Raw genomic sequence first — 288,358 nt, 5'->3', positions numbered from 1 at the left:
CTAGTATATGGTAGGGCATGTAGGTTTAGGGACCACAGCATAGGTGCCCAGTGTCATTTTAAAGGCAGGCCTGCTTTGCTGGTTGCTTTTAAATTAAAGTTATATGCAAATTTGACTTTGGAATTAAAAGTAGTTCCAAAGTCTTAAACTACCTTATTTTTACATATAGGTCACCCCTAAGGTGTGCCCTGTGTGCCCCTAGGGCTGAGTGCCATGTAACTATGAGCAGGGACCTTATAAAAGTAGTTTTATAAACCCTGGTGAGGTAGAAACAGCCAAATTCGTTTTTCCCTCATTGTAGTGAATGGCCTTCATAGGCTAAAATGGGGAGACTTTATTTTAATTTTAAAAGTCCCTTTAAATGACAGATGCAAAGAGTTTGGTAACGAAATTAATTGTTATAATAAATCCCACAACTTCCAGTTGTGGGATTTAATATAACATGTTCAGGTAAAGAGTTTTAAACTTTACCTGAAAAGTTGCCAATTTCAGCCCTGCATTGTTTTTGCTGCTGTGCTCTGATTGGCCAGCCTCTGGCAGCCTGGCCAGGCTGCCTTGATGAGGTGTGAAGTGGCTTCACACAAAGAGATGTGCCTGTGGGAGGGAATCTCCCCTCAGCAGATAGTGAGGCAGGAAGGGGAAGGGCTGCCAAACTGGTCTTCAAAGGCAGAGAAGGATATTTGGAGCAACCCAGCAACACCCCCACATCCTGCAACCCCAGACAACTAGGTGCCCCGGTGATTAGAGTAGGAAAGGGCAGGAGAGGGGTGTGTTTATGATTGTTAGCCACACCAGTGGGTGGGCTCAGCCAGATGTAACCTCAAAAAATGGATTTTTGAAGAATGTTGCCTCCTGGGATTGATTTTTGCCACACTTCCCAGGAAGTGGTCATCACAGGGAGAAGGACCCTGCACCTGATTGGAGAAACAGGACCCCCCTGTTTTTCACCCAGGAGCAAGGATAAAACTGGCAGACCTGCACCCACACCTCAGATCCCCATCAGATTCCAACAAGGAAGAACCAAAGGAGAAGAAGGACTGCCCTGCTGGACCCCTGGGCTGCACCTGGAACCTGCACTCAGAAGGACTGCACCAGCTGCACACTGGGGCTTTACCACAAGAAGGACTTTGCCTGGCTTCAACTGGTTCAAGGAGGGACTCCCTGTTTGCTACAGGTAAAAAATTGCAAACCAGTGCCCCCTGCACCAATTCCTGAAGAAATCAACCAGCTGACCACTGCCCAGTGGCCAAAAGGGAGTTTGCGCCAGGTGCATTCTGGGAGTTGTAGTCCACACCCCCAAGGATCATCTCAGAGCTTCTGGACCTTTGGGGTGAGCTGTGGACCCCAAAAGAACCTTAAAAGAACATCTGGGAGAAGATCCAGAAGTTTGTAGAACTTTTGAAAAAATGCTCAATGGAGGGACCGACCCGCCACGGCAACTCTAGCCGGCTTGCCTCAACCGCGACCTGGCCTGATTTGCAGGTTCGTCCCGGTGAAGAAAATCTCCAAAAAAGAGACTAAGTCCGAATGTACAAAGTTGACCGGGACCTCCCAGCCAGCGTATCCAAGGAGGGCTGCAAGGACGTCAGATCAAGTTCCAGTTTTACCCCGGTCGAAGGATATTCACCTCTAAAAAACGACTAAGTCCTAAGGTAAAAATCTCCACCAAGGATTCCAGCGACGCGTATCTGGAGAAGAGTTCCAGGAGGTCGGATTGGACTAGCAGGTTCGTCCCGCTGAAGAAAATCTTCAGAAAAACGACTAAGTGCAAAGGTAAACTTTTGACCAAGGCCTCCAGCGGCCTGTAGCTGTACCGGGCTCCATCGAGGTCGGCCTTAAACTTTGACTTGACCCCGGTCGAGGTGGAACCAGGTGACCCGATTGGCGCTTTTTTGTTTCTAGGCGCTAAAAAAACAATAATTCTTTAAAAATTCATATCTCCGGTTCCCCTTATCCGCTTTTATTCGTTTCTGTGTAACTTTAAAGATAAAAATATAATCTATTTTTTATGAATTGGTTTTTGATTTTTAAACTGTTTCCTTTGTTTTATTTAATTACTGTTTTATGATATTTGAATGCTTTACACTCTGTCTCCTAAATTAAGTCTTGTCGCTCGTTGCCAAGCTACCAAGGGTTGAGCTGGGTTTAATTTACTGAGACCTAACTGGACCTAAGTGGAGTTTAGTGGCCTATTGCTAAGTGTAGGTACCTACCTGCCCTTACCAATAACCCATTTCCCAACATCAGGCCTGACAGTGCAGCATGTGTGTGCAGTTTGAAACTGCAATTTTGACTCAGCAAAATAAACCTTTTGCCAGGCCCAAACCTTCCATTATAAAATATATAAGCTACCCCTAGGGAAGTCCCTGAAGAGCCTAGAGTGCAGGTGCAGTGTATTCCGAAAAGTAGGCCATAGCCTATTTATGTTTCACATGTCCTGGAAGTGAAAAACTCCTAAAAGTCTTTTTTCATTACAGAAAGGACTACCACTTCATTAGGAAAGCATTGGAGTTACCTCATTACATGTATTAAGCTGTACTTTCCAAATGGGCACAGGTGAACAGGTCGAGTTTAGTGTCCAAAGATTTGTAGTTAAAAACCCTCCCTAATAGTAATGTTGGATTTGTTATCACAATTCTGGAAATTTCACTTTTAGAAAGTTGAAATTTTCTTATCCTTACTTTTTAGTGCCTGCAGACTGTTCCTGTGTCACATGACTAGGTGTAGCAGGCAGTTTGTCTTGCTGTGTTGCTCCAAGATAGTGAGATGAAAGGAATACAGGTGCTGGCAGGATACGCCACTCTGAGCTAACGAGGGGAAGGAGCTGTCATCTTCCAAACTTGCACATCACAAAGGCTCTGCCTGTGCACCCTCACAAAGTGTTTTACACTGGTCTATTGTGACCTCAGACAAGATGAGGCCAACAAAGTTAGGAAGGGGATGCCTAACAACTCAAGGAGGCAAAAACCTCTAGAAAATGCCTTCAGCACATTTCTAAGATATATTTGAGCTTTATGAAAAGCTGAAGAGCTATGTATTATTTGGATCTAGCATACACTCTCCCCATTACTTTTTCCTGAATGGATTCAGCATAAGGTGCACATAGATGAACTATGAATAGAGAATAACACACACGCAAGCATGAACTATGAATTATCAGTTTTATTATTAGATATTATTGACGAGAATTGAATGGGAGTCTGCCCCTTTATCAAAATTGGCATTCCTACATTCAGATTAGACAGAATGAGAAAAAAATGCACTTTTTCTTTTTTCTTTTTTTCTATATTTTTATCACAACTTCTCTTATAGAATATAATACTGGCTTTTGACCTCATTGTTGGTGCCCTTGCAATCTTCTCATTAATGCCGCCCCAACGAAAGGAATAACCAGCTCTATCAGTATTAGAAAGGGCCTGGCATTTCATATGGTTCTTACCTTGGGAAGAATATAAGATCATGCAGGCCCAAAATTCCCCACTCATTACATATTATCAATTAAAGTATTTCTGCTGTATGCTATAAATCATGAAAGAACATTGGACAGTGCCTTCCACCACAAATATCTGTCACTCTTTATGCAATTGTCAGTAAATCCGGCTTACCGCCACAGTGACGGCCGCCAACATACCACTGCGGTGGCGAATATCCATTCCACATAATATGACACACATACAACAATCCGATAGAATAAGCCACATACACAAATCCGCCAACCCAAAGATCAGTGCTAAAGTGGCAGTACCAACATCCACACCTTTACGCCAACAGAACAATGTCCTCCACATTATGAGCCCCAAATCACTACAGCAGACATTTGATGGTGGTAAACCATTGGTGGTACATACCGCCGTGCTCAGAATGGACACTCACATACAAAACAACACTACATTGGCCAATACTAAAAACACACACCTAACACTCATACACACACCACACCAACCCACCCACAGAGCTATAAAACAGACACTCACATTACCCACAACCCTTCACAAACAACAATTACTGCTAGGAGATTGACACGAACAGCACAGCGACAACTAGACACACACACCACATACATCCCTCACGCCCCCCCATCACACACAACACCACATTACTCAACACACTCTTAACAACACACACCACACAACACCCATATCCCCACAAAGGCACCCCTGGTTCACTGATTAAGAGTTAAGGGTCAGGGTGGACGAAATTATCAGGGTAGAACCACAGCTATTTGGAGCATAGGTACAGATAATATTCATTGCCAGGAAGATGGAGCTATGAAGGAGAATCGTGGACAGGGTGAACACCGTGGGACAGCATCCAAGCACAAGGGACGACATCAGGAAGAGGTGGAACGACCTACAAGGGAAGGTACGTTCTGTGGCAGCAAGGCACCAGCTCGCCATACAGAGGACTGGCAGTGGACCCCCTTCTCCTCCCGCACAGCTCACAGCATGGGAGGAGCAAGTCTTGGCATTACTGCATCCTGAGAGACTCTCTGGAGTAGCCGGAGGACTGGACACTGGTAAGTCAACATTTATCACATATCACCCCCATACCTGCATGCCATCACACCCCCTCACCCTCAGTCCCATCAGTCCACTCCATCCCACACACTGCACCTACACATATGACTAACCGCAATGCTTAGCCCTGCATGCTATACCAATGCATGGACAGCCCTCCCAGCCCTGTATGGTTACCAATCACTAAAGCATGCACAGCATAGAGAAACTAACAATCACACAATACATCACCATACGCAAACAAAGGTGGCAGGGCAACAGCAGCACTAGAGGGGAAGCCAGGGATGTACAATATGTCACAGAAATGAAGCATAATACATCACTTACATCCCCACAGGTGCCCCAGCCAATGTCAGCGGAGTGGAAGTGCCACGACTATCCAGTCCCCCAACAGAAGATGCCCCGGTGATGACAGTAACTCTGGACTTCAAGATCGGAATCAACAACGTGGCCCATGAGGGACCACTAGACAGTTGGTCACTCACGCCCACTCACAGTGCACCACAGAGCCTCCCCCATCAGTATCCAACACCACAGCACCCACCCAGCGTATCCACACCTCTGTCCCCAGGACACGTCAATCAGCTGTGTACCCACCTGTACAGGCACCTCAGGTCACACCTCACCCCCAAGACAATCAGGGACCTGGGGTCATTGGCAGTGGGCACACTGTTCAGTGGACAGAGGCACAGGCCAACAGGGACACTGGGAGGACCGCAGTGTGCCAGGGGGAGGACAGGCCCAGGGAACCGACTCTCCAGGAGGCACTCACCAAGATCCTGGGAGCCTACCAACATTCCCAGAACACAATGGGCCACATCCTTGACAATGTGAAGGAGAACAGGCGACAGTATCAGGGGATCAGGGAGGACTTGCAGGCCACCAACACCACCTTGATCTCCATAGCAGGGGTGCTGGCAGACATGGCTAACATCATGAGGGAAGCAACAGCATAGCAGTGGGCCTCTACCACTGTCAAAGCCCAGCTCACCTGAGTCCTTGTTCAGTTCTGATGGAGGTTGAAGACAATCCGACCCCACCCTGAAACTGCTTGTTCCAGCACACTAGTTTTTAAAACAGTGCACTAAGAACAGAAGCTCAAGGGAAGGGGGGAAGTGGATAAAATAAAATAAAGAGACAACAGCGTTCTTGCGTTTCCACTGTTGAAGTGCTGCACAAATCTGCGGCCCTCTCTGACTTCGGTAGAAACTGGTGCCTAATGAAACATAAACAAAGAACAGATAAGTACATCCTATTCCTAACTGGGTTCCTGACTATCCCTTTATTTATTAGAAATTTTCTTCTAAAAGTACCTCTTGGATCCTGGTCTCTAGTTTCCAGGTTTGGAATGTGTTACTGCTCTGGGATGTGCTTTCTATTACTCTAAAGCTTCTAAAACATTAAACAAATACCGTTATCAGAATTATCAATATCAAACATTCATCTTAATATAACTAAAGCCTAAATTGCCAATAGCAGACTCACTTTTCCCATATTTCCAGAATCTTTTATAAAACAAATACTGTACTTTTACGTCAAAATACAGCATGTAATTTGTGCAAGTCCTTGATTTACTGTTTGCCTTGCTGTTAATGGTTTCCACGGTTCGATTCTTAAAAGTTCCATAAAAAAATGTTTGCTTCACAAAGTTCCGCAAAGTATTGTTGTAACAAAGAGTTTGAATCACAATGTTCGTGGAAGGTATCTTGTTTCAAATTGTCTATACACGAATCCAGAAATTGTTGTCAAAGTTCTTTCAGGTAATAAAAGTTTTGCACTTACTTGTTGCTGGCAAGAGATACTGATCAGTCTAACCTTGTCTTCTTTCTCTTTTGCAGGTTGCTTGTAGGAGAGAGGCTGAGGCAAGGAGGAACCGGAAACCGGAAGAAGGAAGAGCCAGCAGCTGCGCCCATTGAAGCCAATGAAAGTCTGTAGAGAGCAGGAGTGCCAGCGCCGAGGGATCTGTCCTCAGGTAAGCGGGAGGTAGACGAGCACAAGCACTGGGCGAGGCTCGAGGGCTGCCTTTTATAGACAGGGCTGGGTGTGGTCCTCACATGCTGCACATGTTCTTGAAAGGTGTGCAGAGCTGGGTGTGGTTTGAAGAGCTGGGTGTGGTCCTCACATGCTGCACATGTTCTTGAAAGGTGTGCAGAGTTTCAGTTATTATGCAAATGAGTTAAATTAACACATGGCCTAGAGAGGAGTGTTTTAAAGAAGCCTTAGTAAAAGCAAGGCCCAATGTGTAAACAAAACAGCACATTAAACAACATACACAGAAACCTAGGGGGGGGGGAAGGTGAGATAACAAGAAAGGCTTTCAATAGTAAGTTTAAAAGGGAGCTATTACAGAACCCACTAGTGCAGTGAGAGGGGACATGCTCTTTGCTGTGCACAAACCCTAACAACCACTAACCAGTCCATTTACCATCCCACATCTGCTACAGCTAGTGGGCAAGAGGCCCTGCCAGAGGACCCACAGGCCACCAGCACCCCTCTCCCTGCAGAAGGTGAACCACCTCGCAAACGTTCCCTGTGACCCCAACATAAGCCAGAGACACTGCCAAGACCAACACCAGGAAATGAGACTCTCCTGATTGTCCCCCTTGTGTCCCACACTGTCACCTTTTCCACTTTGAACTGCCTTTGCTCCCCTTCCTATGGCCCCTTGGACACCATACCTGTTGCTACAAACAGACTGGAACAATACCCTGGACTTTCCTCCATTATCACCCCATTCCATTGCACTTTTCATCTGTTTCATAGCACTTCAATGAATACCCTTGAACACAACTTGACTACTAGTATTTTATGTGTTGAACATGTGCATTTATGGAAACAGTCACAGTCACATCTAGTGCAAATGATCTGAACACTGTGATAGCATACCTGTAGCTGTCTGTACTCATCACATCAATACACAGTTATGATCTCACCAACATATGTAAAATGACAAGCCATAGATGGCAGTAAGTTGAGATGCAAGTTAATGCCATTATGCTACAGCCACACAGAAAACATCAATAGTCAGATAAATGGTCAGTTGCACTGTCTCACTTGTGTGTCATTGGAAGTATTGATGTATAACTGATGTTATGTTGTCCTCATCCTCATCCTCTGCCTCCTCATCCTCCCTGTCCTCATGGTCCACTGCTGCCGCAGGGGCATCTCCAGTCTCCTCCTCCTGCAGAAAAGCCATATGTCGTCTGAGGGCCAGGTTGTGCAACATGCAGCATGCCACTACTATCTGGCAGACCTTCCCTGGTGAGTAGCACAGGGATCTACCTTTCAGATGGAGGCACCTGAACAGGGTCTTCAGGAGGCCGAAGGTCCTCTCAATGATCCTTCTGGTTCACCCATGTTCCTCAGCCGCAGTCCTGGCATTCCTGAATGGGGTCAGCAGCCACAATAGGTTTGGGTAGCCAGAATCACCTGCAAGTATTGAGGGACAACATTTAGCCTCACACAATGATTTGGGGATGACACCAGAAGGCGTACACTAACATACAGTGGGTGTGGACCATGGCTCACCTGTTAGCCACACCCTGTGCCTCTGTAGATGGGCCATCACATTTGGGATGCTGCTATTCCTCTGAACAAAGGTGTCATGCACTGACCTAGGATACTTAGCATTGATGTGGGAGATGTACTGGTCCACCAGGCACACCATTTGCACATTGAGGGAGTGGAAACTCTTCTGATTCTGGAACACCTGTTCATTCTGGCGGGGGGGACAAATGCAATATGTGTCCCGTCAATGGCCCCAACAATATTGGGTATGTGTCCCATTGCATAGATTCCAACCTTCACAGTGGCCAGATCTTCCACCTGGGGGAAAGCTGTGTAGCTGCACATGTGTTTCACCAGGGCAGACAAAACACTTGCCAGCACGATTGAGAACATTGCCGTGACATTCCTGCTGCAAAGCCCATTGTCACTTGGAACAAACCAGTTGCCAGGAAATAGAGCACTGATAGCACTTGCACAAGAGGAGGGATCCCAGTCGGATGACAGATAGCAGATATAAGGTCAGTCTCCAATTGGGCACACAGCTCTGTGATTGTGGCCCTGTCCAGTCTATAGGTGAGTATACTGTGTCTGTCCTCTAGTGTAGCCAAGTGCACAAGGGGTCTGTACACGGGGGTATGTCTCGCCCTCCTATTGATCCACAGTGGTAGGTATCAAAGGAACACAAGAGTGAGTAGGCTGTCACAATTTCAACAAAGGAACCACAACCTCAGTGTACATAGTGCATTTATATGATGGGACAATGGAAATGTGAGGTATGTGCTAATCTAGGCTGTGACACAGTTAAGCTTAATATGGACGTTGTCCGCCACCATGAAATGGCGACTGCCTGTCTTGTATGTAGGGACAGGTGGAAGTGAGGTAACTCCGCCAACGTTGGGTGTCGTGGCGGAAGGCGGTCTTGCACTGCTGTGCAATTCCTCATTGGATAATATGGGACTTTATGGAGTACAGTGGCCAATGGGGATCAGCAGTGACAGTGTACACCGCCGCAGACGTGACCACCATTTTCTATCTGATTCCTCACTTGTTTCCTGGCCTTCAACAGGAAAACATCTACACTGTGTGTGCTGCTGTGACCTGTGTCTGGAACATACCATGGCCCGTCTGACTGGGGAAAGGGCCCCTCTTTCACTTCGGAGGAGTTGGAGCATTTGGTGGATAGGGTCCTACCCCAGTATGGACTGCTGTATGGGCCTTCAGACCAACAGTGGAGTACACCTTGGGCACGATGCATGTGGGAACGATGCATGGAGATGTGTTTGCAAGCATTGTGTCATCGGGGAATGTCTTGAGGTGGTGTACATGGTGTGCGCCGGCCGATGTGTGTGCCACTGGTGACAGGACCTGGATTAGTAGACCATATGTTTGACAGGCTGGTTTGTATGTGTAATTTTGTCCTCCTGTCTGTATTACCTCTGCAGGTCAGTGCCCATCAAAAGAAGGGATAAGGCATGCCATCGACAAGGACGAGGGGACCCTGGGGGGTCTATGACAGACAGAGCACCTACTGTCAGAAACGGTGGGAGGACCTGAGACGCTGGGCATGGAAGACTGCAGAGGCTCAGATGGTGATGGCTTCCCAACGAGGAAGGGGTGCCTGTCAGAACCTGACCTCCCTGATGGCCTGCATACTGGCAGTGGCCTACCCAGAGCTGGATGGGCTCTTGAGGGCATCACAGCAGCCACAAGGGGATGCGTACAGTGGGCATTACTACAATAATTGGCAGGTAGCATGAGATCTGAGTGGTGGGTGTGAGTTAGTTGGTGCCCCTAAGGCCAGACAGACATTGCAGCATGATCCAGCTCAAGGGTAATGGGAGTATGGCAAATATAGGTAACCTAGATTGTTAGTGTTCCATGTCAATCAGGGCTTTGTGGGTCCCAGGAGGGGTGCAGTTAGTGGTGTGTGGTCCTCATCTTGCCGTAGCATCTAGCCAAATCACTGGCAGTGCAATGCATAGTGCTGAAGCCTGATCCCTGTGTGTGACAGTGCTGTGTATGCCAACTGTGGTGTTTTTGCAGTAATTGACCCAGTGTTTCCTTCATATCTCTTCCCCCTTTTTTCTTCTGTCATCCCGTCTATGTGTGCATTAGCATCATCTGGCAGAGGAGCAGGGGCACCAGTGACAGAGGGAGCTGCATCCCACAGGACCCTGGAAGCAGAGTCCACCGATGCCGAGAGAACCAGTGGGAGGGAGGGCGAGGGGACCACCACGGCAGAGGCAGGAGGCGACAACACAGACTCAGATACCTCCTCCGATTGAAGCTCCCTGGTGGTGGCGGACACTTCTGTGACCACCCCAGCTGCAGCTGCCTTCCCCGTACCAGCTCTGCTCTCTTAGTAGCCCCTCAGTGAGTTGCCCATGCCCGCTCACCCAGGACGGTGGGCATCTCCTTCGCCCCAGGCACCTCAGGCCCCTCCCCAGTGAGCCCTGCTGCCCTGAGTGAGGAGGCTATTGACCTCCTGAGATCCATCTCTGTAGGGCAGTCAACCATTGTGAATGCCATCAGGGGCTTGGATGCAATGCAGCAATGCAATGTATTCCTGTCGGGCATCTATGGTGAATTGGCAGCCCAACAGAGATCGATTCAGGCTCTGGCCTCCTCTCTGATGGCAGCCATTGTCAGTGTTCCTACCGTCCCCCCTCCAACTACCACTTCCCAGTCCCACTCTCCTCAACCCCAACCCGTCCCATGCACACATACAGATGAGCATGCACACAAGACAACACACATGAGTGGCACAGTCAAACACAGGCACCACACTTCATCCCACAAGCACTCACGTAAACACCAGACAGTTGGAGACACAACCACATTCACTGCCTCCACTGTCTCCCACTCCTCCTCCTCCACCTCCCACACAGTCCATCCACTTTCACATCTGCATGCACTGCATCAACATCCACCTCCAGCATCACCACACCAAGCAGCACACACACCTCATTTGCAGACACCTCCACAACATCCATGCACGCGTCCCCGTGTCCTCTCCCACCCTGTCTGTCACTCCCTCCTAAAAGACACAAACGCAAGCACTCATACACCCAATAGCCATCCACCTCACATCAGCACACTGCCCATGCACCTGCACCCAAGTAAAGCAGACAAACACCTCCAACAACCACTCCCTCAACCTCTACTCCCATCACTCCTCCCTCATCCTGCCCCTCCGTCCCTAAGAAGGTTTCCTTGCCCAACTTGACCGCTTCCATCCCCCTCCCCCTCCCCCTGCCCATAAGAGCAGGGTCCCAACGACCTAGCCCAGCACCTCAGCTAAACAGTCCACGCGGACAGAGGTGGCACCACCTAGTCGTGGTGGCAAGTCAGTGAAGGATCCCACTCCACCAGCCAGGAAGGTGAAGGATCCCACACCTCCTGCCATGAAGGGGAAGGATCCCGCACCTCCTGCCATGAAGGAGAAGAAGCTCCCGACTCCTGCCAGGAAGGGTAAGGAGCCCGCACATCCTGCCATGAAGGGGAAGAAGCCCTCAACCCTTGCCAGGAAGGGTAAGGATCCAACGCCTCCTGCCATGAAGGGGAAGAAGCCCTCAACTCCAGCGGAGGCTGTCAGGGTGACACCACCACCACCAGTGGTCACGGGCCCTCACTGCCAGCTGAGGAAGTGCTTCTCTCACCTCCAGCAGAGGCTGCCCAGGATGCACCACCACCTGCCAACACAGTTCAGCCCTCACCTCCAGCAGAGGCTGTCAGGGTGACACCACCTCCGCCACCACCAGTGGTCACGGGCCCTCACCGCCAGCTAAGGAACTTCATCCCTCACCTCCAGCAGAGGCTGCCCAGGAGGTACCTCCACCTGCCGACGCAGTGCAACCCTCACCTCCAGCAGAGGCTGCCCAGGAGGCACCTTCACCTGCTGACACTGTGCAGCCCTCACCTTCAGATGACACAGTGCAGCCATCACCACCAGCGGAAGCCGTGTAGGCCACCCTCCAGGGACTGCTGTACAAGGGGCCCCCTCCAGGAGCAGTGGGCATGTTCCCCACCTGAGAGACTGTGACCTTGCACTCCCCAGCACAGAGAAATGGGCATGGAGTCCCCTCCAGAAGCAGTGGGAAAGTCACCCACTCCAGAGACTGTGGCCTTGCACTCCCCAGCAAAGAGAAATGGGCATGCAGCCTCCTCCATGACCAGTGGAAAAGTCACCCACTCCGGAGACTGTGGCCTTGCACTCCCCAGCAAAGAGAAATGGGCATGGAGCCCCCTCCAGAACCAGTGGGAAAGTCACCAATTCCAGAAACTGTGGCCTTGCACTCCCTAGCAAAGAGAAATGGGCATGGAACCCCCTCCAGAACCAGTGGGCTTGTTCTCATATTCGGCTGAGGTGTCCCCCACTCCACATCCCCCTGAGGTGCCTGGCCACTTGCAAACTGATGCCCCTGGAGAGTTCTATCCAGATGAATTCTGGATTCGAGTTGGGCCTTGGACTGTGCACTGTGGCCATGTGGGCCCTTAGTACATTGGACTGGGCATTGGCCCTTTGTGTACATTTATGCATGTATGTTTTTCAAACAATTGGTTCATTTGGTGTCTGTTTATATCAATACATTCTCATTACTGCATTCTTGTTGTCCTTGCATTATTCTGCTGTGTATTGTGTGGCATTATTTTTCTTCTGCAGCTGGTTGTGTGTATGGTGTGTGTGTGTTGGATATGTGTCATGTGTGTGTGTGTCACTCTCATTTCCCTCCCTCCCTCGTGTGCTAGGTGGCTGTACTCACCGTCGTTGGCGGCATTGGTGTTCTAGGTGGAGCATGCCGTAGATGATCATCTGGAAGAGTTGCAGTTCCATGGCGGCATTGTTCTTCCCTGTATCTCCAATGGTGAGTCTTTGCTCTTCTGTGATGTGTTTCCTCCAGGCTTTTGATGGCAGTGGTACTGCCTCGGAAATCCTGGTGGATTGCAGGGTCAAAATATGGTGAGCGGTACTTTGTCTTTCACCTGGCTGTTGTTGGCTACCGTCGTGGTGAGTGGTGTGGTACATTGGCTGTCTATGGGAGTTTTCTCTGCCATGGTCATAATTTGACAGTAATTACCACCAGCCGGATGGTGATATTACCGCCACTTTATCACTCACCGCCAAGGTCATAATGAGGGCCTTAGTCCCTCTTACTGTGACAGACATTTGCAAAGTACAATCTATGCCTCACATAACAAAACCACGGCAAAATGATGTCAATGAGTCAAGCAACAATAACACTTTAATCCTGGTGCTAATGTCTTTACTTCTTATGTACATGTTTGTGCATATATGTGTATATGTACTGGTATCTTTAGTTATACATTTAGAATAAAATGATATTTGACAGTTGCATTACATTTTAAATATTTACAATTCTAGACATGAGGGTTCCTTTGCATTCACTAGTATCCCATTTACAAAAGTGGTTGCTCATTGCTCATCAACATTTTGCAAATGTTAGCATTTTGTGACCAATCTGTGTACTAATCTTCAGGATCACAAAGTTCTGAATTGCAGGTAGTCGCCGAACAAACTCTCTGATTAATATTCATTAAGCATATCATCATATGCAACCCCCTGTAATTTTCTGCAATTACAGCAATGGTAGCCTGCAAAGACAGCAGACCACTATCCATGTAATTGCATTCCAATACAGATACTTTTTAAAAGCGGCCAGTTTGAAAAAATGTTTTACATTTTGGAAAGCTTCAGGGAGACCAGGAAGTGGTCTTCTGACACCTCATTTAAGGTCTGATTTAGAGTGCAGCTACTATTTCAAAGCAACAGTGTACTCTACTCCATTGCCCTGGTGGAGTAGAGTAACTGCACTCCAAATTTAGAGATGCCTGCTGTCAGCGGACATCTCTTATATTGGCAGGAGCCGCCATCACAGCAGCTCATGTCAATGCAGTAAAAACGTGCCATATGGCTATGTCAAAATGACAGAGATGTACAGCATACATTCAATTTATTTGTTTATTTTTAAATTGAAAATCCAAAAGAGTCACACTTGCATCAGAGAACTTTCTACACCGTTACATGACCTGAATATGTGCATGGCCAGGCTGGTTCTCTGACACAAGGGTGATGCAAGGGTTGTCTGTCCGTAAACTCCGATGGTGTCTAGTTGGAACCAGACACCTAAACAAAATACCGGGAAGTGCCCGGAGACATCTGAATAACCAGAGATTTTTATTATTGTAATGACTGAAGAAGTGTTAGGTCAAACTAACAGTGGGATCTCTTAGACTGGTAGGTCCTGATGAAAGCTAGTTGACCATTCATGGCTAGTAATATAGGTGAAGCATGCTGACCTTGTGATGAAGGGGTCAATCACACTCCTTTGTCATCCTAGTCCTTGTGACTTTTTAACCTGTCCTAGGAGTGTTAGTAGTATAATAAATTACAAAGGATTTAATTAAAAAAAACTTTATGGCACGTTAACTGTTACCAGTCCCACATCTAAAAAATATCAAAGAGTTTTCACCAGAGAGGGTAAGAGCCCTCCAGATGACACATAAACTCACTGAGTGTGGACTCAATGATGAAGTATGCCACACAAAATATGTGGATGAGAGTCCTTTTAAAAAACATGAATATCCTTCTCTGCAGGGGTAATTCACCCATTTTCGGAGAACCCCTCCACTTTTTCCTTGAACATATGCACATGTTTAGGTACTTGCAGTGTGTGTTCACCTGAGCACTAAGTACCTTTGAAAAAAGATTGTTTTTAGAAATGATTGTGATTCAATTAAAACACATAGGGGGTAATTTTGACCCTGGCGGTCCGAGACCGCCAGTGCTAAAATGACAGAAGCACCGCCAACAGGCTGGCGGTGCTTCCAGGTGGATTACGAAGCCGTGGTCGCACCGCCGGGGCCGGCGGTATGCCGCCACTTTTGCCCCGGCGGTGATAATCCGCCAGGGCAGCGCTGCTTGCAGCGCTGCCCAGGGGTTTACGAGTCCCCGACCGCCAGCCTTTTTCTGGCGGTTTGCACCACCAGGAAAAGGCTGGCAGACCGGGGAGTCGTGGGGCCCCTGCACTGCCCATGCCACTGGCATGGGCAGTGCAGGGACCCCCTGACAGGTCCCCATGCAGCTTTTTACTGTCTGCTATGCAGACAGTAAAAAGCGCGACAGGTGCAACTGCACCTGTCGCACGGCCGCAACACCGCCGGCTCCATTTGGAGCCAGCTCTTATGTTGCGGCCGTGATCCCCGCTGGGCCGGCGGGCAGAAACCAGGTTTCCGCCCACCGGCCCAGCGGGGATCTCCAAATGGCCGTGGCGGGGTGCGGCCGCATTGGCAGCAGCACGGCGATCAGATCTTGGCGGGCGGCTGATGCCGCCCGCCAAGGTCGTAATGACCCCCATATTTTCCTGTCTTTTGGACAGTCTCCATATGTCCTTATAAGATATGAATTTGATTGTTTTGATTATAATACAAATGCACACACATAATAAAGATGCAAAATATATTTTATTAACATTCCTGAAGGGTAAGGGGTTCCTTGGGTACCCCTTTCCATTTGTGAAGGTCTTACAAATAACTTTAAGTAGTTGGTAAAAGATTATTGTTTTGCAAATCCATTTTTTTTTAGCAAAATGGTAATACATACCACTCTGAATTGGCATTTGGAAAGGGAAGCCCTAAACACACCCCTTCCAAATACCGATTTCGACTTGGGTCATAAAACCTAATTGCAATCAATATCTTGTTATCCAATTGCAGTATTGGTTGTACATTCCCAACAGCCGTTATACATGTGTAAATGGCCCAATTTGTAGAATCAGACTGTTTGTGACCAATGAAAGGCTGGATACATCAGACCAGACCCCAAAAATAGTCCATGGGTCCCCATTCAATTTATGGACTTTCTCAGAAGTTTTTTAAAACTAGAGTTAGAACAATAAATCGGATGCTGCCCCCTCCCTCCATTTTTGTATATAATTACCTGTATTTTTGTTGGCTCTTTCCCCCTGTGTTTGTGGATTTGGAGTTGGAATAATAAATCTACCTTACCCCTTCCAATAAAATCATTTCCCCAATGTTTGTGGAAACTGGAGTATGAAAACTAAATCTGTCATACTAGCCAATGTATGAACTTTCCCCACTATCCCCCCATTCCAACAGCCTTTTCATGGCGGTGTTTACGATGGGGACTCGTAATCTGAGCAGCGCTGCCCAGGCGGATTACAACCGCCGGGACCGCCAGGCTGCAGGCTGGTGGCAGTCTAGCAGTGTCAGCGGTTTGACAATCTCAGCAATATCCTGAAAAGCTCCCTGTACATATAAAACACTTTTAAAATTAACCAACTGACAGAAAAATACACCCAAGTAAAATAAACTGTTAAATATGCAGTGATAACAAACATGTGAGTAATAAAAAGGAAGTGGTAAAATTTAGGGGGTCATAATGTCACAGCCGGACTGCCACTTTGGCGGTGGTCCGACCTCGACCATGACTGCCAGGGTCATAATGACCCCCTAAATCTCACCACAACATTTTTATTACTCACATGTTTGTTAATGATAGGAAATATTATGAACCCATTATTTGGGAAGATTACAAGCAAACAATGCATACCTATCATGGTCTACTATTAAAGTGGTACGATGATGAGTTGCTGGACCTTGATTCATATTTATTCCTATCAAAATGATCATTCAAGTGTACCTTGCTTGTTCCTATTGCTGAAGATTCATAAACACAAAACAAGACCTCCAGGAAGACTAATAGTTTTCTCTAATGGTGAGCTTTTAAAAAATGCTACCATATTCCTGAATTATTCTTTACATCCTTATGTGACAGATCTGCAGTCATTCCACCAGGATAGCGGGACTTCCTAAGATGTATTCATGACATCAAATGCTTTGACAATTATACTCTGATTACCTTAGATTTCTGTTCATTATATAAGCCTGAATGCATTTTTTCTGGAGTCACCCCACTGCCTATCTGATATACACTGCTATGCTTAAAGAAATTATGTTATCTTGTTTTTTATTTTAAGACAAATTATTTCATCAATGTATCGGAACTGCGATGGGCACCTGCTTCACCCCTAACTTTGCAAATTTGTTCCTTTGCTGGTGAGAGGAGCAAGTGGTCTGAGCAGAGTCCAGTGAAAAATACACACAGTATATTTTGCTGTGGGTCCAGTACATTGACAATGTAATCCTCATATGGGATGGGGAAACCTCCTTGGCCTGTGAATTTATTGACTCATTGTAGGGAAACAGTGTGAATTTAGCCTTTCACGTTTCAAATGAGTGAAATGAGGAGTAAGTTTCTCGACATTTCTCTGTACATAGAGGAGCATAAAATTATGACATCCGTTAACAGAAACAAAACTGCTGGAAATATCTTGCCGCATACCAAAAGTTTCCATTCAGGATCCCTCAAATGGAGCATCCCCTACAGGGAGCTCCTATGAGTATGCTGTAACTGTAACAATGGTGAATACTTTGGAAGAGTAAAGAATGACATTATTGAAAGATTTAAGGCAAGATCGTACCCACATATGATACTGTCCCAGGCTGTATTAAAAATTTAACGTGAACATGTTCTGTTCAGGGAAAAAAGCAAAAAAGAGAATTCAGAGTAAAAATTTATGGAATCACATCTCAGAAAGTAAGAAAACCTTTGAAGAAACATTGGAACCTGGTGATGTCAGATCCTGTCATAGGGAAGAAAGTAGAACAATATCCATCTATAACATATTGAAAACCCAACTCTATTGTGATATGATTGTTCACAGTTATTATAATCCTTTGAAAGGTACTGTCACAGCTTCCTCAAAGTTAAAGACCCCAAATGGATTTGTGAAATGTCGGTCATGCTAAGCATGTACATATAGCACGAATAGAGATTCCTACAGATTATCCCGTGGGTAAAATGAAAAAGATTTACAAATGAATCACCTGTACTTCGAGGTTTTTGGATTATCTGTTGGAAAGGTCAAAATACTATTTTTGAACATCAACGTGCAGTAAAGAGCAAAGACTCTAACTACCCTGTGGCCCGACACATTAATTTGAAACATGAAGAGAATAACACATCAATATAATAAGTGGGTATTGACAGAAACCCTAGAAATGTGAGAGGGGGAGCTGAGAAAAAGAATTGAGACTTTTGGAGTCTAAATATATTATTCAACTCAATAAAATGTTTCCATATTTGTTAAATAGTTGTGAGGAATTAACTATGCATATTGGAGCATAGGAAAAGCGGGCGTGTCTTGGTTTCCCTGTGCTGTCTAGTAACTTTTAAGAAGTACAATAGGACCTCGGATGAGGATCACATTGCTCTTCCTATCACTCGTGTTCATCCCCTTGAGGATGTTTTTTATCACATTTCAGGTTTTTCACTTTTTTTACACTTTGTGATTTGGGTTGAAACTTGCTGAAAGGGTCTTACAAGATTGAACTATGGGGATTACTGTTCTGATTAAGTGCTCAACATTACACTTCTATAATCTTATTGCATATATGTGAAGATTATCTGTTTATCAGCTGTGTGAGGTAGATGGTTATAGGGAACATTGCATGGTAGAAATCCCATCATCATCATGGATTTTTGTTTGAAAGGGAGGAAAAAAGGATTGAGCTGCATTATCATCTATATTCTTAGAAATTTGATTGGCACCCCCCCTTAAAACACCACCATAAAAGAAAAAGACTACAGGTAGTACATCCTTCTTTTGTCTAGGCAGCCAAACTATGGTATTCATTACCCCAAATATAAGATCCACAGATAACTATCTTGACTTCAGAAGACTGCTCAAGAGTTGTCTCTTTCCTTCAAAACCATTTGCATTTGCCTGTGTTGGTAAACATTTATAATCAGATATGGCCCTCATTACAACCTTGATGGTAAATGCCGCCTACTGCGGTACTGACAGCTGCCAAGATGCTGTGAGCACGGTGGTATACCGCTACGGGTATTATGACCCACATGGAGAAATCCGCCACTATACAGACACCCACACAAGTCCGCCAGCCCAAAGGTCAGCAATAAATTGGCAGTACCAAAACCCACACCGTTACACCAACAGGAATATGCCCACAGTATCAGGACCCAAAAATACACACACATTTCCAAAACACTGCCACATTGGACAAGTCAAACTACACATACCTGACACACATACACACACCATACCCACACACTCACATCACTATAAAACACCCACCCACAACCCTTTCTATGAAAAAAAAGATTGCGAACAGAGAGAGAGACAAGCCAGGAGCACCCACTAAATCTGAGCCACAGAACACCATCACCCATACACCATCCACACACCTCACAGAACACACCAAAACACATCACCCCACACATCACCCCACACATCCTCACACATATCACTTACACCACATCCATGGCACCCCAAAAACACCCCAGGTTTTCAGAGGAGGAGCTAAGGGTCATGGTGGAGCAAATCATCTGGGTAGAGCCACAGCTGTTCGGATCACAGGTGCAGCAGATGTCCATTGCTAGGAAGATGGAGCTATGGCGGAAAATCGTGCACAGGGTCAACATCGTGGGACAGCACCCAAGAACAAGGGATAACATCAGGAAGAGGTGGAGCGACCTACGGGGAAGGTGTATTCTGTGGTTGCAAGACACCAGGTAGCTGTACAGAGGTCTGGCAGTGGACCCCCACCTCCTCCCCCACAACTAGCAACATGGGAGGAGCAAGTCTTGGCAATAATGCATCTTGAGGGCCTCGGAGGAGTAGCAGGAGGAGTGGACTCTACCTGCATGCTATCACAAACTCCTACCCCTACCCTCACCCCCCATCACTCTACCACCTCACATATACCACACTATCACAATCCATCCATCCCAAAACAAAGCCCTGCATGCAACACCATTCCATGGACCTTCATCACAGACTAGCATGGACACCCATCACCACAGCATGCCCATTAGAGAGAATCACCTAGCACTCAAAATTACCACGCACAAAGCTGACAGGGCAATCACAACCATAAAGGGAAACACACCTATGCACAAGATGGCACACGCAGATACAATAGCACTGCATTTTCATCCCCACAGGACCCATACTCAACGTCACCGGAGAGGAGTTGCCAACAACATCCAGTCCCCCTCCAGAGGAGGCCCACAGTGATGACAGCAGCTATGCACGCCTGGATCACGATGACCAACCTGGCCCATCAGGGACCTCTGGACAGTTGGTTACCCTGCCACAGTCCCAACCCACCACAGACCCTCCCCCCTCAGGAAACACCAGCACAGCACCCACCCAGCGGGCCAATGCCACTGTCACCAGGACACATCAATCAGCAGTGTGTCCACCACTACAGGGACCGCAGGGAACCCCTCAAACACAGGACGATCAGGGACCTGGGGTCAGTGTGCACACAGTTCAGGGGACAGAGATGCAGGACAACAGGGAAGCCGGGAGGACTGCTGTGCAGCAGGGGGAGGACAGGCCCAGTGAACAGACTCTGCAGGAGGCACTCACCAACATCCCAGGAGCATACCACCATTCCCAGGAGACCATGGGCTAGCTATTGTACAACTTGAAGGAGACCCAGTGGCTGCAGGAGTTGCAGTACCTGGGGATCATGGAGGACCTAAAAAACCTCTACACCATCCTGGTCACCATTGCAGGTGTGCTGGAAGACATGACCAACACCATGAGGGAGACAGTGGCAAACCACCGGGCCCCTGAGAACCGGGAAAGATTTTGTTTTCAAAATAAGAGGGTGGGGTTATGGCCACACCCCCACCCCAAATAAATGGGGCCAAAATTGTTCTCACCACCAGTGGGCAGATGGGGCATTTACCCCGATCCACACCCCGGGGGGCAGAAAGTCTACTAGATGCCATGAAATAAAAAAATAAAAAAATAGTGGGGTTGTGACTACCAACCAGTATGGGCCTGGTTATCCCCCCACCCCAACTGAAGGGGGTATCCGTCTATCAGCTCTCCCCGCACACTAAAACATCTTATCCCAAGCAAGAGGACATTTGATTATTTTGGGTTTTGGATTTACATTTGGGCCATGAGAGCTTGGTAACTCTCAAAATCGTCCCTCTAGGTATGGTGAGGGGTGCACTCTTTTGGCTTTGGGATGCTGCCATGTATAAAAATCCACAAGTCCTAGACATATCTGAAAACTAAACATCTGGGTGAGTCCAGGGTGGTGTGCTTCACATGCACCCTGCACTATTTTCTTGCCCACAATGCCCTACAAACCTCCAAATTTGCTGGAAATCACACATTTTCCCCACATTTTTGTGATGGAACCTACCGGAATCTTTAGGAATCCACAAAATTCACACCACCCAGTATTGTCTCATCTATACCGATAGAAATTCTACCCCACTTGTCAGCCTAAAAATGTTTTTTTCCAAACTGCCCTTTTGGACCTGCTTTGGTTCCCCCTCAATTTCAACATGCTTTTGGCTCTTCCCTGTCACAGGCACTTGGCTCACCTACACAGGTGAGGAATCATTTTTACCGGGAGACTGAGGGGAACATTGGGTGGTAGGAAATTCATCCCTGTGCGGTGATCCCACACAGAAATGTGGGAATAATGTGATTTTATTTAGCTAAATTTGAGGTTTGCTGATGATTCTGGATAAGAAAACACTGGGGTATCCACGCACGTCACACCTCCCTGGACTCCCTCGGATGTCTAGTTTTCAGTAATGTCTCGGTTTGGTAGGTTTCCGTGTATGGCTGCTGAGCCCAGGACCAAAAACGCAGGTGCCCCCCCTGCAAAAACAGGTAGTTTTGTATTTGATAATTTTGATGTGTCCAAATAGTGTTTTGGGGCATTTCCTTTCGCGGGCACTAGGCCTACCCACACAAGTGAGGTACCATTCTTATTGGGAGACTTGGGGGAATGCTGGGTGGAAGTAAATTTGTGGCTCCTCTCAGATTACAGAACTTTTGTCACCGAAATGTGAGGAAAAAGTGTTTTTTTGGCCAAACTTTGAGGTTTGCAAAGGATTCTGGGTAACAGAACCTGGTGAGAGCCCCACAAGTCACCCCATCTTGGATTCCCCTAGGTGTCTAGTTTTAAAAAATGTGCAGGTTTGGTAGGTTTCCCTAGGTACCGGCTGAGCTAGAGGCCAAAATCCACAGCTACGCACTTTGCAAAAAACAGCTCTGTTTTCTTTGGGAAAATGTGACATGTCCACGTTGTGTTTTGGGGCATTTCCTGTCGCGGGAACTAGGCCTACCCACACAAGTGAGGTACCATTTTTATTGGGAGACTTGGGGGAACGCTGGGTGGAAGGAAATTTGTGGCTCCTCTCAGATTCCAGAACATTCTGTCACTGAAATGTGAGGAAAAAGTGTTTTTTTGGTCACATTTTGAGGTTTGCAAAGGTTTCTGGGTAACAGAACTTGGGGCCAGATGTAGCAAAAATCCAATTTGCGAGTTACAAATTGCGAGTCCTTCCGACTCGCAATTTGCAACTCGCAAATTGGTATGCAGAACGGTGTCTCAGACACCGTCTGCGAGTCGCTATGGGGTCGCAAAGACCCACCTCATTAATATTAATGAGGTGGGTCGCAATTTGCGGCCCCATAGCGAGTTTGGGCACTCGCAAACATGGAGGCCTGCTGTAGTCAGCAGACCTCCATGTTCGCGACTGCTTTTAAATAAAGCAGTTTTTTTATTTTTAAGTGTAGCCCGTTTTCCTTAAAGGAAAACGAGCTGCACTTAAAAAAAATCCGAAACCTTTAGTTTCGGTATTTTTTCAGGGCAGGTAGTGGTCCCTTGGACCACTACCTGCCCTGAAAAAATAATTTGTGGTCCATTCACAAAGGGGAAGGGGTCCCATGGGGACCCCTTCCCATTTGCGAGTGGGTTACCATCCACTTCAAGTGGATGGTAACTGCGACACCATTTGCGACCGCATATGCGGTCGCAAATGGTATTGCATACCACTGCGAATCGCAAATAGGAAGGGAACACCCCTTCCTATTTGCGATTCGGAATAGCATTTTGCGAGTCGGTCCCGACTCGCAAAATGCATTTCTGCATAGGAAACACGCATTTGCGAGTCGCAAACGGCAAATTTTGCCGTTTGCGAGTCGCAAAGTGTTTCCTGCATCTGGCCATTGGTGAGAGCCCCACAAGTCACCCCATCTTGGATTCCCCTAGGTCTATCGTTTTCAAAAATGTGCAGGTTTGGTACGTTTCCCTAGGTGCTGGCTGAGCTAGAGGCCAAAATCCACAGCTACGCACTTTGCAAAAAACAGTTCTGTTTTCTTTGGGAAAATGTGACGTGTCCACGTTGTGTTTTGGGGCATTTCCTGTTGCGGGCGCTAGGCCTACCCACACAAGTGAGGTACCATTTTTATCGGGAGACTTGGGGGAATGCTGGGTGGAAGGAAATTTGTGGCTCCTCTCAGTTTCCAGAACTTTCTGTCACTGAAATGTGAGGAAAAAGTGTTTTTTGGTTGAATTTTGAGGTTTGCAAAGGTTTCTGGGTAATAGAACCTGGTGAGAGCCCCACAAGTCACCCCATCTTGGATGCCCCTAGGTGTCTAGTTTTACAAAATGTGCAGGTTTGGTAGGTTTCCCTAGGTGTCGACTGAGCTAGAGGCCAAAATCTACAGCTAGGCACTATGGAAAAAACACATCAGATTTCAATGTAAAAATGTGATGTGTCCATGTTGTGTTTCCTGTCGCAGGCATTAGGCCTACCCTCACAAGTGAGGTACCATTTTTATCGGGAGACTTGGGGAAACACAGAATAGCAAGTGTTATTGCCCCTTGTCTTTCTCTAAATTTTTTCCTTCCAATTGTAAGACAGTGTGTAAAAAAGACATCTATTTGAGAAATGCCCTGTAATTCACATGCTAGTATGGGCACCCCTGAATTCAGAGACGTGCAAATAACCACTGCTTCTCAACACCTTATCTTGTGCCCATTTTGGAAATACAAAGGTTTTCTTGATACCTATTTTTCACTCTTTATATTTCAACAAATGAATTTCTGTATACCCGGTATAGAATGAAAACCCATTGCAAGGTGCAGCTCATTTATTGGCTCTGGGTACATAGGGATCTTCACGAACCTACAAGCCCTATATATCCCCGCAACCAGAAGAGTCCAGCAGACGTAATGGTATATTGCTTTAAAAAATCTGACATTAGAGGAAAAAGTTACAGAGTAAAACATGGAGAAGAATGGCTGTTTTTTTCACCTCAATTTCAATATGTTTTTATTTCAGCTGTTCTTTTCTGTAGGAAACCCTTGTAGGATCTACACAAATGACCCCTTGCTGAATTCAGACATTTGTCTACTTTTCTGAAAAGTTTAGCTTTCTGGGATCCAGCATTGGTTTCACACCCATTTTTGTCGCTAACTAGAAGGAGGCTGAAAGCGCACAAAATAATAAAAATGGGGTATGTCCCAGTAAAATGCCAAAATTGGGTTGAAAAATGTTGTTTTCTGATTCAAGTCCGCCTGTTCCTGAAAGCTGGGAAGATGGTGATTTTAGCACCGAAAAACCCTTTGTTGATGCTATTTTTAGGGAAAAAACACAAGCCTTCTTCTGCAGACCTTTTTTCCCATTTAAAAAAACAAAAAAAACATTTTAGCTGTATTTTGGCTAATTTCTTGGTCCCCTCTTGGGGAACCCACAAAGTCTGGGTACCTCTAGAATCCTGAGGATGTTGGAAAAGAAGGACACAAATTTGGCGTGGTTAGCTTATGTGGACAAAAAGATATGAGGGCCTAAGTGCGAACTGCCCCAAATAGCCAAAAAAGGCCTGGCACCTGAGGGGGAAAAGGCCTGGCAGCGAAGGGGTTAAAATCCTCATTGCTGTACAACACTGGTTCAAACCTAGAGCTCGGCAAATAGTACAGATCCATTTTAATCATGGAGAGAATAGGCAGGGCAAACTAACAAGAAATGCTCCACCATTTCTGAGCTACCATAACAAGCTGGACTTAGGTCAGATGATAGAATAGACCCCCATCTTCTTGATAAAGATAACAGCGGTAAATTCCCAAAACGGAAACGTGCATACAACCCCTTCCCCGGTAAATCAGGTATAAGATTTAAATATGATTCGTACTGAGGAATCCACTTGAAGTCGATAAATGAATTAGTCAAATGACCATGGGATTTACTACAGATTATCTCAGTTCTTACATAGGACCAATAAGTTGTTTTCAGAACAGAGCTGTGAAATTGGTTTCAATTATTGAGGATTTTCCCAGAAACTTGTCATACCCAGAATGTGAAACCAATTTGACACATGTTTAACCCATGGAAAGGAAGTCACATTTGGTCTCTTTAAAAGATCAAGAAAAAAGTCCCTGTATACAACAAGTTCGGGGACAGTCAAAATCCTTATCCAGTAAAGCAATGGTTTTAGGACTACCGTATCCATTATACGATTGAACCCAAGATCCAGAAACATTGGGATTAAGGGTGTACTGTGCGTGCAGGCTATTACAGCCCTGGCATAATTATTTTCTCCTACAGATAGTCTTTTACAGTCAGAAAAACCCCATATTTCAGCACCATAGACAGCTGCTCCCTGCACCTTTGCCAAATAAATTTTGATAGCAGGAGATACGGCTTTGGATACAGAACTTTTATAAAAATTCAGGATAGCAGCTGCTCTATTCTGGAGGAGCCCTACACTCTTGCCAATCTGATCCTCCCAATGCAAGTTGCTTGATAGCCTCACACCTAGATAATCTATTGAGCTAACCCGATTTAATGGGATCCCATCTATATTAGTGGTCCATCTCCCACGAAAACCTGGGCCAAACACCATCAATTTAGTCTTGTTAACATTCAGCTCCAGCCATAATCCATACAAAAAGATTTAATCCGTCAACAAGAATTTGATGACCCATCGGGTCTTAGAAATAAGGAGTGAGTCATCGTCAAAAAGTAAGATAGGAATCTTCTGAGCATTCAATGTTGGAGCATCATTTTGGCAAGAAAACAATATGGGTACCACCTCATTGATAAATAAGGTAAATAAAAATGGGGCCAAAATACAACGCTGACGTACTCCCCTCTGAATAGGGATTTCTCCTGTCAACTCTCCTTGATCACCCCATCTCACTTGCGTGTATGTGTTCTCATGTAGTCATCGTAGGAGATCAACTATATTAAGTGGAATTTCCAACCTAAGTAGTACTTCCCATAGTTTCTCTCTTGGGACCAGATCAAAGGCTGATCGTAGATCCACGAAGACAACATATAAAGGTTCCTTTGCAAGGACTACATAATTCCAATATAGAAGTATCAGTCTAAATACCTGATCTATCGTACTAATTTTGGGGCGAAAGCACGTCTGCAATGGGGAAAGAACCTGTTGATCTTGTACCCAAGTTATTAGTCTCTCCAGAAGCTGTTTGGCAAATATTTTCTGCAAGTTATCAATGAAGCTAATAGGTCTATAATTAACAAGTAGGTTTGCATTGCCTTTTTTATAAATTTGAATTATTTCGGCACCTTTCCAAGTGCTCGGAATTGCACCACCAGCAGCACTTTTATTCGAAAGCAGGTTTATACACCAGGACCAGCTAGTTAGTTCAGATTTATATAAATCTCCCGGTATCTTGTCTGGGCCAGGAGCCTTACCTGATTTTAAGGAATTAATCGCAGCTAGTGTTTCTTCTAAGGAAAAAAAATACAATCCACTGGAGTATGAGTATCCAGTCAAGGTAAGTCAGAATAATCGCTGAAAGAAGGTGATGATAAGGGGGCTAAATCACCAGAACTACTATTTGATGGATTAGGGAGAGCAGTATAAAGTTGGGTGAAATGAATCACCCAAATCTCAGGTTGTATTTGACACCTAATGTTGCGCTTATTCCCTTTTTGTCTTTTAGATAGAAGCTCCCAAAATAACGAATTCTTATTAGATTTACCTGCAGCAAGCAAGTCCTGCCTAATAGAGTCCTCCCATAACTTTTTTGCTTGCATTGTGGCCTTTTTATATATACGTCTACTTGATTGAATCTCCCCCAGGGAACCATTCATGATTGCAGTTTTTAATGCAGATTTAGCCTTTGCACAATCCTCATTAAACCATATATTAATAATCGTCGTGTTAGCAACTGAAGGTTTAGAGGAGATGTTTTACAGAAGGAACTCTGCAGTTTCTTCAGAAGTAGTTTATGAATGCTAAAATTGGGAATATTACTAACTTCATATTCTTCGTAGACTGCTATCTCATCAATGAAAGATTTGTGAATCCCAGTTATTAAATAGGGGTTACACAATACCTTCGGCCAACAAACTCTTGTGTGGTTATTACTCAACAGTGGGGTGGGAACCACTGTACATTGAGCGTGTAGTGATCTCTTAAATACATCCCCGCACAAGGTAAGAAGCAAAAGATTATGGTCACTCTCACAGCGAGGTTCCACCTTCATATCTTTTAGTAAAGGCCACAGCCTAACATCCACTACGAAATAATCCATAGTACTAGAAGGAGTACCTCTTTTGAATGTGGGCGCCATATTTAAATCTGAGGGCGTACGTCCACTGCAGGCCCTGAGTCCATATTTTAAACATAATGTGGCTAACTGGAAGGCCACACAGGAACGGGTACGTTGACAAGTATTCTTTAGCTGCGGGATTCCCCGCAATTCATCTTCTTCATCCGTTAAGTCATTATTCAGGATAGAGGGTTCAAAGGTGCAGTTCAAATTGCCACCTATTACTAGCAGGATGGAAGGGTGTAGGGAATCCAAGAATTCAAACAATTGAACTAAAGTCTGAGACTCAGAGCGCCTGGAAACCGAACGGGCATAAACATTAGTTAAGATAATCTTAAAGTCCCGATGAAATGTGGGTTGAACTCCCATTATATCCACTGAATCTATTTTTTGTGGCGAATGGACACAATATAACTTCTTATTTAATAACATCAATAGACCTCCTTTTGCGCGACCTATGCCCTTCTCTGGAGGTTGTGCTGGGATACTATACGCTGTATACCCTTGCATATAGATCTGTTCCTCAGCCCAAGTTTCCTGAAAAAAACAGACATCCTGACAGTTAATCTAGGTAATCCGCTCTAGATCTTCCAATTTCCTACCTAATCCCGCTAAATTCCATGACATTAAGGATAACTCAGCATTCAGCAGCCCAGTTCCAACAATAGATGTAACAGTCCCCTCGGAGTGTGTAACCCCGTTGAATAACCCCAGAAGCACTTCCTGATCAACATTTAGGGGGTCATTACAACATTGGTGGTAAAAGCCGCTTACCGCCGTGCAGAAGACCGCCAACACACCGCCGCGGAATTCCATCACAGTCATTATGACCCACAGCTCGGAATCCGTCAAAATCCAGACACCCACAGAAGTCCGCCACACCAAAGGTCCGTGATAAACTGGTGATAACAAAACCTCCACCGTCACGCCAACAGGAATATGCCCACACTATCACGACCCACGAATACACACACATTTACAAAACACTGCCACATTGGACAAATCGAAATATACACACACCTGAGACACATTCACACACCACTCCCACACACCCAATACAATATAAAACACACACCCACATCACCCACAAACCCTTACGTCAATAATTGCAACAGAAGGCCAGAGAGAGACACCACCCTCTACAAACTAGCATCCACAGGCACTCAACACCATCACTCACACAACATCCAAGCACCTCACACAACACACCTCTTAATATCACTCCACACATCACAACACACACAACACCCCACACATCACCCACACCAACTTATGGCCCCGCAAAGACACCCCAGGTTCTCTAAGGAAGAGCTCAGGGTCATGGTGGAGGAAATCATCCTGGTAGAACCACAGCTATTCGGATTACAGGTGCAGCACACCACCATAGCTAGGAATATGGAGCTATGGCGAAGAATCATGGACAGGGTCAATGCAGTGAAACAGCACCCAAGAACACGGGATGACATCAGGAAGAGGTGGAACGACCTACGGGGGAAGGTGCGTTCCCTAGTCTCAAGATACCACCTTGCGGTTCAGAGGACCCCCCCACCTCCTCCCCCAGAACTCACTACATGGGAGGAGCAGGTCTTGGCTATACTGCATCCTGAGGGTCTCGCAGGAGGAATGGACTCTGGTAAGTCAAACCTTTAACTACTTCATCCCCCACCCACCTGCATGCTATCACATACCGCCACCCTCGCCCTCACCCCCATCACTCTAACTCCTCACGTATGTCCCAATATTACAAACCACACATCCCAAACCCAAGCCCTGCATGTACCACCAAAGCATGGACACCCATCACCAAAGCATGGCCACTGCACATACCCATAAACCCCCCTAAACCATTATCACACAAGGTCCTACACAGGAATGCAAGCACTGGGTTACACAGCCCATTGCACACCATGGCACACACAGATGCAATAATCATGCCTTTACACCCCTGCAGGACCCCTACCCAACGTCACCGGACAGGAGGGTCCAGATATGTCCCCACCACCCATAGAAGAGGCCCACAGTGATGACAGCAGCTCTGTCCAACTGGATCAAGATGACCAGCCCAGCCCATCTGGGACCTCAGGACAGTCGGTTCCCCTCACACTGGCACAGGCCACTACAGAGCTTCCCCCCTCTGGAAACACCAGCAAAGCACCCACCCAGCGGGCCCATACCTCTGTCCCCAGGACACGTCAGTCAGCAGTGTGTCCACCACTACAGGGAACCCAGGCTAACCCACCACCCCAACAACACCAGGGACCTGGGGGCAGTGGGCACACGGTTCAGGGGACAGAGGCACAGGAACACAGGGGAACTGGGAGGCTGCTGTGCGACCGGGGGAGGACAGGCCCAGGGAAACCACTCTCCAACAGGCTCTCTCCAACATCATGGTAGCCTACCACCATTCCCAGGAGACGATGGCAACGGTACTGGCCAAGTTTCAGGAGACCCAGCAGCTGCAGGAGGAACAGTATTTGGGCTTCAGGGAGGAACTCAAATCCATCAATTCCACCCTGGGCACCATTGTAGGAGTGCTGAAGGAACTCGTGAACACCAGGAGGGACACTGTGGCACAACAAGGGGACCCTGACACTAGCCTGGACGATGAACTGCCCACCACCTACGCCGGCGCTAATGGACAGGAGGCACTGCCACAGGACCACCACACCAGCACCCCACCCCCTGCAGATGGAGAACCACCCCGCAAATGGTCCCTGAGATCCAGGACAAAGACAAAGAACAATGCCAAGACTCCCGCCAAGAAATGAGACCACCCTGATTGTCATGCTTCTGTCCCACTTTGTCACCCTGTCCATACTTAAACTGCCCTAGCTCCACTTCCTATGCCCCTTTGGACAATGCACCTGTGAGACTAATAGACTGGACTCTGCCATGTACATTCCTCCGCCATCACCCCTCACCATTTTACAACCCCCTCCACTATTGAGCACTTAAGTAAACACCCTTAAATCACAAATCAATCAGGAGTCTGTCTGTGTTTTTGAAAATGTGTATTAGCAACAATAGTGGCAAAATGCTATATCAAATGTATTGTAATGTCAACATACCTATGTCACAGAGCTCTAGTCCTTGGGGAAACAAAGCAGACGTCACACAGTGGGACCCACATCTGTGAAATCTTAAGGGAAAGTGACAACTCAGTGACCATACACTGGGTGAAAATGACAGACAGATGAGAGGTAGTAGAATTAAATCAGGTGTAGCAGGCAGTGTTGTCTTCTTACCTGTGTCTCACTGGAAGTATTGCAGGATCACCATGTTCCTGTTGTGTATGTCCTCTTCTTCTGCTTCCTCGTCTTCACTGTCCACAGGCTCCACAGCTGCCACAACACCTCCATCTGGACCATCCTTATGCAGAAAAGGCACCTGTTGTTGCAAAGCCAAGTTGTGAAACATACAGCAGTCCACGATGATCTGGCACACCTTTTTGGTGAGTAGAATAGGGAACCACCTGTCATATGGAGGCACCGAAACATGGCCTTCAGGAGGCCGAAGGTCCTCTCTATAATCCTCCTAGTTCGCCCATGGGCCTCATTGTAGCGTTCCTCTGCCCTTGTCCTGGGATTCCTCACTGGGGTCAGTAGCCATGACAGGTTGGGGTAACCAGAGTCACCTGCAAATATCGAGGGACCACTGTTAGACACACACTAACTCATAGGGACATCCCCAGACACCTAGTCACACTGTATTGGGTTCATGTCCTCACCTAATAGCCACACACGGTGCCTCTGGAGTTGCCCCATCACATAAGGGATGCTGCTATTCTGTAGAACATAAGCGTCATGCACTGAGCCAGGAAATGTGGCATTCACATGGGAGATGTACTGGTCTGCCAAACACACCATCTGCACATTCATCGAATGGTAACTCTTCCGGTTTCTGTATACCTGTTCACTCCTGCGTGGGGACCAAGGCCACATGTGTCCCATCACTGGCACCTATGATGTTGGGGATATGTCCCAGGGCATAGAAATCACCTTTCACTGTAGGCAAATCCTCCACCTGAGGGGAAAACGATATAGCTCCGCATGTGTTTCAGCAGGGCAGACAACACTCTGGACAACACGTTGGAAAACATAGGCTGGGACATCCCTGATGCTATGGCCGCAGTAGTTTGAAAAGACCCACTTGCTAGGAAATGGAGTACTGACAGTACCTGCACTTGAGGGGGGATTCCTGTGGGATGGCGGATAGCTGACATCAGGTCTGACTCCAACTGGGCACACAGTTCCAGGATTGTGGTACGATCAAGTCTGTAGGTGATGATCACATGTCGCTCCTCCATTGTCGACAGGTCCACCAGCGGTCTGTACATCGGAGGATGCCGCCATCTACTCACATGCCCCAGCGGACGGTGCCTATGGAGGAGAACAGCGAGCAGAGAGTCAACCAACTCTGAGGTACGTAAACAAAGCTTAATCGGAAAATATTAGCAAATCGACATATGCCTGTATTAGTGTTTAAGCAAGGCCTAGATATGTGTGACGCAGTCCAAAAGAAATCCATCTGGGCCCATGAAATGGCAGCTGCCTGACCTGTAAAGTGGGACAAGGAGATATGAGGTAACTGCACTGGCGTTGTACACCGTCGAGGTAGGCGGTCGAAGTGCCCCAGGCAGCAGGGCAGCCAGTGTGGCAAGGAGCCAGAGCACGGACAGTCCCCCACCTGTAAAGCACAAAAAGTTGGCCAGTGCCCGGCGGGAGAGAGGAAAGAAATCAGCCATCAAAGCCGCTCCCTGGGGTACAGTTGGGGGTTTGGAGACAGCTGCGCCACCATCCAAGGTGGGGAAGGGGCACAATAAAACCGGCAAGTCTGGGAAAATCTGCACGGCGGACAAGACCGCCACCAGCCCCGCTGCCCAGGACACCGCCGCCACCAGCACAGCTGCCCAGGACACCGTCGCCAGCAGCACCGCTGCCCAGGACACCGCCGCCACCAGCACCACTGCCCAGGACACTGCCCCCACCAGCACCGCTGCCCAGGACACCACCTCAACAAGCACCACTGCCCAGGACACCGCCGCAACAAGCACCGCAGGCCAGTGAGCGCCAAAGATTCCGATGCTACTGAGGCCGCCCTGAGCAGGATGAAGCACTCTGGGCACAAAGCCCCGTCCAGAACCAGTGAAGAAAGGCATCCACTACCTCAGTCCTTGCCAGGATGAAGCACTCTGGGCACAAAGCCCCCTCCAGAACCAGTGGAGAAAGGCATCCACTACCTCAGTCCTTGGCAGGATGAAGCACTCTGGGCACCAAGCCCCCTCCAGAACCAGTGGAGTATCACATCCACTACCTCAGTCCTTGGCAGGATGAAGAACCCTGGGCACAAAGCCCCCTCCAGAACCAGTGGAGAAAGGCATCCGCTACCTCAGTCCGTGGCAGGATGAAGCACTCTGGGCACCAAGCACCCTCCAGAACCAGTGGAGTATCACATCCACTACCTCAGTCCTTGACAGGATGAAGCACTCTGGGCACAAAGCCCCCTCCAGAACCAGTGGAGTATCACATCCACTACCTCAGTCCTTGGCAGGATGAAGCACTCTGGACACAAAGCCCTCTCCAGAACCAGTGAAGTATCTCATCCACTACCTCAGTCCTTGGCAGGATGAAGCACTCTGGGCACAAAGCCCCCTCCAGAACCAGTGGAGAATGTTATCCACTTGAGAGACTATGGCTTTGCACTCCCCAGGATACAGCAGTGGGCAAACCACCCACTGGAGAGACTTGAGAGACTGTGGTTTTTCACTCCCCAGGATAAAGCAGTGGGCAAACCACCCACTGTAGAGACTTGAGAGACTGTGGCTTTGCACTCCGCAGGATTGAACAGTGGGCAAACCACCCACTGGAGAGACTTGAGAGACTTTGGCTTTGCACTCCCCAGGATTGAACAGTGGGCATGGAGCCCCCTCGTGGATCTGGTGTGGTGCACTCATCCGGCTAAGGTGCCCCCCTTCCCACTGAGGTGCCTGTTTTTTTTTCTATCTGATGCCCCAGCAGTGTTCTCTCCGTCTTGTTCGGGTATCTTGTGTGGGTCTCGCCCATGCCTTTGTGGCCCAGTGGTCCACGGACTATGATAGTGGAATACCTTGGACTTGTATTCTTGGTGTATATATTTGTTTATAGTATGAATAACTTTATATATGTATATATTTTTGATTACTGTATTTGAATATATTAGAATCATTCGACTCATTTCCTTTTGTCTTTGTATTCTTCCAGGAGGGGTTGGGGGGTGTAACCGTAATGTATTATGATGTATTAGTGTGTGTTGTCGTGGGTGAGGGTGGGGGTGGGGGTTATGCATGTTGCGTGAGTGTGTCACTGTTTTTTCCCTCCCCCCTCGCCTGTGTCTTCGCCGCCGGCGTTCGTGCTCCTGGTAGAGGAGCAGAAAGATAAAAGCTGGGATGAATCTGGAGCTCGGGTTCCATGGCGTCCTGGTTTCTCGTGGGGTGTGTAGAGGTGAGCGTTTCCCCTTCCAAGTCCTGTTTCCACCGTATTTTTGTTCGCGGTGAATCCGCCCCGGACAAGGTGGCGGATTTGACTGTTGTAATTCTGTGGGCGTTACATTATCCTCCACCTGTCTGTTGGCGGTTACCGCCACGGTGTTTGTTTGTACCGCCTTGGTGGTCGGAGTGTTAAAGTGGCTGTCTATGTTGACGGTTTCCGCCACAGTTGTAATTAATTTTTTTTTTTCGCCAGCCTATTGGCGGTTTTACCGCCGCTTTAACACCGACCGCAAGCGCTGTAATGACCACCTTAGACATTCAATATCTCTCGGTGTAAGAGAGGTTTTAAATTCCACATGTGATTCACAGTCTAGAATGGGGACAGGATTTCTCATAAAACGAATCCAAGGGGGATTAAGAGCAAGACTAATGCCAATCCCTCTCGAAGGCCTTAGATATTGCGTACGTGCTTCAAAATCCATGAGTTGCTCCACCAGAGCCCTGTCAAAAAAACTAACAGAAATAAAATCATAATTTGACCCCGAAACACTACATCTGTCCACCTTAAGGATATCAAAATGAATAACTGAAAGGCAATTGTGTCGGGTGCGTAACCAATGAATGGCTTTGTTGGTCAAGGACTCATAATTCTCAAAAGCACCTGGCAATAGCTTAGGCACATCAGTCAGATAAATTGTACAATCGTTACATCCCCTTCCCAGACTCTGATCATGCTGGAAAATAGTATCAGTGTGAGGTTTAGGAAGGTGGTTAGAAGATATAGGGGGGCCATCCACCTTACCAGGGAGCAGGGGGATATCCTCCCTCCTTGACCCATCATTGATAGCATGTGGCTGAACAAAAGCATGAACATAGAATCCCTGGTGGTTCCTGTTGTTGGAAACTTGATTATGCTTGCCCCTTAAGTTAGCAAGTACTAGCTGATTATCCTCCATGCAAGATATAGTTGGATTATCTGGGGGCGGGGGCAGGGTTGTCTCTAGCGAAGATGTGTCTATTTCCGGCCTTGAACCTAACAGTACAATACTCTCACCCCCTCTTGCCTCCCCATGGAGCTGCAGGCATCCACAACTGCTTTTTTGCATTAATTTCTCCTTCAGAAGTCCCATTAGTAATGACATCATGGACTTTACTTCATCAAATTTCTGGAGGACAAGAGCTAAGTCAATCCCTTTGCTCAATGAATACGGCCCATCAAGATCAGGAGGAGAGGAAGTTGAAATGATAATATCAGTAGCGACTCCAGATACAGGATATATAGTACAAGCAAGAGGATCTTCAACCTCTGCTAGTGGCTCAAACCGATTTGAACACAAAATATTGGGAGCCACCCTAACAGCTGGGCTGAGCGGGGGGGATGAAATCTCAGCGCCCTTGGGTAGAACATCCCTCTGACATGCCAGAGTTCCCAAGGCAGTACAGGATGGTACCAAAAGAGAATGCTAGGGGTTTCCCCCAGGGGGGTAGGGGCCTTTGCTCATACTAATCTCAGCAGGGGTATAAATTGCTTCCGTCCTCTTCCTCCTTGTAAATATTTCAGGTATTTTCTCCTTCTTGGGCACTCCACTACTAGTAGGCAATGAATGAAGATCACTCTTGAAAATGGCCTCGACCTCTTCAAATAATAAGTCAATTGCGTGCAGGGGGCTCAAATCTTTAGTAATTCCTGTGCTTACTTTATTTCTTGATCGTTTTTTCAGTTTTTTTGTACCACTCGAAGGGGAAGCAAGGTGTATAGCTTTCCGTTTCCCCATTATGGGCAGCAAGAAAAAAAAAGTGGGGTAATGGATCCTTAAATACCAGTTAATAGACCTCAATGTACTTACTTCTCACAGGCAGGGGTTAATCCAGCCGGCCTCTATCGGACGATGACGGTCGAAGATGGACCTGTCTTGGCCCGGTCTTGGCCCGGGCGCGCGTCCGGGTGCGTCCCGTGCGCGGCCCTTGCAGCATGAGGGGAGCGCTCTTTTAAAGGCACAATAAGTTAAAAGGAGCCTGGGGGATGTAGTTCCACCTCGGGCTTGGTGAAAACAAGGGGCCTCTCCTCACAGCACCAACAGCGTCCAGCGCAGCGTGAGGGGCGCGCTCTTTTGAAGGCCCAATAAGTTAAAAGGAGCCTAAGGGATGTAGTCCCACCCCGGGCTCGGTGAAAACAAGGGTCCTCTCCTCACAGCACCAATAACGTCCAACGAAGCGAGAGGGGCGCGCTCTTTTGAAGACCCAATAAGTTAGAAGGAGCCTGGGGGATGTAGTCCCACCCCGGGCTCGGTGAAAACTAAGGGTCCTCTCCTCACAGCACCAACAGCATCCCCAATAAAATGAATAAAAACAGCAGAGCATGATTACTGGGTAAAAGGGCACAGGCTGCAAGGCTAGGCTAAGCTATCATTGTGCCCAAGCGACTAACTAAAATGGATTCACACAAACTGGAGTTCCACAAGTTGGTGTGCCACATTTTCTTTTCGTCCCAAGGTTTATTGGAGAATCAAATTGCTCTGAGACATTATAGACAGAGCAACTACCATCATGTGCACCGGCAGCGCTAGGAGAGGAGCGTTTTCGTGTTTTCTCCTTGGTGTTCACTTTGAAATATATATATAAATAAATATTGTTTATTAAAGAATTATTATGAGTTTGATACTTAATAAATTAAAATGTATTATGGTTGAAAAAAATAAGGATAAATTCCCTGTTGATAAAGGCATATTTTATCAAAGTGCTGAGGAATCTCTGCTAGCAGTGTTGGAGGTTTGCAAGCATAAAGGATAGTCTATCAGCCACAAGCTTGTAAGTCTAGACAGTTATCATCTAAAATTGCTCTTTGCTCAGTGAACCCAAAAAATGTAAATGCTTTCTAAAGCATGAGGGACCAAATCCTCCTAAATTGCCTCGGAGCCTCCACAGGGTGAACAATGATTGGCAAAGCCAATAGGTCTCACCTGTGAAACAGCTATTGGCTTTGCCATTGTGTTTTAGGTATGTTGTACACCAGGATGGCTACTGTTCAGCATGGCTAAAAGTTAGTGACATAGAAGAGAGTATAGTACAGAGGAAAAGAGTGGACTAGTATGGCGAAGAGTGGAATAGATTGCTGTGGTGTGACATGGACTGGAGTGTCATGGAGTGGAGTGGAGTAGAGTGGAGCAGCATAGAGTGGAGTGGAAAAGTGGATTGGAGTGGCTAGAGAGAAGAGGCATAGAGTGGAGTGCCGTATAGTGGCATAGAATGGGGTACAGTAACGTGTCAGATTAAAGCAACATAGGCTCTCATTACAACCCTGGCAGTAAATCCCGCTGACCGCCGTGCTGACGCCCGCCAACATACCATGTCTGCAGAGGAACTCCGCAACGGGTATTATGACCCACACTGAGAATACCGCCACTATACAGACACCCACACAAGTCCGCCACACCAAAGGTCAGTGATAAACTGGCGATAGCAAAACCCACACCGTCACGCCAACAGGAATACGCCCACACTATCACAACCCACGAATCAACGCAGCGGTCTTTCAACCGCGATAAACCATTGGCAGTACACACCGCCGTGCTCAAAATACACACACACTTACAAAACACAACCACATTGGACAATTCAAAATACACACACCTGACACACATATACACACCACACCCACACACGTAATCCAATATAAAACACACACCCACATTACCCACAACCCCTTACAATTAAAAATTTTGAAGAAGCAGAGAGAGAGAAAAGCAAATACCACACCAGCATCCAGAGGCACACAACACCATCACTCATACACCATCCACGCACAAAACACCACACACCCAAACACATCACCCCCACATCACATCTAACATCACCTCACACATCACTCACACCACATCATGGCACCTCAAAGACACCCCAGGTTTTCTGAGGAGGAGCTCAGGGTCATGGTGGAGGAAATCATCTGGGTAGAGCCACAGCTATTCGGATCACAGGTGCAGCAGACATCCATTGCTAGGAAAATGGAGCTATGGCAGAGAATTGTTGACAGGATCAACGCAGTGGGACAGCATCCAAGAACATGGGATGACATCAGGAAGAGGTGGAACGACCTATGGGGGAAGGTACGTTCCGTGGTATCCAGACACCAGGTAGCAATACAGAGGACTGGCTGTGGACCCCCACCTCCTCCCCCACAACTAACAACATGGGAGGAACAAGTCTTGGCAATTATGCATCCTGAGGGATTCGCAGGAGTAGCAGGAGGACTGGACTCTGGTAAGTCAAATCTTTATGTCTATATCCCCCCACCCTACCTGCATACCATCACATACTCCCACCCTCACCCTCACTCCCATCACTCCACCATCTCCCACACACCCCACCACTCCCACAACCAAGCCCTGCATGCAACAACAATGCATGGACACCCATCACAGACATGCACGGACACCCATCACCAAAGCATGTCCAAGAGAGAGACTCACCCAGGGCACAAAATCACCACTCACAAAAGGGTCAAGGTGATATTGCAAGCACAGTAATACAGGGAAACACACTGTAGGAAGGTAGCCTCTTTCTAGCCTTGTTACCCCCACTTTTGGCCTGTTTGTGAGTATGTGTCAGGGTGTTTTTGCTGTCTCACTGGGATCCTGCTAGCCAGGGCTCAGTGCTCATAGTGAAAACCCTAAGTTGTCAGTGTGTTTGATATGTGTCACTGTGTTCCTGCTAGCCAGGACCCCAGTGCTCATATGTGTCCCCTGTGTGGTGCCTAACTGTATCACTGAGGCTCTGCTAATCAGAACCTCAGTGTTTATGTTCTCTCTGCTTTTAAAATTGTCACTACAGGCTAGTGACTAAGTTTACCAATTCTGATTGGCACACTGGAACACCCTTATAATTCCCTAGTATATGGTACCTAGGTATCCAGGGTATTGGGGTTCCAGGAGATCCCTATGGGCTGCAGCATTTCTTTTGCCACCCATAGGGAGCTCAGACAATTCTTACACAGGACTGCCACTGCAGCCTGAGTGAAATAATGTCCACATTAGTTCAGAGCCATTTTACACTGCACATAAGTAACTTATAAGTCACCTATATGTCTAACCCTCACTTAGTGAAGGTTAGGTGCAAGGTTACTTAATGAGCACTAGCCAAGGTGCCCCCACATCGTTCAGGGCAATTTCCCCGGACTTTGTGAGTGCGGGGACACCATTACACGCGTGCACTACATATAGGTCAATACCTATATGTAGCTTCACCATGGTAACTCCAAACATGGCCATGTAACATGTCTAGGATCATGGAATTGTCACCCCAATACCATTCTGGTATTGGGGGGACAATTCCATGCATCCCCGGGTCTCCAGCATAGAGCCCGGATACTGCCATACTAACTTTCTGGGGTTTTCTCTGCAGCTACCACTGTTGCCAACCCTTAGACAGGTTTCTGCCCCCCCTGGGGCCTGGGCAGCCCAGTCTCAGGAAGGCAGAACAAAGGATTTCCTCTGAGAGAGGGTGTTACACCCTCTCCCTTTGGAAATAGGTGTGAAGGGCTTGGGAGGAGTAGCCTCTCCTGGCCTCCTGAAATGCTTTGAAGGGCACAGATGGTGCCCTCCTTGCATAAGCCAGTCTACACTGGTTCAGGGATCCCCCATCCCTGCTCTGGTGTGAAACTGGACAAAGGAAAGGGGAGTGACCACTCCCCTGACAAGCACCTCCCAGGGGAGGTGCCCAGAGGTCCTCCAGTGTGTCCCAGACCTCTGCCATCTTAGATCTAGAGGTGTGAGGGAACAATGGACAGCTCTGAGTGGCAGTGCCCTTCTGTCCAAATTTAGTGGAGGTAAGTCCTTGCCTCCCCACGCCAGACAGTAATCCTGTGTACTGTGTGAACTGCAGCTGCTCAGGCTTCTGTGCACTTTTGCAAGACTTCCTTTGTGCACAGCCTAGCCGAGGTCCCCAGCACTCCGTCCTGCAATGCCCAACTCGCTGAGTTGGACTCCGACGTCGTGGGACCCTCTTTTGTTGTTCTGAGTTGACCGCCGTCCTCAGATCTTCTGAACACCTTTTCAGGTGCTTCTATGGGTGCTGCCTGCTTCTGCATGGGCTCTCTGTGTTGCTGAGTGCCCCCTCTGTCTCCTCCTCTAAGGAGCGATCTCCTGGTCCTTCCTGGGCCCTGGCAGCACCCAAAATCCTCAATCGTGACTCTTGCAGCTAGCAAGGATTGTTTGCTGTCTTTCTGCGTGGAAACAACTCTGCATCCTCCAGCACGCCGGTGGACATCTTCTAGCCAAAGAAGAAGTTCCTGGCACCTTCCATTGTTGCAGAATCTTCTGCTTCTTTCACCGGGAGGCAGCCTTTTTGCACCTTCATCCGGGTTTAGTGGGCTCCTCCCCCCCCCCGGACACTTGTGTGACTCTTGGACTTGGTCCCCTTCCTTTACAGGTCCTCAGGTCCAGGAATCGGTTTTCAGTGCTTTGCAGTCAGTTGTTGTCCTTGCAGCATACCCTATCTCGACTTTACTGTCTTTCTGGGGCAGTAAGGTAACTTTACTCCTACTTTTCTGGGTCTTGGGGTGGGGTATCTTGGACACCCTTAGTGTTTTCTTACACTCCCAGCGACCCTCTACACACTACACTAGGCCTGGTGTCCATTTGTGGTTCGCATTCCACTTTTGGAGTATATGGTTTGTGTTGCCCCTAGGCCTATTTCTACCTATTGCATTCTATTGAGTCCTACACTGTTTGCACTACTTTTCTGACTGTTACTTACCTGATTTTGGTTTGTGTGTGTATATTTTGTGTATATTACTTACCTACTAAGGGAGTATATCCTCTGAAATACTTTTTGCATATTGTCACTAAAATAAAGTACCTTTATTTTTGGTAACTCTGAGTATTGTGTTTTCCTATGATATAGTGCTAAGTGATATAAGTGGTATAGTAGGAGCTTTGCATGTCTCCTAGTTCAGCTGAAGCTGCTCTGCTATAGCTACCTCTTTCAGCCTAAGCTGCTAGAACACCTCTAATCTACTAATAAGGGATAACTGGACCTGGCACAAGCTGTAAGTACCACAAGGTACCCACTATAAGCCAGGCCAGCCTCCTAAACACACCCATTGCACAAGATGGCTCACACAGATAAAATAACAATGTATTTACACCCCAACAGGACTCCTACCCAATGTCACCCGACAGGAGGTGCCACCCATATCCAGTCCCCCCACAGAAGAGGCCCACAGTGATGACAGCAGCTCTGCATGCCTGGATCAAGATGACCAGCCTGGCCCATCAGGGACTTCTAGACAGTCGGTTCCCCTGCCACAGTCCCAACCCACCACAGAACCCCCCCACAGGAAACACCACCACAGCACCCATCCAACGGGCCCATGCCACTGTCCCCAGGACACGTCAATCAGCAGTGTGTCCACAACTACAGGGACCCCAGGCAAACCCACTAACCCAAGAAAATCAGGGACCTGGGGTCAGTGGCAGTGGGCACATGGTTCGGAGGATGGAGGCAAAGGCCAACATGAGAGATTGGGAAGACCGCTGTGCGACAGGGGGAGGACATGCCAAGGGAACCCACTCTCCAAGAGACACTCTCAAACATCATGGGAGCATACCACCATTCCCCAGAGACCATGGGCATGGTACTGGCCAAGTTTCAGGAGACCTAGCGGCTGAAGAAGGGACAGTACCTGGGGATCAGGGAGGACTTGAAGTCCATTAACACCACCCTGGTCACCATTGCAGGGGTGCTGGCAGACATGGCCAATACCATGAGGGAGACAGTGGCATACCACCGGGCCCCTGACACTAGCCCAACCGATGAACAGCCTTCCACATCCGCCGGCACTAGTGGACAGGAGGCCCACTAGCACCCCACCCCTGCAGAAGGATAACCACCCCGCAAACGGTCCCTGCGATCAAGGCAGAAGACAGAGAACATTGCCAAGACCCCCACCAGGAAATAGGACTCTCCTGAATGTCACCCTTGTATCCCACTCTGTCACCTTGTCCACCTTGAACTGCCATTGCTCCCCTTCCTATGCCCCCTTGGACAATGCATCTGTGATACCAAGAGACTGGACTCTACTATGGATCTTCCTCCAATATCACCCCTCCTCCGTCCACATACCCCTAAACAAATTAGCCCATAAATAAACACCCTTGAATCACAAACCAAACTGGAGTCTGGACAAATGTATAATTACATCATCATCCACAAATATCAATGTAAATGTTCATTTGCTCATACCAATGTTTGACAGTTGTTGGGCAGCAGTGAATATAGCAGATGGCAGATTGAGGTACCCAGATCTGTGAAATGGAAAGCCAAAGTGAACTGTCAGTGTCCATAGACATAGACAGAGGTTAAGAGGCTGACAATACAATGTCCTACAGTAGTCAGATATGAGAGGAGCAGTGCCAGTCTCTTACCTGTGTGTCACTGGAAGTACTGCATGATGATGTTCATTCGGTTGTCAATATCTTCTTCCTCTGCCTCCTCTTCCTCACTGCCCACAGGCTCCACCGCTGCCACAAGACTATCATCAGGCCCACCCTCCTGCAGAAAAGGCACCTGGCGTCGCAATGCCAGGTTGTGCAACATGCAGCATGCCACGATTTTCTGGCACACCTTCTTCGGTGAGTAGCATAGGGAGCCACCTGTTAGATGGAGGCACCGGAATCTGGCCTTCAGGAGGCAGAACGTCCTCTCAATATATTTCACCTAGTTCGCCCATGTGCCTCATTGTAGCGTTCCTCTGCCCTTGTCCTAGCATTCCTCACTGGGATCAGTAGCCATGAGAGGTTGGTGTAACCAGAGTCACCGCAAATGTTGAGGGATATCTAGACACACACTAACCCTTAGGGACTACCCCATACCCAGACACCTACTCATACTGTGTGGGGACCTTGGGCTCACCTATTAGCCACACCCGGAGCCTCTGGAGTTGGCCCATCACATCAAGGATACTGATATTCTTCAAAATGTAAGTGTCATGCACAGAGCCAGGATACTTGGCATTCACATGAGAGATGTACTGGTCTGCCAAACACACCATCTGCACATTCATAGAATGGTAGCTTTTTTGATTTCTGTACACTTGTTCATTTCTGCGGGGGGGACAAATGCCACATGTGTACCATCAATGGTACCAATGATGTTGGGGATATGTCCTAGAGCATAAAAGTCAGCTTTCAATGTGGGCAAATCCTCCACCTGGGGGATCACACTGTAGCTATGCATGTGTTTGAGCAGGGCTTACAACACTCTGGTCAACACATTAGAAAACATTGGCTGGGACATCCCAGATGCCATGGCCCCTGTAGTTTGAAAGGAGCCACTTGCCAGGAAATGCAGCACTGACAGAATCTGCACTAGAGGGGGTATTCCTGTGGGATGGCGGATAGCTGACATCAGGTCTGGCTCCAATTGGGCACACAGGTCTTGGATTGTGGCACGATCAAGTCTGTAGGTGATAATGATGTGTCTGTCTTCCATCGTCGACAGGTCCACCAGGGGTCTGTGCACCGGAGGATGACGCCATCTCATCATCTGCCCCAGCGGATGTGCCTTATGGAGGAGATTGGTGAGCAGAGGGTCAGGTTCCACATAGGTTGCAGAAGTGTGTTTTCAGTAATGTGAATAAATCCATGTGTGGCGTAGTTTGTCCGTATATCTGCCAAATTGTGCTGTGACGGAGTTAGGTAGCATGCCATGTGCCCCCCTGAAATGGCGGCTGCCTGACCTGTAAGGAGGGACAAGGGGAAATGAGGTAACTGTGCTGGTGTTGTGCAGCATCGTGGTAGGCGGTCAAAGACCACCGTGCAATTTAGCATTGGTTATCATTGGGCCGAATGGGGTCCGGGAGCCAATCACGATGTACGCCGGCGGTGACGGTACGCACCGCCGCGGTCGTAACCGCCATTTTCTATCTGTTCACTCACTCAATACCTGACCTTCAACAGGAGAGGACCTACACTGCAAGTGCTGCTGTGACCTGAGTCTGGAAGCGACAATGGCTACAGTGTGTGGGGAAAGGGCCCCTGGCTTCACCGCGGAGGAGTTGGACAAACTGGTGGATGGGGTCCTCCCCCAGTACATGCTACTCTACGGTTCTCCAGACAAACAGGTGATTACACTGTGAGCATGATGAGTGGGAAATGCCAGTTTTGAGTGGTCTGGATGGAAGATACATGTGGGGGTGGGGGGCTGAGGCCTGCATGTGAGGATGGTGAGTGTATGTGCATCAGGGCATGGGTGGGAACTGGGGGGCAATGAGTATGACGGTCCGGTTGGGAGAGTCATTTCCTTTCATCCTGTACCTTTCCTTTAGGTCAGCGCCCACCAGAAGAAGGGTATTCGGCGTGCCATCGGCAAGGAAGTGCAGACCCTGGGGGTCTATCATAGACGGAGCACCCACTGCCGCAAGAGATAGGAGGACCTGCGCCGCTGGAGCAAGAAGACGGCAGAGGCCCAGCTGGGGCTGGCCTCCCAACTTGGAATGGGTGCCTATCGCACCATGACCCCCCTGATGTTCCGGATCCTGGCGGTGGCATATCCGGAGTTGGATGGGCGCTTGAGGCCATCACAGCAGCCACAAGGGGTGAATACAGTGTCATTAAGATGACTCTGTGCGCTTAACGAAGTGTCTGGGTGAGGGATGTGGGCTGCAGCATCCTCCCCAAGGATCACAGTCTCTGAGGCACTCCAACCCCAATAGTGTTAGTGGGCATCTACAAATAGGCAGGCTCCTGTGGGTTCCAGGTGTGCAGCAATTGGTGTTAGGCATAGTACCCCAAGGGCTGGTGATTTTCCTACTAACTGCTAGTGCATGGCCTACTGCAAAGGGTGGTCCCTGTGTGTTGTGTCCGCCAACGGTAGTGGTGTTGCTGGCATTGACCAAGTGTGTCCTCCGTCTTTCCCCCCGTTCTTGTTTTGTCACCCTGTTGTAGTGTGCATTAGCATCATCTGGTGAAGGAGTAGAGGCACCGGCGATGGAGGGAGCTGCATCCAACATGGCCCTGGAGGGTGAATCTACAGCGTCTGAAGGCACCAGTGGGACGGACGGCGAGGGGAGCTCCGGGACGGGGACAGGAGGGGACATGAGCAACAGTGACTCCTACTCTGATGGAAGCTCCCTGGCAGTGGCAGGCACCTCTGTGCCCACCGCAACAACAGGTACAGCCGTCACCCCCCTGCCCTCCCAGCAGCCCCTCAGTGTGTTTCCCGTAACTGCTCACCCAGGAGGGTGGGCATCTCCTTCGCCCCATGCACCTCAGGCCCTGCCCTAGTCAGCCCTGCTGCGCTCAGTGAGGAGGCTATTGACCTCCTGAGATCCCTCACTGTTGGGCAGTCAACAATTCTGAATGCCATCCAAGGTGTCGAGAGGCACTTGCAGCAAACAAATGCATACCTGGAGGGCATTAATTCTGGTGTTTGCAGCCCAACAGAAAGCATTTCAAGCTCTGGCCTCAGCACTGATGGCAGCTATTATCCCTGTGTCCAGCCTCCCCCCTCCTACTTCCACTACCCAGACCCAATCCCCTCTACCTCAGCCTATCCCAAGCACACCATCAGACCAGCATGCACACACATCAACACACAAAAGTGGCTCAGGCAAACAAAAGCACCACACATCCCACAGGCACTCACACAAGCACCATACCCATGCTGACACACCAACATCCACTGCCTCCATTGTGTCCCCCTTTCCACGTCCTCCACCTCCCTCCAAGTCTCGTCTCCACTCACATCTGCATGCAGTACATCCTCAGCCACTACCTCCATCACCAGCACGCCCATCACTACACACCGCTCACGTGCAATCACCAACCCCACTACCATTCACACGTCCCTTGTGTCCTCTCCCAGCGTGTCTGTGAGCCCTTCTCCCAAAGTACACAAACGCAAGCACACACCCACTCAACAGCCATCCACCTCACAACAGCCTCCAGCCCATGTACCTTCACCCAAACTCAGCAGACGTGCACCTCCTACAACCACTACCTCTTCCTCCACTCCCACAACCCCTCCATCTTCCTATCCCAATGTGTCAAAAAAACGTTTCCCTAGCTAACTTTGACCTCTTCCCTACACATACCCCCGTCCTTCCCCGAGGGCCAGGATGTCTAGATCCCAGCCCAGCACCACAGCCACAAAATCTGCATCCTCTATGGTCCATGCTACTCCAGCACGGTCCAAGGCTGCACCCGTCAAAGCTGCCAGTGTGCCACCGCCAGAAAAGAAGGACCACCCTATTCCACCACCTGCAAAGGTAAAAAGAGGGGCCGGCTTCCAGCAGGGGCCATTCACACCACCCACCCAGCAAGGCCTCACCCTAACACCTAGTGGACAATGCCAAGGTCCCTGCAGTGACTGTCAAGATGGGGAAGGGCCACAAGCCAAAGGGCACATCACCTCTGGGGACGATGTCTCCTGGTGAGGGGCTGGTGACCACCTTATCATCAGGGATGGCAGCCACATGCACCACAGTCACCACTGCCGCTCCGACCGCCACCTGCACTGTTGCTGCCACGTCAGTCTGCAGCATCCTCCCCAAGGATCAGCCATCCGAGGCTGGTGGAAACGGTATGGTGTCTCCATCCACCGCAACAGTCACTTGCACCACGGCCAGCACTTGCAGCATCTCCGCTGCAGCCACCGCCACCTGCACCACCATCAGCACCACCACAAGCACAGCTGATGCCACTCTTTCGGACGTCAGCCCCATCCCCAGTGTGCAGCCGTCAGAGTCTGCAGGTGACGTCTTGGACACGCCAATTGAGACCACCTCCAGCACTGACACGAACCAGCAATTGGCAGCCTAAGTCACCGCAGGATGGAGTGTGGTTCTGCTTCCATGGAGTATCATGCTACCTGTTCCAGGTACATCGCGTGGCTGAGACACCCAGGTGAGACGAAGTCAACTGCCACACCCCAGGTGCAGCATCACTGGGCACAAAGTCCCCTCCAGAACCAGTGGAGAAAAGCATCCACTAACCCAGTCCTTGGCAGGATGAAGCACTCTGGGCGCAAAGCCCCCTCCAGGACCAGTGGAGGAAAGCATCCACTAACCCAGTCCTTGGCAGAATGAAGCACTCTGGGCACAAAGCCCCATCCAGAACCAGTGGAGGAAAACATCCACTAACCCAGTCCTTGGCAGGATGAAGCACTCTCGGCACAAAGCCTCCTCCAGAACCAGTGGAGAAAAGCATCCACTAACCCAGTCCTTGGCAGGATGAAGTACTCTGGGCACAAAGCCCCCTCCAGAACTTGGCAGGATGAAGCACTCTGGGCACAAAGCCCCCTCCAAAACCAGTGGAGAAAAGCACCCACTAACCCAGTCCTTGGCAGGATGAAGCACTCTGGGCACAAAGCCCCTCCAGAACCAGTGGCTGTGGACTCCCCAGGACCAAGCAATGGGCAAACCACCCACTTGAGAGACTTGAGAGACTGTGGCTTTGCACTCCCCAGTACCAAGCAGTGGGCAAACCACCCACTTGAGAGACTGTGGCTTTGCACTCCCCAGGACCAAGCAGTGGGCAGTGCACCCACTTGAGAGACTTGAGAGACTGTGGCTTTGCACTCCCCAGGACCAAGCAGTGGGCATGGAGCCCTCTCGAGGAGCAGTGGCGTCGTACCATCATCCAGCTGAGGTGCCCCCCTCTCCTTCCCCCTGAGGTGCCTGCTTTTTTTTGACCTGATACCCCTGCATTGTTTTCTCCATTTTGAGGCAGGTGTCATGTGTGGGCTTCAGCCATGCTTTTTGGGACCACTGGTCCACGGACATTTCCTGGGACAGTGTACGGACTTGTGTGCTTGCTGTAAATATATGTGTATACTGATTATTTGCTGTTCTCTTGGGCTATCTGATTGTTCGAATATTACACTAGTTAAACTCATTTCGTTTTGTCCTTGTCTTCTTCCAGGGAGTGACGGGGTGTATCAGTATTGTTGTTGGATGTGTTTGTGTGTATGTTGTTGTGGGTGGGAGGTGGGGGTGTTGCGTGCCGCGTGTGTGTGTGGCACTCTCTTTTCCCTCCTCCCCTCCTCTGTGTGCTAGGTGCAGTACTCACCGTCGTTGTCGCCGCCGCCGCCTTATTTCCACTTCGTGGTGAATTATTAGATACAGCAACATGGGTAGGATCTGCACTTCGGGTTCCATGGTGTCCTAGTTCTTCCTTGATTGTCGAGAGGTGAGTGGTTTCCCTTCGGTATACTGTTTCCGCCGTGCTTTTGATGGGGTTGGTCCTGCCCCGGAAAAGCTGGCGGATTGGTGTCTTGTAATAGTATGGGCAGTACATTGTCTTCTGCCTGTCTGTTGGCGGTTACCGCTGCGGTGTTTGTTGCTACCACTTTGGCGGTCGGAGTGTTAAAGTGGCTATCTGTGTTGGCGGTTTCCGCCATGGTCGTGATTCCATTTTTTTAACCGCCGGCCTGTTAGCGGTATTACCGCCACTTTAACACCAACCGCCAGGGTTGTAATGAGGGCCATAGAGTTGAAGGGTGTAGAGGGTAGTGGAGTAAAGTGTGTTGTGGAGTGGTGTAGAGTGGAGTGACGTAGCGTAGACTGAAGTAAATTGTCAGAGTGGCATGGCATAGCGTAGAGTGGATTAAAGTAGCATGATGTATTGTAGGGTGGAGTAGAATGACATAGAGGGTCAAGGGTGGAGTGGCGTAGAGTGAAGTGGCGTAGAGTGGAGTGGCATAGAGTGAGAGAGTGGAGGGGCTTAGACTGAAGAGGCACAGAGCTGAGGGACTGTAGCGGTGGGCGTAGCAGTAAGGACATACAAGACAAATCGGGGTTGTAGGTTTGGAAAAGATGTATATTTTATTGATGCTTCACAAGTCCTTTCTATCAGTCCTTGAGTCTCTCTTTCTCTCTCTCTATGAAGTGGACTCTTTCTCCCTCTTCTCTCTTTCAGGTCTTCTGGAGGTTTGTCCTCGCGGTGGAGTGGCGGTGGAGTGGCGTCGTCAGAGAAGCTGGGAAAGGAAAGAACGTAAGGTAAGTTGTAACTCTGTACTTTGTCTCTTGGACTGTTTTAGTATGGTGTGAGGATAGGGAGAGAGAGTGGTGAACTAGTAAGGAAAAGGGTGGATTGGGGAGAAAGGGGGTGTTTTAATCCCGATAGTACAACCACCTTAGTGGACAAAATCTCTCTAAAAGACACGTCAATGCTACATCACCCGTGCCATAAAGGTAAGTGTGGGTTTTAGTGGGAGGAAGAGAGAAGAAAAAAAAACGCTAGCAAATAGTTTCCTATCCTTCAAACAAACCAAAAGAATAGCAAAGCAAGGCAAAAAAATAATATATATATATTTCTAGGGCAAATCCTGCCAGTTATTCCTTACTGAGTCCCTTCTCTTCCGCTTTCTCCCTCCTTCAGCCCCTTCCTCCCTCTCCCTCCCTCCTCTTTCCCCACCAATGCGTTTATCCTGCTTTGAAGGCAGGACAGTACCTGCTGGAGCCACGCCCCTCCAGGGACGTGCGGAGTGTCGGTGTTTCTGGACTTGTTTTCCCTTCGTCGAGGCTTTCCCCGGGAGTCAGCTGCTCCAGGCGGCTCTGCTCCTTGGGTGGTCCTTTAATCCAGGCTCTCTCTCGTCACAGTGTCTTCCTGCACTGTTTTCCCTGTGTCGTCCTCTCCACACGGCTCCTCTGCTTCCACGTCCTTTTTCTCCGGCCACCGACGTCCTCCTGTGTTTTTCACTACCGGAATCGGGATATCCGGATTTCCGAGGGGAGTATTCTCTTGTCCCGCCACCACGGTGCCCCCCTGGGAAGTCTCCAGTTTTTCACCTCTTGCCCGGGCAAACTTTGGTAAATTTGGTGAATGCTCTGGTTTTTAAGGTAGAATGGCCACCTCACTCAATATAATTGTGGGTACCGATTCCACTTCTGAACTTGTTGTCTACAAATCTTCAATTGCAGATGTTTTAGAATAAATGCTCAATGGAAGCACAAAAGCGCACATGCCAACAGACCCAACTTAGGTGAGAGACTCCTGATTTTTGAAGCTAAAACAGCTTTATTTTAGCAGTCTCCCACCTCAAACTGCCTCTGCTTCCATAGAAGTCAATGGAAAAATGCACTCACCCAATGTACTTTTTTTCAAAATCTCCTACTTTCTTTTTCAGAAATGTTTGTGTGTTTGAAGAAGACTACAACACCCAGAAGGCATTTTTAAACAGAGGTAAGGAAATGTTAACCTAATTGGGTACAAATTAGTTAGCAGCCTTGATCAGGGAGCAAATCAAAGACACTGCACATATTCCCTTTGCTGTCTGCATTTTCTATGCTGTTGGATGTCGTTAATTAAGTCATGTTGTGACCCTCAGGTGGTTAGAAAGTGGGATGTTTGTGGAATGTTTAGAATTTTAAACCAAAAACGGGGTTTTCCCATCTCTCAGTGGGATTTTTTGAGACAGGAGGTGACAGGTCCTGCAAAATCAAAGTTCATTCTCTAGCAAAACAATGAATTGTTACAAAGACACATTGTTTAATTCATCCAGGGCCTTGCCGTCTAGAGAGAAGCTGTCATCTGTGCTGCAGTGAGTGGTTTGCAAGGTTTCACCTCCATCTCTGGGCAGTATGCAGTGAAATACCAGCAAACCAATAAGTAGTTGAAACAAATGTCAAGTTGCAAATGTTTTTCCTTAGTTGAAAAATTAGATAAATATTTTTTTAAATGCTGAAATCCAGCGAGATGGAACAATGGAGCTACAGATGAGACGGAAGAGGAAAAGTTACTGTTGAGAAAATGTTCTAGTTAATGTAGTATTGTCCTATTTTAGGATATCAATTAAATTTTCTATTGGCTGAAACGTAACCACCCCATGAACTGACCAATCATAAGTTTTTTAGAGAATAGTATAACAACCTAGGTAGGATTTTCTAGAGTCAGATGAGAGAGTCAGATGAGAGATCCGATGAGAAGAAGCAGAAGAGATTGAGGCCCATATTTATACTTTTTGACGCTAAACTGCGCTAACGCAGTTTAGCGTCAAAAAGTTTTGCGCCGTCTAACGCCATTCTGAAGCGCCATGCGGGCGCCGTATTTATGGAATGGCGTTAGACGGCGCAATGAGACCGGCGCTGCCTGGTTTGCGTGGGAAAAAACCACGTAGACCAGACAGCGCCGGCGTAGGGGGAAGATGGCGCATGGGCGTCTTAAAATGGGGCAAGTCAGGTTACGTCGAAAAAATCGTCTTAACCCGACTTGCGCCATTTATTTTCGACGCCCATCCCCCATCAACATGACTCCTATCATTGTAAAGATAGGAGTCATGCCCCCTTGCCCAATGGCCATGCCCAGGGGACTTCTGTCCCCTGGGCATGGTCATTGGGCATAGTGGCATGTAGGGGGGCACAAATAAGGCCCCCCTATGCCACCAAAACAAAATATAAAAAAAAAAAAATCATACTTACCTGAACTTACCTGAATGTCCCTGGGGTGGGTCCCTCCATCCTTGGGGGTCCTCCTGGGGTGGGCAAGGGTGGCAGGGGGGGTCCCTGGGGGCATGGGAGGGCACCTGTGGGCTCATTTTGAGCCCACAGGCCCCTTAACGCCTGCCCTGAGCAGGCGTTAAAAAGTGGCGCAAATGCGCCGTTTTTTGTCACGCCAACTCCCGGGCGTCTCTTTTGCCCGGGAGTATAAATACCACGTAAAGGCCTGGGAGTCATTTTTTAGACGGGAACGCCTCCCTTGCATATCATTAACGCAAGGAAGGGGTTCACGCTAAAAAATGACGCACATTCCGGGAACTTTGGCGCTATTCGCCTCTAACGCCATAGTATAAATATGGCGTTAGTTGGCGTTAGTTTTGCGTCGAAATTGCGTCAAAAAAAACGACGCAATTTCGGCGCAAACGGAGTATAAATATGGCCCTGAAGTCGTTAGATTCCAGTGTTCCTGTAGCAGTGTGGGTTTAGCTGTTGTAGGTCTGATTTTTCTGAAGACATACCTGATGGTGTCCCCTTGCTGAAGTAGTCTGAAGGTTATGGTTGAAAAGGGTAACATATAATGTTGTAATGTTATATGTGGCTCTTTCCAGGTACCAGCTGCAACTTATAATTTGATTGCTGCATATTAATATTTTTTATTGTAATTCTTTTTACATAAAGCCCAACATGTTAATGCTAATTTGTGGTTAGTGAGGGTATTAACTTGAAATGCTCATGATTTACACTGACATCTTTTGAGTGTTGTACTAATGTATACTTTGCCACTATTACCAGTTCTGGTATTATTAAGAAGTGTAATTCTTTTGGAGAATATTTGTGTGGTTGTTTTGATTAAATTTAATACATAAGACGTTCTAAACAACCACTGTGGAAACTCAAGGCTTGCCAGCAAAATTCACTGAGCAAATGCAACTCCGGCAACCCTTGCTTCTAATTCTGGAAAGAAATAAAATAAGGGAAGATCAGGCAGTGGGAGTAGTACCTAAATCAGGTCGAGAGCGGCGTACGGGCACAGAATTAACTTCAATTAATCTGCGCTTGGTTGCTGCTCCACAGAAGTGACCGGAAATCACATTACATCTGACCTGGCCAGATAAGGATGTAAAGAAGACTGATGGGAAGCCAACAAATGGTAAGTGACAGGCAGGCTCCAAGCCCATCTACTCCCCATCAATTCACTGCATATAACTCTTCTCTCTTTTCCCAATGGTCCACATATCGGGGAATTCAGTATTTGTACTATTTTTCCTGCCAGTAGTGTAGCAAGTAAGTCATGGGTCCTAGTGCAAGAAATGTACTTACCCCCAACCCCATGCTGTCTGAATTTTAAGACACAGCAATAATCATGGTTCAAGGGGCCCATTGGGCCTCTGTGCATACATGGCACTGCACCTGCTGCACCAATGTAAGCTACGCCGCGGTTTCCTGCACTGATTCCTTAATACTTCTCTTTGATACTGTCTGCTTGTTCTCTTCAGAAATCTTCTTGTTTAATACTGACGTATCAGAAGTATTTGCATAACTAAAGAGTCTACTGTAGAGACACAGACAAAATAGTCAGTTTTCCATTTTGGGAATTTATTTCAAACAAAAAAGACACAAAGATCATAAAAAACTAAATAAAAATATTTTCATTATTTGCAACTGAACTGGTAATTCCCTGGGTATTGTTGCATAATTTATCAGGCATTAAAGAAATCGTGTTTGGCAAAGATAAAATGAAAAAGATAACGCGCTTAGTGTCATAAGAATGTATTGTGCTACTGTTCTCCATCAGCGTCCCATTTCAATACTCCTTTTTCGTAAGACTACTAAAATCAGGATCTATTTGTTATTCCTCTGTGCCAGCGCTCTCAGATAACATATGACTGGTATATTCAAATGGATGTCATCACTGTGAAAATAGTCAAATGGATGGTTTTACTCTAAAAAACAATTCAGGGTATTGTCATCCGTGAATTATGCATCAGGATACAAAGCACATGGTGTAATGATCTGAAACAGAACATGGCACAGACACTTCTCATAAGCCTTTATCTTGATGTTCTCGTTTATAAATGCATCATGGGCGCTACTGTTCATATTACTGAATATGGTCAGAGAGTCCTAGTTTTATTGTTGACAGAATTGAAAAATGCTTATGAAATGTCAAAACGTCTCCAGAAGATATAAGGAATGGTGTGAAACCTCCCTTGATAAAGTGTTTTTTGAGCCATATCTGTTTTAGTTCCTATGCAGACGTGTTATATTCATGTTTATAAAAGTACGCTTATATATTTGTGGCGGTATTTATATTTGTATATATATGCATGTTTGCCACATGTCTGTGTTCTCATATAATCCTCATACATATGGATGTATAATATATGGGAACCTGCAAGTCCAGAATAAAATCCGGTTTCCAATTTCCTTACTACAGGCGAGTTTTGAAGTCTTTAGTCTCCTGTAATAATGAATTGACTTAGCTGCTCAATTGTAATAATTTAATACAGCTGAATTCTGACATCAAAATTCCTTTTGTCAGAATAAATGCAGCTTTTGTTTTAGCAAGGAACAAACATGAAAACGGACATTTCATTTTTATGGTCTGGTTTTCTAAAACAAACAGTGAAGCACAAAAAGGAGATAATTATGGTAACATGTTTGTTTTTTTACACAGAGAGGGCCAGATTTATACTTTTTGATGCAAAACTGCGCTAATGCAGTTTTATGTCAAAAATGTTTTCAGCGCTGGCTAGCGTCATTTCTTAACGCGACCCGGGCGTCAAATTTATACTTTGACGCTGGGTGGCGCTAAGAACAGGTAAGAGTCATTTTTCCTGATGCTAACCATTGCGCCCTGTTGTAAGGCAAAACGACGTTAATGCAGGAAAAATGACCCTAATCCGGTTTACAACATGTTAACACGCCACAAAACAGATATGCGCCATTTTTCACTGCAATAGCATCAAAAAAGAGATGTAAACACAGCAAACAGTGCTAAGGAGCCCCAAAATGGATCCCAGACGCCAGGAGAGAGCCCAGGAGACCCCACACAACCAGAAACCAGCCAGGAAGACACAAAATGAAGAGGAAGTGTCGCTTCATCGCAGAGGAGCATGAAATCCTGGTCAGAAAGGTGACGGAGCACCAGCATCAACTCTTCATCACCTCTAAATTGCCAATTATTAGGAGAGAGGCAATTTGGCAACAGATTGTGGACAAGATTAACAGTGTGGCAGAAGTCAGGAGAACTGTCACAGAGTGCAAGAAATGCTGGCATGACTGCAAGCGCAGGACAAAGAAGAAAATGGCAAGGAACAGGAAGGCAGCACTGCAGACCTGTGGTGGGAGTCCAGCACCGCAAGAGGACCTCGACGAGATGGAGGAGATGGTTGCAGCCGTCATCCCGGAGGAAATCGTCACTGATATCACAGGACAGTGCAGACTACCAGAAAACAACACATATGCAGGTTAAGTTACATGGGGGACAAAAATGCCTAAATGTCAAGTGCAAGAAGGGGGAGGCACATACCTACTACACAATGTATGTCAGCCCTGAAAATCAGGCAGTGGAAAGGGAAAAAGGGCACGGTACGGGACTCCTTGCACTGCCCATGCCAGGTGCATGTGCTGTGCAGGGGCATCCAGGGGCACAGCACAACACAACACCAACAGCCTTTGCATGGGGGTAAATTGCCATGTCAAGGCTGATGGAAATGCTGAAGCAGACCAGGAGGGTAGGGTAGAAAGTAAATCTGGGCTGCTGTCACAGGACAGCTGGTATTGTCAGAATGTAAACTAGAGGACAATACTCAGTCTCAGGCCATTGACTCAATCGCCATTTACCATTGACAACACTTGCCACTACTACCTGTGCTGTGTGCGCTGATCAATTAGGAAATGGCAGTTAGGTGCCCAATGCACAAACACACTCAAAACGAGGGTTCAGTATCACTACGTTATCAATCCCCAGCAATCCCTATCCAAGTGCAACTCCTGTCAAGTGCTCATGTCCATGGACTCAATAACCATCAAGCACTGCCACATACATTATGATGTACACAGCAGTAATCTCATACCCATGCTGCCCATTCCAGGATTTACCCCTGTGCCTGTGGCACAATAGCTGCAATGCCACCATGTGCATGATGAAGTCCGCAGAACAGTCAGCAGCCATACAAGTCACACAATCCCTACTACAGGGAGTCCAACAGTGTGTGAGGGACCTCACCATTGCTGTGAGGGAGTTGCCACAACACCTGCCCTCCCAATCTTGCAGCTGCATGCATGACAACAAGCTAGACTCCCTCAGGGCAGACATGGCTGCCTACCACAGGGTTGTTGCTGCCATACTAAAAAATCAGCAGTTCCTCCTTGCTGCAGTTATGCCATATGTGGTTCCACACATGGCAGCTACCAGGAATTTGGAGTCCACTTCTCCAACCACTGAAGTGTGTGTTGTCCCCTCAATCCCACCACCACCACCATCAAGGGCAGAGGAGATGACACACATCGGAGGATGAAGATGTGGAACAGATCACATTCACCCCTAGGAGTACCCTGTAGCACCAGCCCATGCCACCTGGGCACTGATTTTCCTTTGTCCTGTGCTTGACAACATACCAGTGTTGCTACAGTTGGTGACATGCACTCTTCACCGACACACTGTTAAACTTACCACTATGGACTGCAATTGTCTCTCACTACTCAATTGGCAATTCATGTTCCTCTGCACCGAATGACACTTCATCTCAGCATGTGCAATGGCATGTCCCTCAACCTTGCACTTGTGGTCCTTCACAATAGAATCTTTACACTAATGGGGTTACAAACCTGGACTATGTACAATTGCACTACAGCACTTTAAAATAAACAGCATCCAACACAACCACTTTGTCTCTGTGTAATGTGACACATCTACTTTGCTGGAGATTTGTGATGCATGTAACATGTCTATGGTCACAGAGTGTCAATACCAGAGTGCAGAAATAATGTGGGCAGATATTTACACACAAGGGCCATGAATTCTAATTCTTCAGCGGTGCATTTGTGTCATTTTTTAAGCAAAAGCAGCACAAACTTACAAAATATCATTGTATTTTGTAAGTTTGCGCTGCTTTTGCGTCAAAAAATGAGGCAAATGCAGTGCAAAAATTGTATATTTCTGGCCCAAGGTATCTACAAGATGAAACTCAATGCTGGCCACATCCCCAACAAGAAAGTCATTGTGTATGTGACATTTGCTTTAAAACATACATGCCTCACTCACAACATACAGCAGGAAAGGCTGTGTAAGAGTGTTTGGCCAATAACGTCAGCTGGGAGTACAATTAAAATACATAGGCGTGAAATTTGTATAGTTGACATCTGAAATTGACACTACTCAGTTTAGCAGTGTTCACATGAACATCAGGCTTCAGGCAGACGTCCTACAATGCCCAACATTCCGACACATGACCCAAATGATGACAGCTTTAAAATCACACCTATGTGTCCAATACATGGGAATCACAGTCACGTTGAGTGGTGGGTACAATGGATGGCAGATGCATAGAGATTTTGATTTGTTGTAGCTGCCAAAGTGACAGCTCAGTAGGAAGTGGGAATTAACATGTCAAGAGAGGGATCTGGATGCAGGACGGAATACACAGGCCAACAGACAATTTGCACTGTACACTCATGCAAAGACCCAGAGCCCCAAGCATAAGACACATGCAGTAAGGGAGTACCTAGATCTTTAATGACTATACACAAAACAGAACTTAAAACTATGTAACACACCTATACTAACCTAATCTATCCTAACTATACCTTACCCACAAATGGCCCTAACTACCCTATGCTAAGCTTACTAACCGCATTTAACAACACACTCTAAACATTTGCCCCCAACCCCCCTTATATGACAAGACACATGTAGGAGAACATATACTAACCTAAACAGATACTAACTAATACTAAACAAATATATATTTGTTTGTATTTTTTCAATTTTCATTTTTTATTATTGAAATACACAAAAGCCCCAACATTAACCCCCACTCAGCCTCCCACAACCTAACAAGTAATAATATGAAACTCCCCCACCTACTTATCCTATATAAACTACTACTCTACTCTAACCTATCACTAAAGCCCCTAAATCCACTAAAAAACTGGATAAGGAATGAGGAGGGAGGGGCGGTATTAGCGGTGAGGGGAGGCAGGAGTTCAGAGGTTTGTCCTCCTCAGAGTCTTCTTTATAGATTTTAGCCGCTGGCTATATTTGTCCATGTCCCGCTGGAAATTGTCAAGCTTTTTCATTACTTTAGGCATGTCCCTCTGGAGCTGGGAAATGGCTGCTATGTCCAAAGCAGCAGATATGGTGGCCTGTGTTGCAGAGGTTGTTGCTCCTGCAGGTGTGGTGGTCGGTGGTGCTGAAGTGGAAGGTGCAGCAGGTGTGGTGTTGTTGCTCCCGAGGGTGACGGTGCAGCAGGTGGGGCTGATGTGACGGTGGCCGCTGTGCTACTGTTGTAGCCAACCCGTTGTGGCCAATGCCGGTCCACCTTGGCTGAAAGCCCACCATTCTCCTGTAGCTCTCTCTCTCTGATAGCATCTTGTCATCCTCCGGTACACAGACTCAACATTCAAGATGTGTCTGTACCTCACTGCCCGCTTCTGGAAATCCCTGATCTCCGTAGCATTCATGTTGGCAGCTGTAGAAATTAGACAGGCAACCATCAGTGTCATCAATGTGTGATGCATGTACAGATGGTAATCTAACAGCAGTCTAAATCACAGTACAGATGATATAATGTCCCTGATGAATGAAATGGCAATACTGCCTACCCATCAAGTATTTAACAGCACAGCAAAGCACAACAAGAGCTGTACCAAATAAAGTGATCTCTGCATTGATGTAGTGCAATATGTCACAACACAAATGCAGCAAGTACTTCACATGGGCCAGGCCAACTAATATTTATCATCTGAGTCAACTTCAAGGCACACAAGACCAGTGATTTGTAGATGTAATTGTCAGCATGGTATGCAGTTGCTAATCATAAGGGGTCAGTGTTGTTTGGGACACATGCATGCTTGAATTAGATGACTGTCATCTACACTGTGACCTTCACATCTACCAACATATATGTTCTTCACCTCCCCCTGTGCCTCAGGTGGGATGGGCATGCAATACATCATCACAACTGTCGAGGACAACCACAAAGCCATGTCCACTTGGACATGGATTTAGTGAGTGGAACACATGTGAGGAGGGCTGCCACCTAGGAATGAGGTATCCATAGGTCAATCACATCTACATTCAAGTGTCCAGTTGTGGACAACCATCAACACCTGATCTGCCAACGCAATTCCAAAATCACCCACATTGATGACAGCACACGTCTGGCATTGATCTGCATGCACACCTATTACATACCACATAAGTGTCACATAAATGGAATACAACTTATGAGGCTAGATGCTGGGGGACAGTTACCCATACAGTCCTACATGTACATTACAATACAGGGATGCAATTTTTTGTGTTGAAAAATGATGCATCACTGTCTTGTGAAAATTAGGGTATGACTCGATGACAATATTCTGACACTGGAGCACTTCCAAGTCACATGTGGGCCTACATGTAGCTATTACTCACCTTGTTCACATGCTGCTGCCTATTGTGCAGCACAAGACCCCCAAGATATGGATTTCTGCCTGTGAATGTTGAGCCCTTGCATGGACCACTATGTCAACATCCAGCCAAGTAATATATCAGATCACGTGCCAGCTCATCATATCTTGCAATGCGTGCAACACACAAGAGTCACTCACACAACAGCTGCAATCACCACACAGGACAGACATTATCAAACTTACTGGATACGTCTGGGTCCTCAAATTGAGCCACTTCCCTGACGGTACAGAGGAACGGTCCACCTGTAAGACATAGAAAGGGAAATATACGTCCAATGTCAGATCACTGTACAAATGTGTGAACAACATATCACAGTGTGTAACATTTTATATGAGAGAGCTGCTGATCCTGAAAGTAGACACTCCAACGGACATACCACTGCAAACTCACATTGACACTGACACTCAAGTGAGTGATAGACACACATCTGCACACATCATGTGGTGCTAAACCTGACTACAAACCTTTGTGGGTAATCTATTTCAGATGGTACTCCATGTCATGATTTGTAATTGGGTGACAATTTCAATGGCACTTCCCTGGTGCACTGCAATACAAGTGACTCAGGTATTGTGGCTTGTGCATCAAGGGACACTGAGTTACTGTGTGATGGACATGTGGCTCAGCAACTATCATAAATTCAGTGCTCTATAACAGATGTGGCACAGTTGTATGTTGGTAACAAATGCCCCATTGGCAGTGCTCCCTAAGCTGTATATGCCACCTTTGCCAACACAATGGCAGGGATCATGTGTGTGTAATGATGACAATGTAGCGCTAAACATGAATAGCCGACTATGCTGTCCCAATACAGTGAAATGTGGTATGCTGACAGTGTTTTACCTAATCATCATTGACTGAATGCATGGGCACAGGTGTTGTCATTGCACCTGAAATGTGTTACTCAGGGCCACATGTACCAAGATCATGTTTTATGAGTCACACATTGCAAGACTTAGCAACTCGCAATATCCAAGTAGGGTGATCTATGGTACAATACTGTCAATGACACTGTTTGCAAATCAAAAATGGGGTAGCAAGTGACCTACCACCTGAATTTTTATGAGGTAGGTCTCATTTTGCAAACCCCTTGGGAATGGTGGCACTCACAGGGATGCTGGCCTACTGGGCTCAGCACACCACCATGTCTGTGACTGCTTTCAAATAGAGATGTATATTTTCGTTTAAATGCAGACTTATTTCATCAGGGGTAAACTGAAAGCATTTCAAAAACCTATATTATGACTCAAATATTTCTTTAAGCAGTCAGTGGTCCATGGGACAACTTCCTGCTCAGAAACAATTTTTGGGCATGCATTCACAAAGGGAAGGGATCCCATGCGACCCCCTCACCCTTTGCAAATGGGTTAGCACCAACTTGCTTCATAGTTATTCCTTCAAGAGTCCCATTAAGCCATTTTTTTTTAATGGCTTAATGGGGCTCAGCGCGAACGTTTGTTTTGGAAGAAAGGTGTGCAACTGGAGCAGAGATGTTATTCTTAGAAAAGTTGAAGGAATGACTATTAATACCTTTAAAACTATGGAAATGAGTAGGGATTAGATGAGTAGAGATTAATGGATTCCGTGAGGATGTTTGGATGAAGAGGGACATTGTACCCTGCGTGGTCCCCTTTGGGCTCCCCTATCCATCAGTCCTGATGAAGACCCCTATGGAGCTGGTATCCGGCCCAGGAGCGTGAGGGGGTCGAAATGTCGACGATAATGCCCATGTCTGGATTGGTTGGATTGTCTTTGGAGAGAATTTTGAATGAGGGATAAGACTCTATTCTTATGAAGGAATAATATGATGATTTAAATGTGGTAAAAGGTTTAACCAACAGGCTTTCTCTTTTAAGTGTCTATTTTTATGAGTTATCTTTGGAATGGTTTGAGGGATCATCTCTTATTCTTTACTATAAGCACATGAGCACTTTATATCTTTTACACTGGCTTTTTCTCTCTCTTTTTATGATAGGATGGTTTTTTTTTGTACTGTATTTAAATGATTATATTTATGTATTGTATTGAAGTAAATTATTGTCTGAGATAATTGATGGGTAATGATATGTATGTATGTTGCAGAATTGTATAGTAGTTTCTTTGCAGAGGGGTGTTGTTTTTCTTGTAATTAGATAGACACAAACCCCTTCGGGGATAATTAGGGTTACCCTCTGTGGTTGGTAAAAATACTAGTTGACACAAAGGCTGGAACAGGTCTGGGTTACAGAAAGCAGGCTCTGGCAGAAACAAACATGAACAAGGCTGAGAAAAAGGGAGCACAGTCTGACTGGAACAAGCAGGAACAGCACTGGGTAAACAGAGAGCAGGTTTGGGCTGAATCAGGACTGTAACACAATCCAGCAAGGGGTCTGGAACACAAAGGAGTCATACTCCAATGCACAACAAGGAGCTTCAACGAATGGCAGCTTCAAAGCAGTTCAAGGCAGCAGCAAGGCCAGGGCAGAGCCTCATGGCTGGGCTGCACAAGAGAGGTCCCAGGTGTGTGCAGCTTCAGTCTCTCACAAGTCTTGAAGGAGAGAATCCACTATAAAGGGGCAACCAGACTTTTCCCATAGCAAGCACTGGACAGAAGATTACAGGTCTTACCGAATACCAGGTAGTGCATTATGGGACCTGAAGTCCATGCAGGCTAATGTAGTTCTTCTATAGCATGCCATATGAAAAAGGGAAGCAAACAGGAGTAAGAAAGGGAGTCTGGGTGAGTGTTAATGATGATTTCCAGGGTACAGATAGTCCATTTACAGCACCCCTTAGAGATGGGAGGGCAGAGACTTAACACATGGCAGTGGCAGGACTTATTTCCAGGGATGGACTGCGCAAGGCATGTGTTGTGAACATTGCTTCTCATACCTGGGACACTCATGCTATCCATTTTCAGAAATGATGCACCTCTTTCACGCAAGCTCCTTACAGAGATAGCAAATGCCACACTTACTAATGTCATGGGTCTATTCATACATTCCTGTTACCACTGATATTTCACATCCACTGCCTCATGAATGGTGCGCCTATTTACCTTATGATTGGTGATGTCATGGTTGTGTGTCATGTGCTACAGTAGACCATGTTGGCAATGTGGATGTGTGTCATATGCTGTGGTCCTACAATTTTGTCCTTCATATGTGAAATTCAAAAGATGATTATTTTTTATATGTGTGTGATGTTTGCTGTACAATCATACGCATCACATGTGATGTTGCATCAGAAGTAGTCAGATTTGTCTTTGCGACATGCTCCCTGAGGTAATACTCACATTCCTTAAGAACATGTGATAGAGAAATAGTAACCAGAACATGATTGTGTGATAAAGTAAGGTGTTTAATTACATATCCTAACAAGGTGTTTAGAATGACTATTGGTGAAAAAAGTTTTGAACAATCTGCTGTCTGCGGTGCATTCATGCAGCTGTGTTTTTATATTCCCCCTCATTCTCCCAGGCACCATCCTCCTCCTCCTCAGGCAGTTCTTGCTCAGGCTCATATAGGGGAATGTTCCTCAATGCACAAATGTTGAGCAGGATAGCACAAGTAAATATTAGTTTACACAATATGTGTGTGTCATATAGGAGGCTGCCTCCTGTGATGTCCAGGCACCTGAATCTGGACTTCAGGATGCCAAAGGTCCTTTCTACAATGGTGCATGTCCTCCGATGTGCCTCATTATAGGCACGTTCTGCTGCTGTGCTTGGGTTGGGGAATGGGGTCATGATCCTTGGCTGGATCCCTTAACCCTGATCTGCTGAAAAAGAAAATAGCAGTGCATGCTTGCCACAGGAATGTCACGTAGCATGGCAGATGATTTCTTGTGTCGTCTGTGACTCATATGTTTTTGTGGTATTGTGTGAGATCCTGGGCTTCTGTGAGGGTTTTTCTGCAGTGGGTTGTTTGACTTGACAACTTGTGTTTGGCTCATTGACCTGGTATCTATGATTTTGTTTCCAAACTGCTGGTCAGTATGCATGTACCATGTTTTGTGTAATGAGCAACACATTTTAGTGTGCTTTCACTAGAGTGGACATAATACTTCCACACACACACAATAGATTCCGATGTGGTACTAACATGGTTGCATTACATGGCCTGGACATCCCATCCAATTAGACATATGTCTTTGCAGATGAAATGCAAAAGTGAGGCTCTTTGATTAGGCTTGGTGACAATGTACAAAACATCTCCATAAGTTGGCAGCACTGAGGTGTTCAGTATTGACAATGCACAATTGTCCCATGTGTGACTTGGTTCTAGGCAATCCTTTGTTGTTCCCTCTCTCAGAGGCTCTTGTGCAGCTGTGCACCTACACTACCAATCTTTCTCCAGGTAACCTGGCTAACTGTCATGTGGAGGTGGATGTATCTGTGCAGGAAGGGCCATCTCCCTGTACATCTGTTACTTTGATGGACAATTGACTCTTTCAGTGTGTGCAGCAGTGTGCAGTTTGCATTAGTGGCACATCGATATGTGTTCATAGCACAGTCCACTTCCTTATTGCTACCTGGCAACAGCACCCCAGGAGTGATGTATGATGTTGGGACTGCCTCAGTATTTCCGTGTCACCTACATGTGAGTCTGCATCATCATGCCACGTGTCTCATGGTGTTAGACCTGCAGCAACACACATTGCACACCCATTCCGTGGTACATATTACTTTGGAGGGTGTCGGATTGACTATGTGGCCTAATGTAATAGTAAATGGTTCATCTTCCAAGTTGTACTTCTAGTGCAGGCCATGTCATTGTCACTGTGTGTTTTGACATTGGTCCCTTGTAGCTCTAGAGTGGCAGCTAATGTTATCCATTTGTCCATAGGTGTGTATCCAATTGTGTCAGGGTGTACAACATAACTACCTGTGGCACACCTCAGTGTCTTCCTGCCCACGTGTCAATGTAGTGGTGTATGTATTGTGTGCTGTGTGTATATTGCTAGGTTTATGGACTTACCAACAAGAAGGCCGTTGCCATATCGTCCGTCCTGGAAGTGCTGATTGATGGTGCTGTGGCGAAAGATGAAGGAATCATGTACACTCCCAGGATACTTGGCCAAGATGTTGGTAAACAATCCCTGGTGGTCAACTATGGTCTGCACATTTATGGAGTGGGTATGCTTTATGTTCCGGTATAGATGCTCTGTTGCTGCAGGTGGTACAATCCGGACATGGGTAAAGTCAATTGAACCAAGCACATGTGGGAAGCCATGTACTTGATAAAACCCCTTTTGATCTCCTGCTGCTACTGCTGGGTGTTGGGGAAGCTGATGTGGGTGGGTGTGAGGGAGATGATGACATCTAGGAACTTGGGAAGGAAGGAAGAGAATGAGGGCTGTGATACCCCATCGACCAGGGCACTCATTGTTTGGAAGGAGCCACTTGCCAACATATGCAGGACAGCTAGCAGCTTGGTCACCAGTGGTATATTTTGTGGTATCTGCAGGATGGCTGTTAAATGTGGCTCAGTTTGGCGCAACAGCTGCTGGATGGCTTGCCAGTTGAGTCTATACCTCCGGATGAGGTCCTGTTCCCTGAGGCCCTGGAGGGTTGTCCTGGTCCTGAAGACCCTCTCCTGCCTTCTGTGTGGCCTTTGGGGCCCACGTTGGGGTGGTGGTGGCTGCTGCTGTTAGTCCTGTGCTAAGCATCGTCTAGCATGCTGAATCAGTAGCACCTCAATGTTGTCCTTATTGAGCAATGAAGTTGCTTGTGTGTATTTTCCTTAAGTAGTGGTGTGTTTGCCTCATTTTAATGCCTGCCCTGACCCAGGCATTAAAATGTGATGCAAATCAGGCTTAGAGTAATTTTTTGGGTCCGCCTTCCACCCGTGCGTCATTTTTGCCCTGTTGGATAAATATGGCGCTAAGGTGTTTGAGTCATTTTTTGGACGGGAACACCTACCTTGCATCTCTTTGACCCAAGGTGGTTTCATGCATCCTTAAAATGATGCAAACTATGGGGGTGATTTTGACCCCGGCGGTCACGGACCGCCGGGGCCAGGGTCGGCGAGAGCACCGCCAACAGGCTGGCGGTGCCCCACAGGGCATTCTGACCGCGGCGGTTTGGCCGCGTTCAGAAAGGGAAAACCGGCGGTCTCCCGCCGGTTTTCCGCTGCCCTATTGAATCCTCCATGGCGGCGCAGCTTGCTGCGCCGCCATGGGGATTCTGACACCCCATACCGCCATCCTTTTCCTGGCGGTTCTCCCGCCAGGAACAGGATGGCGGTATGGGGTGTCGCGGGGCCCCTGGGGGCCCCTGCAGTGCCCATGCCAATGGCATGGGCACTGCAGGGGCCCCCGTAAGAGGGCCCCAAAAAGAATTTCAGTGTCTGCTTTGCAGACACTGAAATTCGCGACGGGTGCAACTGCACCCGTCGCACCTTCCCACTCCGCCGGCTCAATTCTGAGCCGGCGTCCTCGTGGAAAGGGTTTTTTGCACTGGGCTGGCGGGCGGCCTTTTGGCGGTCGCCCGCCAGCCCAGTGCAAAAGCCAAAATACCCTCAGCGGTCTTTCGACCGCGGAGCGGTATTTTGGAGGGGGGAAGTCTGGCGGGCGGCCTCCGCCGCCCGCCAGACTCTGAATGACCCCCTCTGTCTTTTTGATGCTAGACGGGTCTAGCTTCAAAATATAAATATGGAGTTAAGTTTGCACTGCATTGGCATAAAAAAGAAATGACTCAAATCCGGCGCAGAGTATGAATATAGGCCACAATGTAATTGCAGGAAATACAGCATCTGTCTGCCTTTTTCTACCATTATGAGCCATAGCACATTTTAAATCTGGCTTACATTAAACTTATCCTAACATACTTTTGCAACAAATTGCTAACTGCTTTTGAATGTACTTAATTTCACATTGGAATCTACTATTATTCCTCATGTCTGCATCATTCTTCATCCCTGTGAAGAAGAAAGACAGCAAATATTTAAGTGGTTTTCAGAAATTGTGATGGTGTGACTACTATAAGAAAAACATATAATCTGTAATACATTTTAAGGATCTTTCAAGTCATCACAGAATTCCATGACAAAGAGAAACTCAGCCTTTGACCTTGTTCCTCTATACCGTCATGGGACTCCACAGTGGCTTGCAATATCCGTATAATGCACAATAGGGGTTCTTTTATCCCATATATGATGAGGAAACGAATAATATTGTCCAAAATTGATAATATGGAGTTTATCATAAACCGCTAGGTCCAATAGAAATCAAAGATAGCAACACTGAGTGACAGAACATGTTACCTAAAATGTATTGTTTTAAATTACAAGTCAATTTGGGTTTCTTTTGCTTCTAAATCAATTTTTTTCAAACTACCGCTAACAGTGGAAACTGACTAATTAGAATTACAATGCTCATATTTTGTTTTACTGTTGTTAGAAGTCTTGCTGGTTAGAAATTATAGCTCAAAGCAAAGTTCTTGACTCAGAAACTAAATATATTTTGTTCCTTTACTTTGTCCCCTATTTGAATTTATTTACTTACATAGTGTATGTGAAGAGTTTCATGTTTTTTTTTATTTTCCAGGTTTTGGGTCCTCCTCCTCCAGGATCATTTCCTCCAGATAGGACAAAGGTAAATAGTAATGATAAACAAATGACATAAATGAAAAATATGTCTTGTTACTTCAGTCTTTTAAAATAAATCTATCTTTTCTTTTTCTGCAAATATCTTCTTCACTTTTTCTGTTGCAGATTTTTCCTATCAACTTATTTTTTTGTCTCATGTCTGTCTTTTCTTTCTCTTCCTCCTCTCTCACTCCTAAATCAAATTTCTTCAGTCTCAAGCCACTTTATTTACGAAATATTATATTGATGCATAGATGATTCATTGTAGGTCCCTAACATCACCAGGGCTTCTTTCTTTAATCTGTGACACCCATTTATGTGGTTCACTGCTGTGTTTCTTCACTCCCACAGCAGTTTTCTGGTCAATGAATGGACCTTGAGATGTGGTGCCAGGTGTGTTGCTTCTCCTAGTGTAGGGAATCAATGCCACCAGTCATCTTCCTCTGGTTTCTCCACTGGGTCAAAGACTCCCCTGTACTCCACCTTACTTGCAAGAGACATGGCTTGGAGTCCCAGGGATCTGATACTTTTTCCACGCCCCTTCTTAATCCTTCAATCCGGGTGAGGTGGTCTTCGGATCTCCAGACATCTGACACTTCTTCTTCCACCAGTATCGCCCGGTGTCCTTCAGCTGACTGAATCCCAACAGGTGACTCCCTTTTCTGCTATGGTTCCCTGCATCTAGATCCATTAGAGTCTTGGTGCTTTCTCCTTTCTGTTTCAAAAATAGTCTATCTTAACATTCTCCATGTAAAAGCTTTAACTCCTTCTTCTTACTGTTTCTATTGCCATGCCTTTCCGGCCCTTCTACTTGTTTTTCTTCTGTTTCTATTGTTTCTCCTTCTATTCCTTTAATAGTTGTTGCTAGTAGGTGTAGGAAAGAACCATCTGTTTGGCATGGTTAACCCAACATTTTGCCTGCTGTCAGTGTATTTTGACTGTGTTCACTGGAATCCTGCTAACCAGGGCCTCATTGAATGTGCTCTCTCCCTCTAAATTTGGTTGCTCAGGATTTAGCACACCCCACAATTGGCATACTGGTGCCCCTGCAGCATGTATTGTGCCACCCATGGGAGCCCATGCAAAATGTGTCTGCAGGCCTGCCATTGCAGCCTGTGTGAAAAGGTGCATGCACCCTTTCACTAAAGGTCACAGCACCAGGTCATTGTAAATCACCCCATGGCAGGCACTCCTAGCCCAGAGGTGCCCCTACGAACTCAAGCTCAATTTCCCTTGGCTTCGCAAGTGCGGGGAAGCCATTTTACCTGTGTATTTGACACAGGACACTCTGGGGGTCATTCTGACCCCGGCGGGCGGCGGGAGCCGCCCGCCTGGAGGGAACCGCCAGAAGACCGTACCGCGGTCAAAAGACCGCGGCGGTCATTCTGGGTTTCCCACTGGGCTGGCGGGCGACCGCCAAAAGGCCGCCCGCCAGCCCAGTGGGAAACAGCCCTCCATGAGGAGGCCGGCTCCGAATGGAGCCGGCGGAGTGGAGGGTGTGCGACGGGTGCAGTGGCACCCGTCGCGTATTTCAGTGTCTGCAATGCAGACACTGAAATACAAAGTGGGGCCCTCTTACGGGGGCCCCTGCAGTGCCCATGCCATTGGCATGGGCACTGCAGGGGCCCCCAGGGGCCCCACGACACCCCTCACCGCCATCCTGTTCCTGGCGGGCGGAACCACCAGGAACAGGATGGCGGTGAGGGGGTCGGAATCCCCCATGGCGGCGCAGCAAGCTGCACTGCCATGGGGGATTCCCAGGGCAGCGGAAAACCGGCGGGAGACCGCCGGTTTTCCTCTTCTGACTGCGGCCGAACCGCCGCGGTCAGAATGCCCAAGGGAGCACCGCCAGCCTGTTGGCGGTGCTCCCGCGGTCCCCGGCCCTGGCGGTAATTACTGCCAGGGTCGGAATGACCCCCTCTGTGTCCAGCTACATAATGATAACTCCGAACCTGGGTATCTTTAGTATCAAACATGTCAGAATCATACCCCAATACTGTTCCCAGGATCAGTTGCATGATTCCATGCACTCTGGGACACCCAGCATTGCTCCTACCAGTCTTCTGGGGTTTTCCAAGCAGCCCGCTCTGCTGCCACCCCTCAGACGGGTTTCTGCCTTCCTGCTGCTTGACCAGCTCAAGCAGATCAAGGCAAAGGATTGACAAAGGAATCTCCCTTGGAGTGAATAAGTCACTCCACTGCATGGATTCTGTATCACAGGTAGTCTTAAGGGGTCCCCTTGGGCCTCTCTACCAGCTGTCCAACTTGGGAGATGGTAAGCCCTTCCCTCTCCTTGGAGGACAGTACCCCTGTGCAAAGCAACTCTTGCAGCTACCAAGGCTTTTTTTGTTCCTCCTCCAAGGGATCTTCAGGCTCCATGTAGCTGTGGCCTCTAGCATTGTCCCCTGCAAAGCACAGTCTCCTGCCTGCTGCTCCAGCGACTTGGGACTCCTCTCTAGGTGTGCTGAGTGGGCCTCACCATGACTCCTGTGCCTGCTGCCTGTGGGTCACCTATTGGGGCTGCCTCCTCTTCTTGTGACTCTCCCATCTGCTGAGGGTTATCTTGGAGTCCCCTCCTTGGGTCGAGTCCTCTGGGTCTTGCTGGTCCTCTTCAGCCTTGTCAAAACCCTCTACTCCAACTCTTGAATTTGCTAAGGCTTGTTGGGGGGTTTCCAGCACAACTGACTGACTGAATCATGACCGCCGACGTGGGACATCACTTTCTTCATCTCTGGAACTCCTCTTCTGCTCCTGTGTTGCACTGCTGACTTTCTTCATTCATCGTTGACCTGGTACTGCATCCACAGAAGGGTGGGTAGTGGCTCCTGCCACAGCCGGATGCACCAACTCTAAACTGGACTTGGTCCCTTTCTTTTGCAAGTCCGCTTCTGCCAGGATCCACCTTTGGTTTCTTTCAGTCTTGTCTGGGTCTTCCACAGTCCCTTTCCACAGTCCTCCTGTGGGTTGGGGGGAAAACCAGGTACTTACCTCTTCTCTCCTTGTTGCTGGGGGCACTCTGGTACTTAGCTTTGGGGTTTCCGGTTCCTCCAGTTCCCCTATACCGATTCCACTTTCTTAGGTGGGGGACTGTTTTTCACCTTCCACTTACTTAGTATATGATTTGGCCTCCCCCATAGGTCCTTCACTATTTGCTATTGTTTTTTTGTATTTGCTATTTCTGTCTATGCTAATCACTTACTTCTAAAGTTTATGTAATAGTGTGCTTACTCATCTCCCAGTGGACTATTGCCTGTATAGTATTTTAGTAATTGTGTTACTATAATAACGTACCTTTATTTTTGTAGCACTTTGTGGTTCTTTCATGTGTGTAAGTTCTGTGTGATTGTAGTGGTATTGCATACGCTTTGCATGTCTATTAGATTAGTCTTGGCTGCTCATTCACAGCTACCTCTAAAGAGCCCTGGCTTCCTAGACAGTGTCTACACCTCACTAATAGGGGATACCAGAACGAGGTATAAGGTGATAACACCATAGGTGCTCACCACACACCAGGCCAGCTTCCTACAGGAGGTTCTCCTTCTAGCATCTGGGACATTTATCCCTGTCTCTACCTGCATACACATACTATGGTATGTATTCTCCCTGCCTTACGTCTTAACATTAGCATTTCATTAAATTGTGCATAATAGTGTGTTTATGCCAATATGTCACAGAAGCATTTTCCAAAAAAATATGTATTTAGTGTGTTCAGCACATAATATGCAATTTTCATTAAAAAAAAAAATTATCTTTTGAAAATAATTTGAAAATAAGACTGGCAGAAAATGTGGCCTGCATTTTTCTACTTGTATAAGATAATGTGGATATAATTGTTGAATACTTTTGTTCTCCATGTCGCATAAGCCATACATTTCTGACAGTAAATCTCTGTGGAATTTGTGGGGTTTTCAATATGATGATATGATCCATGTTTCAAAGAGAACTATGAAATATGTTCCATAGTTCTCATTTCAGCGATATCATGGATCTCACATTTTTATACCACTGCATTTTGTACAATAATTGTAACCATACATTAATGTGTGTGTGTGCGTGTGTCTTTATAGATGTAAGATTAGGTTAAGCCAAAGGATGAAAAATCATATATGCAGCCATTAAATATACAGATATATTTACGCAGAAGTGTAATGATCAAAAATAGACTGCAAGGTTGCTGGGAGAAGCTTCTAAGATCTTGCAGGATGCACTGAAAAAGTAGTACCTCCAAAGGTGGATATAAACATAGCCAAAGTTTATGAGGAGAAATGCAGAGACGTTTTCAGAAAATATGTCATAACATGGATCTTGTGAGCAAGGGGTGCCTCTCCATGTGAAGCCTTGTGAACCAGGCAATGAGACTTAAATTGGATTCTCTCATTTACTGACAGCTGGCACAGTTTTTGTAGCTGCTGCAATATGGTCAACCCTGCTCATTCCACAGGCTAACCTAAATGTGCTCTGTATACACTGCAATCAATTCAGTAGTTTAGCAGGTAACCCCATATAATAGGCACTGAAATAATCAATGCCCAAATAAATTGCAGCAGCTACTACTGTTGGCCAGTATTGCAGTGAAATCATCTTCAGGGTCTTCCTCAATAATCTGAGCTGATAAGAACAAGAGATTCCAACTAAGTTAATCTGAGCTTCATGGGATAATTCTTCATCCACTTGAAGCCTAAGGCTACCTCTGGGGGTGTGGAAGAAGACACAAGACTAGCCACCTAATGATTAGTTGTCATGAGTGAACTAGGACCACATTTCAGAGACTCAGGGGCATATTTATACTTTGTTTGCACCGAATGTGCGTCACATTCGGCGCAAACCGTGCACCATATTTAAACTTTGACGCCCGAGCCCGCAGACGTCAAAATTCCTCCGTGTGTGTCATTTTTTGGATGCGGAAAACAGCCTTGCGTTAATGACATGCAAGGTGGGCGTTCCCGCCCAAAAAATGACTTTAAGGCCTGGGCGCCTTATTTATACTCCAGCGTCATTTTGACACACAGGCGGGGACGGGCCTTAAAAAACAGCGCACAGCCTGATGTGTGCCATTTTTGAACACCTGAGTCAGGGCAGGCGTTAAGGGACCTGTGGGCTCACTTCCATGGTCCCTGACCATGGAAGGAGTCCAGAGGTGCCATTCCCTGCCCCCAGGGACACCGTCGCCACCCTCGCCAACCCCTGGAGGACACCCATGGATGGGGGGACCTATCCCAGGTAAGTACAGGTAAGTTGAGGAAAGTATTTTTAAAATTTTTTTAAAGTGGCATAGGGGGGCCTAATTGGGGCCCCACTACATGCCACTGTGCCCAATGACCATGACTAGGGGACAGAAGTCCCCTGGGCATGGCCATTGGGCAAGGGGCATGACTCCTGTCTTTGCTAAGACAGGAGTCATTTCAATGGGGGTCGTGCGTCAAAAAATGGTGCAAGTCCGATTTGAGCCATGATTTTTGCCTCAAACCTGACTTGCACCTTTTTTTTGACGCACAACCCCCATTTTCCCCTACGCCTGCACTGCCTGGTTTGAGTCTTTTTTTTTTTACTCTGACCAGTCCGCATCGCCGGCTAACGTCATTCCTTAAATAAGGGGCCCGTATGGCACGTAGGAATGTGGCGTTAGCTGGCAAGTAAAATGTTAGATGCAAACCAGTGCCGGCGCTGGTTTGCGTCAAAAAGTATAAATATGGGCCTCAATCTTCTCTGATTTCAGTTTAAGCTTATATTGGCTCATCTGCAGACATATTGAAATTTTCCATGTAACATTGTTGTAGAGAGATTCAAATGGTACCATGGTGTCCAAATTGAACTATTGGGTATTTCTATTACAAGCAGCAGTAATTGCAGTCCAATCACAACATTATGATCACATAGTAAAATATAAATGCAGTTCATAATTGGTGGAAATAGCTAATTAGTCAATTTAACCTTATATCAGTGACAACAATTGATGAACTTGGAATATTGGACATCATGTGATCATTTAAATCATAGTATGAAAATGTTGCATGAAAATTTCCAATATATCTGCCACTGTGGTTACCTGAAAGACTTCTGTTACAGGTCCATTCTTTGTGATGTTTACACTTGGAAAACTATACGTTGTACATGGGAAACGTTGCTCAATGACCCTTGTTAAAGGCTTATCCCTGAAATGTGTCAGGCTTGCTGCCAAACTCTAAATAAATCATGGCTTTGCTGTAGACTTAAGTGTACTAAGTGGTCCCTGTCACCATCTATGGTAAATATAGTTTTGGATATTATGGGACACCACTGTATAGTTATACGTTTGTCAGTCCTTTCACTATTTCATAAGAAGAGCATTTTTGTTTTGCTAGTAACTTTGGTACAATTTTATGCAAATACACAAAATTATCCTAAAGAAATTAATTCACCTAAGCTCCTTTCCGGAATGTATTAGGGTGAGCCATCAAGCCAAGGCAAAGAAAAAAGAGGGTTCTCTAAACTTGTTTTCCCAATGCAATTTCCCATAGAAACCTTAGACAGAGATACAGGTAAACCAGCTGGTTAGAATTACACCAGATTTGGCAGAAAAGTAGATGTTTACTCAGAAAGCGTTCATGTTTTGATTTGATGCAAATCTGTTCAGGATTTTTTGAGAAATGAAAGTTCAAAAGGTTGTGATATCTTGGCATGGCAGATCAATTTGATTGGCAGTTCCCAAATTGGTTTGCTAATAACTTTAGTGCCTTTTGATGAATCTTCACAAAACTTTATTAAATAAAAAAGACTTTCACCGATCTCACCCCCTTCTTGACATGTTTTGGGGTTATCCCTCAAGCAGTAGCAAGACCAATTCAGGGGTGGTCCCAAAACATTATTTCTCCCTGTGCATTTTCCCATAGGAAATTTAGACAAAATGCCCTCACAAAATTAGAGCATATTTGACAGAAAACTAGGGAACATATTGATGAAAACTGATGCATTGCTATGGCAAGGCAGCAATGTGTCAAAAAAAGTTGCACTGCAGTAAACACTTTCAAATGCCAAGGATGCACTATAGTTATGATATATTTTTTGGTACGATGCACCATGTCGTAAGGTCTCAAGGTGCATCCATGGAGCGGATGCCACAGAGAAAAGTGATGCATGTGCAGCAAAATAAATGCAAAGGTGCTTTTCAGGTCATAAATTGACACTTACATGTAGCAAATCACCTTTGTGTCAACATGTGTGTCAAAATGGAGTGTGTTATGCATCACAAATCCTGCATTGGAAAATGAAATATCAGCTACACCTCAAAAGGGAGAGATGAAGCAGGTAAAAGGGGGAAGCAGCAGTCAGGACAACAATCCCACCTCCAGCCAGGATATCCAGACAAAACCCCAGGGAAAGAGGGAGAGGATACAGAGAATGAAATTCTAATACTAGAGGTGACAAAGCATGAACATCACCTATTTGTCACCTCCAAATTGCCATTAGGGAAGAAATAAGCCATTTGGCAGACTAAAAGGACAAGAAGCGCTGGCTTGATTATAAGCGTAGGACCAAGGAGAAACTGGCTAAGAACCTGAGGGCAGCCATGCGGACCTAAGGAAGACCTGAGGACCAGGAGGAGCTGGACCCTTTGAAGGAGCAGGTAGCATCAGTCATCCCAGCAGAGTCGGTGGTGGGAGTGGAAGGACACATCAGTGCTGTGGCTGAGGACCAGCAAGACCAACATGGGAAGTTGCATCTAGGAAGAATATGCATATACAAGTCTTGCTGGGCAGTGCAGCAAGCTATGTTCGGGTGCTGCACAACACTGTGTTCAAGTGAAAGTACAGGAATTACTCATGTTTAATCATACATAACTGAAATGTAAGTCACACTGCCCTTTACATTTTGCACAACCCAGTCCAACTCTGTCAAGTTTGTCAAGTCCATGTGTGATGTGCAGCACCAGTCCAGGTACACCTTTGAAATATGGGACTTGTAGTGGAATTTATAACATGAGTGAACACGGTTACAAGTCCCACTATACAACTATACAAAGCAAAAATGGCTTCACTGGAACAGCTCATCCTGGTTGGCCACTTCAACCCTGCCTAGCTTGACTGTGAGAATGTAGGTCCCCTTGCACTATGAGGCTAGTGTGTCTGTCTTAGGCCCATGCAGCCACATCCGGACTGTAAAGCAATGTAATGGAATGTGATTGCCATAGTATTGACTCCTCACTTAAGAGGGGGGGCAGGTGTGATGTATGCAATGCATCACCACGTAGGCTCATGCCAAGAGCCATGTGTACAGTCACTAGCATGTAACTACATTGCACACAACTATCATAATATGCAGTGTGAGAACACACAGGTGTTGGCTTCCATTATACAGAGCATCCTACCTCCTGCCATGTACATATTCATACTGGGGTTGGTGGTGAAAGCATGTAATGCACACCGGCAGACCATGAGTGTTTTTGGAAGAATAGATGGTCTGTGAAACCAAATGGGCCCCTGGTAGTGTGGTGAAATGTAGATGTGGATGAGCACATTTAACTGGCACAGTGTCTGAATGGGGAGACATTATGTTTCAAGGAGGGGAGTTGTGATGTGTATACTTCAAGGTAGCCTGAGTGATACAGATGCAATGCTGTGTCTGATAGTGTCTCACTTGTGTTGCAGCTGTGAAGGGATGCCATAGAAGTCAATAAGTGAATCTATAAACAGTATAGCCATCTTAAAAAATTAAAGTGATTACAAAGGCAGATGTGCACCTTACCTCAACATACCCTCACAGGCAGGGCAGGCCAGCAAGCTGTGTAACTGTGTTGCAATGGCTGGTATGTTATGAAAAAGCACCCTTGTCATACAGTGGTTGTGTAAACAATGGAAAGATATTGTCATCTGAAAGAAAAATACAGTGCAACTTGGCCACATTACCTACAAGCAATATACGTCCTACACATCAATGATGAACTGAAAGTGAATGAGAATAAAGTCTGTATGTCAACACTAACATATTTCCCATTTCATTGCAGAGGATGAAACAATACCTTCTGACAAGCAGCCTGTCCTGGATGACAAATCTGTTGGCTATGACATCCTGCCCTCACGGATGATGACAATTTCCAGGAACACTTGGCTCCCTTGAACATCTTCTTAGGCCACAGCAAGGAGTAACAGCATTGCTGGGTCTCCAGAGGAACCATAGAGCATGCCTCATTTGCTATCCCCAGCCAGCTTTGGGCTTCAGGGACTCCCAGTCAGTGAGCCAGTGAAACTGAGTCAGATGCCATCTGTGTGGGTACACAAAATGTAACATTAGTCCCGATAACACAAATACCATATAATACAGAACAAAAATGCAGTTATGTAGTAGTCCATATTTAAGTGTGGACACATGGGCCTTTATCACCAAATATGGGATTTAGAGTTGAATCATGCAAATGTGCTTATCATTGATCAGCCACATAAATGAAGTAGATAAGGAGAGGCATTGCAGGCACTCTGGCCTGGCCTTGCAGACCCTATGTACAGAATCAAAAACATGCACACATCCCTGCCTACCCTTAGTCTGTATCTGATGGTTAATATGAGGATAGAGAGTTGCCATGCAGCTCATAAGAACCATTATTGTGTAACAGTACTAATATTGAGGATCAAGGAATTAAATAGAAACATAACAAGTATCTCCAGCTCCAGGCTTGTTGGGAAAATCATTAGGCATCCTACTTAAATAAGCTTAGGTACACACAACATCCCAAGTCTGAATCGGATGCATACTTCAATAAGTCTACATAGCATCTCAGTGGGGTGAGTATGCTTGTCGTAGCACTCTTCTGGTATTTTATATGATGCATGGACCCTTGAATCATAACTCTTAGGGAGGGTCAAGAACCACTGAGGCTGAATTAGAGCACACGTACCTTGGGAATAGGCTAACACATCGAAGAACCATATGTCCAAACAATAATGACCAACCAGATGAACAGACACACATGTAGACATGTCATGCTTTGGCTGTAATGGGGTAAAGACAATACATAAGCGTTTGTTGCCTCTTCAGCCAAACGTTATGCTGCAACCACCATAACAAATTTTGCTCAAATGATGGCAATCCTGATACTATTGTCTTATGTGTTTCCAGTTTTTGCAATATATTTTACATACTAGTAAAGGAAGAGTTCTATTTACTAAAAGCATGATATGGGTAACACAGCAGATATGTTAGTCCGTCCATATGTTCTGTATAACTGGCATGTCTTATCTGGAGAGCGTAAATGTATGCAGCATGTTGGAAGCCATTATGCTGCCTGTTGAAGCTGCATATGTTGTTGTTGACTCTAAATAAGGAGACACAGGCAAAGTCAATTTTCATTCATAGCTGTATTCATGGAGCCATGTGTTTAGCATAACTGCATGTCCGATAAGAGAAATATCTGCCAGAACTTTTATCCATGAATACCACAAAGGTGTGAAAATACATCCATCAATCAAGATACAGAAAAATGTGATTTCCGCTTCAATATGGGGAAACCCATGGTGTGATTTTGATCAGAGGATGCATGGTGTTACACAAATATCAAGCATCTTACCAATCACAATAAAACAACATTTTGTGATGGCAGCTTGATTCACTGGTTGGGACTTTTCAAGGCATCAACAAAACAATTTTGTTGCAATCACTGTCCAATAAAACGCATGCTCTTGGCCTCAGACCTATGAAGACATCTGGATGTCTGTCTGTTGCTAGGCAATGGAAGCAATACATGTCGCGTGAGGTGTCTCTTTTAAGTAAGCCTTGCATTACAAGCTATCTGTCTGGGTACATTAGTTTATCTGCGGTCATCCCAATTCCAAACTCACTTCGCAGGCCTCTGTCATCATTAAATACCATAAAATGTGAAGAAGACAAGATGGATTCCACATAAAGTAAAACACACTTCTACATTGTATAATCACTGTCTGTGAATCAGTTTCCATTATACCTATCCTTTCTATGATTGGGAACTTTGCCTGTGAAGAAATTTAGCACATCATCTGGCCGTGTGTCATGCATACATTTTGATATCTACAAATGATCCCTGCCCACACATGCTTAGTCAAACCATGTCACCGTGCTACTACATAAGTTGACACAAGAATACCTGGGAAGCTGCAATTTGTTGAACAATTTCATGTTTCTGTATGACACATGCAAACTTTGTGCCACATGAAGAGCAATGTGCCTAAAGGAACATGACTAGAGATGTGCCACTATCTAAATACTGCTTGAGATGGTTAGTTCCTGTGGTCCTGCTTACATACACAGTACAGTTTTTGAAGTTTTACTCAGATATCATCACTAAAGGATCTGTGGGCAGGTTAAGCTCTAATCGGACTGTGAGGTAATTGGTGGTAGCAGAGTGCTACCTCCCATCACACATCACAATATTACATATCATAAAGATCATGCACAGACATCAAAATGGTTCATACATGGACTTAAAACACTTAAAGGTGGCATTGGAGTCCAGGAGGCTATCGACTTCACCCCAGGTGAAAGGAACATGTCCATCCAGGAAAGATGATTAAGGATATAGCATTGTAAAAATAGCTTTAAAAAATGTTTACTTTTAAAATCAAATATCTGTGCTCTCCCAGTATATCAGACATACACATCAGCTCCTACGCACATGTCTACATATTTACAGGTTATCCAACGCATCAAGTCTGCTTGCAATCCAGACCTGGCTGGATGCAGAATTTTTATGTACATACCATTACATGCCTGAAACATAAATCAAGGATGTGATCTTTGTAGAAATGCTGGGCAGCTTAAAATCAAACTCCAGTGTACAATGAAACAGGGATGACGTGTTTGACCCTAGGATTATCTAAGTGTTGGTATTATGGACATGAACAGATATAGAAGTCATTTAAGTGTGTACTGGTACTGGTTTATTGAGTCCTGAGTAATAGTGAGCTATTATACGTTCCAAAGTTTAGAAAGGCTGCATGGCTTCTCAGTATGTAAAATTTTGTTGGTTTGGACTGAAGAACACACAGGTCTGCACATGTACATATTCATGAGTCATGGCAATCTATATACATGTGCAGCACAATGCAGCACACATTGAGGAGTACACATACAAGCATTAACAAAAGGAATAGGCAACTTAGACTTTAACATTTTGGAACATATTTATCAGAGTCTTGCGCCATCATTGCTTCACCTTCTGTGATGCTGTGGTGGTGTAACACTCTCAACCATGTTTATGAGGCCATGCAAAGCCACTTTGAGTAGCTTTGAATGTTCTCATAGATAGGTCATAAGACAAAGCAGCCCAAGGCAGAGCAAGTCACTGCTTTGCCTTACTCTGTTCCAGTGTGCTATGGGCATTGCAGTGGGTTTTCCAATGCAACACCCATAGATTTTTCTAACACATTCCTAGTTTTACCAACCGTAACACCATAATCCCTAAGTCATTAACCCTTCATTACCAAACCTGCAGGAGCTGGGTGTTCGACATTCCATTGTGGTAAGCAATGGTAATTCGGACTCACTCAAATGAGGTGAGTTGCTGAAGTTCGAAGTAGGTATAATCATCGGACAAGCCTTGTTCTTCCAATGCCCTCCTGAGATTCTTAACAATATAGGAGCTTACATAATTATTCAATTATATTCACCTAGTTGATCACAGGTTGCTTATTCTCTTGTTTGATCTGGCCATGTTAGCCATCTCCATGACATTCCTAGCAGTACTGAGCCAGTCTTTCATGGCTGGTGGCATGTTTAACAACCACTGTTTACAGATCTCCCTACTAGTAAGAAGAACAAGGTAAAAAATAAAGCTTTCTTTTGTCCACGTTCTTTACATCCAAGTCACACAAGTGTTGGAAATGGCCTTCCTACAGGGTCACCCCCAAACGTTTTACCTTCTTCCTTCTCTCTTTCTGACCTCATTTTTGCTAGCTTTAGGACTCTGCAGACTTTACCACTGTCAATCAGTGCTAAAGTGCATGTGTTCTCTCACTAAAACATGGTGACATTATACCCAATTGGCTTATTTAATTTACTTATAAGACCATGGGAAAAGTGCACTACATGTGCCCAGGGCCTGTAGATTAAATGCTACTAGTGGGTCTGCAGCACTGATTGTGCCACCCACATAAGTAGCACCCTAACCATGTCTCAGGCCTGCCATTGCAAGGCCTGTGTGTGCAGTTTCACTGCCAATTCAACTTGGCAGTTAAAAGAACTTGCCAAGTCTTTAACTCCTGTTTTTCTACATATATGACACCCCCAAGGTAAGCCCTAGGTAACCCATAGGGCAGGGTGCTATGTAGGGAAAAGGAAGGGCATGTACCTGTGTAGTTTATATGTCCTGGTAGTGTAAAACTCCTAAATTAATTTTACACTGCTGTGAGGCCTGCTCCTTTCAAAGCCTGACATTATGGCTATCCTCATTTACTGTTTGAGTGATAGATTCTGATCTGAAAGGAGTAACAAGGTCATATTTAGTATGGCCAGAATAGTAATACAAAATCCTGCTGACTGATGAAGTTGGATTTAATAATACTATTTTAGAAATGCCACTTTCAGAAAGTGAGCCTTTCTCTGCACTTAAATCTTTCTGTGTCTAACAATCCATGTCTGGCTGGGTTAGTTGACAGCTCCCTTGTGCACTTCACTCAGACAACCCCAAACACAGGATGCTCAGCCACACCTGCACATATCTGCACACTGAATGGGTCTTCCTGGGCTAGGAGGGTGGAGGGCCTGACACTTACATGTCTAAGGACAGTGGCCTGCCCTCACACAATGAGTGCCAAACCCCCTACTGGGACCCTGGCAGACAGGATGGATTTGAAAGGGGACCTTGGGCACTTCTAAGCCACGCTATGAATTACCCCCAAATTCAAAGGCACATTTGGGTATTAAAACAGGGCTTCTGACCATACCAACTCAGACACTTCTGGACAAGATACTTTCTGGGAAAGAAACTTTGAACCGGACCATGCAACCTGCCAAGAGGAACTGCCTGGCTTCCCAAAGGACTCACATGGACTGCTTTTCTGAGAAGGACTGCTGCCTTACTGTTGCCCTGCTGACTTGCTGCCCTCTGGCTCTGCTTAGAAGTGCTCTCCAAGGGCTTGGATTGAGCTTGCCTCCTGTTTCCTGAAGTCTCAGGACCAAAAAGACTTCATCTCTGCAAAGAACTCCTTGTGTGGCAAAAATCGATGCACAGCCTGCCAGAATCGATGAACAGCCTTCATCGCGGTTAGAAAATCACTGCATGCTAAATCGGAACGTAGAAGCCCAGCTCCCCGAGTGGAGACTGACACAGCGCCAGCGTTGCGACCGGAACTTCAATGCACGGCCCACTGGATCAACGCATAGCTGACCTGGAATGATGCAGCCCCACTTCCTTCAAGAAGAATCAATGCAGCGCTTGTCGTGCGACAGAAATTTCCCTGCATCGCCCACCAGATCCATGCAGCTCCTGTGGCTTCGTCCTACACGCCCAGGATTTCTCTGCATCGTCCCTGGGGTGCCAAATTATCACACAACCCGAAGAGGATCCAAGTCTGCGTGCTGGAACCTGCTGCGGGGCCCTGACTGCGTGAAAAATATTAAAATATAAACGCATCATTTGTGTGTACCCGGAAAAAACGACACACACCTCCCCGTTTTCCATGCATCTCCTCCGCTGTGGTCCCTTGCGGATAATTTAGAAGCAAACCAGGTACTTTGTGCTTGCAAGAGACACATTGTTTTTTAAGAACTTAAGACTCTTTTTATCATTCTCAAAAGTGATATTTCAATGTTTATTTATGAAATCTTTATCGTTTTGACCTTCTTTTATCCAGATAAATATTCTATATTTTTCTAAACCTGTGTGGTGTATTTTTGTGGTGTTTATACTATGTTATTGCATGATTTATTGCACAAATACTTAACACATTACCTTCTAAGTTAAGCCTGACTGCTCAGAGACAAGCTACCAGAGAGTGGGCACAGGATAATTTGGATTGTGTGTGACTTTCCCTGACTAGAGAGAGGGTGCTTGCTTGGACAGGGATTAACCTGACTGCCAACCAAAGACCCAATTTCTAACAACATGTATTAAAAAATGAACAACATCAAGCTTACCTTTATCTCCTTCTGCAAAATGCCAGTGATAACCTTACTCACACCTTCTCAGTAGGACCTTATTGGAGAATATTCCCAGAACATGTTGACGACATCTGCTTTCGCCAGGCCGCACTTTACACAGATTGAGGTATTCCTTCTGCCCTTCCTTTCCAACCTTTATGGGGTCAAGGACACCCTATGCAAAGTGAACAGATGCATTCTTTTTAAAGAAGCATGTCTGACTGTACCATAAAACACAGTCATTGATACTTGCCATGTGTTCTGTATTGTGGTCATTGGTAGGTCTTCTCCCCATAAGTCCATTGGTAAGTTGAATTTCCCATCTACCAGTTCTAATATTGACTGGTACCATATTGCTGTCTCTTTTTTCTTTGGGGTTCTATTGTAAATAAGTTCCTCTAGCTCATTCATTGAGGATCTCTCATGTTCCACTGTCTGGGCCTAACATCTCATTTGATGATATTTGTGGCACAAGAGGCCTTCCCACTAATCTTAATCAGATCATCCTAATACACCAGTTGTCCTTCTTGCATCAACTGATCCAACCTATTTATTCCTCTTGATCTCATGGGCTTGAGTAACTTATCTTCAAAACATTATGGAATGCCCAGCGAATCCCACATAGGGACATTGTTGCTGTAGTATGACAAACCAGTTGTTTTCCTGATTTGCATCCATTACCTGGCTGCTGACTGTAGCAGCTTTAACCTAACCTTTTTAAACAAACATTTATTTCCAAACTGTAGGGGAAGTGCACTCACTTCCTTCACCATTGCAGAGAACATCAATCCTATTTCTGAACCTTGTAGGTCCCTCCACTTCCTCCACTAAAATTCTACAGTTTTTTAACTATGAGGCTCATTCGTAGTTTTGGATGTCGGGCATCCCCAAGCCTCCTTTAGCCTTCTTAATTTGTAGCTTTTTCCACTAAATCCTCACCCCTCTTTTGGCTCACATGAAACTGGAGCTCTTCCCTAGCAGTTTATCAAACCACTCTTTTTTGAAGGATGAGGGGATAGCATTAAATAGAAAAATGAACCTCGGCAAGATCACAATTTTTACCAGATTCGTTCTAACCACAATCATTAACGGTAAATGAAACCAACTCCTCAATAATTTGCTAGCCTCCAGCACTGCTTTTTATAAGTTTATTTCAGGAATCTCATTCATCTCTTGCACAATCTTGACTTCCAAATTAGATATTTGGTAGTCAAAGTTGTTCAAGAAGGGAACGAGATCCCTGAAAAAAAGCAATGCTTGAGGCTGGCAAATTATTGAGGAGTTGTTCTCATTCACCATTAATGCTTGTGGGTAGAACACATTTTTTAAAAACAATAATCAACCATATTGCATAAATACAGTACATTCCTGTCCTTTCTCTTTGGTGTAGGGCACTGCAGCAAGATGACTTGCTGTGCTGCCCTATGCCACGGTCCTGTAAATCTGGGCCTTTGTATTTGACAAAAACTTTGCCATCTCAGGACATTTTTGTAGGTTGAGTAATGAAATGCCCCTAAATTATAGGTTTTCTACTATAACTACACCCCACTAACTATAGATTTGGCACTTATGTGAATGTTGCAACATAAGCGGTGCTTGTGTGATGTTTCAATGATGTAGGCTCTCTAATGCTCACTAAGTACCATTACTTTACATCATCTCATTTTATATATACCCTCATTATATAAATCATGCACATTCCCATATTGTATTACACACAAATAAGGGGCATGCCATGGTTATTTGGCTTTACTGATATAATACATCATTGAAGGCAGATAAAACAGACATACATACCTTCTGTTTTACCGATCTCCAGTCCAAGGTAGTCTATTACATCGGCTTCCCTGGAGATCACATCTGTCCATCTATGCTTCATTTGGACTGTAGTATGGTCCACATCGAAGATCCGATGATGGTGCCAGCGCACTCGCATCCACCAGTTTTTCTTTTCCTTAACAAGGTAGCCTGGATCACCCAAGTACCAGCTGCTAGCATCCTTGGGAGGCTATGGAGTATAAACTAAATCATTACCCCCCCAACTCTGCCTTGCTAAAATTCTTCCCCCTATGTGACATTGTGAAGACTCTCCCAACAACACTATCCCCCAAAAATAAAACCTCAACTAAACCTAACTACCCCAACAATAAAATCCAAAATAACAAACTCCCAAACAACACAGTAATTACAAAAAGACAATGGCAATGCACAATATATATGAGAGACGGAGACAAAATATACACCTAACATACACTGACAAGACCAGAACACACTTTAATCACTGACAAACTCTCTAGACATTTCCAACACCAAGCGCAAACTAACAGAGAGTAAGAGAAAGTGAAAGAATCTTCAGCCTTCCTAGTTTTCAGGCTGCCACACATAATGCATCACTTTCTGTGTATATCCCAGTCATTCTTTACGAATGCGTAGGATTTTTCTGATGCATTAGTACAGAGAGAGCCAATGTGTGATTAACACAAAACGCATTAACTGCAATGCATTTTCAATGCATTCGGGTTAATGTGCAGCTTATGAACCATTTATCGGTGGCAATGTGAGGCCCAAATGAGTCGCTGCACTGGTTCTGACTCATGCAAGTGGCATATTGTCTGGGATACACTGTAGGGAATTATGGAATGCAAGATAATAAACACCTTGGCCTCATTTTCTTTGCTCCTCTTTTCTTACCTGACAGGTTGATTTTCAGATGTATGATTTTTCAGCGGTTATAGTGTGCCTATGTGTGAATGTTAACCTTCTTAGGGTTGACATTTTGATAGATCAAACATTTATTTGGCTGATACATAAATATTTTAAGGTATATAGGTTTTAACATTTGGAGTATGCAGATGTATGACTTAAGTATAGCATTGCTATGCCTATGATCAAAATGATTGTATACCCTATTATCTACAATATCTACATTCAGACCATCTGTCTGGATTCTTGCCTTACTATGTGTCACTGATGTATTCCACATCTGCAGCCTGCCTTACGTTTCTGGTAGTATTCTGTGTAGTTCATGCATAATGGTCCTTGTTAAATGTGTGTAGCATATCTGTTTGTCTATAGTTTGAGCATGCCAACTCCTGCTTAACTAGGCCTGCCAAGTGTGATTGATCCAGAGTGACACACCATATAGCAATTCACTGTATAGCTTTACTGTGCAGCTGAGAGAGGTTCCATTTAATGTGGGTAGCCATTCACATCACATGGAAATCTATGCAATTGTCAAGAGACAACACCAGGAAAACCTGCAATGCTACAGTGCGTATTACTTTGCCAGGAGTGACATGACATGGAGTTATAGCTTGACATCTTATTACTTTACATTTTGTTGTGTCCTGCATACAGCAGCACACATTGATGGAGCATCATGGCTCAAAGCGTATGTTGGTTTCCTGAAAGATGCACCATTGCAGTCACACACATTCCTGCATGTAACAGTTGGCTCCTTGCCTCATGGTACAAGTGTACCTGCATTTGCCCCAGGCAGTCAATGCAGGCCTGACAAAGGGAGCATGCAAGAATTTATAGTGTATTGTAAGCTACAGTGCCAATTTTAGCAATGTGTCAGCTGGTGTAGCTGTAGCGAAAGGAGACTATTTGTGCAGTACTGTGTGGGAATGCCTATTACATGGTCAGCTGATAAACCTACAGCACAATATGTAGATTATACTTTACTCAACATATGTTAGAGAGAAACAAACATCATGAGGTGCAGCTCATACAGTCAGTCATTGCACAATGTTTGGCACAACACTACCTTCAGACTGTGGTAGAGGCTGTGAAGCTGAACTCACTGTAGCAGCCCACACAATCTCAGCAAGTTCACACTGTTACACACTGCACACTTTATTATGCATATGTCTTCCACAGGCACACATGTTCTGCACATGCTATTCTCATGCACACATGTTTCATTAAACAATAATAGTCAGCGGTGATAGTTTCACTCACCACCAGACCTTTGAAATAGGACTACCACCCCTTATGCATCATGCAATCTGACATGATCAAATAGTCATATTACCTGGTGCTATTCAGAAACACCTGATGCAGATATAAACACATGAGCTATGTCTTACTCTGTCAAAGTTAGTAGCAGTACATGTAAGCTGAGTGCAGGAATGTGTATGTGTCTCCTGGTCTAAGGATACTCCATACCTTCACAAATGCATATGTAATAGCACACAGTCTACTTACATGTTCCCTTTGGGATGGTCCAAGATTTGTAGTCCCCTCAACGATGCAGTTGTACTCTCTCACAGGAGGTAAAAATGTTTTTCCATGCAAGATTAACTTCAGTTCAAAAACTCTCAGTCTGACCATGTGCAATTTGTTACTTTTTATGCATTGACAGTTTTCTCTGACATTTGATTCAAGTGAAATCAAACTTTTTATATCACGGTTTTCTTCAGGTGCTCAGATGTTAGAATTACATATTTACAATTTCAAATAGCTCTGGCAAATGTTGCCATTGTGCATGCTACCACATTGGGGAGACATACTACACTGAGTTGATTGTTTCAGGAATGGACATATTTTGTGGTTTGTGTTCTAACACTCACAGAGTGGCATCTGAAACACACCTTTCTGCTGCAGATTACAGCAAGACTGCTAGTGGTGCAGCACTGCACTGCTCAAGTGTGTGAGGACAGGAATGACAAATTTTGATGTGTATATGTGGCATGCCTGGCCTATCCCTTTACCGCAATGCACCTCGTCGCATGACATTGCTGCATAGGTGGTCTGAAGAAGGGGAGCCAATCCTCCAGGTAGCTCAAGAACGCTGAATGTTTGATTGTTACATGTGGAGGCCAAATTCAAGCTGAGGAGATGTGAGTGTTTTGATGTTTACAGTGACTGTGACATAAAATTTCAAACACAAAGATTTTGCATATACATTTATTTACATTTTTACAGAAATCAGTCCATATCTCAGATTTAGTTCATCCAGTAAAAGAAAATTTAGGAAACGAAATTCTGTACAAAGTGGTTGTGTCGCAGCATACCAGCTATTGTGTGTTGCATCTCTCCTCTGTCCTCGTCCTCATCCTCCTCCATTGCTTTCTCCTCCTCTGGTGCCACATCTCATGGACATTTGTCTATATGCATATGTTGTATAGGATGCAAAGTACAAGTATAAATATTATTTTGCACACCATGGGGAGGAAGTATAGCAATCTATCCCCTGACATGTCCAAGCAGCGGAAGCAGGGCTTCAGCACACCAAACATTCTCTTGACAATGCCCCTAGTCTTGCCCAGACCCTGGTTGTACTGCCATTCAGCCTCTGTGTGGGAATGTCGGGCTCATGACCCCTGCCTGCAGCCCAAGTCCTTGGTCAGCTGAAATTAGAAAAAACTAATTTCAGTCAATGATTATGGTGATTGCTACACCCACATTCCAGTATATGTCTGCCATGTGTACCGAATGATTGATACACATTTCTACCAGTATATCACAATATTTATTACATATACATTTGCCCATTTTTAATCAACATGTCTCTTCCAGCTCTCTGTGTCATAGCAAAAGATGTGCATGCCTTAATACTTTAGATACTTTCACATGCATGCAATAATATTTTGGACAGTAGTTTACGAAGATAGGTCTTTTAACCATTGTAGGCTACGGGCACTCTTGAAATGTACAAAGTCACAGTATGTTGATCTTAGCTTTCCCTTTTGATCATCCCTAGATAGGCTGTGCCAGTGCCAACCTGTTTAAAACTCACACATACATATGTCCCTGTGAACCACTGATGTTGTAGCTTCATTATCTGACAATAACAGAGCCTTTGAATTGTTCACCTACTTTAGCATGTGATTCTGGTGGGTAAATGTGATGTATTCCAAACATGATCCATAGATAGTTGTACAATTTATTGTCAGATTCCAGCTATTGGTATTCATCGGACAATTTGTCATGATGCACTGGGATTGACACATAGGTATTGCATTGTAGAGCATCTCTCTGTTGGACACACTGATGTTGTAACAAATACCTGTCTACCGCAGAACTGGACACAATAAATTGGTCTTCACAAGTATGTGTTTTACAGTAACTTGTAGGGGATTGGACACTGTATGCCATGATTATATCATCATTGCTGGGGCAAATGCATGTTGAGGTTGGTATCCTGAGTATACTGTGGTGCCTTGTCCAGGTTGCATTTACATCTATGTTGATGACTGATGTATGCCATGTTTGCCAGAATTGTGTTAGACTTTGTGAGTTTCACATTGCTGAATTCATATGTTTTTCATTTGGGCAACTTATACCACAGAACAGGTGAGCCATCACATTGGTTGAATCTGTCAATGTGGCTTTAAACCTAAGTATGTGTCTGAACATGGACTGTCTGTAGGGCTGAGACATATGTGTGTTTTGTACAGTTGATGCCACATAGTTATTCAGTATTACTCATGTCTGGGGCCTACTGTGACATTGCATGGCACACAGAAACTTTCAAAAGACTTCTCCCTCAGTTGGTCCTGGCACTTTCATCAACATACATGTATACTTGGATATGTGACACACTTACTCATTTACAAAATAGTTATTCTCACTTCCCTGAAAATGTTGAGCCTTGAGTAATTCAGACAGTAGATACGCCATTGAGGTGACACTTATCTCCCACTTCTCTATTGGGTTGCCTTTGTAATCATATTGTCTTGTCTGGGCTCCCACATCATTTACTAGTAATTTGTTACCCGTTGTAGATGATGTGGTTCCATTCATTCACACAGTGTGAAATGACACATTACTTGTCACTGATGTTCTGTAGCTACTGTTATTGACAGATTAGTGAATGCATGTCAATGTGGGGCATCATTTCTACACATTGCAGTGCATTGTGACCACAACGTGCACATGACACAAGGGCCTAGATATTTTGGGATGTGGCAGTGTACAGTGAAGCAAATCACCTATCAGCAATGCACTGTGTCACTGATGAAGGGCAGTGGTAGACAGTATTTAGGCCATACTAAACATTCCTCACCTTTCACCCTGCACTGGCACAAAATGGGCTGCCTAGCATAGACATAGGACCTTTGCAACATGGTGCTCATGTGCCAGAATTTCCTGTGGTATTGACTTTGTGGAAGAGAGGCCAACTTCCTGCACAGGATGAACCATCAGAGGCCTGAAAGTCTATGTATGTGTGCCACAGAATGCAGCACACATTGGTTGCTGGAGTGGCTTGGTTGACATAAAGTTATTTTTCCTTGGTACACATCAGCTGGAGAAAGCAATTGACTACATACATTTCAAGGTTTACCTGGTGTGGGATACATGCCAATCCTCATGAACCATGGAAGGTACATGAGGACACACACACACAACAGCCATGTAATCCCCACTCCTTGCACACAATTTTGCCACACTCTATTTTGCACACCATTGCATTGCTCTGGATCTTTACACCATTCAAAGGCACACAAAGTGGCTTGGCCTGTCATAACATGTGTGACTTGGGGGTTTTCAGTACACATGGGACATGATGCATGGCGCAAGAATGAGGCACACCCCTCATTCATATGGCCCTATCTCAGTCAATAGACACAGAGATGGCTATCTTGCCATACGTTATTCACTATTAGTAGGTCTGTTATGTACTTCAGATTAGCTTACCAACAAATAGGCCATTCTCATATCACCCATTCTGGAATCACTTATTGATGATGGAGTGCCTGAAGATGTATGCATCATGGGCACTGCCAGGGTGTTTAGCCAGCACATTGGTGAACAGTTCATGGTGGCCCATGATGGCCTGGACATTGATGGAATACACATGCTTCAGGTTCCTGTACAAATGTGATGTTGCTGCAGGAGGAACCAGTTGCACATGTGTACAGTCCATGGCACCTAGCACATGTAGAAATCCTACAATGGCATAGAAGCCTTGCTTGGTATCCAGCTGCTGTTCTTGTGTCTTGGGGAAAAGGAGGTAAATGGGGTATGAGGCTGATGATGGCATCCAGGACAGAGGGTAGGAAGGCACAAAAAGATTGCTACTATATTCCTGCCATTCTGGCTGTTGTGCTCTGGAATGAACCAGATGCCAGCATGTGGAGGACTGCCATCAGCTTGACCTGCAGAGGGATGTTGTTGGTTCTGGCAGTTGGTGGCTACAGCCTTGGTGCAATCTGGCTCAGCAGTTCAATGATGGATTCCCTCCTGAGTCTGTAATATGTGCTGACCTCATCCTCCCTGAGGTCAATTAAGGAAATCCACTGGCGAAAGACACAATCCCTTCTCCTGCGCAGCCTAAGTGGTGGTGGTGGTGGAAGTGGTAGTGGTGGTCTCCTTGTAACTCCCAGATGAAGTATGAGCACCTCTATGACATATTTGAGCTTGACAACCGTTTTGTATGGGTTATCTTTCTGTACCAAAGCCACAGCATTATTTGTTTACACATGGGTTGCCAATGTGCAGAGATTTTGACACATTTCAGGCTCTGCACATTGCTTGCTGAAGATGTGTCACACATGTGTCACACATTCATGAAACCATAATTAGCACTGTATCAGCTTTACACTAGACTTTACGGGGGAATGCTTACCTTACATATTTTAATATGTGAGTGCAGAGCTGGTTCTGGCACAGGCATTTTTCAATACAGAACCAATTGCATTGGCTTGCAAATACTGCCTGTGCCGATGTTGGGTAAAAAATAATGATACAATGGCGGTGTAAGGCTCTAACAAAAATGCCCCAGGATCTTTACTTAGCAAGTGTGCTGTCTGTGATTTGGTGCAAATCCTTTCAACCATTTTTGAAAATGAAGGTTAAAATGTTAGTGATACCTAGGTATGGCTGAGCAATTTGATTGACAGACCCCAACATCAACAAAAGTGTTAAATCCACCATTTTGAGAACTCTGAGACTCAGGGCCAGATGTATCATCATCCCGGTTTGCCTTTCCTGAATGGCGATTTTTAAGAAATCGCTACTTAAGAAATGCAAAATGGGATGTGTGAAAATTGCGGTTCGGTAATAGCGATTTCTTAATAGTCGCAATCGCTATTACTGAATCACAATTAGGGAATGGGACTCCATTCATTCCTAGGTGCAAATGGTTTTGCATTACCTAATTTGCGAATTCCTGTCAGGAATTCGCAAATTAGGTAATGCAAACCCCAGGGTGCTGGGGGCCTAAGGTCCCCTTTGATGCACCCCAAAAAAATATGTGTGGACATGTGCGCACTACATGTCATTTTTAAAAATGCATTTATAATGCATTTCTAAAAATTGCACATGCTTACCACCAACTTGGATTTGGTGGTAATTGCATTTCCTTACTACCCTATTCGCATTTAGGAAATGGTTGATACATGTGCTTTGGAAATCGCAAATAGGAATTCCCTATTTATGATTTCCTATTTAGAGAATCAAATTTGTGATTCTCTAAATGGAGTCACAATTTCAAGGAATCGCTCTTTTAGCAATTCCTTGAAATTGCATTGCGAATGCCTTTCATACATCTTGAAAGGCATTTTTGCATTCACAAACGGCCAAATTTTGCGATTCGCACCATTTGCGAATGCAAAATTGTTTGATACATCTGGACCTCAGTTCCTTTGTCTTGTGTTTATAACAAAAAAGGTACAAGGTGGCAGAAAAGACATCCTGAACCCATGGCCCTTGTAGTCCCTAGGGTCAAAACAAAGACAAAATCCTGTGCCTCCACTTCTGCAGTACTACCGCCAGACCTAGAATGCCCCCTGTGGTCCCGCATGAGTACAGCTGGAAAAAAAAGTGAGGTGGGTGCCTGTGGGTGGTGGAGGAGTTGGCTGCTTGTGTGAGGTTGGGCACTGTGCCTGGCAGCAGGTCAAGTCCTGCATCAAATAGCCTGACACACAGCTGAATATACATAGATTTGGTAAGGTCTTGCTTTACCTCAAAAAGGCTAGATTTTCACAAAAAAATCTAATTTTACAGTGGAGTTATATATTGGTAATGTACTAAGATTTCAACTTATGTTACAAATTCACTGAAAGAAACAAAGATTAAAGTGAAGTTTTACATGGGTCTTGCAATAATACAAAAATAAAAATTTAAAAATAGGTAAAAATGTAAAATCACCAGTAATGCATAAATGATCTAAGTGTAACTTGCACCTCCTCGATACACTGCTTATAACCTCATATTTTGCATCTCTGATGACATATTAAACATTGATGACATCACTGATGACATCATCCAACAAGTGTGACAGCTGCTATACTCTTTTCTCACTTGAAGGTATCTGGCAGCGCACCCAGACCCAGTTTTCTTCCACCACTGTAGTGCAAATGGGCTCAACGTTTTCCAACATCCAGGACATAAATCATATCTGTGAGAGCATCCACGTTTAGTAGAGATAATGCTCTTATTTACTGGTATTCAGAGGTGTAAGAAACTGAGGGGCATATTTAAGAGCCCCTAGCACCTCTTAGTGCCACCATAGCATCATTTTTTATATTAAGGCAGTTTTTCTGTTGTTGCGCCATATTTACAAAGTGGCGCAATACATGCAGTGCGCCACTTTGTAACCACTTGCGCCACATTGTACCTCGCCAGGCATAATGTATGAAAGAGGGGGCGTTCCGGTGCTAGGAGTTCTGCAAAAATAGTACAGTGAAATAAAAAAAAAATCACTGGGCCAATTGTGTTGACTTTTTTAATGCCTGCTCAGAGCAGGTGTTAAATTGATGCACCCATTGAAATCAATGCGTCTTCTTGAAATTTGCTCCACTAGCATCAAAATGTTTGACCCTAGTGTAGCAAAGCACCACAATAGCATAAGAAATGTTGATGCTATTGTGCTAACTACCGCCATGGTGCACATTGTTATAAATGTGGTGCAACTATGGTGTCATTAGGTACTGGTAGGGGGGCACAAGAAAAGTGGTGCATCATCTATGATGCTCCACTTTTTCTTAAATATGGGCCAGAGTGACTCTGTAGACATTAATGCAAATAGAAATGTATTAAACCTTAAATACTGTTCAAAAGAGTGCTTGGTCATTATGTCCCTCATTACAACCCTGGCGGCTGGTGATAAAGTCGCAGCAATACCGCCAACAGGCTGGCGGGAATTACCGCCAAATTATGACCATGGTGGTGAGAACTCAGATAGACGGCCACTTTACCACACCGACCGCCAGGGCAGATACAACAGCCACCAAGGCGGTAGCCGCATGCAGCCAGGCGGAAGTCAATGTCTCACCCACCATATTAAGACCCTGTAAACTGCCACCTTTTCCGGGGTGGTACCAATAACATCAAAAGCCTGGCGGAAACACTGCACAGAAGGGAAAGAACTCACCTTTGAAGACACAGGGAAGAACCACGCCGCCATAGATCCTAAAATATTCCCATTGATTTTCTATGTCCTGCTCCACCTCAAACACCAACGATGACGAAGACGACCACAGTGAGTACAGCTGCCTAGCACACAGGGGAGGGAGGGAGAAAAAAGAAAGTGACACAGACACGCACAACACCCTCACCACCATTATCACAATCAGCTGCAGTAATAAAACATATTTACCCCGTATCCCTGAGGAATAATGCAAGGACAACATGATTGTGCAAAAGTGAGTGTAATAATAACAACACAGTAGAAATACAAAAATGCAATGTAATGGTATATACATATGTACAGTTCAAGGGACACTGCCCAGTCCATATTGTGCGTGGGCCACAGGGCCACAGGCCAAAGTCCAAGGCCCCACTTGTCACCTACACCAACACGGAAAGAACACCAACACGGAAAGAACACTGCAGGGGCATCAGTTGGTAAATAGGCAGGCACCTCAGGGGGATGGGGAATTGGGGGCACCTCAGCCGGCAGATGGAACAACACCACTGGTTCTGGAGGGGACAACATGCTCTGTGCTTGGTCTTGGGGAGTGCAAGCCCACATTCTCTCGAGTGGGTGACTTGCTCACTGGCTCTGGAGGGTGCATTGTGCCCTGTGCTTCAGATCCTGGGGAGTACAAGCCGAGTCTCTCAAGTGGGTGACTTGCCCACTGGCTCTGGAGGGGGCACCATGCCCGTTGCTTTGTCCTGGGGAGTGCAAGGCCACAGTCTCTGAAGTGGGTGTCTTTCCCACTGGCTCTGGAGGGGGCAACATGCCCTGTGCTTGGTCCTGGGGAGTGCAAGGCCACAGTCTCTCAAGTGGGTGTCTTTCCCACTGGCTCTGGAGGGGGCAACATGCCCTGTGCTTGGTCCTGGGGAGTGCAAGGCCCCAGTCTCTCAAGTGGGTGACTTGCCCACTGGCTCTGGAGGGGGAATCGTGCCCTGTTCTTCTGCTCCTGGGGAGGCTGGAGTTGGTGGGTGTCTTACCCACTGGTTCTGGAGGGGGCATTGTGCTCTGTGCTTCTGATCCTGGAGAGCGCAAGGTCCCACTCTCTCAGCTGGGTGTCATACCCACAGGATTTGCAGTGGGCAGGCCGCACAACAGCCCATGGAGGCAGGACTACATACCATCCGCCGGCAGTGACGACAGCTCATTGGTGGTGGTGCTGCCGCTGTAGCCGCTGGTGGGGGGAAGCTCCAGCCCATTCCCTGCAGCCTCAGACGGCTGCCCACTGGTGGTGGTTCTGCTTCTGGTGGTAGTGGGGGAAGCTCCAGCCCATCCCCTGCAGCCTCAGATGGCTGCCCTCTGGTGGTGGTGGTGCTGCTGCTGGTGGGGGGGGAGCTCCAGCCCATCCCTGCAGCCTCAGATGGCTGCCCACTGGTGCTATTGCTGCTGCTGGTGGTGCTGGGGGGAAGCTCCTGCCCATCCTCTGAAGCCTCGGACAGCTGCACAACCATGATTGGTGGTGGGGGCTCCGTCTGAGTCCCTGCACCAGGCCCCTTGTCCTTCCTGCCTGCTGGTGCTGGCTCCTTGCCCTATCTTGCAGCAGCTTGGGCAGGCACCTTGCCCTTCCTGGCAGCAGCTGTGGATGGCTTCTTGCCATTCCTTGCAGCAACTTGGGCAGGCACCTTGCCCTTCCTGGCAGCAGCTGGAGATGGCTCCTTGACCTTCGTGGCAGCAGCTGGGGATCAGCTGGGGATGACTTCTTGCCCTTCCGGGCAGCAGCTGGGGTTGGCTCCTTGCCCTTCCGGGCAGCAGCTGGGGCAGGCACCCTTTCCTTGAGGCTGCCTGGTGCCCTGGATCCTTTCCCACCAAGAGTGGGTGTGGAGACTACTGGGCCCGTGGACTGGGTGGCTGAGGTGCTTGGCTGTTTTTTTTTCCACCCTGGACAGACGAGAAGGACGGGGCGAGGGGTAGGGAAGAGGTCAATGGTGGAGAGGAAAAACTTCATAGGAACATTGGGCGGGAAGAGGGAGAAGGTTTGGAGTGGAGGAAGAGGGAGTGGTAGTAGGAGGTTTCTGTCTGCTGTGTTTGGGTGCAGGTGCAAGGGCTGGATGATGTTGTGAGGTGGATGGCTGTTGGGTACCTCAGTGCTTGTGTTTGTGTATCTTAGGAGGGGGGGTGACAGACACACTGGGAGAGGACACAGCACACATGTGCATGGCTGTTGTGGAGGCGTCTGCCAGTGAGGTGTGTGTTCTGCTTGGTGTGGTGGTGATGCTGGTAGTGGATGAGTATGTAGTGCATGAAGGTGTGAGTGGAGACACAGCTGGGAGGGAGGTGGAGGAGGAAGAGGAGGAGGAGTGGGACAGGGAGGAAATTGTGGATGTTGCTATGTCTGCATCTGGCTGGTGTTTGTGTGAGTGCCTGTGGGATGATGTGTGGTGCTTGTGTTTTGCCTGTGCCACTCTTGTGTGTTGTCTTGTGTGCATGCTCGTCTGCCTGTGTGCTTGGGATAGGGTGGGGTTGAGGGGAATGGGATTGAGAAGAGGAAGTTGGAGGGGGAGGGTGGAAACAGGGACAATGGCTGCCATCAGGGAGGAGGCCAGAGCCTGGATTGATCTCTGTTGGGCTACCAGACCAGTGTGAATGCCCTACTGGAATGCATTAGTCTGTTGCATCTGGGCTGCCAGCCCCTCGATGGCATTCACAATGGTTGAGTGCCCTACAGAGATGGATCTCAGGAGGTCAATAGCCTCCTCCCTCAGAGCAGCAGGGCTAACTGGGGCAGGGCCTGAGGTGCCTGGGGCGAAGGAGATGCCCACCCTCCTGGGTGAGCGGGCACGGGCAACTCGATGAGGGGCTGTTTGGATGGCGGTGCTGGTACGGGGGTGGCAGCTGTACCTGGAGCTGGGGTGGGCACAGAGGTGTCCGCCGCCACCAGGGAGCTTCCATTGGAAAGGTATCTGTGTCCGAACTGTCCCCTCCTGTCTCCGCTGTGGTGCTTCCATCATCCTCCGTCCCACTGGTGCCCTCATCGTCAGTGGACTCTGCCTCCTGGGTCCTGTGGGGTGCAGCTCCCTCCATCGCCAGTGCCTCTGCTCCTCCACCAGATGATGCTAATGCACATAAGGACAGGGTGATAAAACAAGAATGGGGGAAGAGACAAAGGATACACCTGGTCAATGGCTGCACCAATACTACCGTTGGCATACATAACACCGTCACACACAGTTATAATGCTAGCCACCAAGGCAAGGGGAGGGGCACATATCGCGAAATGCAGCACACCTGGGACCCAGCCCTGACCAGTTGTGGATGCCTTCATGCTAAGTAGCAGAATAATCACTTTAGAACCCTGGCTAACATGGGACCTTCTCTGCAATGTCAGGCCTGGCCTAGGGGCACCCACTGACACACATCCCCCACCCAGGTACCCCCCTACCATGCGTAAGTTTTATTGATGGGCACTGTACTCACCCCCTTGTTGCTGCTGTGATGCCCTCAAGTGCCTAATCCAGCTCTGGATAGGCCACCGCCAGTATGCGGGCCATCAGGGGGGTCAGGGTTCGACTGGCATCCCTTCCTCGTTGGGAGGCCATCCCCAGCTGGGCCTCTGCCATCTTCCATGTCCAGGGTGTCAGGTCCTCCCACCGTTTCCGACAGTGGGCGCACCGCCTGCCATAGACCCACAGGGTCCACACCTCCTTGGCGATGGCACGCCATATAACCTTCTTTTGATGGGTGCTGACCTGCAGCGAAATACACACAGGAAATGGTATCAGTCAGACCATCCTGCCTGTTACACTTATGGCCCACCATACCCCTTCACATCGCCATTTACACACACATGGCCCAGCACACAAGCTCTACGCTGCCCAGGGGACGTCCACCCCCCCCCCCACATGAGGCCTTCACACAAACCACTCCATGCATTCATGCTAAATGCATCGTGCTCATAGTGTACTCACCTGTTGGTATTGGAGGCCCATACAGCAGTCCGTACTGGGGTAGGACCCCATCCACCAGTCGCTCCAACTCCGCCGACTTGAAGGCAGGGTCCCTTTCCCCAGTCCCACGAGCCATGGTAGATTCCAGACAGAGCGATCAGATAGAAAATGGCGGTCATGTCCACTGCGGTGAATACCGTCACCGCCGACGTACATCACCATTGGCCACTGTACCCCATGGGGCTTAACGTTAACCACTGAGGAGTTGCACGGCGATTACCGACCGCAACGGTGCACAACGTCTGCGGAATGACCTCACTTCCACCTGTCCCTCCACACAGGACAGATGGACGCCATTTCAGGGGGGGGGGCAGGGCCTGGATAATAACTGCATCACAGTTAAAAATTGGACATACAGGACAAATACCACTTCCTGTGCTACTCACCCAAGAAGTGGCTTTGGGATGAGTGAGATGTTATGTTATGTTATGTTATGTGTGTGAGGGTATGTGGGAGGTGGTGGAGTGATGGGAGTGAGGGTGAGGGTGAGGGTATGTGATGGCCTGCAGGAAGGGTGGTGATAGTAGTATAGAGTTGACTTACCAGAGTCCAGTACTCGTGCTACTCCGACCAGGCCCTCAGGATGCATGATTGGTAAGGCTTGCTCCTCCCAGGCGTTAGTTATTGGGGAGGAGGTGGGGTTTCACCACCAGTCCTCTGTACAACGGGTTGGTGTGTTGCTGCAATGGAACGTACCTTCCACCGTAGGTCGTTCCACCTCTTCCTGATGTCGTCCCTTGTACTGGGGTGCTGTCCCACGGCATTGACCCTGTCCACGATCCTCCACCATAGCTCTATCTTCCTAGCAATGGATATGTGCTGTACCTGTGCTATGGCTGAGGCTCTACCCGGATGATTTCCTCCACCATGACCCTTAGTTCCTCCTCTGAGAATCTGGGGTGTCTTTGTGGTGCCTTGGGTGTTGTGTGAGTTGTGTAGGTGAGGGTGTGTAGGGTGATGTGTTGGGGTGTGTGATGTGGGGTGCGTGGGTGGTGTATAGGTGTAAGTGGCCAACAAGAGACCACCGAATGTTTTGGAGAGTAGTAAACGGGGGGTCGGGGAACCTCCATTCGGCAATAGAACCAAATATTGCAGCAGGGGTGTGGCAGGCACACTTCCAGTCTCTCTACAGTTCCGAGCAGGGAGAAACTAAGATTGATTTCGGTACTGGACTGGTAGAGTATGGCGGGGATTTGATAACAGTGGGGGAGGTGAAGGTAGCACTAATGGGACTTAAAGCAGGAAAGGCGCCAGGATTGGACGGCCTGCCCGGGGACCTGTTCAAGCAGGAGCCCGGTGTTTGGGCCCCCTATCTGGCTGCAGTGTTTAATGGAGTTTTGTGTGGCATGGAAATTCCGAGTACTTGGCTGGGGGCGGAGGTGGTTCCTATATTTAAAAAGGGCTCGCCCCTGCTCCCAGCCAACTACAGACCAATCAGTCTAATTGACGTGTCACAGAAGCTGTTTGGCAGGATACTGCTGAATCGGCTTCAGGACTGGGTGGAAGAAACGGGTGCCCTCAGTCCCTATCAGGCGGGATTTAGAAAGGGAGTTTCTACAGTGGACCAGGTTTTTCGTCTGAACCTTATCTATTGGAGGGCAGCAATATTGGAAGGGGGTAGTTTATACACTATATTTGTGGACATGAGGGCTGCGTTCGACCTCGTGCCCAGAGGGAAACTCTGGAGTGTTCTGGCTGAGATGGGGGTCCCCCCAGACGTCCTGATAATTTTAAAGAGATTGCACCATAATAACTATGCCCGGGTCAGGTGCGGGAAACACGGGGAATTAACGGACAGATTCCCCGTTGACAGGGGGGTTAGACAGGGCTGTGTATTGGCACCGACCTGTTCTGCCTCTTCGTCAATGGGGTAATCGCCCATCTCAATGGAACTGAATACACTGATGCCCCAAAATTGAATGGCAGCAGGGTGCCTGCAATCATGTTTGCAGATGACACCCTGCTGCTGTCCAAAACCCCTATGGGGATACAGAGGATCCTTGATTCTTTTGTGGTTTTTTGCACAGATAGGGGGTTAGAAATCAATGCTAACAAAACCAAGTTTATGGTTATGAACCCAACCCCAAGATCACGCCCGAACCCCTTACTGGGAGCTTCACGCTTAGAGAGAGTCTCCACCTTTGAATATCTAGGTGTAACGTTGAATGAAACCATGTCCTGGGGAACTCACCAGACTAGGGTTAATCTTAAATTAGTGCAGACCACTGGCGGCATTGCTCGGTTGATGAGAAGCTCCACATATCGACCGCTGGGGCCGCTTATCCAGATATATAAGGCACAGGCAAGAGGAGCTCTGATGTACGGGGCGGAACTGTGGGGTCACACAGCTTCCTGCAGTTTGTCTTTAACTGAGAACAACTTCATTAGACAGATAGTAGCACTCCCGTCCAGCACTCCGCTCCTCCCCCTGAGGATGGATCTGGGTCTGAGACCAATAGCAGATGAATTAGGTCTCAGACCCATAGTCTTCTGGCGAAGGCTATGGAGCACCGAAGAACTATCTTCTTATAGGGCGGAACTGAGGGAGTTTTTAACCCACCCCAAAGCTCTACAGATACCGTGGATAAAATATATAAAAAAGTCCTGTATGGGATTGGGCCTCCCTGACCTGTGGTCGGATCCAGCTAACGCCTCACTAAGGATCCCACGAAGAGCTTTGGTCAGTGCTTACCACGAGCAGAAATTAGTTATGGCCCTAGACTGCAAGAATGAGGGGTCATTAGCATCTGTATTCGCGCAAAGCAAGGACTCATACCGCCTGGAGAGGGTTCTGGATGCTATGTCTCCTGTGCTGGCCAGGAAGCTATTTCTCCAATGGAGATATGGCACATTGCCTTTGCGATCTTACACCTGCTCCTGGTCAACACTGCCATCTACCAAGCTATGTCCGACATGTGTGGGAGCAGAGGAAAGCGATCTGCATGTGGTCTTGTTTTGTCCAACTTACAAGGCCGCAAGGAAATATTGGCTCCTACCACTTATTAGAAACCTTGGTTTTAGGGAGTTCCTTCCGGTGTACAGAATTTTAAAAACTGATGTTTCAGGTCCAATTGTGTTTGCACTAGCCAAATTTCTTACCAATGTCTGGCATATTCATACCCGTATTTTAAAGTTGCAGGCTCCTATCTAATTTTAAGTTTTTATTTTTAATTGTATGGTCTTTTATCTGATGTGTTCCCTGTTTACTTTTTCTTGATGGTTCTACATGTTTACATGTGTGTTTTTTGTGTACATCTTTCATGGCCAAATTGGCCGAAATAAAGATTAATTTGTTGTTGTTGTAAGTGGTGTGTGGCTCTGGTTTTGTTTGTAGTCATGGTGTCTGTCTCGTGCCAATGGTTTGTAGTTGTAATGAGTTGTAGGTACTGTGGATGTGTGTTTTATAGTGGTGTGGGTGTGGTGTGTTTATGGGTGTCAGGTGTGTGTTATTTAAATTGACCAATGTAGTGTTCTTTTGTATGTGTGTGTGTATTTTGAGCGCAGCGGTATGTACCTCCTATGGTTTACCACCATTGAATGTCCGCCGTGGTGATTCGTGGGTCATAATGTGATGGGCGTTGTTCTGCTGGCGTAACTGTGTGGGTTTTGATACTGCCAGTTTATACACTGACCTTTGGTGTGGCGGACTTGTGTCTGTGGCTGAATACTGACGGATTAGTGTGTGTGTGTCATAATATGGTGAATGGATAGCCGCTGCTGTGGCAATATGTTGGCGGCAGTCAGCATGGCGGTAAGTGGGATTTACTGCCAATGTCATAATGAGGGCCAATGTACCTTAATAAGATGTACCTGTAAAATACCTGATTTGACATAGAATTTAAATTTGTGGCTTCACATCTATGCTGTAGCCACTAATAAGGTGAGTTTATAAGAATATATTAAGCATATTCTTGAAATGAGCAGAATGATGTCCACTATTACAACAATGCTTCAACAGTCAGCCAGTGTCTAGAACCAATTGTGAGTTGCCCATAGATTATGCATTCTTCAACAACATATATTGTTGAAGAAATGTCATTGAACTTCTGTAAATATATATCTGTACATTATAAACATCTAGTTTATATAAAAATTGTTGATAGCACTAAATGACAACTCTTTCATAACTTTTTTAAGGAAATTTATGGCCCCAAGGCGGAAGTGTAGCCCTTAACTCCCACGGCAACAATTTACCTTTTTTTTTAAAAAGGGAACCTTACAAACTCAAAAGGTTGAAGGAACTTATAAATGTATTATTTTATTCAATTATTGACATCACTTAACATAATCAGGTGCTCCCAATATGACGGCACAGTGAAAATGTGATTAGTGTGAAATTATAAAGTGTCAAGTGTTACCTACAGTATATACAATTTGTGGTTAAAAGTAAGTAAGAGAAGGAGTGAACTTCTAGGGGACCCCTTCAGTCCAGGTGTCCATTTGTCACTCATTTTGTTCTGAAATAATCTACAAGAGTTAATGTCGACGTTTCGACCCCAGAAGGAGAACCAATGTATAAAGGGTCATCATCAGGGCAAAAGTATATTTATGAGGTAGCACCTAAAGGTAAAAATGAAACAATAGATTTAAATCTGTCTTCATCACTTTATGGAACCATCTATACATGAAAAATCGAGGATATCTAGATTGGAACTTCTCGCCCTCATCGTAACAATGTATTCAAGCTTTTCTTTGTAATGCATCCAATTCACAATCAATGATTCCCCTACACAAAAAAACAATACTCTATTATAGTTCCTATTGGTTTTAATGTAAGTCTGCAACTCACACTAATTGCACAGAAGGCCTGATTTAGAGTTTGGGGGAGGTGGTTAGAATACTGAAATATAACTGGTGAATTTCAGCTTTTGTTATTTTTCAAAATGTTAGGTTTTAAATCATTTCAACATTTATCTCTAACATTACTTTAACCTTTGTTTTTTGTTTTTTTCAGTGAATTTCTAATGTGTTTTTAATGTAAGCTAAAATCATGTTATCATGCTTAATTATAAAGTCACTTTCACTTTTGTTTTTTTCACGAATGTTATGGGCTTACTATTGTTATGGAAGAACATAATACAATACCTGACTATATTGTCTATTTAACATGTGATTGTTTTTTTCAGTGAACTTTGAGGGGCATATTTATACTCTGTCTGCGCCGAATGTGCGTCAAAAGTTTTGACGCACATTTGGCGCAAACCTGCCCCATATTTAAACTTTGACGCCCGAGCCCGCGGATATCAAAATCCCACCATTTTCTGGCTGCAGGAAACCACCTTGCGTTAATGATATGCAAGGTAGGCGTTCCCGTCCAAAAAATGACACAAACACCCGCGTGTCGTATTTATGCTACCGCGCAAAAATCCCGCACGGCTGGGTGGCGGAGTCAGAAAATGACACACAGCCCGGTCTGCGTCAAAAATTAATGCCTGGGTCAGGGCAGGAGTTAAAATGGGGCAAACACACCTGTATTTAATCAAAACACACAGAAGCAACAGCAGAGCAGCAAAAGGAAGACATGGAGGTGCTTCTCATCCAGCGTGCATGCAGACGCAGAATACAGCAACAACAACAGCAGCTTCCACAACACCAGCATGGATCCCAAAAGGCAACGCAGAAAGCTGGAGAGGATATTCCGTACCAGGACAACCCTTCATGGCCTCAGGGAACATGACATCATCCAGAGGTACAGGTTGAACTGGCAAGCCATACAGCAGCTGCTGCGCAACATTGAGCCACAGTTGGCACCCAGCTTGCAGACACCCCGCACCATCCCAACAGAAACCAAGCTGCTAGCTGTACTACACATTTTGGCAAGTGGCTCCTTTCAAACCACTGGCGCCCTGGTTGCTGGGATCTCACAGCCATCATTCTCCGCCTTCCTGCCCAAGGTACTGGATGCCATCATCACACTCACACCCTGCCACATCTGCTTCCCAAACACACAGCAGAAGCAGCAGGAGACAAAACAGGGGTTTTACCTCATTAATGGAGTCCCACACGGCCTTGGTGACAATGACTGCACACATGTACGCCTTGTGCCACCTGCTGCAACTGAACATCTATACCGCAACAGGAAGCACACAGACTCCATCAATGTGCAGGCCATTGTGGATCACCAAGGATTGATCACCAACACTGTGGCAAAGTATCCTGGGAGTGTACATGATTCATTCATCTTCCGCACTGTACCATCAATCAACACTTCCATGATGGACTATATGGCAATGGACTACTTGTTGGTAAGTACAGAATCCTACTTATATACACAATGTACAGCAACTCTCTAGGACAAACAACACATACACCACGACAGCGACATGTGAACAGGAACACACTGAGGTTGTGACACCGCTAGGCATGTCTGATAGGTCTGCAGTGAACTTGTCACACATGTGAAAATAGTGTACAGTCAAATGTTAAGACGTCAATGATCACAACGTATGGAGAGGTTTGGCTAATTGTCACCTTGCAAAATGTAAGCATCTCACTGATGTTTAAATTAATCTATTGCATATGTCTAAAGGTATGGGTACATAGATGCTAACGTGTTACCACCATTGTCAAATTGAATCTGTGTATGGAATTATCATCTCACCCCCAGTGAAGACACAGGAACACCTGTATCACAAGTCACAATGCTAGTGAGTACACACTGTACTGCAACTCCCAAAACATACTGCTGACAACCGGTCAGCAGGCAAACACTCGTTAAGCCAAGGAAACAACCCAATGCTGATGGTACATCCTAGAAGCCTAGAAATCAACACAATAACACAAAAGAGTCACAGACAACACAAGCCAACTACTGCCATGCAAGGTGATATTAATGGGGCAAGCTACATCAACATGATCTTAATCATTTTCTCTTTCAGCTGATCAGGGGTATGGGATCTAGCCATGGATTATGACACCATTTGGCAACCCAAGCACTGCAGCAGAGCGTGCCTACAATGAGGCACATAGGAGGACACGCACCATAGTCGAGAGAACCTTTGGCATCCTGAAGTCGAGATTCAGATGCCTCGACATCACTGGTGGCAGCCTCCTATACTCACCAGAAATGGTCTGCAAGATCATTTTAACATGTGCCATCCTGCACAACATTTGTATACGAAGGAACATTCCCCTATTAGAACCAGAGCCACAAATGCCTGAAGAGGAGGAAGAGGAGGATGCTGGCCATCAACATGAGGGGGACCAGCAAAACACAGCTGCTGGATTGCGTAGACGCCAACATATTGTCAACAATTTCGTTTGAAACAACTCACCATCACCACTGTATCAACATATGTAAATAAACACCTATAATAATCACCATATCATGGTCTGGGTAATCATTTTTGCTCACCTCTAACTATCAGAATAAGAGTGTAGCCTCATGGAGCATTGCTGATATACCGATCAGGACACAGAATTTTCCGAAGCAATTGTGATGCGTATGAATCAACAGTCACATTCACACACAGTGTAAATGACATATATCCTGTACATTTCACCTTTGAAGGCCAATAGCAGAGGACTACACCTATTGCACACATACATGTTGGCAACATGGTTCATCGCAGCATATGGCACACAAGTAAGACACCATCAGTCAATAAGGGAACAAAAATGCCTCATACATGAGGCAGTGGATGTGCTATTGCATTGGTAACAGAAATGTATGACCAGACACTTGAGAGCAGTAAGTCATACAGCACCTATCTTTCCAAGGACTATCTGTGACTAGAATTCCATATGAGCAGAACATAGAGAGCACAAGTGCCACACCTATGACAAGCATTGCGCACATGACATTCCATCAACATGTCAGCCCATGTCCTAAGTCCAGACACACCCATGTTCCTGGTCTCACCCCACCTGTCCTAAGAGGTCCCTGGAATGGTAAGATGTATACCCAGATATTCCCTCCTCTACACACACACAGACTAACAATATTAATACAGTGTGCTTCACCCTTTAGTATGGTATGCCTTAGTCATTGTACATCTGTCTGCATGGACGTCAGGTTAAATAATGCACTGGCTTGTAGTCTCTAAGCCCTGTTATCACCTGTAGTTTGCTTCCCATGTGAAAGGTACTGTTGGCCATGTGAACTCAAATCTCACCTACAGGACTTGTGAGAAACTGATGCAGCACACACCTGTGAGCACCTCCATGTAGACCAGCCATTTGAACATGTACTGCCCTTGCAGATGCTTGGAACAGCATAGAAGCTGCCATTTTGTTGATTATACTGTTATGCATTGCTAGAAAAATAAGCTGTGTAACACACCCCTTGGGTTTATGTGTCACCTTCCAAAACACAGGACAAACACAGTTTTCCATGTCAACTCTCTTGTTCTTCCTCCGACCAGTCTTAGTCAGACCACTATGTACCTTGTGAAATTGCTGGATCCTGATTGACCCTGCATCCTGTCAGCCTGACTGGCACCTGTCTGTGCGTTACCCTAAAGGTTCCTTGTGGCTACATATGTATCATACTTGCTTTCCCAACCCTCACATTCCTCTGGGGGTATTTTGTCAGGTGGTTCTTCAATGTATACTCAAATAAGTTACTTAGCATAATCTGCTTATTTATCGTACTATAATTGGGAACTTGTCTCTAAATACCCAAATCATGGCCTATCCCTTGTCTGCGTCTCATGTGTGCATGAGCGACAAAGTGTGACAGTGTACCATGGCCGTATGCAGGGATTGGGTTTGGTGCCTCCAGCAGAACCATCAACGTCAGATAATGTGCATGAAAAGTCCACACATGTTAGGACCTCGACAGTTCACACACTGAATCACATTGCTCACAACATATTGATGGGCTGTGCATGCTGAATAGCTGCAAGATTATTCAACACAGAGGCTATGATGTTCCCAGGTGCAGTGGGAACTTTACAGGCCAACCTGTGTACAAATGTTGTGATGACACCTGCCGGTACAAGACTCCTGAGATATGATCTCACTCAGCACACCAAGGTTGCCCTGTTGACAGTCTCATAACACGTCTGCAGTGACAGGGTGGGACCATACCCATGTAGGTTCTTATATCCTCATTGGCTTTACTTACATTGACCTCCGAAGGATACTCAGTAGATACAGGAATAGCCACCACTGACTCATGATGAGACTTGGACGTAACTGTGACAACATAGACCCCTAAGAATATACAGGATCAACATTGGACCACACACATGAACCAGGCACCTCTGTGCAATTGATCACTGGAAATATGTGGCCACGTGCTGTTTGGTCTGCTGGTCCACTACTGCCACAGGAGAGTTGTGGCTCTGTCGTATGACCTCAACTGTGGCGTGATATTACAATTGTGGTTCACCTTTGGCTTTCCGTGTCAATAACATGGTACCCACTTGGTCTGTACATGTGCCTGACTCATGGTGGGTTCACCAACAAGTGCCTAGGAAGCAGTATCCAAATTTCCAGGACAGGTGATGGGAAAGTTTTAGACCATTGACATTAACAAGCGTCTGCTATCTATCTGGTGCATGCTTTGTCATTTGTGGTGTTTACGTTACCCAAAAACTAGGAAGTGCACACAACAGATGTTGCTACATGTATGACTAACACATGTCCTCTCTCATTTCCACACTGACTTGCATCTGAGGGTTGGACACATTGACTCCACATTCATACAAGCATATTTACAATGATGCATCTTGTGATGCTCACACAGTGGGTCAACAAATACATTAGTAGCCAATGCACACACATTGAGCCTTATTCATTGAGGTATTGTACTTATGTGCTTCACCTTGCTATCCTCTCCTGACGCCAAACATGCCCAATTTGTGAAATACAGATATGTAGGCCACACGTTTGGCCATCTAGTGTGTCAGTCAAGAGTGAAAATCCTGTACATGAAGTAGCGGATCATGGTCCGCAGTAGTATGATGTGTCACATGTGCCCATACACCGTCATGACCAAAGTGTTTGCAATGAGCCCATCTCAGTATTGTCACAACTGTAATATAACATTAAAATGGTAAAATGACCCAAACTCAGTTAATGCCTGAAATATTGACGCATATGCGTAAACAATTACGCACAAGTGTCAAAAAATTACGCTTATGGCCGAAAAACGACGCATAATGCCCTGAAATAACCATTGCCCCTGAGCTGTACCTTCCACACTGTACCTCAGAATATTGGTTAAGTGTAAAACTATTTCCAAACATATGGATGCAGGCCCAATTCTACTCCTGTGCATCGGAAAAAATGACGCGCAGACTGTATGCCTCAAAAGATTTTGAAGCAGAACGATAAAAACGCCCGCCATTTTAGGCAGGAAGTGATGTAATAGGATATCCTGTTTACAGATTATGTACAGTGGGTGTACTTTCACTTTCACTTTGTAGTCTGTTATATTTCCTGACTGTGTGGCTGTGTTCAGAGTTTTGTCTGGTCAAATTGTGCTTTTGTCTCCTACGTGGTCTATTTATTGTCTTTTTGTGAATAAAAACTTGTTGTAGTATCTTGTCTGAGTGTTTTTTTGTGTACATTTGTGTTTATAAAATATTGTCTTTGTTTTGTTGGTAGTCTGTTGTGGGTAGTGTTAGTTTGGGTGTAGCTGGGCTGTGTTAGTTGTTTAGTTTACGTTTTTCCTGTTCTACTTTCCCAATATTCTCCTCTGTTCCCCTTTATCCCCAATTTCTCTGTTGCTGCAAAGATGTTGGGTAGGCCTCATCTTGGCAAGATGGGTGAGGAGGAGCTGGGTGGATTTGTATGGCTGATGTGCCATTTCCTACCCCTAATGATTGAGGCAGGTGGGCGGGTGATACAGGGGTATCACACTGAGGCACGGAGGCTCAGGTGGGCAAAGGTGTTGCATCATCTGCAACAGATTTATCGGACACCAAGAAACGACCCCCAGCAGAAGCACCGCTGGGCTGACCTTATCTCCAGGAAGCAAGATCTGCTGGACCACCTGGGGATTGTGATTGGTGGCCCTGTTGGTGAGTACAAATAATGTAAATGTGCACGTTTAGATGTTCTGTAGTGACAACAGCTGATTTTTACAATTTCTGCCGGCAATGTTGTTGAGTGTGTGAAATGCTACTGAAACATACAGGGTCATATATCTACTTTGTTAAGGACCACAATTGCTAGCTGTTAGGAAGCAAGAGCTCCGCAAACTTACTGAATACATTTGTATAATGCAAGTTAGTGCCGCCTTTGTGTCAAACAGCAACACAAATCAGGAGCCAATTATGAATAGATATAGGCCACAGTTGCCTGTGAGGTATAGAAATTTCCAAATAATTACCATCATTTGTTGATGCAACAGCTAGACTGACTTTTGATACACTACATGAGGCTGAAAATGAGTGCAGGCTTCACGTCAATTGATGATAGCAATGTGGCCTGAACATATGTCTCATGTGTGTCTGGTGAGTGTGTAAGGAAATGATCATGGAAATTCCAAAAATCTTAGGGATTATTGTGTCCTTCCTTCATTTCGGATACATGTCTGATCTGGATTTGAGCACATAGGGAACAAGTTCTAGCTGCGCTCAGCTAACATCTTAGACTGGTATTTGGAGTTTGTTGTGCCACACTTCGATAAGGGATGGCTGGCCAAAGGTAAGCATATGGGTTCATAAACTGTAACAACATGAGGGCTAACAACTGTCCTTGCCCCTCTGTATATTGTACCTGTGTATCATAAGTTTGTCATGGTCACAATGGCTGGTTGACTGGTAATGCAGTCCTCACGGAAAGTGGCTTTGGATGTCTCTCTTGGATACACATGATGAGACAAATACACTCCACTATTATGTCTGCTCACTAATGAAGGAGCATGTTTGCCACCACATGATAGTTAGGGACACTGCAGGTGTGCAGAAATGTGTGTATCACTCACTGGAGACCCTGGGTTTGTACATGTTAGCCGTGCTATGTAAGATGCAGTATCATCATGTCTGAGAAGTTTTACTTTCTGATGTAATCTTACACATAGTATTTGTCTTTGGAATTATTGTACAGTGCACAGACATTGAGCACATTTCTCCCTTTCATGCCTTACAGGTGGACCGGCACCCTACACTGTTGGCGAGGTGGCTCGATTCGAGGACCCAGACAACTACAGTACGTGTTGATATGTCTGTTATGTGTTGTGTTTGCTGGTGATGTGTGAAGGACTCCTGTGTGTTGGACACATAGCAAAGTGTGATGCACTGGCCAATCTTTTGTTTTGTTCCATGAGTGGAATATCATTTTATCACCATCTTTGAGTTGGCCAATCCTTATCCTATTTTCTTATTTAGGTATTCTGGGTCAGTCCTGTAGGCACCACAATTAGAATAGGGATGAGTCATGTGGATAAACTTGAATCAGAAAGAGTCACACTGGACCAAATTTGTGATTTAGTCAGCCAGTCAGACCCAAATTCTCAGAGAATGGGGCTGCCAAATGCTTACCCACAGACTTCTGCTTCCCAATTCAATAATGTACTTATTAAACTGTAGGTTGAACTTCCTAGCAGCATGTAGCTCCACATGTAGTGCTACGAGTATGTGCCACTTGAGTGCAATGGCCTAGGTGTGTATGCAACTCATGGCCAGGGGTTGCTCTTGCATCTCTGTGTTTGTTGTAAGTCATGGCTTACTGGTAGTAAATGATGTTGACAAAGGTCAGCATTTCTAAACATGAGTGGTGCTGGGATTGGTCAAAGGTTCACTGTCTCCTATTTGGAGATCCTCCTTACCTGTGGTGTGTGTGCTGAGCCAAACACATGCCCAGCTTTCCTCAGCTTCCTGGGTGTCCTTGTTGTTAGAAATTATCAGTTGTTAGTCCATCCCCCACCCTCAAACACAGGCATAGGTTTGTGAATAGTTTACCTAGGACTGATGATACAAGTTTGGTACACAGACATGTAAATCAGTGAACCTTTTGTCTGAACCTAGTATACACACATATGTTTCGCACATGAGTACTATACTGGCAAGTCCATTTACAACTTGCAGATCATGTGGCCCTAGATTTCTATCCCGTACAATGACATTTGTAGCCCTGGCAGTGGTGGAGGATGTGCTGCATGACTGTTATCTGACAACTGGCAGAACTATGATACCAAAACATGCCAGTTGTTACCCATCTTGTAGGGTTTGGATGTGCTATGTGTGATAGGACCTTTGCAGGCTGGCTTGCCATGTACTTCCTCAGGGACAATCAATGATCTGTATGATGATATGAGCTGTTACAAGTACAATAGATGTATTGTCTGATTTACTTATTGTGCCATTTCACACAATGCAGTACCTAATGTTAGATTTTCTATTTGCCTTCACAGCTGCTAATGTGACACCCATCCAGGTCAGGGAGTTTCAACGGCGGGCAATGAGGTACCAACATATACTTCAAGTCGAGTCTGGGTACCGAAAAATGGGCAGAAGATATCGGCATGAACGAGCCTCCGGAGCCTGGAGGGCATTTCCACAAGGCGGACCATCTTTGCCCACCACAACCACCACCACCGCCACTACCACCCAGGTGGCACCACCAGCAGCTGGGACCGTTGCCAGAACATCCACAGCAAGAGCTCCAGGCCCAAGCACAGCACCACTTCCAGGGCAGCCCACAGCCACGGACACTACACGGGCCCATACTTCCTCGGCTGGCACCCAGACCACCCCAGCTGCAGCCATTGACCCTGTTGCTGTTGGACAAATGCAACTAATATTGGACCGTGTCCTTCGGAAAATGAGTCAACTGCAGCAGGAGGTGTGACAGGTGAACCGGCGGGTGCGTTCAATCAAGAGGACCCTCCGGACGGCCAACCTGTAGCTGAATATACAGACATGATTCCCTCCCCTCCCTCCACTTTCCTGCTTCTTATACTTTGTGGGTTTAGGGGGCTTATTGTTAGGTTAGTATAGGATGTTAGTTTAGTTAGTGTTAGTGGGTGCGGGTTGGGGGGTCCAGAATATCTCTACTGTTTATTTTTAAATGTGTGGGTGGGTGGGGGTCAATGTTAGGGTTCTTGTGTGTTTATAAAAAAAAAAATATATATATTTGTTTAGTATAGGTTAGTATGTGTTTAGGTTAGTATCTGTTGTCCTCCATGTGTCCCGTCTCATAAGGGGGGTGGGAGGTTGATGTTTAGAATGTTTCGTTAGATGTGATAAGTAAGTTTAGCTTAGGTTAGTTAGGGACAGTTGTGGGTAATGAGTAGTTAGAGTAGATTAGGGTAGGAAAGGCTTTTCCCTGAGTTTTCCCTTCTGTTTTTACTGTTGAATAAATCTGTAGGTAACCCTTTACAGTATCTGTGACATGCTTGTAGATCAGGGCCTTGGCATGAGTGTACAGTGTTTCTTTTGTATTACATTTTGTGTCCTATGCTGCTAACAAATCACAACTGAGCTGTAACATTGGCAGCTACCCCAAAGCTACCTTGCAAAGATTCGGCCATTCATTGCAACCACCAATCATAGTTACTATAGATCCCAAAGTGTTTTTTTTTTCATAATGTATGTTTTCAATGTCACATACAGTGCTTCCAGATTTAGGATTGGGGGCACTGTGTTAAGTCTGACTGCAGTCTCATGTCCAAGGAAACCCTTATAAGGTGAGTGGTAGTAAGCTCTCTTGTAGTATAGTGTACATAACTCACATAGATCATTTGTTACACTGTTCAGCATCATTCCTTATTTGGATGTAAACTCATACACCTCCATTCATGCAGTTTGGTGCCTGTTCGCTTATATTTGTTACATGTGTTAGTTTTGCATTGAAGCAACGTTTTGAAGGCACTATTTTATGGTTTAGATATCCCTTGCAGAAGATTTGATCTGCCCAACACAGCATTATGGTGTATAGTTTCTCTTTTCCTCAGATATTACCCTCAGGAAGGGCAGAGTATGGTAGAATCCAGGCCACTGTGCATAGTTATCAGCCCACATTATTTCTGGACAGTTGTATTGACAAGCTATGATATTTGACAGGAGGCAAAATTCAGTGATCTACTGCACGGTTGATGTGTCACATTACACAGAGGCAAAGTGGTTGTGTAAGTGCTATTTATTGAAAAGTGTTGTAGTGCTATATGTACCATGTCCATGATTGTGAGTCCATTATAGTGACATCTTCCATTGTGATCCTACTCAAGTGCAAAAGGACATGTCATTGGACATGCTGGGGTGAAGTGTCAGACAGTGCAGAGAGACAGGACTTGCCAATGAGTTAGTAAGAGACAATCACTGGGCAGGCTGACAAGATAGACAGTGGTTTGCAGAACAGTGCTTGAGTACAGTTGTTGCACGACTGGCATGTTACAAAGCGCAGGACCTTGGTAATAGGTGGCCATGTGGCAGGGACTAGTGCTTCCGGGTGCTTTTACATGTGAAGGTGATCTGTTCCTGCTCTTCATCTTCTGATGTGTGTGTTGCCGCCTCTGCCCTTGTTGGTGGTGGTTGTGAAGGGGCAACGCACACCTCAGTGTGTGTAGACGTGGAGTCAGACATCCCGGTAGCTGCTACCTGTGGGGGTCTTAAGGGTAGTACTGCTGCAAAAAGGATCTGCTAGTTCTTCAGAATAACAGCCACATCACGATGGCAGGCAGCCAGGTCGGCCCTGAGGGGTTCAATGTTGCATTCGTGCACGCGTTGACAGGATTGCTGTTGTAGGTGTTGGGTCAACTGTATTACAGCTGTGCTGATTTCCTTCAGCCTTTTTTCTACTTCCTGCAAAATAGTTGTTCGCCCTTGCATAGCTGCTGCCTGTTCTTCAGTTGACATCATGCACGAACGCACCCCCTCTAGGTTGGCTGCCATAGTTTGCATCCCCACCCGCACCTCCTTGGCCAGCACCCGCTGTACTCCGACTACAGTTCTCTCAAAGCTGGTGCCAGTGCCGTCAGAGTCCTCAGCTGTATTGGAGCTGGCAGGTCGTACAATTGGGGTGGTGGGTGGATCCTCTGCGATGGCTGCTTATTCTGTGCTCCTCCTTGTGACTGAAGGTGGGGTCTGGAGGGTTCCAAGGACCTCTTGGAGGGTCTGGTGGCTGATGTTTGTCAGCTCGTCATCCATGTCATCAGGGTAGTCCTGGACAGGCAAATCCGCAGGAGATCCAACGTCCTCTGCAATGAAATAGGATACAATTAGTGTGTCTGTGTTGTGGCATTTGTGATGTGACATGCCTGCCTTGTGATGATTTTCACATTGTGATCTTGGTTCTTGCTCATTGATCCAGTCTTTCTCCCAGGCCTATGCCCCACCTGCATGTCACATGTATTGTGGTCAGTTAGTGGACTTGTCAGCATCATCTCCTCTAGGTGTTGGTTTTGGCCAAATAGTGAATTGCCACCTTCTTGTCCTACTCAACCCTCCCCTACTTCCATTCTCTTGGTGAGGCCTTTCACTGGCTGTGGGTGCTCTAATGGCACTAGCAGCACACTTAACAATCTGGACCTGCCCCAGTCTCTGATCTTTCACATCCACCTATATGTAGTTGAAATGTAGCGTCTACTATGCATAGCATTGTCATGGCACAATATGGATGTCAGCATTGGTAATGTGTACAGCTGATGTTGGGGAATGTGTGGTACATTGGATTGCCCATATAGTCGTAGCAGTGTCCTATTCCCTCCTCTGATTGTGCAGGTGTATTTCAATGACCAGTTACATGTGTCCTCCCCCTCAATGCTGTTGTCTGAGCAGTATGACATTTGGGATGTTGCATTGTGACCCAGGCACAGGATGGACCCTGACATATGCAGCATGGGTGTGACATTACTGCTGTGTACCTCCTAATGTGGATGACATTGGCTGATGTTTGCGGCAACTATGGGTATTTACATTTGACAGGACTGGAACATTTGTCTTGTTTCAGGAGATTGTTAACATTGTCAACCTAAACCCTCTAATTTGGGTGTGTATGATCCATGGGGACGTTACTGCAATTGGCTACTTGACCAGCACACAGAGAGGAGGTGGTAGTGGCAACTGTTGTCAATGTTACATTCCAGTTGTCGGTATGGCTAGAGGTTGTTAATTGGGCCCTAGTTAATGTAGGGAGTATAGTGGTTGACAAGTGACGGGATGTCAGTTTGACGTTGTGCCCATCCCTCCTGGTGTGGCTTTACTTTTACAACATCGTTGGAATGACAGCATACCCCCATGGAAAGGTTGTTGGTGTTGTGTAATGGTGTGCCCCGGGTTTTCTCTGAACGGGCCATGCCCCCGTGCTGTGCCCCTTTACCCAAGCCACTCCATGTATATGATGACTTGCATGCATTGTGTAGTAGGTATCCCCCCCCCCCCGGTTGCAGTTAACATTAGTGCATTTTAATTCCCCATGCGACTTACCCTGCATGTGTGTTGTCTCCTGGTAGTCTGCGCTGTCCTGTCCTTGAATCCCTGTAACGATCTTCTCAGAGATGGCGGCTGCAACCATCTACTCCATGTGGTCCAGGGGCTCCTGCGGTGCTGGACTCCCACCCCCAGTCTTCAGTGCTGCCTTCCTGTTCCTGGCCATCTTTTCCTTGGTCCTGCGCTTGCAGTCATGCCAGCGTTTCTTGCACTCGATGACTGTTCTGCGTACTTCTGCCACACTGTTAATCTTGTCTACTGATTGGCAACTTTGAGGTGACAAACAGTTGGTGCTGGTTTTCCGTCACCTCTTTAACCAGAATTTCCTGCTCCTCTGCACTGAAGCGACACTTTCTTTTCTTCTTCTCCCTCTCGTGGGTCTTGTGTGGGTCCTCCTGGCTGGTTCCTGGTCTGTTGTCATCTTCCTGGGGTCTGTACAGGCATCTGGGATCCATTTTGGCTCTCCTCTGGTGAAATGGCTGTGTTTGTGGTGAATTGTGACGCTATTGCGTCAAAAAACGCCGCATATCCGGCTTGGGGTGTCGTAAATCGGCTCACAGTCATTTCCACCGCATTAATGTTGTTTTCATTTACGACGTGACGCTGCGGTGTGTGTCAAAGAAAATGACTCATACCTGTGGTTTGCGCCGCCGTGCGTCAAAGTATAAATTTGACGCCTGCACAGCGCACAGAAATGGCGTTAGCCGGCGGTAATATTTTTGGCGCAAAACTGCGTTGGCGCAGTTTTGTGTCAAAAAGTGTAAATATGGGCCTGGGTGTTTTCAACATACTGAGCCAACACCTACACTGCCACAACCATCAACCATTTACAATGCATGATGGCACAGGCAACTACCTTCTAATGGCCAACCCACCTCAGCCTCCCCTCTAAGGACAGCTTGCTACCCCTGCTCCCCTCCTGCTTACCCTTCATTCTTCAGCTGTGTGCCCCACACTCCGTAGTCAGCTTGCTGCCCCAGTCCTCCTCACTGCCTTCCAATCTCCAAGTGCAGGCTTCTGACCCCTCTTGCTGGCCCCATTGTCTTTTGTGCTGCACTTTGCTCATGCTGGTCAGTTGTCCATGGTAAGCTTGTTCTCTGTTCCTTTGCCCCTCTCTTCTTCCCACTGTGTATCATCTGTGTGCTCCTGCCTCCTCATATCTGCCTTCCATTTCCATTGTGCTTCCTCTGCCCATGATGCACTGCCCTCCAAGGTCAGCTTGCTACCCCTACCTCTGCCCCACATCTCCTGCCCTGCATTTTACATGTGCAGGCCTCTGATACAGCCTTCTGGCCTCAATGCTCTAATTCTCTGACCTTGCCCGTACAGACCTGCACACAATGGTCAGATTGTTGCCCCGCACTACTTCTGCATGCTATCTTTTTACCATCTGCATGCCCCTGGCTTATCACATCAACCTTCTGTCGACAACGTACTGCCTTTCCTGAGCCACCCTGCCCTATGTGGTTAGCTTGCTGCTCTTTCTCATGGTCCCTAGTCCGTGTCCTTTATTCTTTGTGTGTGGGCCACTGCTTCCTCTCTCTTTCCATTCATGGTCTGTTGTGCTGCCCATTTATGTCTTTCCTCTGTGGTCAGCTTACTGACCCTAACCCACCGCTTCTCTGCCCTCAGATTTCCCAGTCTGTTCCTGCCCCCTCCTCCTGCCCTGTGTGGTCTTTTGAGATGTCACTGCTTCTCTTGCTTGCCCTCCATGCTTAGTCTTGCTCACTTCCACCCTACTCTCTGTTGTATGAGTCCTTGTACCTGCCCCTTGCCTCCTGTACTGCATGATGTGATGCGCTGCCACTGGCCCTCCTCCTTACTCTCTAAGGTTAGCTTGTTGTCCCTGACACACTTCCCTCCATTGTCCAAGTTCATGCCCTTCCTCCCTCACTCCAACCATGCATGGTCTGTTGTGCTACCACTGACTCTCTAGCTTTCCATGTGCCTGCCCCTTCACCATCCCTCCTGCTGTCCTTGGTGCATTGAGCTGCCACTGATACTCCTGCCTGTCCTGCTTAGCCTGTTGTAATGCCACCACCCCTCCTATCTGCTCAGTATGGTCAGCATGCTGCCCTTGCAATCTGTTCTGTAATTCCAGCTGCTACTCCCTCCCTTCCATAGTCCTTTGAACGTGCCCCCTCACTCCTCACTCCTGTCCACCATGGTCCATTTTGTTGCCACTAACCGTACCTCCTGCCATATTTGGTCCATTGTGCTGCCATTGCCACCTCACCAGCCATGCATGGTCAGCTCGCTGCACCTGTCCCTGATCACCTCCCACCTTTTCTTTGTCCCCTCCCTACTGCACTCCATGGTGTGTTGTTCCTTTACTGTCCCTCCTGCCTTCCCTGCATGATCAACTTGTCCCTTCCCCCTGCTCTTGGCATTCGTTGTCTGTGTATGTGTCCCTGCCCATCTGAGTCCCTCCATGATCCATTGACCTTGCAGTACCTTTCCTCCCTCTCTTGGGTTATGTGTTGTGCAACTACTGCCTCACCTGCCTTCCTGTCTTGTTTGGGAAGCTTGCGGTCCTTGTCCCTTCTACACTGTTCTCTGTTCTCACTGCCCTTACTCCCTCCTTGGCCCACTGTGCTTTCACTCTGACTTCCTCTTGGACTGCATGGTCCATTGTGCTGCCAGTGCCTCTCCACCCTGCACTCTATGGTCAGGTTGTTGCCTTTGCTCCCCTCCCTTCTGCCCTCTGTTGTCCAAGCCGGTGCCCCTATTCTTTCGCTCCTATTCTCCATAGTCAGTTGGTATGCCACTGCCCCCTCCCTCCTGCTCTCCATGGTCTGTTGCGCTACCCCTGTTCCTCCTATCTGCCCTGCATGGTCAGTTTTCTACCCTTGTCTCCATCTCCTTTACTATCCATTTCTAGTGTGCATGTCCCTGTCCCTTCTTGCTGCTCTCCATTATCTGTTGTGTTTCCACAGCCACTCCCACAGCCCTGTGGGGTGAGCTTGCTGCCCATGTCCCTCTACCACTGACTTCCATTGTGCTTGTGTCTGCTCCTGCGACCTCCGCTTTCCCTCTATAGTACGTTGTGCTACCACTGCCCTCCTGGATTCCCTATGTGTTCTGTTGTGCTTCCAATACCCCGGCTGCATGTGCTGAGTGGTCATTTTGCTGCTCTTACAACCTCTGTTCTGGCCTCTATTGTCTGAGTCTGTGCTCCTAACCCATCACTCCTGTCTTTATAGTCCATTGTGCTGCCGCTGCCCCCTCCATCCTGCCCTCTGTCGTTCAGTGTGCTGTCACAGCTTCTCTCACCAGTTCTGCATGGTTGGCTTGCTTCTCCTGATCCCCTGCACCTTGCTTCTGCCCTTCATGGTCTGTTGTTCTACCACTGCCCCTTCTGAATTACCCTGCATGGTCCATTGTGCATCCACTTCCCCTACCACCATCATGGTGTGGTCAGTTTGCTGACTTTGCAACTGTCTCCCCATACTCCACAGTGTTCTAATGAATAACTAAAGTGTTAACATTCTATACTTATACCAACAGTGTGGCACTCCTAATGCCAGCTTAATGTTATCAAAACTGTAAACCCTAAAGTATTTCCTTTAGAAATTAACAAACATGTGCTTTTTATCATAGAAATTATAGGTAGAGCTGTACAAAGCTGAAATGAGGAAGCATTTTCTGAGCTCTCAAATACCGACACAGCTTTAAAACTAGTTGCTATTTTTAAGTTTTTCCAATAGATCACTTGATTATTTGATGCATGGTTTACTAATGCAGTTTACACACTTCTAGGGGCTGCTTGGGGACCTTTCTATTATCAAGTTCCTCTTTTTTTCATTTACTCTGGTAGGAAATGCTTTCAGTTTTACAGCTTTGATTCCATCAAGGTGGTGTTCATGCATGCTCCAATTTTCTCATGAATACAGAATGTTAGCACTCCAGTTGCTCATTAGAAAACTAAGGTGTAGGAAAGTCCTCCTTTTTCCCTGGTAACTCCTAAACATTTTGACTGATACTGGTGGTTACTGACTCTGACTGTGCCCTGGGTACTGCTAACCAGTCCCAGGGCCAGTGCTCTGCTTAAAGTGAAATTTGCAAATTAGGCTAAGTATAATTGGCTGCACCAACCTACCTGTAAGTCACTAGTATATGATAGGGCATGTAGGTTTAGGGACCCCGGCCTGGATATTACTCCCATAGGTGCACTGCTATGAGAGCCCGTGTCATTTTAAAGGTAGGCCTGCTTTGTTGGCTGCTTTTAAGTTAAAGTTAACCCCGAATTCGACTTTGGAATTAAAAGTACTTCGAAAGTCCTAAGCTACCTTATTTCTTACATATAAGTCACTCCTAAAGTATGCCTTAAGTGCCTCCAGGGTTGGGTGCAGTGTAACTAAAAGCAGGGACTTTATAAAAGATGTTTTATAAGCCCTGGTGAGGGGAAAATAGCCACATTTGTTTTCCCCATTGTAGTTAATGGGCTCCATCAGCTAATATGAAGAAAGTTTATTTTAAAATAATAAAGTCTTATTTTTCATAGAAAGGAGCTAAATATAGCAAGTTTAGTATGGATTTAAACATTGTAATAAATCACACAACTCGCCACTGTTGTATAACTTGTACCTAGAAAGAGTTTTAAAAGTTACCAACTTCATCTCTGTAGAGTACTTCTCTGATTGGTCAGCCTCTGGCATCCTGAGCCAGGCTGTCTTGATGAGGTGTGAAGTGGCCTGTGCTGAACCAAAGGAAGCATCTGGTGGGAAGAGATCGTTCTCAGTAGATGATAGAATAGGGGGGAGCAGCCAAACTGGACTTCATAGGAAGAAGGACATTTTTTGACAGCAACTGGACCCCCCTCCATTTCCTGCAGCCCCAGACAACCAGGTGCCCCCTGATTAGATTAATGGGGGGCTGGAAAGGGATGTGTTAAGAGAAACAGCCACACCAGTGGGTGGACTCAGCCAGATCTAAACTCCTAGATTGAATTTTTGCCATCTTGGATTTTGGAGGAATGTTTCTCCCTGGGATTGATTTTTGCCACACTTCCCAGGATGTTGTCACTCAAGACGGTGGTGGCCTGCATGTGACTGGACAGGGGCATCTCCCTGGTTTCCACCCCATGGACAAGGATAAATATAGCAGAGCTGCACCCCACTTCAGATCCCATTTGGAACAAGACAAGAAGAAGAACTGCCTTGCTGGACCCCTGGGTTGAATCTATACACTGTACTCAGAAGGACTGCACCAGCTGCACACTTTGGACTTTACCAAGAAAAGAGCTTTGCCTTACTTCTACACATTATAATAAATATATATATATATATGGATATAGATATATAAGTAAAGACGCCAGCACTCAAAATTCTATTTGCTGGACATCAGTAAGTAAGGTATGCTATTGGCCAATAGGAAATCATATGAATGTCAGTTGGTATTGAATTTGTTTTTCCCCTTTCCCCTTTCCCCTCTCCCTTCTCTTCCTTCTGCTTTGTTCATTTGTTTTTTTTTTATTTAGAAAACAAATAAACAAATCCACGGAAAAATACACAGGTGTTTCTTAAACAGTGAAAACATATAATGAATGCAAATAGCAGAATCCATGAATCAAAAAACCACCCACATAAACAATGTGTTATGAATCAATCAAATAAAAATAATATTTCCCAGCATATCTGCATAATAATTTTCTTTCAATAAAGTACTATTTTTTCAGATACTCAACTGTCCCGGTGCCCCGTTGGAGCCTCGCTATGTGTAAAGTGCAACAGTGCAAAAAACACCCCACCTTATCCCATGTTTTTCTAAATGAAAAATGAAAAGATCAAAGCAGAAGGAAGAGAAGGAGAGAGGGGAAAAGCAAATAAAATACAAACTGACATATAGATATACAACCACCTGGTTGTCTCAGTGCATGTCAGGGTATATCACTCTACTCATAAGTACGTGTCTGAGGATGTTAGTCTATACATCACAGTATAGGTGTGTCAGTGTACAGATCAATGTTTGCCTAGGTGTGTCAGTGTATGCATCAGTGCATCCCTAATTGTGTTATTGAATATATCAGTTTGATTTCTGACGTACACCTAGGCATATTAGTATCTGCATTGATGAATGTGCAAGTGACTTTGGGGGTCATTACGAGTTTGGCAGTCTTTTGGGAAGATCAACACGATGGTAGCTATCAAAAGACCACCATGTTGGCAGTCCTCCAACCGCCGTATTAACAGTTACACTGTGAAATCCGCCAAAAACCAGCCAAATATCTGAAACTGCCAGGACTCTGCAGGACAGAAAAGAGGAGGTCTTGCCACCAGCACAGCTAGCCCGACCAAAATTCTCCCATCATATTCCGATCCACAAATCACAACAGCGGCTCTTCCATGGCAGAAAACCATTGGCGGTGCGAACCGCAGAGGTCTCAACTCACATCACACTGAACACCACATTGGATAGTTTGAATATCCCACACCTGGCACACATCCACACACTCGACACACTCCACTATATAACACACCTCTACACAACTCACAATCCTTTGCAATTAGAACGCCACTCACAGCCACAGAGGAGAAATAACCATCACAGATTTACTACAACACAGGTTTACCCACACACAATTCAACATGCATATATCACACACCTGTACAGCATATACAATGCACAATTAACTTTCACACATAACACAAAACAACCATCACCCACTCACATCACAACACCTACACCTCATCACTTACCTCTGCTACAATTTTCCACTTTTTTAACTCTACATCATTATCTTTACAACCACTACCATGTCCCAACAAAAACACCCAAGTTTCACAGATCATGAGTTGAGGGTCATGGTGGATGAAATTGTCAGGTTAGAGCTACACCTGTTCCAAGCACAGGTCCAGCAAGCATCAATAGCCAGGAAAATGGAGTTGTGGCAAAAACTAGTAGACAGTGTCAATGCAGCTATACACGCCCAAGGGAGGACATCAAGAAGAGGGTGGATGACCTCAGGGGGAAGATGCATTCTATGGCATCCAGGCATCAGCTGGCAGCACTGACGACTGGCCCCTACCTCCTCCCCCAACTTTCACATCTTGGGAGGAGAAGGTCTTGAACATAAAACATTGTGAGTGTCTGACAGGAGTTCCTGGGGAGTGGAGTCGGGTAAGTCCCCACAACATTCATATCACCCAATTGTTTTGTCTTGCATGCTCCCTCACCACTTTGCCCCACTTCAATTAACAAACCACCCACTACACCTCTGTCTAAATGTCCTAATAACCCTCTCTGGCATGCCACATGTCCACAAAACTCATCTGCCACCACAGCCTTTGGAAATGGACAACAGCTGCAGATGGACACATACCAGGGAGTCATGCAGTAGAGGGATGCATAAAATGCCATCCAGCCTTCCATTGCTGGGGTGCTGAGGGACATCAGCACTACCCTGAGAAGGTCTGCCCAAAAACATCAGGCCTCTTCCACTAGTAATGACTCATCGGGCCCTCCTACATCTGCAGCTACTAGTGGAGTGGAGGCCCTGACAGGAGTAGGACCTGCCTCAGACATCCCACCCTCTGTAGCAGAGGACCCCCCTGCAAACGTGGACATCTACTCAGACATCCAGGAGAAGCAGGTGCCAAGACAAAACTCACTGCCAGGAATTGAACCTCTTCTTATTGTTTCACTTTGTGTGCCACAGATACACCCTCTTGACTGTTCTGAAACCTAAATCCATTTTCCTATGTTATACGTACACTGGACTTGTGTTTCCAAATGGTGTAGCAGCTACCCTGATGATTTCAGCCACCATGACTAAATCATTCACTGTTTCCTTTCTGTTAGTTTTATTGAAATTCGCGCATATTGTTTTGCACTCCACAATAAATACACCTTAAACCCACGTTCTGTATAAGTGCCATTTATCAACCATGTAGCATTGTCATGTATGACAACCACATTATCAATATGTCCCTTCGTATTGTACAACCTTTGTTATGGATATCTCATCTGTACTGTATCACAGGAGACTTATTACATTTGGTTTGTAACATTGATATAAGCAAAAACAGCTGTAATTGACATCTCCGTACAATTATTTCTAGATTTGCTAACAGCAGAGTAGTACTGCTCTTGACAGCAGATTTTCAGCTTTGTTGTCATACGCCACCAACCCACAGGATACAAGTTTTGGGTACACTCACTCTTCCTACAAGACTGAGTCAGACACATTGGTCCTTTGTATCACAGGTAAAGCCTTATCACATTCCCATACGTTAGCTCAACAATAGCTATTCCCATCATACAGAGATCTGTTCTGATGTTCCCAGTCCTTGGATCTTTCACTTATCATGGTCCTGTACCTGTAGGCTTGCCTCTCACCTATGTCAGTCCACAGATACATACTTATTGGTCTACAAAGTAGGAACACACTCGTAGCTATGTTTAAAGTATGTCACATACAACAGAAACCATTATGATGGCAGAGGCTATGGTGCAATATTTTCACATGTCAGACACATATGGACACACACATGACACCATTTGACTACCTCAAGAACCAAACAGGTTTCCTCAGTGGAAAACACACTTCCACTCCAGCCTCCTAATAGTCTGCCATATCAGTTACACTCCACAAATCTATGTCAATCTGCACCTGCATTCATCCATGTTCACATCTCATGTCTGCCTACAATTCCCATCTGCCTCTGACACTGCCTGTGACTTGCCAATGATGAAGAGTGAAACAGAAACTCAGCTAATCTGTGATTGACAGAGATAAGGATGAGGACATAGCTGTGAACATACACCTATTCTGACAACTCATTTGGACAACTGAGACTTTGCATGTGCAGTAACATCTCAGGACACTGTATACCACAATGTACTGTACATAATACTAACTTACAATCTGCAAGCATACCTAGCTCATTGTCTTTGGAGCCAACTACAACCTCACAGATAACGGTAAATAGGAGGTGACGTGCCACCTCATGAAGTCTCATGAAACATGAAGTCTCAATATTAAGGATACATCACATACCTTTAATCAGTTGAAGTACTGAGTGATTAGATCTGCCCTGAAGTCTCCAGCTTAAACTTCATCAGGCTCATAATCACTTGGCAAATCTGCATTTCCACCCTCAGGTTTTGCTGGCTCCCCCTCATCTGCTATGAATAGAATCTGACGTCTCAGGGCAAGGTTGTGGAACATGCAGCAGACAACAATTATATGACATACCTTGTTGGGTGAGTAGAGAAAGGCTCCTCCAGATATGTCCAGCAGCAAACTCTTGCCTTCATGAACCCAAATGTCTGCTCCACGACACACCTTGTCCTTTCATGGGCCTCACTGTAGTGGACTTTCCCTGGCATGGTTGGATATCTTACTGGTGTCAACAACCAAGGACGGTTTGGGTAGCCAGAGTCCTCTGTAAGGAATAGTTGCAAAAACACAAATATATATCTTGGACATTCACATTTGCGATAGCACGAGAGAAACTTAGCAAACAAACATGTCAAATGTGACTCACTAACCAGCCAGGCCCTCTCTGTGTAGAGTCATGTCATCAGCAGTGGAATATTGGTGTTCCACATGATGAAGGAATAATGGACTGATCCTGGGAACCTTTCACAAACTTGTGAAATGTACTGGTCTGCAAAACACACCACTTGGACGTTGACTGAGTGGTAGTTTTTCCTGTTCCTGTATACCTGTTAATTGCCACTGGGGGCACCAAGGCTATAGGGGTACCATCAATGGCTCCAGCGATATGTGGAATGTATCCCAAACCATAAAACTCTGCCTTCACATAGTCCAATTCCGCACGTTGGGGAAACCTGATGTAGCAGTCCAGTTATTTCATCAATGTACACAGTACATCCTTCAAAACCAGACTGAACATGGGCTAAGAAATCCCTGAAGTTAGGGCCACTGTATTTTGAAAGAACCCAGTGGCCAGGAATTGTAGCATTGACATGACTTAAATGATGGGAGGCATGCTATTGGGACTGTAAATGACAGGCTTCAGATCTGGCTTCAACTATTCATAGAGATCCATGACTGAATGCCAATTCAGGTGATGGATCTGTATTATGGGGGTCATTACAACCCTGGCGGACGGTGTTAAAGCGGCGGTAAGACCGCAAACAGGCCGGCAGTAAAAAAAATGGGAATTGTGACCGTGGCGGACACTGCCAACAAAAACAGCCACTTTAACACTCCGACCGCCACAGCGGTACAGACAAACAGCTTGGCGGTCACCGCCAACAGACAGGCGGAAGACAATGTACCGCCCACAGTACCACAACCAACCAATCCGCCACCTTTTCCGGGGCAGATTCACCGTGGATAAAAACACGGCAGAAAAAGCCATTTCAAAGGGAAAACGCTCACCTCTACACACTCCACGAGGAACGACGACACCATGGAACCGGAACTCCAAATACTCCCTGCGATAGTCTTCCTGCTCCTATACGACCATCATCAACGCCGGCACCGAAGACAACGGTGAGTACTGCACCTACGACATAGGGGAGGGGGAGGCAAAAGTCAGGGACACACACACGCAACACCCCCACCCCCACCCCGACCCTCACCCACTACAACACACACACCAATGCATATCCAAACATAACAGTAACAACCCCCAACCCCCCCGGAAGAATGCAAAGACAAAAGGAAATGAATTCGACCATTGTAATATATCAAAATGCAGTAACCAAATATATACAGATATATATACACATTCAACACAATATACATCACGATTAGTAGGGCAGGTAATGTGCCATTCATTGTCCGTGGACCACTGGGCCCAAAATGCATGGGCGAGGCCCACATCAGATACCTGATCAAAACGGAGAGAACACTGCCGGGGCATCAGATAGAAATACAACAGGCACCTCAGGGGGAAGGGAAGGGGGGGCACGTCAGCCGGATGAGTGCACCACGCCAGATCCACAAGGGCGCTCCATGCCCATTGATGTATCCTGGGGAGTGCAAAGCCACAGTCTCTCAAGTCTCTACAGTGGGTGGGTTGCCCACTGGACCATCCTGGGGAGTGCAAAGCCACAGTCTCTCAAGTCTCTACAGTGGGTGGGTTGCCCACTGGACCATCCTGGGGAGTGCAAAGCCACAGTCTCTCAAGTCTCTACAGTGGGTGGGTTGCCCACTGTACCATCCTGGGGAGTGCAAAGCCACAGTCTCTCAAGTGGATAACAGTCTCCACTGGTTCTGGAGGGGAACTGGTGCCCAGAGTGCTTCATCTTGTGAAGGACAGATGGAGTGGATGCATGTCACCACTGGTTCTGGAGGGGGACTGGTGCCCAGAGTGCTTCATCCTGTGAAGGACAGATGGAGTGGATGCATGTCTCCACTGGTTCTTTTGGGGGACTTGTGCCCAGAGTGCTTCATCCTGTGAAGGACAGACGGAGTGGATGCTGTTCTCCACTGGTTCTGGAGGGGGACTGGGGCCCAGAGTGCTTCATCCTGTGAAGGACAGAGGTAGTGGATGCTGTTCTCCACTGGTTCTGGAGGGGAACATCACTCTCCCCGTGATGGTCCCAGTTCCGTCACTGCCCCTGCCGCACATGGGCTAGCGGTGCTTGAGTTGGCGGTCCTTGCCCTGTTCAGCGGTCTTTGCCCTGTTCAGCGGTGCTTGCCATGGCGGTCTTTGCCCTGTTCAGCGGTGCTTGCCCTGTTCAGCGGTGCTTGACTTTGCAGTTTCTGACCTGTTCAGCGGTGCTTGCCATGGCGGTCTTTGCCCTGTTCAGCGGTGCTTGCCCTGTTCAGCGGTGCTTGACTTTGCAGTTTCTGACCTGTTCAGCGGTGCTTGCCCTGTTCAGCGGTGCTTGACTTTGCAGTTTCTGACCTGTTCAGCGGTGCTTGCCATGGCGGTCTTTGCCCTGTTCAGAGGTGCTTGCCCTGTTCAGCGGTGCTTGACTTTGCAGTTTCTGACCTGTTCAGCGGTGCTTGCCATGGCGGTCCTTCATTGCCCAGCTGGGCTGGGGCTGGCGGTCCTTCATTGGGCAGCTGGGCTGTGGCTGCCGGGGCCCTCCTGGGCAGGTGGGCTGTGGCTGGCGGTGGCCTCCTGGACAGCTGGGCTGTGGCTGGCGGTGGCCTCCTGGGCACTGACTCTGGCGGTGGTCTCCTGGCCAGTGACGATGGGCTGCCCTCCTGGGCACTGACGGTGGCCTCCTGGCCAGTGACGATGGGGCTGCCCTCCTGGGCACTGACTCTGGTGGTGGCCTCCTGGCCAGTGACGATGGGGCTGCCCTCCTGGGCACTGACTCTGGCGGTGGCCTCCTGGCCAGTGACGATGGGGCTGGCGGTGGCCTCCTGGGCAGCGGGGATGATGGCGGTCTTCTCCGCCGTGCTGCTCTTCCTAGACTTTGGCGATTTCTTCTGCCCCTTCCCCACCTTCGGAGGAGTCACAGCTGAGTGGACACTCCCCCCGGGACCCTTGTGAGCGGCTTTGCTGGCTGGAGCCTTCCTCCACTCCCGCCGGGCACTGTCCAACTTCTGGTGCTTCACAGGGGGGGGGACTGGCTGTGCTGTGGTTCCGTGTCACACTGGCTGCCCTGGTGCCCGGTGCACTCCACATACCTCTAACAGGCACCACTGGTACCAGAGATTTTTTGGCTGAGGTGCTAGTACGGGACCTATGAATTGGAGGGGGTGGAGGGGTGGGAAAGAGGTCAAGCTTGGTCAGGAAAAGTTTCTTAGGAACACTGGGACGGGTAGCTGGAGGGGGTCTGGGAGTGGAGGAAGAGGAGGTGGTTGTAGGAGGTGTAACTTTTGTGGCTTTGGGTGCAGGTGCATGCGCTGGAGGCTGTTGTGAGGTGGATGTATGTTGGGTGGGTGTGTGCCTGCGTTTGTGTACTTTGGGAGGGGGCGTCACAGACACACTGGGGGAGGACACAGGGGACATGTAAATGGTAGTGGGGGTGGTGAGTGCAGGTGAGCGGGGTGTGGTGGTGGGTGTGCTGGTGCGGGACCTAGTGGCTGTAGTGGTAGTGTATGCAGGTGAGAGTGTAGATGACAGTCGGAGGGAGAAGGGAGATGACGAGGAGGGGGACACAGTGGAGGCAGTGGATGTTGCTGTGTCTGTATGTGTGTGATGCTTGCGTGAGTGCCTGTGGGATGTGTGGTGCTTATGTTTGCCTGAGCTTCCCTTGTGTGTTGAGGTGTGTGCAGGCTGGTCTGATGGTGTGCTTGGGATAGGCTGGGGTACAGGGGATTGGGTCTGGGTGGAGGAAGTTGGAGGGGGGAGGCTAGAGACGGGGACAATGGCTGCCATCAGTGCTGAGGCCAGAGTTTGCAGGGTTCGATGAAGGGCAGTCTGACCAGAATGAATGCCCTCCAGGAATGCATTTGTGTGTTGCAATTCCCTTTCTACACCCTGGATGGCATTCAAAATGGTAGACTGCCCAACAGTGAGTGCCCTGAGGAGGTCAATGGCCTCCTCACTGAGGGCAGCAGAGGTGACAGGGGCAGGGGCTGAGGTGCCTGGGGCAAAGGTGATGCCCACCCTCATGGGTGAGCGGGCTCGGGCGAAGGCTGAGGGGCTCCTGGGAGGGCGGTGCTGGCAGGGGGGTGGCGGCTGTACCTGTAGAAGTGGGGAGCACAGATTTTGCCGCCACCACAAGGGAGCTCCCATCGGAGGATGAGTCAGTGTCGCTGGTTGCAGATCTTGTGACCGCCCTGAAGCTCCCCTCGCCCTCCGTCCTACTGGTGTATTCAGAGTCTGTGGTGTGGCCCTCCATGGCCATGTTGGATGCAGCTCCCTCGTGCTCCGGTGCCACTGTACCTCCGCCTGATGATGCTGATGCACACAAGAACAGGGAGACCACAAAAAGGGGGGGGGGTGGGACAGAGGAAAGACAGGTTGAGTGCATGGCTTACCGCTACCGTTGGCGGACAATACAGACACAGCAGCCCCCTGCACTACGCCGCGCTGTTGGGCTCTACAGATGCAATTCCTGGGATATGGCCTACATGGTTATGGTGGACATCAGCACACAGAGATGACACAGGGGCATGTATACCTGTACTTGGCACTCTACAGAGGTGGGGTGGAGTGCCACATGGCCTGCATTACAGAGGGGCCTAGCCTACGGAACTCGCCCTGGCCTAGGGGATCCCACAGCCCTCCTCCCCCACCCAGACACCTTCACTGCGCGCAAAGTCCACAGAATGATGTTGTACTCACCCCCTTGTGTCTGCTGTGATGCCCCCAAGTGCCCATCCAACTCAGGGTAGGCCACCGCCAGGATCCGGAACATCAGGGGGGTCATGGTGCGAAGGGCACCCCTCCAACGTTGGGAGGCCATCCCCAGCTGAGCCTCTGCCGTCTTCTTGCTCCAGTGGCGAATATCCTCCCATCTTTTACGGCAGTGGGTGCTCCGTCTGTGGTGGACCCCCAGGGTCCGGACGTCCTTGGCGATGGCACGCCAAATATCCTTCTTCTGGTGGGTGCTGACCTACATGAAATGTACAGGGGAAGAAGAGAAGTCATTACCAACTGCGCCGTCAAAGTGAGTGGCCCCCATCCCTACCCTTGCCATGTGGCACATGCACCCACCGTCTTTCATTCACTCAGAACTCTGCCCCCTTCCTTCTTACAACAAGCCCTCTCCACACAGGCATAGCCCATACAACTTGCTCCCTGTGTACTCACCTGTTGGTCTGGAGGACCGTAGAGTAGCGTGTACTGGGGGAGGACCCCGTCCACGAGCTTCTCCAACTCCTGTGCAGTGAAGGTAGGGGCCCTTTCCCCAGACGCACGAGCCATTGTCTCTTCCAGACCGAGGTCACAGCAGCACTTGCAGTGTAGGTCCTCTCCTGTCGAAGATCAGGTATCGAGTGATTGAACAGATAGAAAATGGCAGTCACGTCCGCGGCGGTGACATCCGCGGCGGTGCGTATCATCACCGCCGGCGCACTTCGTCATTGGCTCCTGGAACCCATAGGGTCCAATGTTAACCAATGCAGCATTGCGCCGTGGTCTTCGACCGCCCACCGCGACGGTGTACAACGCCAGCGCAGTTACCTCACATCCCATTGTCCCAGTTTAGAGGTCAGGCAGGCGCCATTTCAGGGGCCCACATGGCTTAATTTTCAACTGCGTCAAACATACCTAGGCCTAGACTCAACACACATACAGACAACTTTTTGGATTATGTTTCGTGTTCTGTGTAGACTGTGGGTACATACCTCTGAGTTGTTTGACTCTGTGGTCGCTGTTGTCCTTCCTACGCACCGTCCGCTGGGACATGTGAGGAGATGGCGGAATCCTCCGGTGTACCGACCGCTGGTGGACCTGTTGACAATGGAGGAGCGACATTTAATCATCACCTACAGGTTTGACGGTGCCACAATCCAGGAACTGTGTACCTAGTTGGAGCCTGACCTGACATCAGCAATCCGCCATCCCACAGGGATCCCCCCTCAAGTGCAGGTGCTATCAGTGCTCCATTTCCTTGCAAGTGGGTCATTTCAAACAACAGTGGCCATGGCATCAGGGATGTCCCAGCCTATGTTTTGCAACGTGTTGTCCAGAGTGTTGTCTGCCCTGCTAAAACACATGCAGAGCTACATTGTTTTCCCTCAGGTGGAGGATTTGGCTACAGTTAAAGGTGACTTCTATGCCCTTGGACATATCCCTAACATCATAGGTGCCACTGATGGGACCCATGTAGCTCTGGTCCCCCCCCACAGGAGTGAACAGGTGTACAGGAACCGGAAGAGTTATCATTCGATGAATGTACAGATGGTATGTTTGGCAGACCAGTACATCTCCCAGGTAAATGCTATGTTCCCTGGCTCTGTGCATGACGCTTACATCCTGCAGAATAGCAGCATCCCTTATGTGATGGGTCAACTCCAGAGGCACCGGGTGTGGCTATTAGGGGACTCTGGTTACCCAACCTGTCATGGCTACTGACCCCAGTGAGGAATCCCAGGACCAGGGCAGAGGAACGCTACAGTGAGGCCCATGGGCGGTTTAGGAGGGTGATCGAACGCACCTTCGGGCTCCTGAAGGCCAGGATCAGGTGCCTCCATATGACAGGTGGTTCCCTATTCTACTCACCAAGGAAGGTGTGCCAGATCATCATCGCCTGCTGTATGCTTCACAATCTGACTTTGCGACGCCAGGTGCCTTTTCTGCAGGAGGATGGTCCTGATGACGGTGTTGTGGCAGCTGTGGAGCCTGTGGACAGTGATGAGGAGGAAGCAGAGGAAGAAGACATTGACAACAGGGACTCAGTTATCCAGCAATATTTCCAGTGACACACAGGTGAGAACACATTCCTGCCTACTACAAGTACTTTCACACTTCTACCTCTATCCTGTCTGTCGATTTCAACCAGTATATGGTAACTGAGTTGTACATTTCCATTACGGTTTCACAGGTGTGGTTACCAACGTGTGTCATCTGCTTAGATTCCTCATGGACTTGAGATGTGTGACATAGGTATGTTGACAGTACATTTGAGAACGGATTTTGTCACTGTCATTGCTAATACACATTTTCAAAATCACAGACTGACTCCAGATTGTTTTGTGCTTCAAGGGTGTTTATTGAAGTGCTAAATATTGGAGGGGGGTGGTAAAATGGTGAGGGGTGATGGTGGAGGAATGTCCATGGCAGAGTCCAGTCTATTAGTCTCACAGGTGCATTGCCCATATGGGCATAGGAAGTGGAGCTGGGGCAGTTCCAATATGGACAGGGTTACAAAGTGGGACAGTGGGATGACAATCAGGGTGGTCTCATTTCTTGGCGGGGGTCTTGCCATCGTGCTCTGCCCTGTTCCTGGATCTCAGGGACCACTTGCGGGGTGGTTCTCCGTCTGCAGGGGGTGGGGTGCTGGTGTGGTGGTCCTGTGGCGGTACCTCCTGTCCACTAGCGCCGGCGGAGATGGTGGGCAGTTCTTCGTCCATGCTAGTGTCAGGGGCCCCTTGGAGTGCCACGGTGTCCCTCCTGGTGTTCAGTATGTCCTTCAGCACCCCTACGATGGTGCCCAGGGCGGTGCTGATGGTTCTGAGTTCCTCCCTGAAGCCCAAATACTGTTCCTCCTGCAGCCGCTGGGTCTCCTGAAACTTGGCCAGGACTGTTGCCATCGTCTCCTGGGTGTGGTGGTAGGCTCCCATGATGGAGGAGAGGGCCTCGTGGAGAGTGGGTTCCCTAGGCCTGTCCGCCCCCTGTCGCACAGCCGCCCCCCCAGTTCCCCTGTGTTCCTGTGCCTCCGTCCCCTGGACCGTGTGCCCACTACCACTGCCCCCAGGTCCCTGTTGTTGTTGGGGTGGTGGGTTATCCTGGGTTCCCTGTAGTGGTGGACACACAGCTGATTGACGTGTCCTGGGTACGGAGGTATGAGCCCGCTGGGTGGGTGCTGTGATGGTGTTACCAGAGGGTGGAAGGTCTGTGGTGGCCTGTGACTGGGTGTGGGGAACCGACTGTCCCGAGGCCCACGATGGTCCGGGCTGGTCATCTGGATCCAGTTGGACAGAGCTGCTGTCATCACTGTGGGCCTCTTCTGTGGGTGTGATAGAGATGTCTGGACCCTCCTGTCTGGTGACGTTGGGTAGTGGTTCTGCAGGGTGTAAAAGCATGATTATTGCATCTGTGTGTGTCATGGTGTGCAATGGGTGGGTGACCGTGTACCCCAGTGCTAGCATTCCTGTGTGGGGGCTTGTGTGATGATGGTTGGGGGGGTGTTATGGGTATGTGCAGTGGGCATGCTTTAGTGAGGGGTGTCCATGCTTTGTTGTGTCATGCAGGGCTTGATGTTGGGATGGGTGGTTTGTGTTAGTAGTACATATGTGAGGAGTTAGAGTGATAGGGGAGGGGGTGAGGGTGGAGGTCTGTGATAGCATGCAGGTAGGGTGGGGGATATGATAGTTAAGATTTGACTTATCAGAGTCCATTCCTCCACCGACTCCTCCGAGGCCCTCAGGATGCATAATGGTCAAGACCTGCTCCTCCCATGTTGTTAGTTGTGGGGGAGAAGGTGGGGGTCCGCCGCCAGTCTGCTGTACCTCAATGTTGTGCCTGGAGACCACGGAACACACCTTCCCCGTAGGTCGTTCCACCTCTTCCTGATGTCGTCCCGATTTCTTGGGTGCTGTCCCACTGCGCTGACCCTGTCGACTATTCTTCGCCATAGCTCCATCTTCCTAGCTATGGAGGTGTGCTGCACCGGTGATCCAAATAGCTGTGGCTCTACCCGTATGATTTCCTCCACCATGACCCTGAGCTCCTCCTCCGAGAACCTGGGGTGTCTTTGCCGTACCATGGGGTGGTGTAGGTGATGTGTGGGGTGGTGTATGTGGTGATGAGTGTGGTGATGTGTAGTGGTGTGTGGTGTTTTGTGCGTGGATGTTGTGTGGGTGATGGTGGTGTGTGCCTCTGTGTGGTGGGGTTGTCTATGCTGTGCTGTATCTCTGGCCTTCGTCAAAACCTTTGGTCGTAGGGGTTTGTGGGTGATGTGGGTGTGTGTTTTATATAGTATTGATTGTGTGGGAGTGGTGTTTGTATGTGTATCAGGTGTGTGTATTTCGAATTGTCCAATGTGGCGGTGTTTTGGAGATGTGTGTGCATTTTGAGCGCGGCGGTGTGTACCGCCAATGGAATACCGCGGTTGAAAGACCGCCGCGTGGATTCGTGGGTCGTGATAGCATGGGAGTGTTTCTGTTGGCGTGGCGGTGGAGGTTTAGTTTTCGCCAATTTATCACTGACCTTTGGTGTGGCGGACTTGTGTGGGTGTCTGAATTTCAGCGGATTCCGAGATGTGGGTCATAATAGCTGTGGCGGAATTCTGCGGCCGCGCCGGTGTATTGGCGGTCTTCTGCACGGCGGTAAGCGGCTTTTACCGCCAATGTTGTAATGACCCCCTATGTGTCTTTCCTCAATGGTATCCAGGTCTACTACTGGGCGGTATACATGAGGATGTTTTCCTCTCCTTATACCAGGGGTAACTATGTGGAAGAAAAAAAGATTGTAGGTGATTTTGATAATGTGCACATAAGGGGTATGTTCAAATATAAGTCACACATACCTCCATATATAGTCACATACAACATATGACATTAGAAGTACAACATCTTGCTATGCATCCTATGACAGTCCCCTTGGTTCAGATTCCATGTATCCTCTGATGTACTAGACATGCATAATTATCTGTAACTGCGAGTGTTTGATAGTGCAACCTAGTTTACATGTGAAACATATTGTTGCCCCTATACTCCAATGTCATCGCACATAGGATGTTGAGAAAAGGCTTTTGTTTACATTACAACCAATTCCTCTGTTACCCAGCTTTTACTACACACATGCACAAGTAGACTACTAAACATGAAGGCAGCACTTACTAATAGTTCACACAATATAGAGAATTGCCAATGAAGCAGATACCATAATGTTTCCATACCTATAATTGCCTCAAAATGGCAGCTGCCTAACCTAATGTACTGGACAAGAGGAAGGGAACTAACTCAGCCAGCGGATGTTGTCAGGGTGGTAGGCGGTCACAACCGCAGTGCGCAATGCCATTGGAACACATTGCTGCCTTTGGCGGACCTGGGCCAATGACGATGTCTGACAGCGGTGATGGTCATGAAAGTGGTGGACGTGACTGCCATTTTCTGCTGTAATGGTCACTTGACTCCTGAACTGCTGCCATCAAGAACTTCTATAGACACTGTAACCTCCTCTTCAGTCTATATACAGTATATCTGACCTCTTCACCTTCTACAGCAAAAAACAATTCAACCTGCTCTCACCCAATCCTTTTTCTTACCTTTTCAAGTAATATACTTCACTCATATCAATGTCTAACTCATAGTGAAATAATCTTTATCATATCTCAATAGATGTGTGACTCTGCAGGAATTTGACACTGCTTTTATACATACCCATTTCTGTATAGACAAACACATTACATTTTTAGAACTCAATGTAACATTTTTAACCATTAAATTACTCATTAGTGCATTCTCCATACTTGCTTCAGCATACATGAGGGATCACTTTAATGTACCGATAGAAACTGGAAACATCCATGAAACACCTTATCCAAGTTCAACCAAATACCTTTCTTATGTAATAAATTACTTGTACAATTCCTTTACATAAATCACAAACCTAGTATTTACATCTGTTATAACATTTTGTAAACACACTGTTCGCTTTCTTCAGCCTAATATTAATGTATTCAGATACTAACACTTTTTAAAATAAAGTACATTTCACTACATATACCTGAAGATTCTCTTTCTTGTGCTCTGTGTTTCTCTTTCAGTATCAGTTAGAATTTCATCTCACTGAACAAAACCCATTAAACGACTACAAGAATTGAAGTCCACTCTCATAGCAGGCAACCAGTAATGGAAACCTTTTCAAATCTCCTTTCAAGGTTACTGATTCAGTAAACCAATCGCAATCTCCCTTTTATGTTTATAAAATGTTCTACAACTTCTCAATGGTTTGTATAGTTAGCCCTTAGCAATGGTCCTGAAACGTTACCCAATACAGTCTGAGTTTCACAGGATCCTCGGATACACTGCGGTGCTCAGCACAACCAACAGTGTAAATTTGTGGGTGAATCCATGGATCGACAGGGAAGTTCGGAAATTATTTTTTGATCTTATTAAAAAAAAAACATCCATGTAAACACTTTTTTTAGAACAAAAAAACAAATAATAACATTAAATAATCATTATGAATCATTGTTGCCTCCATATATATGGTAAAACAAAGTCACAATCTAGTCTGTTCTTCAATTCCCTTCCCCCTCATGCTCCTCTAGCTCTGTTACCGTGGTTACACAGTCTGCAACATTCTGCTGCACCAGGTCGCAAGTTCATAACAGTTCACGATTAGAGGATGCTGATTTTAAAGCCACATTTATCAGGTGTGGTTGAATCTTTCAAAGTAAACATATCACAGCTATTTTTACTGCTTTCCAATTTTCCTAAGATCAATCCAACATAAACTTACGATTTACATAACCTCACTACCAACTTTCACCAAAAAAATATCTACAACTGCCAAGGGAATCACTTCTTTCAGACTATACCTATCACCCTCCATTTCAACTGATTTTTAAATATACCAGCCTTGTTCACCTGCAGCAATATCCGGTGTGCTTTTCCAGATTACCTCCTACATGTTCAGAGTGTGGATTGTGGTTCACAGCTTTGTGTTTTGGGCCAGAGAAAGTGCAAAAAGAAGTGGTATTGACAGGGACCTAGGTTTGTATAATGTGGATATTACTTGGATTGGCCAGAGAGGATTAAAGTGTCATTAACTACTTCCTTTGGTTGAAACTATTGAGGATTGTCAACATCCGGACCTTCAGATTCTACACTGTGGTGGCAATAACCTAGGTGTAGTCACGGGAGTGGTTTGGAAATCCTAGTGAAAGAAGCCTTTGGAAAATGACACTCTTCCCACACAATGCCTTGGTTTTTTCAAACATTTGCCAAAGGCAGAAGTAGAACTGGTCAACTCGTTTCTGCCCACAAATGAATAAATCCAGGAAACATGTCCATAAAACTGTTTCTGCATTTCTCAGGGACCATGACATGATTTCTATATACAACAACAATTTACGATTTGATGTGGAGGATATATACAGAAATGACGGAGTTCACCTAACAGAGAAAGGCAACACACTTTTCCTGTATAACTTGAGAGACTGTATCCTCTATTATGTGTAGTAATCACCTACATATCCTAAACACAAAGGTTCTTATCAATGCCAATCTACTAACCCTATACAAATATATGTTTATTTATGCACTCATCTTTTTTTCAAATCTCGCCCGGATCCACAGATGGCTCAGCGGATCTAGTAAAATGAAAGAAATCACTTTTTTGGATGCAAGGGTGGGTGTGAGTGTGTCTCTCTATGTGTGAGAGAGTGTGTGAGTCTGTCTGTGTGGATGTGAGAGTGCTTTAACAGTGTCTGCCTGCATGTCAGACTGAGCGTGAGAGTAGCTGTCTGGGTGTGAGTGTGAGTGTCAGAGTGTGTCTCTGGGTTTGACACTACATGTGGGAGTCTCTTTATAAGTGTGAGACTGAGCATGAGAGTCTGTGTCTGGGTGTAAAAGGAAGTGTGACAATGTCTGCCTGGATGAGAGGATGGGTGTAAGAGTGTCTCTCTGAGTGTGAGAGTGAGTGTGAGAGTTCCTGTGTATATGTAAGAGTGGATGTAACACCATCTCTGTAGGTGTGAGACTGGCTGTCACAATGTCTGCCTGGATGTCAGACTGGGTGTGAGAGTACATGTCTGGGGGAGGATGAGTGTCAGAGTGTGTTTCGGGGTTTGACATTACATGTGAAAGTCTCCATGTTAATGTGAGACTGAACATGAGAATCTGTGTCTGGGTATAAGAGGGAGTGTGACGGTGTCTGCCTGGATGCAAGGGTGGGTGTGAGAGTCTCTCTGAGTGTAAAAGTCAGTGTAAGAATGTCTGTGTACATGTTACAGTGGATGTAACATCATCGCTGTATGTGTGAGCGTAGGTGTGACAGTGTCTGCCTGCATGTCAGACTTGGTGTCTCTCTGTGTGTAATACTGAATGTGAGAGTGTTTCTATTAGAAGTTACTCTTTTTTCTTTTTGACATTTTCCAAGCTCCGTGGATCGAACACAGGATTCACACTGGGCCGTGCTAGGTCCTGCAGGTAGATCTGCGGGTCTCGTGAAGAGTGAAAAAAAAACATTTTCCACATTTCAAAGACATGATTTGTCCCATCACCAGAACTATTTCACCCCCCTGGTGTCAGGGACACTGTTCCCTGACACCATCAACTCAATTGCCCCCCCACATTTCAGCCCCGGGAACCATTTACTGACAAAAGAAAATGATGGCTGCAAAATTGCTCTCAGGTAGCAAGCAGCCAATTAGATTCTTCCGGTGGTGCATGCATCTGCAGATCGACCCACGGTAGACCCGCTTCCCTATATATCTATATCTTATGGCCTTAAATTTCTCTAAAACTATTGGAAAGACTCACACCAAATCACAAAAAGGGTGATATGTGGAACAGAATCTACCTTTGTGCCAAATTTGGTGTAATTCCATTAAGTGGGAAAACGTGTTTTGGGACTCCTCTTTTTCTCAGCCCCCACTTGACAGATCAATCCAAAACTTTGAAGACAGAAGCTGAACTTAGCAAAGTATAATTTTGGAAAAGTTTGTGAAAATTTGTCAAGAGGCCTTAAAGTTATGGGCAAAACAAAAAATGTTCTTTCAATAGAAACTAGGTTTACTGCCAGTAGGTTTGATATATATATATATATATATATATATATATATATACACATATATATATACACACATATACACACACATATATATATAGAGGGAGAGAGACAAATATATTACTGGTAGTAGTTAATATATATATTATATATATATATATATATATATATATATATATATATACATATATATATATATATATATATATACACACACACACACGAACATATATATAAAATATATATATATATAATATATATACCCATATATATATGTATACATGCATATATATATATATCTTTCACATTGATGAGATTCCACTCATCGTACATCTGCACCTTCAGCTCAGATGCACAGCTCCAATCATTAAACAAAAAGGCAGCCGCTATTGATGCATTCTTCCAGTGACTGCATTTTTTATTCTCAATGGATGTGCTGCTTCTGAACAAAAGAAAATATATATATATATATATAGATATATATATATATATATATATATACTGACGGTCACCAGTAGGTAGTTACATTTAGGACCTAGTTTTCATACAAAGAACGTTTTATTTTGCAAATAACTTTGGGTGCACTTGACAAATCTTTACTATATTTTCGAAACGTACACTTTGGTAATTTCAGCTGCTGTCTTGAAAGTTTCAGGGTGATCTGTTAAGTGGGGATGGAGTGAAGGGGGGTCCCAAAACATGTTTTCTCCATTCATTTTCCCATAGGGTCTTTAGGCACGCCAACAGCTGGAGTGCTGAACGGAATTACACCAAATGTGGCAGGAAGATAGATCTTGGTACTCAGATTGTGCTTTTTGTGATTTGGTGTAAATTTGTTCAGTAGTTTCTGAGATACTCGAGTTTAAAAAATATAGATATCTGGCCTGCAGATTTGGATTTGGTGCTTCGGATCTTCAGATCTGGGGGAAAAGCAAGGCCATAATTGGCAGGTCACAACCTGACAGAAAAGTTAGAACTGCCATTTTCCTTTGCCCCATTGGCTTGAAGGTGGGAAACGAACAGTTCAAAAACACATAATGGGTCAGGATTTAGGGATTCTGAACACATAGGACACATAGAGGGGTCCCTTCCCTCGTGGGCAAAAGATTGCCTGATTTTTTTTTACCCTATGCATGGATCTGCGGTTCCACAGTTGGATCTGTGGATCCACTGATCCAGAGAAAACATTGACAAAAGACCCACCCACTGCTTCCAAGCTCATGCTGCACATGGCTGAAGGTGGTGTGATGCTTGGGTTTTGGGGGCATGCAGGAGATTTAACGTGCATCCAAGTCCCACTGTGCACGGCTGAAGGATGTGTGCAGCATGGGGTTGGGTGGTTATGGGGGTTGCATGCAGGGCCTGGCCACAGACCAGGCCCTGCGGTCAACCAGCGCTGTTCATGGCCAAAGGCTGTGCACAGTGGTGGTTGGATTAACATATAGGCGGTCATTCTGACCGCGGCGGGCCGCGGTTGCCGCCCGCCATGCGGTCACCGCCGAACGGCCGCTCTGCGGTCAGGAGACCGCGGATGCCATTCTGGCTTTCCCGCTGGGCCGGCGGGCGACCGCCAAAAGGCCGCCCGCCGGCCCAGCGGGAAAGCCCCTGCAACGAGGAAGCCGGCTCCGAATGGAGCCGGCGGAGTTGCAGGGGTGCGACAGGTGCAGTGGCACCTGTCGCGATTTTCACTGTCTGCAAAGCAGACAGTGAAAATCTGTATGGGGCCCTGTTAGGGGGCCCCTGCACTGCCCATGCCAGTGGCATGGGCAGTGCAGGGGCCCCCAGGGGCCCCAAGACACCCGTTCCCGCCATCCTGGTTCTGGCGGTGAAAACCACCAGAAACAGGCTGGCGGGAAGGGGGTCGGAATCCCCATGGCGGCGCTGCAAGCAGCGCCACCATGGAGGATTCCCTGGGCCAGGGGAAAACCGGCGGGAAACCGCCGGTTCCCCTTTTCTGACCGCTGCGGTCAGAATAGCCCTGGAAGCACCGCCAGCCTGTTGGCGGTGCTTCCGCTGCCCTCCGCCCTGGCGGTCAGAGACCGCCAGGGTTGGAATGAGGGCCATAGTAGTGAAAATAACTTCATGTTGAAAAACATAGAAATGCACTGAAAAAAAACAAGGTTGCAGGGACGTTATAGCTGGGGAGCTAGAATAAAAAAAAAACATAGAAATTCACTTAAAAAACAAAGGTTATAGGGACATTATAGCTAGAATCTAAATTTACTGGCACAAAACCATAACAATTTGGCAGTTAAAGTTATGTTTAGCTCAACTATAACTTGTGCCCTAAAGTAACTATAAATTGTGCCGTCACCATGCATTGCTAATAACCCCATATATGACATCTCTTAGGTTGTGTGGGGCAGTGGTTGACCCCATGGCCTGGCCTGTGGCCAACCTGTATAACCACCTAAGCCTTTGTCACTCAATGGGTGTGTGAGGGTCTTAATGGGTCTGTGAGTGGGGGCCTGAGTGTGTGAGTGGGTGCATGTGTTTCTGAGTAGGACTGTGAGTGGATACACGAGTCTCTGAGTGTGTCTTTGAGTGAATGCATGAGTTTCTGAGTGGGTCTGTGAGTAAGGGTATGACTTTCTGATTGGGTCTGTTAGTGGGTGAATGAGCCTGATTGGATCTGTGAGTGAGTACATGAGCATCTGATTGGGTCTGTGAATGAGTGCATGAGTGTCTGGGTGTGTCTGTGAGTGGGTGTGCGAGTGTCTATCCTTGTGTGTCACCAGCTATGTGAGTGACTCGGCCACAAAGGAACCTCACCTGCCCTTTTATCCAACAATATTCCACAGCTTTGAAGGAAAAATCTACCCAATTGGAGTTCTTTCTTCCTTCTTGGGTAAATGTCCAACATGTATTCTGCACTACAGCTGTGTAATGAAGCACAAGGAAATGTCACCAGTGACCTTGTGTGCATTTTGGCAACATGATTGTTCTTGTTGCATCTTTCTCTAGAGTTCAGTGATAACATGAATCCTCTTATGGGGGGCCAACAAGAATACAAAGAACTCTCACCCAAACTAGGGTCCTTCCTTTTCTCTATATGATGTAAGTGATTCTTTAGTTTGTGGATTTGTCCTCATATTCCTAGGCATCAAGATCGCACCCCCAAAAGTGATAGGAAATGCTCTGGGCGCCCTTTGGTCAGCTGTTCATCATCTTGGCAAAAGGACAGGAAGACATGTGCCTACTAGTAAGGTGGATAGTGCGGGGCCAAGTGGCCACAGTTTCCAGGTGATTTGCACATTCGCATACTCATAGCAATTTAAAAAGAGAACCATAAACTCTGCTCTCATCTGGAAAGGACAAGAAAGAACCCACTCATCACAGTCACGTACAGATTGTGCTGCACTAGATCAGCTCTGCATTATTTTTCAATATGAAATTTATGAGTAAACACATTTAATAGAGGAGGGGTGCCACACAGCCTTCCTCCCTGGGTAGATTTCAGCACTGGGGACCTGCCCCCCGGGGCAGGCCATAAACAAATGGAGGAGGAGGTCTCATGGCCTCCATTCCCCGGGGTCTGTCCATGTCTCCTGGGTGCCCCACTGGGCAGCCAGTGTGCAATGGGATCACGGTGAAGCCTCAAGGTCCCGCTGTCCGAGCTGGCTCCCTGCCTCCTGTGGAAACAGGCATTGCTATTGCACCCAGGGAGCTGGTAACATGTAGCACCCTGTATGCAAAAGCAATTGTTTCATCATTTTCCCTGCTCTCATGTGGGCAGGGAAGAGATGAAACCTCCCCTTCGAGCGGGAGGGAGCACTTTGACAGCTCTCACCCACTGGAAGCAGAGTGTTTGCTCTGACTTGGCAGGAGCTGTCAAAGCTCCCGCCAAGTCAGGGCAAACAGCTATGTCCCTGGGGTGGGCACCCAAGGACATAGCAAGAGCCTGCCCTTGGGCATGGTGGTCCCTAGGGCCATTATTGGCTCCACGATGGGGCCCGGGTGGCCCCTCCATCATTTGTATTTAGCCCTGGGGAGGTGGTGGTCCCTGTAACTGGGGGGGTCTGTGATGGACCCACTATCTTATTTTACTTCTGTCTGGGGAGGTGGCATCCCAAGTACTATGGGGGGGCGCCTGGTCCCCCCTTATTATGAATGAATTCCCCCAGTTAGAAGGCGGTCCCTGGGGCTGCGAGGGGGGAACCCATGGGCCCCCACAATAATTTATTATAGGTTTCCCTGGGAAGGTGGCAGTCCCCAAGACATGGGTGGGCCCTGCAGGGCCTGCCCACATACATATATTAAGTGCCCTAGGGAGGTGGCAGTCCCTGGGGCTGCAGGGGGGCCACGTGGGCCTCAACATTATTTTACTATAATTTGCACCAGGGGAGATAGTGGTCCCTGGGGTACGGGGGGTCCAGCAGGCCCGCCGGCATACATATATTAAGTGCCTCAATGAGGTAGCAGTCCCTGGGCTACAATAAGCCCTAGGAGGGGGGCCCCATGTACCCTACTTTTTTTTTAGCCCTCAATGCCCCTGAGACCTGGCCCAGCCAAGGACATATGAAAGGGAGAGCGCAGGAAACAACACTTTTTTTTCAAAAAAATCTGCGGATCCAGCCGATGGATTTAAAAAAAACAAATAGCTTTTAAGCCCTAGCGGGTTCCTTTGGGGACATCTGCACCAAAACTAGGGACTCAGGGTGTCTCTAACCTGGCCCCTTTTCTGTTTCTTAATATTTTTTTGTGGGACTTAGCTAAAGCTGAATCTCAAAATGGCTGCCAACACTTCCTTGTTGAAGTGTTGGCAGCCAATCAGATGTCAGCCTGGGGACAGTTAGATCCACAGAGGATCTGCATCTCTAGATATCTATATTTTTAAAACTCCAATATATCAAATACTACTAAACGGATTAACACCAGATTGTAAAAAGCAGGCTTTCTGGAATTTGAGCTAGCTTTCTGCCAAATTTGGTAAATTCCATCCAGTGGTTCGGGCTAGATTCGTGTTCAAAATCTCTATGGGAAAATACATTGGGAAAAATGTTTTAGGACCCCCTTTTCTCAACTCCCATTTGATGGATCACCCCGAAACTTACAAGACAGCAGCTAAACCTACTTTTGTATTGGTTTAGAAACTTTTGTGAATATTCTTCAAGCTGTGCCAAAGATACTGGCAAAACAAAAAACACTTTTCCTATGGAAACTAAATCCTAACTATAATTAACTACTGGCTACCGCCAATAGGTAAATATATACAATATATAACACTTTTTCTCCATTCTGTTTCTATGGCGATTTTGCATTCTTAAGTCACGCCTGCAGCCGTAACCGCTGAATGGTATTATACCAAATTTGACACGAAGCTAGATCTTATTCCACAGCTTTTGGTGGTTTGGTGTAAATCCGTACAGTAGTTTTGGATTAATTTAAGGCCACAAATATAGCTATCTAGCACCTCAGATTCCCAGCTGATCCACTGCAGATCGATCCACAGATCCATGCACCACAGGGAGAATCTGATTGGCTGGCAACAACCTGACAGGAAGGCTTCAGTGGCCATTTTATTTCATCAGGAAACGGTCCCTGGAGCTGAAATCTTGGGTGAAAGTAGATGATGGGGTAAGGTTAGAGGTTCCCTGACCCCATGGGGGTTACACAGTTGTGTAAAGACAGTGAAAGTTGTCTTCATATGGCCTAAAATGTATTTTTTTATGGTTTCCGAGGTTGATAGATGCATCCTCTGGTCTCAACGCAGCCCCTGGTGTAAATCCGTGGATGGATCCACAGAATTTGAGAAACGACTGAAACAAAAAATAAATCATACACCTATTCAAAAACCCAGACAAACACCCTAACACCCACTCTCATACCAGAGAGGCAATGTCAGATCCACTCTCACACACACCCACATATACACTCTCACACATGTATATATATATATTGTAGCTCCCCCGTAGAGATTGCTGTTGCCATCGTAGCAAATCTTTCCCCCTTGGAGGTAAGGAGGATTGGTGCCGGGGGTAGCCGAGATTCATTTATTGGATATATTACGACGCTCGACTCGGATAGACTAGTATAGTCGTACATCCGAATCATTCATTTGAACTGTGTCATATTGCACAGATTTTTTCTGTGTAACCAGCGCTGTGAAATACGAACCACTGACATACATCGGCGTGCTTTGTGTTTCTTTGAACTTTTCACACACGCTGTCCCTACAGTAACGGTCCAGCATTTGAGTTTGGTTGAACTATTTATTTTTATTTTGGATTCGAATTTTTGAATGAAGCGGTTGATTTTTCCTTCTTCTTCGCTTTTCTATCTGGAACTCTGTATTGGGACTGATTCTGAATAGACGACAGTTTTTTCACATATTTTCACACTGGTAACTTGGTACAATTTCTTGGACTCAATTTTTTGGACTCATTTTTCAGTTTTTGAATTGTTTAATGCATCATGGCGAATCGGAAAGCCCTGTGGGAACAAGCTGCCACTACTCTATTTGATAATGTTTCTTGAACCTCAATGCCTTCGGACTTATCTACACGTACAGCAACCACCATTATTTCTGAACTAGAAAAGGCAAGAATTTTAGAATTAAAAAAATGGTGGGAAATGACCTCATTGACCAAATATATACAAAATGGTCGTGTGCCACGAGGTCTCAGAATTCTAATATTGCCTACCCTGGGTGATATAGATCCCGATCTTCTAGAACAATGGAGAGCGCATACATCTGAATGCTCAGTTAAATTGATGGACACTTTGATTATTCAATCAAAACGTCGTATGGAAGAACAAACCCATAAAATTGAACTTCTTACTAAAGAACTAGAAAAAATGGGGACCTCCTCAGAAATACAACAATTGCTAATGAAGATGGAAGAACGTATAACCAAAAAAGAGGATGAAATCAAGCTCCGCAAGGCCTCTAAATTCAATAGAGACAAGAAAGATTATGAAATAGGTAGAATTTATACATTTGCTCGTAAATACAATACACTCAGAGCACAAGACAAAGTTATGATGATGGACAGTCCCAATATAACAACCAATACAGCAGAAGACAGCTCGGATTTGAGCTCATCAGCTGACGATGCTTCTGCCAATAAACTGGATTTTCACGGGGAAATGAGACTACTACGATCAATCACGCCACAATCAAACAGAAGTCGAGGACGAAGTCGAGGAGGTTCAAGACGCGGAGGGGGAAGAGGCAGAAATCACAAATATCAAGACTAGAGAGGACTTTTCGATCTGACAATTCCAATATCATTGTAAATATCTCTAAAGTACAGCTCACCTCTAATCAGGAGCGAATTCTAAATTTAGGATTAAGTTTTTGTCCTGACAATCATTGGGATTATGTTGACACCAGAATAGAATTGTATAAATATACACGTAAGTTGCGGCTGTTGAAATATTTTTCCAAGACAACACAGGCCACTACATCTTGTTCCAACATCAATGTAGACACCTTATCTGGTTTTCATGTCAATGAAGCTCCTGATTTAGTAGAAATTGGCAGGTTGGGTTGCTTGGATGATGTCAGCAATGATACAGGTGAAGAGAATAACATTTTGAGTGACATGGGATTTGTTACTAACAAGACCGTGGCAAGCAAGCTTAAGCCCTCTAGCAGATTTAATCCCCAATTACCGACTGGTAATATGATTGATTTGTTCTATGAATTGGTAGTTGATGATGTTGATCGGTTTCGGAATGATTGGAAAAGGGTTAAAATGAAAAAAGCCCAAAGAGTGAATTTCTCAGCCACAGATTGGAAAGATCTAAATGAGCTTAAATCCAATAACACCATTATCATCAAACCCTCCGATAAAGGAGGGAATATTGTTATTATGGATATTAATAGCTATATGAAGGAAGCTAATCATCAACTTTCCAATAAACAACATTATCAAAAACTAACCACTAATCCCACTAATGAATATCAAACCATCTACTGGGAGATGCTTGATAGCTGCCACACTAAAGAGCTAATTGACCAAAATGAATATTTTTATCTCAAAGTTTTGTTTCCTAGAATCCCTTGTATTTACTTTCTACCAAAGATCCATAAAAATACAAAACATCCTCCTGGTCGACCTATTGTGAGTATGAACTCATCCCTATTAGAAAATACCTCCCGTTTCTTGGACCTTTTCCTATGTCCTTTTGTCACCGAATTGCCGTCTTATCTTCGAGACACCAATGACTTTCTTGCTAAGATTCATAATGTTCCATGGCAACCCAACTATCTATTGGTAACCATGGATGTGACTGCATTATACACTTCCATTAAGCATGAATTTGGCATCCAAGCATGTTGTCATTTCTTGGGCACTCGTAAAATTGAATTTCTTCAACATACTAACATGCTAATTAGCATGTTAAGATTTTGCCTCACCCACAACGCCTTTCTATTTGACAATCAACATTACTTGCAGAAACAAGGGACTGCAATGAGAGCTTCATTTGCTCCCACATATGCTAACCTTTACATGGGCTGGTGGGAAAAGGAGATAGCTTGGTCTGACTCTAATGGCAAATACATGGAACAAGTGATACTATGGGTCAGATATATTGATGATCTCTTTCTTATCTGGGATGGTGACGAGATTTCTCTCAAACAATATGTTGATATCTTGAACAACAATGAGCTGAACATTCACTTAGACTTGAAATATAGTGCACAAACTATAGAATTTCTTGATGTCCAGATCTCTATTGAAAAAGATGTCTTACAGACAACCATTTTTCGTAAACCAACAGCCTGTAATTCAATCTTGCATGGCAATAGTGGTCATCCAAAAGCTTTGAAATGGAGTATTCCATATAGTCAATTTCTACGGGCCCGTAGAATCTGTTCTAATGATGAGTGCTTCAAGATTGAAATCATGACGATGACACAGAGATTTTTAGAGAGAGGATATCCTTTGAAGATCCTTAAAGATGCACACTTGAGGGTTTTGAATATGTCTCGAGAAAAATTGCTTTTCAAGCCTGACAATATTCATAATCAAGATCACAATAAGGTATCATCACCTAGACTATTCTTAGAGTTTAATTCTCAACATTCGCATTTAAATAATATCATACAGAAAAATTGGCATGTTTTGAGACATGATTCTGCCATCAAGGACAGTATAGGTCCACATCCATGTATCACATATCGTAAAACTCAATCTCTGGGTAACCATCTTACCAGAAGCCTATTTCAGAGTCCCAAAACTAATATGTCATGGTTGGCCAAAAAAAGCTTGGGCTTTTGGAAATGTGGACATTGCAAATCATGTTTGTATGCACAGAATACTCAGACATACACTACGTTCGAAGGAAAAATTTGTGACATAACTGAACGTATCACATGCGAAACTGAATACGTTGTATATGTCATTGAATGTGGGTGTCGCAAGAAATATGTGGGCAGTACCATTCATAAACTGAAAATCAGGTTCCTGCAACATCTCAGAGCCATTAAGAATCATGATCCATCCTATCCTTTAGCTAAACACTTTTGGGATGTACATGAAGGTAACTGTAGTTCCCTAGCATTTTATGGTGTTAAAACCATTGCGGTCCATCCCCGAGGAGGCAATAGAATTGCACATTTGAGACAAATGGAGTCCCAAACTATTTTACTCTTAGGTACAGAACACCCTTGGGGTCACAACTTGGACGCAGAGCTTCATGTACATCTGTAAGTTTTTAGATTTTCCCATACAGAGATATACACATTTTTTTACACATTTTTTTACATTTTCTCACACATAGATTTTGTCCAATAGAAAACATGAAATGAAATTGATGACTTTTTTAGAATATTGTGTTTTGTTAGGATCCTTACTGATTGATTTTATCATTATTGTTATTACTATCAGTATTAGCATTTGCCGGATTGATACTTAGTGTATTTTGGTAATATATATTTTTTTATTAATAATTTATTCACTTTTAGGGTGTTATACTCATCTATTTTATTCCTATACTGTTGCATAGGTCCTTGGGGAGGATAGCGGCGCACATATACATTCTCCTGTTGCTGAATTTGTGGGGTCTATTTACAATTTCCTAATCAATAACAATTTGACCTATGATATGGATCTATTAATTAATCTCTTCAGATTCCTTTTAGAATATATTAATTTATAGGACTATGACTTATTTAATGAATTATGATGATGAATATCCATTTATTTATTTATTCCACGTTGAAATCGCTTTTACCTGTATCTTATTTTGCATTTTCAGAATTGACTGAATTTACTCTATTTTTTTGTCATCATTTGTCATCTATTTATAGCCCTTATATGAAGTGGATGTATTGCAATCAATTGGCAGTACATATATTTATATATATTTATATATTTATATTATTAATTAATTGCATTTATATATCAGGCTTTTAAAATTAAAACTGAAATCAAAATCAAAATTAAAATTATTAGGTATAAGTGGGTAATATGTGGACATCAAGAGTAAAAGGAAAAAGGAAAAAGGAAAATTGAGAAAGAGAAGAGAGAGAAAAAAACAGCATACATGGGATTTGTTTTGTATTTAAGAATTGTAGACTGTGATTACAATTAATTAATTTTTTAGTGTTCACAGGTGACCAGACTATATTTGTGATAATGTATTATAATATGAGAGAAATATATAATGTCACATTTTTAGTTCATAGTTTATTTCAAATTATGCACAGGATTAGGAGTTTCTTATTTTTAAGTTAAAATTGTGACGTTACAAAATGGCCGCTCCATTTGCACCTCTCTTGAGCTATGCAATGAACATCAAAGAAGGACTATATGGTTTAAATAGTTGAGTGTAAAATGTCTGCCAATGTCCTGTTGAAGGCTTCGGCCGAAACGCGTAGACATTTGGTTGGGACAGCATGTGTGTCTTTTGAATGGTGAGCACATTGTCGACCGTTTTTTTTGTGCTTTTTGTACCAACTTTTGCTGGTGTGATTTACCTGCAATCTAATCTTTTTTCAATAAACAGCAGCCGATGAACCTATCGAGGATAAGTGGTTTTCTGAGTATTTTACCAGCTGGTATTGAATGATGTGCAGCCCTTGGTGTGCGATTTAAATACACCATTCTTCTGGATATATATATATATATATATGTTATAGTTAGGAAATAAAATTTACAAAAACCTAAGAAATTCACTGACGAAACCAAAGGTTGCAGGTACATTATAGGAAGGTTCAGAATTTACTTGTACGATCTACGGTAGCTAAACTCTTGCCCTAAGCTAACTATAATTCGTACCCCCACCATGTACAGGTATTTTACTGCAGATGTTACAGTGACTTTATCAATGATGTTATTAAAGATGTCACGAGTGCTGAAATTTGTGGGGTAATTAGCAGTGCATGGCGAGGGGGCGTGTTATAGTTACCTTAGGGCACAAGTTAGAATTATTTTAGATAACTCTAACTATAACAGGTGAATTTCTATTTCTATTTCAAACTGCTCTGCAAATCTGTAGATCAATATCAAAAAGAAAATATGTGCTAAAATTGCCGCAAACAAATTGAGTTTCATAGGTTTTTCACCTCCTATGGTCATCTATTCAATGATCCAAACTTTCCTGAGAGACCGTCATGCTCCTTGCAGGTCCCACAAAACTTTAGTGAATTGTTTGTGGTGCCCCTACTACTCCTTGACTACAATATCACTAATGTCACTTGAACCTTTGTGTTTTTTCAGGGAATGAATATGTATATATGATAACTAGGTTCTTTTTTTGAAGAAAACCTTCATCAGCGAGGTCTTCAGCAGATCAAAGTGCCAGGAGGATAGGAAGAGGAGCTCCTCGTCATCAGCTGGCTGAAGCCCAGGACTTCAGGGGGAGCCTCAACATTTGTCAGAAGTTCAAGGCCCTCGATGTCAAAGGCGGGGAGACCCCAGGTGGGCAAAGTCTAAAGACAAAGCCTAGGAAGGTGTCATCATTGACGGGGTGCTGCCTGGCTTTGGTCCCAGGCAAGTCCTTCACATCTGGACTTAGAAACTTTTCTGGAAGGCAGTATCCTTTCAGCAGGGCAAATCAGCAGGGCCTAGAACAAGTCCATTAGAGACTGGTCAGGTGGGTGCTTTGGGCACACGGGCTTCTTGAAGCATGTATGTCCTTGTAGCTTAACAAGAGGTCAGCCAAATGACCATTCAAGTCTATTTCTCAGTCCTGGGAAAGGTGGGAGCAGGGCCAACCTAGGGAGTCTCCCTGCCCAGATTCAACAGCAGATACAGTTCTTCTTCTGTCTTCCACAAGTCCAGATTTGTTCAGAAGAAGATACTCAGGGGTGCCACTTTTATGCCTGGCACTAGCTTGTGGGGGGGAGGCTCCCTGGCCAATGGGGAAAATGCTCCTGGGGTATCACTTAATTGGGGGTTTGAATCTCACAATTCCACAGTGCCCTGCTCTGCCAAAATCCAACATGACACACCCTTTCTTTCCCTGGCCAGAGCTCTGGGGACACCTCTGAGGTATGTCTAGGGGAATAAGGACCTCTCCCTGCAAACGGGTTCTAGAACAGGTTTTCCCCCACTGGAATTGGTGTTACTCTAGCTACTTATACAGTGGCAAGAGCAGCCCTGGCTTTCAGTTATATCTGCCAGCGACAGGTATTGCCCCTTTGAAGTTTGTGCAGTTATTGGTCATATCCCCCAGGTCATCCTGTTACAAGGATGTCACACCTCCTCCCAGTGAAGGCCTTTAGTTCCCTTTCCTGAGAGCCATTCACACTTCCTAGCAGGCTGTAGGTGACAGCTGGGAATTAACTCTGTAAAATCTACGAGAGACTATAGGCAGGAGAATGCAACTTTCTAAAAGCAGCATTTTCAAAATAGTAATTTCAAATCGGACTTGGCTATCAGATCACTTCTTATTCTAAAGTTGTGCATTATAAGATTTTATCTTGTAACCCAGTGCTTTTATATGCTCCAATGAGAATGACTGGATATTTTCCACTGCCAGGACATGTAAAACATAAAAATATATGTCCTACTCTTCTTAAATACCATGTACCCTGCCCTACGGGCATTTAGGGCCTACCTTAGGAAAGTATAGGCCTATTAAAAGAGTGATATTTACAGGTCAAAATGCATGCTAGGCAGCTATAGCAGGCCTAGAGTCATGTTTTACATGGTCACGTTAGTAGTGAATCACAAAGTGCTGGCTCTTATTGGCTCTTTGAGTTTGTGGAGGGAATATCAAGACAACCACCTCCATTTTGTGACTCCAGCTTATCTGTACCCTAGACCGCCCAGTTAGCAAAAGACAAAGAAGGCAGTAAGAACACAGACTTTGGTTCTCATTATGACTTTGGTGGTCTTTATCAAAGACCGCTGAAGCTGCTGCAGGCAGCAGACCGCCAATGCTGGCGATCTGCTGATCACCATATTTGGAGTCATTGGAGGCCTTCCGCCCATTTATGGGTGGAAATTTGACTCCGAAGAGGAGGTTGCATCGCAGGCACAGCCAGGGCTGCAAGACTCTGCCTAACATATTACGAGCCTTAACACAGCTTGGTGGAGTCTTGTTGGTGTGGTGGTGCTGGTGGTGCAAAACCACCAGGACTCATCCCCTCCCAGATGACCAGCTCGCCGGAAAACGTAAGGTGATTGTCCAAGAGGAGGGTGGTGAGTGTTAGGTGCATGTGTGTGGTGTGTGTGTGTATGTGTGCGAATGGGGGTGTATGAGTGTGTGTTTGTGTGCAAATGGGGGTTTATGAGTGCATGTTTGTGAGCAAGTGAGTAGAGGTGTCTGTGTGCAAGTGTGCAGATGAGGGGGTGCATATGTGTGAGTGTGTATGTGTGAATGGATGTGTACGGTTGGGCGTGTTTGTGGGTGCATGTGTGTGGTGCAGGGGAGGTGTCTGTGTGTGCATGCCTGCATGTGTGAGTGAGTGAGTGCGAGTATGCGGAGGTGGGTGTAGTATGAGTGCAAGTATGTGGAGGGGGTATAGTATGAGTGCGAGTATGCGGAGGAGGTTGTGAATCCATGCGTGTATGCAATTGAATGTGAATGCATTAATGTGTGTTTCAGCGTGCATGTTTGAGTGTGTGTCTCTGAGTGAATGGAGGTGTATGTAGCGAGTGCATGGGGGAGTGGGGTGTGTGTTGGTAAGAGTGTGGACGTGTGTGGGTGCATGTGTGTGGATGTGTGGGAGTGCGTGTGTCGGTGACAGGAATGGGGATTCCTGTCGCCAGGTGAATTTCCGCCAGGGCTTTCATGGCGGGTTGACCACCACAGAAAGCCTGGCGGTCTGCAGTCTTGTAATCTGGTTGGCAGACTGAGGCGTGCCGCCGTCCATGTCGGTGCGACGGCACTGGTGTGCCAGGTGGCGTTGTGGCGGTTTGGCTTCTGCCAAACCCCACAACTTGTGATGTGGCAGTTTTTTCCGCAGGGTCTGCGGTGGTAAGACAGCCATGGGGAAGCTGGCGGTCGGAAGACCAGTAGCCTCATAATGAGAGCCTTTGTGTTGTGTATTCTTGAAATTTTAAAAGTGCTTTTACCTCTTGTTTTCCATGCATTTTGTACTTTTAAACTGCTGTTTTGTTCTACCCATGACATGAAATTTCTCTCCTATGTTTTCTCCTTTACTGTACTAAGCCCCCCTGCACAAGATAAAAAGGCAAAATACAGCTCAGCGGCTAACCAGAGTGTGTTTAAGAGCCTGCTTAATCTGCTTTATGGTTTAAACTGTGTTTGGAAAGTATTTGTAGCACTTGTTTTTGGCTTGAAAAAGTGAGTAGTTTAACTGCACCAAAAGCAGTATTTTAGTGGCTTCAGAATTAGACCTCACCTGCAGAGCTGAACAGGAAGCTACATACTCTGGATGGAATCTGTCTGTATCCAAGGGGATTCTGAATTCGTGAGCATGTCCCTGCCCCGGCCCAGCAGCCTGTGCTTAAGATCACTGGACCATTATATAGGTTTTTACAGGGTATTGCATCTGTGCTCTGTTTGGTTGCTAGGGCTAGGGTTTCTATTGGGCTAAGGGCTTAGGGTTTGAGTTCTGATTGGCTGTTAGGGCAAGGGTTCTGATTGTTTGATAGAGCTGGAGTTTCTATTGGACTAAGGGCTTAGGGTTTGAGTTCTTATTAGTTGTTAGGGCTAGGGTTCTGATTGTTTGCTAAGGCTAGGGTTTCTATTGGAGTAAAGGTTTAGGGGGTTGACTTCTTTTCAACTGTTAGGTTTTAGGGTTCTAATTAGTTCCTAGGGCTTGGCTTTCTATTAGACTTAGGGTTTGGGTTTTGTTTGGCTATTAGGGCAAGGGCTTTGATTTGTTAATATGGCCAGGTCTCCCATTGGCTCTATGGTTTAAGGCTAGGGGTCTATTTGTTTAGGGCTACGAATCCCATTGGCCAAAAGTCACCAGACCTGAGCTACTTATCCTTAGAGCTCAGGGAATCTCAGGCCTAACATCAAGGCTAAGGGTGGAAAGGACATGGACAGTTGTCTGTTAGGGCCTGTTCAGGTCAGGTCAGGCCTAGGGCCAGAAATGCTACATGTTTTGCCATTCACCAGCAACCACCTTAGGCCATCTACAAACATAGTAACACTCTCAGCATTTACATACTACTCACTTACCATAAACCCTAACCACACTACAGTGTCTCACCAACCAGTATAAAACCCCTCAAACCACACACGCACACTTCTAATTCAACTACCATGCTATGGCACCTTCATTCTCACACAAGACATCACTCTGTCCTATACCACTAACAAATCAATCCACACATCACTGACACCGCACAAAGCCACATCATGCATTACTTTAATGCATCCATTCATACAAAAGCACCAGCTCTGTCCTCTACTTCTTTCTAACAGACCCTTCTCTATCACCATCAAACCTATACCCAGCCTTCCATCATATCATCCACCCTCTTCCTCTTTTTTACCAAAAACACTCAACCAAACAATCCTTAAACTCCACTCTACCACACCTATTACCTCTTCTGGTGATCAAATCTTACACACTCATAGCTCTCGTCCATTCCCTTTTAAACTCCATATACACTCTTTTAAAAAACACATCATCACCCCTAAACCATTCAAATTACACTCACCATCAACACTTTTTATACACATAATTCTCAGAAAACCACTATTTCAATACCTCCTCTCACAACTCCACAAAACAAAACAGAACAACACACCAGCACAGCAAAACCACACACACACATATTTTCCTAATACTTTGTGTCACAAAGTAGAAACAAACACCCATTCCCACCCTTATGACTACATAAATAATACACATCCTAAGCCATCTTTACTACCAAAAGACAGAAACACAACAACTCTCACTCACCTGCCTCAAATCCATGACATCATTTAGAGCCTTAAAATATTATCCATATGCTCCATCACCACCCCTCACCCAAACACCCTCCATCTTTAACAGAGGCAAACAAAATAAACAACATGCCACTCTTTACAACCTTGCATCTCCAAGTCTATTATACAACAAGTCTACTCCACAACAACAACACAACTCACCATCTAATTCTCTACCACTCACACACACAGACCAAACAACATGCCTTCTATGCCTGCTAGACAAGGAATACAATATAGAAAAAAAACACAATTGTGACCCTCATCCAGTTAATACCAACACTCACCAGCGGTCACCATTAGGTAGTTAAAGTTAAGGCGTAGGCCCAGATTTAAAGTTTTAGCACTGCATTTGCTCCGCTTTTTAATGCAAATTGTAATTGTATTTGTTAGTTTGCGCCACTTTTGTGTCAAAAAATGATGCAAATGCGGCGCTAAAAAAGTATAAATGTGGGCCCTAGTTTCAATAGAAATTTTTTGTTTGTTTTGCTAATAACTTTGGTGACATTTAATGAATCTTCATGAAATTTTCCAAAAAACAACAGACGTCACTTCAGTTGCTGTCAGTAGAGTTTTGGGGTGATCCATCAAGTGGGGATCAAGAAAAAGGGGGGTCCTAAAACTAATTTTCCCAGTTCATTTTTCCATTGGGATTTAGAACAGCGATAACACCGAAACCACTGAATGGAATGAAAGGTAGCTCTTGGCCCAGAAAGAGGCGTTTTTCTTTTTTGGTGTAAATCCATTCAGTAATTTTAGAGAAATTAATCGGAATTTTTATTTGTATATATAGGGACGCAAAGGATGCACAACCTCTTCGAATCCCGTGCTGAGATCTGATTGGCTGACAACACTTATCAGCCACAAAAAAGGTTAAAAATAAAAATAAAAATAAAAGGGGCCAGGGTAGAGTCATCTTGGTGTGGGGTCCTAGAAGGACACACCCCCAGGGATACAAAGCATTTTTCTGGATCTGCCATTAATTAAAAAATAAAAATTAAGCAGAGACTTCTGCTCTTCACCTTTTTTTAAGCCCCCATGTGGGCCAAGTCCCGGGGGCATTCTTATCATAATGCAGGGAGGGCGTCTGGTCCCCTATTGCTGCCCCGGGGACCACAACATCCCAGGGCTTATAAGTAACATGCAGGGGGCTGCACTGCTGCCCCGGGCATCACCACCTCCCCAGGGCTTTCACTGTATATAGAGCAGTGGGGCCGCACACACCCCTGCAGCCCCAGGGAATACCAGCTCCCTGTGGCATTGACAAAATTGTGTGCGGGGGCTAGACAACCCTCCTGCAGAGGTCCCGCTGTCAGAAAGCAGAGTTTTCACCTCTGTTCCCTGAATACAGATATGAGTGCAGGGAACAGAGATAAAAGCTTTGCTTCAGCAAGCACTGAGCTGCTACTTAAAGCATCTCCTTGGTTGTGGAGCAAAGGGACCACAGGAGAGGCCTTGAGGCTCCCCCCGTCCCAGATAGCCTGTAAAGGGCCAAAACTACAAAAACTTTTTTTTTTAAATAAAACAAATATAAAAATGAGCTGGAACCGCAGGGGAGGCTTTGAGGCTTCCCCCAGTCCCAGATAGCCCATTAATTAAACATTTTTGAGTGTTTGACTTCAGCAGCAGTCATTTCCCTTGTTTAATTTATTTTCAACTGCAAATGCTTAAGACTCAAACTGAAAGGTGATCTTACTATTTTAAATTGAGAACAACATTTGTATTTTCAATTTGTGCAGAAATATATCATTCTAAGTCTATCATAGATCAAAACCTAAAAACGCTCTATCTCCATCTCTCTCCCTCTCACTTGCTTTCTTTCCCTCTCTTTTTCAATCTCATTCTCTCACTCACATATCCACTCAGACTCATACGCAGCCACTCACTCACCTACTCAGACACTCACAGACCCACTCACATACCCACTCAGACCCTTGTGCACCCACTCACAGCCCCACTCACACCCTCACGCACCCACTCACAGGCCCACTCAGACATTCACGCCCCCACTAAGACACTGATGCATGCAGTCTCACACCCAGACACAGACTCTCTCAGCCACTCTCACCCCGAAATACACCCTCTTACAGCTATTCTCAAACCCAGAGAAACAAGCTGCAGGCAACTCCCACCTGGCAGGGCTAAAGGACCGTGTGCAGAGTAGGGTTGGCTGGTTAGGGGGTTGGCTGCAGGGACTGGCTGCAAGTCAGGTCTTGTGGGCAACCCCTGCCGCACACTGGTGAAGGACATTCACGGTGCAAGGTTGGGAACTTAATGGGGGTTGGCCAGGCCCTGTGCCCAACCGTGCGGGATGATGTTTGGATTATTGTATAGTAATAAAAATTACTATATGTTAAAAAACCATAGAAATTCATGAAAAAAACAAAGGTTACAAGGACGTTATAGTTAGTAAATAGAATTTAAAAAACTATAAGAATTCACTTAAAAAACCTAAGGTTACGGGGATTTTATAGTTAAAGCTCATATTTTAAATGAACCAAACCATAGAAATTCACCAGTTATAATTAGAGTTATCCCAAGTAACTATAACTCGGGCCGTAAGGTAACTATAACTCACGCCTTTGGCCATGCTCGGTGGAGGGTTAGCTGCAGGGCCTGGCCTATGGCCAGACATTGCAGTCAACCCCCCGCATGCATCCAACTCAACGCTGTGCACATCTTTAGCTGTGTGCAGTGGGGGTTACATGCGTGAGTTTGTGAGTAGGTGTAGTTTTTTTTCAATGAGGTGTGGATCCGCAGATTGCTGATTATGCTGAGGGTAATGGTAGATCCAGGGATTCTTGCGTGTCCCACCAAGAAAGATTTTGGACAAGTTCTTGCCCATAGGGGTCCCTCAGAGACTCTTCCATCAGCCCTATGGGGTTAGGATATCTCTATATCTCTGTCCTAACCCCTTATTTCACTTCTACAGTTTATTCCATGCCCCCAGACTGAGGCGATAAACAAAATGGGGGCCACAACTTCTTTTCTTTTGCAGCCACCCAATCAGGGTATTGCTTTCACCTAGGGATCCAGGGATCCACTGTGGGGGCTCTGTCTCCCTAGATATACATAAAAAAAAAATTCTTTAATAACTCAAAACCTAGTGAAATCATTTACACCAAATAAGAAAAAGAGATCTTTCTGGACCAACATCTTGCTTTCTGCTAAATTTGGTGTAATTCAATTCAGTGGTGCAGGCTGTGGTTTTGTCTAAAATCACTACTGGAAACTGCATGGGGAAAAACCCTACTTTCTAGGCCCATGATTAACACCCCAAAACTTTCAAGACAGCAGCAAACTAGTTTTGAAAATTGTGCGCTGATTCATCAAACAACTCCAAAGTTAAAGGCAAATGAAAAAATGCCTTGCCTATGGAAAGTAGATCTAACTATAACTACCCACTGGTTATTGCCAGCGGTATATATATATATATATATATATATATATATATATATATATATATATGGTGTTCGCCACTAAGTAGTTATAGTTAAGACCTGTTTTCGAGGTGATCCATCAAGTGGGAGCCGAGAAAAAGGGTCATAAAACATATTTTGAACATGACAACAACCTAAATTGCTGGATGGAATTGCAGAAAATTTGGCATAAATCTAGTTTTTGGTTAAAAAAGCGTGTCTTTTGTGATTAGGGTAGATCTGTTCAGCAGTTTTAGAGATGTTACTAGAAAAATAAATATATAGCTATGCAGAGATGCGGAGGCTCCGTGGATCCCGGAGATCTCATGCCGAGATCTGATTGGCTGCCAACACATCAGTCAGGAAGTGTTGGCAGCCTTTTTAGGACTCGGCTTCAGCTGAGTCCCCCAAAAAGTTGAAAAAGAGTAATGGGTCAGGGTAGGAATACACTGACCCCCTAGCCTTGCTGTTGGTGATCCTTTGGAAACCGTCCAGGGCAAAAACGTATTTACTTAAATATTTTTAGTGACATTTGCAGAGGATCCACCGAAAATGAAAGAAAAATCAAGCAAGGTTTTGTACACTTGTTCTCAATTTAGTCCCGGGTGGGCCAGGTCTCGGAGGCACGCGCTAATAATAAAAAAAGAGGGGGCCCACAGGCCCCCTCTCCTAAGGCTCATGTGAGCCCCAGGGAACACCATGTCTCTGGGGCTTGATTACTATTATGGAGTGGGGCCATGTGGACCCCCCTCCTATGGCTCTTTTAGCCATGGGGACCACCACCTGCCTGGTGCTTTATTAAAAAAAAATAAGGGGGGCTTTAATATGCCCAAGGAAACACCATCTCCCTGGGGCTAAGTTAGTCAATAAGTGTGGAAGGGCTACCTGGATCACACGGCCCCTTGGACCCCTACCTCCCCGGCACTGACCATTGCAAAAGAAAGGAGGGGGGCACCCCCTCGGGGTCAGCTCCTGCATTCTCCAGAGGTGCGCATGAGATAACCAAGCAAGCGTAAACATTAACTTCACTCACAGCAAGCGAAAGTGAAGTGGGAGTGGAGTATTCATCGCTGCAATGCAGTCAGGGGAACAGATGAAAGATTGCTCCCCATGAAGGGAGCTGCATTTGTAGCAGCTCCCTGCATGCAGGAGCAATGCTGGCTCCCCCGCAGGAGGCAGGGGGCCAGCTGGGACCACAGGGCCTTTAAGGCTCCCTCTGCAGTTGTTTTTATTGTAAACTGGGTGCCCTCTGTAGGGGCCAGGGTACCCAGGTGGACATGACCAGTTCTTGGTGATGGCCCCCCCTGCAAGATTGTTTATTTGGCCCAAAGGAGGTGGTGGTGCCCAGGGCAATTTAAACCTCCATGTGTGGAGTCCGTGCAGCGCCCTCCTTTTTTTTAAACAAGCACAGGGCTAAATGAACCCAAAGGAAGGGGTCTATTCAGTCCCCCTCCCATATTTTGGTAAAGCCGTGGTGAGGGGTGGGGGGTTTAGGCTAGAAAGAGCCCTATGAGGGAACCTGTGCACCCCCTTCCTTTTCATATTATAGTATACCAGGGACCTGGCCCACCTGAGAGTCAAAATGAAAACAAGCATGGGAGACTGCGCTTGTTTATAAAAAAATGTATTCCATGGATTCACAAATCTCCCTCAATTAGGACATATTTATCACAATATTTTCAATTATTTAATAGGCTGTTTGAAATTAAAAAAAAACAAATTTAACATATTAATTGTTACAGTATTTCTTTAGTTTCCAAAAAGGTTACTAAATATTTTATACTACAATGAGAATAGCTGAGTATCCAAAAAACAGAAAAAATCAAGACATTTAGAGAACAATATTAAAACAATCAGGTATCTGAGACAAAAAAAGTACAATAAAAAAGGAAACTATAATGGCCCATTTCAACAAATAATGGATTATTCACTAAAATATCAAATAAAACCTTTTGTCTGACATTACTTTTGTGGTCAAAATATCGTGAATACAATTATATTATGGACTCAGACTTTGAAGTTAAATATATATTTTGTACTACACTACAATATAATTGAAATTTAAAATATTGACTGTGCTATAGTTTTTATAATGCTGTTTTAAAATACTGTATTATGTTTTTATTTCAGTATTTATATTTTATGAATGTATTAGTAACTATTGTTAACAATTGTAAAGTAAAAAATATTTTTGGGTTAGTGGGTTTGTTGAGGGGATATGTGAGTAGTTCTTCATAGGTTGAGAATATTAGACAGAGCATGTGCTGTCTTGGGCGAGGCCTGTTGTGGTTTACCAAGAAAAAAGAAGAACCTGGGTCCCACTGTTGCTTACCATTATTTAACTTTTCTTGTCACTCTCCTTTGCCTTCTTCTTGTTAGTGTTCCAGCTTTTCAACAGTGTGTTTGTCTATGCCATGGATCATTTCTCTCTTTCATTGGCTGGGGGCATCGAAAAACAAAGTGATGGCTGGAATACTTGGATTAATCTCCACCACTGGTGAGTGCTTTGGGCCACATCTGAAACCATAATTTTTTCCTTACTATACCACCTCAGTTTGTATTCAGCCATATAGAAATCAGTCTTGACCCTTCTCCAGTGTAAACAGTCCAGCCTGAACTGCCTGGCCAAGTCCTTTCTGAAACGGAACATAAGCAACCCAGGACAGGGTTTGTACAAGATAGGGCTCATCAGCCAGGTATAGGTTGGTTCCAGTGGCACAGTAAGCATTGCACCCGCATCTGGCATACTGGTCACACTTAGGGCATCAAAAAACAAGGTGATAGATGGAATACTTGAATTAATCTTAGCCACTGGTGATTGGTCTGCCGCATCCCAATCATCCCAATCCCACCCTAATCCATAGTTTTTCACCCAGTATGCCACCTACATCTGTGTTCAGACATATGCAAATTTGTCTTGATCCTGTTCCAGAGGGACCTGCTTTGCCACAATAGAGACATAATTTCAAAGACTGTCTCCTATCTTTTTCTTCTATGGATAACGGAGAACGGATACCCCCTATTTGTATTGGTTCACTACGTTCCTGATTCTTAGTCTCTTCTTTTTTCTCAGCAGGCACAACAATAAGACGTGTATTATCTCCTCTACCTTTTTTGCCTTTTCTTTCATTTAATCGATGATCAAGTTTAACAACTAAATCGATAAATTCGCCACAATCTCCGTGCAGAAGACCGCCAACACACCGCCGCGGCCGTGGAATTCCGCCACGGTCATTATGACCCACAGCTCGGAATCTGACAAAATCCAGACCCCCACACAAGTCTGCCACACCAAAGGTCAGTGATTAACTGGCGATAACAAAACCAACACCGTCACGCCAACAGGAATACGCCCACACTATCACAACCCACAAATCCACGCGGCGGTCTTTCAACTGTGGTATTCCATTGGTGGTACACACTGCCGCACTCAAAATACACACACATTTACAAAACACTACCACATTGGACAATTACAAATACACACACCTGATACACATACACACACCACTCCCACACATCCAATACAATATAAAACACATACCCACATCACCCACAAACCCTTACGACCACAATTGCGACTGAGGGCCAGAGAGAGACACACCACCATCTACAAACTAGCATCCACAGGCACTCAACACCATCACTCACACAAAATCCACGCACCTCACACAACACACCTCTAAATATCACAACACACACCACCCCACACATCACCCACACCACCCTATGGCACTGCAAAGACACCCCAGGTTCTCTGAGGAGGAGCTCAGGGTCATGGTGGAGGAAATCATCCGAGTAGAGCCACAGCTATTAGGATCACAGGTGCAGCACACCACCATAGCTAGGAAGATGGAACTATGGCGAAGAATCGTGGGCAGGGTCAACGTAGTGGGACAGCACCCAAGAACACGGGATGACATCAGGAAGGGGTGGATTGACCTATGGGGGAAGGTACGTTCTGTGGTCTCAAGACACCACATCGCGGTGCAGAGGAATGGCAGCAGATCCCCACCTCCTCCCCCACAACTAACAACAGGTCTTGGCTATACTGCATCCTGAGGGCCTCGCAGGAGTAGCTAGAGGAATGGACTCTGGTAAGTCACTCTTCACTACTTTCACCCCCCCCTACCTGCATGCCATCACATACCCCACCCTCCCAGTGGAGGCAGTGGATGTTGCTATGTCTGCATATGTATGATGCTTGCGTGAGTGCCTGTGGGATGTGTGGTGCTTATGTTTGCCAGAGCTTCCCTTGTGTGTTGAGGTGTGTGCATGCTGGTCTGATGGTGTGCTTGGGATAGGCTGAGGTACAGGGGTTTGGGTCTGGGTGGAGGAAGTTGAAGGGGGAGGCTGGACACAGGAACAATGGCTGCCATCAGTGCTGAGGCCAGAGTCTGAAAAGCTTGCTGTTGGGGTCCCTGACCAGAATGAATGCCCTCTAGGTATGCATTTGTCTGTTGCAACTGCCTCTCTACAACCTGGATGGCATTCAAAATGGTAGACTGCCCAACAGTGAGGGACCTGAGGAGGTCAATGGCCTCCTCACTGAGGGCAGCGGGGCTGACAGGGGCAGGGGCTGAGGTGCCTGAGGCAAAGGAGATGCCCACCCTCCTGGGTGAGCGGGCACGGGGCACACGCTGAGGGGCTGCTGGGAGGGCGGTGCTGGTAGGGGGGGTGGCGGCTGTACCTGTAGATGCGGGGGCACAGAGGGGCCCGCCACCGCAAGGGAGGTCCCATCAGAGGAGGAGTCCGTGTTGCTGGTTTCAGCTCCTGTCCCCGCCGTGGAGCTCCCCTCGCCCTCCGTCCCACTGGTGGCTTCTGACTCCATTGTGTCACCCACCAGGGCGATGTGGGATGCAGCTCCCTCCTTCTCCGGTGCCACTGCTCCTCCGCCTGATGATGCTACTGCACACAAGAACAGGGAGACCTCAAAAAGGGGGGGGGGAGACAGAAGAAAGACATGTTGAGTGCATGCAATACCGCTACCGTTGGCGGACACTACAGACACAGAAGCCCCCTGCCCTACGCCGTGCACTTTGAGTTCCCTAATTAATCACAGGGACATGGGGTACAAGGCCTATGCCTGATTGCTGCACACATGGAAGTCACAGGAGCCTGACTAGGTGTAGTTGGCTCTGAACACAGGTGGGGTGCCTACTAACCTCACCCTGGCCTAGGGGAACCCACAGCCCACCTCCACCACCCAGACACCTACAATGCGCGCTGAATCAGCAGAATGAGAGTGTACTCACCCCCTTGTGGCTGCTGTGATGCCCTCAAGCGCCCATCCAACTCCAGATACGCCACCGCCAGGATCCGGAACATCAGGGGGGTCATGGTGCGATGGGCACCCCTCCCACGTTGGGAGGCCATCCCCAGCTGGGCCTCCGCCATCTTCTTGCTCCAGCGGCAAATGTCCTCCCATCTTTTCCGGCAGTGGGTGCTCCTTCTGTGGTGGACCCCCAGGGTTCGAACTTCCTTGGCAATGGCATGCCAAATATCCTTCTTCTTGTGGGCGCTGACCTACACGAATAGTACAGGGGAAAAGGAGAAGATATAACCGTCCACACCATCAAAGTCATTGGCCCGCATGCCTACCCTTGCCATGACGCAAATGCACTCACCGTCGTTTCATGCACACCTCATTCTCCCCCCGCCTATCTTTCATCCACACCACTCCACACAGGCATTGCCCATTCGGCATGCTCACAGTGTACTTACCTGTTTGTCTGGAGGACCGTAGAGTAGCGTGTACTGGGGGAGGACCCCATCCACTAGTTTCTCCAACTCCTCCGTGCTGAAGGCAGGGGCCCTTTCCCCAGACACATGAGCCATTGTCTCTTCCAGACTGAGGTCACAGCAGCACTTGCAGTGTAGGTCCTCTCAGGTCGAAGATCAGGTATCAAGTGGGTGAACGAAAAGAAAATGGTGGTGACGTCCACTGTGGTGCGTACCGTCACTGCCAGCGTACATCGTCATTGGCTCCTGGGACCCATAGGGTCCAATGTTAACCAATGTAGGATTGCGCCGCGGTCTTTGACCGCCTACCACGTCGGTGTGCAACGCCAGCGTAGTTACCTCATATCCCCTTGTCCCACCTCACAGGTCAGGCAGCCGCCATTTCAGGGGGTTGCATGCCATTCATTTTGACTGCGTCACACATATCTAGGCCTTGCATAAACACTAATACAGGCATATATCGATTTAAAAATTATGGAATAAAGTTGAGTTTACGTACCTCAGTGTTGGTTGCCTCTCTGCTCGCTGTTCTCCTCCATAGAGCACGTCTGCTGGGGCAGGTGAGGAGATGGCGGGATCCTCCGGTGTACAGAATGCTGGTGGACCTCTCGACAATGGAGGAGCGACATGTAATTGTCACCTACAGACTTGATCGTACCACAATCCTGGAACTGTGTGCCCAGTTGGAGCCAGACCTGATGTCAGCTATCCGCCATCCCACAGTAATCCCCCCTCTAGTGAAGGTGCTGTCAGTACTCCATTTCCTGGCAAGTGGGTCTTTTCAAACAACAGTGGCCATTGCATCAGGGATGTTCCAGCCTATGTTCTTCAACGTGTTGTCCAGAGTGTTGTCTGCCCTTCTGAAACACATGCGCAGCTACATCGTGTTCCCTCAGGTGGAGGATTTGCCTACAGTGAAAGGTGACTTCTATGCCCTGGGACATATCCCCAACATCATAGGTGCCATTGATGGGACACAAGTGGCCTTGGTCCCCCCGCAGGAGTGAACAGGTGTACAGAAACCGGAAGAGTTTCCATTCTATGAACGTGTAGATGGTGTGTTTGGCCGACCAGTACATCTCCCATGTGAAAGCCAAGTTTCCTGGCTCAGTGCATGAGGCTTACATTCTAAGGAATAGCAGCATCCCTTATTTGATGGGGGCAACTCCAGAGGCTCCGTGTGTGGCTATTAGGTGAGGACATGGACGCAATACAGTGTGACTAGGTGTCTGGGTCTGGGGATGGCCCTAAGAGTTAGTGTGTGTCTAACAGTTGTCCGTCGACGTTTGCAGGTGACCCCAACCTGTCATGGCTACTGACCCCAGTGAGGAATCCCAGGACAAGGGCAGAGCAATGCTACAATGAGGCACATGGGTGATCTAGGAGGATTATAGAAGGACCTTCGTCCTCCTGAAGGCCAGGTTCAGGTGCCTCCATCTGACAGGTGGTTCCCTATTCTTCTCACCAAAGAAGGTGTGCCAGATCATCGTGGCCTGCTGTATGCTTCACAACTTGGCTTTGCGACGACAGGTGCCTTTTCTGCAGGAGGATGGTCCAGATGGAGGTGTTGTGGCAGCTGTGGAGCCTGTGGACAGTGAAGAAGAGGACATAGACAACAGGAACACTGTGATTCTTCAATACTTCCAGTGAGACACAGGTAAGAAGACAACACTGCCTGCTACATCTGATTTAATTATTCTACCTCTCATCAGTCTGTCACTTTCACCCAGTGTATGGACCCTGATTTGTCACTTTCCCTTTCAATTTCACAGATGTGGGTCCCACTCTGTGACATCTGCCTTGTTTCCACATGGACTAGACTGTGTGACATACGTATGTTGACAATACATTGGATATAGCATTTTTCCACAGTTATTGCAAATACACATTTTCGAAAGCACAGACTGACTCCAGATTGTTTTGTGATTTAATGGTGTTTATTTAAGTGCAAAATAGTGGAGGGGGTTGTAAATTGGTCAGGGGTGATGATGGAGGAATGTCCATGGCAGAGTCCTGTCTATTAGTCTCACAGGTGCATTGTCTAAAGGGGAATAGGAAGTGGAGCTAGGGTAGTTTAAGTATGGACAGGGTGACAAAGTGGGACAGAAGGATGACAATCAGGTTGGTCTCATTTCTTGGCGGGGGTCTTGGCATTGTTCTCTGTCTTTGTCCTGGATCTCAGGGACCGTTTGCAGGGTGGTTCTCCATCTGCAGGGGGTAGGGTGCTGGTGTCGTGGTCCTGTGGCGGTGCCTCCTGTCCACTAGCGCCAGAGGAGGTGGTGGGCAGTTCATCGTCCAGGCTAGTGTCAGGGGCCCCAGTGTCCCTCCTGGTGTTGACGAGTTCCTTCAGCACCCCTACAATGGTGCCCAGGGTGGTATTAATGGATTTGAGTTCCTCCCTGAACCCCAAATGCTGTTCCTCCTGCAGCCTCTGGGTCTCCTGAAACTTGGCCAGTACCATTGCCATTGTCTCCTGGGAAAGGTGGTAGGCTCCCATGATGTTGGAGAGGGCCTCGTGGAGAGTGGGTTTCCTGGGCCTGTCCTCCCCCTGTTGCACAGCAGCCCTCCCAGTTCCCCTGTGTTCCTGGGCCTCTGTCCCCTGAACCGTGTGCCCACTACCACTGCCCCCAGGTCCCTGGTGTTGTTGGGGTGGTGGGTTAGCCTGGGTTCCCTGTAGTGGTGGACACACTGCTGTTTGACGTGTCCTGGAGACAGATGTATGGGCCCGCTGGGTGGGTGCTGTGCTGGTGTTTCCAGAGGGGGGAAGCTCTGTAGTGGCCTGTGACTGTGTGAGGGGAACCGACTGTCCCGAGGTCCCAGATAGGCCAGGCTGGTCATCTAGATCCAGTTGGACAGATCTGCTGTCATCACTGTGGGCCTCTTCTGTGGGTGGAGTGGACATGTCTGGATCCTCAATGGTGACGTTGGGTAGGGGTCCTGCAGGGGTGTAAAGGCATGATTACTGCAGCTGTATGTGCCAGGGTGTGCAATGGGTGGGTGACCCTGTACCCCAGTGCTTGCATTCTTGTGTGGGACCTTGTGTGATAATGGTTTAGAGGGTGTATGGGTATGTGCAGTGGCCATGCCTTGGTGATGGGTGTCCATGCTTTGGTGTTGCATGCAAGGCTTGGGTTTGGGATGTGTGGTTTGTGATAGTGGGACATGTGTGAGGAGTTGGAGTGATGGGGGTGAGGGCGAGGGTGGGGGTATGTGATAGCATGCAGGTAGGGTGGGGGATATAATAGTTAAGATTTGACTTACCAGAGTTCATTCCTTCAGCTACTCCTGCGAGGCCCTCAGGATGCAGTATAGCCAAGACCTGCTCCTCCCATGTTGTTAGTTGTGGGGGAGGAGGTGGGGGTACGCCGCCAGTGCTCTGAACTGCAATCTGGTGCCTTAATACCACGGAACGCACCTTCCCCAGTAGGTTGTTTCACCTCTTCCTGATGTCATCCCATTGTCTTGGGTGCTGTCCCACTGCGTTGACCCTGTCCACGATTCTGCGCCATAGCTCCATCTTCCTAGCTATGGTGGTGTGCTGCACCTGTGATCCGAATAGCTGTGGCTCGACCCGGATGATTTCCTCCACCATGACCCTGAGCTCTTCCACAGAAAACCTGGGGTGTCTTTGCGGTGCCATGGTGTGGTGTGGATGATGTTTGGGGTGGTGTGTGTTGTGATGTGTGGGGTGATATTTAGGGGTGTGTTGTGTGAGATGCTTGGATTTTGTGTGAGTGATGGTGTTGAGTGCCTGTGGATGCTAGTGTTGTTTCTGGTGGTGTCTCTCTCTGGCCTTCTGTCACAATTTTTGTCATAGGGGTTTGTGGGTGATGTGGGTGTGTGTTTTATATTGTATTGGATGTGTGGGAGTGGTGTGTGTATGTGTATCAGGTGTTTTTATTTGGAATTGTCCAATGTGGTAGTGTTTTGTAAGAGTGTGTGTATTTTGAGCGCAGCAGTGTGTACCGCCAATGGAATACCGCGGTTGAAAGACCGCCGCATGGATTTGTGGGTTGTGATAGTGTGGGCGCATTCCTGTTGGCGTGACGGTGTCGGATTTGGTATCGTCAGTTTATCACTGACCTTTGGTGTGGCGGACTTGTGTGGGTGTCTAAATTTTGGCGGATTCCGAGCTGTGGGTCATAATAGCTGTGGCAGAATTCCACTGCCGCGGCGGTGCGTTGGCGGTCTTCTGCACAGCGGTAAGCGGCTTTTACCGCCAATGTTGTAATGACCCCATAGTCTTGTATCACAGGTTTCTCAGCAATGACGAATGTCTTTCATAATGCACCAAAAGGTCACTAACATCAAGAAGGCTGAAAACAAGGAGACAAGAGGGAATTTACTCATGAACAGACTTCTCCTGGAATCTTTTGATTATTTGAGGAAGATGGAATACTGCTCGTATATTTCCAACCGCTGCTAAAGTAATGTGCTCCAGAGAGGGAAGCTCCGATGAAGCCTGACACTGAAAAGACAACTCCTGAAAAAATCATGGAACTCCAACTGAACCTGGAATGCCTGCGAGCGAAGGAAGACTCGAAGCCAAGCACAGTAAACACCTTGGCAGTTCTATTTAAATACTGGTGTGCTGGTGATGAGTCATGAGACACATGCTGATGATAAGTCATCAATCATGAGGGGTGAGGATGCTGTGCTGGCGATGAGCATCAAATACTTCTGATGACTCATATGAAGATATTCAATGTCTCCATAAACCGCTTGGCACACAGTTCAAAAATGGGACAACACTTGCTTTTATCAATATAAACAAACATGCAATGTAATATTCGGTATTCAGACGGAAGATCATTTTCCTCACAAGTTAAGGGAAGTGCTGTGCTTTAAACACTTTCATGACGTTTCATCTTTTTTCATACATGCTGATTTATTTTGTAAGCCAGCAGCAAGAAGCGTGCGTGTGTGAGTGCGAGTCCTAATACCTGGAATAAGCCATATAATGTTGGTGTAGACATGTAGGGAAAGTCAATGTGCTTTACTGTCTTGCCTGGAGTGACACTCCATTATACACCTATGGGAAAGGCTGCCTTAGGGCGCTGCTCCAGTTCCCCTTGGCCTACAGACTCCAGAGTCACACCAATTTACATTGTAACCTGTGTGAAAAGAACACTTCTATAATGCCCAAAAGCATATCTGTACAGCTTAGGGGGATTCCAGAAATGACATATTTCTCTGTCTGAGTTCAGGATCAGAGCCCAGGCCTAATGTGACCCTGCTGGGCTAGGTTAATTAAGTTTCTCTTCAGCTGCAGGAACAAAGGCTTCACCCCTCAAAGGAAGCACTTAACAGAGTTCTGAAGGAGGACGGGAGTGGGTGACTAGCTCTGCATCAATCAGTCAGCTGTCATCCTGTGTCAGGAAGAAGGCCTGCCTCAGGCCACGAAGCAATGGAGGGACCCCAGACCTCTGGAGTCAAACCAGGAGGAGGGCTCATTTGAAGATTTGCTGGGGAAGGTCATGGCAGTGATGTCAGTGAGGGGTGGCGTTGAGACCCCTAGAGCACATGTGGTAAGTGACACCTGGGTGACACCATTTTGAGCTATCCCAGAAGACTATGTAGGGAGGTTGGGACAGAGGCAGATATATGATGTGGCACATCAGAATGGGCCAGAGGCTGGGCCTTGCTGAACACTCTCACCCTCACTTAAAAGGTTCTGCGCAGGGGAGAGAGCCCTCTTAGTTGTTCATTTCTGGGGAACACTGTAACTGGAGGCAGCCACCATGGACTATTGGAAGGAGGAAGCCTCTGACAGCCATCTAGCACAAGAAACCTGACTTTGATTGACCCCAGGACCAGTGGGGTACTCCTCAGAGCAAGGGAAGCTGGTTCCCTTACACCCCCTGAGGACCAGTTGGTGGAAAGACTGAGCATCTGTGCAAGTGAGAGCAGAAGCCCAGAGAAGATGTAAAGTGAGAAGCTGATGCAGAAAGCCAGTGAATCTGGTCCCCTCAAAGTTCGACACCTTTGAAAGAGCTCCAGGCGGCTATGGCTGGCCACCGGGAATGAAACGAAGTACAGATCATCCAAATTGGCCAAAAGGGGCCCATGATAAAGCCTCCTGTGCAAGTTGGGAGATTGCATAGCTCTGCTGCCAGCAGTAGACATCGGAAGGAATATGTAAAATTACAGGCTAAGATGGGGCCTTCGTCGGGCCCCTCTCCTCCATGTCAAAGGAGCCTGGGGATCTAGACACCCAGGTAGTTTTTGTTTGTTTAGGGAGCGCAGGATCCCAACTCTGGACCACAACTGCTGATGGAAGCAGGGAAGTGCTGTGGTGCTTCCCCAAGTGCTGAAGGGCAAGGGAGCGCATTGTGCCCCCTTGTGATGTCCAGAAGTGGTCCAGGAACCAATTCCTGGCCCCTGTGAGAAGGAAGAGGGTGAGAGAGAACCATCACACTCGCTCTTGATATCTAGGAAGGGCCAAGGACCCCCATTACGGGGCCCCAATGCTATCCATAAGGAGAGGGGAGCCCGCCTTTCCCACTCCCTGCGTATGTGACAGGGGGGGCAGGAGGGCCTGACAACCAGTGCGTGTCTGTCTATAAGAGCAGGCAGACAGGAATGATGCCTTCTCCTGTGGCAGCAGCCTGAGTGCTAGTGCATGGGGAGCTGGCTCCGGGCAACCCGTGGTGGGCTCCAGAGGCTGACTCATTTTGACAGATGCAAGCAGGATACCAGGCACCCTGAACATAAGAAATGCAGCATGAGGCTGCATTTTAAATCCACAAACAAAAGAAAAGAAGGTGCATTGGGGCAAAACTCACCCGGCTAAGAAGCTCATCAAATATTCACAAAGCAAGTGCGAGGAGCACCCTATAATGCCCATCGGGGCTTGACCGCATTTTGGTTAAAAAAAAAAATCCTTATGGCTTTGTGATGGCCCCAGGAGGATGGCGTCATCACCAATGGATTACTCAAGTGTGGGGGAGTCGCAGGAGAGCACAGACCCCAAAAGGTACTACCGTTATCCTCCTCTATATTTAGCAGGACTCTGACAGAATGACTCACAGAGGATGTCCAAGGCTTAGTTAAGCACTCTCCAGGTTGGAGCTTTTGCCAAACAGCTATAAGTGCTGCACCCTCTAGGGGCAGAGAGTGTGGCTGTGGACCTTGTGGCCTGAAGAGGTCTGAAATGAGTTTTCATATTTGCAAAGACCCCCCTAAGGTGAAATTGCACATTGTGCTATGATTCTAAATGTGACGCTCTTTAGGAGCTAAGTTAAAGGGACTTATATTATGTTAAATGTTATTTAAAGTGTATGTTGCAAACAGCTTCTTAGGGTGAAGTGATATAATTGCACAAGTTGTGATTGTAAATGTGATATCTGGATTGCACTATTGATTTTTAAAGTAAAGGCTTTGACATGTGATTGTTGTTCTAGACCTCCCTTTTGGGAGGGGCAAGAGTGATAACACAATGTCATCAAGAAGCATTTCCATCCGCATACGTATATCTGTAAATTGTTACATAGTACTGAGTAGTGTGTTTGTAATAAATTTACTTTTTCCTTTTTCAAATCAAGAAGCACTGACTGGACAATCATTTATTGAATGCTGTTATAGTGTATCTTTGAATGGGGATTGCTAGCCCTCACCACCTCCCTTGAGTAGACCTTGGACTGCTCTGCTTCGCTACTCTGTGAGAGTTAACCACTACAATGGGAGGTTGGCTCCTAGTGGATGACAAATGTGAACACATTACTTGTGCATGTCACCTCCCTCACCTCATTCATGTTGCTTAACCCCAACCCAAATGTTGCTTCTACTCCCACCCTTCACCCGGTTACTTTTGTATCCGCTCCAGCCACCTAGTTGCTTTCTCGCTCACTCTCATGCAGCTTCAGTGTTCCCCTCCATTTTCCCCTGTATTGCTGTGCCATAAAAAAATACCTATGTAACTTTCTGTTCTTTATAGTTACTGACCCAAATTTGATCAGTGACTAAATAAAAAAAAAGCACCTGATTCATTTTATAATTATTAACGTTTATTTTTTAGGAAAGTTATTTAGTGAGTAATTTTTAAAAATAAATATGTAACAATGTATATTCATACATATGTCTATAAATTATGATAATTTTTAAATACTTACTTATTTAAATTGACTTTTTCAACGTATTCATGTTTTTGATTATTTGATTTTATAAAATAATGGATTAAATATTGATTATTGGCTGTGAACTATATTGGGAGGTATTTTGTAAAAGGGATTAACAATTTATAATTGATCTAAGAATTAATGATATAAATTTAGGCACTATATTTTAGTTTGGAATTTGTTATTACAATAGGATTTATTTGTTTCTATGTTTTATGATAGGGTTTGAGACATTTTGTTTATTTAAAAAAAATGTAAATGTAATATGTTTTATAGCTCAATATGTTGAATATGTTTGTAACTTTTCTTACGTTTTTAAATATTAATTGCAAATAATTTGATTTAGATTTTTGTTAAAAATGTAAGTTTTGCAAAGTGTTTCTATTATACATTATTATACATTATTATACATATTGTTTACATTTAATTCCATCCCTCCAATAGATGTTTTTCCCCAGTGTTTGTTAAGGTGGAGGTAAAATAGTAAGGTCCATATTTATTGGAAAATGATGGTGCGTGACGTTGCGCTAAAGTTGCCAGTGCCGTGCTCCGTCATTTTCACAACGCACGGATGCACCGTATGTAATTGAATACGGTGCACCCCTGTGTTCTCCCCTGCACTGGCGCTAAATTTAGTTGCCAGTGCCAATGCAGGCATCCTTGCACCATCGTGCAAGGATGTCTGTGTTGAGGGGTGTGATTGTTTATGTGTGGGAAGGTGTCCTTTCCTGCACATAAACAATCACTAATGGTGATTTGGCACTTATGTGGGTGCTGCAGAATTCATCACACACAGAAGTGCCAAAGCGTTATTTTCAAATGATTGTTTATGTGCAGGAAGGGACACCTTCCCGCACATAAACAATCATTTCTGGCACTTAGGTCTTTCTATGGGTGCTGCAGAATGCAGCACACATAAGAAAAGCAAAAAATGAGGAGGAATAAAAGTATTCCTCCTTGTTGCACCTTGCTAACGCCACCCCCGGGGTGGTGTTAGATTTTGGTGCTGCCTCAGGTTTACTAAAACTCATACATTGAGACAGCGTCAAAATGCAATGGGTATTGCTGTGGCACGCCCACAGCAACACCCACTGCACGCCCCTTCCACGCAAAGTGCTGTGTGTAAAGAGGTACTTTTTACAAGGTGGCGTTAAGCCACATAAAGTGGGATTAACGCCACCGTGTAAATACCGCGCAGGGCATAGCTCCATCAGAATGTCATCAAAAGTGACGCTCCGGTGGCGCTAGGGGCTCATAAATATGCCCCTAAATTTGTCACCTGCAACGTATGTACTTTTCCTCATGTTCATTCAACTGACATTAGAATAGTAATTTAAGCTCCCCATATATCCACTTTCTCTAATGCTTCTTAGATAGGAATAAAGCAGCAAAGCTGCCCATCAGTGTCTACACATTCCTAATGTTTGTTAGACTGGAGTTAGAATAGGAAATATAACTCCTCTACCCCTTTTATGCTCATTTACCAATGTTAATGAGGCTGGAATCAGAATAGCAAAGCTGTTGCCCCAAAGTGTACACTTTGACCAGTGTTTGTGAGGTTAAAGTTAGAATAGTAAATCTAAACCTTCTAATGTATGTACTTTCCCAGATTGGTGTTAGAAGAATAAAACTGACCCAGCCAATGTATGCTCATTCCCCAATGTTTGTTAAACAGGAACTAAGATAGTAATTTTCTGACAATCTGATATTTGCACTTTCCCGAATGTTTTATTAAACTAGAGTTAGAATACAAAAAGGATCTCACCAATATATGTAATTTTATTAATGTTTGTTAGATTATAATTAGAATAGTAAATCTGACCCCCTCATATATGTACTTTCACCAACGTTTGATAGGTTGAGGTTGGAATAGTACATTTTACCCCCACTGTGTGTGCTTAATCTAATATTTGTTAGATTGTAATTAACATAGTAGATCTGGCTCCCTCAGTGTATATACTTTTGCCAAGATTGTTTGATTGCTCCCACCCCAATATGTGCACTTTTCTGAATATGCGTTAGACTGGAGAAAATAGCAATCTGAACCATTTTCCTATTTAAAACTTTCCCAATGTTTGCTTGTTTGGAGTTAAAATAGTACATCAGAATGTCCTAAAATATGTGCTGAAATATGTGCTTTACCAATGATTTATAGACTTAGGATAGAATAATAAATCACACGCCCCTTGCCCAATGTATGCACTTTTCTCAGTGTTTTAATGCTGTAGATAAACCATTCACCACACTAGCTCTTCAGTGATATGAATGTAAATGGTTCATTCACAAAACTAAAGCAGAAAATACTTCTGGTGCTAGTACCAGAAGGGTTTAAAAAAAAAAAAAAATAAGGAAGGAGCTTCCCTTGCATTCCAAGTTAGTTTGTTTGTGCAACACAGTTTGTGTGACCTACATTGATGCACAAAATTCCTAACACTCTGCATTACAGACTTCTTCAGATAAAAGCAGTACCCCACTTGTGTGGCTGGGCTTTCTTGCTAGGTCTTGGTGGGTTTTAATTTATACCAGTGTAATTCACATAATTTTGAGAATTTTGCCCTATTTATTATGTGAGATTCCTGAACTTGCATGATTTTCCAATTTGGCTTAATTACGTAGCATTTACTGTAAAAATGAACTGCCAATACAAGGGACAACAGAATAGGAGCAGCTGTTGTTCGTGGTGATTTTTTGCACTAGTTTTTAGTGTGAAATGTGTTCTTGCATTCAAAATTACCAAGAAAGATACATTTAATGTGACAACCTTCCACTAAGGGAACATTTTTCATTTTGTGTAATTAAATGCATTTTCAAATAACTTTGCAGGCCTTCCCCAATGTTTTCCCTAAACAACCCAAAGCTTGCTATATTTTACTATTTTCTCCGTTCCCTTCAAGGGAATTCACTACCTCTGGGTACATGTGGGAAAAGTGACATAAATTTGGTCTGGATACATTTTGTGGAAATGAGAATGTAAGTTTGAACACTACTGAACAAATAATTTAAAATGTCTCCATCTTTACAACTGCATATCCTTGTGAATTGAAAATGGAATTGAAATTTGTCTTCTCTTTTTTGAATTCTATGTAATTTACAATGAGTTCGAAATCTTTTCTTGCATCAATAATACCAAGCATTAATGTTTAATTAAGTAATCGGAAGCCTCATTTATGGAATTTTATGAAATTGTATCTTAGCTTTGACAAGTTCCTCTAAGTTTCTTTTATCATGTGTTGAGTAAAATTTGGGTATTTTTTTTTTTTTGTAAGATTGCCAACACTTGTTTTTCTGCTATCTTTTTCCTTACAGGAACATAATTAATAATAAATCCCCTCGGTAAAGCTTTAAGGGTTTCCCAAACCGTGTGCATGGCAATATTGTCACTCATATTAAAGGTGATAGATTCATGAACAAATTGTTGAAATTGTGTTAAAAAAGCAGGGTCATTTAATAAGGTGTGGTTGACCCTTCAGTGTGAGGATTTTGATTTATTAATTAGCAAGTCAAAACCCGGCCAAACGGGGGGATGATCTGAAATGACTAGGAAACCAATCTCTGAATTATATGAGGCCTAAGTAAAATTTTCACTAATGAAGAGATAGTCAGTCCTTGATTGAGATTGACATAATACAGAATGAAAGTATACTCTCTGAGATCTGGGTTAACTAATCTCCACCTATTTGTTAGATGTCGATGGGAAATTGCCCTCTGAAAGGATTCGTGTGGGATTGGGGATGTATTTAACCACTGAATGTATGTTTAAGAAGGGATCAACTATGTGATTACCATCATTGCCCAAAATGAAATCTTCTATAGGGCATTTTAGAAGCATCTGTGACAAGAAAGGCCAGAATTGGGGGTCAGGAATATTTGGTCCGTATACATTAAGAATGCAGATTTCAGTATCATTGACCTTAAGATGAACCAGCAACTCCAGCCTTGTTACCTGAAGTAGGAGAATAGAAAATATCTATAATAGACTGTGTCTGAAGTTTACTAATGTCACTCTCTAATAAATGAGTTTAATGTAATAGAACCAATTGCCCCTTCAGCCTTGACAGATGAACCAAAACTCATTGTCGCTCAATAGGATTTTTTAGAGCCTTAACATTCCAAGTAACAACTCTGAGGTTCATTTTACATTTTTATGAATATAATGATAACATTCTCTGACAAAAAGCTCTCAAATGCTCTAAGCTGTCTTGGCGCTGAGCTTGGTTGGCAGTATAGTAACCTACGTGACATTAAGTGATATTAAACAACCAGGTTTTCAGAGCCTTCCTAAATTCTAAGAGGTTCAGGGAGTCTTTGATGTATAGGGGTAGCTCATTCCACGCTTAAGCTGTCCTTGCTATCACACTCCTACCACACCCGGTCATCCCTTTGAACCTGGAGATGAAAGAAAATTTGGCAGGTGCCGAGCGAAGAGGTCTGGCTGGGGCATACCATTTGAAGCAGTGTTTTGGAAAATTAGGACCAGAGTCATGAAGTACCTTATATGTGATACATAATGACTTTAAGACAATTCTCTGCCTTACAGGAAGCCAGTGGAGCTTTTTTGTGGGTTCAGACACTGAAGCCCTCATTACGAGTCTGGCGGACTCATGTCCGCCAGACTCGCGGTCCCACCGTCAATAGGCTGGCGGTGGTACATTATGAACATGGTGGAGCCGCCACGGTTGGACCACTGACACCGCCAAGCTGCCGCCAGCTGGCAGCATGGCAGTCCCGGGGGTTGTCATCCGCCAGGGCAGCACTGCTTGCAGCACCACCCTGGGGATTACGAGTTCCCATACGCCAGCTTTCCCATGACGGTTTATACCGCCATGGAAAGGGTGGCAGAATGGGAGTGTCGGGGGGCCCCTTGGGTCCCCAGCACTGCCCATGCCGTATGCATGGAAAGTGCAGGGGCCCCCATGCACAGCCCACCACACATTCACTGGCTGAATTATGGACAGTGGAATGCATCACAAGTGCTGCTGCACCATCACACTGCCACATTGGCATCAGCGTCAATGTTAAGGCCCTGTTCACTGCAGGGCTGGCGGGTGGAAATGCTGTTTCCTCCTGCCGGCCCTGCTGTGAACTCTTAATAGATTCAAAACCATTTTTTTTTTTTTGGCATTTGTTGCTCCAAATGGGAAGGGTATGCCCAGACTTGGGCCCCGTGCTTGCTGTGCCACCAGATTCAAGCTACCCTGGCTGAAGAAGGGTGATACCCTGAAACCAGTCCAGCAATGCTTGTTTCTGGTCCAGGGAAGACCTGGCCTGACAGTTCATGCTGGACTGTTCCCATGGGGAGCAGGGTCAAGACTGATTTGCATATGGCTGGACGCAAACTGGAATGGCATGGCAAGCAATAAAAAAAAACTGATGGATTAAACCCAGATCTGTGACTGGGGGTGAATGTTTGATTTGCTCTGCATTCCGTCCATCATCTGCTTTTTTTGCATTTGTTGCCCCAAGTGGGAAGGGTATGCCCAGACGTGGGTCCCGTGCTTGCTGTGCCACCAGATTCAAGCTACCCTAGCTGATGAAGGGTGATACCCTGAAGCCGGGCCCAGGATGCTTGTTTCTGGTCCATGAGGTGGGTCGCAATTTGTGACCCCCTTGCGAATGGCGGCCCTCACAGGGATGGTGGCCTGCTGCCGACAGAAGACCACCATGTCTGTGATTGCTTATTAATAAAGCAGTTTTTTTTTTTTGCAATGCAGCCCGTTTTTCTTAAAGGAAAACGAGATGCATTACAAAAATGAATAAATGTTTACATTGCCAATCACAATGGGGAAGGGGTCCCATGGGGACCCCTTCCCTTTTGAGAATGGGTTGCCACCCATTTGAAAAGGGTGCAAATTGCGATTGGTTTGCGACCGAGTTTGCGGTCACAAATCAATCCTGCATTGCACTGCGACTCGCAATTAGGAAGGGAACACCCCTTCCTAATTGCGACTCGCAAACCCGTTTTGTGATCCAGAAACCAGGTTACCGAATCGCAAAACGAGGTTTGTGCATTGCGATGTGCTTTTTGCACATCGCAAACAGCGAAATTCGCTGTTTGCGATGTGCAAGCTGTTTGCTACATCTAGCCCTATGTCACCATCATTAGCCACAGGTCCAGCTGCCACCTACTCAACATCCAGTAATAGTATGTGTCGTCTCAGAGCCAGATTGTGTATCATGCAGCAGGGAACTATGATCTGGCAGATCTACAGTGGTCTGTAGAGCAGGGGGCCTCCTGAGAAGTGTAGACATCGAAATCTGGCCTTTAGAAGGTCAATGGTCCTCTCAATGACACACCTCATCCTGCCATGGGCCTCATTGAAACGGTTTTCTCCATCTGTTGTTGAATATGTCACTGGTGTCAGCAGCCATGAAAGGGTAGGATAGGCAGAGTCACCTGTGACACAAAGGTTGGACCCATCACAATACTGGCAGAGACACAGGGTAGAATGCGAAGAGAGGTGACATCACAGTTGCACACATACTACTGGATACATACCAATGAGCCAGGCCCTCTCTCTCTGCAGTTGTGCCATCTTGTGTGGGACATTGTTGTTCCTCAGAATGTGGGAGTCATGCACAGATCCTGGAAACTTGGGCACCACTTGTGAGATGTCCTGGTCAGAGAGACACACCACCTGGACATTGATGGAGAAAAAGCCTTTTCTTTTTTATGTACACTTGTTCATTGACCCTCGGAGGAACCAAAGCAATGTGTGTACCATCTATGGCCCCTATCACATGAGGGACATGTGCCATGGCAGAGAAGTCAGATTAAACAATGGCCAAATCTACATGTAGGAGGAACCTGATGTAGCTATTTATGTGTTTCAGTAAAGCACACAGTACATAGTTCAACACTCTATTGAACATAGGCTGTAACATCCCTGCTGCCAAGCCCACTGTCATCTGGAACGAGCCTGAAGCAAGGGGGTGTAGCACAGATAAGACCTGTACTGTGGGAGGGATGGCATTGGGATTACGGACGCATGGCAAGAGATCCGATTCTAAATGGGCATCCAGTTCCATGATAGTCTGACGGTCCAGATGATACGTCTAAATTAACGTAGAGACCGAGTGCCCATATTTCTCCCAGGCTGACACTAGGGTAGCCCTTATGCAAATGAAGAAGGAGAAGGACCCTGGGCCGGATGGTATTCCTAGCGATCTTTTCCTCTCACACCCAGATGTCTGGATCCCCAACCTGAATGCATTGATTAACGCTATAATGAAGGGCATGACCATTCAACCAACCTGGCTAGGAGCTGTTATCGTACCCATATTCAAAAAGTGGGGACGTTCCCTCTAATTACAGACCAATAAGCCTGTTGATTATACTAAAAAAATCTTTTGCAGACGGGTTCTGGCTAAACTACAAGCATGGGTAATGGACAATCATATCCTTGAGGATGCCCAGGCAGGGTTCAGGAGCAAGATCACCACTGTTGATCGGGTCTTTTGTTTCAAGATGTTATGCTGGAAGTATGTCACCCTAAAGAGGGACCACCTATATGTCGCCTTTACTGTATAGATCTTAGGTTAGCCTTCACTCTGGTACCTAGGGATAAGTTGTGGGAAATACTTGCAGGATATGGGGTGCCGTTTGACCTAATACGTATCTTGAGAGCACTCCACATAAACACCTATGCCAAAGTGAGATGGAACATGGGGGGGTGGAATTTAACAGCCCTGATTCCAACTCGTCGAGGGGTAAAGCAAGGTTGGGTACTGACCCCAACACTTTTCAGGCTCTACATTAATGGGGCAGCTAAATGGCTTTCACAATGTACGCATGATGCCCCTAAGCTTGCTGGAACCCCGCTTCCGATATTAATGTTTTCCGACGATACGCTGCTCATCTCTAGAACTCCAATGGGCCTTCAGGCAGAACTGGACTTCTTTATGGCCTTTTGTAAGGCAAGGGGTCTGGAAATTAACCCAACAAAAACAAAATGTATGGGGATAAACACCCACAAGACATTTAGAGAGAGAATGTTAATCAATGGCTCCACAATTGAACAAGTCAAACACTTTAACTACTTAGGGGTCCAACTGTCTGATTCAATGTCCTGGGGCCATCAGTTGGTGAAGTGCAAAAATCTTCTCATCCAGAAGGCTTACCCAACCAGCAGGAAACAGAAGGAAATGGGGTGGGGGTTCAGTGTCCCCAGTTCTCCAGATATACAAAGCTACTGCCCTCACGGCAGCCACTTATGGGGCAGAGATTTGGGGTTTCACAGATGCTACCGTCCTTCTAGCAGCTGAGAACTATTTTCTTAGGAACATGCTCAAGTTACCTAAGGGGACGCCACTGGTGCCACTGAGGATGGACTTAGCACTAAACCCTATAAAGTTGGTGGTGGCGTTAAAACCCTTGTTGTATTAGGTGAGGCTGTGGAAATGCAGGGAACTTACACCATATTGGGACTCCTTGATTGATCTAATTTCTAGTGACTCAAGGGTAATTACGTCTTGGCTGACCTACATTAAGTCCCAGTGTGAGAAACTGAAAATGATTGACCTTTGGAATTCTCCCACAGTGGTTGCCACGGACGTATCCCTCACATTAAAAAGAGCTTATTGGAACAATGCCTAGGAACAGACATGGCTGAAGAGTGGTCAGGAGAACCTGGCTGGGGACATTTTTAAACATTAAGACCCTCATTACAACCTCGACGGTCTTCTGTGAAGACCGCCGAGGCTGCGGGTGCCAGAATACCAGAATATTTCTGGCTCCCTATTTCGACTTTTCTGCTGGGCCTATGTTTACGAAAATGGGTGTGTGTCAAGTACTGTGCTACTGTGCATTATATGACCCGTTATGTAGTTAAAAGTGCCAAAGTTCCCACATTATTTGAATTTGAGTGCATTTCTCCTGTTTCCCCCCTGATTTCCCAAAGTTGAGCACATCAATGTATAGACATGCAATGGCATTGCATACCAGCATTTTATTTTTGGTTGTCAGTGTGTGTGTGTGAACGATGTGCATGTATTGACCCATTGCACCCTTTCTTTCTATCCCACCCTACCTCCCTTTCCTCCTTTGTCTTTGTGTGCATCAGCATCATCAGATGAAGGAGAAGGGGCACCGGTGAGTGGGAAACAGCAGCCCTCGGGACCCAGGAGGCTGATACCAGCAGAGCCGAGGGGACCAGTGGGAGGGAGGGCCCATGGGACCCTGGAGGCCGATACGAGAGGAGCCGAGGGGACCAGTGGGACAGAGGGCCATGGAGGAGACCAGATCCACAACATCCTCTTTGGAATCCTCCTCAGATGGATGCTCCCTGTTTGTAGCGGACCCATCTGGGACAAGCCCAGCTTCATCCTTGGCTGCCACCCGCCTTACCATCACCACCCTCCCTGTACCTCCCCACCCAGTGGCCTGTGCCCGCTCACCCAAGAAGGTGGGAATCTCCTTCGCCACAGGTTCCTCGGCCCCTGGCCCAGTCAGCCCTGCTGCCCTCAAAAAGGAGACTATTGACCTCCTGAGGACCATCTCTGAGGGACAGTCAACCATTGTGAATGCCATCTAGGGACTGTTCCAACTTGATCTCTTATGTTGTGAAGTCTCCATGTGCACATAAATAAACTACTTTACTTATCTAAGGAGCTGACTGATCTTTGGCTTCTGAGAAGATTGGACTGAGCTGATTTCGCTTCAACATCTTGGTGGAGATATGAGGTGTTTGGACTGATGGTCTCTCCAGCCCAGCTCCTGCCTCTGTGTAGGAGGGCACCGGCACCTCCAGGCACAGGAGGCCTCCCTCCTGGACAGGGAGCCGGGGCTGTAGTGAGTATCTGCCCCCACCTTGGTCACCTCTCGTGTATTCTTGTGTTCTTTTCCTGCTTTTTTCTCATTTGGAAAAGAGAGGGGAAAGTGGGGTATTAGAGTATTATATTAATTTCTCAATGGAATTGAGAATTATTTTGTTAATCTTGATATTTGCTGTTCCTCTTAGCCGGCTCTTCTTTTTTGTCATGTATCTCATTTGCTTGCGCTGGCATGCTGAAGTTCCTACCCCTCACATTCCTGGCCCCTTCGCAGTGGCTAATTGGGACTTTCCGATGGTAGACTTTCGCCACACACCGGATTCTGGGATTTTTCATTAATATCATCATATCTGTCTCACTGCAGCATTTCCTTCCCCCTTTTGTTTCAAGTGCGTAATTCCTTTTCTCTCTACAATTCTGTGTTTGCTATGGATGTCCTTTGTGATTGACGCTGGCCGGTGGGCTGAGCATGGTAGACAGCTCGAGGTGCTGTCTAGGGTCACAGCGGGATGCGCTGTGAAGCCAGTGCCTCCAACCAGGAGGGGTTGGGGTGCAAAGCATTGGCATCTCCAGCCGGAGGAGCTGGAGAGGGATATTCTGGCCAGAGGGGGTGGTGGTTTTCCACCTCAGTACTAGGAGCAGGTGGTGCTCAGGAGTCGTTTAATGACAGTTCGGCACTCCAGTGGAGCAGGCAGGCTGGGCCTGCCTCTTTGATGGTTTCTTTGAGTTGCCTTCTCTGTTACATTGAGGTTTTGTTATCATTATCTTTTTATATTGATTGGTATATTATTGGTGTGCCACCGGTGGAATGTGCATTTTCTGAATAGCGCGTAAGCGTGATTGATTATTGAAGGAGTTCCATACGGTGTGGTGTGACATGCTGTTGACAGATTGCTGGCGTGTTATAGTATGGCTGAGATGAATGTGTAGGTGTCACAGGGAAAGTGGGTTGGTTCCTGGTTAAAAGACTGACATATCTGACGGACTGATGCTGCAATCATACCAGGACCAATAAGCTCATGCTTAGGACTATCACTACGACTCCTCTTGGAATTGTAACATAGAGAATACTACCGATATGACACTAGATGCATGTTACGACACAATATTCTCCCTCACAGTTTAGCCCCTGCCTAGGTTACTCAGCTGTTAGCAGCCACCAGTGCAATGGGTAGGAGGCACAGTCACGGTTCAGGGCCAGCACCCACTTTTTGGTTTATGTTGGTCTGATTGTAATTGTGTGTGGAGTTCACCGCCTATACCTCACCTGAGTGTCACCCACTGTGGATTTGGGTGGGTTTCAATTTCACATAGCTGCACCATGCTTTCGGGCAGGATAGCAAGGGTGTGAAATTCTTAACTATCTCTCCTGCCCTTTTTGTCACCTTTTTCTAGCCAAAAGGACTCCGGTCAAACAACACCTTTGGCACTCATCTATTTCCAACTTGTGGATACTTACGGTGAACAGGAAAAAGTGCAATGTAGTACGATTGAAATGCGCTCTCTGCTTCACTAATTAAAAATGCAGCTGGCAGTTGGCTATCTGATTGAATGAAGTATCCACTGTCTACTCCCTCATGTTACATTGGGAATGAGCTGTGAGGACAGCCTGCCGACATCCTTTTGACTCCCACGTCAAGTATAACTGAACTGTTGAACTGTTTGCAGCACCATTAGGGACAGGGGTAAATAAGTCATGGGGAACCCCCAGGTAAGGAACATTTGGATTCCCAAAAGCTTACCCCTCCCTAAGGACAGTCTAGCACATCACGTAGCAGTTTAAACAGGGCCTGCACACATTAATGTTCCTTGACAAGTGGCACACATTGACCGCCAAAAGACCAGATTTACAGTTTCCTAAGACTGGCACCTATGACATGAGCAAGTTGGCATTCTTGCGACTGATGCTAATCCTCAAAGGACGGAAGACTAGGAACTTAGAATGGGATGCTTTCTGCAGCTGAGACATAGTATTACAAGATATGAGTGCAACCAGTGATGTGAAAGCTTAAGTGCATAAAGAGTTTCTGGAATTGAGACAAGGGTTTTATTCAGAGACAAAGAGGAGAGAAAAATTGGAAGAATGGAGAGACAAACCACTTGAAGTGGTAGGGACATTTCCATCTCTTGCTGTGGCAAGTGTACCACCACAGGAACAAGATGTACAGGGGATGAAGGAAGAGGAGAGGGAGGATCCACTCATGGAAGACATACTGATGGGGAGGGTAAGGTATGGCAACGAGAAAGAGAGGTCTGAAAAAGAGTCTAAAAAACAAGTGCAGCCTGAGCACTCAGCAGCAGTGACACAGCCTCCCCAGCTGTCTACAGTTCAGCAGGCGGCAACCTGTGCCTTTGCACAGCGCCTGGAGAACAAGAAGTCACTGAGTACAGAGCTCGAGGCTGTGACGGACTATCAAATGCTGCAGGAAATTAAAAGGGAAGCAGCTCACTCTGCACTGAAATTGAGCAAGATTAGTGAACAGCTACTAGCACAAGCACAAACAGAGAGAAAGGGAGCCAAAGAGCCATCCCTGTTAAAACTAAAGTGGAGGCAGGAGTTTGATGACTCCTCTGGGGATAGTGAGAACAGAATAGACGAACTAAAAAAGTTGATATGGGAAATTTTTATTTATGCACACCACACACAATATAATATGAATACCCTAACAAAGTTTTTACAACAAACTCCAACACGGACTAGAACGAATAGCCTGGAAAATACACCACATAACTCTCCCGGCCCAGAGAAGAAAAAGTTTCTCAAATCAGACAGCAAAAAATTTCGTGAATTACTAATGTGTCTCATTGACAAAAGAAAGACAATTCCTGAGTAGAAAGGGATTACAACAGGGCACATGGAGAAGAAATACTGAAGTTAGCATGTACTTACCTGCTAGCCCAGGCTACTGAAATACACCAAAAATACCCACAATACACCAAGAAAACAGGCCCACTGCCACCGGAATACAGCTGGGACACTTCCAAATTAAGTTTTACGGATGTAGACTTGCATTCCTGGGATGATGATAAATTGCGGGAAAAATTTAACTGCAGAACACACATTGCAAAGGTGGAAAGAGCTAATGGATGAACTAACAACTGCACAAGTCCTCAAGGACCTAGAGGAAGGAACAGGATCAGACCCAATTAAAACGTTTCCTCTGCGAGAAGTACTGACATCAGCTACAGGGGAAAAGGGCTCAACACTGTCCTATGTTCACGTACCTTGGAATAGGAGTGACTTATTTGCATTCACCAAAGACTTCCCGAAGCTGAGGAAGGAGCCTTACAAATGGTACACAGAATTCAACAGGATAGTGGCTATGGGAGGGATAATTTGGAAAGACCTGGATACATCGTTTAGCATAATAGTACCGAAAGATGTGGTGGAGGATTGCAAGAAAACGGTGGGGTGGCCAGCAGGGGAGCCAGATAGGGCAAAAGGGTATGCGCCAGGAGATGAAGTGGAAAAGGCAAGGAAGAAAGTATTGGAACATATAAGAGAAAAAGTACCAGAAGAAAAGGTAGATTGGTCCAAGATAATACATACAAAGCAAGAAAAGAATGAGAGTGTAAACAGTTACTATGACTGTCTTCTTCAGGTATACCAACAAAGCAGTGGGATGAAAAATCCGCTAGGGGAATCGATGCCAGCATTTGTCACTACCTTTGCATATGGTTTGTAACAGCCCGTCCAGATGCCAAAATAAGGTAAGTAATTAGACATAGGATAGTGCAAGCAATAGGAAATGCTATAGAATGCAATGGGAGAAAATAGTTCCAGGGGCAACACAAACCATATGCTATGAAAGTGGAATGCGAATCAGGAATTCCCCCCTAGACAAGTGTAGTGTGTGCAGAATCACTGGGAGAGTAAGTATACAGTAAAGGTAAGTAAATTACCCCACCCCAGAGCCTAGAAAAACAGGAGTAAAGTACTGAAGGTTCCTTAGGACAAACTACACCTCGTGATTGGGATATTGCAGTAACCAACCAAGTCTGCAAACAACAACTGCTGGATTCCTGGACCTGAAGACCTTCAAAAGAAGGGGACCAAGTCCAGAAGTCGAAAGAAGTTCCAGGAAGGGCAGGAGCCCCTGCCAACCCAGAAGAGGGTGCAAAAGAATAGTCCCCGGTTGGACGAAGACTGCAGGAATGCACCCTAGGAAGATGCCAGCGGGTTCCTGCAGAATGCAGAAGATGTCCCACAACATGACGATGGATGTAGACGTGATTTTGTGTTGGAAGTCGCCAACAAGCCTTGGTTGTGACAAATGTGTGTTTTGCATCAAAATGGCACTGGCTGGACCCAGGAGGGACCTGGGGGCCTCAATTCTGTGTGAGGAGGAAGAGGGGGCTCTCTGAAGTTGCAGAGGAAAAGTAACATTTGTGGATACTTTGTTGCTGCTACAGTGGTTCCTGGAGCAGGCTGCGGTTGATCCGAGGTCAGAGGATGAAGTAGTAGTTGCAGATGATTACAGAAGAAACTTGCAAGCAGAATCTGAAGAGAACCCACAGGAGAGACCCTAAATAGCCCTGAGAGGGGAATTAGCTACCTTATCAGGTAAGGACCTGTCAGGAGTGGTCTCTGATGTCACCTGCTGGCACTGGCCACTCAGAACCCTCCAGAGTGCTCCCACACCTTGCAAAGCAAGATGGATGAAGTCTAGGACACACTGGAGGAGCTCTGGGCATCGCCCCTAGTGTGGTAATGGACCGGGGTGTGGTCACTCCCCTTTCCTTTGTCCAGTTTCATGCCAGACCAGGGAACAAGGGGTCCCTGTACCGGTGAAGACTGGCTTATGCAAGGAAGGCACCATCTGTGCCCTTCAAAGCATTTCCAGAGGCTGGGGGAGGCTACCCCTCCCCAGCCTGTAAAGCCTATTTCCAAAGGGAGAGGGTGTACACCCAGCTCTCAGAGGAAATACTTTGTTCTGCCTTCCTGAGACTGAGATGCTCAGACCTAGGAGGGCAGAACCCTGTCTGTGAGGTGGCAGAAGCTCTAGCTGCAGTGCAAGCCTTAGAGAGAGCTGGTTTGGCAGTACTGGGGGTCCGTAGTGGAGCCCCCAGGATGCATGAAATTGGTTCCCCAATACCAGATTTGGAATGGGGTGACAATTCCATTATCTTAGATATGTTACATGGCCATATTCGGAGTTACCATTGTGAAGCTACTTATAGATACTGACCTATATGTAGTCCACCGGTGGAATAGGGCATCCCCGCACTCACAAAGTCCGGGGAAATGGCCCTGAACTATGTGGGGGCACCTTTGCTAGTGCAAGGGTGCCCTCACACTTATTAACTTTGCACCTAACCTTCGGCAAGTGAAGGTTAGACATTTAGGTGACTTATAAGTTACTTAGGTGCAGTGAAAATGGCTCTGAAATAACATGTGCGTTATTTCACGCAGGCTGCAATGGCAGGTCTGTGCAAGGGTTTGTCTGAGCTTCCTATGGGTGGCAAAAGAAATGCTGCATCCCATATGGATCTCCTGGAACCACAAATGCCCTGGGTACCTAGGTACCATATACAAGGAACGTATAAGGGGGGGTCCAGTGTGCCAATTGAAATTGGTAAATGAAGTCACTAGCCTACAGTGACAAATGTAAAAGCAGAGAGAGCATAAGCACTGAGGTGCTGGTTAGCAGAGCCTCACTGACACAGTCAAGCACTATACAGACACACACATTAGGCCATAAACTATGAGCACTGGGGTCCTGACCAGCAGGATCCCAGTGAGACAGGCAAAAAACATACTGACATACAGATAAAAATGGGGGTAATATGCCATGGAAGATGGTACTTTCCTACAATTATGATAGCCCTTCAATATTTTCCAATGCACTACGAACAGATTTGGCATCCTTACACTTACCAGGAGGGTCTACAATGGTACAATACATTGATGATTTGTTGCTAGCCTCACCATCACGGACGGCATGTGTCTAAGATACAGAGGCCCTATTATGTCACCTAGCAAAGAAGGGCCATAAGGTTTTCACCAAGAAATTACAGTTCTGTCAATCCAAAGTGCGATACCTGGGACATGAGTTGTCCCAGGGATCAAGGAGATTGCTGCCAGACAGAATAGCAACTATAACTCAGTACCCGAGGCCAAAAACACAGAAAGATGTGAGGGCTTTTCTTGGGGTGGGAGGTTACTGCAGATACTGGACACCAAATTTCTCCCTGATTGCACGTCCACTCCGGAACCTCACACACAAAGATGTGCCAGACTAAGTTCCATGGCCAGAAAATTGTGAGGAGGCTTTCCAAAAGTTGAAGAGGGAATTATGCGCAGCACCCCCGCTTGTCTTCCCAGATTACACCAAAGAGTTCCATCTGTTTTTTCACGAAAAGGGAGGCTGCTCATTAGGAGTACTGGCACAAAAACACGGCACCTTCTACCGCCCAGTGGTTTATTAATCGGCCACCCTAGACCCAGTAGTGGCAGGTCTTCCACCATGCCTGAGAGTGGTAGCAGCAGCCTCTCTAGCAGTAGAACAATCAGAGAACATTGTTCTGGCACACACATTAGTGCTGCATGCTCCGCATGCAGTTGACACACTGTTGACTACCACTAAGACTCAGCACCTTACAAATGCTTGCCTCTCATGATACAAGCTGTCCTTGTTGGCACCACACATACTGATGAAAAGATGCACCACACTTAACCCCTCCGATAACCCCTCTATAGACAAATCCTTCCACGACTGCGTTATAGCAGTCGACCGGCACACAAAGATAAGGCCAGATATCAGAGACACTCCATTCCCAGATGCTGAAGGTGACCTGTTTGTGGATGGGTCATGTAGTAGAGATCACACTGGGATGTTGCAGGCCACTTATGCTGTAGGGAGGACCAAGAGGTCACTAGAATGAGGAAGGCTGCCCTCAATCAAAAGTGCCCAGGCATCAGAATTGGTAGCGCTTACAAGAGCATGCAAATTGGCAGAAGGAAGATCGACAAACATTTACACAGACAGCCAATATGCTTTTGGGGTCACGCATGATTTTGGCCAGTTGTGGGTTATGAGGGGATTTCTCAACTCGGCTGGCCAACACATACAACACGCATCATTCATTGCAGACTTGTTGCAAGCCCTACTCCTGCCAAAGAAAATTTCAATTGTAAAATGTACAGCTCACACCTCCGCTAGGGATTAAATTTCTATGGGAAATGCACTTGTTGACAAAGAAGCGCAGAGGATAGCATTAAGTGGGTGTGACTATGAAATGGTACCGTCGCACCTGCCCCACTGGTCGAGAAAGAAAGCACACATTTTGATCCAAAAAGTGTTCAACAGCAGGCCGGGGATTCAGAATTAAAAGAAAGGAAGAGGGGCGGTTGCAGGAAAGATAAATAGGGAATTTGGGTTGCCCCAAATGGCAAGACATGTTTGCCATCCATGTTACTTCCCTCTATGGCACGCCTTTTCCATGGCCCATCACATGTGGGGAGAGATGGGATGATACAACTGTTTTCTCAATGTTGGTTTAACACCAAATTTCAGCAATGTGCAGAACATTTATGGAAGAAATGCACCATTTGTGCACAGTACAACACTGGAAAGGATACACCAACTGCTCAAGGCCACTTCCCACCACCACATGGACCCTTTGAGAGTCTTCAAATGGACTTTATTGAAATGCCCCCCGTATACAAATTCAGATATGTCTTGGTAATAGTTTTCACGTTCAGCAAGTGGACGGAAGCATACCCCATCAAGAATTGTGATGCACAGACAGTGGCTAAATGCCTTTTGAAAGAGCTGATACTGTGCTTTGGGGTACCGACTCTTTTAAGTTCTGACAATGGACTGGGATTAATTTTACATGTTATTCCAGGCCTTAATAAAGGGTTGGAAATAACACAGTAGTTGCATTGTGCATACCATTCACCTGCAGCTGGAGCTGTTGAAAGGAAGAATGGGGTGCTGAAGAACCAAATAGGAAATATATGCGCCACTACTGAACTATTCAGGATTGATGCACTGCCACTAGCATTGCTTGCTATGAGAAGCACCCCTGACAGAGTTACATAAGTGAGTCCCTATGAGGTGGTATTTCGGCACCACATGCACATACCAGGCCATATGTCAGTCGCGCCACTGGCAGTCAAAGATGATCTATTACAACAATATTGCAGAAAAATAACAGAGACATTACGTTATCTCCACCGCCAGGTGCTGCAGACCCTGCCAGAAGAATAGACACCACCAGATCACATACTGCAGCCAGGAAGCTGGGTGTGGGTGAAGGCCCACACCAGACGCCACTCCTACAACCAAGGTGGAAGGAGCCCTATCAGGTCCTACTAACAACAGCCACAGCGGTCAACTGTGAGGAGCTGACATCCTGGACCCACAGCTCACACACCAAGAGGGCCGCTGGACCAATGGATCTCCATCAAGCACCTGCTGTGCCCATGAAAGATTAACCTCCACCACAGAGATATAATCTTCGGTCGACCAGCCACACAAGACAGCACTGACAGGTCTGCTCGTCCTGCCTCCCATACAGGGTGGAAGAGGTGGAAGCGGGTCCTGGGGTGACTCTTCATAGGACTGCTCATGCTACACACCTCAAAAGATGAAGGGTGCAAGCGGGTCTTGGTACATACATCCACCAAGTACCTTGATTGGCGTCATGTGCTAGTAACCTCTGACACCATTCTGTGAGGTACCACCAAGGGAACAGAAGAATAAAAAACTGAATAAAAGGACCAGACTGTGATAATATTTCATGAACAACGAACATCATGCCTGGAAGGAAGAAAGAAGAAAAGAAGTGGTCTGCGGTATTGACTGCCATATGTACCCAAGTTCCAGGAATATTAATGACAATAATATTGATAATATATGCAAAAGAAATATATGTACCGTTCCTAGATCAGGAAAATGATATGAACGAAAGTGAACAGGCGTTGGTAACCACAACAAGGGATGGGGACACAGGCCTGATGGAAAAGGTAGAAAGTAGAGGATGAATACAATGGGATGAAAACAAAGGAACTTACGCTGAGAACGCATTTGTACAAATGGTTATGTTATGTAAAGAACTTACACATGTCCCAGATTGCTATATATGCACTCACCTATCCACTACCACCCAGGGAATTTACAAATTACACACACATCCCACTTAGCCAATATGTTTCATGCAATATAGTGAGCAATATATTGGAGAAGGAGACAAAGATGAAAGTAAATGTAGCATTGAAAAGGGAAGGAAGGTAGCAAAAAGACATGACAAAAGAGAAAGTGGAAAACAAGAACAGGTAAATGATTTGTGTGCATCAGCATCATCAGATGAAGGAGAAGGGGCACCGGTGAGTGGGTAACAGCAGCCCCCGGGACCCAGGAGGCTGATACCAGCAGAGCCGAGGGGACCAGTGGAAGGGAGGGCTCATGGGACCCTGAAGGCTGATACCAGAGGAGCCGAGGGGCCCAGTGGGACAGAGGGCCACAGAGGAGACCAGATCTACAACATCCTCTTTGGAATCCTCATCAAATGGATGCTCTCTGTTGGTGGTGGACTCATCTGGGACAAGCCCAGCTTCATCCTTGTCCACCACCCCCATTACAAGTACCACCCTACCTGTAGCTCCTCACTCAGTGGCCTATGCCTGCTCACCCAGGAAGGTGGGTGTCTCCTTCACCACAGGTACCGCTGCCCCTGGCCCAGTCAGCCCTGCTGCCCTCAAGAAAGAGACTATTGACCTCCTGAGGACCATTTCTGAGGGACAGTCAACCATTGTGAATGCCATCCAGGGTCTGGCATCACAGATGCAGCAGACCAATGCCTTCCTGGAAGGCATTCACAGTGCCCTGACTGGCCTGCAGATATCCTTTCAGAGTCTGGCCTCCTTGTTGATGTCAGCCAGCGTCCCTTCATCTTCTGTCTCCTCTCCAGATACCTGTGCCCAATCCCACACCCCTTTCCCCACCCCCATCCAGAGCACATAGTCAGACCAGCATTTATCCACCTCAACAGACACAGTTCGCAATGACAAATACAGGCAGCACAAGTCCCACCACCACCATGCACACAGACAACAGACACATGCAGACACAACAACATCCACTCCCTACACAGACTCTCCCTCCACCTCCTCACTCACAGATACTACACCACTGACACCTGCTTTCACCACATAAACACTCCCAGCTCCATCCACAAGTCCCCTCATGCCCACCGTCACCACAATAGCTGACCCCCATACATCCACCCCATTCACCACATGTGCACTCACCACTACTACCAACACCTCCACATGCAGCACATCTACCTTACCTGCAGGCAACACCCCAACAGACACTCACACATCCACCCTGTCATCTCCCTGCATCTCCTTCCCCTCCCAAGACACACCACAATGCCCACACACCACCCAACAGATACCCAGAACATACATGGCTTCCACCCACTCACCTGCACACAAGGCACCTACCAAGACACACCTCTCAACCACTCCCTCTTCCCCCTCTCCCACCCGTTTTTCCCACGACCGCCCTTGTGTCCCTATAAAAATATTCCTATTCAGGTTTGCCCTGTTCCGTCCCACTGACCCTGTCCCTGTTTCCCCAAGCACCCTCATGTCCTTCCAAACCCAGTTCTTCCATCTCTCAGTCCTCCCATGGCCCACCTGGTACTACCCCTTACCTTCCCCCAGCAAAGATTACCTCCCCCCAAAGGGCAAGGGCCCTTCTCTAAAGGGCCATATGAAGGGGAAACACACCATGCCAAGTCAGAATCTGATGACCTCCCTCCAAAGCAAACTGAAGTGCCCCCCTCCCAAAGCCAAACCTAAGAACCCCCATCCCAAATCCAAACCAAAGGACCTCCCTCTCAAACCCAAACCCACATCTCACCCCCCATCGCCTCTGAGGTGCCTGCATGCCCCATTGATGCCCCTGCCATTTGGAGGCCACTTTACAGTCAGGAGTCAAGGTGGGGCCAGATACTCTGCCCAGTGTGCCTTGGGCAATGGACACTTTTGGACTGGCCAGTAGGCCTCTGTTGTATATACTTGGTTTCAATGATGGGACCTTGATTTTTATACATCTTCACTAGTCACTCTTTGGTGTCAAGGTTAACAACCTTGTTCTGCCTTTCCTTCCACATGTATGTGTTGTATATGTGCAATTCGGTGTGTGTCTTCTGTGTATGTGATGTGTTTGTGTATGAAATAACCTAATGTTAAAAAATCTACCTGTGAGGTAACTCGGAATATGTCAAGACATTACTGAGTCCAAAAAGTAAAATAAGCTCACAAAAAATTCCTCTATGTAATTTAAGTAATATAAGTAGAAGTAAGAATGTGAAATCTTCTGTGTTTTGAGGGAGAGGCATGCAGCTTATATCCTTCATGTTAATACAAAATGGCAGCAGGAGCATCCACATTTCATACATTGTTGTGGTATTCCACCCAGGGCATGTTGAATAGAATACTAAAAACCAACATGAAATATTTTGTGGCAAAGTGGCAAAGTCAGCAGGGGCACACAGCTATCCACAAATCAGATAAAAGAGATGCAAAGCCCAAACATTGTGAAGAGACAAAATGGCGGGTGGGAAATCTCTCAGGGTTGAGAAATGAGTAAACACTGTTTCCTTGAAGAAAAATACTCTAAAATTATTCTCAAGCCAGGTTCTAGCTTAATTGCCATAAAGTCACAAGAATGCATTCATTGTTATGCTTGTTTGTAGCGCAGAGGATCCTGTCAGCTGGAGATACCATAGAGCTTCACCAGGATTCAACTATCTTTGTCGGCGCCAACCCCCCACCCGGTTTATATTTTTCAATTTTGCTGTGGGTTTTATTTGTTTATAATCTGTTTTATTATTTAATAATATACTTTAACTAAAATGCATTTTATTTTTATAATAAGTACATTGCAATGTGCAATTTCAAGAATGTTTTAAACGAGAATTTGCACAGCTATTTTAAGATTTATTTTACACAAAATTAGAAAAATTCTGTGACCCTCAATCTAACAAATTTTTGTTAAAAACTACCCATGGAAACATTGAGTTTGATGGTCAAATCAGAGTGGTGCATGTCAGAATGTGGGGTAAAGTGTTTACATGGTATCCCCTCTTTTGAGCTGCAAAACTCAGAATGGTACATTTTGTCCCTCTACACATGTTTCTTTCCAAATTGTGTGTGGTTCAACTGTTGAGCCAATAGTTTTACTTCCAGGCTGTTGTTTTAATTTGCTCGCAATACAGAATGACTGATTGAATCAAAATAAGAACACATTATTAATCTACAGATGCCTGGAGATACTGAATACTTTTCTTGCAAAGGCTAAAATATGCTGACCTTCTGTAGTCTATACAGGATTGGATAGATGCCTCTGCTCCCATAATTGTGTAGCTCAAGAAGAAAAAGTAGTTTCAATAGTGCAATCACAGTTTGATGCATACAATTTTCAGTGACATTGGTGATCTGCTTTTCTTAGTTTAAGTCGAGTCCAGTGTCAAGCCAAAATACTTGATTGAAGATACAGGTTTACAACATCCACCCATTGATGGGAGCCTATAAGAAGGATCACTTTATTTGTGAAGCAGAAGTATTTTAGACTTAGAAGGATTCATTTTAAGGAGATTTTTCTTCTTTCAGGTGCCTACTGCTTCAGGAGTGGGCCTTAATCCTGATATTGGGTTTCCAAGGAAGTCTTTGGGATTAATATTTACTAATAAAATGTAACTGTTTCAATAGCAGTGACAGCGGTTGAACATAAATTTTGAAAACCGGTTAGGAGTAAGGATGATCCTTGTGACACCACCACCCCTCCAGCATAAAGGAAGAATTGCTGATGAGAAAATGTCTTATTTGATTTTTTCTTATTAAAGATAAAGATCTCACTCACTGCAAGACTATATATGTGATAGTCTCCAAGATGCTGTTGCCTTTGGCAAATATACACAGTTGGGTAGTGTCAGAAAATGGGTTCCTGGTTGACAGATATATGCACCCTGATTAAGCAGGAACCACAATCTTAGTCAGGTTAAGTTTCAGACAAACCCGAAATTAATCTGTGCTCACTCTCTGGTAGCTTGACAAAAGATCAGCGAGGGTTAACTTAGAGGGAATGTTTAAGGTATTTGTGTAACACTTCATACAGTAAACAGCGAAGATTGCACAAAAAGATACCATGCCTGTTTAGCAAAATGGAGCTTAATTTAATAAATAAAACAAGACCAAAACAACAAAAATCCAGTAAGTAGAACTTGAGTTATTAATTATCTAAAGGATAAACTGTAAAATTGCACTTAGAAACCACAAGCGGCAACTGAAGCAGCAACCGGGGATACCTGGTTGCATCAGACTGGGACAAAGTCAAAAGTTCAGATTTACCTTGATAGACCAGGGGTCTAATACAGGGACCCAGCGAGTCCAGCTGAACAAAAGTGCCTTAAGCCTAGCTGCATTGATGACAAAGATGCATGGTACAGCTGAAACGATGCACTGGTGTCGATCCCTCAGTGGAAGTAATGTGTCAATATTCCCCAAACAGTAGAGGGGATGCATCGATTTTCTCGACACAAGAGCAGAGATGTGATGATTCTGAGATACAGCGGGTCCGATGGCAATGTGCCGGTTCTGTTTCTAACAAAGCAGTGACACGTCCTGGTTGATCCAACCAGCAGAGGTGATGCACTGTTTCTCCTCCACACAACAGGGGTGATGCTCCAGTTCCAATCTGCGCAGTGACTGTGATGCGTTGGGTTGACATAGGATGTATTGTTTCTGCTGAAGCAAGCAGCTTAGACTCACTTCCAAAGGTCCATGACTGGGGCGGCACCACTTGGCAGGGAAGAATCACAGCTGTCCGAGTCCAGTTGCAAAAGTAGGTTGATTGGAAGTCTTTTATATCCCTGAGACTTCAGATCAGCAGACCAGTCAGCTGGCCCTTGGAGTCACTCTGGCTTCTGGGTTGGAGAGATGCAGGGCCAGTCCTTCTCACTCTCAGGCAAGAGTGCAGCAGGCAGCAGGTCAGCACAGCAAAGCAGGACTCCAACAGAGTAGTGGTCCAGCAGAGTGGCATTCCTTGTAGCAGCACAGCAGTCCATTTTCCTGGCAGAGTATCCATAGGTCCAGAAGTATACTGAAGTGGTGGTGTATGAGGTCCAGTTCTTATACTCAGTGGTGCTTTGAAGTGGGGGAGACCTCTATAGAGGGGTCTTTGAAGTGAATAGAGGCCCTCCTTTTCTGCGCTGGATCCAGACTCATCAGAGAGGGGTATACAGCCCTTTGTGTGAGGTCAGGACACTGCCTATTGGGTGTGTGAAGCTGTGCCCAGCTCCTCCCTCCCATCCTCTTAGGATGGCCCATCAGGTCACACCTAAGCTCCCATTGTGTGTGGCTGTCTCGAGGAAATACACAAAGCCCAGCTGTCGGTCAACCCAGATGTACAATCAGAGAAAGGCTGCAGGCACACAGGGCTAAGAGCAGGAAAACAACAATTTTCTAAAAGTGGCATTTTCGAAACTTTAATGAAAACTCAGACTTTACCATTAAAGAGAAGATATCATTATAATTCCATTGGTACTTGTTGGCAAAAGGGTTATTTGTTAGGGCAGGTAAGTACCTACACTTAGAAATAGGCCACTAACCTCCACTTAGGTCTCAATAAATAAAACCCAGCTCAAGCCTTGGTAGTTTGGCAACGAGCGACAGGGCTTAACTTAGGAGACAAAGCGTTTAGCATTCAAATATCACAAAACAGCAATTCAATCAATAGGAAATATTTTTCGTTTCAAAATGACACCAATACAAATAAAATCGGAAAAAGGGAAGAAGAGATGAATTTGTAAAGAATTAATGCTTTTTAGCGCTTAGAAACGAATAGCACCAATCTGGTCGCACCTCGACCAGGGCACAGTCAAAGTTTAAGGCCAACTGAGATGGAGCCCTGCCTCGGTCAAAACTTTGCCTTCTGACTTCTCGTTTTCTTGAAGATTTTCTTCAGCAGGGCCAAGTCGGCGGGCCAGTCTGACCTCCTGGGACTCTTCTTCGGAGACGCGTTGCAGTAGCCCTCAGTGGAGATTTTTACCTTTGGACTTAGTTGGTTTTTTTAGATGAAAATCCTTTGACGGGGGCAAACCTGAATCTTGATCTGACGTGCCTGGAGCCCTCTTCGGACACACTGCCTGGGAGGTCCCGGTCAACTTCCTACGTTTGGACTCAGTCACTTTTCCGGAGATTTTCTTCACCAGGATGAACCTGCAAGTCAGGCCGGGTCGTGGTTGAGGCAAGCCAGCTAGAGGTGCCGGAGCGGGTCGGTCCTTTCATAGAGCTTGTTTCCAAACGTTCTCCAAACTTCTCCAAACTTCTGGATCTTATTCCAGATGTTCCTTTAAGGTTCTTTTGAGGTCCATAGCTCAACCGAAGGTTCCAGAAGCTCTGACATGCTCCTTGAGGGGTGCGGACTACAACTCCCAGAATGCACCTGGCGCAAACTCCTTTTTGGCCAGTGGACAGTGGTCAGCTGGTTGGTTTCTTTAGGAGTTGGTGCAAGGGACTCTGGTTCACAAGTGTTCACTTGTAGCAACTAGGGGGTCCCTCCTTGAAACAGTTGAAGACAGGCAAAGTATTTCTTGTGGTAAAGCCCAAGTGTGCAGCTGGTGCAGTCCTCCAGAGTGCAGTGTCCAGGTGCAGGCCAGGGGTCCAGCAGGGCAGTTCTGCTTCTCCTGTAGTTCTTCCTTGTAGGGATATGGGGTGTGGGTACAGGTCTGCTAGTTGTATCCTTGCTCCTGGGTGAAAAACAGGGGGTTCCTTGGTTCTCAAATCAGGTGCAGGGTCCTTCCCCCCTGTGATGACCACTTCCTGGGAAGTGTGTGGAAAATCAATCCCAGGGAGCAACATTCCTCACAAATCAATCATGGCTGAAAATTATTTTTGGAGGTTACATCTGGCTGAGCCCACCCACTGGTGTGGTTAAACAACCTAAACACACCCTTCTCCTGCCCTATCCTAATCTAATCAGGAGGGCACCTAATTGTCTGGGTTTGCAGGATGTGAGGGAGGTGCTGGGTTGCTCCAAATGTCCTTCCCTGCCTTTGAAGACCAGTTTGGCAGCCCTGTCCCCTTCCTGCTTCCCCATCTGCCGAGGGAAGATCTCCTCCCCCAGGCACAGCTCTTTGTGTTGAGCCAGGCCACTTCACACCTCACCAAGACAGCCTGGCCAGGCTGCCAGAGGCTGGCCAATCAGAGCAAAGCAACAAAAACACTACAGGACTGAGGTTGGCAACTTTTCTGGTAAAGTTTAAAACTCTTTACCTGAACAAGTTAATATAAATCCAACAACTGGAAGTTGTGGGATTCATTATAACAATTGATTTGATACCAAACATGAGGTATTCTAGCCTATGGAGGCCATTCACTACAATAAGGGAAAAACAAATGTGGCTGTTTTACCTCACCAGGGCTTGTAAAACTATTTTTATAAGGTCCCTGCATATAGTTACATGGTACCCAGCCCTAGGGGAACATAGGGCACACCTTAGGGGTTACTTATGTGTAAACATAAGGTAGTTTAAGACTTTGGAACTACTTTTAATTCCAAAGTCGAATTTGCATGTAACTTGAATTTAAAAGCAGCCAGCAAGGCAGGCCTGCCTTTAAAATGACACTGGGCACCTCAGCAGTGCACCTATAGGGGCACTACCTATGCTGGGGTCCCTAAACCTACATGCCCTACCATATAATAGGGACTTATAGGTGGGTTAATTTTGCCAATTATAATTAGCTTAATTTGCATATCCACTTTACACAGAGCACTGGCCCTGGGACTGGTAAGCAGTACCCAGGGCACAACCAATAGTCAATAACCACCAGTATCTGTTCAAAACGTTTGGGTTGACCGGGGCGAAAAGAAGAACTTCCCTACAGTACTTACCATGACAGATCTACCACCTTTAAATTAGGAATTACAGCTTATCAAATGTAATAAGAAATCCTTACTGCTATCCTATGAGAGGGATAGGCCTCACATTAGTGAAAAATGAATTTGGGAGATTTTCCATACCAGGACATGTAAAACTTAAAAACACATATCCAACCTTTTAATTACGTAGCACCCTGCCCTATGGGCTTCCTAATGCCTACTTTATTGGTGACATATGTAATAAAAGGGGGGTTTAAGACTTTTCAAATGGTTGTAAATGCCAAGTCAACATGACAAAGTAACACTGTAGTCAGGCTGCAATGGCAGGCCTGGGACATGTTTTAGGAGGACTACTTAAGTGAGTGCCACAATAAGTGCTGCAGGCCCATTGGTAGTATTTAATTTACAGGCACTGGGTATATGTTATACCTTATGGTAATGAAACCATGCTTTAGGGAGAGAGGACAGGCACTTTAGCATTTGCTTAGCAGTTGTAAAGTGCACCAAGTCTTAAAGTCAACTAAAACAAATTCAGAAAAATTGGAGGGAAGTAGCCAGCCGTTTTGGGGTAGACCACCCAAAGGCTGACAGGTTTAGCAGTTAGTGACTACTTTCTCCACAAGCCTAATAATATAAGGTTGTAAAGATATCAGTCAGACTTTGGGTTTTACATGTTCCACAAATATTTTCAGTTTTGTTTCAGTTTTTAATTTTTTTTCTCTGAGAGTGGAGTAGAGCTAAGAACACTGAGGCCCATATTTATACTTTTTGACGCAAAACTGCGCCAACGCAGTTTTGCGTCAAAAAAATTAGCGCCGGCTAACGCCATTCTGAAGCGCCATGCGGGCGCCGTATTTATTGAATGACGTTAGCCGGCGTTAGCCGCCGGCGCCGTCTGGTGTGCGTTAAAAAAAAGACGTACACCAGGCAGCGCCGGCGTAGGGGGAGATGGAGCTTGGGCGTCAAGAAATGGGGCAAGTCAGGTTGAGGCAATTTTTTCACCTCAACCCGATTTGCGCCATTTTGTTTCACTCCCAACCCCCAGAGAAATTACTCCTGTCTTAGCAAAGACAGGAGTCATGCCCCCTTGCCCAATGGCCATGCCCAGGGGACTTCCGCCCCTGGGCATGGTCATTGGGCATAGTGGCATGTAGGGGGGCACAAATCAGGCCCCCCTATGCCACAAAAAAAAAAAAAAAAACACTTACCTGAACTTACCTTAATGTCCCTGGGATGGGTCCCTCCAGCCTTGGGTGTCCTCCTGGGGTGGGCATGGGTGACAGGGGGTGTCCCTGGGGGCATGGGGGGGCACCTCTGGGCTCCTTCAGAGCCCACAGGTCCCTTAACGGCTGCCTTTTGCAGGCGCTAAAAAACGGCGCAAAAGCGGCCGTACGTCTTTTTTTTTGACCCGCCCACTCCCAGGCGTGATTTTTGCCCGGGAGTATAAATCCGACGCACATGCCTCGGAGTCGATTTTTTAGACGGGAACGCCTACCTTGCATATAATTAACGCAAAGTAGGTGTCCAGGCTAAAAAATGACGCTAACTCCATGGACTTTGGCGCTAGACGCGTCTAACGCCAAAGTATAAATATGGAGTTAGTTTTGCGTCGAAATTGCGTCAAAAAAAACGACGCAATTTCGGCGCAAACGGAGTATAAATATGCCCCTGAATACATGTGTTTCTTATCTGCTTGGTTTCAAAGAGGAGTATAGCGTCATTGGTTGACGTTGGGAGAATCTGAAATTCAGTCGCCATCCCCTCTATATCTTTTATCTCTTCAAAACTGCCTGTTGTTTAAGTGAGTTCTCATATTACCAAAGTGTGGTGTCTCACTAATTTCTAATTGCCGTTAGTAGGTAAACATATACGTCTTGTTTGTTTTTAACTCTCACATGTATGTTAAATTAATCCATGAAGTGATCAGACCAGGCAAGTTCCAAACTATTCAGGAAATCAATCTTATCAGTGGTGATGAAAATGTAAATCTAATGTGTTTCTGGTTCTGTGTATGGGATCATTGACTAGTAGACTCAGTCCCAGCTGGCTTAATTAGGTATTTTAGTATTGGTAAGAAAGGCCTGATCTTCTGACCAAACTTTGAAATCCCCTAAATTCATCACCTCTGAATAGAGATATTGTGTGTAGGTGAACAGTTATTCTAGCCAATTGAAACATTCCAGTGACATTTGGGGATTTGGGTAACAGAGTAGGATGCAGCCTCATAGGAATTGAAATTGTTTTCAAATCACATTAGTAATGACATTGTTACATTCAAGTTGGCTTGGGATTTCTTATTACCTTTACAGGGCAGCTCATCTACCGGAGCACCAACAGATCATAATAATGGTCAACATTCACTAGATTTTCCGTCCTGGGACCGCAAGGCCATATATGAGAGTCATGTGGCAGGAAAATAAATGGCCGCCATGAGCAGAGACACAAATCCAAAGATTATCAGGGCCATTAATTAGTTATCCTTTAATAGCAAACTCTCCCTTTGGAAGCTTGTTTTTGAAAAACAGTATTTTTTGCTGAATGGGCATAGCAAACATCACACATGGTATGTAAAGTTTCTACCTTCCTTGCATCTGCCATATTGCAGGCTGCCCTGAAGACATTAGCTATCATCAACAGCCAGATGGGGATCTCTAAATCAGGCAGGCAGCCCTCCAGGAGAGCAAAGGTCGGTGCCTCTGCTGACCTGGCAGACCTTATTATCAAGCAGGCTGGTTTGTTACTGGTCCTTCTTTAAATGACACTGTTAGTCTGGGGGATATTTTTAGGGTTGAGTGCACAAGCACTCTGTCCCTGTTGTAATCTCTCTGTGGGCTTTTAACCACTCCCATGTCACGCCCATCACTTTCGTTGGTTCGTGGGCTTGCCTTTTAAAATTTGCTTGATTTCATTAGTAAAAGGCATGCAACGTCATGCCTTTTTAGTGTTTAGCCCTCCTTGAGAGCGCCAGTCAACTACTGAAAACATATGAGGCTCCATGTTTTCCATATTGTTTCTAAAGTAAATTTTCTCTTTATTTCGTAGGCAGCATGATCTCGCTGGGCATTAAACGAGCGATGTTCATGACTGCCAGTTTATCCGAGCACTCCTTCACGAATTCAAGGTTTTACACAGCGCGGTTGTGCTTGTTTTTTTATTTTTATTACTATGCAAAGATGAAACCAGACTGGTCTTTTTTTCTAATTAGTCACCTTCACAATCATGGCGTGGCACCATAAATCAGCTCCCTTTATGTGAAATTGTATTACTTTTCATTTTCAGTTTATGTGGCAAGACAGGTCCGGTTAGGAGTTTACAACACTAATAGTTATAACTTGAGCAAACGCAAGACCCATTCCATTGCAAATGCTTGTTTTAATTTTAAAATCCAGTGTCTATTTATACAACCATGATTTTCAACACATAGAGAGTGTGGATATATATATATATTTTTTTTTAAAGAAACTCTTTAAATGTTTGAAATGATTTCATGCTACAGAGAAAGGTGTCAGTCAGTCACATGCAGCATTGTCTTCACCCAGTACAGAGTGGGCTTTGGGTCTGGTTCTTGCTTATGACTGAATGTGTTACTTATCTTTTTCAGTTCTCTGCTCCTAATTTAATAGTGTTCCTCTCTGTTCTTGTGCTTGACTCTATCAAGGCGAACTTTGCTCTCACCAGGCCCTATTCACAAACAACCTTTGAAGTAATGCGGAAGCTCCACAGTCATTGTGATATCTCCTCAATGAAAAACTGCAATGAAAAACTGTGTGTGGGGATTTCGCCACACATGCAGAGCATCCACTACCAAATAGAGGCTCTTTGTGAATCCAGCCAACCATGTTTTGGTTAGATGACCTGAATCATTCAACTGCTGATTTTAAGGAACTATTTTTCCTTTTGCATGTTTCTATAGCCCTTGGCTGTCAAAAATGGATACACATGCATGGTCCCTTGAATCTTTCTAGAGTGTCTTCATCTGACTCACCCCCTCTTATCCCTGGTTTCTCCTTCAGCTCACTCCCTTCCCGTCTATTTTCATTCCTTCTGCCAAACAAGAATGTAGAACAATGTACACAGTGTTCTGGTGTTGTGTTTCCAGGGTCTCATGAGCTCTGACAGCTTGGCTGCTGTATGTTCATGACTCACAGGAGCAGCTTCAAAGGCAGGACTATGTATTTCTTTGTATTTGTGCTGGACCTCCTCTAAAGAGTGGACCTGTCTCTTCTGTCTCAAACCTGAAACACACAGAGGAGAGCACAATTGCTGCTGCATCCCAAGCAACGGGAGCAGAAGACAGATTGGTTGTTTGTCAACTAGACAAATATTCTGAGGCAAGGGGACTTGAGGGTGATTTCAACATGCTAGGGGAGTAAAGTAAAAATCCTTAAATTATTTATAACTATTCATTTGGTGAAGGTTAAATGATTCCACATTTAACTTCACCATTGAAACTAGATGCATGCCTCTACTGGTTCACATTAAAGGAATGCTCCTTAAAAGCACAACTTTGCTTTATGGGGTGTAGGAGTGATCCCTGCACCAATCCAGAAGTTGGTTACCCTGCAGCATAAGGGCACATGAAACTGAAACAGTTTGGAACCCTTCATACACTCTTTCTAAAAGTCCCTTCCATTATGTCAATTTCTCATATGTTTAACCTTTCGCTTGCAGTCTTCCATTCTGCACTGAGTTAGGAAGAAGAAATGGAGAGCCCATTTGCAGAGTAACTGGTCTACACGCATGCAAAAACTCAAACTCCTGAAAACTACAAAGCGTATCTAGCTCTGAAACACACTTGCACACCCAGCTTCCTGGGGAATGAATACTATTTCATCACAAACTCAACCTTGCAAATTATTCATCTTTTAGCTTCAGTGTCCCAGGACTCACACACACATGTATTCATTTTAATAAAGCAATAACATGTGCCCAGATGTATGTGGGCATAGTGCTATTACAATGCCACATTAGTGTCCTTTTATTGACGCCAATGTGGCGTTGGAAGGCCAAACCGTGCCATATTTACAAAGTGGTCATATTGTAACCCCTTATGTCACATTATGCCTGTGCCAGGCATAATGTATGCCAAGGGGGCGTTCCGGCGCTAAGGGGGCTGAAAAAATGGCACAAAGAAATCTAAGAGATTTCTTTGTGTCATTTTTATTGGCTTTTCTTAACACCTGCTAAGAGCAGGCCTTACATAGAGGCTCCAGTGTGTTCAATGGGCCTCTGGGTGCTTTGCAGGATCAGCGTCATAATTGTTTACACTAATCCTGCAAAGCACCGGACTAGCATAAAAAATGATGACGCTATCCACTGTGACTACCGCCATGGTACACCGTATTTTAAATACAGTGCACAAATGGTGGTGTTAGAGGGGCACTAAGGGGAGCAAGAAAAGTGGTGCTGCACTAGGTGCAGCGCCACTTTTCACAAATCTGTCCCATGGTGTATAAGCCTTTGACAATGTTAGAACCATCTTTCTTTTTTATTGTTGCATATATTTCAGCTCAACAGCAGTTTAGGGATTCTGTATAATCTACACTGAATGAACTTTACCTTATTTTGCATACTTTTTTTTGTCCACATTCACCCCAAGTTACCCTCTTAGATCCCATTCTGATTCTGATAAAGGCCTTGTCTTAGAGGAGTCAACACATCCAAAGCATACTTGATATTTTCTTCCTGATACCAAGACTATCAAGGCGAGATAGAGAGGTATGAATGCGGTCAGTAGGTGTAACCATAGGACAAATTCTCTGAGTGACCCTCACTTGTGCTCACAACAATGAGAGCCCTTCCCGTTCAATCCAATTTTCCAGTGAGTCCCAAAACTTGTGACTTCTACTTCCCTGGCCTGCAGTGTCCATTCTTATGTTGTACTCAATGAACATCAGCCAATCTGCCGAAGTAGGGTAAGATTATTTAGTCATTTCCTACATATCTCCCCGGGGCTAGGAGGACCATATAAAAAATCAGTTTCAAACCATCCTTGTTCATTCTGGGCTGCATTTTTAGGCGGAAAATATTGGTCAAAACCTTCCTCCCAGATTTTCTGGTTTCCTGGGCATTCCGTGAACATATGGATATCATACACTTTTTCTAGTCCTCCTTTCGCACACCTTGCCATTCTTCCTTTCCCCAGCTAAGATATCCTAAGTGGGGCCAAATAGGCCCTGTGAAGGGAGAAAAGGTGGTTCCTTCTTAAATTGGATTGCTTGACAGTGCTATAAAGAAGGATCAAAGATACTCGCCATAAGTGATCTAATTGGGGCTACGCCAAGAGTTCTTTCCATAACTCCTCCACTAGTGTGAAGTCTCCATCTGCCAAATCGATCATTTACCAATACCATCTTGAGACTTTTTTGTACTTAGTCACCTCAGATTTAGAGTTTCTTCCAGGTCATTTGAACCACCTATCTCTGTCACTGACACCTGAGACCAGCTCTTAATTTTGAGGTATTTAAATCTTGAGAGGGTATTATCCATACGTTCACAAAACATGTCCCAAGATACAAGCACACCCTCCTCAAACAGTTGGCCCCACCCTTTAATGCCAGCCTTGTTTAAGGTAAGTACCAATTTGCCACTAGCCCACTCAGAGGAGCCTAGAGAATACTACAAAGGTGCCAGCTTACTACGGTATGCAGGTTTGGTGGCCCTTCTTACGTAGTACCATGCTTTAGCCATTCCCATAACATAGCTTTAAACATGATGCCCATCTCTCAACTATTTGGACTGCCTAATAACATCCTTCCATTTTATAGCGAAAAGGCCCAGGAATGATATCACAGATCTAGGAGAGTCAAACCCTCTTCCTCCCCAATTCCTTCCAGGCTATCTGCAATTTCTTCCAGACTATTCACACCCATTTGATGCCCAAATGAAACTGTTGAACTGTTGAAATGTAATCGTACCTTGAGACTTCTCTATCCTTTCCATCTTAAAATGTAGAGGGATTGCCTTGAATAAGAGGGTACATTTTGGCAGAATGAGCATCTTGACCAGAGTTGTTCTCCTGTACAGAGTAAGAGGTAAATGGGCAAAACTCAACATCAGATTACACACATACTTCCTAACTTTTAGAAAATTTGCTTCTGGAAGTTCCCTGATGTCTTGTGTGAATTTTTGCTCCTAAATACCTCATGTCCTTCTTTACCCGACTGCTTACCCCTATTATTACTTCTATTTTGAGATTATTAACAGAATAACCAGTGACTTTGTAAAATTCTAGGGTCAAACTCTCAATTAATAGTAGTGCACCTTGAAGGTCTGATGTATAAACCATAAGGTTGTCTGCCTAGAAAGCTACCTTCTTTTCCTAACCATTACATTTAAAGGGGGATGTTGCTTTTTCCTTTCTAATTTTATTAGCCAGGGATTCAATATGGAGATTACAAAGTAACAGTGGTAAAGCACTCCCCACTAAAACATTAGCACAGGCGGTTTGATTTCTCAAAGCCATGGGCTTACAGAAGTTCGAACTTCGGACTAGTCTGCAAATAGACACAATTGACTCAATAAAAAGCTTATGTAGCATCTAGGGTTATTACAGCAAGTGGTACCTTATATGTGGTGGTTAATCTGATGATCCAATTAAACCACAGGTTAACTTCATGGAGGGCCCTCCCTTTTAAAAAGCCTCATTAAAGAGATGCCCAATCACTCCACTAAGCCTTCCTGGCAATATCTTAGCAAACATTTTGTAGTCACAGTTTCAAAGCGAGATTGGCCTACACCACTCAACAACTCACAGCTCCTAGGACACTTTCCAGGCTTCAATATTAATGTGCCAGGGGTAGTGATGAGCCTTTTTTAAACATCACCCCAAATAACTTTGTCAAAATCGGCAGCAGGGGATCGCTCAGGACTTTGTAGATTCCATGTGAAAAACTATCAGGACCTGCTGCCTTACCTAATTTACCCAACTGCATTGCTTGTTTGACCTCCAAAGAAGTTAAAGCACTATTAAGAAAGATATTATCAACCTCACTTAGCCTATTTAAATCCTCTAGGCCTTCTTGTTTCAAACAAGACTTCACCTCCTCCTCAGAAGTGGCTAGCTCTTCAAGATACAATTATTCGAAGAAGGTCTGAAAAGCCTTTTCAATCTCCCCAATATCTCTTAATAATGCCCCAATATTATTACATTTTACTTCTATAACCACATTTCTTACTAGGTCCTCTTTGGTTTTCCAACCCAGCAAACAATCACAGTTTTCTCCATATTCAAAATATGCCAACTTACTAGTCTCCCACCTCCTTTTTAACTCTCTTATCAATTACATCAATTAATTTCCCTTTTAAGTGTTATAGTGAGACTTGTATATTACCCATCTCATTTTGCCCAAAAGCCATTTGGGACAGTTTTCCCTCCACTTCCTGAATTTGGGATTCTAAATATTTAGGCCTTAATTAAGACATTGGTGGTAAATGCCGCCTACCGCCGCTTCGACAGCCGCCAAAAGACTGTTGCTGCGGCTAACAGTCATCCGCCAAATTGTGACCACAGCCGGATTTCTGCCACAAGAAGGGCGGAAATCTGGCTGTGGCCATACCGGCGGATGGTGTTAAGGTGGCGCACCTACCACCAGCAGCGCCACGCCAGTAGACCACCACCAGACATATTATGAAAAATAATACGGCCTGGCAGTGTTCTGCTGGCTGGTGCTGCTTGCGGTAGCAGTGCCCCATCCTATTCCTTGCCCAAAGACACCCTGGATGCAGGTAAGTTGGGTTTCTGATAGGGGAGGGTAGTGGGGGGTGTTGTGTGCGCGTGTGTGGGGTTGTGTGCATGAATGTGTGAGTGTGTGCGTGAATGCAAATGTATGTGTGTAGTGTTGTTTGCGAGTGTATGCATGTGTGAGAATGCGTATATGAATGGAAATGTGAATGCGTGTCTGCGTGTCAGAGTGAATGTGTGTACAGATGTGTGTGTGAGATTGAATGGATGCATGCGTGAATGAATGCGTGTATGCCTGTGTGAGTGAGTGTGTGTATGCGTGGGGTGTGTCTGCGAGTGTGCATGAATGGGGTTGGGGGATCAGAATGGGGGCGTAAATGGAGGCAGGATTGGGGGGCAATTGGGGGGTGTTTGGAGGTGGGTGAGCATCCTACCAGTGACAGGAAACAATTTCCCTGTCACTGGTAGGGCCTACCGCCATGGTTTTCGTGGTGTTGTGAACGCCACGAAAACCATGGAGGTAGACAAGGTCATGATGCAGCCAATCCGCCAATGTCATAATGTGGCCATATGTACCGCCAGCCTGTTGGCAGTACTACCGCCACATTATCACCCACTGCCGGGGTCATAAAGACCCCCTTAATCTCATCATTGTATGCTTTCCTTTTGAAAGTCGCTATATTAGTAATTTTCCTCCATAAAAAAGCTAGATAGGAGTCCCACACTATCTCTGGAGAGATTGAGCCTAGATTCATATGAAAAAATGACTCTGTCTCAATGCGGAGCATTTCTACAACCTCTTCATCTAACAGGAGATCAAATCCAATAACACTGCTGAGGGGTCCGACATATGAGCCCCTAAGTGTTTGATCCCTCAGACCTGGCCTTTTACACACTGATCAACCAAAAGGTAATCAATTCTAGATTGATTACCATATTTTTTGTTGTTATAAGTGAAGCACCTTTTGAGTCCCGCCCTTTCCCTCCAAATATCGCACAGCATCAGCTGAGACATAATTATTTTGATTTGGGATAAAATATTTGTATTAGTTATTGACCTACATTTGGCTGATCTATCCAACGTGCTTTTTAGGACTTTGTTAAAATCTCCAGCCAGGGTAATACGTCACAAAACTTTGATAGGTTAAGTAGCATTTCCCCAGGGGGACCTACATCATATGCGTTTGGATCATAATACCCCTCATGGTGTATGCCTGAACATATCCCCGCTAGCCTCATGATGACCTATCTTCCTGGTTTATGCATGGCACTTTCATTGCTACAAATTTTTAGAGTATTCTTTACTAATATGGCCACCCCCTTTGTATTAGTATTTTGACTAGTGCATACCACTTGCTGAGAGCATTTTCTCAGTTTGAACAGATCATTACACTCTTTCTCAGTCAAGTGAGTCTCTTGCACAATAATGATATGAGCAGGGTAGTCCTTTAAATATTGCAACAGCCTTTCTCTTCTCCCTTTTACCAGCAACCCATTTGCTTTCCAAGATTAAATTTTAATATGGGCTACCATGACTTGAGCTGACTTCCCTTAACTAATAGAGAGAGGCACCCCCAAATAAAGCACATAACAGACAAAAGGGTGTGAGAGCATCTTAAGGTGTCTGAGGATATGTTTTACCCTAATGCTCCCCTATTTCCACCCCCACCCATTAAGAACCCAACCTATCTTCTAAAGGTGGCAGCCTAAGCAACCGTGGAACATGTGAAACTGAAGTGTCAGCAGCACACCAGCAGAGTCCTGAAGCAAAGGAGGCAGTGGAGTATGGAGCAGCTTCAAAATATAATAAGGAATCGATCTCTGGGGCAAGACCACCATTGATAAAAGGGAGTCTGGGTCCTAGAGCTAAACGTGCAGTGCTAAAGGGTCACAGAGACCAGAGTGAGTCTAGTAGAACTATGAGATACTCTTTGAGGAGTGAGCATAAAGAGGACATGATCTTATACTAAAGCAACCTAGCTCAGGTGGTGGTAGTCAGTGTTGGAAAGGAGTCTAGTGTTTCTTCTGCAAATTCTGCAAATCATCCAATTATTAGGAAACCTGTCCCAGCAAGAAGGAAAACCCTGAGGGGGGGGTCCAGTAAGATTTGGGAAACCGGACTGTAGAGAAAAGATCACTTCTGCACTGTGAACCTGTTTCAGAGTAATTCCTAAGGCATTAATCCTGATCGAGGGGGCTCAAAAGGCGAGGTCTCAAAAGAAGCTACAGGAGAGCACTCTAAGCCCCCATACTGCACCCTTGGTGTCTTTGGTGGAGAATATGGCTGCTGGATCATGTTTAACTAGTGCCAATAGGTTCCAAGCGCTAATGGTAAAAGAGCCAGAGGAGGAGGACACTGCCTCACTACAACCTTTGATGGCAGCAAGAAACCCCCTTGTGAAAGGGGGGACCCTACTGTGCAGAAACACCCTGCCAAGCAAAGAGGGTGCTTCGTGCTCAGGGCTTTTCAACCACCACCAACAGAGGCGGAGAAAGGCTATTCAGTTGAGTCATTAATTCAGGCCCTCTCTAAAGATCAGAGGTAGATTTGAAGTATCTGAATATAATCAGAAAGATATTAGGGAAGCTTGCAATAAACTGGAAAGAAAAATTAAACGATTTTGCAAATAGAACTGCTGTCTTGAAGAATACGGTCAATGAAATAAGATATACGTCTCTTGAAAGTAATGGAGATAGGGTGTCAAGGGAAGCTATAAACATTGGAAAATAATCAGAGAAGGCACAACCTGTGAATTTTAAAGGTCCTAGTGGGGCGAAGGGGGCACCTTAAACATTTTTGTGGCAAGGCTGATTAAAGAAGTGGGAACAAAGATAGATGACTTGGAACAGGATATTCTTAAGGACATTCGAAGGGTATATAGGAATCCCTTTGGAATAAACCCCAACAGAAGTAGACTAAGGGAGATTCTTGTCAACTTCCACACCTACACTATTAAAGAGCATATTCTATTAAGTGATTTGAAGTTAAAGTCATTGGTAGCTGAAGGCGTACATTTTGAAATTAAGTCGGATGTCTCTGAGATTACCTCAAACAAGCAGTGGGAGTTGGGGAAAAGGATGGATCCGTTAAGGAAGTTAGGAGCCACTGTCCAGGTAAAATTCCCTACCACCCTCAGAGTGATGTTCAATAATGAGATGCATGACTTTAGATGCTACAAGGAAGAGCATGATTATTTCTCATACTTGCAGCAGATATTAGCAGATAAGGCTGTAGTTGAGCTTTATGAACTCCTTTGGCCCCCAACTTGGTTTCCTTTCTGTCCTCTCCTGTAGCTAGTAGTTTCTTCTATCGGGTTTCCCTTCCCATTGGTAGTCTATTTTTATTTTTTACTATAAAAAGTGCACTTTGGTGGTATCGTTTCCTAAGACCATAGGTCATTCTTAGGATTATTGGGCAAGTCAGTAATGTTGAAGACTAGAAGCAGTTTCTTCAGTTAACATGATCCTCATGTCTAGGAAAAATGAAGGGCTGTGATTTGTAAGTAGGTTACCTCTGTAGTGAATGCATCGTGTCTGGGGTGTTTATTCTGCATTTTTAACTCTAGCAATATCATTAGTGTGGTGCCAATAACCGAACAAAAGCAAGAGCTTCGTAAACACTCACTCATTACGTTACTGCAGTTTGCACAGGTGTTGTGTTTTTGTTAGATGCACAGCACAGGTCCGAGAAATCTGGATCAGAGAGCCCCAGAATAGGCAAGAAGTACTGGGCCCATTTGTTACATCGAGGGTCTTATGCTTCTTGTGTACTAGGGCCCCATACTGCACCTCCAACCTGTAAACCAAGTGCCTCTTTTTTACCAATTAACAGTAAAAACTCAGAACCCAGCATCGCAACGTACACCTCTTAATAATTTGCTGTCCAACAATGTTGCTTAGAAAAAGTGGTTTAATGCCCATAAAAAAAACTACACACAAGGGGCCAGATGTAGCAAAGGGTTTTACCCATTCTGTGCCTATGGGAAAATGTGTTCGTACATATGGCCCAAGGTAACACATATGTACACTAGGGCAGGTGAAAATAGCTATGATGACATTCTCTATAGGGCCTCACAACCTGCACGGTACACGCACCAGAAAAAGATTAAGGTCCATAGTTATACTTTTTTTTGCACCGCATTAGCGTAATTTTTTTTCGCCAAAGCGGTGCAAGCTTGCAAAATACAATTGTATTTTGTAATTTTGCGCTGTTTTGTGTCAAAAAGCGGCGCAAATGCGGCGCTAAAAAAAGTATAAATATGGGCCTAAATGTTGTTTGTCCCCCCGAACTGAAGTCACCTCTATCGGCGGTCTGTGCACCAGCAAATCCTAACCCCCTAAAGTATCATAAACCCCACGGTTCACAGGCAACCTGATTAGTGCATCAATAACAAGGTACTTTTACTGGCTTTAGCAGAGGATCCCAATAGTCAGAAAATTTAATACCAGGTCTTCACCTATAATTCAATTCAACACTGGAAATTCTTCAAGATTGTACAACCTTTCACTGACATCAAAATCATGCATGCTTATAAACATGTCAATAAAAGATCCGATCATTGAACTTCTCAGTATACATATTGTTTCTATGTTTAACCAAGGCTGACAAGAAACCACATTGCATGAGAACCCAGGCGTATGCACTCCAGTAACTTTGGGCAATATTCTAAACTCTACATGTGCTTGTAATCTGATGAAAACTTTCCAGGGTTATTCTTTTTCATGCCCCCTAAAATACTGATTTCTCTTTGTTGAGCATTGTGCCCGCCGGTGCAACTGTTTTCTTTAACCCCTTCTGTGCCGCGGACGTAGTGGTTACGTCCCGCGGCACAGTGCTGCTGTGCCGAGGACGTAACCACTACGTCCTCGGCACACAGCCCAGAGGGAGCGCTCTCTCTCCCTCTGTGTGCTTCCCCCCCACCCCCCAAAGTCAGGGATGGAAGGGGAAGCCCTGACTTCATTATGGGATCCTCGCCGCACAGGAAGCCATTTGCTTCCTGTGCGGCGACGAGTCAAGAGGTGAGTTCCTCTTCCCGGTGGGTGGGGGGTTGGGGCTAAAGAGGCACCGGGGAAAAGGAAAGGCTTTTCCTTTTCCCCGGTGTCTCTTTGAGCATTCCTGCTCCCGATCGCATTGCGATCGGGCAGCAGGAATGCCCACTAGACACCAGGGATTTGTTTTTTTTTGTTGATCTTTCTGTTTCTGGCACGCGGGGAGCGGCCCCTTGGGCAAGGGTCGCTCCCCTTTAGGGGGCAATTACTTAGGCCATTTCTGCCCCCCTCTGCCCCCAAGGGGGGCAGAAAACACTAGATCACCAGGGATTTATATTGTTATGTGTATTTATGTGTGGGGGGGTGCCCCCTTGGGCAAGGGGCGCCCCCCCCAAGGGGGCAGAGAACTGTTGGCCTTTTCTGCCCCCCTTGGGGGCAGATCGGCCTATTTTTTTTAGGTCCATCTGCCCCCAAGGGGGGCAGAAGCCACTTAGGCACCAGGGATTGTGTGTGTAGTGGATGGGGGGGCGCCCCCTTGGGCAAGGGTCACTCCCCTTTGGGCGGCATGTCTTTTAGGGCCATTTCTGCCCCCCTTGAGGGCAGATCAGCCTATTATTTTTAGGCTGATCTGCCCCAAGGGGGGCAGAAACCACTAGAACGCCAGGGATTTTTTTTTATGTGTTTATTTTTGTGGGGGGGGCGTCCCCTTGGGCACGGGGCGCCCCCCCAGGTGGGCATTGACCTGTTGGCCATTTCTGCCCCCCCTGGGGGCAGATGGGCCTATTTTTGTAGGCCCACCTGCCCCCAAGGGGGGCAGAAGCCATTTAGACACCAGGGATAGTGTGTGTGTGTTAGTGGATGGGGGGGGGGCCTTGGGCAAGGGTCGCCCCCCACTTTGGGGGCACATGTACCCAGGCCATTTCTGCACCCCTTGGACACAGATCAGCCTATTATTTTTAGGCTTGTCTGCCCCCAAGGGGGACAGAAACCACTAGAACGCCAGGGTTTTTTTTTTATATGTTTATTTTTGTGGGGGGCGTCCCCTTGGTCACGGGGCACCCCCCCCAAGGGGGGCATTGACCTGTTGCTTATTTCTACACCACCTGGGGGCAGATGGGCCTATTTTCTTAGGCCCACCTGCCCCCAAGGGGGGAAGAAGCCACTTAGACACCAGGGATAGTGTGTGTGTGTGTGTGTGTGTGTTAGTGGATGGGGGGGGCCTTGGGCAAGGGTCGCCCCCCACTTTGGGGGCACATGTACCCAGGCCATTTCTGCACCCCTTGGAGACAGATCAGCCTATTATTTTTAGGCTGGTCTGCCCCCAAGGGGGGCAGAAACTACTAGAACACCAGGGATTTTTTTTTATTTGTTTATTTTTGTGGGGGGCGTCCCCTTGGTCACGGGGCACCCCCCCAAGGGAGGCATTGACCTGTTGCCCATTTCTACACCCCCTGGGGGCAGATGGGCCTATTTTCTTAGGCCCACCTGGCCCCAAGGGGGGCAGAAGCCACTTAGACACCAGGGATAGTGTGTGTGTGTGTGTGTGTTAGTGGATGGGGGGGGCCTTGGGCAAGGGTCGCCCCCCACTTTGGGGGCACATGTACCCAGGCCATTTCTACACCCCTTGGAGACAGATCAGCCTATTATTTTTAGGCTGGTCTGCCCCCAAGGGGGGCAGAAACTACTAGAACGCCAGGGATTTTTTTTTATTTGTTTATTTTTGTGGGGGGCGTCCCCTTGGTCACGGGGCGCCCCCCCAAGGGAGGCATTGACCTGTTGCCCATTTCTACACCCCCTGGGGGCAGATGGGCCTATTTTCTTAGGCCCACCTGCCCCCAAGGGGGGCAGAAGCCACTTAGACACCAGGGATAGTGTGTGTGTGTGTGTGTTAGTGGATGGGGGGGGCCTTGGGCAAGGGTCGCCCCCCACTTTGGGGGCACATATACCCAGGCCATTTCTGCACCCCTAGGAGACAGATCAGCCTATTATTTTTAGGCTGGTCTGCCCCCAAGGGGGGCAGAAACTACTAGAACGCCAGGGATTTTTTTTTATTTGTTTATTTTTGTGGGGGGGCGTCCCCTTGGTCACGGGGCGCCCCCCCAAGGGGGGCATTGACCTGTTGCCCATTTCTACACCCCCTGGGGGCAGATGGGCCTATTTTCTTAGGCCCACCTGCCCCCAAGGGGGGCAGAAGCCACTTAGACACCAGGGATAGTGTGTGTGTGTGTGTTAGTGGATGGGGGGGGCCTTGGGCAAGGGTCGCCCCCCACTTTGGGGGCACATGTACCCAGGCCATTTCTGCACCCCTTGGAGACAGATCAGCCTATTATTTTTAGGCTGGTCTGCCCCCAAGGGGGGCAGAAACTACTAGAACGGCAGGGATTTTTTTTTATTTGTTTATTTTTGTGGGGGGCGTCCCCTTGGTCACGGGGCGCCCCCCCAAGGGGGGCATTGACCTGTTGCCCATTTCTACACCCCCTGGGGGCAGATGGGCCTATTTTCTTAGGCCCACCTGCCCCCAAGGGGGTCAGAAGCCACTTAGACACCAGGGATAGTGTGTGTGTGTGTTAGTGGATGGGGGGGGCCTTGGGCAAGGGTCGCCCCCCACTTTGGGGGCACATGTACCCATGCCATTTCTGCACCCCTTGGAGACAGATCAGCCTATTATTTTTAGGCTGGTCTGCCCCCAAGGGGGGCAGAAACTACTAGAACGCCAGGGATTTTTTTTATTTGTTTATTTTTGTGGGGGGGGCGTCCCCTTGGTCACGGGGTGCCCCCCCAAGGGAGGCATTGACCTGTTGGCCATTTCTACACCCCCTGGGGGCAGATGGGCCTATTTTCTTAGGCCCACATGCCCCCAAGGGGGGCAGAAGCCACTTAGACACCAGGGATAGTGTGTGTGTGTGTGTGTGTTAGTGGATGGGGGGGGCCTTGGGCAAGGGTCGCCCCCCACTTTGGGGGCACATGTACCCAGGCCATTTCTGCACCCCTTGGAGACAGATCAGCCTATTATTTTTAGGCTGGTCTGCCCCCAAGGGGGGCAGAAACCACTAGAACGCCAGGGATTTTTTTTATTTGTTTATTTTTGTGGGGGGGCGTCCCCTTGGTCACGGGGCGCCCCCCCCCAAGGGGGGCATTGACCTGTTGCCCATTTCTACACCCCCTGGGGGCAGATGGGCCTATTTTCTTAGGCCCACCTGCCCCCAAGGGGGGTAGAAGCCAATTAGGCACCAGGGATAGTGTTGTGTGTGTTTTTTCTTTTTTTTTTTTAGGGCTGTCCCCTTTGGCAAGGGTCGCTCTCCATGGGGACACACTACTAAAGGTATTTTCTGGCTTCCTTGGGGTAGACAGGCCTATTTTATTAGTAGGCCCATCTGCCCCTATGGCAGAATCCACTTAGGCACCAATTTCTAAATGTTTCATGGTGGGGTGTTTGTCAACTGAAGAAGTCTTTGCATTTGTGATAAAAAAAAATTTCCTCCTTTTTGTTCTAGTTCAAAGCTTTTGCTTTATTTGCTGTGGCTCCTTGCAGTTTTGGCGGTGGTTGACCTGCAGTTTGCACAGTTGCATGTTTTAGGTAAGTAAAAACAATTTTCTCCAAAGGAGTATTGTTGCCATGCATGAATGACATGTTTGTAGGGGGTGTACTAAATGCAGGATTGTGTGTGAAATTGTCCTTAGGTTTGTGCACAATGATATTTGTTTTGTCTTATTTCTAATTTGCCTTTCTTTCTTTATTTTTAGTGGGATATCATTGGTGATTGCTGTGTAGTAGCTGGTGAATCAAGCTTTTTCAGGCAAGTGAGCGTTATAGTTTTTGAGTTTATAACTCTTACTAACAAAGCTACACTTTGTTACTTGTCTTACACAGTGCTGGTTGTTGGTGGTGAATTTGTCCAGTTAATTTTAGCAGGAGAGATCATGGCTAGCCGCAGGATGACCGCTCAGCAGGTGGTTGGTATGCTTTTTGACTCACAGTCTGATCATGACTATGAGACGGACTCTGCATCTGAGGCAGAGGAGGAAGTCAGAGATTCTGGCAGTGATGTTTCTCTTGGAGGGGAATCTTCTGATGATGAAGCCACACTCAGTGCAGATGAAGGGCCTGTTTTAGAGGAGGACATTGATGTGCCAATAGTGCAGCAACCTGGGGCTGAAAGGTTTCCCGTTATAAGACCTGATGTCTGGGTTGCCCCAAACATGGAGCAGCCAGAGTTGCCTGCCTTTACTGGTCTCCCGGGGTGTAACGCCAATACAGAGAACTTTATGCCTATCAATTTCTTTGAGTTATTCATGGATGATGTGTTTTTGGAAGAGATTGTTGAGCAGACTAATTTGTATGCGGAGCAGCATTTGAGGGACAACGCTGCTAGACTTAGGCCACACTCTAGAGCTGCCCAGTGGATTCCCACAAATTTGGAGGAGTTAAAAAAGTTTTTGGGTTTGACTTTTTTGATGGGGTTGATAAGGAAGCCGTCACTGGCTTCTTATTGGTCTACTAGTCCCTTGATGGCAACAGCTATATTTCCAGCGACCATGAGTCGGAATCGGTATTTGCTTCTTCTTAGGATGCTGCATTTTGTTGACAATGCTTTAGCCTTGCCACGAGATCACACAGATTCTGACCGTCTTTTTAAGATTAGGCCTGTCCTTGATCATTTTGTAGATCGGTTTTCGGAGGTCTATGTTCCAGGCAAAGAGTTAAGTGTGGACGAGTCTTTGGTCCTCTTCAAGGGTCGTTTGGTTTTTAGGCAGTACATTCCTAGCAAAAGGGCACGATATGGAATTAAATTGTATATGCTGTCTGAAAGTAGGACAGGATATGTGTATAGTTTCCGTGTGTACACTGGTAGGGATTCCAATATTGACCCCCCTGGTTGTCCTCCCACTTTTGGAGTTACTGAGAAAATTGTGTGGGATCTTGGTAGACGACTGTTCAACAAAGGTCACCATTTGTATGTAGATAACTTCTACACTGGTGTGCAATTGTTCAAGGAATTGTTTAGAGTGGACACAGTTGCTTGTGGCACAATCCGTTCTAACCGGAAAGGCTATCCATGGGAGCTTGTCTGTAAAAAACTTGAGAGAGGACAGTGCTGTGCCTTGCAGAACGAGGAGCTGCTAGCTTTGAAATTTTCAGACAAGAGGGATGTCTACATGCTAAGTACCATCCATGATGAGAGTACTTCCCCTGTGACTGTTTGGGGCCAGGTTGCTGAAGTGCGCAAACCTGTGTGCATTTTAGATTATAATAAGCACATGGGAGGTGTAGATAGAGTTGACCAGAGGTTGGAACATTATACTGCTATTCGTAAGTCTTACGTTTGGTATAAGAAGTTAGCACTTCACCTCTTCCACTTAGCAACCTTCAATGCTTTTATTGTGTTTAGGGATAGGTCTCCAGAGTCAAAGATGACATTTGTGAAATTTCAGGAGTCAGTGATAGAGAGCCTTATTGTGGTGGAACAGGCCAGAGTTCCTAGAGGAGCAGTGGTGGAGGATGTGGCTAGATTGAAAGATCGCCACTTTGTTGAGCACATTCCTCCCACACCCAAAAAAGACTTTCCAGCTAAGAAATGTAGAGTGTGTTTTCGAAGAGGTATCCGGAGGGAGACTCGAATGTACTGCCCAGATTGTCCTTCAAAGCCTGGGCTGTGTGTCGGTGCTTGTTTTAAGAATTACCACACCCAGAAGAATTTCTGGGAACAACCATGAGTGTAAACTCATGTCTGTTTTGTATTTTCATGTGTTTAGTTTCATGGTTAGCATTTCTGTCATGTTCTTAGTTAGAGCTTTTGTGTTTGTAGTTTTGTAATTCTTTCTACTTAGTTAGGGGTTCCTCTGTTAAAAAAAAAAAAAAAATTATGCCATTGTGGGTGGAGTGGGGCTTGGCTGAGAGTGTACATATTGACTTGCTGTTGGCTACTGCAACACACTGCCAGCCAAACACCTGTCCACACACTCCCATCAGCTGGTGTGATTGTTGTATCAGGCATGTGGGCGTATGTAAGTGATGGGCCCTTGAGTGGCGCTGTCTGTCGATGTGAGTGTTGTAATGTGCTGGGCCCGTGGCTGGCGGTGTGAATGGCCTTGTGTGTGTCATGTATGAAAGTTGTGTGAATGGACTGTAAAGCGGTTGGTGCCTTGTCGCAGCTTTACAGCTCACGAGCTGTGAGTCATTGGTTCAGTTTTTTGCCTTTCAGTTACTAATAGTGCATTTCATTTTTGTGAAAGCTCTTGTTAGTAAAATGTGATCCACTGAACCATCACTCACCCTCGTGCCAAATCCAACCAGTATGTGTGGTAAAAATGACAAAACCTGCTCCGCTGTAATAAGGCGTCGCAGCACACCTGTGACACGCTAGGTGCCTCAGGTGGGACCCCGATGATGAAGCATGCCACCAACTTGGTTGGTGGGTGAGGGGTCTTTTTCACATAACCTAACTGTGTTTCTTTTCAAAATTTTAGTGTTTGGCACATCACGGACATATGTGGGCACATCAAAACGATATATCACAAAACTACCTGTGTTTGGGGGGGAGAGGGCACCTATCTTTTTGGTCCTGTGTGCGGCCTTCATCTAGGGAAACCTACCAAACCCAGACATTTTATAAAACTAGACACCCCAAGGAGTCCAGGGAGGTGTGGCTTGCGTGGATCCCCCAACATTTTCTTACCCAGACTCCTCTGTAAACCTCAAAATGTGCTTAAAAAAGCATATTTTCCTTATTTTTCTTCGTAGGATCACCACTCCAGCACAAAATTCCTACTCCCCAGTGTTCCCCTCAGCCTCCCAAGTAAAATGACACCTCACTTATGTGGGTCCCCAAAGCAGAGTCAGTCTAAAGATGTATAAAAGAATATGTCCTTATAAACTTGCTGTGCTATCCCCTCTATCTCTACAAGTTTTGGGCCTTATTCTGTTGCAGGCACCTGGCCCACCCACACAAGTGAGGTATCATTTTTATCGGGAGACTTGGGGGAACGCTGGGAGGAAGGAAATTTGTGGCTCCACTCAGATTCCAGAACTTTCTGTCACCGAAATGTGTGGAAAATGTGTTTTTTTAGACAGAATTTGAGGTTTGCAAAGGATTCTGCGTAACAGAACCTGGTCCGAGCCACACAAGTCACCCCATCTTGGATTCCCCTAGGTCTCTAGTTTTCCGAAATGCACAGGTTTGGTAGGTTTCCCAAGGTGCCGGCTGAGCTAGAGGCCAAAATCTACAGGTAGGCACTGTTTTCAATGAAAAAATGTGATGTGTCCACGTTGCGTTTTGGGGCATATCCTGTCACGGGAGCTAGGACTACCCACACAAGTGAGGTATCATTTTTATCGGGAGACGTGGGGGAACGCTGGGTGGAAGGAAATTTGTGGCTCCTCTCAGATTCCAGAACTTTCTGCCACAGAAATGTGAGGAACATGTGTTTTTTTAGCCAAATTTTGAGGTTTGCAAAGGATTCTGGGTAACAGAACCTGGTCCGAGCCACACAAGTCACCCCATCTTGGATTCCCCTAGGTCTCTAGTTTTCAGAAATGCACAGGTTTGGTAGGTTTCCCTAGGTGGCGGCTGAGCTACAGCCCAAAATCTACAGGTAGGCACTTTGCAAAAAACACCTCTGTTTTCCTTCACCAATTTGGCTGTGTCCACGTTGCGCTTTGGGGCATTTCCTGTCACGGGCGCTAGGCCTACCCACACAAGTGAGGTATCATTTTTATCGGGAGACGTGGGGGAACGCTGGGTGGAAGGAAATTTGTGGCTCCTCTCAGATTCCAGAACTTTCTGCCACAGAAATGTGAGGAACATGTGTTTTTTTAGCCAAATTTTGAGGTTTGCAAAGGATTCTGGGTAACAGAACCTGGTCCGAGCCACACAAGTCACCCCATCTTGGATTCCCCTAGGTCTAGTTTTCAGAAATGCACAGGTTTGGTAGGTTTCCTTAGGTGTCGGCTGAGCTACAGGCCAAAATCTACAGGTAGGCACTTTGAAAAAAACACCTCTGTTTTCCTTCACCAATTTGGCTGTGTCCACGTTGCGCTTTGGGGCATTTCCTGTCACGGGCGCTAGGCCTACCCACACAAGTGAGGTATAATTTTTATCGGGAGACGTGGGGGAACGCTGGGTGGAAGGAAATTTGTGGCTCCTCTCAGATTCCAGAACTTTCTGCCACAGAAATGTGAGGAACATGTGTTTTTTTAGCCAAATTTTGAGGTTTGCAAAGGATTCTGGGTAACAGAACCTGGTCCGAGCCACACAAGTCACCCCATCTTGGATTCCCCTAGGTCTCTAGTTTTCAGAAATGCACAGGTTTGGTAGGTTTCCCTAGGTGGCGGCTGAGCTACAGGCCAAAATCTACAGGTAGGCACTTTGCAAAAAACACCTCTGTTTTCCTTCACCAATTTGGCTGTGTCCACGTTGCGCTTTGGGGCATTTCCTGTCACGGGCGCTAGGCCTACCCACACAAGTGAGGTATCATTTTTATCGGGAGATGTGGGGGAACGCTGGGTGGGAGGAAATTCGTGGTTCCTCTCAGATTCCAGAACTTTCTGCCACAGAAATGTGAGGAACATGTGTTTTTTTAGCCAAATTTTGAGGTTTGCAAAGGATTCTGGGTAACAGAACCTGGTCCGAGCCACACAAGTCACCCCATCTTGGATTCCCCTAGGTCTCTAGTTTTCAGAAATGCACAGGTTTGGTAGGTTTCCCTAGGTGGCGGCTGAGCTACAGGCCAAAATCTACAGGTAGGCACTTTGCAAAAAACACCTCTGTTTTCCTTCACCAATTTGGCTGTGTCCACGTTGCGCTTTGGGGCATTTCCTGTCACGGGCGCTAGGCCTACCCACACAAGTGAGGTATCATTTTTATCGGGAGATGTGGGGGAACGCTGGGTGGAAGGAATTTCGTGGCTCCTCTCAGATTCCAGAACTTTCTGCCACAGAAATGTGAGGAACATGTGTTTTTTTAGCCAAATTTTGAGGTTTGCAAAGGATTCTGGGTAACAGAACCTGGTCCGAGCCACACAAGTCACCCCATCTTGGATTCCCCTTGGTCTCTAGTTTTCAGAAATGCACAGGTTTGGTAGGTTTCCCTAGGTGGCGGCTGAGCTACAGGCCAAAATCTACAGGTAAGCACTTTGCTAAAAACAGCTCTGTTTTCTGTGATGTGCCCACGTTGTGTTTTGGGGCATATCCTGTCGCGGGCGCTAGGCTTACCCACACAAGTGAGGTATCATTTTTATCGGGAGACTTGGGGGAACATAGAATAGCAAAACAAGTGTTATTGCCCCTTGTCTTTCTCTACATTTTTTCCTTCCAAATGCAAGACAGTGTGTAAAAAAGACGTCTATTTGAGAAATGCCCTGTAATTCACATGCTAGTATGGGCACCCCAGAATTCAGAGATGTGCAAATAACCACTGCTTCTCAACACCTTATCTTGTGCCCATTTTGGAAATACAAAGGTTTTCTTGATAGCTATTTTTTACTCTTTATATTTCAGCAAATGAATTGCTGTATACCCGGCATAGATTGAAAACCCACTGCAGGGTGCAGGTCATTTATTGGCTCTGGGTACCTAGAGTTCTTGATGAACCTATAAGCCCTATATATCCCCGCAACCAGAAGAGTCCAGCAGACGTAACGGTATATTGCTTTTGAAAATCTGACATTGCTGGAAAAAGTTACAGAGTAAAACGTAGAGAAAAATTGATGTTTTTTTCACCTCAATTTCAATATTTTTCTTTTTCAGTTGTTATTTTCTGTAGGAAACCCTTGTAGGATCTACACAAATTACCCCTTGCTGAATTCAAGTTTTTGTCTACTTTTCAAAAATGTTGCGGTTTCTGGGATCCAGCGTTGTTTTCATGCCCATTTCTGTCACTGACTGGAAGGAGGCTGAAAGCACAAAAAATCGTAAAAATGGGGTATGTCACCGTAAAAGGCCAAAATTGTGTTGAAAAATTGGGTTTTCTGATTCAAGTCTGCCTGTTCCTGAAAGCTGGAAAGCTGGTGATTTTATCACTGCAAACTCTTTGTTGATGCCCTTTTCAGGGAAAAAACCACAAGCCTTCTTCTGCAGCCCATTTTTCCAATTTTTTTGAAAAAAACGAAATTTTCACTGTTTTTTGGCTAATTTCTTGGCCTCCTTCTGGGGAACCCACAAAGTCTGGGTACCTCTAGAATCCCTAGGATGTTGGAAAAAAAGGACGCAAATTTGGCGTGGGTAGCTTATGTGAACAAAAAGTTATGAGGGCCTAAGCGCGAACTGCTCCAAATAGCCAAAAAAAGGCTCGGCACAGGAGGGGGAAAAGGCCTGGCAGCGAAGGGGTTAATTCATGGTGCCTTTTTCATTAGCAAGTAAGTGCCTCCAATGTGGAAGATGGAACCATCTATTTTGTGCCTCATGGCTTTTGCGCCCCCACCCCCTTCAGGAGGAATATATTTGTAGTAAAGAAGGTCAACTCTAGGGTAATGGTTGTCCGAGGATGGTCATTTCCTAAAACTCTCAAAGTGATACTGTGTTGTCTCAACCTGGTGGCACTGGGAAATCATAGGGCAATATGTCACAAGCAGGCTAGAGAAATGTTGCTTTCTTCAACCTCACTTGCTGATTCTAATGGGTTTTGCTGCGTTTCAGCTATGGGAGTGTGTTCCCACCACCAGGACTATTAATTTGGGGCTTCACGTCGAGTTGTTTTGGAGTAATTAGAGATTAAAAAGTATGGATATCTACCCATGCGGATCCTCCATGGACCCAACTGTCCCCATGCTGATATCTGATTGGCTGCGAACACTCCAACAAAGAAGTGTCCCACCAAAAAAGTAACAAAAAAGAAAAAGTGCCAGGGCTAAAAAGCATTTTTTGAAAAAAATCTCATAGAAATCCACGGATTTGGATTTGTTGAGTTTTCTGACATTTGAAAAAACAAAGGCAGTCTCTCACCCTTCTTTTTAATTTTGCCCCTGGGTTGGCCATGATCAGGGGGCATTGATAAGGGAGGGGGGCATGCAGGGCCCCTCCTCCCAGGACTTCTATTAGCCCCGGTACCACCACCTCCCCAGGGCTACAATGCAGAAGTGTGTGGGGGCCACACAGCACCCTTCACGCACTGGCAACAACCATCTCCCTGGGGCAAAATCATTATTCAAAATGAGGGACCCCCGTATGGCCTCCCCCACGGCCTCGGGACCACTACCTCTCCAGGGCTAAATATGAAATGTATGTGGGGGCCTGTGCAGCCCCCCTGCAGCCCCAGGGACCACCACCTCCCCAGGGCTGATATATAATATGATGAAGGGGGTCCGTTGCAGACCCCTCTGCCCGGGGACCACCACCTCTGCAGGGCTAAATGAAAGATTGGAGGGGGCTGTGCTGCCCCCCACCCCATGGAACTAATAATGGCCCTGGGTATTGACACACCCCAGCGCCACCTCCTGCTATGTCCCTGGGTGCCCATACCTGGGACAGAGCTGTTTCTCTGACTTGACGGGATCTTTGACAGCTCTCGCTATGTTAGAGCAAACACAACTCTGCTCCCAGTAAACAAGATCTGTCAAACAATCGCTGAGGTATTCTCTGTTTCCCTGCCAGCAGAACCAGGAAGTGTTGGCAGTCATTTTTGTACCGAGCTTTAGCCAAATCCCAAAAAACAAAAAAAAACGAAGGCGCAAGTTATAGTTCCATAGGGCGCAAGTTATAGTTAGTTGAAATACCTGTAACTGCTGAATTTCCATGGTTTTGTGCAAGTAAATTCAGAATCTAACTATAAAGTCCCTATAACCTTTAGGTTTTTAAGTGAATTTCTATGCTCTTTTTAATTCTGATTCCTAACTATAACGTTCCTGTAACCTTTGTTTTTTCAGTGAATTTCTATGTTTTTTTAACCTAAAGTCATTTAAATTACTATATGTTTCACACACCACTGTCACACACGGACTTTGGCTTTGCACAGTGGGAGTTGGCCACAGGGTCAGGCCGCCAACCCCCATAACCACCCAACCTCGCACCAAGCAAGGCTGGATAGGGCTTGCCTGCAGGGCCTGTCTCACTGGGTGTGAGAATAGGTGTTAAAGGGTGTCTATGGGTGTGAGAGCGGGAGCAAGAGTGTCTGTCTGGGTGTAAAAGTAGGTTTAAGAGGGTCTCTGTGGGTGTGAGAGTGTCTCTGTGAGTGAGTGTGTGAGAGTCTGAATGGGTCTGTGAGTGGGTGTTTGAATGACTGAGTGGGTCTGTGCATGGATGTATGAGTGTCTAAGTGAGGGAGTGTGTGAGTGTCTGAGTGGGTCTGTGAGTGGGTGCATAAGTGTCTGAGTGTGTCTGTGAGTGGGTTTGTGAGCATCTAAATAGGTCTGTGAGTGGGTACATGAGTCTCTGAGTGCATCTATGAGTAAGTGCATGAGGTCCTGAGTGGGTCTGTGAGCGAATGCTTGTGTCTCTGTGTGGGTCTGTGAGTAGGTATGTGAGACTGAGTGTGTCTGTGAGCAGGTGCATGGATGTCTTAGAGGGCCTGTGAGTGGATATGTGAGTAACTGAGTGGGTCTGTGAGTGGATGCATGAGTGTCTGAGTGAGTGAGTACGTCTGTGAGTGGGAGTGGGAGTGTCTGTGTGGGTGTGTCAATAGCTATCTGAGTAATCCAGCCACAGAGGAATCTCACTTTCCTTTTCATCTAACAGTACTCCACAGTTTTGCAAAAAATATCTACCCAACTGGAGTCCTTTCTGCCTCTTTGGGTAAATGTCCAGTACACATTCTACACTACAGCTGCATAATAGAGGACAACGAAATATCACTTGTTACGTTGTGTTCATTCTGACAATATGATTATTCCTGGTGAGTCTGTATCTTGAAATATGTGATAACTTGAATCCTCAAAAAGAAAGGCCAATGAGACAACAAAGTTGTAAATCTCCACCAAACCAGGGTATTTCCTGCTATCTATATGACATAAGTGCTTCTTTGTTTTGTGGAGATGTACTCATATTGCTCAGCATCAAGAATAGGTCACCAAAATTGGCGGCAAATGCACGGGTGGCCCCTTGTATGCTACCCATCATCCAGGCAAAAGGCGGGAAGATTTTGCATACTACTTAGGTGGAAGGTGGAAGGCCTTGCGGGTCGAGCTTCTAAGCGATTTGCACATTTGAATACTCATAGCAAATTAAAGGGAGAACCATGGACTCTGCTCTCACTAGGAGAGGACAAGAAAGAACTCACTTATCACAGTCACTTACAGATTGCGCTCCAATAGTGCTGTGATGCATTCACCTCCTTGAAGGATTTAAGATCATTTTTCAATATGAGACCACACAGCAGACAAACTTAATAGAAGGGGGGGGGCCCATGGCCAACCTCCTTGGACCGATTTTGGCCCCAGGGACCCCATCACCTGGGGACCAGTCAAAAACAAACGGAAGAGGAGGGCCACAAGACCTTCACCCTGGGCCGATTTTTGGTCCAAGGGACCCCATCCTCTAGGGCCAGGACATGTCTCCTGGATCCCCCAGGGCACCCAGTGTGCAATGGGACGTGTGAGGATCCTCAAGGCCATGCGATCACAGCCAGCTCCCCTGTGATCCTGCGGGAGCCAACATTGCTCTGGCACACAGGGAGCTCCTAAACATACACAACAGCAATCATTTAATCACTCTACCTGCCCACATCTCTGCGGGCAGGGAAAGAGATGAAACCTCCGCTTCCAGCGGTGGAGAGTACTGTGCCAGCTCTTGCCAGCTGGGACCAGAGTGTTTAATCTGACTTAGATGTCAAAGCTCCTGCCAAGTCAAAGCATACAGCTATGTCCAGGGAGTGGGCACACTGGGACATAGCAGTAGCCAGCCCTGACAGGTAGTGGTTTCCAGGGCCAATTATGGCTTCACAAAGGGGGCCGCACAGCCCCACTCCAATGTTTAATTTAGCCCCGGTCCGTGACGGACCCCCTTCATTATTTTACTTCAGCCCTGGAGAGGTCGGGGTTCCCGGGTCTGTGTGAAGGCCACGTGGGTCCCCCACACTAATTTCATATTTAGTCTTGTGGAGGTGGTAGTTCCCTGGGCTTTGAAAAGCCCTATTAGGGAGGCCCCATGTGACTCCCTCCATTTTTCACCCCCCCCCCCCCCAGTGGCCCTGGAAACTGGTTCCCCCTGGGGCAAAGAAAAGGAAAAGAATGGGAGACTGTGATTTTTTTTAACCTTGGGAAAATGAGCAGATCCATCCAAAGCTTTTTTAAAAAAATGCTTTTTAGCCCTTGCGGGGTCCCTAGTGGACCCCTATACCAAGGCTAGAGCCTCAGGATGACCCTACCCTGGCCCCATTTCTTTATTTTATATATTTTTTTGTGGGACTCGTCTGAAGCCCAAAATGGCTGCCAACATTTCCTTGTTGAAGTGTTAGCAGCTAATCAGCTATCAGCCCAGGGACAATTGGATCTGCTAGGATCTGTGTCCCTAGGTAGCTATATATTTTTTAACTCTAATATCTCAAACACTACTGAATGGATTTACACCAAATCACAAAAAGAAAATTTTCAGGATGAAGAGCTAGCATTCTGCTAAATTTGATGTAATTCTGTCCAGCTGCTCGGGCTGTAGGCATGTTCAAAATCCCAATCGGAAAATGCATGGGGAAAAGGTGTTTGGAACCCCCTTTTTCTCAACCCCTGCTTGACAGTTCACCCTCAAACTTTTAAGACAGCAGCTGCAGTACACGTTTTATAAACTTTGCCAAGTTTCATGCAGTGGCGCCAAAGTTATTGGCAAAATAAAAAATGTTCTTCCTATGGAAACTAGCTAATTGCTACCTACTGGTGACTGCCAGTAGGTTTTATATATATATAGGAATACTGATAATGTTTCAGTAATGATGCAAGAAGCTACAGTGCATTGCATCATTACTGAAACATTATCAGTGCATTATGGGAGATGTATTTTACTACTACAGGGTCACGTGACATTTGATTGATAAACACCTATGTTGTGTGCACTTTGAACCACTCACCTGTGATCAAGGCATTCAGCCGAAACGCGTCAGGACTTTAAGCTTGCTGCCATTTCAACTGAGAATAAATGCTCGGATGTTTCTGAAACGGAGGCTTTGGCAATTTTGTTTGGACTTTAAATATGGGTTTCTCCGCCCTTGAAAGCTGAAGCTGCCCTGCAGAGTTGGGGGCCCCTGTCTGGAGGTCGTTGTAGGAATCATAATGGGGGGCATGACCTGCTTGTCTCCGTTCAACACAAGGTATTTTACCGGAATAATTTGAACACGGAGGTGAGAAAGGGATGAGGGAGTGGTTTTACCTCTCTTTCTGCAGTTTATAGACTTCCTTGCATTACAAATATAATTTTTGGCAGCAGCAACGAGTGATATTTTTAAGTGATTCACATGAACAAATGAAAACTATTAAGCTTGTGGCCATTTCATTTACTCTTTACAAACTGTATGCACTGTTACAACTGTGAAATATGACTGTGGCTTTTGGACACTATGAAGCAGGATTATATACTAAGCTACAGTGCATTGCATCATTACTGAAACATTATCAGTGCATTATGGGAGATGTATTTTACTACTACAGGGTCACGTGACATTTGATTGATAAACACCTGTGTTGTGTGCACTTTGAACCACTCACCTGTGATCAAGGCATTCAGCCGAAACGCGTCAGGATTTTAAGCTTGCTGCCATTTCAACTGAGAATAAATGCTCGGATGTTTCTGAAACTGAGGCTTTGGCAATTTTGTTTGGACTTTAAATATGGGTTTCTCCGCCCTTGAAAGTTGAAGCTGCCCTGCAGGGTTGGGGGCCCCTGTCTGGAGGTCGTTGTAGGAAATATATATATATATATATATATATATATATGCCACAGTTATCGCCTTCACTCCAGCCTCTTGTTACGGGGAGTCACAGGCAGGGCGGCGACCCCTCATAAATCCATCAAGCGTTGACCTAAACGTCACGAGATAATTTCACCGCGATGAAAGCAACAAGCCAGGACTCAGTGCAGATTAACGTGCTTTACTTAAACAAAAGAAAAGAAAATCTAACGCGTTTCGGAGAGTTAACTCCTTGTTCACAGATCCAAATCACCTCTGTTTGTTACACGTATTTAAATGTCCAAGAGCAGGCAACAGAAACTTAACATAGAAGAGGGACTCAAACACAAATTCATCACACAAATACTCTAAAGTGTGTCGGCCATTTTGAAACAGGCAGGTATCGTATTTATTCAATATCACTTATCTGGATGAGAGATATCAATCCTCGTAGATATAATAGCTCCTTGCATTTCAGCAACACCCCACTACTATTTCTGACATACCTAAAAAAAGGGAGAAAAAGACAACATAAGTATTCATACATAAGATACACACAAAAAAGAGAGGAAATACAATACATGGTTCATTATCTGGCACATTTACAACAAAAGATCCTTCAACCATTTCTTGTTCTCTCTCTACAGTTGTTTAACTACAGATTTACCACCCACAATTTATTCATTATTTTTCTTCAATTTTTCTTCAATTTTTCAAAATGTTCACTCTTGTTTAATCAAAATCATACCTAAATTTTCTTAATTATTTCTGATTATTTAAGCCAATTTAAATAGGATTAAGGTGGACCCAAAGTTCTTCCTCCTGGTTAAAGCCATATGGGGAGATAGTCGAGTACTTGATGATAAATCTAGACTCTAACTGCCTCAGTTCCAACTCTCTATTCCCACCTCTTATCTTTACTGGAATAGTGTCTAATACACAAAATGTTAACAAGTCCCTGTTTCTTTGATGTGTACTCGCAAAATGTCTTGCAATTGGATATGATTTATCCTCATTGGTTATTGCCCTCATATGCTCTAATATCCTCTTTTTGGCTTTGTGAATCGTGCTGCCAATATAATATTTGTCACATGGGCAGCTCAAGGCATAAACACAATATTCCGTATTACAATTCACATGTTTCTTAATTGTGAATGGAGCCATATCTTTGGATAATTGTACTTTGTGGCAATTTTTGCTACCTTTGCATGCTTTACACCTTCCACAAATAAAGAAACCCCGAACAGTGCTTGCTCGATTAGACTGAGATGACTGAATAAGGCTTTTGCATAAACGATCTTTCAAGGATACACATCTTTTAAAAGTCACTTGAGGTTGTTGACCGAACACATTTAGCAGATGGTCATCTACTTGAAGGATATTCCAAAATTTCATAAAAATTAGTTTGACATCCCATGCCTGCGTATTAAAAGTCGTAATAAACCTTACTGTTTCATTAGCTCCCTCTTTGTATCTCTTTTCCTGGTATCTTTTTGGGCTGTTAGTACTCTTTCTCAATCCAGTGGAAGTACTTTTTGACACACATTGTCAATAACATTTTCAGAGTAACCTCTTTCCAAAAATCTTTTTTTCATAATTTGCATTTCTACCAGGAAGTCGCTATTTTCACTACAATTCCTTTTGCGTCTTAGAAATTCCCCATATGGAATACTCCGAATAAGGTTTTTTGGATGGCAACTTTTGGCATGAAGAATACTATTCCCTGCCGTTTTTTTGCGAAACAGAGTACTCGTCAATTTTTCATTTTTAATTTCAAACTTTAAGTCTAAGAATTCAATTTCCTTTCCATTTATCTGTGATGTTAACCTAAGATTCATCTGGTTTATGTTTAGTGTTTTTAACAAACTCTACTGCCTTATTTTCATTACCACTCCAGATAACAGAAATGACGTCAATAAAGCGTACCCGTAGTATTACATGTTCCTCAAAAGCCTGCATTTCATAAACTATTTGTTTCTCCCACCAACCAAGAAAAAGCCCTGCATAGCTAGGGGCAAAACAGGTCCCCATAGCAGTCCCTTGTAATTGTTTATATACCTGATTGTTGAAGATAAAAAAATTATTGATTAAACAACAATTCATCATATACAATAGCATTTCAGTGTGTTGTAAGTACGATAAAGATCTAGCCTGAAGGAAGTGCTTACACGCATCAATACCTAGTTTATGTGGGATACATGTGTATAAACTTTCAAAGTCCAATGTCAGAAGTAGGAATTGTTTGTCCCAAGGCATTTCATGAATCTTTTTTAGAAAGTCACCTGTGTCCTTTATATATGATGGCAATGCTTCAACAAATGGTCTTAAGAAGAAATCAATATATTTAGATGTATTTTCCAACATACTGCCCTTAGAAGAGACAATTGGTCTCCCCGGTGGAGTAATAGGCTCAAACCTATAATATATTTTGTACGTTTACATCGCATTTGTGCCAATAAACGATGTAAAGGCGGCGCTAACTTTTCAAAAATTAGGCCCTTCATTTCTGCTGGATTGTTTGCAGTTTTATGTAGCACAGGCTTGACCCGAAGTTAATGGAGCACTCTACATAAGCATCATTTAAAAATGCACAAGGACAAATTAATTTTGGTTTTAGGCATGGAGAGATTAAGTGATTGGCCCAGAATCACAGGATGTTGAGCTGACACTGAAATTTTAATCTGATTGTTTTAGGAATTACGGTTCTGATTACATCAAGATGAGGTCAGGTGTGTCACACTTTTGTAATAAATATATGAAGTTAGCAATCTAGTTGCTCATTAGAATACTGTGGAGAGGCAGATGTCAAGGTCTTGAATAATTGAGGGCAGAGAGGTGGGTGGAGTGAGAACTAGTTGACCAAGCAGGGCAGGCCATTGGGGCAGTGGCAGCACAAGGGACCATGGAGGGAAGGGTAAAGGGGCAACAAACCAAACAAGCAGGACAGGCAAGAGAGACTGTGGCAATATAACAGACCATTGAGTGCAGAAGGAAGAGGATGTGCCAGTACAACGATACATGCCAACAGACCCAATTGTGGCAGGAGACTCCCAATGTTTTGAACCCCAAAAGGGCTTTATTTTATCTGCCTCCTGCCTACAATCTCGTCATTTTCAATGTAAGTCAATGGGGAAAATCAATCCCCCAGGTTTTTCCTTCAGAATCTCCCTTTTTCTAAGTTCAAAATTTTGGCAAGTATGGTACATTGGAATACTGAGGGCAGGAGGAAAAGGGTAGGGACATGGACTCGTATAACAAAAGGCAGGAGGGAGATGGGCAGGGACATCAACCTGACCTCACAGGGCAGGTGTCAGGGGTTGCAACATCACAATATACCACACACTGTAAGCGGGGCAGAAGTGAAGTGCAATGGACCATGAGAAGCAATAGGGGGGACAGGGACGTGCACATGGACAACAGAGAACAGAGGGGAAAGAGACAAGGGCAGCAAGCTGACCATACCAAACAGACAGGAAGGACATTTGTAGCATAACAGACCATAAGGTAAAGAGGGAGGAGTCAGGGGCATGACAACGGACCAGACAAGGCAGGAGGATGGGGATGGGGCCTGCACATGTCAAACAGATGACAGAGGGCAAGGAAGGCAGGGCTGGAGCAACAAGCTGCCCATGGAAGGCAGACAGGATGGGCACTGGAAGCACAACACACCATGGAGGGCAAAAGTGAGACTATAAGGTGCACACAAAGAAGGAAGGTGGGAGGGGTTAAGGGACAGCAAGCTGACCATCCAGTGCAGGTGGGAGGGGCTGTGGCAGCACAGAAGGCCATGCATGGACAACAAGAGGGTTAGTGGTAGCACAACGACCATGGAGGGGAAGAGGGGAGGGGCAGGGGTATTCACAAAGGATCATGGAGGACAGAAGGAATGAGTAGAGGCTGGACACAGGCAAGAGAGGGCAAGGAAAGAACTTCACAACAGACCACATTAGATAGGCAAGAGAACAGCAAAATGGACTATGGGGGACAGGAGGGAGGGGATATGGGCATGGACCTCGGACAGGCAGGATGGAGGTGGCAGGAACAAGCAGCAGCCATCTCATCATGCTAGGCAGGTGGTAGGGGCAGAGGCAGCTCAACAGAACACACAGAATAGATAGGAGGTGCAGTGGTAGGTCCATGGAAAATGGTAAGCAAAAAAGGGGGAAAATACACAGACATTGGAGGGCAAGGGGAAGGAGGGTAGGGGGAGTAAGCTAAGGAATTGCCTCCCAGGCTGCACCTCAGCAGATAGACAGCTTGACACTGGACTCCAAAGGCTGAAGGCTTCTCAGCTTTTATGGCCCTGTCACTGTAACAAGGAGTCAGCCAATGGACTCTTGGAGTAACTTCTTATGTCTGGCAAATGTGGGCATCTTTTCTTTGAGTGGGGCACTGCAGACACAGTTCTCTCTTTACCAGCCCTCAGGCCCAAAAGGTGCAGACCAGTCGTTTGTGCTCTCCTTGCTGGATCTATGGATTACCAGGGCAGTTCTATTTTGGTCTTTTTTTCCAGGTCAGCAGTGATCTGAGATCTGAGTGCCAGGGATGCCACTCTTATGCCTGCTATGAGCTTAGATGGTCATGGTGACTAACTAGTCAAGGCCCCCTTCCAACCAATGACTACTTCCTGTGAAGTGAGGCATCTACCTAGACCAGGCTGCACTATTCTGCCCCCTCCCAATAATGACAGACCCTTCTCCTGGTGAGTGGACCTCCCCTGTTAAACCCATAGGTGTGGCTACCTAGGTACTATATTCCCCCTTGAAAACCAGTTATACATGAGCTTTCCTTCCCTACCAGACATTTCAGGCATGCCACCTAAACAAATGGGAAGCCCTTTCCTAGTGTGACTAGCATGTGCCCTCAGCAGGTCAGCTGTTTCGAGGACAGCAGCTGTTTGCAACAGAAGACAGCTACTGGAAACCTTTGGCAACAAATAGGCTATTTTTTAAAGTTGCTATTTTTAAAACACATTATATACGACTTGGGCAACAAGTTGAGTTTAATCAGCAATTCATTTGATACCTTGAAGTATTAGTTTTAGTAGTAGTCCCATCTGGAAGTTAGCTGGAAGTAAGATTCCTACATTGTTAGAGAGTACCTCCATAATAGCCAATTGGTCTACTAGCCTTACTACAATAAAAACAACCATGTGGGGTTTTTACTGTCAGGACATGTAAGGCATTCAAAACACATGCCATTTTTTTTACTATAATGCACCCTGCCTTTGGAGCATGATAGGCCTATTGTGGGGTAGACATATATATTAAAAAATAAGGTTTGGGCTTTGTCAAAGGTTTAAATGGCAAGGTTGTTGTAGTAGCATAAATACTGCTCTGCCAGTCTGCAATGGCAGCCTGAGAGTCATGATTGGCTCTGTCAAGCTTGTGATGGCACATTAAGTGCTTCAATTGACAGGGTACATTTAACATAGAGGCTTTAAGTGCACCTGGTATCAAATACTAGGCATAGAAGGTAATTTAAAATGCCAAATAGGGATTAGCCAATTACACGTGTTTTAGGAGTGACAACACATGCACTGGGGTGTGGTTGTCAGGGCCCCAGTGCAACAAAGGCCAAAAACAAGCAACATTCACCAAATAATTGGGGGTTGATCAGGAAAAAAAGATATTTTCTTACACCACCATTGGTCGACAAATGGCTGTGTTTGGCTTCCAAATTCCAGATTCATGTCACTTGAACAGAAGGTTCTTTTATGTTTCTGTTCGTGTCTACCTGACAGTATTCAGCCACAGACACAAATCCGCCAGCCCAAAGGTCAGTGATAAACTGGCGATATCAAAACCCACACCGTTACGCCAACAGAAAAACGCCCACCACATTATGACCCACGAATCACCATGGCGGAAATTCAATGGCAGTAAACCATTGGCGGTACATACCGCTGTGCTCAAGATGGACACACACCTACAAAACAACACCACATTGGGCAATTCAAGCAACACACAGCTGACACCCATACACACACCACACCCACACACCCACACCACTATAAAACACACACCCATATTACTCACAACCCTTTACAACCACACAGCATGGCCAGCAGAGAAACATCAAGACCACAGACACAACCAGAGCCAAACACTATACCCACCTATGCACCACTCACCCACTCCACATCACACACCCTATCACATTACCCAACACACCCTCACCTACACACCTCACACAACACTCATGGCTCTACAAAGAGACCCCCGGTCACAGAGAAGGAGCTAACGGTCATGGTGGAGGAAATCATCAGGGTAGAGCCACAGCTGTTTGGAGCACAGGTGCAGCAGATATCGATAGCTAGGAAGATGGTGCTATGACGGAGAATCGTGGACAGGGTCAACCCTGTGAGACAGCACCCAAGAACCAGGGATGACATCAGGAAGAGGTAGAACGACCTACGGGGGAAGGTACATTCCATTGCAGCAAGACACCAGCTCGCTGTACAGAGGACTGGCAGTGGACCAACACCTCCTCCCCCACAACTAACAGCATGGGAGGAGCAAGTCTTGGCAATCCTGCATCCTGAGGGCCTGGCCGGAGTAGGAGGATGACTGGACTCTGGTAAGTCAACTCTCTACTACTATCACCCCCTACCTGCATGCTATCACATACTCCCACCCTCACCCTCACTCCCATCTCTCCACCACTTCCCACTCACCACACCATCTGATCTCACTCATCCCAATGCCAAGCCCTGCATACTCCACCAATGCATCGACACCACTCACAACCCTGCAAGGACACTCATCACTAAAGCATGCACTCTATAGAGAACTAATCATCGCACCATACACCAACATACATAAGTGAAAGCTGCCACAGCAAATAAAACCAAAGAGGGCAAGCCACGGGTGAAAAACATGTCAGACACACAAACCATAACACACCATTTACATCCCCACAGGTACCTTGGCTCCAATGTTAGCGGAGAGGAGGTGCCAGCAATATCCAGTCCCCCAACAGAAGAGGCCCACAGTGATGACAGCAACTCTGGTCTTCAGGATCTGGATGACCTACCTGGCCCATCAGGGACCTCTGGACAGCCAGTTACCCAGGTCCAGTCACGCACCACCACAGAGCCTCCCCCATCAAGAAACACCACCACAGCACCCACCCAGCATACCCACACCTCTGTCCCCAGGACACGTCAATCAGCAGTGTGCCCACCTCTACAAGGACCCCAGGCCACACCTCATACCCAATTCAATCAGGGACCTGGGGTCAGTGGCAGTGGGCACACGGTTCAGGGGACAGCGGCACAGGCCAACAGGTAAACTGGGAAGAGTGCTGTGCGCCGGGGGAGGACAGGCCCAGGGAACCGACTCTCCAGGAGGCACTTGCAGAGATCCTGGGAGCCTTTCAACATTCCCAGGACCCGATGGGCCAGATCCTGGACAATGTGCAGGAGAATAGGCGGCTGCTGGAGGGGCAGCACAAGGGGATCAGGGAAGACTTGAAGGCCATCAATCAACAACCCCCTGATCTCCATAGCAGGGTTGCTGGCAGACATGGCCAATATTATAAGGGAGGCGGTCACACACCAGTAGGCCCCTGCCACTAGCCAGACATCTAAACAGCCTTCTACCTCTGCTATCGCTAGTGACCAGGAGGCCTCTCCACAGGACTCACAGGCCACCAGCACCCCTCCCCCTGCAGAAGGAGAACCACCCTGCAAACATTCCCTGCAATCCAGACATAAGCCAGAGACACTTGACAAGACCCCCGCCAGGAAATGAGACTCTCCTGATTGTCACCCTTGTGTCCCACTCAGTCACCCTGTTCACCTTGAACTGTCATTGCTCCCCTTCCTATGCCCTTTGGACAATGCACCTGTGCTACAAACAGACTGGAAGAATACCCTGGACTTTCCTCCATCATAACCCCATCACATTGCACTTGCCCTTCTATATTTTAACACTCCAATAAACTCCCTTGGTAAAAAAAAAGAAGTTTGGAGTATGTCATGTATATCAATTATGTATTCATTGAAACAGGTACAAACATTGCACATCAACTGTACAGAAAATAAGTATACATTAATGGCCTATAGCTAGCTGCACTGATCACACCAGGAGTATATGTGCGGTCACCAACATCTGCAAAATGAATTGCCAGAGGGAACAGTAAGTGGGCATAGATGTGGAAAATATCAGCATGCCAGTGCCACAGATATTCAAACAAAAGTCATTGAAATGAGAAGTAACACTGTCCTACCTGTGTGTCATTCGAAGTATTGTCTGATCACAGAAGTTCTATTGTCCTCATCCTCTGCCTCCTCATCCTCACTGTCCACAGGGTCCACAGCTGGCACACAGGAATCTCCAGCCTCCTCTTCCTGCAGTAATGGGACATGGCGTCTGAGGGCCAGGTTATGCAGCATGCAGCATGCCACCACTATCTGGCAGACCTTCTTGGGTGAGTAGCACAGGGATCCACCTGTCAAATGGAGGCACCAGAACCTGGCCTTCAGGAGACCAACGGTCCTTTCAATTATCCTTCTGGTTCCCCGTGTGCCTCATTATAACATTCTCCTGCCGTTGTCCTGGTATTCCTCACAGGGGTCAGCAGCCATGAGAGGCTGGGGTAACCAGAGTCACCTGCAAATATTGAGGGACAACATTTAGCCACACACTATCCCATATGGCCCACACCATACCCATACACCAACATATACTGGGTGGGAACCAGGGCTCACCTATTAGCCACACCCTGTGCCTCTGTAGTTGGCCCATCACATTTGGGATTCTGCTATTCGTCAGGATAAAGGCATCATGCACCTACCCAGGATACTTAGCATTGATGTGGGAGATGTACTGGTTCGCCAAGCACACCATCTGTACATTAATAGAGTGGAGACTCTTCCGATTTCTAAACACCTGTTCCTTCTGCCGGGCGGGAGGGGGCAAATGTAATATGTGTTTCATCAATCGTCCCAATTATGTTGGGGATATGTCCCATTGCATATAACTCGCCTTTCACTGTGGCCAAATCATCAACCTGGGGGAAATCAATGTAGCTGCACATGTTTTTAATCAGGGCAGACAACACTCTTGTCAGCACTATTGAGAACATTGGGTGTGACATTCCTGCTGCCACGCCCACTGTCACTTAGAAAGAACCAGTAGCCAGGAAATGGAGAACTTGCACAAGAGGGGGGATCCCAGTGGGGTGACGGATAGCAGATATCAGGTCAGGCTCCAATTGGGCCCCACAGCTCTGTGATTGTGGCCCTGTCCAGTCTATAGGTAAGGATAATGTGCCTGTCCTCCATTGTAGCCAAGTCCCAAGGGGTGTGTATATGGGGGCATGTCTCCATCTCCTATTCATCTGCAGTGGTAGGAATCTATGTTGGGGCAAAAGAGTGAGAAGCCGGTCACAAACTGAACAATGAAGTGACAACAGAACTTTGCATGCTGTTAACTTGTGATGGGTCAGTGTGATTTGTCCAGTATGTCCTGATTTCACCTGTGACGCAGCAATTTTCCAGGGCCAGCCCCCCCAAAATGGCGTCCGCCTGTCCTGTGTGGAGGGACAGGTGGAAGTGAGGTAATTCCGCTGACGTTCGGTGCCGTTGCGGAAGGCGGTCGGGAACCACCGTGCAACTCCTCATTGGTTATAATTGGGCCCTATGGGTTACAGTGCCAATGGTGATCTACACTGGCGGTGATGATATGTACCGCCGCGGCCGTGATTGCCTTTTTCTATCTGATTCTTCACTTGCTACCTGATCTTCCACAGGAGAGGACCTACACTGCATGTGCTGCTGTGACCTGTGTCTGGAACCTACCATGGCCCGGGTGACTGTGGGAAGGGCCCCAGCCTTCACTTCAGAGGAGTTGGAGAGACTGGTGGATGGGGTCCTACCCCAGTACGGACTGCTGTATGGGCCTCCAGACCAACAGGTGAGTACACTTTTGTCACGATGCATGTGGCATGAATGCATGGTGTGGTGTGTGTGAAGACATGGTGTAAGGGGGTGGGTGGATGTCCTTTTGGCGGCATATAGGTTGTGTGCTCGGACATGTGTGTGCCAATGGTGATCGAAACGGGTATGGTGGGACATATTTGTAACAGGCTGGACTCGTTGTCTAATGGTATTTTCCTGTGTGTATGGCCTCTGCAGGTCAGTGCCCATCAAAAAAAGGGTATATGGCATGCCATCGCCAAGGAGGTGCAGTCCCTGGGGGTCTATGGCAGGCAGAGAACCCACTATCGCAAACGGTGGGAGGACCTGAGACGCTACGTACAGAAGATGGCGGAGGCCCAGCTGGGGATGGCCTCCCAACGATGAAGGGGTGCCCGTCAAACCCTGACCCCCCTGATGGCCTGCATACTGGCGGTGGCCTACCCTGAGCTGGATGGGTGCTTGAGGGCATCACACCAGCCACAAGGGGGTGAGTACAGTGCCCATCATTACAACTTACGTATGGTAGGATGGTATCTAGGTGGGGTTTGTGTGTCAGTGGGTGCCCCTGGGCCTGGCCTTTCATTGCAGCGTAGGTCCCGTGGTGACTAGGGTTCTGAAGGTAAAATCTTGCTACCTAACTTGTAGGCACCCACAACTGGTCAGCGCTGCATGGGTCCCAGGTGTGCTGCATTTGGCAGGTGTGTGGCCCTCCCCATGCCTTGGCTGCTAACTATTTCTCTAGTAGTGCTATGCCATATTGTGTAGGGCTGTTCACTGTGGGTACGCCAATGGTGGTGTTGGTGCAGCGATTGATCCAGTGTATCCTTTGTCTCTTCCCCCCCTTGTTATTTTGTCATCCTGTCCTTATGTGCATTAGCATCATCTGGCAGAGTCCACTGATGCTGAGGGCACCAGTTGGACGGAGGGCGAGGGGAGCACCACGGTGGAGGCTGGAGGGGACAGTTCTGACACAGGTCCCTCCTCCAATGGGAGCTCCCTGGTGGTGGCGGACACTTCTATGACCACCCCAGCTACAGGTAAATTCACCACCCCATACCAGAACCGCCCTCCCAGCAGCCCCTCATCGAGTTACCCATGCCCACTCACGCAGGAGGGTGGGGATCTCCTTCACCCCAGGCACCTCAGACCCTGCCCCAGTTAGCCCTGCTGCCTTGAGTGAGAAGGATATTGACCTCCTGTGATCCATCCCTGTAGGGCAGTCAACCATTGTGAATGCCATCCAGGGGCTGGCAGCCCAGATGCAACAATCTAATGCATTCCTGGAGGGCATTCACACTGGATTGGCGGCCCAACAGAGATCGATCCAGGCTCTGGCCTCCTCTCAACTGGCAGCCACTGTCCCTGTTTCTCCCCTACCCGTCCAACTTCCACTGCCCAGTCCCATTTTCCTCAACCCCAACCCATCCCAAGCACGCAGGCAGATGAGCAAGCACAGAAGACAACACCCAAGAGTGTTACAGGCAAACACAAGCACCACACTTCATCCCACCAGCACTCACACAAACACCATCCAGTTGCAGACACACCAACATCCACTATTTCCACTGTCTCCCCCTCCTCCGCCACCACCTCCCACCCAGTTCCATCCAAACTCACACCTGCATGCACTACATCATCATCCACTATCAGCATCATCACCACACCAAGCAGAACACACACCTCACTGGCAGACACCTCCACAACAGCCATGCAAACATCCCCTGTGTCCTCTCCCACTGTGTCTGTTCTCCCCCTCATAAACACAAACGCAAGCACTCAGACACCCAACAGCCACCCACCTCACAACAGCATGCATCCCATGCACCTGCACCCAAAAGCAGCAGATAGACACCTCCAACAACCACTCCCTCTTCCTCCACTCTCTTTCCTTCTCCCTCGTCCTGCTGCATTGTCCCTAAAAAGCTTTTCCTTTCCACCACTGACCACTGACCTCTTCCCTCCCCCTCCCCCGTCTTGCACGTATGGGCAGGGTAGGAAGAACCCAGCCAAGCACCTCAGCCACACAGTCCACGGGCCCAGTCGTCACCACACCCACTTGTGGTGGAAAAGGATCCAGGCCACATGTCCTAAAGGTGAAGTAGCCTGCACCAGGCAGCCTCAAGGGAAAGGAGCCTGCCCCAGCTGCCAGAAAGACCAAGGAGCCTGCCACAGCAGGCAAGAAGGAAAAGGAGCCTGCCCCAGCTGCAAGAAAGACAAAGGAGCCTGCCCCAACAGGCAAGAAGGGAAAGGGGCCTACCCCAGCTGCCAGAAAGACCAAGGGGCCTGGGCAGGAACTGTGACGAAGACCTCCCCCACCATGTGTGTAATCCTATGTAAAAGTATGTAATCCTGCTTCCATGGGCTGCTATGTGGCCTGCCCCCTCCAAAGCCATTGGGTATGACACCCACTCGAGAGACTGTGGCCCATCACTCCTCAGGACCAAGAGCACAGGGCATATTGCCCCCTCCAGAACCAGTGGGCAAGACACCCACTCGAGAGACTGTGGCCCATCACTCCTCAGGACCAAGAGCACAGGGCATGTCACCCCCTCCAGAACCAGTGGGCAAGTCAGCCACACAAGAGACTGTGACCTTGCACTCCACAAGACCAAGAACAGGGCATGTTGCCCCCTCAAGTGGTCTTGTTACATCTCCCAGCTGAGATATCCCCCCATCCCACGTTCCCCGGAGGTGCCTGCCTATTTACCAACTGATACCCCTGCATTGTTCTCTCCATGTTGTAGCAGGTGACATGTGTGTCTTTGGACTTTGGCCATGTGGACTACGTAAATAGTGGACTGGGCTGTGTCCCTTTTTCTGTACATATGTATATATCTATTATGTTGCCTAACTTATTTTTCTTGCTGTGTTGATCTAATTACATTCACTTTTATGAAATCGTTTTGTCCTTGCATTATTCATCCGAGTTACAGGGTAAAATTGTTTTGTAATGCAGCTGGTTGTGTGCATGGTGCTGGGGGCGGGGTGTGTGTTGTGCGTGTGTTTGTGTCACTCTCTTTCCCCCCACCCCCTTGTGTGCTAGGCGGCTGTACTCACCGTCGTCGTCTTCGCTGGCATTTGTGTTCTTGGTAGAGCAGAATGTAGAAGATCATGGGGAAGACATGCAGTTCAGGTTCCGTGGCGGCGTGGTTGTTCCCTGTATCTCCAATGGTGAGTCCTTTCACTTCTGTGCAGTGTTTCCGCCAGGCTTTTGATGTTGATGGTACCACCCGGAAAAGGTGGTGGTTTGCAGGGTCATAATATGGTGGGCGGAACATTGACTTCCGCCTGGCTGCTACCACCGTGGTGGCTGTTGTTTCCATCCTGGCGGTTGGTGTGGTACATTGGCTGTCTTTCAGAGATCTTTCTGCCATGGTCATAATTTGGCGATAGTTACTGCCAGCCTGTTGGTGGTAATACCGCCACTTTATCACCAACCGCCAGGGTTGTAATGAGGGCCTATGTCTTTGCAGTGCTGTGGCCTTGATTAATTTCAGTGACGCTCTCTCATTGACCAAATTACTGACACTGCTGCACATGAGGTGTACAAAATGCAAATAACAAAACCATGTGATGCACATCGTGTTACATAGAAGGAGACATGTCAAATACCTCTGTGTAATCTGCTAGCTATTGAAAAGCCTTGCAACCCCAGCACAGATTATGTTTTTGCTAGATGTGCGGTCATCAAGAATTCAGAATTGTTCTCCAAATATATGTGTATGATTCTAGGGGGCATATTTATACTCTGCGCTGAAATAGCGTCGGTCTTTTTCACGCTATTTCAGTGCAAACTTAACTCCATAGTGATACTTTGACGCTAGACCCGTCTAGCTTAAAAAAAATGGAGTAAAAGTCATTTTTTGCGTGCAGAAAACTACCTTGCATCAATAAGATGCAAGGTAGGCATTCCTGGGCAAAAAATTACTCTAAGGCCCAGGTGCCTTATTTATCCTCCCGTGCAAAAATGGTGCACGGGAGTTAGGTGTGCCTAACGCCTGGGTCAGGGCAGGCGTTAGGGGACCTGTGGGTCTTTTTCCATGGTCAGAGACCATGGAAAGAACCCACAGGTGCCCTTCCCTAGCCCCAGGGACACCCCCACCCACTCCAGAGGGACAGTGGAGGATGGGGGACCCCACACTAGGTAAGTATAGGTAAGTAAAACATTTTTATTTCTGTAGTGCCATAGGGGGGCCTAACTGGGCCCCCCTACATGGCACTGGGCCCAATAGCCATGCCCTGGGGACATATGTCCCCTGGGCATGGCCATTGGGGTGGTGGGCACGACTCCTGTCTGAACTTAGACAGAAGTCATGTCCATGGGGTTTTAACATCAGAAAATGACACTAGTCTGGTTAGAGGCATTATTTAAGCCTATGCCCATACTAGCCATCCTTTGGCACTCAAACCCCTGTTCCCCCATCGCCCCCCATTCTGGCTAGAGTCCTTTTTTGTGACGCTACTCAGGCCTTACCGCTGGTTACCATCATCCCATAAATATGACACCTGGCCGATGTCTTCGGATGGCGCTAGCTGGCGGTATACTTTTTGATGCTAAACTGCATTAGAACAGTTTAGTGTCAAAAAGTATAAATCAGGGCCTAGGTGTGTAATTTATGTCAGGGTTATTCCTCGGACCTGTTACGCAATAAGCACATTTGCAATTAAGTTTACCCTGTGAAACAAACATGCTTCTAGAATTCACTTATGACAGTTTTAAATCAACATAAGGCAACATTGTATTGTGCGATCATTAGATTTTCATTTTGTCAAGACTTGTCCTCACGCAAAAACCGAGCCGCTGCAGGACACTTTCATATATCTGCAAGAACTAGTACTGTTATCGTTTTTTTTTTTTGTTGTTGCAGAAAGCACTTTTCTAGTCAATGTTTTCTGATACGCTGTCCAAAGGACATTGTACACTGTCAGAGGATGATAAAATGCATTACCGTTAAGCATGACTGTGAAGATCTAAAAAAGTTGTTGCAAGGACCTTGGCAGGCAGTTCATTTACTGTGCTTGTGAGGTCATTCTCACTTCACTTCCCCAGGCACTAAGAGTGGTGTTATGAGAAACAATTGTCATCAGGTGACTCTCGCAGGTGTAATCCGTAGTACTTTACACTTCCAGTAACGTAGCAGGCTGCAGTAACCCCTGCTGAGTGTTGGCAGGAACTCACACCCTGAAATATTTTCAATAAAACTCTGTGTTCAGTGCGTAAAATCTACCTGGGAGTGACCTGTATCCTCCCACTCTCATTACACAGCACCACCACAAATGAGATCACGCAATGCCATGCCAATATGTACGTACTGATCTCAATGTATGGAACTGACAACAGGCATCTTAACAGCAATAAGGCTCAAACTGCAATACCGAATAAGCCCGCCTATTGAGGTTGTTGCTTTCACATCCACTTATATTAACGTCAACGTACCTAGTCTGCTGACAACTGCCTCACTCTTCTCAGCTTCCACAGAGTAAAATCCGCAGTTTAATTTGATTTTTTTTTCCATCCGTGACATTACAATGGGCCCAGTTCTGCATTCTGAGCTGAGGGATGCTAAGAAGGCACAGCATGCTCATTCATATATGTTATCACAGTGTCTCTGGGAAAAATGCGCTTTAGACGTTTGCAGCTTTGCACAGCCCTGGCACAGAGGCAACATTCAGCATGTGATATTTTTCTGGTGTGGTGATGCACGTGCTGTACTCTGTTCAAAGGAAACAAGCCTCCAAGGGGTTATATTTGTACAACCCTAACTAATATTAACTAATAAAGTGCGAGCAATAATTTATTAAACACATTTTCGTTTGTAGGCCCTGCAAAGAGCGCGTGACTAGCAATGCAAATTTCAAATTTGAAGGAAAATAGATGTGTTTTCCACAGGCCGGCAGATACAAGGGGGGTTTATCTTCTCTGATATCTAATAGGCCTTCAAGAACTGAAGACCGCGGGAGGTAAGGCTAACAAAATTAATATGCAAAGGAGTTCAACACTGGGGACCTATAATTTTCTTGCAAATGGTTTCACTTTAAGGATGAAACATCGCAAGACAATAGTAATTTCTTTCCCTTTTTGTAAATCGATGAAGCTTTTAAAAAAAAAAACTAACAGATGCCAGCAGGTGGGGAGACGCTAGACAAGTGGATATTGAAAGCAGTGCTACAAATTTGATTTACTAACATTTTACTAACTGATTTGCATTATTATAAATTAAACAATGTTGGTGAAAGAAGGCTTTGTGAAAAAAGTGTTCAAAATCTCCAGTGTTAAACTTCTGACTTGCCATAAGCTTATTCAGGACCATAACATATTACACATATTGTTACTACCAGAAGTACCGCCATGGAGTAATTCAAGCTTTTCATATTTATTATTATTATTATTATTTATTTTTTGGTTGAAGTGGGGTCTATTTTTTTTAGTTTTTATGTTAAAAAAAATACTCGTTAATTTAAACTTCCACCCGTCAACAAATAAATATCGTCTTTATGAAATTAAATTTTAGTCATTTATTTAAACGAGGCATTTTACACATTGGGAATGTTTTACTAACCCGTTTCAAAATGTCAATATGAAGTGCAGGACGATGTAAAAGTCAATCAACTTTCCTGTTGATAATAATTATGATTATTATGATTATTATTATTATTATTATTATTATTATTATTATTATTATTATTGTTATTGTTATTGTTATTATTATTATTAATATTTTGCTTATCGCATTCGTCCAATAGATTTTAACGAAATTAAGTCCGGTGTTTTTGGTGTCAGAGCAGGATCTTATATTTCAAATATCTCATTAGAAATGGAGTCTGTCATGAGGCCCTTCCACCTGTCGCAACCTTCCCTGTCTACTCACTAGGACCGAGTATCACTGAGAGGAGAAATCACTTTCAAATTAAGATACCAGCACAGTATACAGGTGCGGACGTTTTCCTTATTTAATTTTTTCCTAACTTGTGTGCAAGGCAGTTTCTGATGTACTTGACTTCTAAGGTAGATTTTAACTATTCACAGAATTTATAACTCAGTATTATTTCAGATCACAAAACTGTCCAATATTATGCGTCGTTTTTAATTACCAGTTAATCTCCACGCCATCAGACATTTTGAGACTGACTATTGAAGTAATATGGCTGTATTATCTTTCAAAAATATAGCACCCAAAATAAAATGCCCTCCTTTTTCAGTAGGTTTAACGGGTCAGTTCACCCTGAAGCTTTGTACAACTCAAGGGGGGGTTCCTTGACTTAATTCACATTTTGTTGAATTTCCATCAAGGTGGGTGAGAAACGTCTCCAAGTAACATACTATTGAACTGTAAAATATGGAAATTCTCAATTTTAAGATAGTTAGATACCTGAGGTCCTATCATGATTATATTTTGGGAATGCACACACACATATAACGTAAACATGGATTTAAATACTTACTTGTTTATATTTTTATATATTTACTTATATGTATTCTTTCAAATCACCCACATAGAGGCATTTTCACATTTGCAAAGTAAGGAACATACATATACTCAGGGCTTTAAGTGGGGACATTTCTCCATGTCTCAGACCCAGCAGTAATTAAAAATTGACACTGACATGGGTCCTCATCAGGGTCTGTGTTCCTGTTGTCATCTTTACAGGCAAAACACTGTTAAATGCCTGAACAACGACTGTAAAAACCGTTAAGATAATCCTTGACAGTGATGCACTTGTTTTACTTCATCTTCCATTCCCTAAGCGTGTTTTGTTTTCAGGATGTTATTTTTCTGTAGCATTTTTTTATGTAAAAATATTATTCTTTTTCAGTGAGTACCATTACTGATAAGCCTCTAGGTGTCATGTGGAACCATTGAAAGCTGTGAAGCTGAGGTTGAAGAATATAGCCTTAGAACCCGCCGTAGCGGGCTCTACCGGCTATTAAAGATCCGCTCCCCGCGTTAAATGCCCGAGCCGAAGGCATTTAACAAGGGAGAGGGACTTTAATAGCCGGTAGAGCCCGCTACGGCGGGTTCTAAGGCTATTAGAACATTCTGCCACACAGGGCAGAATGTTCTATCAAAAAAAAAAAATGTTCACGGAGCCCGAGGGGATTTAAATCCCCTTGGGCTCCGTGAGGCTTTGTTCACAGCTGTTGCTGTGAACAAAGCGAACATTGAAATGTTGGCGCTGCGGGCTTTTACCGGCCTGTAAAAGCCCGCAGCAGTCCATTGTCTTCAATGGACATGCCAACATTCCAATGTTCTAATGAGTCCTTCCTTAGTGGGCCACAAAAGTGTTCTGAATACATGCTCATCCAGTACTTCTCTGATGGCCTACAAAACAATGGTCCTTTAACTGATTTTATGCGAAAGTGTCTGAAGGAGGTTACGGCTGCCGAAATATTGACAGCCGAAAAGTCAAAGAAAAGGCAGTGCTTACAAGTGAAAGGGTGTGTGGTGAATTGAAAGAGATGCAAGGAAGTAAATGCAGGACAGAGTGAAAACAGTGTGCTGAAGAGGAAAGAGATGAGGCGTGAGCTATGTAAACAGAAGATTCCAGATAGATGTGGGTAGAAAAAAGCTGAACGTAGATAACAGAGAGAGACTGCAGAGAAAAGTATTAGGAAGGGAAGAACAGAAGTGATTGATACTTCAAAGATCACTACTCATTCCACAGACCATATTAAAGTTTAACTCAAAGTCTCATATTTTCAGAATTGAAACATTTTCAATGTAACAAAATCACTGTCAGTCATTTATTATGTACAGCTATAAGCACTGAAAAAAGTGAATAGATCTGGCTTGTATGGTATTTCCATTGTTGTTATGTGTCTGTTATATGTCTGAATGCAATAAAAGAAAGCTCGCATTCAGGTACCACAATACTGGCCAGTGGAATGCTATGGCAAACACAGGATTTTAGTTTACATGTTTTAAGCCACACCTTTAGTGCAGTGCTCAATTTGAGGCTGTGGTTGCTGGTGGGGGGTGCCGGCACTTATTTGTGGGGGGCAGTACTTATTTTTCTCCCTTCAGGCATTTACTACGACCAAAATAGGGAAAACACACAAATGGAAACAGGAGGAAGAGAAATACAAAAAATTGTCACAAAGGAAATAAGCAGAATGCTGTAAGAGTAATCTGAAGAGGCAGGGAGTGGCTGAAAATGTATTAAAGAGGCCTGAGGTGCTTTAGGATTATTCAGCCTCAGTATTCTGTTTTCTCACATTTAATTCCAGCAGATGTGTGTTTCGGAGGTGAGCTTTAGGCACCAGCAATGTTTCTTTTAAAAAGTAAGCACTGTTTTAGTAACATAGGCCACTTATCTAGGAACGCATTCCTTATTATGCTTTTTTGGCCACTTCCCTTTTAGAGGCTCGCTGTAGGAAACTGGGTTGTTGTTTGAAGGGAGGGAAGCCCTACTCCAGCAGCAACCACAGGTTCCATTAGGGTGAAATGCAGGCAAACCTCAAATTAACCTATGCTCAACCCTCTAGTACCTTGGCAGAAAAGCAGTCAGGCTTAACTTAGAGGCAATGCGTAAAGTATTTATGCGGCACTTCAAACAGTAATAAAGTGAAAACACATCACAATAAAAATCCCACACTAATTTTGAAAAAGAAAGTGAAATTTAAAAAAAAAAACAATATTTGAGAACAAAACTACAAAAATTCTATCAGTAGAACTGGAAACATGCAATTGCAAAGATTTAAGTGAAAAAAGTGCTTAGAACCACTAAGCTCCAACTGTGGTTATCTGATCATGCCGGACTGGGACAAAGTCACAAGTTCAATCCGACCCCAGTGCAGCGTGGACCAGATACAAGGACCGAGTTAGGCTTGCTAAACAAAGTACCTTACATCCTGGTTGCTGAATGTGGTGAGGTTCTGCATTGAGAATGCATCGCACAGCAGTGCTTCTGGAAAGCAGTAGGGATGTGATACCGGGCCCTGTATCGTCAAGGATGTCATTGACGAGATGCTTGTGATGCATAGGTCTTCATAGAGGATGCATTGCACATTTGCAGTTCAGAGGAAGCTGCAGGCCATGATGCAAGGTTTGCATCTGGGATGTGTTGCACTGTAGTAGTTCTAAAGCAGCTGTGAGGAGGTGCATTACTCTGCATTGTTTCTGCCCAAATGGGCTGTAAGAGCACCTTCAGGCCCATGACCAGGGGCCCATGACTGGTGTGGTGACACTTAGGGGCAGAACTCACAATAGGTGCTGGGCCCAACAGGTTGGAGACTTTTCTGTTGCTGAGACTCTGATCAGGAGACCAGACAACTAGCCCTTGGAGTCACTCTCATGGTCCTGAGTTTAAGCTACAGGTAAGTCCTTATCACTCAGGCAGCAGGGAAGCAGGGCAGCAGAGTTGCAGTCCTTTTTGCAGAGCACCACAGCAGTCCACCTGAGTCTTCCACGGGTCCAGAGTGTACTGAAGAGTGAGGTCTGAGGGTCCAATATGTATACTTGGTGATACCTTTGATGTAGGAGTTGGTTCTGGAGATTTTCACCCTTGAGGTGTTTGGAATTCCTGTCTGTGTGCCCTAGCTACAGCTTGTATGGGGGGCTACATAAGACTACTGACAAATGCTTTGTGAGAGTGCTTAGGCATATTGCAAGTGTGGTTGGTGACAGCTCCTTCCCCTAATTAACTCAGAGTGGCTCATGCTGCCAACACCTAGCTACTCTTTGTCTAAGTGTCTGGCAGCAATACACAAATACCAACTGTGAGGTACACCTAGTCATGTGATCTAGAATACGGGCAGCAAGCACCAAATGTTTAGGACAAGAAAATGTCAACTTTCTAATACTGGTGTTTTGAGAATTTGATTTAAAATCCAACTTTACAATTAAAGATGGTTTTGAATTACAGTTCCTTAGACAGCAAACTTGAAATTCTTTTTTGCTGTCAATTTAAAGTAGCCACTTATTAAATGTAATAAGGTGACCCAATGTTATCCTATGGGAAAAGCAGACCTTTCAGTTGTGAAGTATGAATTTAAGAGATCTTCAAAACCAGGACATGTCAAAGTTAAAAGTACCTGTCCAGCTTTTTAAATACACAGACAGCTATGTTGGCATGCATAAAGTTCAATTAAACTGAGTAGCAGTGACGCTTGGAGTGAGTTAGAACAACATATTCACATTACAGCTGTAAAGTACTAGTCACCAATTTGTATAAAAGGCTTGCAAGCAGCCCGTATATTGAATCTGTACAGCCTCCATCCAGTGTTCAGTGAAAGGGTTGGTAGAACTACAGGTTTTTTAATTTGCTTTTTCAATGGTTCATATGAGGGTAGTGTCCTGATGTCAGATGAAATGGAGTTTCAGAAACAGGGCACACTTCGTGAGAAGGTTGGCTTTAGTGTTTTCAAGTTAATATATGTACAGTTTCCAGAATAAATGTGTCAAAGTTTCCAAGGGGTAGATTTATAATTTCAACATAACAACCAAAACTGCTGTATTGTGAAAGGGAGAGAAAGCAGCATAGAGGGATATTTAACAAAAATGATCTTCTGCTCCTCTCATCCACTGTGAGCACTAGGTATGCCTAGTGTTAAGCACAAACTTTGCACAATGGTGCAGAGATATGCGTGTGCTGTTTAGAAAGAAAAATTTTACTGGAAGCCTACTTTCTGAGTACTAAATCATATGTCTAGACAAAGTCTCAAGAATTCCACATATTGTTTATGTGATGTGCAGTGTAGCACACATACAACGTGTGGGATGACTGGAGAAATGAAATTATTTCTCCTCTTAGGACCTGATTCTAGAGGACTTATTTTTTTATACAAAATCCGGCCTGGCCATCATTGTAGATCATGCTTTGCACCAATTACTACTGGTGCCTGCGCAGATCTGCCAAATGACTTTGTGTCAAGTAACTCCTCCTTGAGCCAAACTTACACCAAGCAGCGCAAAGTGAGCCTCCAAATACCTTTTGCACTGGAATGTAAATTCCATTTGAAGACTTTAAACGACTTTGAGTGACTGCACCGACGAAAAGAATTTATAAATCTGGACATGTTTGGCCTCTTGAAGCAATTCGCTTTTGGGTGAGATAGGTCAGGGTAGCTGCATTTGGTGCTTAATGGCTGATGCGCTCAGTTTTGAATGGATTAGTTTTCTATAACTTGTACCTACCCTAAATATTGCATATTGAAGGCAACCGCACATACATTTTGGAAGAAAACGCACTGTCTACAGCGGACCATTTTAATTACATACAAAGCAAATACAGTGCAAAATCACTTTAACGTTTTCCTTGAAATAGATTGATATGGGGCACGGCTTCTTTGTTAAAAACTGTTAGAAGTTTAAAATGATTTAGAAACGAAACCTATTTAGCGATGATTCAAAAACCTATTTTCTCAATTTTTGCCCTTGATGAAAAGGTAATATGGTTCCGGGTAAAATTGGTATGGCTCAGTCCATGTCACATAGATAGTAAAATGTCGCAAAATGTACATGTCTAGAGTTTGGCACCTGTGAAAAATGTGTTTTATAAGACCAAAGATCTTATCTAAATTGTTAAGGTGCCAATGTGCAACATTCCCTTTTGCTAAATAAATATAAATGTAAAACTAACCATAAATACAGTAATACAACTGACAATCAACATCATTTTTCAAATGCAAAAAATGTGAATAACTGCCAGATTCAGAGCCAAAATATTTCAAAAAGTTGCATTTGGAAATAAGAAATTCCTCCTGACTTCCTTTTTTTAGCAGTGACTCTAAAAGTGCACGTTTGGAGGTTCCACAATAATCCTTCGTTAGCACACCAACTCAATCTTTAAATTATCAGTAAAAATGGGGCAGATTGACCAATTACTACTGAAGAGAGGGTGACATAAATGTGACACAGCAAGTCATTTTGCAGGCAAGATCCTGTGAATAGGCAATTAGCAGGGTGTTGAATAATGGGCATTTCTACAGTTAATGTTCCATGACCAGTCAGGATAGGAAAATTACCAGATCTGAAAAATTGGTGTGCCTGCTACTAAGACTCCTAACCCCATCCTCTGTCAACCATATGGCGTTATTAGGGAGGCCAAAACAAGTTGCTGTGTAATACGACTGTCTCGCGGTGCTTAGGACCTGATAATAAACCACTGTATGTGCATGTAATCTAGGCCAATCATAGTGAACACGCGTGTCCGTGCACCCAGAAACACATATATGATATTATCAATATTACTTCTGTCGATTGACTATAAAAATAAAGCAAAACACATCACAGTCATTATAAAGTAATATAAATATGATATAAAGTGCTACACAAAATTAATGTGCAAGCGAGATTAAAGTGTAAACGAAATAATAGTGCAAATGTAATTAACAAATGGACAATATTAAATCTTATCCACAAATTGCACAATAGTGGGTTCACCTTATTCGTCTGGTATGATATGAACCCACTCCTAACTTGGATCTATTGAGCTGTCGATTGTCCCCTTTTATAAAAAAAATATTGTTAGGGCAGAAAAATAACAAAATGTTCCATATTCTTTGTTCTGTTGCGGCACGTTTTGCAAAAATGAGAACCACGAGTAACAGTAGACCATTTAGAAGCAAAAGCACTTAAAGGTAATATGCTAAATCTAAATTTAACAAAAAGAGATTTCTCCAAGGGTGGACAAACTTAATCTAAAATGCTTAAAATTTTGGAGGTGGCTTGTGGGATAAAAATGAATCAGAAAGTGCCCAAGTGCTAGAAAATCCCTTAGGTCACGACATAATCCCAATAGGTGTTAATTAAAATGCTCTTGGTATTTTTTCTTATGGAGAACGGGTTAGTGTACAATGACTGAAGGCCCAGTATAGTAAACCATACCTTTAATTGGGATCTGAAGGAATAATTATAAATGTACACGATTGACAGAGCCAGTATATTCGATTAGAGGGACCTTGCAATGTTCCTTGTGTCTCTCCTCCCCACCTTGTCCAGTTGGTCCCATAATACTGCACCACTTGAAGCCTTCCCTGCACCATTCCCCCTCTACATTCCACCTGGAGACGATCTCAATCCAGAGATTAACATAGGTTTTAGTATTTTTTTTAGTTAATGTACAATGTTGGTTAATCTTCTGCTGGCCAGGACGTGAAACCCTGTATGTTATTTTTAACTGACTTCACTGCTACGTCATGTTGTCTTGATTTATATGCTTTGTATTGTACTTGTCTGTCTTAGCTGCCAACAACATTGCTGTACTGATTGTTACTGAACCTGGGGTGTTTGTTTGATTGTCCAATGTATACTCAATAGTTTTATCTTGAAAATGCCAATAAAGCTACATATATATATAAAAAAAACCTGGGAAGGGGAGATTAATTGTTTTTTAGCTAATAGGTCAGAAGTGGGAGGCAGGAGCTAATGCCCTTCTGGGTCCTGCCATTATTATTAAGTGATTCAACCTCTTGATAAGGGTGTCAATTTCCTTTTTGGTGCAGTTTTCAGCTGCATGTCTCAACGATTTATTAAACTTACAGGATCCGTGAGGGCCTGTAGGAGGCTGGCCTGGCTTATAGTGGGTACCTGATGGTACATACACCTTGTGCCAGGTCCAGTTATCCCTTATTAGTAGATTAGTAGTGTTCTAGTAGCTTAGGCTGATAGAGGTAGCTATAGGAGAGCAGCTTAGGCTGAACTAGGAGACATGCAAAGCTCCTACTTTACCACTTATATCATATAGCACTATATCATAAGAAACAATACTCAGAGTTACTAAAAATAAAGGTACTTTATTTTAGTGACAATATGCCAAAAGTATCTCAGAGGATATAGTCCCTTAGGAGGTAAGTAAAATACACAAAATATACACACAAATCAAAATCAGGTAAGTAAACAGTAAGAAAAGTAGTGCAAACACCGTAGAACACAATAGAATGCAATAGGAGACAATAGGCCTAGGGGCAACACAAACCATATACTCCAAAAGTGGAATTCGAACCACAAATGGACCCCCAGGCCTAGTGTAGTGTGTAGAGGGTCACTGGGAGTGTCAGAAAACACTAATGGTGTTCAAGATACCCAACCGCAGGACCCTGAAAAGTAGGAGTAAAGTCCCCTGCTGCCCCAGAAAGACAGTAAAGTCGAGATAGGGGATTCTGCAAAGGCAACAACTGACTGCAAAGCACTGAAGACGGATTCCTGGACCTGAGGACCTGCAAAGGAAGGGGACCAAGTCCAAGAGTCACACAAGTGTCCAGGGGGGGCAGGAGCCCACTAAACCCCGGATGAAGGTGCAAAAGGGCTGCCCCTGGGTGGAAGAAGCCAAAGATTCTGCAACAACAAAAGGTGCCAGGAACTTCTCCTTTGGTCAGAAGATGTCCCACAGCGTTCTGGAGGATGCAGAGTTGTTTCCACGTAGAAAGAACACAAACAAGCTTTGCTAGCTGCAAGAATTGTGGTTAAAGGTTTTGGGTGCTGCTAGGGCCCAGGAAGGACCAGGAGGTCGCCCCTTGGTGGAAAAGACAGAAGGGGCACTCAGCAATACAGAGAGCCCATGCAAAAGCAGGCAGCATCCACAAAAGCACCTGAAGAGGCATTCAGAAGGTCTGAGCACAGCTGTAATCTCAGCACAACAAAAGAGGGTCCCACGAAGTCGGAGGTCAACTCAGCAAGTCGGGCAATGCAGGACGGAGTGCTGGGGACCTGGGTTGTGCTGTGCATGAAGGAAGTCTTGCAAAGGTGCACACAAGCCCTAGCAGCTGCAGTTTACGCAGTACACAGGCTTACTGTCTGGCATGGGGAGGCAAGGACTTACCTCCACCAAATTTGGACAGAAGGACCACTGGACTGTCTGGGTCACTTGGATCCAGCTCCTATGTTCCAGGGACCATGCTTATCAAGATGAGAGGAGACCCAGAGGACCAGTGATGCAGAAATTTGGTGCCTGGGTTGGCAAGGGGAAGATTCCGTCGACCCACTGGAGATTTCTTCTTGGCTTCCAGTCCAGGGTGAAGGCAGACAGCCCTCAGAGCATGCACCACCAGGAAACAGTTGAGAAAGCCGGTAGGATGAGGCACTACAATGTTGCTGGTAGTCTTCTTGCTACTTTGTTGCTGTTTTGCAGGCGTCCTGGAGCAGTCAGCGGTTAATCCTTGGCAGTAGTCGAAGAGAGAAGTGCAGAGGAACTCGGGTGAGCTCTTGCATTCATTATCTGAAGAGAAACCCACAGGAGAGACCCTAAATAGCCCTCAGAGGAGGATTGGCTACCTAACCAGGTAAGAGCCTATCAGGAGGGGTCTCTGACGTCACCTGCTGGCACTGGCCACTCAGAGGTCTCAATTGTGCCCTCATACCTCTGCATTCAAGATGGCAGAGGTCTGGGACACACTGGAGGAGCTCTGGGCACCACCCCTGGGGTGGTGATGGACAGGGGAGTGGTCACTCCCCTTTCCTTTGTCCAGTTTCGCACCAGAGCATGGGCTGGAGGCTCCCTGAACTGGTGTAGACTGGCTTGTGCAAGGAGGGCACCATCTGTGCCCTCCAAAGCATTTACAGAGGCTGGGGGAGGCTATTCCTCCCCAGCCCTTAACACCTATTTCCAAAGGGAGAGGGTGTAGCACCCTCTCTCAGAGGAAATCCTTTGTTCTGCCTTCCTGGGACTGGGCTGCCAGACCCCAGGAGGGCAGAAGCCTGTCTGAGGGTTGGCAGCAGCGGTAGCTGCAGAGAAAACCCCAGAGAGCTAGTTTGGCAGTAGCCGCGGTCCATGCTGGAGCCCCGGGCATGCATCGAATTGTCCCTCCAATACCAGAATGGTTTTGGGGTGACAATTCCATGATCCTAGACATGTTACATGGCCATGTTCGAGTTACCATTGTAAAGCTACACATAGGTATTGACCTATATGTAGTTCACACGTGTAATGGTGTCCCCGCGCTCACAAACTACGGGGAATTTGCCCTGAACAATGTGGGGTCACCTTGGCTAGTGCCAGGGTGCCCTCACACTAAGTAACTTTACACCTAACCTTCACTAAGTGAAGGTTAGACATATAGGTGACTTATAAGGTACATAAGTGCAGTGTAAAATGGCTGTGAAATAACTTGGATGTTATTTCACTCAGGCTGCAGTGGCAGTCCTGTGTAAGAATTGTCTGAGCTCCCTATGGGTGGCAAAAGAAATGCTGTAGCCCACAGGCATCTCCTGGCACCCCAATACCCTGGGTACATAGGTACCATATAATAGGGAATTATAAGGGTGTTCCAGTGTGCCACTCAGAATTGGTAAAATTAGTCACTAGCCTGCAGTGACAATTAAAAGCAGAGAGAGCATAAACACGGAGGTTCTGGTTAGCAGAGCCTCAGTGATACAGTTAGGCACCATACAGGGAACACATAGAGGGCACACTTTATGAGCACTGGGGTCATGGCTAGCAGGATCCCAGTGACACAGGCAAAAACGAACATACATACAAGTAAAAATGGGGGTAACATGCCAGGCAAGATTGTACTTTCCTACAGGGCCCTCTTCTGCCTTTCTCTTCCCCATAAATACTGTAGACTAGAATTTCTGGGTAAATATGGACTATATACAAAGCACAGTCAATGATCAGCACAAATAATGTAAAGATAAAACATTATTAAAAACAGAAGTTTGTCAAACCGTGATTCAGCCGATATGCTGTCCTTGGATTTCTAGGAAAAAGGGCTCCCAGCCCACTGGATGACAGTACAATGACATACATGGGGCTAAAAGACAAGATAAAAAAGAAAATTGTGTTCCTCATCTCCCTCCTCGCTTCGACGTGGGCACCTCACAGGCACTGCGAATTGTGGGGCTTGGAGTCTCCCCACACTGTCAAAGGCATCCTGTGTAGTGGGTATCAAGGTGGCACTATGTAGCGCTTTTGGCATCTGGATCCTCCTCTCCTTCCTAGTGTCAGTGTGGATACCTCACAGGTGCTGTGATTTGTGGGGCCTGCAGTCCACCCACGCAGTCAGAGGTATCCCATGCGGTGGGTATCAAGATGGCACTAAGTAGCACTTTGGGTTTAGCATTAGCATGAATGTTCACTAGACAGGGAAGTGGAAAAACATATAAATTAACTACTGCGTGTTCAGAGACATAAATTAGGTGTAGACAAAGGCACTAACATAGAAAAAACACAGATTCCATAGGGCGTATTTGAAAAGGGATTTTGGAGAACATATAGTAGTTATCGTGCAGTATATAATCTTACATGCCTTGTGAACTAATTCCAAAATATTTAACCTGAGAATAAAAATGGAACATTCAGGGACTATTCCAATAAAAATAGGAATATAGAAAGGACTGTGTCATCTTTGCAGTTTTACTAGTAGGTAGTTGGACATTTCGTATCCATTCATAGACATGTACGAAAACATGAAAGTGCACTCCTGTAGTACTACTTCCTGTACTTATGAATTCTTTTATGTATTGCCCCTCCCCCTGTGTTGAAAATATATCTTCAGAGTTTTCTGAAAACTGTGCACAAAAAGATCATCCCACTGAAGTAAGGAGAGAGCAAGACAGAGCACATATGAAAGTATAAAAGTACGGACGAGATAGAAAGACCAGAGATGTTTTAAAATTAATTTGACTAGCATAGTTACAGACTTTTATGAGTTAGTAAATGCTGGAGTCATGTGCATTGGTCTCTTAGATGATTAATACAAGGTTAAATCACTACAATAAACATATTCTGTATGCATACAAGTTGTGATATAGACACGCATTAAGTACAGAAACAATGTAGTAAACATGTATGTGCTATATGAAAACAATGAGGCTGTTTATCACAGGCAGTCATCCTTTAAAATATCAAGTTTGCTTTGAACCCCGGATAAACTGAGCAGACTGCTTCCTTGTAATTCTGATCTATGCTGGAGGCAATGTGGAGTGGATGACACTCACCTACGTTAATAGGGTAGTAGGGCGGTTGCCACAGATTAGGAGTATATTGTAAAAAACTAATGGCAGCAATCAGACAAGCGTTCTTAGGATCCTTGTTAAATACTTTTGTGATTTAGACCAGAAGAATGGGAAGATGTGAAAAATATGTTATGTAAATTTATATTTCCACTATTCATAACCGCAAGTGTGACCATAGCCAGACAGTGGAAGCAATAAATTAGAATACAAATTGAGATGTGTATGAGAAATACTGTATTTAGGAGAGTAAGGCACTGGAGATGATGTCTAATCATTTGGGGAAATACAAAGATAACCTTTGGTCAACATGTCTACCTGCCTTTATGCATGAGGAAAAAGTCTTCCAGTACTTCCAGACCTTCATCTTTTTGATGGAGGCAAAAGTTGATGTAAAAAACAAATGCCCTTTAGTATTAACAGTAGAATTCCTTTTGCCAATCTTAATGAGGGTGGGGCTGTAAGGTGATATACATATAAAAAGTAGAAACCTACTCCATATATTGGCCCTCATTATGACCCTGGCGGTCGGTGTTAAAGCGGCAGCAATACCGACCAACAGGCCAGCGGTAAATAAAAGGGATTATGACCCTGGCGATAACTGCCAACACAGACAGCCACTTTAACACTCCGACCGCCAGGGTGGTAAGGGCTGCTGGGCTGGAGACTTCGGTTTTCAGCCTGGCGGCCGTCACAATCCTACCCTCTGGATTACGACCTGGCCTACTACCATGGTTTTTGTGCCAATCTTACCGCCACGAAAACCACAGCAGTAGGCACTATCAGTGCCAGGGAATCCCTTCCCTGGCACTGATAGGGGTCTCCCCCACCCCCGTCCCCATGGCCCTCCCCCACCTTCCCCCTCCCTCTCCTGCCCCCGCACATTTACACACACGCACCCATGTACACACATGCACACATGCATACCCACATCCACCCACGCATGCACACGTACATACCCACACTGCAACATACACCAACATACTTTGTCTCACACGCATTCACAACACACACGGACACTCACATTCAGTCATTCACGCACTCATTCAACGCGACTCACACCCGCATGCACGCATTCCAAACCATACACACCCCCCACAACACCCCCACACATGCACACAACACCCCCCTCTCCTGTCAGAGAACCCGACTTATCTGCTTGCATGGGGTCCTTCGGCTGGAGACGGGATGCAGCGCTGCTGTCAGCAGCAGCGTTCCCCAGCAAAACACCGCCAGGCCGCATCATTGCTCATGATACGGTCGGCGGTGTTTTGCTTGCGTGGTGGTGCTGGTGTCAGCAGCGGCACCTTACCGCCATCCGCCACCATGACCGCCAGCGATATTCCGCCAGCCTTCTGGCGGAATACCGTCAACAGTGATAATACGTGTGGACAGCTGGTTCCCATGGCGGGTGTATGTTGGCGGCTGTCGGCGTGGCGGTAGGCGGCAGTTACCGCCAAAGTTCTAATGAGGGCCTATGGGGGTCATTTTGACCCTGGCGGTACGAGACCGCCAGGGCTAAAATGACGGAAGCACCGCCAACAGGCTAGCGGTGCTTCCAGGTGGATGACGACCGCGGCGGAAGCGCCGCGGTCGCACCGCCGGGGCCGGCGGTATTCTGCCACTTTTGCCCCGGCATTGATAATCCGCCAGGGCAGCGCTGCTTGCAGCCCTGCCCAGGGGATTACGAGTCCCCGACCGCCAGCCTATTTCTGGCGGTTTGCACCGCCAGGAAAAGGCTGGCGGAACGGGGAGTTGTGGGACCCATGGGGGCCCCTGCACTGCCCATGCCACTGGCATGGGCAGTACAGGGGCCCCCTGACAGGGCCCCATGCAGCTTTTCACTGTCTGCTATGCAGACAGTGAAAAGCGCGATGGGTGCAACTGCACCAGTCGCACGGCCGCAACACCGCCGGCTCCATTTGGAGCCGGCTCCTATGTTGCGGCCGTGATCCCCGCCGGCCCAGCGGGGATTTCCAAATGGCTGTGGCGGGGGTGCGGCCGCATTGGCGGCAGCACGGCGGTCAGATCTTGGCGGGCGGCTGATGCCGCCCGCCAAGGTCGTAATGACCTCCTATATCTTTTAAGTTTTTTCTTTGCAGTGGTAATTTTATGATGGACTGATAAGTACTGAGGACATTGTGGGTACGACTACTATGTCTGTGAAACTATGAGTTGTACTGTGACCTCAATAATTAAAAGAAGTTAAAAAAAAATTGGGTTGAAACCAGCTACAAATGTGTACATATACATTCAGCGTCTTTATTTGACCAAGTCTAAGCTTTTTTCAGCAAATTCTGCAGCCTCTATAGGTTGACAAATATGACAATTGCTGCCATGGAGTTGTCAGTGAGATGTGAACTGGAAGATGAACATAAAACAAATCAAACTGGGTAAAACATCTCCCATGGGGTCACTGGATACATTGTATTTCCAGAAGCTTTATTGCTATAGCAGATTGTGTCTGGCAGACAAAGGGAGTAGGATAAAAAGTGGTTAGGTGTATGGGTATTGGAAATTGTGAGTATATCTTGACAGTGGGAAGTACATGGCTGCATACTGGTGTCGGCTGCATGGAATATATTAGAGAGGTTCCTAGAAGACACATACAGAATAATAAAATGTATACTTTAAAAAGAAGGCATTTGGGTTTTGACGATAGTCTGACATGCAGTTGCCCATACCATGTTCCGTGTCTAAATGTTTACACAGCATACGATTTCAGGTAGAACTGGTGTTTAAAAATACATAGGGCCTGATAGAAGTTCTTCTATGGTTAGGTGGGACTTGTTCATGTAGTACTCATGTTGTACCCCTGATCTCTAGGAGTATGACAGCAGTGTTCCTGACTTAATTTTGTGATATGGCATTCAGGCATAAGCCCTGAGTACTGCAAGGGTAAAGCACATCAAATACTTTGTGAGCAAGGCCCATCAGAAGGAGGACACTGCACAGAATCTATTTTCTGTACCAAAATCCACATTCTCAGGATCTGACAATAGAGTGCAACCTATAAACAAATTCTTCTTTGGCTAGAACTGAAAACTTTGTTGGAAAATTGAGGTTGTGTTTATAGGAGTGATACAGATTACAGTGTTGAACTTTGGGGGGGTTCATAGTTTCTATTCTCACTCCAAACCTACCCACATTGAAGAAGGCATTGGACTTTGGTTGAGGGGTTTCAAATACACTATTCTCATTCCAAGCTTAACAACATTTGGAAAGTGTTGGACTTAAGGGGATTTCAGGTTTAATATTCAAAGGCCAAACTAAACTAGCATAGAGAAGTGATGGACTTTAGGGGATCAAATTAACTAACTTCCATTCCAAACTTAACCACATTGGGGAAAGTACTGGACTTTAGGGGGAATGAATTTACCGAATTGGGGAAAGAAGAAAACCTGTAGGTGCATGGGGATCAAATTTACTCTCCCTAGTCTGAATACTTAACCACATTGGAAAAAGCATAGGACTTTGGGTGATTCGGATTTATTATTCCCACTCCAAACTTAACCACTTTGGGGAAAGTATTGGACTTTGAAGAGTTCAAGCTTACCATTACCACTCCAAACTTAACTGAACTAGGGAAAGTGATGGATTTGGGGCAGAGGGTCAAATTTACTATTGCCACTCCAAACATAACCACATTGGGGAAAGTGTTGGACTTTTGGGTGTTCACATTTACTATACCCAATCCAAACCTAACCACATTAGGAAAAGTATTGAACTTTAGGAATAGGGGCAAATATACTACTCCCACTCCAAATGTAACCACATTGGAGAAACATTTGGAGTTTGTGAGGGTAAAAATGTATATTTCAACTTTAAACTTAACCACATTGAGGAAAGTGTTGAATGTTGCGGGGTTTATATTTACTATTCCTACTCCAAACTTAGCCACAAAGGGTTTGACTTTCATGGGTTCCGAATTACAATTCCCACAACAAATTTAGGGAAGGTGTCAGAATTTGGTGGTAGGAAGGGCAAATATACTATTCTCACTCCAAAAATAAAAACATTAGGGCAAATGCTGTAGTGTACATTTTGGAACTTAACTAATACCACAAATTATTAGGAGACATTGCATGAAAAAATACACTACAGAAATCTATTCTCTTAGACCTGACATCCTCGGTGTGGTATTCCCTCAAACTTTTTTGCCTTCACTTCCTTACTTTGTTGAAGTTGTTTCTGTTGGAATTCTAACCAGTGATAAAATTCCTGTGTTGTCTTCTTAAATCATGGTCAAATTAAACTACACCTAACTGGCAAAAGTATTTACATGTAAATCCCTAATAAATGGTACTACATGTACCTAGAGGCAGTAAATTAAATGCTACACGTGGGCTGCAGCACTCATTGTGTAACTCAATTAGCTTTTTGAACCATGTTTCATGCCTTCCACTACAGCTATTTCTATCTAGCAAAAAAACTTTTGCCACAGCTAAACCTTCATTTTGAATATGTATAAGTCACCTCTAAAGTAGGCCCTATGCACCTATAGGGCAGGGTAGATAGTATTTAAAAAGTAGGACATGTGTTTTTAAGGTTTACATGTCCAGAGATTGCACAACTCCTAGAGTCGTTTTTCACTGTAATAAGACCTACCTCTTACATAGACCAATACTGATTTACCTTATTAAATTTAATAAATGCCACCTGCAGATTGGGAGGAAATAAAGAAATTATGTTTGCTCTCGAATTGTAAAATCTTTTTTTGAAAGTAAAGTCATAGTTTTAAATTACAATTTTTAAAATGCCACTGCACTGGGCCACAGGATTCTGAATGGCTCTACTATTGAGAGTTGTGCATTGCTTTCAGATAGTGAGGCAAAGGAAGCCTAGGTCTGAGGGGAGAGGGTCTTTCTGACAGGATGGCTGTAGAAGAGTTGGAGCCTGCTCTGACTACATTTTAAAAGGTTCTGCCTGCAACACACACAAAGGAACCTGCATTTGTCACCCTAGACAGTTTAGAGCCAGACCAGGGGAAGGAGAAGGACTGACCAGAGTCAGTTTTGGTGGGTAGGTCAGTGACTTTCCTCCACACAAAGGCAGGCACCTGGTATAAAAGTGGGACCTTCATAAGATCTCATCAGAACACTCCTCAACCTATGGAGAAGAACTGCCCTGATGCCAGAAAGATTGCCCTGCTGCCCTAAAGATTGCCTTGCTTTTCTAAGAAAGACAATTGGACAAGTGTGCTTTGATCCCAGGCTACCCAGAGTGATTCCAAGAGTCACTTGGCTGAACTCCTGTGTGAGCTACAGAGACATAGCAAGCTTCCTGGGGTCCCCATGCATCTGCCTAGTTGATTTGCACCAACTGAAGCTGCCTGAACCCTGCTGCTGGCCTCTGCTGGAGGGAGTCCTTTTCCCCAAAAGGTGTCCCCTAGGTCCTAGATCCTTGACTCTCATCACTGAGAACTCTTCCTTACATTTGGGCTCCTCTTGACCATTAAGTGACCTCTCACACGAGAAGCAACCACCCATGATGACCCCTAATGTGAAACTCTATCAGACCTGCTCTTCATGCAGACAGTGATTATCCATGACTGCCAGCAGTGTGACAGCTGCAGTTCATGGTGATTACCTGTGCAAATCAACCCATGCAAAGCTACAGCGCCAACCGGTTCTTCGTGCTACAGAAATGGTTTGCGATGTTCAATCAGCTGCTCATGGTCCCCTCTAAAATGAATGAAACTTTTCAAGCTAAAGTTCAGATGGCAACTTTTCAGCAAGATTATCCTGGTCCCTGTATCTGATCCACGCTCCATCGCAGTCGACCTGAAATTGTGACTCTCCCCTGGTCCAGCACAACCAAGCGAATTGTGCTTTTTGCTTCTTGGTGCTATTTTCACCTAAAATCTAAACATTAACATCTCCAGTCCTACTGATAGAATTTTCATCATTCTGGGAACATTTTATTAAATAAAGGGGCATATTTATACTCCGTTTGCGCCGAATTAGCGTCGTTTTTTTCGACGCAAATTCGGCGCAAAACTAACGCCATATTTATACTTTGGCGTTAGACGCGTCTAGCGCCAAAGTAGGAGTAAAGAGCGTCATTTTTTTGCGTGAACGCCTTCCTTGCGTTAATGAGATGCAAGGTAGGCGTTCCCGTCCAAAAAAATGTCTGCGACGCAAATGCGTCGTATTTATACTCCCGGGCAAAAATCACGCCCGGGAGTGGTCGGGTCAAAAAACCCCGCATTTGCGCCTCTTTTTAACGCCTGGGTCAGGGCAGGCGTTAAGGGACCTGTGGGCTCAAAATGAGCCCACAGCTGCCCTCCCATGCCCCCAGGGACCCCCCCTGCCACCCTTGCCCATCCCAGGAGGACACCCAAGGATGGAGGGACCCACCCCAGGGACATTCAGGTAAGTTCAGGTAAGTATAATTTTTTTTTTTTATATATTTTTTTTTGGGCATAGGGGGGCCTGATTTGTGCCCCCCTACATGCCACAATGCCCAATGACCATGCCCAGGGGACATAAGTCCCCTGGGCATGGCCATTGGGCAAGGGGGCATGACTCCTGTCTTTACAAAGACAGGAGTCATGTAAATGGCGTCTGGGCGTCGTTAAAAATGGCGCAAATCGGGTGGAGGCGATTTTTTGCGTCAACCTGACTTGCACCATTTTTAAGATGCCCTAGCGCCATTTTTCCCAACGCCGGCGCTGCCTGGTGTACGTGGTTTTTTTCCACGCACACCAGGCAGCGCCGGTCTGCTTGCGCCGGCTAACGCCATTCAATAAATACGGCGCCCGCATGGCGCTTCAGAATGACGTTAGCCGGCGCAATATTTTTTTACGCTAAACTGCGTTAGCGCAGTTTAGCGTCAAAAAGTATAAATACGGGCCAAAATGTATTCTTTGTTTCTATGTTGGATTGGCATTTTTCCTATGTTGTATTTTCACCTTAGTAATGTTTGTGTGCTGCATAAATACTTTACACATCACCTCTAAGTTACGACTGATTGCCTTTGTGCAATCTACCAGAGGGTTAGCACAGGTTAATTCAGAGACTTTTGTGGCTCACCCTGACAAGGATTGTGTTTATTATTTGAGTGGGACTTTCACTCCTCTCAAATAACAACACAATTTCTTACATTGGTGTTCAGTGGTGTGATCCGATACTAGTGGGTCTGCAGAAACACTCAGTGATTTGTACAAACTAAAAATCCCTAATAATAATGTTATCAGAATTGACTTCTTGTTCAATCCTCATTGATTGGCAGCATTTTTCATTTTTCGAGATTTAACTCCTGTCTCAATTGCACACCTGTAATACTTACAGCAACATTGAAAGCTACAATGTGGAGGAGCTGAAAGGGTTTTGCAAGGAGAGGGAGCTACCGATGGCTGTGGGCTCCAAGAAAAAGGAGCTTGAGATAGCCTCAAAGCAAGGAAGAGGTGTCACCATGTGCACTCTATAGTGCAGGAACAGGTGGAGGATGAGGAGGATGTAGAAGAGGATGAAGAAATGGGAGGGCCAAGGGAAAAAGCTTCTGACCATGGCCTGAGACGAGAGAAGAGGACACACAGGGATGAGGTCCTCTCTGCCAGATCTAGAGTAAGAAGTAGTGTGACCTCCTTTAACCTTTCCCCTGAGAAGCTGTGAACAGGAAGGCTGAAATGGAATTTGGACTGCAGGTGGCCAAACAGAAACTGGTCACAGAGGAGTAAAAGGCTGAGACTGAAAGAGTTCTGGAGCAAAGGGAACATGAGCTGGAGGAAATCACATTCTGTTGTCTCATGAGATTAGTCAGAATTAGCTAGACCTAAAAGCCAAACAGCTCTGAGTCCACCAGCAATGGTGGCAGTGACAACCCAGCATTCAATGGAGATAAGAGTGTCCAGGTACCCAAGGATCTCGGGCCAGGCTTACAAATACCTTGCATTGCCTTTGCTTCATGCAAGGTGACACATAGCAACTCAAAGGCTTAAATGAGATACACTAACCCAGGTAAAGCCACCTTGCATGACTCTGCATGGCTTAGTAAATCAAGAGTTACACAAGGTAGTGCCCTGCATCACTCTGCTTTGGGAAGGCATTCCATGGGTGGAGCATAGGCATTCCCATATATCCACACATGGCTTTTGGCACATTCCCAGACTTATAAAGACTTGTAAGCCTGGGAATGCACCAAAATAGTATGCTATCAACACAGAAGCGTAAAAAGGAGGAATATTCTTATTTTACCTTGTTATTTCTCCTTCTACCAGTGCTGCATTCTTTAGCTCAGACAGAAAGAGTAAAATGCCTCAGAGGAATGGTTTTGTGACCCTTTCTCCACAAAAACAATTCTGCTTGTAATGAAGACACCCTTGCATCATGGCACAAGGCAGTCTACTTTGGCACTAGGCACCAGTCACTGTGCCAGAGTAGAGAGAAACGAAATGTATTGTATCTTAGTAGATATAGTACACACCTGCTCTCTGCCTGTCACACAGCCCAGCACAGCATGTTGTCTTTCTATGCTGCATTGGTTTGTGTGACTTTATGAAAAATCTGCCTGAGTGCCTAACATTGTGGTGTGGGATGATATAGACAAATGGTTTTAGGCCTATGAGGTAGCTTTGGAGATGCATAGAGTTCCTGTGGAGGTGACATTCTCTGGAAGCACATACCCACAGACCGTATGGGCTCACTTCGTGCCCTAGGGAAGGGAGACTGATAATGTGATCTCGCCTATGGAAATCACTGATTAAAGTTTAGGGACAGCCAGAAGTTGTCGAGACAGTCCTGGGTGGATTTTAGGGAGTACTCCAACAAGGTACTAGATGGCTGGGTGAAGGGCAGTAATGTGAGTGATTATGATGAGTTATACAATCTTTTTCCAGAGGGCACATATTCAGCCATTGCGGCTCACTTAATTGACTTCATACTCACCTTGTACAGTGAGCTTGCAAAGGAAGCAGGCCTCTGTCTTAGCATCAGGGCTCACAAGAAGAATGGGAACCTGTTATGCTTTGGACAGAAGGCTCACACATCTCTAGATGACTTGTAGAAATCTTCTGTAATAAGTTACATGTAGCAGAAACCACAGACACAGCAACGTCCAACAGTCAGCTGTCAGGATCCAACTTCCCTAGTCATTTGATCTTAGCAACCATCACTATTTTCCAGAACATAGCATCATTCCATACCTATAGAGCACCACATCACCACCCTCACCCAACATCACACAAAAGATTAAGAGATGAAGTGTAACAACATGATATCACACAAACCTTGTTACAGGGGAGGGTCAATTATTTCAACACAATCTAGTAGCCACAGCAGCACACTCAATCTTGTAGGCACAGTGGCTCCCTGTTCATGCTTTGTGGTCTCACTACACGGATTTCCACTGGTTGTGCACCATGGGGTCCTAGAGACTTCCCCTCAACTGAATGATATTTAGCCAACCAGTTGAGGTTCAAGATTATTTGAACACAGTTTTATTACTTTCAATAGCAGACTAAACTAAGATCCTACCCTTCTGTCTTGGAGATTTAATTTTTATCTGATCTCCAACGTGTAGAATTGTTTTCTTGACAGCTTTCCTCTCATCATAAAATTATTTTATTTTCACCATTTTCTCTCTTTCCTTCTCCTTCTACCCTTCTATCTTGCCTCTTTGGTCATCTACTGCTGTTCTTTTCTTATTCACCCACATGGGAACCACCTCACTATTGGGAATCCTTCCTTGGAACAGTTGGACAGGTGTGACACCCATGTAAGAGTGTGAGGTGAGGCAATATTTTACTCACCGTTTTCCTCAACTCACATCTCCAATTCACACCACTCACTAAAGCTTGCTGCAAACTCTCCTTCAGCACTTTAATAAAACGTTCACAACACTATTGCTTTCTGAATGGTACAGTGCTTCTTTTTTATGTCTTATGCTGCTTATCCTCAAGAACTCCTCTGCCATTCCAGAAGTCACCTGCACACCATTATCCATAAGAAGGTTAGAAGGATATTTCTCCCTCTCAATCATCTCTTCCAGAAAATGCATCACCACCCCGAATTCCATAAATTCACAATCTTAATCTCTGGTCAATATGAGAACTTGTCAATGCACAGAATGACATACCTATCACAAGTTTTGATCAAGGCAGGACCAAGAATGTCTGACCCAATGTCCACCCAGTGGCCAGAGGCTTATTCCCTGAAGACCATGGGTTGTGTCCTGCACTTCAACACCCTATCACTCTGCACACATTGCCGGCCACCAATAGCCCTCTCTGACCCTCTCTCGGACTTGGGTATGCCCATGTGACTGGTATGCCCATTATCTACCAATTTCTTCCTCAAATTGCTGGTAGGTACCAGTTTGCACCCTCTCATCAACAATGCATCAACAACAACCAAATCATTCTTCACCTGACAATACCCTCTGAGATCGTCCTTGTACTCATTCTTACCACACCAGTCCACTGAAATCATTCCACTAACCTTTTGCAACACTGTGTCTTCCATTCATTCTTACCTCCACTCTCCTTCCAGTATAATACCGTCAGTGTGATCAGACAAACATTCATCTCCTCTTCACACTGTTTAATACCAGGGAAATCTCCAACTTCTCTCAGAACCTCATCATTTGTGTCACACATCATTGAAAAACAGTCTGCCAGTAAATTGTTGGCACAAAGTACATATGCTATATCAAATTCAAGCTCTTGGAGGGAAACCATTCACTTGCAAATTTTATTAGAAACAAAAACCATATCCTTCTTTGAAAATACCTTCTTAAAAGGCTTGTGATTTGTCTTGATCTCAAACTTGCACCCCCAGAGGAATTTATTCAACTTTCTCACCACCCAGAAGGCTCCCAATGCCTCTTTCTCAATCACCAAGTAGGCTAGCTCTGCTCCTCTCATCCCTCGTGATACAAACAATATAGTCCTATCCTACTCCTTTGATCTTTGCATAAGGACAGACCTAAAACCTTTTGAGCTGGCATCAGCTATCACCAAGTTTCATCCTTAAGCTCAAAGCTTCCTAAATTTGGAACAAGAATTTATACTTTCAAACTCCTTCTTGCACAATTTTACACCAGACAAACGTCTTGCCTTTTATCAGAAAGCTGCTCAGATTTTCTGTTTTTTTGGCAAACTGGGGAACAAACGTATTGTAAAACTCAGCTGTGCCAGGAAACTTTACCAGCCTCTCCATATTCTAGGGCAAATACAAGCTTTCGATGACATCCTCCAATCCAGTTTTATGTCTAACACCAAATGCTATAACCCAGAGATCAAAATATTCAATTTCAGTCACATTGAGCTTATCTTTTTCTGTTTTCAGTGTTAGCCAACTGTTTTGCAATCTTGACAACATCTCACGTCCTCCACTATATTGTTCATTGAGGTGAACCCAGAATACCAACACAATGTCATGGTAGACCAACACAGACTCAGTACCCTTCAGAATCTCCTCCAATGCCCTCTGAATCACTGAATCAGCAGAGGTCACCCCAAAGAGCATCCTAAAGTATTTGAAAGTGCCAAAGGGTATGATAAAGTTTGTCAATTCTTGAGATGAGGGATGCAACTTTATCCGGAGGGGTGAGGCGGTTTGGTCAAGTGATGAGAAATGTTTGGCATCTTTAAGAGAACAAAACATTTCATTGATGTTCGGCAGTGGATATTGATTATTTACCACTGCTTTGTTCAGTTCTCTAAGTTCAAAAAATGCCTGGCCTCACCATTGACCTTGGAGGCTATTTCCATGGGAAGCAACCATTCCATAGTTTCCACCTCCTGAATAATGCCATTATCAATTTACTTATCTAATTCCTTCCACATGCTGTTACTCACCAGCAAAAAAAGTTTCTCACTTTAGCAACCTTGGGTTGGACATTAGGGGGCTCTGCGGGCCCTATTACGAGTTTCCCGCTGGTCCGGCAGGTGGAAACAACGTTTCCGCCCGCCGGCCCAGCAGGAAACACACCACAACATTGATGCCAGCTCGTAATCGAGGCGGCGCAATGTTGCGGTGTGTCGAGTGCAACAGCACCTGTCGCATTTTTCACTGCCCATAATTCGGACAGTGAAAAGCGTGACAGGGATGTCCATGGGGGCCCCTGCATAGCCCATGCGAAGTGTATGGGCTGTGCAGGGGCTCCCACAAGGCCCCCAATGCCCCTTTTCCGTCAGCCTTTGCATGGCAGTCCGACTGCCATGCAAAGGCTGGCAGAAAGGGACTCGTAATCCAGCGCTGCCCTAGCGGATTGCGACCGTCGAGACCACCAGGCTGTCTACTGGCGGCAATGTGGCAGTGCCGGCGGTGGGACCGTGGCAGCTCCACCACTATGGTGGTGGTCCAACCACAACACTCATGACGAGGGCCTAGATTTGTGTCAAATAAGATGTACATAATCTTAAAGACACCCCAATTTGTTTGCAAATAACTCAGGGATTTCCTTCATCAACTCACCACATTCTCCAGAGACACTTTTAACAGTAGGAATCTCCTTGACAGAGGGATTCTCATTGAGATCCAGATACACAAACAGATCCGACTGATGGAATCAGCTGATGAGTGAATCCCCTTTAATAGAAACATATATTTTCCCTGGTATGATTCAATTTCTGAACTCAATTGTTCCCCAAATCTAGCCTAGCAACTCAGTGGGTTCTCCACCATACCCATTAGGTCTCATGTCAGGTCTCAAAAATTTCACCTTGACCCTTACATTCTGTGCATAAAAGAATGAGTGTCAGCTTGGTGCAATAATCAAAGTAGCAGGGTAGTCATTAACCCAAACCACCTCAAATGGGTATCCTGAGGAACGCTCCTTTACTTGACTTATGGTGACCTCTTCAACAAAATCATCATCAGTACACTCAGGGGCTCATTTACAAGGCCTTGGAGCACACTGCACCACTGGAGTGTAATTTATTTTGTCTCTCCGTTGGCACAGTGTTCCAGCCTATATTTACAAGGCCACACAAAGCCACCTTGCATGGATTTTTGGGACCTTGTAAAGATGGACCCCTTTCATGCATAACATCCATCCATGGATGTTGCGTGGTAACACCCAAGCAACATCCATGGAACCCAAAGGAATCTGACGCATTCCTAGATTTACAAGTCTGGGAATGTGTCAGATTACTACGCCACCTCAGAGGTGGCATAAGAGTGACACAATAGGGAGAAATATCTTTATTTCTCCCTGTTGTTTCCTGCATAAAAACAGCCCACATAGAAAGAGGAAAACATCTCTTGAGATAGTTTTTGTGTAGGAAAACAATCATCCCCATAGTGCAGGCATCCTTGCACCATGGTCACGGGGTGCCTGAATTGGCCTATGGCACCAATTTGTGTGCCAGAGCAGGGGGAGAGAACAGAAATGCACTTTATCTTGTAGATGCAGCGCATTTTATACAGTGCAAGTTTTCCCTCTCCCAATGGTGCAGGGGGCACAGCAAAGCACTTGCGGCACCACCCTGCCCCATGGGCCTCGTAACTAAGGCCCTCAATTTCTCTCACTTTCTTAGAGTTTATTGCTGACCTGCAACACTTTACAAAGTGGCCCTTTCACTCACAGTTCTTACAAAAACCTGCCACCCCGGACATCTTTGTGATTAGCCATATGACCTAAGTTGCCACGATGGAAGCATTTGCCCTGAAAGCCTTTCATAGATGCAGCCACTTAGGAATTCAATGTAGGCTTATCTTGTGCTTATTTATCTTGCACCACTTTGATGGTTGCACTTTCTCCTTAATCACTGAGAGATGCATCTTTGCAAATAATGTTGACAAAGGCTTTCAGATGCTCATACTTTTGGCCCTTGGGAGCACCTCTTGTAGAGAAAGATCATCTTTCTGCCACATGCTCTAGCCTGGCCTGGATCTCTCAGACATTCTTCTGTGGAAGATCCAAAGCTGCATGTGGAAACCAATTTATGTAGTTCTGTGATATATTGCTCTACCAACTCCCCTTGACGTTGCATTCTCTTCACTAAATGGTAGCTCTCTAATTCAGTGCCTACTGTGGAAAGATAATGTAAGTATGATTTTTTTAGACATATCTTGTATTTATTCAGGTTTGCTGAATCACTGTCAGATAGATCAAGAAGATTTCAAATACCTCCTAACCTCCGGGCCCTAGATAGTGCATCAATAACATAATTTTCCTATCAGCACTAAGCGAGGTGCCACAGACCCTTGCATAGTGACCGAAGACCTTTCTCCATTTTTGTCATTGTATGGGGAATCACCAGGCCTAATTAGGAAAAATTGTGGTTTAGTAACATTTTGGTCAGGCTTGACCTCTTTCTGGTGCGATCATGAATACTCACTCATTTTTGCCGCATTGACGTGACATCACTAAGCAACTCTTAGACACTTTTCACAGAGCTGCACCCTGTTGCCTGCTGTTGTCAGGAGCTGCCTGTGCACTTCGTGTCATGTGCTCTCAAGCCTTCCTCACGCTCGAGCCCCTGCCCGGCCATTATGCAGCATGAGGGGCTGTTCTGAGGAAATCGATTGAAACAGAAATAAATGTAATCATGAGAAGGTCAGAATACCCAATTGAGACTTCAAAACCTGGTGACACTCGCCTGAGTAATTTGAAGTGTTGAAATATTTCATAGTGTTTTGGTCTTGGTGTGCTGCTTCTTCAGCTGGCAATGTGTTCATGCTGCTAGGAGCTCATTATGTTTCAGAACGAAGGCTCACACATTTCTGGATGACTGGATGACTTTAATAAGTTATATGTAGCAGAGACCCCAGTCACAGCAACGTCCAACTGTCAGCTGAGTCAGGATCCAACTGACTTACTTATTTCATCTTAGCAATCATCACTACAACTATAGACCACCACAGGACCCCAGGAAGACTAGAAAGGGTGCCCCCCAGCATAAGGAGGGGAAAATCAAGGATAAAACCAAGGAGTTCTCTCAAGGCTTCCAAAAGAGTTCTCAGTGCAGGGGCATGAGATTCCCACAGTCTGGGAGGAGACTGAGGGTGGCGCTTCAAAACTTACAAAAGAAGGCATTGTTGCCTTGGAGACCTAGCCAAGCTGGCTGGGAGACACAGAGAAGGGGGGGCTGTCCCCAGCATAGTTCTGCAACGCACAGAAGGAGTGCCTTACTGCCTAGGGTCTCTGGCGGCAGACTGAGACCCTGGTAGCTGGCAACACCTTGGGTGATCACCTGATCTTTTGAGAGAATTTTCTCCTGAATGGTGAGCCTAATGTTCCTGAGCCTTGCGAAACTCATGTGTGTTGGTCCCCCACTGCTACACAGCCTTCCTACTGGGTTTGCCTCATGCTGTACCCCTAGCAGGACATCTGGGGCAGGCCAAAACCTTTGCAAAGTTGTTCATCCACTTCTATTTGCCTCAGATGAGAGTGACCTTAGAGCCATCCTGCAGCTCTTGTTCCTCAGGCCAGTCCAGTGGTAAATCAGGGGAAAGCAAAAAGTTCCCCTGGTTTTTATTCTCCTTTTAGAAGGTGGACATTGACTTTGTTGGGTTCCTGGATCCAAAGACTTCCGTAGGTTTATCGTGGTCTTTTAGGACCATGCCACTCAGTACCCGGATGCCATACCTGAAGAACATTGACTGTACCCACAGTGGCCTGGGCACTGGTGGATATATTTACTATGGTGGTGTTCCACATGGATGGTGTCTGATGGTGTCTGAAAGGGGTACCAACTTCATACCAGCATACATGAAGTCAATGTGGGACAAGTGTGGGGCAACCTACCAGTTCTCCACACCCTTCTATCCTCAGAACAATGGGCTTGTTGTGAGGTTCAACCAGACTCTTAAAGGCTTGATTATGGGCTTCTCGGAGCCCATGAGGTGTAAGTGGGACTTCTTCTTGCTATGCCTCAGAAAGTGCCACAGACGGCAATAGGGTCAGTACTTTTGAACTTTTGTATGGCCACCTGGTCAGACAGCCTGCCAGCCTTCTGAAGGAGGGGAAGGGGTAAGCTTCGCCAGGATGTAGTCAGATACATGTCAGAACTCAGGACTCTCAGGACTCAGATGAGGCACTTTTGGAAGAAAGCTCTGATAACCTGGAACCCTGCCAGGAAGTCATAAAACTCTGGCTTGACCATAATGCAACTCAGGTCAGAAAGTGTGGGTGATGAAGCCAATGGAAGCCCGGGCCTTGCAGGACCAGAAAACCAGGCCCTATGAGGTGAAAAGAGTGCAAGGAGGTCATCTACCTGGTGGACCTCAAGATCTCTTTAAAAGCCCTCCATGCTCCTGGTGACAGATGATGATGTGGAGGAAAACACTAAACCTGACCACCTGTCTTTCAAGGAGCAAGATCGGTCAGTTGAAGGCATTGTCATTCCCCTATCCTGACGCCAGGGCAACAGTTTGTCACCACTTGCTGAGGCAGTTTGCCTCAATTTTCTCACTAAATCTCAAGGCCCATCACTTGCTATACTTACGTAATTGACACTGGGGAAGATATGCCTCTCAAATGTAAAATATACAGGCTGTCTAATAATGTGAGGGCCAGCATGAAGGAAGAGGTGTCCAAGATGCTGGAGCATTGCAACAGCCCATGGTCCAGTTCAGTTGTTCTAAGACCCAAGTCCTCTCAATTGGGTGCCAAGATAGAGCTCCAATTCTGTATGGATTAAAGAGGGATCAACTCAGACTGACACTCAGACTGACACTCACCCCATCCCCAGCTAATGAGCTCATTGACGAGTTGGAATCTGCCAAGTTCTGGAGTACATTTTATATAACATTTGATATAACATGGGGGCAATGGCAGATTTCCTTAACAGAGGGGGCCAAGAAGAGGTCTGTATTCTCACCCCAAGAAGGCCACTCCCAATTTTGGGTGAAGCCATTTGGGTTAAAGAATACCCTTGCCACCTTCCAGAGGTTGTTCTGCCAGGTTCTAGTGGTGCTGGAGTGCTTCAGTGCACCTACAGTGCAATCTCTAGTTCTAGTAGGGATGATCACCTGCACCATCTCCAGACAGTGCTTCAGGCCCAGAAGAAGGTAGGCCCTGACTATCAAGGCCATTAAGTGCATAATAGGGGAGGGGTATTTAAGTGTGGACCTTTCTGAGCAGCTACTGCAGAAGTTTTGTCAGGGAATATGGCATCATTGTTGCCTCCTTGTCAGAGCTACCTTCTAAGAAGCAGCGCATTAAGGTGATCTGAATAGAGGTATGCTGGAATGATTTCAACACCTTGAAGGAGACCATGTGCACCCCAAGTTTTTTAAGGCCCACAACTTTTCCAGAGATTTCATTGCCAAAACAGATGCATCTGAGCATGGCATTTGGGATTGTTCTCTCACAGCTGAATGATGAGGGATTGAACTAACCTGCAGTCTGCATCTGCAGGACACCACTTCCCGGAGAACAGCTGTGGAGTGCCATAGATAGGGAAGCCTTTGCAGTGGTATGTGTACTGAAGAAGTTGGGGCCATACTTGTTTGGGTCCAATGTTTAGGTTCAGGTTCAGACAGACCACAGCCCTCTCAGATGCAAATGTGGAGTGAGAATCCCAAACTGTTGAGGTGCTGCATCTTCCTGTAAGAAATTGACTTAAAGTGGAACATTGCCCTGGGAATGACCACGTCAGTGCTGAAGGTCTATCCATGTTTTCAGCCTTAGCCATGAAAACTCCCTTGAGAGTGTTTTTTTCGTGCTTTTAGCTGGGAGGGGCACATGTTAGACCAGGCATCCTTGGCATGGCATTCCCTCAAATGTTTTTGCCTTCACTGCCTTACTTTGCTGAAGTCATTTTTGTTGGCATTTGGACGCTGTGTATTTTACCTCTGCAAACCATTGGGAAATGCTTGTTCTTGTTCCTTAAAACATGGTATAAATGTACTACACCTAATTGGCACATTTAATTTACATATCATTCCCTAGTAAATTGTACTGTATGTACCCAGTGACTGTAAATTAACTGTTACTACTGGACTGCAGCACTGTGTCACCCACTAAAGTAGCATTTTTTAACATGTCTCAGATCTGGCATTGTAGCTTATATTTTTTAAACGGAGATTTTTTTACTACTTATATGTCACCCCTACAGTATGCCCTAAAGGCTAATAGGGCAGGGTGTATAATATTTAAAAATTAGTATATATGTGTTGAGGTTTTTCATGTCCTAAAGCAGTTTTTCACTGTCTTATTGCCTATCTTTTCAATGCGCTAATAACATGTTTCATTATTACATTTAATAAGGTCTAACTTCAGAGTGCAATCAAACAGAGAAATTATGTTTACACTCAAATGAATTGTAACTTAAAATTTGTTTTATGGGTAAAATTACATTTTAAGTTACAATTTTCAAAATGACACATTTAAAAAGTTGGCATTTTTCTGCCTCAAGCAACTTTGCTTCCTTGGGAGTGCACTGGATCATATTGCTGTGAATGGTTCTGCTGTTGAAGGTTGTACAGTGCTTCCAGGCTGTACAGCAAAAGAAGCCTTGGTGTGAGGGGGTAGGGTCTTTCTGAGAATGGCTGGGAAGGATCTGGAGCCTGAAATAATTACATTTCAAATGGCCTTACCAGCATTACACACAGAAATCTGAAACCAGGCCTGCCCTTGCCTTTGCCGCCCTAGGTAGTTTAGATTCAGGGGGAAGGGAAGAACTGACCAAAACCAGTTTTGGGGATAGGTAAGAGAAATTCTCCACATATAGGGCGGCACCAGTTATAAAAGTGGGAACTTCAGAAGATCATTACAACACTCCTGGACTTTTAGAAGGTTCAGAGGAATGCCTGCTCTGCTGCTGGAAGTGCGTTGGTGCCAGAAGAAGGGAAGTTGGAAATGCTTGCTTTGATCCCAGGCTACCCAGAGTGGCTCTAATGGTCAACTGACTGGCCTCCTTTGGGAGCTACAGGGACACAACACGCTTCCAGAGGCCTCCCTGCAATTGCAAGCTGACCAGCACCAACCAAACCTGACTGGACCTGCCTGAGCCCTGTGTAGCCGGTTATCGGATAACGCGGCTCCTGACGACGCAGAGTTGCGAACGATGCTCTGCTTCCGCGGCTAGGACAACGACTTGCCCAGTTCCCAGGGCAACGGGGACGCCGGAAACCACCTCGGGAACCCGGATATCTGGGTTCCCGAAAGCACTGAAAGGAACAATGGACTCGGCGCGCAGGGCGCGGAGGAAAGGGAGAACGCCGACCACGAGAAGGAGAGGAGGAAGGAAACGGAAGAGGGACGTGGCCAACTAAGGTACGGTCCTTCATAAAGGACAGTTTCTTTCAAAAAGGGGAGAGTGACGGCAGGAGGGGAGAGGGGAGGGACAGTACGGGGAGAGCGGAGGGAAGAATCTGGAGGGGGCAGAAAGGAGAGGAGCAAGACTAAGGAAAAGGGGACTTAAAGCTTAAGACTTCCTTAACTTAGACCAACTTAAAGAGCACTTGGGATAGATCCCTATTTCTGAAAGGTCACTAAGAGGTGATTGTTCAAACACCCGTTAATTTCACAACTCTGCACACGTCCCTGGAAGCTCTCTCTCTCTCTCTCTCTCTATCCCCCCCTCTTCTCTACTCTTAATACGACTGATACCTCTATACAACCCGACTTACCTTCATTTTCATTACTCTTTCCGGTGCGTCTGGGAGCCCGAAAGAATATCTTCGCCGGTCAAGAGAGGACCTGGGAAAAGAGAGAGAAGAGACGTTCTATGAGAAGGAGCACACCACCCCCATACTGTTGAACAAAGCAAATGACTTTAAAGAACTTTCAATAAATTCACAGTTTCTCAACCACCCAAGCATCCGAGTCCTTATTATCACCTGGCCCACTGCTACAATGGTCTCAGAAGTGGGATTGTAAAAGGTGATAAAAGGATCAACTTAAACAGGAGACAATGGGGGATAAACCCACTCTGGATGACATGATACAGCAGCTAGCTGAAGGACAACAACACCTTCAGCTAGTATGGGAAGCACATCAGAGGGAGGCGAAGGAGGACCGTGAGGCACTACAGAGTGCACTAAAGAGCTAAACCACCATCATGGCCAATAATCAATTAGTGCATAAGACGGCCCTACAAAAGCTCACGGATACCATAGCAGCTAGTAAGGTCCACCCCAATGTACCTAGCTCAGTGCTTCAGAAGTACCAGGACGGTGAGGATCCCGATGCTTTCTTTACTAACTTTGAAAGAGTGGCCTCCTCTACCCAATGGCCGGAAGACCGTTGGGGACAATATATAGTTCCCCTATTGACAGGCATCCTCCAAACCGCCTATCAGGCCGCTAACCCGGAAGGTACTACACCCTACCAAGACATAAAAAGAAGCATATGGGAGAGAGTAGGCCATGATTCTGAGTATTACCGTCTACGATTCCGGAAGATCAAATGGGGGCAGGCAGAATCCTCAGACCTTTTATTTTAAAGTCAAAGACCTGGGGTTGAAATGGCTGGGACCTATAGGGACAGAGAGGGAGGATATTATAAAGGCAGTAATATTGGAACAATATTTGGAATCTCTTCCCTCTTCCACTCGGAGTTGGATAAGGCAGCACCCGAACGTCAATACCGATATGGCCGTGGACTTAGCTTGTGCCTACCATCGGTCGGTCGACTTCAAGAACCTAAGCCCTAAGATATCGCCGAAACCGACCGTTGCACCTTTCAGGAACTTTTCTCGGAAACCCCCAGAAGAAGCAGGACCTTCCAGATTTGGAGAAAACCCACCTATGCAGCAACCACAGTCTTATAGCTGTGGCGAGTGGGGCCATATAGCGCGATTTTGCCCGAGGAAAGGGGAAAAACCTGAACCCATGGAGATCGGGGTTACTAGAGGAAGGGTCTTGTGTACCGTGGGGGTAATCCCAAATACAAACAAGCAATTAAAGTAAACGGAAAGGTGCTCCTAGCTCTTATAGATTCGGGATGTAGCCAATCTGTGGTACGAGCAGATGTGCTGAACCCTTCAGGACAAAATACCAACCAATGGGTATCAATTTGTTGTATACACGGGGACAGGACCAACTACCCCCTGTCCCTCATAAACATAGAGTGGGAAGAGAACCAGGATTTACTGCCAGTAGGGGTTATGGACCGCTTAGTGGAGGACTGTATACTGGGAATGGACTATGTACGGTTCCCTGAGCTATTAAACAGGGTAAAATCACAGACTATGTCCGAGGCCTGGTGGGCAGAAGCCCCATTTTGTGATAGCCATATCGAAAACACACCATGTCGTACAAGACTCACTAGACGGGAAAAGAGACAAAGAAAACAACAATATCAGACCCCTGGAAAGGAAAGGAACGTAGAGAAAGTAGTGGCCAACATTGCAGTCCCTCCTCCGTCATTCAGAGTCTGTCAACGAGAAGACCCAACATTATGTCATGCGTGGAGAACAGCGAAATCTGAGTCTACTAATGAGGTGGGTCCCTACTTCATTGTCCAAAAAAATCTCCTTTATAGGGTCATAAAATATAACAACACCGAAAAGCGGCAGCTGGTAGTACCGGAACCTTTTCACTTACAGGTACTCTTTTTGGCACACAACCAACCAGGAGGGGGACACTATGGTAGGGAAAAGACCGAAGAATATCTATTGAGGAGATTTTATTGACACGGAGTTTACGCTCAACTCAGACAATACTGTGCCCAGTGTCCACGGTGCCAACTAATAGTTCTGGGACCCCAAAGAAAAGCGCCACTTCAACCCCTTCTTATCATTGAGGTTTCCTTCTCCCGGATCGGTATGGACTTGGTAGGTCCTCTTTTACCCTCCACAAAGGAACACACATATATTTTAGTGTTAGTAGATTATGCTACAAGGTATCCTGAGGCTATTCCCCTTTCTAGTATGACATCTAAAACAGTAGCGCAAGCTATGATCACTTTCTTTTCTAGGGTCGGGTTTCCCCAGGAAATCCTGACTGATCAGGGAACACCCTTTATGTCTTCACTGATGAATAATATCTGTAAGATCCTTGGGATCAAGCAAATAAAGACCTCGGTTTATCACCCCCAGACGGATGGGTTGGTTGAGCGCTATAACCGTACTATAAAAACACTGCTACGGAAAACAGTCTCTGAATCTGGACGTGATTGGGATCAAAAGCTCCCTTTGGTCCTATATGCCATAAGAACACATGAACAGGCTTCAACAGGACACAGCCCCTTTGAGCTGGTCTTCGGGAGAAAACCCCGTAGTCTGTTAGACATGGCAGCGGAATTATGGGAAGAAGAGGGGGAGGAGGAAAAACCTCTGTTAGAATACATACATAAACTGAAAACTCACCTACAGTCCGTATGGGAAGACGTGCGTAAACATCTAGAAAAGTCCCAAAGTAACCAAAAGAGGTATTATGATCAAGGAAAAAAAAAACGGTATTTCCAACCAAATGATAAGGTTCTGATATTAATGCCTTGCTCCGATAATAAAGTCTTAGCTAGGTGGCAGGGTCCGTGCACCGTCTTAAAAGTCATATCCCCGGTTACTTACCTGATAGAACTGTCCCAACACCCCAAAAGAACACAGATTTACCATGTTAACCTGTTCAAAAAATGGGAAGAACCTGCAACATCTCCAAACCAATCGGCTACAGGTTTCTTAGTAACCCCTGAAGAACCACTAGACATAGAGTTATATCCTGCAAACAAGGAGGAAACAGTAAAGACTCCCCATATCAATACCGATCTCACAGGGGGTCAGAAGACCCAACTAGAGAACTTGTTAAAGGATCATAAACAGTTCTTCTCGGGAATTCCTGGAAAAACCAATCTAATCCAACATCATATAAGAACACCAGAGGGAAAAGTAATAAGATTACGACCCTACCATGTTCCCAAAGCCCGCCGACACTTAATTGAAGAGGAAGTACACAATATGCTAAAACTGAAAGTAATAGAACCATCAACGAGCCCTTGGTGCTCCCCCGTTGTCATAGTGCCAAAGCCTGACGGTTCAATACGATTCTGTATTGACTTCCGCCGATTGAATGAAATTTCACTATTTGACAAATATCCCATACCCAGAGTTGATGACTTACTAGAAAAGTTGGGAAAAGCCCGTTATATGTCAACCCTAGATTTAACAAAGGGGTACTGGAAAATACCCCTCGCGCCAGCTGATAAAGAAAAAACAGCTTTCTCCACGCAGTCAGGGCTCTACCACTTTACGATACTCCCTTTTGGTCTAGACGAGGCCCCAGCCACATTCCAAAGACTAATGGACCACCTTTTGAGACCATTCTAAAATTTCGCTGCCACATATTTAGACGACATTGTAGTATTCAGCAACACATGGAATGACCATCTTACACACCTCCATGAAATATTCCGCACACTGCATAAGGCCGGTCTCACAGCCAATCCAAAGAAATGCAATCTGGGATATGATCACATTTCATACCTGGGATATTTCATAGGGAAAGGCCAGCTGCGGCCACAGAAAAGCAAGGTCGAGGCCATTCAGCATGTTCCTATACCCACTACCAAAAGGGAGCTTCGCTCCTTCCTGGGGTTAATTGGGTATTACCGTCGCTTTATACCTTAATATTCTACCTTAGCCGCCCCCCTCACTGATCTCCTCAAGAAAAACCTCCCGTCAAAATTACCATCCCTATCCGATAAACAATTATCTAGTTTCCACCACTTGAAAGTATGCCTCACTACAGAACCAGTCTTACGATGTTCCGACTTTTCCAAGGTTTTTCATCTCCATACTGATGCTTTGGACGTGGGGTTAGGGGCTGTGCTCTCACAACCCGACGAGGAGGGACAGGACCACTCTATTGTTTACATTAGTAGGAAATTGCTTCCCAGAGAATGTAATTATCCGATTATTGAACGAGAGTGTCTGGCTATCATATGGGCTGTGGACAATCTAAGATATTATTTACTGGGCCGCCCTTTCGTGTTGTTTACAGACCATGCTCCTTTGACTTGGTTAGCATTCAATAAGGATTCCAACTCCCGAATACTTCGATGGTTTATGGAACTTCAGCCCTTTTCTTTTCAGATCAGGCATATTCCGGGTATGCTCCAAGGGCCTGTGGACTATCTGTCTCGCTTTCCAGATCCTTCGGCACTGTATCAGTCCCGATCTTGGGATGGGGTGTGTAGCCGGTTATCGGATAACGCGGCTCTTGACGACGCAGAGTTGCGAACGATGCTCTGCTTCCGTGGCGAGGACAATGACTTGCCCAGTTCCCAGGGCAACGGGGACGCCGGAACCCACCTCGGGAACCCAGATATCCGGGTTCCCGAAAGCACTGAAAGGAAGGACGGACTCGGCGCGTGGGTGCGGAGGAAAGGGAGAACGCCGACCACGAGAAGGAGAGGAGGAAGGAAACGGAAGACGGGAGCAGGAACGGGAACAACGAGGTTCCTCTGAAAATAACCGGCCAACCTTGGGAAAAGAAGAAAGTTGAAACGTGCGTACTCCGCCATGTCCCAGGAGGGACGTGGCTAACTAAGGTACGGTCCTTTATAAAGGACAGTTTCTTTCAAAAAGGGGAGAGTGACGGCAGGAGGGGAGAGGGGAGGGACAGTACGGGGAGAGCGGAGGGAAGAATCTGGAGGGGGCAGAAAGGAGAGGAGCAAGACTAAGGAAAAGGGGACTTAAAGCTTAAGACTTCCTTAACTTAGACCAACTTAAAGAGCACTTGGGATAGATCCCTATTTCTGAAAGGTCACTAAGAGGTGATTGTTCACACACCCGTTAATTTCACAACTCTGCACACGTCCCTGGAAGCTCTCTCTCTCTCTCTCTCTCTATCCCCCCCTCTTCTCTACTCTTAATACGACTGATACCTCTATACAACCCGACTTACCTTCATTTTCATTACTCTTTCCGGTGCGTCTGGGAGCCCGAAAGAATATCTTCGCCGGTCAAGAGAGGACCTGGGAAAAGAGAGAGAAGAGACGTTCTATGAGAAGGAGCACACCACCCCCATACTGTTGAACAAAGCAAATGACTTTAAAGAACTTTCAATAAATTCACAGTTTCTCAACCACCCAAGCATCCGAGTCCTTATTATCACCTGGCCCACTGCTACAATGGTCTCAGAAGTGGGATTGTAAAAGGTGATAAAAGGATCAACTTAAACAGGAGACAATGGGGGATAAACCCACTCTGGATGACATGATACAGCAGCTAGCTGAAGGACAACAACACCTTCAGCTAGTATGGGAAGCACATCAGAGGGAGGCGAAGGAGGACCGTGAGGCACTACAGAGTGCGCTAAAGAGCCAAACCACCATCATGGCCAATAATCAATTAGTGCATAAGACGGCCCTACAAAAGCTCACGGATACCATAGCAGCTAGTAAGGTCCACCCCAATGTACCTAGCTCAGTGCTTCAGAAGTACCAGGACGGTGAGGATCCCGATGCTTTCTTTACTAACTTTGAAAGAGTGGCCTCCTCTACCCAATGGCCGGAAGACCGTTGGGGACAATATATAGTGCCCCTATTGACAGGCATCCTCCAAACCGCCTATCAGGCCGCTAACCCGGACAGTACTACACCCTACCAAGACATAAAAAGAAGCATATGGGAGAGAGTAGGCCATGATTCTGAGTATTACCGTCTACGATTCCGGAAGATCAAATGGGGGCAGGCAGAATCCTCGGACCTTTTATTTTAAAGTCAAAGACCTGGGGTTGAAATGGCTGGGACCTATAGGGACAGAGAGGGAGGATATTATAAAGGCAGTAATATTGGAACAATATTTGGAATCTCTTCCCTCTTCCACTCGGAGTTGGATAAGGCAGCACCCGAACGTCAATACCGATATGGCCGTGGACTTAGCTTGTGCCTACCATCGGTCGGTTGACTTCAAGAACCTAAGCCCTAAGATATCGCCGAAACCGACCGTTGCACCTTTCAGGAACTTTTCTCGGAAACCCCCAGAAGAAGCAGGACCTTCCAGATTTGGAGAAAACCCACCTATGCAGCAACCGCAGTCTTATAGCTGTGGCGAGTGGGGCCATATAGCGCGATTTTGCCCGAGGAAAGGGGAAAAACCTGAACCCATGGAGATCGGGGTTACTAGAGGAAGGGTCTTGTGTACCGTGGGGGTAATCCCAAATACAAACAAGCAATTAAAGTAAACGGAAAGGTGCTCCTAGCTCTTATAGATTCGGGATGTAGCCAATCTGTGGTACGAGCAGATGTGCTGAACCCTTCAGGACAAAATACCAACCAATGGGTATCAATTTGTTGTATACACGGGGACAGGACCAACTACCCCCTGTCCCTCATAAACATAGAGTGGGAAGAGAACCAGGATTTACTGCCAGTAGGGGTTATGGACCGCTTAGTGGAGGACTGTATACTGGGAATGGACTATGTACGGTTCCCTGAGCTATTAAACAGGGTAAAATCACAGACTATGTCCGAGGCCTGGTGGGCAGAAGCCCCATTTTGTGATAGCCATATCGAAAACACACCATGTCGTACAAGACTTACTAGACGGGAAAAGAGACAAAGAAAACAACAATATCAGACCCCTGGAAAGGAAAGGAACGTAGAGAAAGTAGTGGCCAACATTGCAGTCCCTCCTCCGTCGTTCAGAGTCTGTCAACGAGAAGACCCAACATTATGTCATGCGTGGAGAACAGCGAAATCTGAGTCTACTAATGAGGTGGGTCCCTACTTCATTGTCCAAAAAAATCTCCTTTATAGGGTCATAAAATATAACAACACCGAAAAGCGGCAGCTGGTAGTACCGGAACCTTTTCACTTACAGGTACTCTTTTTGGCACACAACCAACCAGGAGGGGGACACTATGGTAGGGAAATGACCGAAGAATATCTATTGAGGAGATTTTATTGACCCGGAGTTTACGCTCAACTCAGACAATACTGTGCCCAGTGTCCACGGTGCCAACTAATAGATCCGGGACCCCAAAGAAAAGCGCCACTTCAACCCCTTCCTATCATTGAGGTTTCCTTCTCCCGGATCGGTATGGACTTGGTAGGTCCTCTTTTACCCTCCACAAAGGAACACACATATATTTTAGTGTTAGTAGATTATGCTACAAGGTATCCTGAGGCTATTCCCCTTTCTAGTATGACATCTAAAACAGTGGCGCAAGCTATGATCACTTTCTTTTCTAGGGTCGGGTTTCCCCAGGAAATCCTGACTGATCAGGGAACAACCTTTCTGTCTTCACTGATGAATAATATCTGTACGATCCTTTGGATCAAGCAAATAAAGACCTCGGTTTATCACCCCCAGACGGATGGGTTGGTTGAGCGCTATAACCGTACTATAAAAACACTGCTACGGAAAACAGTATCTGAATCTGGACGTGATTGGGATCAAAAGCTCCCTTTGGTCCTATATGCCATAAGAACACATGAACAGGCTTCAACAGGACACAGCCCCTTTGAGCTGGTCTTCGGGAGAAAACCCCGTAGTCTGTTAGACATGGCAGCGGAATTATGGGAAGAAGAGGGGGAGGAGGAAAAACCTCTGTTAGAATACATACATAAACTGAAAACTCACCTACAGTCCGTATGGGAAGACGTGCGTAAACATCTAGAAAAGTCCCAAAGTAACCAAAAGAGGTATTATGATCAAGGAAAAAAAAAACGGTATTTCCAACCAAATGATAAGGTTCTGATATTAATGCCTTGCTCCGATAATAAAGTCTTAGCTAGGTGGCAGGGTCCGTACACCGTCTTAAAAGTCATATCCCCGGTTACTTACCTGATAGAACTGTCCCAACACCCCAAAAGAACACAGATTTACCATGTTAACCTGTTCAAAAAATGGGAAGAACCTGCAACATCTCCAAACCAATCGGCTACAGGTTTCTTAGTAACCCCTGAAGAACCACTAGACATAGAGTTATATCCTGCAAACACGGAGGAAACAGTAAAGACTCCCCATATCAATACCGATCTCACAGGGGGTCAGAAGACCCAACTAGAGAACTTGTTAAAGGATCATAAACAGTTCTTCTCGGGAATTCCTGGAAAAACCAATCTAATCCAACATCATATAAAAACACCAGAGGGAAAAGTAATAAGATTACGAACCTACTGTATTCCCGAAGCCCGCCGACACTTAATTGAAGAGGAAGTACAAAATATGCTAAAACTGAAAGTAATAGAACCATCAACGAGCCCTTGGTGCTCCCCCGTTGTCATAGTGCCAAAGCCTGACGGTTCAATACGATTCTGTATTGATTTCCGCCGATTGAATGAAATTTCACTATTTGACAAATATCCCATACCCAGAGTTGATGACTTACTAGAAAGTTGGGAAAAGCCCGTTATATGTCAACCCTAGATTTAACAAAGGGGTACTGGAAAATACCCCTCGCGCCAGCTGATAAAGAAAAAACAGCTTTCTCCACGCAGTCAGGGCTCTACCACTTTACGATACTCCCTTTTGGTCTAGACGAGGCCCCAGCCACATTCCAAAGACTAATGAACCACCTTTTGAGACCATTCTAAAATTTCGCTGCCGCATATTTAGACGACATTGTAGTATTCAGCAACACTTGGAATGACCATCTTACACACCTCCATGAAATATTCCGCACACTGCATAAGGCCGGTCTCACAGCCAATCCAAAGAAATGCAATCTGGGATATGATCACATTTCATACCTGGGATATTTCATAGGGAAAGGCCAGCTGCGGCCACAGAAAAGCAAGGTCGAGGCCATTCAGCATGTTCCTATACCCACTACCAAAAGGGAGCTTCGCTCCTTCCTGGGGTTAATTGGGTATTACCGTCGCTTTATACCTCAATATTCTACCTTAGCCGCCCCCCTCACTGATCTCCTCAAGAAAAACCTCCCGTCAAAATTACCATCCCCATCCGATAAACAATTATCTAGTTTCCACCACTTGAAAGCATGCCTCACTACAGAACCAGTCTTACGATGTTCCGACTTTTCCAAGGTTTTTCATCTCATTACTGATGCTTTGGACGTGGGGTTAGGGGCTGTGCTCTCACAACCCGACGAGGAGGGACAGGACCACCCTATTGTTTACATTAGTAGGAAATTGCTTCCCAGAGAATGTAATTATCCGATTATTGAACGAGAGTGTCTGGCTATCATATGGGCTGTGGACAATCTAAGATATTATTTACTGGGCCGCCCTTTCGTGTTGTTTACAGACCATGCTCCTTTGACTTGGTTAGCATCCAATAAGGATTCCAACTCCCGAATACTTCGATGGATTATGGAACTTCAGCCCTTTTCTTTTCAGATCCGGCATATTCCGGGTATGCTCCAAGGGCCTGTGGACTATCTGTCTCGCTTTCCAGATCCTTCGGCACTGTATCAGTCCCGATCTTGGGATGGGGTGTGTAGCCGGTTATCGGATAACGCGGCTCCTGACGACGCAGAGTTGCGAACGATGCTCTGCTTCCGCGGCGAGGACAATGACTTGCCCAGTTCCCAGGGCAACGTGGACGCTGGAAACCACCTCGGGAACCCAGATATCCGGGTTCCCGAAAGCACTGAAAGGAAGGACGGACTCGGCGCGCGGGTGCGGAGGAAAGGGAGAACGCCGACCACGAGAAGGAGAGGAGGAAGGAAACGGAAGACGGGAGCAGGAACGGGAACAACGAGGTTCCCCTGAAAATAACCGGCCAACCTTGGGAAAAGAAGAAAGTTGAAACGTGCGTACTCCGCCATGTCCCAGGAGGGATGTGGCTAACTAAGGTACGGTCCTTAATAAAGGACAGTTTCTTTCAAAAAGGGGAGAGTGACGGCAGGAGGGGGGAGGGGAGGGATAGTACGGGGAGAGCGGAGGGAAGAATCTGGAGGGGGCAGAAAGGAGAGGAGCAAGACTAAGGAAAAGGGGACTTAAAGCTTAAGACTTCCTTAACTTAGACCAACTTAAAGAGCACTTGGGATAGATCTCTATTTCTGAAAGGTCACTAAGAGGTGATTGTTCACACACCCGTTAATTTCACAACTCTGCACACGTCCCTGGGAGCTCTCTCTCTCTCTCTCTCTCTCTCTCTCTCTCTCTCTCTCTCCCCCCTCTTCTCTACTCTTAATACGACTGATACCTCTATACAACCCGACTTACCTTCATTTTCAGTACTCTTTCCGGTGCGTCTGGGAGCCCGAAAGAATATCTTCGCCGGTCAAGAGAGGACCTGGGAAAAGAGAGAGAAGAGACGTTCTATGAGAAGGAGCACACCACCCCTATACTGTTGAACAAAGCAAATTACTTTAAAGAACTTTCAATAAATTCACTGTTTCTCACCCACCCAAGCATCCGAGTCCTTATTATCACCTGGCCCACTGCTACACCCTTCTGCTGGCCTCAGCTGGATTAAGTCCTGATTCTCAAGAGATGCCTCCGAGGTCCTGGACCCCTGGCTTGCATCAATGAGAATGACTCATGAACAAAAGGTGAAGCTTCTGAAGTTTGGGCTCCTTGCAACTATGACATGACCCTTGCACACTGAGAACTGAACACCCTGGATGACTGTTAAGAACCATGAGGACCTGCTCTTCCCTTTGACAGCACAGGTTAATTTAGTAACTTTTGTGGTTCGCTGTAACAAGGATTGTGTTTAATAATTGAGAGGGACTTCCACCCATCTCAGCTACTAACCAAGTTTCTTAAACATTCTCATTATCTAAAAAAAAAACCACATCAAATAAAAAAAGAAAAATTTGATTACAACCCAAAAATATTTTTTTAAAATACAAATATGTACTATAACTTTCAAATTAATAACAATAAGTAATTTAAATTCCAAAATATTCCAAAAAACAATTAAAAAACTAAACCGGTTTTGAAAATATACAATAAAATAACACAAATGTAATAATCCCAATTGTAAAAATGCACAATAACAATGGCATCTTAATTTAAACCAATAAACATAATTATTTTATCTTGAATATTTAGATTAAATATTAAATACAGTATATAATTTCAAAATATTAATTTATTATAAAACATTTAAAAAACAAATATAAATATAAATACAACCACAATTTTAAATGTTAAAAATTTAAACAATAAACATTTTAAAATACTCCCCACCATATTTCTCTATGAACCTAGCACTCTGCTCCTAAAATTATTATTTTAACATACTTCAAAAACTGATGCACAGTAGAATGAAAATACACATAAAACTAAATAAATTATCAAAACATAAGACATGATTTTTTAAAATTATATTATATTTAAAAAAGATAATCATACCTGTGATATTCTGAGCCACAGTCTTTTTGAACTCGTATTTAAAGCACGGTGTTTGTGTCTCATTATATTATTTCAACAACATTTTACCCAAACAACCGTCTTTATGGTACTGTGGTAATAGTGAGGTAGAAATCTATTAGTAAGGATTTGTAGTTTGAGGGTGCATATCAAATTTCAACGCTGGAATTGTATTATGTTATTAGGAGTAGAAGTGCAGCACTGGAAATGATAGAACTCTGATAGGGCATGGTTCTATTGTTATGTTTTGGAGTATCAGAGTAAGGAAGGGGTTGGGGTCTGGTATTGGGAAGTGGGACAATGGTGCTTGTTGTGGTTGCGCAGAATGCAGTTTGAGGTTTGGGGTACAGTAGCAGTATATTATTTAATTAATTTTTTATCATACAAACAAAAAATGAAAAATGAACTTGAATATTCATAGCAAATTCAAAGCATTGCATGAACATGACCTCTAAATAACAATCCTTATTAACGTTATCAGAAGGATCATCTAAAGTTTTACTTGAGCCGTCTTCTAATTAGTAATTTGACAAGCGCCGCAGCTGAGTTATGTACCCTTTGGTACAAGTGCAAATCCTTAACAAGCAGTTGCAATATAATAGGTCTCTCATTTGTGAGAGATAGAGCTATTGGAGTTGTAAATGACAATGTCTTTTACCTCTGTGTTTTGGTTTGGAGGGTAGTGGATGTATGCACAGAGACAGAGCTTGTAGCATTGTCTAGAGGACATAGAATGGGCAATTACTGATGAGACCAGAGAAGCAGCTAGCAGCACTTCTTAGAGGACTAAGAATGAGGAATGGGCTAGAGAAGCAGCTGCAGCACTGTCTAGAGGACGTAGAATGAGGAATTACCTCTGGGACCATAAAAGCAGCTGTAGCATTGTCTACAGGACTAAGAATTAGGAATTACCACTAGGATCAGAGAAGCAGCTAGCAGCACTGTCTAGATGACTTAAAATAAGGAATTACCACTTGACCAAAAAAAGAGCTACAGCAAATTGCTCTTAAGACTGCAAAGATTATGTAATACTTGCAACTACATATTCAAAGAGCAAGAGAAGAGCTGCGGTTTGATATATTCCCAGCCACCATTTAA

The sequence above is a fragment of the Pleurodeles waltl genome, chromosome 11 (assembly GCF_031143425.1).
Source record: "Pleurodeles waltl isolate 20211129_DDA chromosome 11, aPleWal1.hap1.20221129, whole genome shotgun sequence".
NCBI classification, from domain to species: Eukaryota; Metazoa; Chordata; class Amphibia; order Caudata; family Salamandridae; genus Pleurodeles; species Pleurodeles waltl.
This window is presented reverse-complemented; position numbering follows the sequence as displayed.